Source organism: Mauremys reevesii, linkage group 10 (genome assembly GCF_016161935.1).
Source record: "Mauremys reevesii isolate NIE-2019 linkage group 10, ASM1616193v1, whole genome shotgun sequence".
Classification (NCBI taxonomy): Eukaryota; Metazoa; Chordata; order Testudines; family Geoemydidae; genus Mauremys; species Mauremys reevesii.
The window spans coordinates 64,050,814-64,327,872 of NC_052632.1; the positions used below are offsets into that span (position 1 = coordinate 64,050,814).

Consider the following 277,059-nt stretch of genomic DNA (forward strand, 5'->3'; position numbering starts at 1 on the left):
GTCATACAATAGCCAACAATCGGTAAAGTTTTATGTATATACACAAACACACTCAGGCTGCATCAAGATATTAATTTGAGAGAGGTGCGTTTTGTGAACAAGTTAAAACAATAGTATAAATGGTAATAATTACAGGATTTTTAAAAAGTTTTAACCTGTCATTGTAAGTGTTCTATGAACAGCTTTGCTTTTTGCCTAAATTCCCTTCTTTTAAATGGTCACTTTTTGGATGTTATTCAGTAACTGAGCGACAACTTTGAACTTTTTTTCAATAGGCTTTTACTGTTTTTTGAAAAGAAAGAAGCTTTTACAAACCATGTCAACAATTAAAAAATATTTCCTTCTGTTTCATTCCCAAGAGGTAGAAGCATTTTCTACCCATTTACTACATTGACCACAATAATAAAGTTAAACTATTGTTATTTATTTAACGTGTGTAGTTCTTGTACTAAGTGCAGTAGTAGTGTAGCATTTGTTTACTGTCCTTTGTAAAAGTTATAATGTACAGGTTTCTTTTGCAGAACAAAGTGACCACCAAAAGCGGGACTTTGTGGGCCAGTTGGATAAAACATAAGCTCATCTCGCCCCCAAAACCCCGACTCTGGAACCACAATCTTCAGAGGTCAATTTTTAAGTAAAATTTCTTTAAAAGATTTGCCCAGTTAACTGAATGGTTATTTGCTATAAATGGCTAACTTTTCTGACAGCTAAAACAGGACAGCATAACCAAGTCACATTGCACATTCTCTTTGCTTACTGAAAAACAGGAAGGGCTACCAGAGCTTACTGTTTGTTATGATGTCTCAGGACTTTTTTACTACATAGTAAAGCAGTATTTTCCAACTTCTTTTATAGAACATGTAAACAACTCAGAATTCACAGAGAATAATATAGTAAATTATTAGACCCAACCCAATTTATATCTATTAGCTAAGATTTATGTAACGTAAGAATGGCCCTACTGGGTCAGACCAAAGGTCCATCTAGCCCAGTATCCTGTCTTCCGACAGTGGCCAGTGTCAGGTGCCCCAAAGGGAATGAACAAAACAGGTAATCATCAAGTGATCCATCCCCTGTCATGAAAAACAGAGTTTCTTGTGTGTTCCTTTTATTTCAAACTAAAGTTGAAAAATATTAGAGAGTCATCTCTCATTATTGTCAAAATTCGTTAAATGCTTAATTGGGTAACAAATATTATAATACTTTATTAAAATAACAGACAAATGTGGCTCTCTAACTCAGAGGAATACCTTCCTAAAATTTGCAGTGTATTATTCCTGCAAAAGTTCTAATAAACTCAGTTATTAAAAAAACATTATAGTTCACTACAGTTAGACTACTGAAGCAGCTCACTGTGTACATGATTTTAAAAGAGAGAGAAGTGAATATTAAAAGTGCATAATAAAAGTGAAAATAAAGTGCATGTTAACTCACTTTGTATTTGAAACATTACGGTTGATAACCTTTCTACTATTAGAGAAAATAATTGTACTAAGCTAAGCAAATATATCTTAAAATAAAAATGATTGAAAGCTCCAGTTAAATACTTAATAGCTAGAAATCTTAAAATGGGATATATGGCCTGTAAAAACAGGTATTATTTTTATTTTATTTGCAGATTTTAAAAAAATGGCTTGCTGTTTGTAATCTTATTAACTATTGCAAGTCATATATCTACAATTAAGAACTTATACATTTTTAATTTATTTGCCTTTACAGTACTTTTTTTTTTAAGATCCTTCAGCGAAAATTTTCAAAAATGCCTAAAGATAGACACTTGAATTGACATTTAGATACCTGAATGGATGGCCTGATGTTCAAAAATACAAAGCATCTGTAGCTCAAATAGGACCTGCAGGTGCTCAGCACCACTTTTATTTAGGTGCCTAAAATTTGTATGGGGTCCAACATTAGATACCCAAGACCAACTTACAAACTCGTATATTTGAATTCATCGTGTTCTATGTCTAAAACAATAAATGAAATAAATAATCTAGCTGGAATAAACTGTACACGAATAATTCCACTAGTCCACATGGCTGTCAGCACATGTAAGCACACCAGACAGGGTGGTAGTGCTGGGTATGCTGTATTCACACAGTCTTGAAATAGCTATGTCATCAGATGAGACATTTGCTGGTTATACTTGTTCATGTTTTGTATTCTCGAAAAACAAAGCCTCAGTCAATCATAGTCTTGTGTGTCAATTGTATATACCTATATATATATATATATACACATTTAAATGAAGTGTATATGTGTGTGTGGGGGGGGGGGGGATATACACACACACACACGAATGCACAAAAGGAAATCTTTAGTAAAAGGCGAAAGATTTATACGAAGAGTCCAGAGTGCGAACAACCTTTCCCAGCACATTGCTTAGCTTACATTAAATGCGATCTGGGGAAGAAAAGACTGTCGTGGTGGACAGGCAAGGAGGCATCCTCCTCGGGAAAGGGAGACTGCAGCTGAGCTGCTGCTGAATCTCAGACACTGTCTAGCGCGTGGTCCCGAGAGAGCCCGGGAGCCCTACTCTGTCTGGTGCTTCCACCTCCTTCACTGCCTGGCAATCCCACCTCCCAGCCATCCACCCCTGGGCTAAGGTGGCAGTGTGGGCAAATGCAAAGGAAAGAGACCCCCCTCCCCACCCCCCCCCACCCCAGCTGTCTCCAAGCAGCAGCCCCCGAACTCCCATTCAGCAAAACAGCTACCTCTTCGATCGAGACAGACACAAACCTCGCCGCAATTCCCATGCCCCCCCTTCCAGCAGGCAGCTCTCGCCGCCCGCCACCCCAAGCAATGTGCTCCGGCGAACCCCACACCTGCTGATCACCACATAAAGGGAGACGTGCCATAGGACACGCGTCTCGTCAAGCATGGGAACCACTGTCTAGAACCAAGGTGGGGGGTGTATTACAAGGCCAGGAGGTGGTCAAAAGAAAATACAACTTACCACTTGTCATTCCTGTGAGGTGGGGAGGGGAAAAAAGGATCCTGGGAAAAAGGTGCATCTCGCCTGTCAGTTTTCTTCTTGAAAGGAGACAGACCCTCAATCCTCAAACCTTGCTCCTTCCCTTGGCAAAATCCTGACTCATTACATAAAAAGATCACACTGCCAGGCTCCCAGAAAAATTTCTTCATCATGGTCACGCCACAAGCTAAACAAGAGGCCACATCAAGGGGGATGGGAGGGAGGGTGAAAAAGAGAAGCAAAAAAAAAGGAGGATTTATTAATAATTTTCAAACAATTATCTTCCTTTCAACTGCAAAAGAAAGTGCAGGGGGAAAAACCCAGCAACCAGGCGATAACTAGAGAAGAGTCACTCATTGTTGCCACAAAGACACCTCTCTCCCCTTTCCTATTCCCTCTCCATGCTCATTTCTGCAACACTGCTACAAAGACATGCAGCTCTGTCACTGGAGTTGATGATCCCAGTCATTTGGCTTCTAAACTCCTTTAGGGTCCTTGTCAGAGAATCTTAGGTGAAGTGGGTCCTTGTATAGGAGGTGTGGTGAGTCCAAGACCGTCTGAAAATTATTTTTTTCCTAGAAGCTACCTCCAAATATAGTAACAGGGAAGGGGCATTCCTAGAAATTCGGGAGACGTCAGAAAGAGAAGATTTGTGAAATTCAGCTTCACTTCCTGCAGAGGGCTCCCAGCCCAGGGAGGGAAAAAAAAATCAAGTGAGCAATAAAGTGCTTTTCATGCTTCTCTGATCAGATAATGTTTTTTTAAAAAAAGAATTGCAAAGCACTTAACTCCTATTTCTCAGATAAGATCTGGGAGTGTCACATGTGAAGGAAAGCTAATCAGTAAACCTCTTTCCTCATTTTCTAATGATGTTTATAGATGCCTGTCTCTTGTGTTTACTGCCCCCCCTTACATCAGGCACAAAGTAAATATATATATATCTATTTATGAAAAACGTGGATTTCAGTGCTTATAATACATACCTAAATCACAGGATACAGTGATGTATTTCCAGCCTGCACTGTGTGTGCCATCTTGCAAATCTTTATTCACTTGAATAACACTGAAGCTATTGCTGTGTGCATACAAAGCATTATTATTATTGCTCACATAAATAATAATTTGCATGATAAGGCCTCAATAAGGCAGGAGCTTACTTCCCATTGACTTTAAATGAAAGTTGAGAACACTCAGCAACTCACAGGATCAGGCCCCCTAAGCACCTTGTAAATCAACTCTCACAACACCACTGCACTTTGTGATGAAGGCACTTACTATTATTACATGTATTTCTCATAAATCTTTATATTTACCTTTCATTTGCTTTGTGCATGTGCCTAATGTCTTGGAGTCCAGTCCTTTAAACTTTTACTCACACTAATCGTCCCAATTAAGTATTAAAAATACTTTGTATACCTTTGCCCCTAGTAATATAAATAATAATAATTAATTAATTAATAGGAGATTAGAAATGTTCTTAGGCTCAATTTATGTTTGAAAAGTATTTTTAAGGCATTAAAAAGAGAAAAGTGTTATTATTAGTACTAATTAAGGATTCCAATGCATTCCTGATTTGGAAAACAATCTGTATTCCCACAATAGCAGTGACAACTGTAGAAAACCATGATGACCAGCTTTTGGGGAAAGAAGATAATAGGTTTCAATGTGTTTAACTTTAGTTGGTCATTTGGATTTTCATAATTAAATTTCCCTTGGCAGTCTTGCTTTTGTTCAAATTTTCGACATGATCCAGGAAATCTCCCCACCTACACCCCCAAGAGTAAATACAAAATACTGCTGTTTGGGTTTGTGCCCCTGCCTTGTTTTAATTTTAATACAGGCTTGCATTTAATAAAAATGTAATTACAAATATCTTCCTCATCTGCAATCCTGAAAGAGGCATAGTATGAAAAATAATTATCTGAGCTACAATCCCACTTGAAGTGTGCTGTGAGTTTTAACTGTCAGCTCTGTGTTGAATAAACAATGACATAAAAATATAGAATCCATAATTTAATAGGTTCACCTACACCAGTGTTTCTCAAACTGGGGTCGCCGCTTGTGTAGGGAAAGCCCCTAGTGGACCGGGCCGGTTTGTTTACCTGCCCCGCCCGCAGGTCCGGCCAATCGCGGCTCCCACTGGCCGCGGTTCGCCGTTGCAGGCCAATGAGGGCTGCTGGAAGCGACAGCCAGCAAGTCCCTCAGCCCACGCTGCTTCCAGCAGCCCCCATTGGCCTGGAGCAGCGAACTGTGGCCAGTGGGAGCCGCGATCAGCCGGACCTGCGGATGGGGCAGGTAAACAAACCGGCCCGGCCTGCCAGGGGCTTTCCCTACACAAACGGCGACCCCGTTTGAGAAACACTGACCTACACAGTTTCATTCATAATAATACCTATTTAAGTGGCACATTTTAAACAATCTCTTAAAATCCAAAACAGCTTTATTGTGAATTGCAAAAAGGACTTTTTAAGATGATCAGACTATTTGAGACGTTACTGTTGTCACTCAATGTCCTCAGGGGAACGTGGATGACAGTTTGAAGTTTAGAATCCTTTGATCATTAAAAAAATGTATTTGCTGTCCTCTGTTGGTCATATTGGTTGTCACACGTAAAATTAACTAACTTTTTAAAGCAAAGAGCTTAAGCTGACAAAAGCAAGGAAATCCAGTTTAAAAACTGCTATACAGTCCTCTTTCACCATTGCGACTGGGTAGTGCTTGGAGTTTCAGAACAGAATATAGTTTTACTTATACTGAATGAAACAGTGAGAGATGCTAAAGGATAAATTAAAGGCAGGGATATATTAGCAGCATGACTCTCTTTAACACTTTCTTATGCCCCATTTGCATCAGCTGTGATGGCACAAAAGGGCCAAGAGAAGCCTGACCAGACCGCTCGTCCCCAAATTCTCCTGATGGAAGGGGATCCCCAGCAGTTGCAAAGTTAATTCCCGCTGGCAGGTGCCCTGGGATAGGAAGCACTCTGAGGGCATGTCAGAGTCAGGAAGGTATGTGGCTGGGGTATTCCTATATCATGGCTAGTTCTGCTACCAGAGCAATTTATAAGGGGTCTGTGATGTCACACAGGGCTTGAAAGGGTAAATTAGTCCATTTAACCTTAGGCTGCACCTGGAGGAAAGCTAGGGAGTGCTAGTGCCTAATTACACAAGAAGTCCAGCTGGGGGAGGAGCTGGGCAGGATCTATAAAGAAAGGAAGTTGCAGGCTAGGGGAGGAAAGAAAACCTGTAGCTGAACCCCCTGATACAAGAGGGATGAGCAGAAAGCTGCGAAGAGAAAGTAGGGAAGGAGTGGTAATGGCTAGGAGAGTAAAAGCCCAGAGCTCCTGGGTCCCTGGACTGGAACCTGGTGTAGAAGATGGTCCTGGGTTTCCCTACCAGCCACTAGGGGAGTGGCACAGACCAGGCAGTGGGGTGTGGACTGTCTGGGACAGTTTGCCTCAAAGGACTTGAGATATCCCAAAAGGGGGGAAAACTTTAATGTGGCTTGGCCTGAAGACTAAGCTATCAAGAGGAAAGCACTGCAGGTCCAGAGGATGAGAGGCTGTGGAATGAGTGAGTGGAATGATGGACTGAGTAACCGCAGTAAGGGGTGTGCTAGCAGATGGCAGAGCTAACTCCCCAGATGAGCCATTAGGAGGCGCAGCTCAATGGTGAGTGCCCCCTGTCAGACGGCCATGGCATCCAAGGCACATTATAGGATAGCACACAGTCTGCTGTCAACTGTTCTGAAGACTGAACCATCACAAGCCCTGAGAACAGAGAGACACCTTGCCCTCCACTTGGTCCCTGTGCTGGCCCCTTTTTCACCACAGAAAAAATCCTTCCCCACCACTAACTTTACTGAGGGCTGTCTATGTACTTCCGAGGGCAGAAGTTAGCCTAATGCAGTGGTTCTCAAACTTTAGTATTAGTGACTCCTTTCCCCCAACAAGCCTCTGAGTGCGACCGTCCTTATAGATTAAAAACACATTTTTTATGTTTAACACTATTATAAATGTTGGAGGTGAAGCAGAGTTTGGGGGTGGAGTCTGATAGCTCATGAACCCCAAGTAATAACCACGTGACCCCCTAAGGGGTCTTGACCCCAAGTTTGAGAACCCCTGGCCTAATGGGAGTAGTGCTATAAAACCTGTTTGCACAGTGCTTAGAAAATCTAAGTTTACTCAATTCTTAATTACAGTTTTAATTTTACTTTAACTTTTATTGTGCTGAGTTCCTGTTGGGACTGCACATGTGTACATGCCAGCAAGAGCTCAGCCAGAAATGCAGGGTGCGGGTTGGCTGCCTAAATTCTTCCCTAATGGAAAAATCACAGATCCACAAATCCTTCATAAATTATATCACAGCTGGAAAGTCCTGACGGGGTGTGAGCCATATGTTTATGATCATATAAATGTAGGAATACCCTGGCTAGGCAAACCCCTTGTACACATTTTTTTCACAGCCCCCTTCCTTATGCTCTGTGCAAATTAGTCCTACTCTTAGAGGAGTCTACAAAGAGACTAGGTATGGAGCTGGACACAGCCAAAGCATATTCCTGCTTGAGGGAGTATTTGCTAGTTTCAAGCAACTTTATTTACATACATTATTACCTGATATCTGGCTTATACTGCACACAGACTAGGATCATGCTGTTTCAGTTGAACACTGCATGTTCCACATTTAATGCTAAACAATTCAGAGTTACTATAATGATCTATTGTATCTGGTAAAGAGATGACTAGAAAGCATATTCTAGATTGGAAATCCAGAAAAAGGTACACAGTAGCCAAATAAAATATAAAGAAAGAACTGTGCTGATTAAAAACTTGTCATGTTTGGCAGAAGCATGGATTAGATAATTCCTCCCACAGCAGGGCTACAATTCATAAAAATCAGTGACAACAGTTTGGTATAAATCCTTAATACTATTCTGATCTGTCAAACATTTTTTCTATGAATTCTTTTTTTCTTTAAGAGTACAAAATTTGGCTTTAAAGGGTGAACTATTGTTGGCCTCTTGGTTGGTGCCCCTTTTGGTGCTCCTTTCAGTGCGGAGGACAATTTCTGTAGGGATCATACTTATTTTAAAGATATATCAAATAAAGAAACCAAAAACAAAACAATTCTCCATTTACTCATTCTGCGTAATGGTTATGGAAAGCATAATGCATAGTAGCAGAATTCTCCTTCAAAGTGAAAATGTGTGGAAGTGAACTATCATCTGCAGGGATTATCATCTACAGCCATTACATTCCCTTCTTCTCCTCCCCAGCTCACAGGACCAGTAGAGATGCAGTGCAGCTAAAGGGTGGAGCCAGAAAAACCTGCAGTTCCTCCATGTGCTCCACCCAGTGCAATCTATCAATGGCAGCATGGTTAGGGGCATACAATGCTGCATTGGCTACTGGCACCCTTTCCAGCTTTTTGGGGTTTGCATAATGCAATATAATACAGCATATGAAGGAAGAAACTATTTAAATATTATACTGTATTACTAAAGTTAAAAATCTGTTGCCTTAATAAGGGCGAGGGCCCTTCTAACGAAGTTAATGACAAAACTCCTGAGTGACTTAAATGGGAGCAGGATTGAGTCCTTATGTCTTAGGCATTTTTAAGTATTTCTTTTGCCAAGAACTGAAAATATCAGGTAAATTATGTTAGAAATAGAGATTATTCTATCAATACACCTTCCCTAGTAGAATGTGAAGAAACAGTCATTTGGATAAGATATAAAGAAAAAGACAGCATGATAAATTTTAAAGAGGAGCTCAGTCTGACATGATGTAAATTAATTCTGCATGTCACTGCAGTAAGTCTGCCATAATATTTTTCTTTAAATTATACCCACATGTCTTAACTACAGTTGTAGTACTTCAGTTTATATTCTACAATAGCTACATTTCTGCTATGATTTTAGAAGATCATCTTCCAATACAAAATCAATATATAATTTCAGGTGAACAGCTATGGGACCTGCTCTGCAGGTTTTACTCAGGCAAAATGCCCAGTGTCTGCAGTGGGAGTTTAGTCTGTGTATGGCTTTCAGGATTTGGATCTGTATTTTCTAATTTGAGTGTACATAGGCTCCAGACCATCTTTATGATGGATGGTGAGTGCAGTTATAGGATTTCATGTACCCTTTATGATAGTCTTGCCCCTTTTTTGTGGTTCTTTCAAAAAAAAACCCCATGTATTTAAACAAGCACTGTAGACAGTTTGCAATTCTACTTTTGATTTATTATTGAGGTTGTAGTGAATGAAAAACACGCTTTAGGGAATTAAAAGATATGTCTTGGATTTATGGATCTCATTGTTTGGTGGTTAATCTTTGAAAGTATCTGTGGACATCATGCTCTAAAGCAGTGTTTCTCAAACTGGGGTCGCCGCTTGTGTAGGGAAAGCCCCTGGCGGGTCGGGCCGGTTTGTTTACATGCCCCATCCGCAGGTCCAGCCAATCGCGGCTCCTACTGGCCGCAGTTCGCCACTACAGGCCAATGGGGGCTGCTGGAAGCGGCAGCCAGTAAGTTCCTTGGCCTGCGCCGCTTCCAGCAGCTCCCATTGGTCTGGAACAGCGAACAGTGGCCAGTGGGAGCCTCGATTGGCTGGATCTGTGGATGGGGCAGGTAAACAAACCGGCCCGGCCCGCCAGGGGCTTTCCCTACACAAGTGCCGACCCCAGTTTGAGAAACACTGCTCTAAAGGGAAGGGTAGGGACATTATGTCTGAATGTCTGACAGCTAACTATAAAAATATTTTAAAAAAGATAATTCACTGTAGAACATTTCGTGTTGTATTCCTGCATTGCCTTTGCATCAAAAACTGCCACAGATATTGGACACAGTGAAAGTAAGCAATTTGTATACAGTTGACATAATCCCTTATTGGAGTAATCTAAGTAAACATTTAACTATCCAATGTGATTTTTCTGTTACCAGGTCAGTCCAATGTGATTTTTCCACATGGGAATCATTTTCATTGTATTTCACACATAGAAAAGTACAACAGTAAGGTGGCAAGTATGCAATATGATTTTTGCTTTTTTTAAATTTTAGCAAAATAATGCCACTAGTTATCTAATGATTACATACAAATTTAAATTGGTTTATGAAAGATTTGTGTAATGAAAAATCATACATTTTGGTCTTGTGAAAATTTAACCTTGATATAAAGAGATTTTTGTTTAATTTTATTAATAGTTTTATATCATTATCTACGTTCAGGTAGGCCATCAAGTGGACCATCAGCTCTCTTGCATTTTAAATATTAAAAATCCATGCTGGCAATGATAATTCTTTTGATAATAAAGACTAGATTGATTGCAAAAGGATAACTCTCAGGAACCCTGTATTTTACACCATATGGATTACATATCAATAATCTATTTTGGTTTGATTATTTGCATGACACAGTAAAAGTACCATTGGAAAAAAAGCCAAAAGGAAAATAAATAAAGGTCTGTTCTTTAAATCAAAGTACAGGATGCATTACATTTGGTCTACCAAACATATTTACCAACTAAGTTAAAAACAAACTTTACCAGACCTAATATGAGTTGTGAAAAAAACTAATGGCTTGAAAAAATTGTAAAGTTCTGAACCCAGACAACAAATTGTAGAAATTCCTGAGAACAAGCAAGTAAAACTGATCAAACCCAAAAGTGAAACTGACCAGATTAGATTAATTGTCCCAGGTGGGTGAAATTCAAAATGTAAACAAACAGTAAAGAGTGAACAAGCAAGTAAAACTGATCAAACCCAAAAGTGAAACTGACCAGATTAGATTAATTGTCCCAGGTGGGTGAAATTCAAAATGTAAACAAACAGTAAAGAGTGAACTGCAAATCTTTCACTTCTTAAATTTGTTGTGTCATTATTAACACAATTAAGTTCACTTTAAATTTCTTTTTATCTTGACCATGCAGTTGTAAAAAAATAGTTTTTATATTTTTGCAGTGTAAAATAATGCATTATACCCAAACCTACTTACCAATGATACTTCTATTTAGTGACACAGATAAATTCATCTAATATTTTACCACTCCCCATAACCAAAACAAAAGCAGGACTTAAATTCTTTAAAGAGAGAAACATTTATAGGTGACATACTGCTCCTTTTATTATGATAATTATCCAACACATTTGATAGACAACTTTTGAGAATGGCTACACACCCACACATAAGTGTATTGAAGCATGAGAGAGGGGAGTGTGTGTTTGTTGTGGTCTTTATGTGATTTGTATGGACCAACAATCTTCTCCTAATCAGTTCATAAACGTTGGGACCAATCCCATATTCCTGCTGCTGGTATCATTCCTTTTTAGTTCACCAGGCATGCAAGATCAGGCCCCTGGGACAGTACTCTAGAGAAAGACTGCATATTTAGCTTTGCAGGAACTTGAATAAACAAGGATAGATTGGTATTTAGGTGGAGCCAAATAGACCTGAGAAGAGCTCTAACGGGTAAGCCCTGCTCCCATTGAAATCAATGGGAGTTTTGACATTGATTTCAGTGGTAGAAGGCTCGGATCCATAGAGTAGAATGGGTGTTCACCATGGTCTGCACGTCCAAGGAAGCTCTCAGCTTCTTGGTCTGCATTGGTACTTGTGGTATTCAATGTGTTTTGTTTGTTTTCCTTCAGAGTATGCATTTATAGGCCTGAAATACTGCACAACTTGTTTTTTCTCTCATCACATTTCAGTTCCTGGCTGCTGGAAATACAAGGAGAAGCAATGCAAGCCTGTAGGGTAAAGAAACACAAGTCCCACGTGCTGTTACAATCTGGCCTGGGAGAGCCACCTCTCTTTATTTCTCCAGTTTGAGAGGCATTATATCTGCTGCATGTCGGATGAGAATGCCAAGAGATTGGGGTGGAGGAGGCATAAGAATAAATTAGGAAACAGAGAGAAAACAGGGCTGGAGACAGTTATAGCTGGGTAGATATGGCATAGACCTGGACTGAACAATAGTCAGGAGGAAAGTGACAACGACTAATGCAATAGGGGCGAGATACAGACGTGGGTTTTCAGGAGACAGAAGGAGGTGTCTGAAAACACCCTGTGTGCGGCTGTACCAAATCTTTGGGCTCTGCTGGATGGTACTGAGCGTTCCTTAGAGTTCCCCTAAAAATGATCCTAAGAATTCTTCTCGAGGAAACCACCCGCCTTAAGTGGGTCAGGCACGGACGGGGTTCGAACCCGTGATCTTCGGTTTACGAGACCGACGCCTTACCACTTGGCCACCGCGCCTGCGTTAAAATCGCCGCTTGACAGGTATATATGCTGGCACCACTCCCGACAGGGCGTGTTCTCGAGATATTTCCGAGTGTGTGCGCAGCATTTAGTAATATCAGCTCCTCCCACCGTCAGTGGTCCGGGTCCGCATGCGCAATGGTTTGTTAATGCGCGCGCTCTTGTCTCGCTGCCCACTAGAGAGCCCGGGACAGGGGACGCTCCGCGGGGGCGGCTCACGCTCTGGCGTGGGGAGAGCGAGGGGGTGTTTCCCGCCCAGGCGGAGGCGGAGGCGGAGGCGGGGCCGGGGGGTGGGGCTGCTTTTACCCTAGATCAAATAGGGGAGGGTGTAAAATTCCCTCCCCTTCTTCCGTTAGCCGGAGGCGGGGCGTGGCGCGTCCCCTTCCTTCTAGGGGAACGGGTCCAGGGGCTACAGGGGGACCAGCGCTTGGCCCGCAGCCGGGGGGGGGGGTTTGCACACTCATGTTGCACACTCACGTTGCACAAGTGGGTGGTGAGGGGGGTGCCTGGCCGTCAGTGTGGGACGGGGGGAGACGTGGGAGACAGGTTTGGGGGTGAGGGGTCTCGGTTGAGGTGTGGGGATGGGGGTGTCACTTGAGATGCTTCCTCCTCAGTCTGCGTGGGGCAAAAGTCAGATTTCAGCGGGGGAGGTAGGTACCTCCTGAGAATTGCTGCAGTCGCAAACTTTCTGCACGGTAATTATTGTATGGAATATACAAATGTGACAAATATTATTGTTTGCCAGTAGATGTCACTCTTTATGTTAGTACGAAAGTATATACACAGCGCAAATCCATCTACTGCTTTTGTACAGTGTTATGACTTTCCTCAGGCTGAAAAATTCCCCTCTACAGGGTCCAGGGCCCCCTGGTGGGCAGTGAGCAGGTTTTTTTTTTTTGGGGGGGGGGGAGGTGCCAAGCAAGGCCATTGTTAGATTTGCTGGGGACCCAGGCAGAAAGCCAAAGTCTCACTACATGGGGTGAAACCCCCAAGGCTGCACCTGAAGCCTGAGCAATGTAGCTGTGGCGTGGGGCCCCAGGCAATTGCCCTGCTTGCTACCCCCTAATGCTTGCCCTGGTTTTTATATGCAGAAAACGAATTCTTGTGGCATGGGTAGACCATGGAGTTTTAATGGCATGTTGAGGGCAGGGGGGGGGGCTCAGAAAGAAAAAGTTTAAGAACCCCTACTCTAGTGCTAGGGCAAGGTTCAATCCCAACTCCATAGATCAGTGGTTTTCAAACTTTTTTTCTGTGGAAGAAAATTGTTGATGCCCATGACCCAGTGGAGCTGGGGATGAGGGGTTTGGGGTGTGGGAGGGGCTCAGAGCTGGGGCAGAGGGTTGGGGTGAGGGCTGCAGGGTAGGGCCAGGAATGAGGGGATCAGGGTGTGGGAGGGGGCCCTGTGCTGGGGCAGGAGGTTGGGATGCAGGAGGGGGTCTGGGCTGGGGCTGCATGCTTGGGTGGGGCTGGGATGAGGGGTTGGGGGGCTCAGAGCTGGGGCAGGGGGTTGGGGTGCGGGCTTACCTTGGGTGGCTCTTGGTCAGCATTGCAGCGCGGGTGGTAAGGCAGGCTTCCTGCCTGTCTTAGCACCGTGGACAATGCTGTGCCCTGGAAATGGCCAGCAGCAGGTCTGGCTCCTAGATGGAGGTGGCAAGCAGCTCTACACTGCTCTCGCCCGTAGGCCCCCCGCCGCTCCAATTGGCCAGGAAACGGCCAATGGGAGTGCGGAGCTAGTGCTCAGGGTAGGGGCAGTGTGTGGAGTCCCTTGGCCCCCCTGCCTAGGAGCTGGACTTGCTGCTGGCCACTTCCAGGGCGCAGCACAGTGTCAGAACAGGTAGGGACTATCCTGCCTTAGCTGGGCAGCACCGCTGATGGGACTTTTAACAGCCCGGTTGGCAGTACTGACAAGAGACGCCACAACCCAGTACTGGGTCGTGACCCGCAGTTTGAAAACCACCTCCATAGATCTTCCCTAAGCATATCTCTGAGGATAAATCAACAATCAGGTGTGATACTCTACTCAAACTCCTCATAGAGCATATATCTATGCATCATGTGGGAGTGAGCCTCCAAACTCGGGTCCATGGGCTTGTGGTAATGGGGCTCACACTAGTACTCTAAAAATAGCTGTGTAGACACTGAAGATTTGTGTCTGAATCTGGGGAAACTTTGAGAGCCTGAGCTCCAGCCCCAGCCACAAAGTTAAAGCACCATCTCTACAGCTGTTTTAAGAACACTAGCACAACCTCTGCTCCCTTGAGTCTGGATTCAGGCGGGAAGGCTTGCTCTCAGACACAGTGTAGATATGCCCAGAGAGATCCCATTAAATCCTCTGAGGAGAATTATCCCAGACACTCAAGTTAAGTTGTTTCCTTGGTTAATTTTGTAAAGTATGATCCTTCTGGTGCTGATGACAGACAAAATCAAAAGGTTCTACATGGTGCAATGAGTCTAAGCAAAATTAAGCTATCTCAGTAGTGATTGCCTATATTCAAGAGTAACCTTCCTTGCTCTCTTGGTGTATGAATCCTGAATCCCTGCTGTCCTCAAAAATAAAGGTCTAAATGAAGAACTGATTCATTGTCCAGTCAAGAAAAGAATTGCACATATTGGCATTACTTTATCACAATAAGTTTCCATCACAGAGAAACCATAATAATCTTGCATCTAATAGGAAATTTATATCCAAGGTCTTGAGAAACTCATGACCTCTAACATTTTTGTGGGTTAATTTTGGGCTTTTCCTGTATTTCCTGCCATGATCTCTTCTTGGAACTGTGGTGCTAGGAGCATACATTTTCTTAATGATTCTGCTACTTTTTTGAAAGTTTCCCATTTTTTCTGAATTATTTTCTTTTTTACGTGGAACTCAAGGAAATATTTAGTTTCTTCATTGTTGAATGATAAACTCTTTACATTTTCCATATGTTTCTCTTTTTACTCTGCGTATCCTAGATGGGTTTGGCATGGAGGCATCAGTAGGTTTCTGTGTCTGTAAGGGGAAACGCTACATACTTCTAATATGCCATTCAGGCTGATCTCTAACATGTTCTGGAATAAGTAGTATATCTAGTTCTGTGACTTCTCTTGCAGTCCCCATTGCTGGAATCACTGGAATTAGGAGTGATTGGAAGAAGGAGCCTTTGTCTGAGTAAGAGGGATTTTCCAGTGAGCCAAGTGATGTTTCTGTTTTATATTAAAATCAATATGCTAAAGAAAGTCTGTAAATGTCATCAATGCGATTCTTTCCATTGTGCCTCTTATATCAGTGAGAATTGGTTTTGGAAGTGGTTTCTTTTTGATAAGGGAATCCTCTCTGTAGACTTGTTTAACTGTTACAGAACTTGTTCCAGTTTTGATTGCAAGTGAAGTCTTAACAACATGAAAATATATTTTATCCTTTGACCCTCAAAGCTGAATTTTGGAAAAAATTTGTTCCTAATCGTTGAGGATTTGAATTGGGATTCATTTGCTGGTAGCAATCCATTTTCTATGTGATGCATTGTTTTCCTTACAAGATACTCTTCAGGAAATGCCAGAGTGGCTAATAGAAGAATTTTTTTTTCTTGATTCTGCACAGGAAAATCACTGTATTCTGGGGGATTAACAGTTGTATAATTCTGGTACATGAGGTTTATTTTTCTGAAACCACTAAACCAGTTCAGGCTTTTAAAATGAGACCAGATTTAAGATGATGATGTCACACTGGATGAGTAGTTGAACTCTCTTGCAAATAGAAAAATGTTTGCTTTTTGTATGTTCCGCAGATAAAAAAAAAAAAATCATCCAGGTACCAATTTTCACTCTTGATGTGTAGCTGAAGAATTCATGTACGTCTTCCAAAGTTCTTCAAAACTGCTGAAAAGTAAAAAAACAAACACAAAAGACAACCCCCATCCCGATTTTACAAATCCAGAGAGATTAATAGGTATATTTCCTCTAACCTTTTTGTTTAGTCTTTAAAAGTGCCACATACATATTTCTAAATTTGTTAAGGTGATTAAACTGAGTTTTTGTCCCATTAATTGGAAAGGAAAATTGGATGTTATAAGAAACAAGTACAGTGTTTACAAGAAGGAAGATATTAATGTACCATCCTACTACAAAACTTCATTCATGTGTATATATAATTATTAATTCCTGGGATAGCTGTATTTTTCTTTACAGAGTGTATTTCACTTCATAAAGTGAGTACCTCAACTGAATCTCAGAACATACTACTTTTCATTCCAAGGAATTTTTTATTTCTTATTTCACAGAGAAAATCTCCTGTGTCTGAGGAGGTCTAATAGATAACCAAGAACAGTCCTTCCTCTCAGACCAAATACAGATGGTTGTTATAGACCAGTGGTCCCCAACCTTTTCATCTGGCGAGTGCCAGACGAAGGACTGTGGCGGTGGTGGAGCATCCACCGAAATGCCGCCGAATTTCTGCGGCATTTTGGCGGCAACGCCTCTCGATGACGCCGCATTTCGGCGGATGCTCCACCACTGGCCAGGATGCAGGTGCAGGCACCGCGTTGGGGACCCCTGTTATAGACTGTTGTTACTATGTCACCAAAGCCCTTACCTGCATAGTCCTGTAAGGTCATATTATTCAACATCTATAAGTAGCTGTTGGTGAGACATGAGCTGAAGTGCCAGCAGATGCAGATGACACCTAGCTCTACAGTTCCTGTACATCAGTGGTTCTCAAGCAGGGGTACACAGAGATCTTCCAGGGGGTACATCAACTCATTTAGATATTTGCCTAGTTTTACTACAGGCTACATAAAAAGCACTACAAATTAAAATTTCATACAATGACTTATTTACACTGCTTTATATACTGTATACTGAAATGTAAGTACAATGTTTATATTCCAATTGATTTATTTTATAATTATGTGGTAGAAATGAGAAAGTGAGCAATTTTTCAGTAATAGCATGCTGTGATACTTTTGTATTTTCATGTCTGATTTTTAGTTTTTAAGTGAGGTGACACTTGGTGTATGCAAGATAAATCAGACTCCGGAAAGGGATACAGTAGTCTGAAAAAGTTGAGAGCCACTGCTCTACATCAAACTTAAACAGCAGTGTAACAGGTTTTTAGTGTTTGCTTGAAACACCTCTACAATTTTTGAAGGTGTTGATGCTACTGGGGAAAATGTTAAGTGTCTTTTGCTGACTCACTCTCATTCATATCTCAACACTCCATCCAGATATAAGGGGGAGAGAATCTAGGCTGTGGGCTGAGCTTTCCCAAAGAAGGAAACTGAGCCCTGGTCTACACTGCGGGGTGGGGGGAGGGGAGAGGGGAAGACAGAGAGGGTCGATCTAAGTTAAGCAACTTCAGCTAGGTGAATAACACTGCGGTGTCTTCACTACGGTGAGTCGACTGCTGCCGCTCCCCCATCGACTCTGTCTGCACCTCTCGCCAAGCCAGAGTACAGAAGTCAACGGGAGAGCACTTGGGGATGATTTATTGCGTCTAAACTAGATACGATAAATTGATCCCGGCTGGATTGATTGCTGCCCGCCGATCCGGCCGGCAGTGAAGAAGTACCCTGAGAAGCAGCTGTGCCTAGGAGAAGGTATGAACTAAAATGCATCTTCTTCTTCTTTTTTTTTTTAATAAAGTCATTCCTGTGGAAGAGGATGAGTTTTTAAAGCAGTTTTCTCAGTGTGTGGATGCTGTCTAAAGCTGAACCCAGGCAACACCTAGCTGACTCTGGAATAAAAAGGAAAGTCCACTTCTCCTACTAACACTTTTTTGTATTCCTCCGTGTCACCTCTATTTATGGAGGGAAAAAAACTCTGACAAAATCCATAAAGCCATCATGTTGTTCTCCTTCAAATGCTTCCTGAAGACTTATCTCGGCTCTGAAGCTTCCAAAACAATGCTGTCTAGCAACGGTTAGGCAGGTGGCAAGCTGTCACCTATGCAAAACATGCTTGTTTCACTGTTACTTGTCTCGCCCACACCTACATTTGTTTTATCTACTTGTTGCAGCTCATGTCTTGGCATGAGCCTAGAGCGTGAGTGAGCTCCTTGGCTCAGGGTCTGACTTCGTGTTACATGTTTGTACTGCACATAGTCCAGTGGGGCCTCACTCCGTGATATTGGGGCCCTGCTACTGTAATATAAATAATAATTCATAAAGCTTTAATATACAGTTATAAACCTATGTTTATGAATGGAAAGAAGCAAATGAACAGCCAACAGTAACATTTTGGAACTAATCTAAATGTTCAGCAAGGTTTGGAATTGGTTCTAAGCACTTTCTGGAGCATAGTTTATTTTTTCCAGATTGTTTTACTGATATTTAACTGCTTTAACCTGTGGTGATTTTGTGACATGTTCTTTTCATTCTGTTTTCCAGGGAGATTGAGTTGATTTGCAGTTTAAAATTCAGATTTCAGAAAGATGAGACAAAGGTTTGTTGATAAAATAGCTCATTTAAAAGAAAAATGTTTTGTATACACTTTGAAGTTTTGTGTTCCTTTAGTATCATTGTTAAGGCATCATGAACTAATCAATTATCAGATAGCAATCAATCCAAAACAAGATATGTCTTGCTCACAAGATGTTATGAATGTAATGTCATAACTGCAGTTTTGATTATATTGGAAGATTAAAGAGGGTTATTAGCATATACTCAGGAATAAGATATCCTATCTGCGTGACTAATATGGCCTCAAATACTGTCTCTGATTCCTGTTTATGTGCCAGCCAGTCTTGTCAAGAGTTTTGACAACTAGCTTATATTCAAGTGGTGGATAACCAGTCAGAAAGCATGGCAGACTTGCCACAAATCAAGTGGATACTCAAATCAAAAACAAGTTAATTCAGATGTGGATATGTCTTGGTGCCAGTGATGTACTGCCCGTGTTTTAAAGAAGAGGCTCCTACAAATATTTTTTCCCTTAGTCTGTGATAAACACCCTATGCTGGGTTTGGAGGGTTCAGCAGAGAGGCAGAAACAGGGTTTTGTTTGGGTTCCTGTTTAGACAACAAGGCTTTCTAAACCATAAACCATACTTTACTGGAAATACTTATATTTGTTTCTGAAAAATATGTGTATAGATGTTTGAGTCTTTTTTTATATATATTATGTTTTTTCTAAATATATATAATATTTTATTTTATATTTTTTATATATTTTTCTAAAATTATTCTTGCAAGCATCACTCATTAATTCTGTCTTTGCTCCTCATTCATGGAGATATTTCATACCAGTCCTGCACTTATGGTGCATCTTACAGTGCCTTCTACTTAATTCAGTCACTAGTTAATGTGGCATTCTGCTTCATCTGATGAAAATCCAAGGAACTAAGTCATTTTATTAAAAATGAAACTTTAATATTTATTTTGAGTTTTATTTTAACCAGATAAAATTCAGAGAGTGACTATGTAATCTTAAAACACTCTGTCGGAACACTGCCAAAAATAAAAACGTGTCTGCATTAGTACTGCTACAAGGCATGATCATGAGAGAGACCTAACTGATACTTAGGGACATTTTTAATGAAATGTTATTGACAACTTTAATGGAATGAGGCCCATGGTTGTGGTCTTTCTGTGTCTCCTTCAAATAGTTACATTTGATGTCAGAATATGAGGTTCAATAATTATATTTTTTTGCCTTCCATTAGAAGCCTTGAAGAACTTTTTAGGCATTAATTATTTAATTAGTACCTATTAAGTATTGCAACACCCTTTTGAGACATATGGGTATTATCTCTATTTTACAAGTGAAAACGTTTATGCACAGAGAAGTTATTACTGAAATTTTGAGATATAGATACCTAAAGTTAGCCCCCTACAGCTGTATATAGGCACCTAAATAAGTGGCCTGGTTTTCAGGAGGAGCAAAGCAACTGCAGCTGCCAATGAAGTCTGTGGGAGTTTGACACCTCTTTAAACAAAACAAACAAAAAAGTACTGACTCTTCTGGTGCTGATTGAACAAACCATTTAAGTCTGTTCTTAAAGTTCAGCAAAGCATATATGCTTTGCTGGATTAGGGGTTTAAATGTAAGCACCCAAGTTTGAAAGTTTTGTCTTCAATGTCTTCTTCAAGGGCCCAGGGTGAGTCAGTAGCAGATCCTGTAACACAGGCCTGCACAACTCGTAAAGCGGCGAGGGCCACATTACTCCAAAGAAAACAGCTGAGGGCCAAAACCTCCTGGCCCCACGGAAACACCCTGCCCCAGAGCCGCCCAGCCCTGCAGAAACAAACCCTCCTTCCCCAGCACCGCCCCACCAAAACAGCTGTGGGCCAAAAAGGAAGGTTGGGGGTGGGGAGGTGATACTTTATTTTAAATCAACCAGGGGCTCCCAGCTGAAGAGGTGGCTGGGAGCCCTCAGGGTCTAATTAAAGGGCCCGGGGCTCCGGCAGCTGGGGGAACCCGGCAGGGCCGGCTCTAGGTTTTTTGCTGCCCCAAGCAAAAAAAAATGTGGCTGCCCCTTGTCCCAGCCCTGGGCTCCCGCCTGTCCCCGCTTGCTGCCCCACTCCTGGGCTCTCCCTTCCCCCCCACACCCTGCAGCCCCAGCGCTGGGCTTCCCCCTTTCCTGCCCACCAGTGCCCTCCCCACACCCCGCTGCTGCCCCAGCCCTGGGTCACTGGTAACTCGCTCCCAGGGCGGATCATTCAGCAGGAATTTTGGATGTGCACAAAACACAGACAGGATTGGTTCCCATATGGTTACAGAGCTGCAGTAAAGTGGAACAATTTTCAACTTGTGTGATTGGAGGATATCTGGATGCATATTATAAGACTGTCCTCCATAAATGAGGAAAAGTTGAGGTGCCTTTATTATTCTTTTGTTCCACTCTTTGTTTCTATGGGGAATTTGCCAATGCAATATCACTGTCTTCCTTTCAAACAAACAAAAAGGCAGTGGCTGTTGAAAACAGCAGTTCCAGTCCTAATAAGCATTTCTTGCTCAATTTTATCCTACTTTTTCTACAGCAAGTTACAGAGGATCAGTATATTTGATTTGGGAGAAATGAAGTAACAGCTGCCCAAACTGAGCTTGAGCACTCCTGAATTTTGAGGTGTTCAAATCTGGAAGGCAGATGCTGGGGGGGATGGTGGGGCTGTGGGCTCCATGGGGGAGCATGGCAGCAACTGTCTGGAGCTGCACAGAGCCAGACACGCTGGTCTGAGTGGCACAGTAAGGGGGCTGGGGATTGAAGAAGGGGCAGTCAAGGGACAGGGAGCGGGGGGGTTGGATGGGGCGGAGGTTTGGAGGGGCAGTCAGGGGACAGGCAGCAGTTGGATAGGCATGGGAGTCCCAGGGGTTTATCAGGGGACAGGTAGGGGGTGGGGTCCTGGGGGGAAGTTGGGGTCTCAGGAGGGGGCAGTTGGGGACAAGGAGAATGGAAGCTTAGATAGGGGCTAGGGTCCTGGGGGGCAGTTGGGGCAGGGGTCTGGGGAAGGAGCAATCAGGCCACGGGCTGGAATTCAAAGGGCTCTGGGCTGCGGCAGCCGCGGGGAGCCCTGAACCCTTTAAATCCCAGCCGCGGCTGGGAATCTCTGCGGGCAGCCCAGAACCGTTTGATTCCCAGCCGCGGCTGGGATTTAAAGGGCTCAGGGCTCCCCATGGCTGCGGGCAGCCCAGAGCGCTCTGACTCCTGGCCGCGGCTGAGATTTAAAGGGCTCAGGGCTCCCTGCTGCTGCGGGCAGCCCAGCAGAGCCCTTTGAATCCCAGCCCCGGCTGAGATTTAAAGGGCTCAGAGCTCCCCACGGCTGCGGGCAACCCAGAGCCCTCTGACTCCCGGCCGCAGCTGAGATTTAAAGGGCTCAGGGCTCCCTGCGACTGCGGGCAACCCAGAGCCCTTTAATCTCAGCCGCGCCAGGAGTCAGAGGGCTCAGCTCCCCACGGCTGCGGGCAGCCCAGAGCCCTCTGACTCCCGGCCGCAGCTGAGATTTAAAGGGCTCAGGGCTCCCTGCGACTGCGGGCAACCCAGAGCCCTTTGATTCCCTGCTGTGGCCGGGATTCAAAGGGCTCTGGGCTGCCCGCAGAGCGCCGTGTGCGGGGGATTTAGAATCCCCCCGCGGGCCGCACAGTGAGGCTCTGCGGGCCGCATATTGTGCAGGCCTCTTGTAACAGAACTGAGAAGTCTTGGGCCTCAGTCCACAAAGGGACTTAAGCACCTAAATGTGGGATTAGGTTCCACTGTGATCCACAAAACTCCTGCTGAATCTTGTAGGCACCTAAACACACTCATTTCCTAAAGTTCTGTCTCTGGGCACATGCACCGCTGCCTCACTCTAAGCATCCAGCCACCTGTCTCCTACTTATGTCCGAGAGTGACCTTCAACCAGATTAAGATGGACATTTGCCATCCTAAGCTGTGTGTGATGCCTGCGCTAGTAGGCAGGTTCAGCAGTGCCTAACAGAACAGATCCCATTCAAAATCTGGGTGGAGCTGATGGTGCTGCTGCCACCACTACCTACTTTAAAACTTTTGCCCCAGTAGTTAGAGCACACACCTGAGATGTGGGAGACCCAGGTTCAATTCCCTTCTATACCTTAGGGGGAGAGAGGATTTATACAGGGCTTTCCCACCTCTCAGGAGAGCACTGAGAGATATTCTGATGAAGGGTTCCTTCATTCTCGTCTGTTGAAGCTGTACCACTATGGATAAATAATTAGAGTGATTGAAGAAGGAGGACTGGACCTCCCACATGGGTGCCCTACCCACAACTGAACTACAGAGTCATATATATATATAATTTTTTTTCTCTTTCTCTCCCCTTCCCCCCAATGTTCCCCATCTGTAAAATGGAGTTAGTGATATTTCCTTTCTCCCACTTACTCCACCTCCTCTTGCCATTTTGTGTGGAGTGAAGCAGGCACCTAACTGCAAGAAATTGCTTAGGCTCCCAAGCTGCCTGACTCTAGGAAATGTTTTCTCATTTGTTGATCACCAAGTAGATATAGGTGCCTCACTTATTGGTATCTCTCATTGGCTAGCTTAGGCAGCTCCTCACCTTGTGTGGATCTCAAGTCTATGGTGCCTCTGTCTGCCCATTTGTTGTATAGTGAGCCTAGGTGTCTAACTCAGGGTTTGTGGATCTCAACATTGTTCCTGTGATTTTCTAGGCAATAGAAGTTGGGCATAAACAAAGCACCCCCATCTCAGCCGCACTGCAGAAAGAAGGTGTTTAACCCAAAGAAACACAAAAAAAGTACACAGGGTCTGATTTTTTATTTACATGAAAAACATATTCAAACAGACGTTAAAATGTATTTGATGGTGTCAGCTGTTTTTTCCAGTTTCATCCCAAAAGTTCTTTTGAAGTCTCAGAATTATATTTTCAGGGCTGCTTACACATACCGTCACACTCCTGGCTTAGAACTGTAAGTGCTGCTTGAGTCCAGTGCTACAGAGTGGCAGATAAGGGAATGGGGAATGGTAAAGGTATGGTTGATACTGTTGGGAATGAGGTTAGTAGCATTTATAGAAATGGGGAGGTATTCAAGGGAGAAGGTAGTTTTCCTGTGTTATTCACTGAAGGGAGGAGAAAAAAAATCTCAGCAAAGGCTTAGTTATTTATATGGTCAAGTTCACAGAACACAATTTTGGTTCATAAAGGCACTAGAATTAGGTGGGTGGGGGTATAGTTCTGTATTGCTTAAATTGACTAATAAAAAGCCCAGTTCTCTTCTAATGTGTCTATATAATTTTACACAAAAAAAGATATGAAAAGTTTATAGTTGCAAAGTCAAGCACTAAACGTTAGAAAATGTCAGACGTAAGGTTCCCTATGCAACCTTAGTTTGATCCCTTGTGCATATGAATTACGATACCATCTTTATTTACACGATACACCATTTTTTCCACCTAGTCTCTTCCTGCACCCCCTTTCCCGCAAGGTTTCTCAACCAATTTCAGCTCTGTCTACCTCCCCCACCTCCCTCCCTGACTACCAGTCCCCCATTCCCTTCTCCTTGTCCCATTCCACTCACTACACACACCCATCGCGCAATCAAGCTCATGTCCCCTTTGGATTAAAAGCAAGGCTGTTTCTTCGCTTCTATACTGTTGGGCCCCGTAGGTAGGGCATTGAAAGGACAGAGATTTTATCTGCACAACTCTGACAAGTCTCTACTGAGTATGTATGATCTGAGATAATTCACAGACTTGTAGTTTGCCCTGATTTGGGATTGTAAAAGCCACATTCCTGACATCAGAACTCCTTGCCAAATTTCAAGTCCCCCCTACAAAAGGTGGATGTGCTACAGCTTGTTAACAAAAGGGCTGTACACCTTTTTTAGCATGAGTAAAACAATATATTTTTGCCCTAACATCATTTTTGAAAATGGCTGAATGGTTTTAGCTGGAATTAAAAATATATATATTTATTAGCGCAAGGCAGACACCCAGTATGGAAAATTTCAGCCCAAATGATTAAAAACTGGTAATGTTATAAGCAACTGAAAAGAGTTTTATAACTTTTACTTTTCAAACCTGGTTAGTTTGTACCTATGTTCTTGATCAATTACATCCTATACCAAAACTTACCTTGTTTCCTGTAAACATGGCTCATCAGCTTCCATGAGCCAGCATTCTGCAGTGGAGATGTTTTTTCTGTAAGACAATAGGTGACTAATCTTGCTGCTGCAAGTCTAACTACTGCTTGTCAGATGTGGTGTCTCTTTATTTGTGTCAGTGCTGTTACTTCCACATCATTTACCACTGAGATATCCATGTTAGCTAGAATGAATGTTTCCTCTGTAGCTAAAAGAGGGAGAAAGCCATGTTTGGGTTGCTGCAGGAGCTCTAAGGTTCCCACCTCTTTTAAGCATCAGCAGAGCTGAAGGAGAATCATGCCAGAAACAAATGAAGACTCTGAGTGCTGTCAAAAAAAACAAGCATAGCAATCTGCACATGGTGGCCAGACTGATGTCTCACAAGGCTAACACGCCAGAAGCCATGAAGTTATGTCTACACTGGAAAAACCAACCAACCAACCAACAAACAAACAAAACCCACTGAAACACTGCATGCAGAGTCAGAGTCCAGGTCAGCTGACTTGAGATTGTGCTACAGGGCTAAAAACAGCAGTGTAGATGTTCCCACACAGGCTGGAGAGAAACATCTAGACTGTTGGTTTTAGCCCTGTATAAACATGAGCTCTGACCCAGGGTCACAGGACCCTGCGGGGCTGGAGGGTCTGAGTCTGTGTTAAGCTGGGACCTAGGGTCCAAGCCTTATTGCTTTCCTGTGTGCACATGGTTCCAACTTGACTTAGGTCCCAGAAGTGCAGTGGATGTATCTCAGAGTTCCTGGTGGCAGAGAAGCAGCACTGCAGGCAGCCAGCACAGGGGCCGGAAGTTCCATGAGTGCCTGGCCAAACACACTCCCCCTTCCCGCTGTGGCTCCTCACTGCAGCACGAAGCTTATCTGGAGCAGGGAGCAAAGCTGACAAGTGGGAGGTGGTTCCCAACCACCAGGATGCTGGGAGTCATCCCTTCCGCGCTGTGCTGAGCCGGGAGCTCTGCTGCTCCCTCTGCAGGGCAGCACTTGATCCCTGCTCTGCTCTATGGCCCTTTCTCCCATGGCCCTCCAACCTCCCTGGGACTGCATGGGCATGGGCATCTAGGCAGTGTGCACTATGAGGGTGGCGAGTGGAAGCCAGCCCCAAAACTTACCTGCAGCCTCCCAGGGATCCCTTATCCCTGCCTCTTGAGGTCTGTTGGGTGCAGGAATAAGGGATCCCTGGGGGAAGGTGCTGGAGCACATTGCGCCCCAACCGCTGGGGATGCACTTCACTGCACTGCAGCCAGTAGTAGCCATGCTGGGGTGTATGTATTTTTCCTCTGAAACCTACATTTTATGTCAAACTTCAAAACAAACAAAAATAAATAACCAATCGAAAACAACTTCATTAAACATTCAGTTTTAAAAATTAAGACTTGCAAAGTTTTATTTTAATAGTTTGGCAGCCCTGGAGACTGATGTCCTATTTATCCTGAGAACAGGTGCACATTTTCCTGCCTGTGTGACTGAGCTTAGAGGTGGAGAGCCCAATTCTCAGATTAGATGGTAGTTCAGTATAAAGTCTTCACAGACTGCAGTCATTCCACAGAGACAACCACCAAGGAACTAATTATTATGGCACCAGAGTCCCATCAGTAGCACTGTCACAGATAGGATGGGCAGTAGAGTTTTTCCACAGTGCAACATATTCACTGGGCTAGAGTGTTGACACTGGGGACGTGGGGGGTGTTTGGAATTTCCAGCTTACCTCTGAGGGAAAAATGTGAGCTGTTACTGAAACCACTCACCTGTAAGAGAAAAGCCTTATTGTTATGAAACACACTGCACTACTTGTTTGAAATGCAGTAAACATAACAAGTCATCGGAGTATATTTGAACTGAATTATTCTGGAGACTATAGACAAGATTTTCCGAAGTGGCTAGTGATTCTAGGAGCCCAACTTGCAATATGTTAAAGGAGCCTGATTTTCTGAAAATGCTGAGCACCCAACCTCTGAAAGGTTAGACCTCTTTAAAATATCTTAACTTGGACACCCAAAAATCACAAGTAACTTTAACATCTTGGCCTATAACTGTGCTCTACGAATGGTTAAGTTCAAACAGAGGTGACATATAGTAGGGAATTCAGATCTTGCAGTTATTGCCTCCTTTCTCAGTCAGAGATTTTTGGAGAGATTTTAGACTGCCAGTAGAATAGCAGGGGTCCCCACATACATACTAGGAGCTCAGTCTGAGGGTTTTGTCATTTTAGTCAACAACAGTTAGAGCCAAAGAGGGAGTTCTGCAAATTCCTCCTGACCCCAGTTCAGTTCATAATTAAAAATCAAGCAATTCTGGTTCGTTTGATCCTGCATGCTTTGTTCTCTCTCCTTCCTGGTGCCCTGTTCTGCTACTCCTTTTCGGTGACTTCAAGTGAAATAAAAGATTTTCACTGAAAGGTAGCCTTGGTCTACACTACGAGTTTAGGTCGAATTTAGCAGAGTTAGATCGATTTTTTACCCTGCACCCATCCACACGACAAAGCCATTTCTGTTGACTTAAAGGGCTCTTAAAATCAATTTCGGTATGCCTATCCGATGAGGGGATTAGCGCTGAAATTGACCTTGCTGGGTCGAATTTAGGGTAGTGTGGATGCAATTCGACGGTATTGGCCTCCAGGAGCTATCCCACAGTGCTCCATTGTGACCGCTCTGGACAGCACTCTCAACTCTGATGCACTGGCCAGGTAGACAGGAAATGCCCTGCGAACTTTTGAATTTCATTTCCTGTTTGCCCAGCATGGAGAGCTGATCAGCACAGGTGACCATGGAGTCCCAGAATCGCAAAAGAGCTCCAGCATGGACCGAACGGGAGGTACTGGATGTGATCGCTGTATGGGGAGATGAATCCGTGCTATCCAAACACCACTCCAAAGGACAAAATGCCAGAATATTTGAAAGAATCTCAAAGAGTGTGAAGGACAGAGGCCATAACAGGGACCTGCAGCAGTGCCGCATGAAACTTAAGGAGCTGAGGCAAGCCTACCAAAAAAACAGAGAGGCAAATGGCCACTCCGGGGCAGAGCCCCAGACATGCTGCTTCTATGATGAGCTGCATGCCATTCTAGGGGGTGCCCCTACAACTACCCCACCCCTGTGCTTTGACTCCATCAATGGACTCTCATGCAACAGGGATGGGGATTTAGGGGGAGGAGGAGGAGGATGTTGAAGTTAGCACACAGCAAGGAAGCGGAGAAAACGTTTTCCCCGACAGCCAGGAACTGTTAATCACCCTGGACCCAATACCCTCCCAACCCACCCAAAGCGGGCTCACAGACCTTGAAGGTAGCGAAGGCACCTCTGGTGAGTGTACCTTTGTAAATATTGTACATGGTTTAAAAGAACGCGTGTTTAATGATTAATTTGCCCTGAAGACTTGGGATGCATTCGCGGCCAGTACAGCTACTGGAAAAGTCTGTTAATGTGTATGGGGATGGAGCGGGAATCCTCCAGGGACATCTCAGTGAAGCGCTCCTGGATGTACTCCCAAAGCCTTTGCAAAAGGTTTCTCGGGAGGGCAGCCTTATTCCATCCTCCAGTAGCACGTAGTCTGGAATCATTGCATAACAAAGCATGGCAGCGTATGGTCCCAGTGTTTGCTGGCATTCAAGCAACATCTGTTCTTTATTTCTCTGTGTTATCCTCAGAAGAGTGATCTCATTCATGGTCACCTGGTTGAAATAGGGGAATTTTATTAATGGGACATTCAGAGGTGGTCTTTCCTGCTGGGCTGTTCACCTGCGGCTGAACAGAAACCATCCTCAATGTTAGCCACGCGGTGAAGGAGGGGTGAAGCGATCATCCCAGAGAATAGGGTGGGGTGGAGGGCTTTAGTTGGGTTTGTGCTGCACGTTAACCCAAAAACCGCAGCCCCGCCTTTTAAATGGCCAATCCAACGGGTGCTTGGTATGGGACATGAGGGCGCAGCTGTTTGAAACCATTCCCACATATTATGAAGGTTAAAGAAGCCAAAAGACTGTGGCTTACCATGGCTGCCTGCAAGCCGAATTCTGTTGCCTGCCGGCCCTGCGTGTGTGATCTCTCACACCAAACCGGCAGGCCCTCAATATGAGAGTCAAAATGCGACCTCCCACACTGAAAGAGCCCAGCAGAATGTGTGGAGGCAGATAATGTCAGAGTGCAGGAAAGCACAAAATGAACACAAGGACAGGAGGCACAAGCAACAGGACAGGAGGGACCAGCGAGAGGAGATGTGGCGTCAGCGTGATGAAAGGAGGCAGGAAGCAATGCTCAGGCTACTCAAGGATCAAACTCATATTCTCCGGCGTATTGTTGAGCAGGACAGGCAGCAGGGGGAACACAGACCGCTGCTGTAGCCCCTGTGTGACCAACTGCCCTCCTCCCCAAGTTCCATAGCCTCCTCACCCAGACACCCAAGAATGTGGGGAGGAAGGGGCCCTCCGGCCACCCAACCACTCCACCCCAGAGGACTGCCCAAGCAACAGAAAGCTGGCATTCAATAAGTTTTGAAGTGCAGTGTGGCCTTGTCCTTCCCTGATTCCCTCCTCCCCCACCTCTCCCAGGCTACCTTGGCAGTTATCCCCCCATTTGTGTGACAAAGTAATAAAAAATGCATAAATTTTGAACAATGACTTTATTGCCTCTGCAAGCAGTGATCAAAGGAGGGAGGGGAGCGGAGGGCAGTTGGCTTACAGGGAATTAGAGTGAACCAAGGAGGCAGGTTTTTAATCAAGGAGAAACAAACAGAACTTTCACACCGTAGCCCTGTCATGAAACTGGTTTTCAAAGTTTCTCTGATGCACACTGTGCACTGCTATGCTCTTCTAGTCACCCTGGTGTCTGGCTGCACATAATCAGCGGCCAGGCAATTTGTCTAAACCTCCCACCCTGCCATAAATGTCTCCCCCTTACTCTCACAGAGGTTGTGGAGCACACAGCAAGCACTAATAATGATGGGAATATTGGTTTTGCTGAGGTCTAACCGAGTGAGTAAACTGCACCAGTGCGCTTTTAAACATCCAAAGGCACATTCTACCACCATTCTGCACTTACTCAGTTTATAGTTGAACAGCTCCTGACGACTGTCCAGGCTGCCTGTGTATGCTTCGTGAGCCAAGGCATTAAGGGGTAGGCTGGGTCCCCAAGGATAACTATAGGCATTTCAACATCCCCCACAGTTATTTTCTGGTCTGGAAAGTAAGTCCCTTGCCCCAGCCGTTGACACAGACCAGAGTTCCTAAAGAACTCGATTGCAACACAGCTCTGCCAAATCCAGAATCATCCCTGGCCTGCTGGATGATGGCGTAACGCATCGTGAAATGGATTTTTTCATGGCCAGTGGTTTTAATTAAAACTTTTTTCACCAACACTGGTTACCATTCTGTTGCTCAGGAGATCGAATATCATTGGTGTTTCGTCCATATTTCCTATTTGTGACAGTTCAAATGCATATTCCTTTTGATATTTTATAATAAACCTTTGGAAAGATTTGATTTTTTCTTCCACATCTCTAGGCAGCTTTTGCTCATTGATAAAGACAGAGACCATGATGGTTCATGAAGCGAGTACACCAACCCGCTGATGCGACAAACATGGACGGCTTTACTGTAGTTGTCGTCTTTCGATATTTGCAGAACACGCAGATGAATTCCAGTTCTACTGACAATGTACCTTTTTGTCGACATTCAACAACCCAATTATTGAGATCTTTCTCTAGCTCAGGAAATGAAGCGCACCTCATTGGACATTTTTCTTGCTTCTTGGCATGTCTTTTAGTGTTTTATTTTTTCTCCATTCTCTTACTTGCTTCTCATTGATACAGAATTCACTAGCAGCGGCACAATTATTGTTTGCGTCTGTATATTCAACAACTTTAAGTTTGAATGCTGCATGATAGGAAGACCTTTTTCTTTTGATTTCACCGTTCCTTTTAAATACTAGTATGAAAATAGATTATTATTGTAGTTACAGATTTTGTAGGACTTTATATAGGAATTTCACCTGCTTTAATCACTGTCAAATTATTATTGTTCTTTGTTTATTTCAAAGCAGCCCTGTAGATTGGCATGTCTGTGGGGATAACAATTTTATTAGAGGTTCCATCAATTCTGCATGTTACATTTTCATATTGGCTTGAGACTTATGAGGTTCATTTCAAGCCAATCTAGTCCACTAAACAAAGCCTTTGCAACTTTAAAAGGCTGCAGTATTGACATCAATAAATGGGTCGGCAAACTTTGGCTCCCGGGTTGTCAGGGTAAGCGGCTGGTGGGACGTTTTGTTTACCTGGAACATCTGCAGGCATGGAGCCCCTTAGCTCCCTGTGGCCGTGGTTCGCCATTCCCAGCCAATGGGACAGTGCTAGGTCAGTGGACGAATTCTTCCACTGACCTAGCTACTACCTCTTGGGATGGTGGATTAACTATAGTGATGGGAGAACCCTTCCCGATGCTTTAGTGAGCCTACACTGAAATGCTACAGTGGTGCAGCTGCAGCATTTTAAGTATAGACATACCCTAAATCCATAGTTTTTAGTGTCCTGTAGCGTTATGAATTTAAGTCCCCAGACTTACCTTCTGAAGGTGTTGTGTAGGTGTCTATTGAGGACAAAGAACGAGAGGTCAGATATGGAGTGATTGCTTTGTGAAAAGTGACTGCACATAGGGTATTATTGTCATTAATTATTTTTGTGTGATTTTCATCCACATAGTTGTTTTGGGACTTTCGATGCATAGGATGAGGTACACTACATGTTGCAATAGGCATGTGTAGCATCCATGGATCTTGAAAGGTGTGATGTGGGGAAGTATAGATATGTCTGAAGGTTTTCTGTTGTTCTGGTAGGATCCAGTGCTGCTTTGAATTTGTGTCTTGGTCTGTGAGAAGTTTGCTTCTGATGATGAGCTTGGAGAGGTTAAAAGACTTAAGAGATTTAAAGTTAATAGTCTTTATTTCTTTAAGTACTACGACATGTTGGTTTTTAAATTAACAAGCTGAAATTTATTAGTGTAGGTCTATAGGAAATGATAAAGAGCAATGATACATGCTATTAATTTCTCCCCCATAGGTGATACCTCTCTTCCACACACAGACTGCTGCAGTAGAAAGACTATCCTAACTAATTAAAAGCATCATTCCTGTAGTAATACATAAGATCAAAGGAGTTTTTACGTTTGGGTTCAAATACTGTTAGACTATTTCAGGGGTTCAAAAACTTCATTGCACTGCGACTCCCTTCTGACAACAAAAGTTACTATGTGACCCCCAGGAGGGGGGACCAAAGCCTGAGCCAGCTCAAGCCCTACTGCCCGGAGGGCGCAGGAGCAGGGGGGGCCAAAGTCAAAAATCCAAGGGCTTCAGCCCCAGGCAGGGGGCCTATTAACTGAGCTCTGCTGCCCAGGGCTGAAGCCCTTCAGCTTTGGGCATTGGAGCTTGGGGCTTCGGGTTCAGCCCCAGCCCCAGGCCTTACTAAGTCTAATCCCAGCCCTGGTGACCCCATTAAAACGGGGTCACGACCCACTTTGGGGTCCCAACAATTTGAGAACTGTTGGACTGTTTTATTACAGCATATGCAACTCTGATCATCCTCATCCTAGAACAAAATTTAATGTACTTTGAACTTTAACTGGTGCTCAGATTTTGGGATGGTGCCAGATTGGTGTGGCCATACTGAATGAATGGTGTGAGCATAACTTGACGTGACTTAAACATGGCTGAATGGCTGCAGAGAATCCTGGAGGTAGGTTCCCTTTAAGCAGAAGCAAATTTGATAAAGAACGGGCAAAGTCTGCATGTACGATTGATATTGAACCTATTGGTCGGCAAATATGGGCACATGCAAAAGTAAATATCACATGTATAAAGTTCCAGCATGGAGCACAGGTTGACTTGGTTATAATGACCTTACTGCAAAGACGTCACACAGAGAGCCAGAATGAATGAATGATGCGTGAGTAAATGCGGGGTGATCTTTGTTTGGTACCTAATTAGTAACCCCACACCCACTTGGCGTGCTTTTAAGACATGTGACTCCTTTGAGAGGAAAGAGTATAAGAATCAAGCAAAGTAAATTACTGTGCTTGGGATTCCTTAATTGACGCTTGAAAAAGCAACGCTGCTAGACAGAGTAGCCAAAACTCTACTGCGTTGGCTCCAGTAGGACTGTGAACCAGAGGAGTCTCAAGGCAACCAAGGCCTTGCCTTGAGGGAATCCGAGACAGACCAGAGGGCTGAGAAGAACAGACCAGGAGAGAAGAAGCCATCTATTAAATTGGTAACCACCTTCTCTGTTTCCCAAGCAGGAACTGTGTGAGCCTGTCACAGGGCCTGTTTGCGAAAGAGAGACTCATTAAGAGGAATGTATAGCTCTTAATTTCTAACATAGGAGTTATGCGCTTAATATAACCCTTTACTGCTTGTGTAATTCTTTCTCAATAAACTGCTGTGTATTTCAGATAATTTCTGTGGACCTTTATCACTGGTATGACAGTAAGCTGCTCCACTGGGAGCCGGTAAAGATCCATTTCAGGGGTAGTAGCGCCCCCTGTTGTCAACACCAGGGAGGCTATTTTGTAGATTGTGATGGGAATCTATTGGGTGTCAAATTCCTCCAAATCCAGTAGACAGTTCCTTCAAATAATTGATCTATTTATCTTTTTTTCCAAAATGATGTGATTGTTATTGAAAAAGCCCATTTAAAAAAATTCAACCCATATTTGGTGGCTACTTTGTTATGAGTGTCAAGTGCATCCTTCCTGCCTTGTTGCATGTAGTGATGACACAGCCAAAGGGAGGGGCCAGTGAGGAGTCTAAAACATCTCAGTTCTTGACCAATAGACATGGTTTAAGTCTAACTAGCTTTCTATCACAGTACTTGGTACTTTGTTACTACAGTGATAGGGGTTTTTTTAGGAAAACCCAAGTCAGACGGACATTTTCTTTTGTCACCTGCACGAATAATCCAAAACAGCACCCAACCTCACTCATTCTCTCTTGCTGTCAAAAACAATCAGTACATATTGTAGTGCACTGCAGTTTTCTCTGTGCTTTAATTCAGCTTCCTCAGTTTTGTTGGCTTTTCTTTCTTAGCATAGGTAAGTTTGGATTAAAGTCTGTTCAGTTGTCTCCTTAAACATTTCTACTTAGTCATGCAGTGTTAGTTTTGTATGACTTGACGTTCTTGCACTCTCTGCCAGGGACTGCGGATGACTCATTTATTTAAACTTTTATTTTTGGCTCATTCAAAGAACAGAGATTATCTCTATGCATGGTATTACCTAATTGTTTGTTTGAATTTAAAATACTGCCAGAGCTTGACTAGTTCAGTTGCTTTCATTCCAGCTAGTGGTTATCTGGGTGGCCAAGTAAAAATGAGTACTTCCAGAGTAGCTGCACTTTTAAAATTATGTATTTGTCCAGTAATTATAACCACCTGAAGCAGTATTTCTTAAAATGTTTTATTATACTGATTTGTTAAAATAGGATTGATCTTTGCTTTGGTTTTTATTTTTCTTCTTTGGTTTTTAAGGACCTTGTAATTTACTTGTGTGTGGGCTGAATGGATTATATGACCCCAGATATAACCTCACTTTAAAGGCATGTCTTGGGATGCCATGCATTATGAAAAAACAACAGCACCGTACTTTAGTATGCAAAATTTACAAAAATAAAGTCTCTGCCTTGATGAGCTTGCCATTGAAAAGATATATAGACACTGATGTGTGTTGAATGTAGATTTGATTGTTGGCTGGTAGGCTTTGTAGAATATCAGTGTTTCAAATCCATTTTTTTAAACGGGAGAGAGGAAAGAGATTTGGTGTGCTTTAAATGGGGAACTCTATCACGCTCAAGAATAGTATCAAAGAATATGCCTTGAATCTCGTATACCTACATTTTATATAAGATGGTCACCCTTTGAACTATGCTCCAAACCTTCCTGGATCTATGGTTTAAACTTTATAGTTTGATGATTGCTAATAAATACTGCATGTAGCATGTTACCTCAGGGGTGGGAAAACTACAGCAGCCCGCAGGACTGTCCTGCTCGGCCCCTGAGCTCCTGGCCCGGGAGGCTAGCCCCTGGTCCCTCCCCTCCTCCTGTCCCCCCTCCTCTGCAGCCTCAGCTCGCTGGCTTGCTCAGCTGCAATGCTTTGGGCAGCGGGGCTGTGAGTTCCTGGGGCAATGCAGCTGCAGAGCCCAGCCTGACCCGGTGCTCTGTGCTGCGTGGTGGTGGTGGCGGTGATATGGCCCGGTTCCAGCCGGGCGGCACGGCTGTGGCGCCGCCAGCCACCGGTGCTCCAGGCAGTGCAGTAAGGGGGCAGGGACCGGGGGGGTTGGATAGAGGGCAGGGGAGTTCAGGTGGTAGTCAGGGGGCAGGGGTGTGGATGGTGGTCGGAGGGGAAACAGGGTTGAATGGGGGCAGGAGTCCCGGAGGGCAGTCAGGAAGGGGGGCGGGGTTGGATGGGGCAGGGGTCCTGAGGCGGGCCACGACCCCCTCCCCTAACCGCCCTCCATACAATTTACGAAACCCCATGTGGCGCTCAGGCCAAAAAGTTTGCCTGCCCTTGTGTCACCTTGTGTGTGTAAACAGAAGCTATGTGTATTGCTGAATGAGTGTTAGTCTTGAAGAAATATTTCCTGTGTTTATGGAACACGACTCTTTTCTATTCCATTTGAAACAGATAAACACACAGCAGCTATGCAGAGGTTCTTACTGTTCTAGATAAGCATGACACTTTGTGAATTTTAAACCATTTGACATTAACAGCATAAACTGGAGGATATTTGATACCAGTTTTCTCACAAAAAAATATTTGTGAACAGGAGGATTAGTGATCCATAGCAGTGGAATTTCTAAAGAACTGCACAGAAATGTTCATTTCTATTTTAAAGTAATGGAATTAATATTACTCTCACACCTGATTCCCAAAACGTTAAGTGAACTTGTCAGGTTTGTGATTTTCTGTTGGCAGTTTATAGAAGGGATGACTACACAGTATTTATAATGCCAGTCGTTACAAGAATTAGCTATTTTAGCCCTGGTAAAAAATTTTTCTTGTTCCTCAGTTGATGATTGAGAGTGTCAAGTAAAACTGATTTTGGTGAATTAATGCTCCGCTGCAATATGACTCTGCTAATCATCTCCAAAAGCCATTGTCCATTTTCTTGCTAAGTGGCAAAAGTTTGCTCCCACATGTGGTATTTGACATCTAATTTTTTTCTGGTCTTCAAAGGAAAGTTCTCGTTGATTTTCATGTTCTTGCCTAAAATCATGGTGTCTGGGTGCTGGGAAGATAATTTTCTATAGTTCTAGATATAAAATGTACCATGTACAGTATGGATCGTCTGCTGAATTTCTAGAATGGAACATGCAGCTGGTCTGGTATTCATTCCTTTACAAATATCTCTGTTGTGGTTTTTTTCCCCAGAAAGTTAAATTTTAAAGCTTCAGTTTGTTATGCTGTTAAGTTTTAAAAATCCATTTGTAGGGAATTTGTACCTAAATATTTTTATTCTCATTCCTTTTTGGGGCTGTGGTTACCCAGGTGTTACCATGGCAGGGGGTCAGGAGTTAATATTTCTGATGGCATGTTTTTGGTTGCTTTTGCTGATTACTATCTGAAATGATAGTATTTGTCAGGCATGAACAACAAATGTACACAGTTTATCTTATTTTTTATTTGAGACACATAGCAAAAATGCTGATGTCAAACATTTCCTCAGTAGCTACAATGTTGCCACTATGTACAAAATATTTGTTAAATGTACTACACATATAAAAATACAGTATGCATTACATATATACAGTACAATGTGCAAAACATATGGCATTCAAAGATATGGAATTTATCTCAGGGGTGCAAACAGCAAATACAAAGGCATCATGGTTTCTTATAGAAAGGCAATACATAAATGGACATCCTGATTGCCATAATTTTTATTTAATAAACTAGTGCTTAAATGAAGAGAGCTCCACAGATTAGTATCTTTCTTCTTTTTTCATAAAGTGAGATGCTAAGACATAATTGTGACTATGAAAATAAGAAGAGAAACACCTATCACGCTAAGCATTATTTCTACTGCAAGCAACAATGGAGAAAGAAACCAGATATTACTTAATACAATTTCTCAAACAAAACAACAAATGTGTGCTGTTAACATCAAAAACAACTTCAGAAATATCTACATCCTTAATTTTTAAAAAGTATAACTAAGTAAGTGGATAATACTTTTTGGGACTGACTTTTTTCCTTTAAAATACAAAATGCCTCCTTTGGCAATATAAATGACAATGCTTTGGTTCCTATTATTTTATTTGAGGCTGTGTATCTCCTTTTGATTAAACAGTAGTCTTACAAAAAAATTTTTTTGTTACACTGTAGTATAAAGGTGTACTTGTTACTATTCTTTGCTGAAACATAGCCCTCAAACAGATGATTGCTAGATTTCTAGATTTCAAAAGCTACGTTTACACACTGGATAAGAAAATTCCTTGCATTCAATCTCAGACATTGCAGAATGCAGTAACAATGTCTCTCCTTTTCTAATGTGGAACTGCACTGAAGCATGAACTTCAGTGCTTGCTTCCAATTTCCTTTTACATTTAATAAGTTGATGTAAAAGGGGACTGTTTAAATATACAGGTTAATTAGATTTGAGAGCTCAGATAATGATCCTCTTATGCATGTTCTCTAGTTGCAGTGCATCTTCTATGAACATTTTTTTCACATTCCACTTAGTCTCTTTACAGCTATGTTATTTGATTGACAAGAAAGGTGATAGGAAAACAGATTTAAAAATTTAACAGTTCTACAACAGTAAAGTGTTTCAACATTTAAGGGTTCTTTATTCAGAATTCTATGGCACTATGTTCTAATATTTATTTTCCAGTTTAAAAAAAAATTAGGATGTAATCCAAATAAATGATTGTGCATTAATCAGCTTTACAAGGCCCTTCCAGTTAAAGTATTCTGTGAGTACAGTGGGTCGTCTTTTGTGACCTAGAGCAGTTGGACAGCTTGTGCTGGGTTATCAGTTATGTTGCCTATCTGTTACAGTTTTCAGCCATACAAATGTGTTTTGTATATTGGCAGATAGGCAAATACCAATAGAAAACATCCATATGTTGCTTATTTTATATACCTGCTTACCTACCTTAAGGTTACCTCGGTGAACTAACTATATTTTAATAACTGTTTAAAAAAAGATTTCAGCATAGGAGTAGGAAGTTCTTCCTAAATTCTGTGGCACTTAGCTCTTTAAAAACCTGATTCTGAAAACCCTCACTGTTGCAAGTTCAGGTTTCAGAATTGGGTCCTAAGTTGCGCAGAGAACGATTGCCATAAATGCTGCCCTTCAAAAGCCTTTTACATTTATGACAGAGATAATTAACTGTTTAGTGTTCAAGAAAAATGGCATGTAAGCGTATCTTGTAAACTTATATGCCTTGCTAAGTATTGAAGGGCACTAGAAGTGCAGAAGGAACACTGTTTCTGTGGTAAATTTAGTGATAAAAATGGTATCCTTAATTGTAATGTTACCATCTACTAACAGCGCAGTTCACAGGAACCATGTTTTGTTAGTTTACTTTCGCTAGCTTGGTGAATTTGGTATCAGTGCATTCTTTTGCAAGTGCAACTGTTCATACAATGAGTGCAACTGTTCTCACAATGAGAAATACCACTGTAGTGGTAGCAGTCACAAGTCTGTACAGTCATTGTTAAAGATTTGTCTTTTTTATATTACAAAAATGATCATTTAAAACATGCACAAGAAAATTTTTCCACAATGCCATGTATGTATGAATATGGCAAATATTGTAGCACATTTCACAACATACACTCTAAAGCAAACATACATATATCTATGTGTGTGTGTAAGGTTTTAGAATACAAGTAATTCTGAATTATACAAAATCACATTTCTATTTCAAAGACAGTATAATAATTCCTTAGTTTTACATGAATTGAGACAATATAAGTAGAAAGCAATTCTGTACTGCTATCAGCACATTTTAGATATATGGGATTTTTTTTTCTGCACACAGATTCCTATGGGTTTGTTAACATTCTACATTGCCAATAAGGGTATTTGTATAGCAATATACTATACAATATTGCCAGTATGAAGCTATATTTACATGCACATCAAAAAAAATATTTCCTCAACTAGAAAACTGATTTTAGTTAAAATCACCTTCATCATTTAGAAGACAAAGACAAAAGGGGCTATTTTGTTACTACCATCTTTGGTCTGTTGTCACATTTCACACTGCACATTTTTCATACGATATCATACATAATATACTAACATAGTAGCATAGAACAATATAAATTTCATACACAGGTCTAGCTACCAGACCAAGCACCTATTCCTCCAAGGTGCTGAGTGCCTTTAACTCCCTTCTCTTCGTTTCAGTAAAATCTGAGAACGATCAGGAGCTCAGAGGAGGCACTTAGCACCTCATAGGATCAGCCCCCAAGAGAGTGTCGCCAAGTGGAATGAGTAAAGGTCAGGGTATTTGTTCATTTATTGTCTGAAGAACCCTACTCTAGTCATCAATATTAAAAGCAAAATACTACACATAAGTAACAGTATATATAATACCAAAGCCAAGACAATCAAAATTTAAGGCAGACAGTCCATATGTAACATTGTACCCAAGTATTGTATGCACAACTACTCCTGGCAGTATCTAGGCACAACAGCGAGGAATAAGGATAGCATCCTATCCCTCAACTTTGAATTTCTTTGCTTTTTGTTAATATGACAGACATTTTTTTAGAATGTTTATGTTTAAAACCAAACTACATGTATGAATTGGCATCTTCATAAGTGTGGCCTTTTATGAAGTGTTTGCAAACATTTTCATATAAAGATATGTAATTAGTTTTAAAATGTTGATCTGATCTATCCCAAAAAGTACAGATGCTAATTTAGTCCCCAAGTCTGCAAAGTAATCCATTAGTCTGAATTTCTGTGTTTATACTTAGTCAACTGAACTCTGCCCAAGCAGAACTAATGGTTCACACTTCATGATTGGTAATTTAAGTAGTTATAAGAATTTGGACTATTATAATCTAGAAGTACTGACAGCCAGTTTGAAAGCTCATTTTGGTATGCTTATTAAAATGGTTACTGTACAGTTAACAGCAGCCACTTTTAGTTTGTTTCCAGCATTTCTTTGATATCAGTTTACCTCTGCAAAATGACATAAGCTTTCATACCACATTATGCACTAATCACTTGCTAAATGTTATTTTTGAAACTGAAAAAATAATTGTTAAGTATCCTCACACTTTCTTGTCAAACTGTCTGAAATGGGCCATCTTGATTATCACTGAAGTTTTTTTTTCTCCTGCTGATAATTGCTCATCTTAATAATTAGCCTCTTAGTGTTGGTAGGGCAACTCCCACCTTTTCCTGTTCTCTGTATGTGTATATATATATATATCTCCTTACTATATGTTCCATTCTATGCATCCAATGAAGTGGGCTGTAGCCCACGAAAGCTTATGCTCAAATAAATGTGCTTGTTAGTCTCTAAGGTGCCACAAGTACTCCTGTTCTTTTTGCGGATACAGACTAACATGGCTGCTACTCTGAAACCTGTTTCTGAACTGAGACCCATTTTCAGCCCAGAAATTGCTTTATTTCTGATCTTAACTTTGTGGGAATATGTACGTATTAGTTACAGCAATACTGTTAAAGTTATTGTATGAGAAATAAAATAGAGTTCTATAACATTTCATTCCTATTTGCATTCTGGTTTGTTTTTCAAAGTATTTTCATGTTAGTTTCTAAAAAGTTAGAAATTCTACAAGGAGCAAATTAGGGGGTTGTCATTTGTTACTGCATACCCATCACCACCAATCCAGCATGCCCTCAACTAAGTATTGTTTTTTGCTACAATCATCCATTCTATTTTTTAATAGTGTTGAATTTTACATCTTGAAGCTTTTCTATTTTTTCATTGCTCTTGAACAACTTTTACCTAAGATGTTCAGGGGTTAGGGAGTGGGTATGTCGCTATCTTAAGAGATTAAAGTTTCCTATCTTGTCAGTACATCCTATGAATTCTGACCTTGATCCTGCAAAAATTTTAATTGAGGTCAGCATGTCTTACTCATGTCCATAAATGTTTGCAAGATCAGGGCCTAGAACAATTATATGGAACTCCTCTTGTATTGTCCTGTAAACATTTTAATATCCTGAAATGATTCTTTGAGATATCTGGCTAGATGAATGTCTCTAGCAAATAGTCTCTGAAACAATGGAAGTAAACTTGGATATTAAATATTCTTAGAATACTATACTCTGTTGGTTTGGTGACCACTGCTACTCTGCCTCCACAAAAATAAGCTGTACAAGTCACAAAGGTAAAAAGTATACAAATAACTGTCTGATATACACATATCAAATAAATCCAAAGTGTTGTATAGAAAATTCAGTGTTCTCAATATACCTGGCCTTGCTACAGTGGATTGTGTGCAATTACATTTAAAATATCCCTTTGGCTGCAGTTAAGTTCTTCCCTCAGGATTTGAAATTGAAATAGAGTAAGAGTTTTCTAAAAGTCACAGAAAATAAAATAAAATACAAATACAACTTGAACAAATTTAAAAACTCTAGACAAGTGAAATTTCACTGAACCAGCCAGTGCTTTTAGTTGCCTTTGCCCTTACAATGCTTCTTGATCTTGGCTCAGGCTGTCCACAGGAACAATCAAGTGCAGTGATATCTTACCTTCCCTCAAACAATGTTTACTCTTTATTGGTACAGTAGGTTGAAATCTGATTGCACTATTTTTCTTCTGTTTAAAGTCTAATCAAATGACCACACGTTTTGCAGTTCGTTTGAGCATTATGAAGATATCTCAATGCTATTTCCTATATACACTTTTTTTTCCTGCTTTCTTCTGGGTGGTACTTTTCAACAATAACTACAATCATTCTCTCTTGACCTGTGAAGTATAATTCCCAGATGGCTCTGATCTGCATTATTGATAGAAGGGTAAAGAAACTTACTTGTATACTTCAACATAAATGCAGAATTAGCATCAAGCATTTCTCCTTCCCAATCATTCTGTGGTAATTTACCTTAATTGCAACCAGAATTGTGTCATATAGAACATATACTGTAAACAGATAAAGTCAAATTTTCATCTGCTGCACCTCTATAGCTTAATCCCAGTGCAGCTGTAGGTCTTGTGGATCTAGAAAGTCAGTGGAAAACATACTTGGGGCAGTAGAGCTCAGAGGAGTAAGCCCCGATGAGGAATTGGGCATGGTAATGTCTAACCACTCCATATTGTCTAAATTTGTGTCAGGAAGGTCAAGAGATAAACAGGAACTATTAGCAGTGAATTGTTGGTCAGCTGTTTCCATGGGCGAATGAGCATGATCAAGCATGCTGGAGTGATTAAGCAGATCATTCTGAAGATCTTCAATCAGAGAAAATGATTCTCTGTCCTCACTACTGCTTGTTAGTTGAGGAATTTCATTACCTGAAGGTAAAGTTCCATCCAAGAGAGCTTCAAGTTGGTTCTCCAAACTTACAGACAAACTGTTTGTTGGTTCTAAAGACACAGGAGGTGCCATTTGGACTTGTGGTGGTGGGCGAGATACCACTGTGTTCACTGGCATTGTGGTGATATTGGCTGTAACTGGTCTCATTTTGGAAATGGGAGATGGTTCCTCTTTTATAGGGAGGGAAATCTCTGTATAAAAGAAAGTTAAAATAAATCCATGAAAATAAAGGGCATACAAAGATTAGGCATCTTCAAATATTCAACTACTAAATACTTCCTTGAGGTATAAACTGTAAATATAAACTAAGCATGTGACGTTGTTTATCGTTTTAATAATGAGACAAGGTGCGTGAGATAATATCTCTTATTGGATCAACTTCTGTTGATGAAAAAGACAAGCTTTTGAGCTTACTTCTTCAGGAGTTGGTCCAATAAAAGATATTGCCTAATCCACTACATCTGTCTAATATCCTGGGACCAACATGGCTATAACAACACTGTAAATAATTATAATAATGAGAGACAATCTCTTTTAAAGTGATTTCCACATCTTTTCTTCTCAGTAATATTTCAGCAAGTCCGAAATATTGTATCCATCTGAGGAGGACTGACATGATGTCCATGGTCTTTCTAAATTGAAGATCTGAAATACTAGTGCTATGTCCAAATGTATTTTACCACAGTTATACAGCTGTTTCACTAACTTAGTACCAAATATTACCTTAGAACAAAAGCTCACCTAGTGTTGTTCTTATTAAAAGGACATTTCTACTTAAGCAGTAACTGCACAAGTCCCTGAGGAGGCTAACGGAACAATTTACTTAACCTTACAAGTTAAGTATGCCTATATTTTCTTATGCCTTTATTATTAGCTCTTTCTAAACTTCAACCCTGCTGCTCTTAATCAAATAGCCCCAGTAAAGTCAATGGAACTAGTTGCAAGATCATGCCTCTGTTGTACATTTATTAACTGAAAAGAGTTCACCAACAATTTTTGTACATAAAACTTTAAGTAAAGACAATGAAAAGCTTTTTTGTCTATCAACCCACACAGTTTTCTTGAGTCTAGCCTTCACTAAAAAAGGTTGCTGGTATAGCTGTTCCAGTAAACCTTCTTAGTAGAGGACAGCTTCTAATGGCAAAAATGTGCTTTTGCTGGTATAGCTCATACTAGTTTCTCAAACAAAATAAGCTATATCTAAGGCCCAGCTTAATTTGTGATATTGAGGATTCCGCAATATTAGGCTTCCACTGCAATTTTCACAGCAGGTGCCCTGCCGTGTGCAAGGCTGACAATAGGAGCCCCCGACGCCTATAATAATAAGATCTGTTATTGCTTGTTTGCAACTCAGCTGCAGTTCAAGTAGGGCCTTGTCTATGTCAGCAAAAGCACTTTTTTGCTAGCATAACTGCATCTGCAAGAGGGCTTCTGTTGATATTTAAAACACATCCTTAGCCAACATTATGCTGGCAAAGGTTTTTAGTGCAAAGCTCATGTAGGTTAGGGCAATAACCCAGGAATGGGGGTCTTTCCTTTTTAATAAGAAGATGGAAAATATCTGCCACAGTATTTTTGCTTAATTTTTTTCCGAAACTTACAGGAATTGGCAAATGACTTACTGATCAAACCATAATATCTTGACTCTCTGCTACAGATGTTTGTATATATCTGAGTAAGCATAATAATGTGTTCTTTACCATTTCCCATAACTTTACATTATCATTTGGAAGTGAGAAGCATAGAATCGTTAGCATGACGATGTTTTTGGGAGCATTAGAACTATTTGTGCACATTAAACAAAGCTTGATTGTTCTGTATTAAGATGTTTGAATTTTTGTGTAATAGTCTCAGTTGGTCATTACAAGGGTCTTATATTGTGGTTAGTCTGTAAAGGCAGCTATTTTGCTTTCAGATTATACAACCTCTGCATTGTATAATTCAATTCTTATTTATTCTTATAACTCTTCAGTTAATTTTGACTAGCAGAAATACTGTAGATTTTTAGGATGTGGTTGAAATTCCAGCTACTAACGTACAATCAGTTTTTTATCTTGGCACTCATCAGTTCCTTATGGAAGCAACACTAAATATTACACTAATTTGATTGCTTGCTATCAGAACATTTTCCTCTGAGTATATTAACCATTTCTCTGCAAACAATTAATTTTATGTATGTTTTTATGCCAATACTAGTTTGCAAAATTCTTTTGTTCAGAATTGCTTTCTGATCTTTAACCTTAGTTTAAATGCTGACTGGAAGATTAATTATGTCACATTTTAATTTACTTAATTAAATGGGACAGGACGTTAGCCATTAACTAATGTATGTGTATGTGCACATTTTATGCCTATTTCCCCCAATAATTTCTTTGATGGTTAGGTTTTAACATGTTAATTTTGTACATTACAATAGAAAATGTCAATGGAAACATGTTTTATTCTGTATTGTGATAGACCCAGGCCAGTTGGGAACAGCAGAGTAGTAGAAGGGAGATATACTGGCCACTGGATAAGCAGTTTTCTGTTCCCTGAGTGACCAGAGCAGGGGCTGCTCCAGGCTAATGAGAACACCTGACTCCAATTAACCTGCTAAGAGTCAGGTGAGACTGTTAAGCACCTGACTCTAATTAAGGCCCCTCTGATGCTATAAAAGGGCTCACTCCAGTCAGGCCAGAGGAGAGGAAGTGAAAGGAACTGGGAGTAAGAGGTGTGCAAGAAGCTGAGAGTGAGTAAGCATACTGCTGGAGGACTAAGAGATACAAGCGTTATCAAACATCAGGAGGAAGGTCCAGTAGTGAGGACAAAGAAGGTGTTGGGAGGAGGCCGTGGGGAAGTAGCCCAGGGAGTTGTAGCTGTCGTGCAACTGTAGGGGGGAGAGGGATAGCTCAGTGGTTTGAGCATTGGCCTGCTAAACCCAGAGTTGTGAGTTCAATCCTTGAGGGGGCCACTTAGGGATCTGGGGCAAAAATCAGTCCTGCTAGTGAAGGCATGGGGCTGGGACTCAATGACCTTTCAAGGTCCCTTCCAGTTCTAGGAGATTGGTATATCTCCAATTATTATTATTTTTACCACCAGGAGGCACTCTAGACAGCTGCAGTCCACAGGGCCCTGGGCTGGAACCCGGAGTAGAGGGTGGGCCCGGGTTCCCCCTAAACCTGCTAACTCCTGATCAAACACAGGAGGAATTGACCTGGACTGTGGCTTCTACCAGAAGGGAAGGTCTCTTGGCTGTTTCCCGACCCACAGGGTGAATCTGTGAGGTGAGCAAATCTGCCAGTAAGCATAGGACCCACCAAGGTAGAGGAGGAACTTTGTCACAATATATATTGTAATTTCCAGATTATCTAATATGAAGTTTTTCTTTGTCTCTCTCCTTTTATTCCATTCTACCAAACACTATGCTATACTACTGTTAGCAGACATAATGAGTGGTGAGAATTAGAGTGCAGGTTTTTCTCAGGTGGCAGATGCAAAAACTGCAACCATAATTGGCTTGATGTGATAGTCAGTAATACACACGAGCTATAGCGGCAGAACTAGAACCACATCAAGGATACTGACCCTAGAGATTATTATTGAACCCTGTTAGAAAGGGGAAGTGACTGAGAGCTTTTACCACTTAAATAAATTACCCAGAGAGTGACTGAAGTGGTTCTCCAGGCTTGCTCACGTTGTAAGATTAGGGCTGCATGGAGTCATAAGGGGTATGTGAAAGAGCCCAGAAAAGACTGTGCAGCATGAGCAGAATGGCCAGTATTCTAGAGCAGTGTTTCACAACCTTTTTGATACCAGGGACTGGTGCCAGTCCACGGACAAGTCACTGAGAAACACTGTTCTAGAGAAATGGGGAGGAAACACTTTCTAGAATGGCAGATGAGGAATATACTAAATTTACATAAGTATGTGTTTGTAAGACTCTGGATATAGCATCGTCCTTCAATATTTATTATTAGCTGGAACCTGCTAGTAAACTCAAGACACCATAGTGATGAGTACCCTAAAATACCTTAGTAAGACATCAATTGTTCATCTTTTCCTATTGAGGCTGCTTTATGAACAGCTGGACATTGAAGAGCTTTATTGAAATAACAGAGAATCATACCCTGATTCAGTTTAGATACTGTAATCTGAATATTTTAATTCTTGTTTTAAATACAAATAACTTTTCAAAATTTAATCTATATAAATCTACCGAAAGCAGATTTTAATTACACCTTTTTCCTCTGAACCATAAGTAGTTTACTTCCCACATACCCCTGAAATGAATGTTTTACTTGCCTCAAAATGAGAGCTGAAACCTTGATAAATAGCTGTTTAGTTAAAATGTAGAACTACTTGTATACTGTCTAGTAAGATATTTTTGTCACTGTCTAAAGCTAATGTATAATAACTGACAGCCTTCTACAGCAGCAGTCATCTTGGGGCATGGAGTGAATTATTATTTTCCTCAGTGCCAGTAGAACTTTGGCCTTTGAAATACTTTGCATTTAGGTACAGTGTTCTTAGAGAATTGAAGAGGAATAATAAATGCCATGGTTGGTACCTAAATAGCCACTTGTTGAGACCCCTCTGCTGTATTGGCCCCATTTTCTTTCTTACTCCTTTCTTCCCATCACATCTTAATTTCTTGTTCTAATTTCTGTCAGTTTTTTAAATAGTTTTGTCTATACATTACACAGTGTTAATCTGACTTACCGCCACTCTTAATGAGGATATCAAAGAGATCATCCATCTGCTGACTGTGTGCATTTGAAATCTGTAAGAGAGAATATCTTGTCATGCAGATGCTAATATAAGATGTTGACTGATGCCAGCTTCCCTCAATAACACTATTAACATGAGCTTGGATTATGGCTCTAGATTTTTTTTAAATGACTTTAACCTCACCAATAAAAGATGGAGTAATGCCATGCTTTTAAATAATACTTTGAATGATATTAGATGGTGGATGTCATATGTGTTATAGTTTTGTCACTGAGGGGATTAGCATAAAACAAATCAGGAAAATGCTGAAAGTCAAGGAGAAATATTTTTTAAAAAAAGAATGTAAGTAATGTTGATGTATTTAATAGCTTTTTAAACAGTGGCTTCTTCTACCACGTAAGCACCAGCCAAGACTAGTGGGTGGGCTACTGGTTATACTTTTTTTTTTTTAAATGTTCTAAAGAAATTATTATGACAAAATACAAATAAAGCAAATGAGCATCTTGCCGTGCAACTGTCTTGAAGTCTCCTCATTGCCAATGTAAATGTCATGTGACACTTTAAGGGCCACCCTCCAATATACCTCATAATAGTACTGACAACACTCATTAGAAGGACCACCCCAAAAGACCCCCTCATTTTAATGTACCTTTTAAATGTTGTTGAACAATTTTACACAAATACAAACAATGGAAAAATAATAAATCGTACACTTATCAAATACATTTTCAAGGTATTATGGGTCAGACAAACTCTTTAAAGAGCTGAAGATGTGCAATGTCATTTGAAGAGTAATTATTACTAGATTGGTAACAAGGTGTCAGATTTGATAATGTCACAATAGTAATAATTTCCATACAGCTAATATACAAACAACCAATATTTTGTAGATCTGAAATAATTTTATCTAAAGGATAAATTCAGTTAACAGAATCATGAAAAACTAGAGCTCTTAGAGTGAAGATCACTATATATATCCAAATGTCAATAGGGTAGGTCTAAGCCAGGGGTCTCAAAGTCCCAGCCAGTGGGCCATCTGCGGCCCGAGAACCTCCCCACTGCAGCCCACAGAAGAGACGCAGGCAGACACACTGCCAGCAATGTCTGTGGCAGGTTCCCCTCCTCCCTTCCCCCTGCAGCTCCCGTTGGCTGGGGGAGAGGGACAGAGATACCATCACTAGTTGCCGGGCAGAGTCAGCCATGGAGGCAACATCATTTTTTTCCACAATGACTATAAATAAGTCAAAATACTGAACATAACTATCTGATGCACACCTTGCTGCAATCCTGAAGGTTTCAACTGCTCAGTCACTGAGGCCAAACATCAACAAACTGACAGAACTGAAGTGTTGCCAAGTGTCTGGAAAACACTAAAAACTATCTGGTAGACGAAGAACTGTATAAAGTTGTATGACCGTTTTATTATTTCTAAGAAATTCGAAATAAAAAATACAATATAAATATTTTTCTTTTCTGAACACCATCTTCAGTGACATTATTGGCCCGATGAGAGGATCTGAGGACTGGCACTGGCCCTAAGGTAAACTGAGTTTGAGACCCCTGGTCTAAGCAATGGAGTGCATGCAGGAATATCCTGGCACTTGGACCAACACATTGACACTGATTTTAATAATTCTATGTAAAAAGGGGAAAAATTATCCGATAGTTATTTTCTCTTATTTAACCTACCTCTCGCTGACATGCCTGCATGTTGCGGGTCTGTTTTATGGCATCTTCATAACGTGGAGGGTCTTTTGTCTTGGTTACTGGGTTGCTGAATAGAGAGTGTTGTATGATATATGGTTGGGACTCGGATGGTGAGTCAGGCTGTGTGAAACAACAACATAATGAACAAACAAGTGTACCATATTGGTAAAGTAAACTATTCCTAAGGGGACCAGCTATACAAATATTAGATTTACCCTAGTTCTCCAGTCAGATAACTGTCTAGTTAAAAGTAATCACACACTATCAGTTTTTTTACAGCTAGATTAGACATTGTATATATTCTGTATGTAAAATATTCATATACACCCAACACTAATTCCTCATGCTTACATTTTCTTAATAAAAAATGTAGCAACAGTCTTGCGGAAAAGTGACCAAATCTTACCTTACTGGGTCCATTTTGCACTGAGGGAACCTGGTTCTTCACAGCATCGAGGCTAGTATTTAATGCCTTATTGATAAAAGGCTGCTGTAGTGTTGTAACTGGTGGATTTTTATAGGGAAATACTGTATTTGATGTATTAGATGGGAAAACCTGTAAAGGATTAATATTTTATCAAAAGCTAACATTTTTATATTCACAATGACAGTTAAATGACATTAAATTCATTAGGGAAAGTAAAAGCAATTATGCTTTCTTACTTATGTATTTGTTTGCTTAACTTCTACCTGGGAAAGTGTTTTTTCTATAACTACAATAATTGTCTGTATTTTTCAGTGGATCAGGCAGAAGAGTCTGGAGCAACTGTCACCACTGCTGTTCCTGGAGAGAGACTATCACTGTGCAGTGTTGAGCCTTCACTCACCTGAAATTTATAATACTGCTTCAGTCTGTCTGAAGAGTCTGGCAAATAGCTTTTGCTGATGATTATACTTTAAAAAATCTAAACTGCTTTCCTCTCTGATTTTCCAAGCAGCACATGACCTATCAGTGTTGTACTGAGAGGAACATGGTTTCTGGCACATTTTGAGGCATAAAACAATTTAAAATAACATCTCCACCTAGTGGCCAACCAATAAAGCACAACTGTACTAATTTCTGGCCTGATTTAATTTCAAACTAGTTCTTAGAAAAAGATGATATAAACTCATGCATATCTAAAATACATGCCAAATTAGGCGCTCCCTTTTGTACATCTGGATTATCAAAACTACATAGACAGTAACATCTACCCCTTTAAGATAAAAAGTCCTTATTTGAGTAGGTTAGTGGTATTTGAGCACAATCTAAAGAAATAAATGGGAACATCATTTTTTCCCATCAGTACAATAACACATGCTTAATAACAAAGAAATACAACAGCTAGTACTAATATAGTAGTTTTCTTTCATGATACCTACCTTATTAAAGTTTAAGGCCCATCAGCCCCATTTTTTCACATAGGGAAAATATGGTGCACAGAGAGGTTAACAGTTAGGTCCAGAAAGGTGACTTGGGCTCAGCAGTGCAATCCCTAAAATGTAGGCATCCTGGGGTGCAGTGAAATCTACAGACCCAAGTTACGTACCAAAGAACAGGATTCACACAAGCCAGCACGCTTAGCAGGAAGCTGCCTAAAGTAGGCAATAGATAATGTCGGAAAGGGGTGTGGTCTTAAGTTTTGGCCCTTAAAGGGAATTGGGCACCTAACTGTGAACTGCAGGGAGGTATTTCCCTCCACTCTGCATTCACAGGCCTGAACCCACCCCTGGAGTTAGGCCAGATCCAGCTTAGGTGCCTCTCTCACCAAAAATTGAGGAAATTCATTCCTTCTGTGTTCTATAGCCCAGTGGTTAGAGCACTCACTGGGTATGTGGGAGACTTTGGTACAAATCCCCACACACTGATTCGAAACAGGGTTTCCTGTCTCTAAGTTGAGTGCCCTAACCACCAGAGTATAGGGTACTCTGGAATAGATCTCTCTCAATCTCCCCCGTAGAAGCTGTTTCACTTTGTATAAAATACTTAAATATTCATTGGAGCAGGGCCTGGAACCTGGGTTTTCCAGATAGGCACTCTAACCACTGAGCTACAGAATCATTCTTTCTGGTCCACCATATAGTATCTAGTAAACCAGGTTGACTGCCTTAGAAAGGATAATATTTCCTAACAGAGCACACAGGTTACCCATGTAGCAAATAGTAACAGAAATGCCTCAAATTCCAGTATACAATAATTTCACATTTGTATCTCATCAGTAGTCACAAACCTTTCTGATTTGTTGGGCCTGACTGAGCACATACTGGGTGACAGTACTTTGTTTTGATGGTGGACCATGCATCTGTGGTGCTGTCTGAACTAGACCAGAAGATGAAACAGGCGCAGATACTTGTGAGGAAGCCTGAATTCCTGCTTGTGACTGAGCCTAAAGACAGATGAAATTTACACAATGACATTTAACATTTTAGCTATTTACAGTATTGTTATGGCATAATCAATAATCCTCAGTTGTGGTAATTTACAATCATTAAAGAAGTCACATTGTTTGAATATTGTTTCACTTTCTGATTCCACAGATTCCATTTACAGCCCAATATTTGAGTATGTAAAAGTAAAATAGAAGTAGATGGGCAAACATACAGTTGAACTTGGGAGAAAAGTCCCAATACGCATTTTGCAAACAAAAGAGTTATATGTTCTGATCCAGTATAGATCAGAAAATCTGAATAGGATACTTTCTGTACAGTCTGGGAAAACTCCTCCAAATTCTTATTGAGACAGGCAGCAAATGAAACAGCAATTGCACATGAATATATAGTAAAATATTTGTACACAACCGAGAAACCCCTTTCTATACACCTGTTCCTTGAACCTCAAATGTATGGTAATGTAAATCCCTTCCCGCCCTCCAAAAAAACAACCCCAAAACATTAAGAACTTTACTATGCCAAAGCTAATTCTCCCCCAACACAATCTGGGCAGTCTCTATTTCCTAAACAAAGCGTACCATCACTGCAGGCAGGTATGATAGGTGATACTGTTAAGTCATCAGTTTTTTTTCTTCTTAGTTTGGTAGCCTACTAAAACTAAGTGATGTTACTACTACAAAATCTGAATGAAAGGAGGTCAAGGAGACTCCAAAGTTTCCATTCACATTTCAGTAGTACAGAATGTCATGGAGATCATTTGCACTAGAATCACCTAACTGATTTATATTGTGGAGAGGGGGGTTGCTAGAGCAACGGGGGGAGGGATAGCTCAGTGGTTTGAGCATTGGCCTGCTAAACCCAGGGTTGTGAGTTCAATTCTTGAGGAGGCCACTTAGGGATCTGGGGCAAAAATTGGTCCTGCTAGTGAAGGCAGGGGGCTGGACTCGATGACCTTTCAAGGTCCCTTCCAGTTCTAGGAGATTGGTATATCTCCAATTATTACCTTTAAAGGGGCTGGATCTGCTGCTTTACCTGAAGGTTAGGGGAGCAAGGAGCAGAGTGGCCCATGTGCAGAAGAACTATTTGCATATCCAGGAAGTCAGCAGAGATAGGGCTTCCCAAGCTACACTGGCAGGGGAGATCCCAGCATGTGGGAGATATGTGGTTGTTGAGGCCAGAATTAATTGATTTAGGGAGAGCCTAAAGCTGATTAATTGGAAGGTAAGTGCCTGTGAGAATTCATTTTATCTGACAGATGAGCATCAGAACTGATTTTATTTATGGGGGAAGAACTGATGACTTGTGTGGTGGTAGGAAGTCAGAGTTGATTTACTGGGGGCAGGAGGGAGTGCATGTGGAAAGGGATAGAGGGCTGCAGGTACTTGCCTCTTGGGCTAGTAGGCTTAATCCTTGGAAGAATAACTGTCAAGGAAACTTTTCAAAATATCTTTGCTAGAATGCACAAAAACGACTCATCTAGGAAATGCCTGAGTATGGGAAAAGAAGCTAACTGAAACGATTGGCTCTTGATAGTTTCTACTCAAGTCTAATGCAATCATGAAATAAGTCAGTATTTTTACAATGATTAAGAACATAAACAGCGCTTTTCTACTCTCTATAAAATGAGTAGCATGGCTGACAATCATAATGGGCAATTTAAATGATTAAAGACAGAGAAAGCATTTCATACCTGTAGCTGTATATTGCCCAGTGGTAGCTGCACTGAAGTGGCTGAATTCGGTCCTTGGATAGACAGTGGGAGTAGCAACTGTGTTGTTCCGTGGGTAGCTAGTAAAGCTTGAGGCTGGGCAACAACTGCAGTTTGTGGCTGCCTCTGTGAACTCACATAGAATTGAGAGATTACATTCTGTGGTTCAGCTTTGGCCAAAGGTACCTCCTGTTTGATAACAACAGCCTTTTTAGCAACTAGGTTCTGGCCACCAGTAGACACTGGCTGTCCTAAAGAATGGCTGGTTACAGATACTGGTTGCCTTGGACTAGAGCAATCAGTGAGAGTGTTTTCATCTTTGATAGCAGCATTTAACTGTTTCTGATCCAACGTAGCTATGGAGTTAACAGGAGTCTGAGATTGCTGCTGCTGCTGACCCCGTTTTTCAACCTCTAGTTGCATTTTCAGTACTTCCACAAGTTTCTGTTCTTGTTCCAGTTTCCTTTTGAGCTCTTCAATCTGCTTCTCTTTTTCCTGAAGCTTGCGGTCCTTTTCTGCTGCATCAAGCTCCATGCTTGAAATGCTTCCACTGGCATGACTCAGACTGTCTTCATTCACAGTCACTCTTAGAGGTGAAGTGCTTAAGAACTGCGATGGTGACATCATGCTCATCAATTCTGTGAAAGTATCTGTCATGTTTGTGTCATCTGTGCTCAGACTTGATTGTTCTGAAGGAGATGGTGAAATGGGCAAAGGGGAGCTAATGCTTTCAGTATGTGCTAATTTGAAGCCAGTTCCAGCAGACGACGTTTCTGAAGGAAAGCTCCCCACTGATTTATTTAATGTTGTAACAGGGAATGCCACAGTTACCTCCCCTGTGTTACTGATGACACCAGTAGAAGTGGTTATTGCAACCACTTTATTAGTATTGACACCATTATTATTAAGATCTTGGTAGGGTTTTAGACGCTCAATAAGATCTGTTTTAGTTCCAGACACTGGCAATCCCCTTAATTTCAATTCCATCTTCAGTTCAGCTACCTGAGGATAAAATAAGACTTAGTACTCAAATCAAAACAAAACCAGCATGTTGTTTTATTTGCATTGCATTTTGCTAAAAGCATATTCAGCATATTCACTATTCATTATGCACTGGTCTTTTGTGGGCAAGAGAGATTCTTTATAGTAACATTTATGTAAAAAACATATCTATATGAACAGGTTCCTTTTGGTGGAAAGCCAAAAATTCATTTTAATACTATTACATTGCTGTACAATGGACAAGCATTTCAGATAGCACTGTAAGCACACTGCATATTTCTTTAACACAAACAAGACTCATCTGGGAAATACGAAAGTACATCGTCTCTTCATTTTGGACTGAAAACTGAAACAAATCTACAGTATCTGACAAATGTGCACATTAAAGCACTGAATACACAACATTTGGCATGTTGAGTCACTTTCTTATGCCAGCATGAGACAAGATTATGGGACCTATTGTATCAGAAATTTATCAGGATTGGATGACTCAGTGCATTAGTCAGCTTTAGTTAGAAATTAACCAATTATTACCATATGCCACCTGGGTTTCTTTCACAAGAAAGCTGAATTGCTTATGCTTTTCAATCTAACTTCTGGTGGAGAGAGCCTGGATTTTCCAGTCATAAGTATACTGACATACTCACTGGGGGTGAACTATGGACAGAAGGGGTAAGTTACAGTATGTGTTTTATGTAATTCTTTCCACCAAATTTTTTATTTAAAAATAAATGGTTACTTACCCTACAGTAGCTGTGGTTCTTTGAGATGTGTTGTTCACATGATTCCACTCTTGGTGCACATGTACCTCACGTGCAAAATACCATATTCTTTTGGCTAACAGTGTCTGTTAGGGCCACACCTGCACTCTGGGTGTCCCCAACCAAGAATATACAGGGCAAAGTAGACCCATCTGTCCTTCAGTTCCTTCACCAATGCCATAGGAGTAGAACTCTATATTTGCAGGAAAGTACGATGGGGTGTGGAATCTGTGTGGACAACACGACTCAAAGAACCACAGTTACTGTAAGCTAAGTAACCACTCTTTCTGTGAGTGACTGTGCTCATAGGTTCCTCTCTTGGTGACTAACAAGCAGTTGTCTGGTTGCATGGAGGTGGGTACTAGGAATCCTACTTAAAAAACACTGCAAGAGAACCCTAGAAAAACTGCCTCCAATTTCTGGAAGCCTGTGTTAAACAATAGCATCTTGTAAATGTGTAGCGAGCCCAGTGTAGCTGCTCAATATATTTCAGATACAGGAATATTCCTCAAACAGGCAGCGCATGCTGCCTGGGCCCTAATGCAATGCACTCTAATGTGGCTTGATGGATCTACTCTGGCTAGTTCATAACATGGCCTTATACAGCTGGAGACCGATTTGGATAACTTCTGTGAGGATACAGTTTGCCCCTTAATTCAATCAGCAAAGGCCATAAATAGTTTGGGCATGTTCCTGAACGTTTTTTTCTTAGGAAAAAGACAGTGGCCTTGCTACATCAAGTGTGGCAAGGCCACTAGCTTTCCTGGGATCGAGTGAGATTTAAGAAAGAGAACCAGGAAGAGAATAGATTGGTTTATATGGAATCTAAAAACTTTAGGTAGAAGCTTGGGGTGACATCTAAGAGTGCCCCCATTTTTATGAAATACTCTGTATAGAGGATCTGCCATGAGGGCCTGAATCTGCTCTACTCTTCAAGCCAGAAAGGAAAGGCAGTATTCATTGACAGCTGGTATAGGAATCAGGTTACTAAGGGCTTGAAGGGGGGACTCATCAACCCTAATACTATATAGATGACCTAAGACAAAGGAAATTCCTGAACTGGGGGAAAAACATACATGAGGTATTTCAAGAATATAGCCACTATAGGCTGGGAAAACAGTCTGGTCCTGGATTGGGGAGTGATGAGCAGATATTGCTGCTCTATGGACATTTATAGAACCGATGGACAGTCCAGATTGTTTCAGAGATAGAAAATAGTCCAGCATTACTGAAATCGGTAATGTTAAAGGAGACAACTGGTGCTGGGATGCCAGACAGAAAACTCTGTTCTATTTGGCTTTGTATTTTAAGTCTGGTTGAAGATTTCCCTGCTCTGAAGCAGAATGTTCCGAACCTCAACTGAACAGCTTCCTCTTTTTCATTCTCCCAGGCAAGCCTTCATATACTGAACAGATAAACTATGCAAATAATTTATTCTATGTTCCTTTCTTATCTGAAGTAGAGAAGTGTTGTAAGGATTAGATACAATTTATAAAATGCTTTGGACAAGAAAAGAGCTTCTTAGAAACTGGAGGGGAAAAAACTAAATAAAAGCAAAAAATCTAGGGTGGTAGTAAATGAAAATGACAAAAACATTTCTATAAAAATGTCAGTAACAATATGCAAGTTATAACCTTTGCTGATATTTGCACATAGACAAATCCCTCTTAATTTTTACCTTCAGGTCATCCAAGCTTGAAGGAAGCGGTCCTGGTTTTCTGCTGGGAATATTACTGTTCTGTCTTGGTGTGCAGGCTACGGACGTAGGTGTGCTGTTGCTCAAAGTAGTCAGTGGTATATTCCCGTTGTTGTTCTGTTTGTCACTGAGAGGCCTGCAAGTAAAAAAGCATAAAAATATCAGTGCTAGCTATTATGTTATTTACTTTTCAGAAGCGGTAGTACTGAATTTAAAATTTATCCACTTAATGGCAGAAAATTGACTTTTCCTCAGATGCATATTAACACAGCTGGACTCATTAAATATTTTAGATGATTCTTGAATTTCTTGCAGAGGAAAAGTTTGCTGTGGAAAATATATTGGTATTTTATGTAGTATACAGTTAGTCTTACAAGTTTATGTTTAATCACTTTTATTACACTACTAAAATATTAAGGAAATCTTGCCTCTAAAAAGAAAACAGGATTTATACAACCCAAGCTGTCTTGGTTTCAAATATTGTACCATTTTTTCTATTAATGCAAGAACACCATAATCGGATATCAAAAACACAGGAAGAAATATTGAAATTAACCAAGCTTCTGCTGACTAGTGCAGTAAACTAGGTAAACAGAGTGACATACATTATTATAGAAGCTTTCTTCATATACAGATTTACATATTTAGAATTAATTAAAGAACCTTTGGAGTGTGGTAATTGTTTGAGATATATGTGAACAAATGGGGGAGCCAAGAAGAAGAGTTTGCACCCCTATTTCTCTAAGTGAATTGCACACTAACATTTCAATCTATTTCCGATCACAAAAGCTAAAAGTAACATTTTCAATCTAGATACCTAAAATTAAGTACCTAAGTCCATATGTAGACACATAAGTAAGAGTGGCCTGATTTTCAGAGGAATTGAATATGCACATCTCCCTGTGACTTCACTGGAGACTGCACATTCAGTTCTTTTGGGGGAAAACAAGTGTTATTTATGTGCTTAAATAAGGGGTTAGGTGTCTAACTTTAGATATATAGCATTGGAAGTTTTGGCATGATTTTTTCATCTGCCAAACTGGTTTTGCTTTGCAAGAAACCTGGCCAGTCATTCTCAGAAAACAAAACTTACTCATGTTAATTAATTGGTTGGATTTATTGGTCAAGCATGGATTCCTAAATTTCTATAACAAAACTGCATCATATGGCCACAGAGCAAGTGGGCCTGCCTTTTAACTGACTTTGTATTTGTGATTACAACTTCCCTGGATAAACAATATCGTACCAGGAATTGCACATTTTGGTAGAGACATTTTGACTTATTGTTCAAATGCAAATTGTACCTTGCTGACAAGGCAGAATACGTATTTTAGAATAAATATCCAAAAGATTATGGTAGGTTAATCTTTAATTTTGTTATTTTGAAAAAAGATCAGATCAGTGAGTGGATCTTTGTGTCAAAAAACCTAATATGTTTAGCAGTCACTGAAATTCCAGACTTCCACCTCATCTTTCTGAACAGCTGCACTTTTCTTTCCTGGTTTGTATAATTAGGCCCTTACTGGCATTTCTAAGCAACAATGTATACCTCTTAATATCTCAAGGGTCTTTTAAAGTGGGGTTAGCAAGATTTTTTTTTTAAATGTTTCTGTCTGTTATGTAGAATAATACTTACTAGGTAAGAAAAAACGGTTACATTGGACATGTGCAAGCACTCGAAGAACAGGAAATGGTTACTAACCTTTTGTAACTGTTATTCTTCAAGAGGTGTTGCACATGTCCATTTCAGCGTAGGAGTGGGCATGCCCTGAGCACAGTTGCCTGAATTTTTTCCCTTAGTGGTACCCATTGAGTCGGCTCTAACACCTCCTGTTGCTGCGCGCTCATAGTGCGGGAATAAGGGGCCCTGCTGAGCTCGCACCCTTTCAGTTTCTTCTCATGGACCACTCCAAGAGAGGGGACAGCAGCCAGGTCTTAGAATGGATATGCAATACATCTAGAAGAATAACAGTTACAAAAGGTTAGTAACTGTTTTTTCTTCTTCGAATGCTTGCCCATATCTATTCCAATGTAGGTGATTCACAAACAGCTGCATAGGAGATGGGCTTGAAGCTTAAGGGCAAGCTGACTGCAACACTGTGTGGCCAAAGTAGGCATCGTCTCTGGCTTGCTGAGTGATGGCATAACGTGCTGAGAACGTGTGCAACGAGGACCAGGTCGCAGCACTGCAGATATCTCGAATAGAAGCTTGAGCTAGAAAAGCTGCCAAAGAGGCCTGAGAACAAGTGGAATAAGTGGAATGAGGAGTCAGGTTCAGCAGAGAGGAGACCCCCCAGAGGTCATAACATGCCCGGATACATGGCATGATCCAAGATGAAATCCTCTTAGCAGGGATGGGGAGCCTCTTCATGCTCTTAGCTATCTCTAAGAAGAACTGCGATGATCTATGGAACGGTTTGGTCTTCTGAATATAGAATGCCAGGGCCATCTGCCATCCCAGGAGAGTAGATATTGTTCTTCTCTATCTGCGTGTGGCTTAAGATAGAATAGTGGTAGAAAAATCGATTGGTGGCAGTGGAATTGAGAAACCACTTTCGTGAGGAACTTTGGATGCATGCGTAGCTGCACTTTCTCTTTGAAGAAGATTGTATATGAGTAGGGCTCCATGTTGGCCATGGAGGTCACAGAAGTCATGGATTCCGTGACTTTCCGTGACCTCCATGACTTCCGACGCAGCCAGTGTGGCTGACCCCAGGGCTGCCCAAGCAGCTGGCTCCATGGCCATCTGCACTGGCCACTACTGGAACAGCTCCACAGCCAGCCATTTGGGTGGCCCCGCACCCAGCGGTCCCAGGGCAGCCGGAGCAGCTGCTGTTGGCAGCCCCCAGCAGCAGTCCTAGGGTGGCAAGAGCAGCTGCTGAGCAGCGGCCCCTGGAAGCTAGTGCTGCTGGCACCCCTCTTCCCAAGATTTAATCAGGGGTATTTATAGTACAAGTCATGAACAGGTCATGGACTGTGAATTTTTGTTTATTGCCCATGACTTTTAGTAAAAATACCCATGACTAAATCATAGCCTTATATATGAGGTTCCGAGGTGAGGGCGTGGATCTCTGAAACTCTCCTGAATGACGTAATGGCCACCAGAAAGGCCACCTTCCAAGAGAGGTCCAACACTGAGCCTGTCGCTAGTTTCAACAGGACAAGGTTTAGGTCCCAGTGGGAGGAGAGGAATTGGTTCCTTTATCTGAGTGAATACCCTCTCCAGGCCTTTGAGAAAACAAATCATTTCATGTGAGAAAACTGACCTACTGTCAACCTTAGGATGAAAGACTGAAATGGCCACCAGGTGGACCTTGACTGAAGAAAAGGCCAGGCTTGGCTGCTTTAAAAGTAGAAGGTATTCCAGAATGAGCTGCAATGAGGACTGCATAGTCAGAACTCCGTGCTGGGAAGACCAGATGGAGAATTGTTTCTACTTTTCCAGGTACATCACCCTAGTGGAAGGTTTTCTACTGTCCAATAGGACTCTATGAACTGCTCTGAGCAAGCTTGCTCTTCGGGGTTCAGCCATGAAGGTTCCAGGCCATCAGATTAAGAGAGCTAAGGTTTGGGTGGAGTAGCTGGTCATGGTCCTGTGTGATCATGTCCAGACCTGAGAAACGAGGGAAGTTTCAGCAACAATCATGGGTGGTATGAAGGAACTGAAATGGCGTGGCAAGGCCCCTTATACTGGCGCTATGAGCGTGCGGCACCAGAGGCACTAGAACCAAGCCAACAGATACAACCACTAAGGGAAAAAATTCTGGAACTGTGCTCAGGGTGTGCACACACCTATACTGGAATGAACATGTGCAAGCACTCAAAGAACAAACTGATATTACAGCATACACGGCTACGCTTGTTGTATTAATATCAATTTAAAATGGATTTTAATTAAAATTCCCTGCACTTTCTTTGTTCAATTTGATTCAAGATAAAAATATTTTTGTATGTCTCTACATGTAACAGAATGAGCAGCTGATATCACACAGCACATCACTGCTTCCAAAGATATTATATATGGCAATTATACAAATGTAATTTGTCACTCTCAGATTATACTTTTTAGTTATTTACTATCAGTTGTTAAGAAAGGCTGGAAACAGAATGATACATTGCTGTGAGTTAGATTTTCTCCCTCATGTGAGTCACTCATATACTATGGTGAGGGGAGAAAGGGAGGAGTGTAAAAAGTACCTAGACAGGATTTTAGGCCCGAATTTTAATCTCCTATTGCAGTTTACAAAGCCCAACATTCCTTCTTATCCAAAAGTGTCTCAGCCCCTCCAAAATGCCCCAAACAGCAACAAAAACACTGGGATAGCAATAGCAAAATGTGCATAGATGTTGTGTTCTGTCTGTGATCTGCCTGCTTGGGTCATAACGTGTGTACAGGCAGGGTGTTGAAAGTTACAAGCATTCATAAGAGATCACGATTCTTGTGAATGTAGATGTAAGCAGAGTCAGGATGAGCTCTACCCTGACATCTGGTGGTGAATTGTGGTGAGTTGTGGAAAAGAACTTCAGGGGCTGATCTTGTTTGCATAAGCACACCCACCCCACCTAGCATGAACCCACAGCAGCCCAAATGGTTACTTTGGCTGCTGTGGGATCCCCAGTTTCTCTGTGTTTGGGGCAGGAAGAATAAAGTGTTGTTACCCTGATAATGTGACTCAAGGACAATGAAACTGTTTTATGACAGAGGGACTCACCATCAACTAAGTAAAACTTCCTAGACAAGGGACATGGGTTCCAAAACCTAGTGAATTGAGAGAGGCTAGGGACAGGTATTTGTGCCTGATGATATAGGCCCTGTCTGAGGGCCTGAAATGCCAATTGCACCTCCTCCTCTCTCTATGGTGGAATATCAGAGCTAATTTTAATTCCATTAGGAATCTAGCTACAGGCTGCTGAGCTGAATTCACATTGGGCCAATGGTGCACCAGCATTGAGGCTCCCCTACTACAAGCTGAAATCACTAAAGAGCTAAAATCACTAAGAGCTGAAATCACTGAGTGAGTGGGGGGGGCCTGAAGCTATGTTGCTGAGCGGCTGGCGGAGTGGAGCAGTTTGCGGGACGACTGGAGCGGCTCGTGGGACAGCTGGTGGAGCGGAGCAGCTGGTGGAGCGGAGCAGTTAGTGGAACAGCTGGAGCAGCTCACGGGAAGGCTGGTGGTGCGGAACGGCTGGTGAGGGTTGCAGCAGAACCCCATGGAGAGGCAGAGCAGTCGGCCTCGGACCACGTAAGTTGCCCCTTAACACTGCTGTACTCCCGCCGCCCCACCCCATCTGGGAGGTAAAACTCTGCAGATAAACTTTTGAACTCTGGGGCTGCACTGACCAAGGACGGAGACTTTTGGGTTGTTGGACTTTTGGGTGATTTTTGGGTTGCTGGACTCAAGAGACTTTTGGGACTTTGCGTGGTCTTTTGGATTGCTGGACTTAAGACCCTGAGGGGAAAAGAATACTGCCAAACTTATTTGGGGGTGGGTCTTTTGCTCATGGTTTGTGGTATTTCCCCAACATAATGCCACATTGTTTCCCTCCTTTATTAAAAGGATTTTGCTACACTCAGACTCCGTGCTTCTGAGAGGGGAAGTATTGCCTCTTAGAGGCGCCTAGGGGGTGGTATGTAATTGTCCCAGGTCACTGGGTGGGGGCTCGAGCCGGTTTTGCATTGTGTTATTGAAACAGAACCCCTAGATACTGAACCCGGCCCTTGTTGCTGCCAGCTCAGACGGGCAGAAGGGTTACATAAATAACATGTTTGATTAGAAAAATATAGCAGACAAATAAAGGGGCTGCTGTGCTTTCATATGTCCACAGAGCAAAATTAAGCCAGTAGGTCCAGTTATAGGTTTATCAGACTTTACTGTCCCTTCAATAAATTAAAACTATAGTCTCATCACTATGTGTGCTGCTAAGAGATGCAGAGAATTGGAGACTGAGGAACAGGTAGTATAGAGGGTATGTGCACTGATCTACCTTTAAATATAACCACCTCAAACCATGATGAGTCACCATCCCCAAATACGGGGTTGGGGCCTAACATGCATAATTTAACCTTAAAATACAAATTCTATATTTGATCTATATTTTTTCCTTATTTAAGAAAAAAACAAATTGATCCCTTTAAAGGAAAAAAACTGACAGTTTCACATACTTGAGCGGTGCAGGTAGAATTGTCTGGTAGTTGTAGTGTTGTTGCTGTTGGCTCAGGATCTGCAGCTGCAAAAAAAGCTGCTGTTGCTGTAGTAAGCGAGCATAATTGGAGTCCATCTGTGGCTCGTTCTTCTCACCTTTCTGATCAGGTGGGATATATTGATGATACTTCAACTTCTTTACCCTAGGCTTAGGTTCCTTACATTTCTTGCTCCGATGCTTGTCATTTGGGTTCTTGGGGTGGCTTTGCTATTTAGAGACAAAGTTAGAAAAAATTATAAAATAAAACAGCTAGTACACAGACATCTTTACGAAGTAATTATATGAAAAATGAAGTTGAGGGATAAAGGAACACATCGGTTATGAAAAATGAGATGGCAAGAAATAATGTTATCCATTATAGTAATCAGCTCAGCTTGGCCATTTGGAATTGAAAATACAGTAGAACCTCAGAGTTACAAACACCAGAGTTATGAACTGACCAGTTAACCACACACCTCATTTGGAACCGGAAGCATTCAATCAGGCAACAGTGACCAAATATAACCCCAAATACTGTACAGCACACTACAGTACTGCACAGTATAGCGCAGTATTGTGTTAAATGTAAACTTCTAAAAAAATAAAGGGAAAATTAAAAAAAAATTTGCTAAGGTAAAGAAATTTTCTGTGCTTGTTTCATTTAAATTAAGATGGTTAAAAGCAGAATTTTTCTTCTGAATAGTAAATGTAAAAAAACTGCATTCAAAAATAAAACAATTGTAGACCATGCAAATCCACTCAGTCCTACTTCTTGTTCAGCCAATCGCTCAGACAAACAAGTATGTTTACATTTGCAGGAGACAATGCTGCCCGCTTCTTGTTTACAATGTCACCTGAAAGTGAGAACAGGCGTTTGCATGGCACTGTTGTAGCCAGAGTCGCAAGATATTTACATGCCAGATGCGCTAAAGATTTGTATGTCCCTTCATACTTCAACCACCATTCCAGGAGACATTTGTCCATGCTGATGACGGGTTCTGCTTGATAACAATCCAAAGCAGTGTGGACCGACGCATGTTCACTTTAATTATCTGAGTCAGATGCCAACAAAGAAGGCTGATTTTCTTTTTTGGTGGTTTGGGTTCTGTAGTTTCTTTATCAGAGTGTTGCTCTTTTAAGACTTCTGAAAGCATGCTCCACACCTGGTCCCTCTCAGATTTTGGAAGACATTCAGATTCCTAAACCTTGGGTCAAGTGCTGTAGCTGTCTTTAGAAATCTCACACTGGTACCTTCTTTGTGTTTTTTGAAATCTGCAGTGAAAGTGTTCTTAAAATGAACAACATGTACTAGGTCATCATCTGAGACTGCTATAACATGAAATATATGGCAGAATGAGGTTAAAACAGCAGGGGACATAATTCTCCCCCAAGGAGTTCAGTCAGAAATTTAATTAACGCATTATTTTTTTTAACGAGCATTCTCAGCATGGAAGCATGTCCTCTGGAGTGGTGGCCGAAACATGAAAGGGCATACGAATTTTTAGCATACCTGGCACGTAAATACCTGTAGCAATGCCAGCTACAAAAGTGCCATGCAAATGGCTGTTCTCACTTTCTGGTACCATTGTAAATAAGGAGGGCAGCATTATCTCTTGTACATGTAAACAAACTTGTTTGTCTTAGCGATTGGCTGAACAAGAAGTAGGACTGAGTGGACTTGTAGGCTCTGAAGTTTTACATTGTTTTGTTTTGAGTGCAGTTATATAATTTAAAAAAATCTACATTTGTAAATTGCACTTTCATGACAGAGATTGCACTACAGTACTTAAATAGTATTTTTCAATTCACCTCATTCCTTTTGTTTATCATTTTTAGTGAAAATATTTGTAATAAAAATAATATACACTTTGATTTCAATTACAACACAGACTACAATATATATGAAGATGTAGAAAAACATCCAAAATATTTAATAAACTTCAATTAGTATTCTATTGTTTAACATAAGAGGGGTAGCCGTGTTAGTCTGGTTCTGTAGAAGCAGCAAAGAATCCTGTGGCACCTTATAGACTAACAGACGTTTTGCAGCATGAGCTTTCGTGGGTGAATACCCACTTCTTCAGATGCAAGTCTTGCATCCGAAGAAGTGGGTATTCACCCATGAAAGCTCATGCTGCAAAACGTCTGTTAGTCTATAAGGTGCCACAGGATTCTTTGCTGCTTCTGTTGTTTAACAGTGAGATTAAAACAGTGATTGTGATTAATTTTTTTAATTCTGATTAATTTTTTTGAGTTAATCGCATGAGTTAACTGATTCCCCCAGTGGTTCTCTGAAGGCATCCATGCAGTGTGCAGCAGCGGTCAAAAAAGCAAACAGGATGTTAGGAATCATTAAAAAGGAGATAGAAAATAAGACGGAAAATATCTTATTGCCTTTGTATAAATCCATGGTACGCTCACATCTTGAATATTGCATACAGATGTGGTCTCTGTGATTAATTTGAGCAAGAGTGTTGTCAAGCTTAAAATGAACAACAGTATTGCCAGTGTTGGGATAATTTGATCTCAGATTATATTAATGCTGCAGTATTAAAAATAGTAGTAAAAGTTTACTTGTAGTTGTGTTTGTCTTCTGTGTTGCATTTATAGCTGTAAGTCATTAAAAGCCTTTCTTGAGGAATAATCAGTAGTTTTCATTTCCTTATACAGACACCACTTAACCTCATTACATCTGTGTTGGGTGGTGGGAAGTAGTGATCACCCAGAGCCCCATTTGGGCCCTGATGTGTGTCCCCTTCTTCCTATATCTCCGCAGTCTCCTCATCTCAAAAAAGCTATACTGGCATTAGAAAAGATTCAGAGAAGGGCAACTAAAATGATTAGGGGTTTGGAACGGATCCCATATGAGGAGAGATTAAAGAGGCAAGGATTTTTCAGCTTGGAAAAGAGGAGACTAAGGGGGGATATGATAAAGGTATATAAAACCATGAGTGATGTAGAGAAAGTAGATAAGGAAAAGTTATTTACTTGTTCCCATAATACAAGAACTAGGGGCCACCAAATGAAATAATGGGCAGCAGGTTTAAAACAAATAAAAGGAAGTTCTTCATACAGCACACAGTCAACTTGTGGAACTCCTTACCTGAGGAGGTTGTGAAGGCTAGGACTATAACAGCGTTTAAAAGAGAACTGGATAAATTCATGGAGGTGAAGTCCGTTAATGGCTATTAGCCAGGATGGGTAAGGAAGGCTGTTCCTAGCCTCTGTTTGTCAGAGGGTGGAGTTGCATGGCAGGAGAGAGATCACTTGATCATTGCCTTTTGGGTTCACTCCCTCTGGGGCACCTGGCATTGGCCACTGTTGGTAGACAGGATACTGGGCTAGATGGACCTTTGGTCTGACCCAGTACAGCCATTCTTATGATTAACTGACAGACTATATCTATCTATCTATCTATCTATCTATATCTATATCTATATCTGTGTGTGTGTGTGTATATAAAAATAAAATGTGTTTCTAAGATGCTTAGTTAGTATAACTACAAACTAAACTTACAGTTGTCACCACTGATTGAAATGCTGTTTCTCAATTACCCTACAGAAATGCTTCATAAAATGACTTTATCTCAGTTTGCAAGGGATGCCCTAATCTTCATTCCTTTGGAGATTACTGATCCAGCTGGCAGCACACCAAACCTGGCTGAGGCAGGTATTTGATGATATTTCTTCCTCATAACAGTACGCAAAATGTGATTCTGGAATAAAACAGATCCACAGATATCCTGGGATATAATTTTTCTTTTTACCTCAAGGAAGCTCATCTCTGAGGCGAGAACTAAAACAAATTCCAAGTCTCCAAGCAAGGTTGAGATGCAATTGTGAGTGTGCAGTATACAAAGCATTCAAAAGAATCAGTAATTATCAGTTCCTGATTTGAAGGACTGCTCCAAAGGGCACATGACTTGGGAATATTACTAACTGTTCCCCTTTCATTGAAATGTAGGAGATGGATTTCTGAACATCTTTAATTATTTGCAATTGGATTCATACGTCTTAAAATAGGTGTATTTTCAGCTATACCCTCACTGGAGGGTCCTTGTGCCCCCAGTAAAAAACTTCCTTTTGGACAGGGCATTCTCTTTAAGTGAACTCTTGGAAGCTATTTCCAGTGAAAAACTGGAGACAGATATACAGCACAAAAATCCTGAAAGGGGAAATTCTGTGTTGACATATGTGCACTAATGATCAGTGACCAGGATATGGGCGGTCGTCCCCAGTGATTAGAACAGATCCAGGAGTTGGGCCTAGTGGTTAGAGCAGGAGTTGGTAGTCAGGAATCGTAACCAAGGGTCAGAACCAGTGTTAGAGGCCACACACCAGAGAAAAGGATCAAAACCAAAGTCAGTAACTGGAGCCAAGTGTCAGGACCAGGTTACCTGGAGCGAGGCAAGTCTGGAGACAAGAGTGGGAACTTGGCTGGAAACAAGTAGGCTGGACCTATTGCAGCCATGGGAAAACACTTTGAGTGGCTGCTGAACTGCTGCTGCTACCAGGCTTAAGAGCCAGTCTGCGGATTCTTCCAATCAGGCAGTGTAGCCAAGCAGGCACCCTACTACAGGCTGGCTGCACTCAACTAGGTTGCCCGGAGACTGGCTTTGCTACTGGCCCTGATTCCTGACAATCATGCATTTTGGGGTGTTTGAAGTTGTTGCATTATAAGTGAGTTGGTGAATGAATTTCAGTGAGTATCCTCCAAATGTATACCGGTATAATACAACAACACAGCACATCACTTATAAAAGTATATGACAGTGAAGTTCATCCTGATGTGTAGGGTGTCTATACTGCCTTCCACAACACTTCAGAGGCTCCAAGAGGCGAGAACTGTAGACATTTACACACAGGGACACCTAAATTTGTGCAAACGCTCCATGCTAGCTCCAAATATGTTAGTGCAGAAGGGGCTACTATGAGGGGCCTAGAGGATTCTCACTTATGAGGATCCTCACTTATGAGGATTCGGTAGTCTAAAACCACCACAAGACAGCATGGCGGCACAATTTCTATTAATCCAGTCCACAGGCTTCGAAAATAGCTGGGGAGATAATGCACTGCAGCCCTATGGCCTGTTTGTGGGTCGGGGTGTGAATGCAATTTCCTTGTTCCCATTTAGTCCCCCACACAAAGCCAGATTAGCTGGACTCTGTGTTGGGAGGGATGAATTTCACCAATAAAAAATACAAAGTATCGAGGCAATTTGGCAAGTACCTGCAGTCTTTGTCTCATTTTGCATTTTCTTTTGTATTTCAAACGTAGTATGAATCCTATTACATGATTCAGTGTGCAGAATTTTGCTGGGTCTATCTACAACTACAATATATGGAAGGCTCATAAAGCATTTTGCAGAGCCCGCAAATTATGAATGGCAAATCTGACGCAGTATGCCAGTTTTCAGCTGACTTCACTGTATATTCAGCTGAACACTGCAGGATATTTTATATACATAGATAAAAGCACTATAACACTATGATATATTCAATTTCATTATACATAGGATTAGAGAGAGCAGATTTAAAGCAAAGACATCAAATGCCTTCATTATAACCTACCTTTACCAAAGTTGGCCCAGGTTTTGCTGCAGATAGAGTATTTGTAGTCAAAGTGGTAGCAGTAGTTGTAGAGTGTGTAGTGTGCTGCTCAGTGGTGGGGGCAGGCTTTAGGAATTCAGGGACTGCAGAGGTTAATGAGAGATACTGCTGAAAAACAAAGAAACATTCATTAAAATCCAGCCTGAACCTTTCCAGAACACATCACAAAAACACGTGAAAAAATAAATAAAACAAAGTATGACCAATTCACACACACGCATAATTAAAGATATTAGAAAAAGATTAACTAGGCCATCTAGTCCTTTCCCCAGCCAAAGCAGGATTGTTGATGTATTGTATATTCTAGTGAATTCTTAGTCTAGATTTACACATCTCTAATGATGGGATTTTCCGCTGCTTCCCTTTAGAGGATATTCTACAATCTTGGGACTTTCTCCAGCTCTCACTGAAGGTAACAGCAAAAGATCAAGCCTTTATACGGTACCATAAATGTCACTGTCTGGAAGTTTTTCCTGATATTCAGCCTAAATTTTCACCCTCTTAGTTTCATCCCGTTCCCCCTGATTCATATCCCTTGTAACATGATAAATAATTATTTTCCTTCCTTTGCATAGTCATTGTCTCCCAGCCATGCTCTACAAAATGTCATCCACATGCATAGTGGGTGGAAGAACTTGATGGGGCCAGCCATAAAGGGGCAGTCCTAGGGAGGCTTTTGGCAGGTAGTCCGAGAGAGACACTCACCAAGGGACAATAGGTATTTCCTCCCCCTGGGAGTTTCTGGAACCCATTGGCCAGCTGGGGGAGATAGGTGCTGACTGGCCAGCATTCCCCAGCTCACAGGATTTAGCCCAGCACAAGTGTCAACTGTTCCAGCAGCTTTGCTGGGGAACAGTGGGCTTGGGAGTGCAGCTCCCGTGAAGGAAGGATGTGCTCAGTCTTCACAGGAAGGGAGATCAAGTGAGGCTCAATGACATGCAACATGTGCAGAAGAGTCACAAGAGGAGGAGAGCAGCTGGGCAGGAGTCAGGACCTCAGCAGGGACAGTTCACTTTGCAGATGGTGGTGAGTCAGAGGAATGCATTCCTCCCAAATGAGGTCCTGAACCCTCAGACAGGAGGTCTAGGTCACATTCTGGCTCTGCGTTTGCAGAAAGTGAGGGTCCAAGCCTCACTGAAATGGACGAGGATGACGCAGAGTGGGTGAGTGAGCCAGTGCCTCATTCCCATAACCTGCCAAAAGTCCAACAGGCATCCTTAGGATGGGGTGGTGGGTTCCCCAGAGGCTCATGGATACTGATGGAGGGGACTGTGAACCTTGGAACTCGGGGCAAGGGTGATAACCCAGGTCCTTCCTCCCTTGGACACCCACTCCAAGGGATATGGGGTGACCTACTAAAATCACTGGCATTCGTGGCCCATAGGTTGGGCAGCCTGCCTGACAAGTGTGGGCCACTCTCAGAGGAGGGGGTGACACTCACAAGTTGGGGGGGGCCATAATATCCCACAAAAGAAAACGGCGCAACTAGGGAGCTCCCCCCTGCATCAGGTAGCATTATTCCTAATGAAACACAGGCAGGTGACACAGCAGCTAAAGCCCTACAGGTTATGTGGGATCCAATCGCCTACTCGGGAATCATCTGTCTAAAGGGCCTAAAGAAAAGGTTGGAAAGGGAATTTGTGAATTTATTTACCTTGCTGTTCAGGGAACAGCAGACAGAAGAGGGGGCAAATAACATTAAAAAACAAAAAAAACGGTGAGGACAAACTCTGCAGACGTAAGGTGACAAACTCTTGAACTGGTTGGCAGCCTTCCACATTTATGTGAGTATAATTTGTGTGAGGAGCCCCAAGAGGTGTCTCTCCTTCTTCAAGTCTGTGGTGGGGTAGAATGATTAAGGTATGACAGAGAATTTAGACAGAGGGCGGCAGAGGAGCCTGATTGACCCTGGGCTAAAACAGACCAGGCACTTTTGGCTGGAGGTATGATTCCTTATCGCCCTGCCTAGCTGACATTCACAGACAGCGAGCTGTCAGTGCCAAAACCTCATTTTCAAAATATGGGTATAAAAGCCAATGTGTTCTTTGTATTAATGATGGGAAATGTTTTCATACCCCAGGCAGGTACAAACACTGCTGTAGGCATAGCACACTCTCCTGTTTCAGGGGTCAAGGGCAGTTCCAACAAGGTTGTAGGAAAGGGGGTTTTCCAGGTCCCAGTACTTCAGGAGTTACTACAGGGAGAGGTAGTAATAATGGAACAGGCTCCTTCTCAATTAAGATACAATGCTATGGAATTTGTTACTGAACTATCCTGGGGGGAAAAAGATGTAGCTTATTTATGGAACGGATTTTTGGCTGATTATCAAATCCCAAATGAGAGAGTGAGGTGCCACTCTTGGATAGACAACTTGAAGTCCACTAAAGGCTTTGAGCATATTGACAGGGCAGAGATCACCTTGGAGGTGGCAGCAGGGAGAGTGGGAGGTCCCTTCCATACAGTCCAGTGCCAGAACTGCTCATCTTCCCTGAGTGTGGTACTGAAGAAGGCGAAGGGGGAATACAGGCTTATATAGATATATCTCAGAACTACCTTTCTCATTTTGTGAAATGAGCTACATTTCAAGTTGATGGTGTCCCAGTGTCCCTTTCAGTTGTAAACAAACACAGAGAGTTGACAAAGAGTGCTTGGGTAACGAGGCTGGTGAGAGCCTTCATTTTACACTGCCTGCAGTTTAACATCCTTTTTCATGCAGTGCATGTTCCAGAAATGAATAATGGTGTTGCCAATCCCCTGTCAGTTTCAGGACGACAGATTTTGGAAACTTGCCACTGGCCAGCAGGGATCCGCGGGCAATGCTCCAACAATTCTGGGACCTTGGCTCATGACAGCTGTGAGGCTAGTCGAAGACTCGGTTGTCCTGTGGACTCTGAGGGCCTATAAGCCTTTCAGAGTCCACGGAATTTAGGGTACCAGAAGGACTGCACTGTGGGTGGCCCATACCCACACACCAGATGGCACATATGTGGGGCCTGTGACCCACCACAGATGGGCTCCCTCCATTATCTCTGGCTGGCGAGTGCACCAGAGGGAGGACAGGTTACTCATAACACTGGAAACCCTGACAGAGCTGTCAAAGGCTCTGTCTGGGACTGCAGCTGAGAGAGAGACCATGTTATTTAAGGTGGCATTTGTTGTTGCCTTCTCTGGCACTTTGAGAGTGGGTGAACTGGTGCCTATAGCAGCTGCCGACAGGTCCCAGGGTGCATTAAAGACATACAGCTATCTGCAAGGACTGGTGTTTCTATGCTTAAGGTACTCCCTAATAGGCCAGAAGGGGAGAGGGGCTAATGTAGCATCGAAGAAATGTGCAGAGAAGAGTTTGTGCCATGTAAAGGCAATAAAAGCATCACTAAAAATTAAGGGCCTGCAACTAGGCTCGCTATTTATACATGGTGATGGCAGCTTCCTGACAAGGCATCAATTCAGCGCAGAATTGAGAAAAGCTTTGTGGTACTGCGGGTAAATTTGGTACTCATTCTTCCAGGATCGGGGCGGCAACATTAGCAGCTGCAAAAGGTTTTGGCCCGTGGCAGGTACAGGCAATAGGGCACTGGAAATCAAGTTTTAGAGGACTTACATCCACACCAATGAAAATGTAATTAACTCAGTGTGTTTGTTTCTTTCAGCAGCTACCCAGAGTGTGCATATTTAGATTTGTGAGCACCCTGTAGTGAACTGGATCCACAAGAGGGCACCCAGGATGGCAGCTAGATCTCAGTGGGCTTTAGGGCCGAAGCTGTTTGCATTCAGAAGAGGCATGCAGTGGGATCAGCTCATGCCTCTTCTGCACTTACTGATAGACCAGGATTGGGAGCAGACCCAACCCATGTGGACAACGCTAAAAAGAAAGTAAATAAGGGGGTCACCAAGATATTCCTGGAGAAAGAGTGTTCAGTGATACAGCATAAGGACATAACTTACAATCAATCAGTGAGAAGGGATGATGGGGTACATCTGTCAGATGGAAGTGCTGACATGCTGCTACAGCATGTGCAGACATGGACTGGGCAGGGGTTGTGACTCTACGCAGCATAGTTGAGTGGAAATGACCAAGCTAGTCAGTGGTGGCCCCTGTGGCTGGTTCCCAGGATAGTTAAGAGAATAAAATGAAAGGTTCCCAGAGGTAAAAGACCTGAGATTTTGGTGATGGGCTCAGGTTGAGACCTTGCGTCCTTCATGAGCTGAGGTCAGACTATGGCCCTTGTGAGCTAAGGTCCCCACCCTGCTGCACCCTCTGTCCCCTTTGCACCAGGGAGGGTGCTAGGACTCAGAGAGAGCTGAGTCCTGGTGTATAGGCTGAGGGGAGCCTAGCCACATTATGGGTTATATGGTAAGGAGCCCTGTAACTCCTGCACTGGAACCAATTATATGCCTGGGTAGCACCCCTCTTCTGTGTTAAAGTTTCATAAAAGTTGTGGCCTGCCGCTTAATTACATACATGCGTCTATCCTCATTTTGCCACTGTGTCCACATCAATTAGTTTTTATAACCTTTGCAGACCTCAATCATAGTTCTTTAAATTCCCTCCAGTTTGTTTACAACTGAAAGGGACAGTGGGACACCATCAACTTGAAATGTAGTTCATTTCACAAAATGAGAAAGGTAGTTCTGAGATATTATATCTACTTGAATCTCTTTGCCAATTCTTGTGGGGTGACAGACTGACAATTTCCTACAATATACTGAATGAACCTTATTGAATTAAGTTAAACCTTACTGAATCAGGATTAATACCTTTGGGGTACATTGTATTAAGAATACAAAGTGTATGTGTTATTGTGGCATTGTATGTATTTCTCTAGTAGAGAGGGAGATGCAGAGGTGATGATTTTCTAATGTGCCGAGGGGTGGCTCCCCCTGGTTCTGCCTCAGGCCCTGTCCCCACTCCACCCCTGCCAGCCCCCCACCTCCACCCAGCCTCTTCCCACCCCATTCTGTCCCCTATCTCAAGTGCACCCCGCCCTCGCTCCTCCCCACCCAGTGCCTCCTGCACACTGCGGAACAGCTGATGGGGGGGGGGCTGCCTGCCTGTGGGTGCTCAGCACCCACCATTTTTTTTCTGTGGGTGCTCCAGCCCTGTAGTCAGCACCTATGGGAAGATGCTAATGTACTTCCTCTGCTATCAGCCCTTTGAAGACACCCACTGGAAAGGTGCACATTTATTAATTCAAACTACATTCTCCTGGGAGCAACGGACAAAGAAAGGGATTTTAAATAAATAGCCTGGTTTTAGAATGGGCCTTGGGCTCAGACATTCTCAGTGTGTGGTTGGAAGGGACTGGGTGCTTGTTCTGAGCTGAAGCGGTGATGAATAGGTAACCACAAGGGCTCTTGGGTAGAGCTGAAGGACTGCTCCTGCCAGAGTCCATGTTAAGGTTAATTCTGGTAAGCTTATTAGCATATATACAGGGTCTTTTATCATTTTTAACATGTTTTTCTCTAAAGCTTTTTACCTTAAGAATAAAGTAGGTTTGATTAGGAAGTGCTGTGTGGTAACATATCTATGTTTTTTCTAGGGAAGGAGGTTACCTGTGAACAATATACTTGTAAAAAAGCTAAAATAAAACATATTTTGAGTAACTGCAGCACTACTAATTTTCCTTATTCAGGCTTTTAAATCCTAAAACATGCAGTAGTATCAGTACCCATGATTATACTTATCTAGGCAATGATACTACAGCCAACTCTCGATGAATGGAATTTTACAGAACTGACCATATTCGAGGTTTTCTTAATAGTGCAAGGTCAAATGCAAACAGCATCCTACCTGCATGGAACAAAGTCTACTGCCATCAGAGGTCAATGGCACAAGAAACTAAATTTAAAGTGGTAGTCCTATGTAATTCCCTGACCTAGCCAGTCAACATTTCTTCTTTTTTCCCCTTCACAGTATGGCTTATTAGTACTATTGGAAAAAACCCACCCCAGACCAAACAAACCCTGCCATTTCACTGATACTAGGAATCAAACTGTTGTCTCTCAAGCAAACACCATGTTACTTGAACTTGAACAGTCCCACTGCCACACAGTCAATTTTACCTGTTCTCACATTGACAGTGGGCTGCAAATTGAAAGGGCTGCAAACCATATGAAATATCCAGCTTGGTGTACTCCTCGTTTTTACAATAGCTCTATTTGGGGTGGGGAAGCAGGGGGAGGAAAGGGAAAACAATGTCCTTCACTTTCTTGTCATGTTTTCTAATTTAACATTGTGTTTTAATTGTGGATTGGTTGCCACTTCTCTATTTCTTAAAGGAGATATGTAAAGACAAGAATAAAAGAACAAATCTCCCATTTCCCATCACAGATGTGTTATTTCTGCACTTTCTCTATTAACTGGAAGTGAACATGCACCAGGTTAACAGCTAGTTTGAGTGTATTAGGAAAGTAATCATTTCACATTGCTTCATCGAGCAATGTCCTTCAATGTTCAGAAATTGGTCTAAAAATAAATTGGCTATTAAGCAGCAGTGTTATCATCACTTGACATGTTTGAAGTAATGAGGTCAAACACCTAATCCTTACCAGATGCAAACATCTTAGGTGAAAGCAAGATGACTTTTGGGTCATCACTCAATCTGTCTGAGGGATCATAAATGTTTTAATGCTTTAAGCCCTGGAAACATGTACAGGAGGAAGTCTTAAAAGAGTCCTGACTATACTCCATTGTTTTCAAAATATTCTTTATATTTTCTTTTGTAATAAAATGCAAAATTTGTCAGAGGAAATTAACAGAGTGAAAGAGCAAATTCCCAGGCACATGGTTCCACATGTGAGCTCTTATTCTTATATTTCAAAAGGAACATGAAGATAAACATCTGATTCAGTCTGTGGAGGAGCAGTTTTGTACTTCTGGATGTATATGTAGAAGAGTATGGAACACAGTATAAAATCTGCAACTAGAAGATTTAAAGCCCTATTTGAAGAGCTTTGGAAATTAGCTGTAAGTGCTCTGTTGTTTTGTTGTTGCTATCATGTATCTATCTAACACTTACCATTTGAATGGCTTTTGGCATGCATTGCTTCAAGTATTTTTATTTAACTATCCATAAGGAGCCTAACTCTTCACTTACTGATCTGATTTCACGTGGTTTGTTTTCATTTCACTCCACACACATTACATTTTCTCCATATGGAACCTAATTCATGTCACAATTTGCACCTCAGGAAGGAATGCACTGTAAATGATGTACACTATCAGGTGCCTCAAACAGACATGTTTTTCTTGAATTTGAATTTTGCAATCTTTTTTGCATTGTATCATGGTGGTGGTTAGGAAAAAGGTTCAGAATAATTCCAGTTTCTGCCATGATGTATAGTAAAGAAGCTGCAATTTTACAGGCGTCAGGGCCATGTTAAAAGTCAACTGGCTGAGTTTAAAAATAAGTGTACCAATATAAAGTGAGTTTAAACAACAAATGGGAAAATGTTCCAAAATGCTCAGTTCTGTATTTTGTACTTTGTACAGAACCTTCATGAAACACCCTGAGCTCCCTATGAAGTTGTTCTGAAAATCCAGCACTAGATTACAGCCATCACTAACCAAAAGAGATATTACAGATTTATATTAATACCCATCACTCTGGCCATTAAAATTGTTTCCTCCTTAAATCTTTCTATAAACTGTAAAATAGTTAATCTTAGCCGCATTGCAAAAGCTACACGTTTAATTTAGAGTATACAATTAAGAATGTATGAGTGTAAGCACCAGAAAATCCCAACCATCACTATCAATGGGTTATCAGAAGTCTATATGCAAATTAAAAAAAACTTGCAAGATATTGGGTTGAACATTTAAGTGTTCATGAGTGCAGCAACATGTAATAAGGAGGAAATCTGGCTAAAAAATGCAAGACATAGGAAAAGAAAAAATAAGGTGGTGGTAGTGTAAAGAGGAATAAAAAAAGGCAGGGATAATTTTATTTAGGTAATAGTGACTACCTTATTTACTTGAAAGTAACTGGCCTTAAGTTCAAATTCATTACTGATCAATAGTGACTAAAAGTCTAGTGGAAGTCTGGTAACCTACTTTAAATGAATTGGTGGTCTCCAGTTCCAAGTGAATAAATGTCCCCCATCAAAAAAGCCCAGGTCCATACTTATATTAATTGGGCATCCATGCTGGCTGTCTCAAAGAAGCCAAGGACCAAAATGGCACAAAGAATTAACACTAGAGGAAAACCAACAGTCTGGCAACATCTAATACAAGTAAGCATCATAAATAATGGTCTACTGAGTAACTCAAAGAGTGGAGATACCAAAACTGGCTGTAAGAATCCAGCGAGAGGCACTCATGATAACAATGCTCAGATGACTATATTATACACATAGCCTTCTGTTTTAGGAATTCGTCAAACTTAAAATTAATTTCCAGTCCAAGTGATGTTAGTTCCATTGATAATCTGGCAAGTTGTTTTCCAGCCGCATTTTTATAAGATGTTTAAAGATGCAGAAATATTCAAGGTCAGACAATGTTACTGTCCTTTCTAGACCACACAACTACATTATAGTGAAGATCTTTTGTTTGTTTATTTGCAAAGCTCAAACTATTTTTGCAGTTCAGATGAACTGTGAAAGAGGGAATCAAGCATCTCAACATTCCATTTTGTGTATTTAAACTGTTCTAGTTTTCACCAATCAGTGGATAGATCTTATGAGCGCTTAAAATGCAACTCCAAATTTTATTTATTTTATATTATATTATGTATATATATTTTCTTCTAAATTAGGGCTGTCGATTAATCGCACTTAACTCACGCAATTAACTCAAAAAAATTAATTGCACTGTTAAACAATAGAACGCCAATTGAAATGCATTAAATATTTTTGGATGTTTTTCTACATTTTCAAATATATTGATTTCTATTACAACACAGAATACAAAGTGTACAGTGATCACTTTATATTATTTTTTATTACAAATATTTGCACTGTAAAAATAATAAAAGAAATAGTATTTTTCAATTCACCTCATGCAAGTACAGTAGTGCAATCCCTTTATCGTGAAAGTGTAACTTACACGTGTAGATTTTTTTGTTACATAACTGCACTCAAAAACAAAATGTAAAACTTTAGAGCCTATAAGTCCATTTAGTCCTACTACTTGTTCAGCCAATTGCTAAGACAAACAAGTTTGTTTACATTTACGGGAGATACTGCTGCCTGCTTCTTATTTACAATGTCACCTGAAAGTGAGAACAGGTGCTCACATGGCACTTTTATAGCCGGTGTTGCAAGGTATTTACGTGCCAAATATGCTAAACATTCGTATGCCCCTTTGTGCTTCTGCCACCATTCCAGACGACATGCTTCCAGGCTGATGATGCTCATTAAAAAAATAATGCATTAATTAAATTTGTGACTGAACTCCTTGGGGGAGAATTGTATGTCTCCTGTTCTGTTTTGCCAGCATTCTGCCACATATTTCATGTTATAGCAGTCTTGGATGATGACCCAGCACATGTCCTTTTTAGGAACACTTTCACCGCAGATTTGACGAAACGCGAAGAGGGTACCAATGTAAGATTTCTAAGGATAGATACAGCACTCGACCCAAGGTATAAGAATCTGAAGTGCCTTCCAAAATCTGAGAGGGATGAGGTGTGGAGCATGCTTTCAGATGTCTTAAAGGAGCAACACTCTGATGCAGAAATTACAGAACCCAAACCACCAAAAAAGAAAAAAAGACGGTTACTCACCGTTGTAACTGTTGTTCTTCGAGATGTGTTGCTCCTATTCATTCCAGTTAGGTGTGCGCGCCGCGCGTGCACGGCTCTTCGGAAGATTTTTACCCTAGCAACACCGGCGGGCCGGCTGGGCGCCCCCTGGAGTGGCGCCGCTATAGCGCTAGATATATACCCCGGCCGGCCCGGCCGCTCCTCAGTTCCTTCTTGCCGGCTACTCTGACAGTGGGGAAGGAGGGCGGGTCTGGAATTGATAGGAGCAACACATCTCGAAGAACAACAGTTACAACGGTGAGTAACCGTCTTTTCTTCTTCGAGTGATTGCTCCTATGCATTCCAGTTAGGTGATTCCCAAGCCTTACCTAGGCGGTGGGGTCGGAGTGAGACGTGGCAGAGTGTAAGACTGCTGAGCCGAAGGCTGCATCGTCTCTGGATTGCTGCACCAATGCGTAGTGGGAAGCGAAGGTGTGGACAGAAGACCAGGTGGCCGCTCTACAGATGTCCTGGATGGGGACATGGGCCAGGAAGGCGGCAGACGAGGCTTGCGCTCTCGTAGAGTGAGCGGTGAGGCGGTTAGCTGGCACACGAGCAAGCTCGTAGCATGTCCGGATACATGCAGTCACCCAGGCGGAAATCCTCTGAGAGGAGACCGGCTTGCCTTTCATACACTCCGCAACCGCTACGAATAGTTGGGGCGAACGCCGGAAGGATTTTGTTCGCTCTATGTAGAAAGCGAGGGCCCTGCGGACGTCCAGGGTGTGAAGCTGTTGTTCCCGACTCGAGGCGTGAGGCTTCGGGAAAAAAAACAGAAGAAAAATGTCCTGGTTCAAATGGAAGGCCGATACCACCTTAGGGAGGAAGGCCGGGTGTGGCCGAAGCTGAACTTTGTCTGCATGAAAGATGGTATACGGCGGACCAGCCGTTAGTGCATGAAGCTCGGAAACTCGCCTCGCTGAGGTTATGGCAACGAGGAAAGCCGTTTTCCACGACAGATGAAGTAGGGAACACGTGGCCAAGGGCTCGAAGGGGGCTTCCATGAGCCTGGCCAAAACTAGATTCAGATCCCAGGACGGGGTAGGACGTCGTACTGGCGGGAACAAGCGATCTAGGCCTTTTAGGAAGCGGGAAACCTAAAGCGTTGGATCGGAGAAGATAGACCGGTGACCGACGGGCGGTCGAAAGGCGGATATGGCCGCTAGGTGCACTTTCAACGATGAGACCACAAGACCCTGCTCCTTAAGCGACCAGAGGTAGTCCAGGATCGTTGGAATAGGGACGACAAACAGATTAAGGTCTCTCTGATCGCACCAGAGTGCGAAACGCTTCCATTTCGCGAGGTAAGTCAAGCAAGTGGAAGGCTTCCTGCTCTCTAGCAGGACTCGCTGGACCGCCGCCGAACAGTCACGCTCCGCGTGGGTCAACCACTCAGGTACCAAGCTGTAAGATGGAGGGACTGCAGGTCCAGGTGGCGGAGCCTGCCGAAGTCCTGCGTTATCAGATCCGGCCACAACGGGAGGGGAATGGGATCCCATACTGAGAGCTCGAGCAGCAGAGTGTACCAGTGCTGTCTCGGCCAGGCCGGAGCGACGAGTATGAGGCGGGCCCTGTCCCTCCGAAGCTTGAGCAGCACCCGATGTACGAGTGGGAACGGAGGGAAGGCATATAGGAGGTGAACCGTCCAGGAGCAGAGGAATGCGTCCGACAGGGAGCCTTGGGAGCGACCCTGGTAAGAACAGAACTGGTGGCACTTCCTGTTCTCTTTGGAGGCAAACAGGTCTATTTGGGGAAACCCCCACCTTCGGAAAATTGTGTGTACCACATCTGGACGAAGGGACCACTCGTGAGAAAGGAACGACCTGCTGAGACGGTCGGCCAGCGTGTTCTGCACCTCTGGAAGATAGGACGCTACCAGGTGAATCGAGTGGGTTATGCAGAAGTCCCACAGGAGCATCGCTTCCGTGCAAAGCATGGAGGATCGGGCCCCGCCCTGCTTGTTGACATAAAACATCGCCGTCGTGTTGTCCGTAAACACCGCCACACAGCGCCGTTGGAGATGGGAGCGGAAGGCTTGACACGCAAGGCGAATCGCCCGCAGTTCCCTGACATTGATATGTAGGGAGAGCTCTCGGGGCGACCAGAGACTTTGGGTGTGTAGGTCGGCCAGGTGCGCCCCCCCACCCCAGCTCCAAAGCATCCGTGGTCAGGGTGACGGATGGGTGAGGAGGGCGGAATGGGACTCCGGCACACACGACTTCTGGGTCCAGCCACCAGCTGAGTGAAGCAAGGGTCGGCTTCGTGGGCGTGACCACCATATCTATGGAGTCGCGGTGTGGCCGGTACACTGACGCAAGCCAAGTTTGAAACGGGCGAAGGTGCAACCTCGCGTATGAAGTGACGAACGTGCACGATGCCATGTGGCCCAGGAGGCAGAGGCAGGATCGCACCGTTGTTGTGGGAAAGGATTGCAGATCCCGAACTAAGGAGACCAAAGACTGATGCCGAGGTTGAGGGAGGCGGGCCCTGGCCAAATTGGAATCCAGGACCGCTCCGATGAACTCCACCCTCTGCGATGGAGTCAACGTGGACTTCTCGGCATTTATCATAAGTCCTAGGCGCTGAAACAGGGCTGGGATCGTGGTCATGTGACTTGCTACCAGTTGGCGGGATGGTCCGCGGATCAGCCAATCGTCGAGATACGGGTATACGTGTATACGACGACGGCGGAGGGCTGCGGCAACCACTGCCATGCACTTGGTGAAGACCCTCGGCGCGGTGGAGAGGCCGAAGGGAAGCACCGTAAACTGGTAGTGCGTGCTGTTGACGACAAAACGCAGGTAGCGTCGATGAGGAGGGTAAATCGTGACATGGAAATACGCGTCCTTCATGTCGAGGGCGGCAAACCAGTCTCCCGGATCCAGGGAGGGAATGATAGTCCCCAGGGTTACCATGCGAAACTTGAGCTTGAGCAGGTATCTGTTGAGCTCCCGGAGGTCTAGTATAGGTCTTAGACCTCCTTTCGCTTTGGGGATTAGGAAATATCGGGAATAAAATCCCCTGCCTCGCATTTCGCTCGGCACCTCCTCTATGGCACCCAAACTCAGCAGAGTCTCGACCTCTTGGGAGAGGACTTGCTCGTGAGAGGGGTCCCTGAAGAGGGGTGGGGTGGGAGGGAGGGGGCGAAACAAACTGAAGGCCACAGAATCTCACCCACCCACTCCTGTATCAAACCTATGTCTGACGGTAACCGGACTCTACCGTGCGTAGCACCCAGTTGTCCGTTGTAATCTGGGACCACGCCGGGAGGAAATGGGAAAGCCGGTTGAAAAATAACGGGGAAGGATCCGTTAAAGAGACTGATGGGCCGTCCTCGGGCGTCCCATCAAAATCCCTGCTTCGGCCCTTGAGGGGCCTTGGGGGGCGCCTGGGACTGGGTGCGGCGGTTGCCGGATGGCCTACCCCGGTTCAGCCTGCCTCTACGCCCATTATCAGGCCGTGGCCTGGCCTGATTGAATGGCCGATACGGTTGCTGCCTGAAGGACCTCCGCTGGGTAGCTGGCATGTGCATGCCCAGGGTGCGGATGGCGACACGGCCATCTTTAAGGGTCTGGATTCTGGAGTCTGTTTTCTCCGAGAATAGGCCCTTGGTATCGAAGGGCAGGTCCTGTAAGGTGTACTGGACTTCTGGCGGCAAGGTGGAAGACTGCAGCCAGGAGATCCTCCTCATGGTCACTCCTGATGCCAAAGTTCTGGCTCCGGAATCTGCCGAGTCCAGTGAGGCCTGGAGGGAGGACCTGGAGGCTTTCTTGCCCTCCTCAAGCAGGGCTGAGAATTCCTGCCTGGAGGATGTTGGAATCAACTCCGTAAACTTAGAGAGGGCCACGAAGTTGTCGTAGGTGTAGCGGCCAAGGAGAGCCAGCTGATTGGCTATCCGTAGCTGAAGGCCGCCCGCCGAATAGACCTTCCGGCCCAACAGGTCCATCCGCCGCGCGTCCTTGGACTTTGGCGCCGGCGCGGGTTGCCCATTTCTCTCCCGGTCATTCACAGACTGCACGACGAGGGAGTCTGGGGTCGGGTGCGTATACAGGTACTCGTACCTGGTCGGGGGAACAGAGTACTTTCGCTCCACGCCTCGAGCAGTGGGAGGGATGGATGCAGGCGACTGCCAGATTGTAGTGGCATTCTTCTGGATGGTGTGAATGAAGGGCAGGGCCACTCGCATCGGGGCCTCTGCTCCAAGCACCCTAGTAACTGGATCCTCGTCTTCAGTGACCTCTGCGACCGGGAAGTCAATGGCTTGTGCCACCCGACGAAGGAGGACCTGCTGGGCACGCAAGTCAATCGGAGGGGGATCCGATGATGAAGACCCCGCCACCGCCTCATCCGGCGAGAAAGACGAGGACAGGCCCTGGCCCATGGCTTGTAGCTGAGGCTCGTCCATGGGGTGCGAAGCCTCCGCCTCTACGGGATGCTCCGCCGGTACAGGCGGCGGTGGAGCCTCAGCCAGAGGTGATGGAGGGGGCCTGCTGACAGTGGCATCCGACACCCTGTGGTCGGAGGCCCTGGGTCGCTGCAGGGAGGGGACGCCTTGAGCCTCGTGATAGGCCCAGGGGGTCCAGAAGCCCCATTGCTGTGGACTGTGGTCCTGCCCTTGGGGGTCTGCCCAGTGCTCTCCACTGCTGCCCTCGTGCGAGGCGACCGACGGTTGGCGGGAAGGCCACGGGGGGGCAGAGGCGCTCAGGGACTGCGCCGTCGATGCCACTAGTCTGTCCGTGGACGGTGCCGGGGACCGGTGCGGGTCATTGCGGTGCCGGGAGCGAGAGCGGGACCATCGACCGCGTGAGTATCGGGAGGTCGACCGCAATCTCGACCGTCGTCGACGGGAGCGGCTCCGTGAACGGTGACAGGAGCGGTGTCGGGATCCGGACCTTCTTCGGTGCCAACGGTCCGGAGACCGGGACCGAGATCGTCTCCGGGAGTGCGACCGGTACCATGATGAGGAGCGGTACCGGGACTGCGACCGGCACCGAGAAGGAGAGCGGTACCGGGATGGTGACCGGTGCCGGGACCTGGATCGGCGTGCAGGTGACCGTCTCCGGGATCGGGAGCGGGACCTGGATCGCCTTCTATCCCGTCTGTCAGGGGAAGGAGGCCTCATCATGGCCGGTTTACCCACTGACTGTACAGCCCGTACCGGCGGTGCCGGGGGCCGGAGGCTCGGTGCCTCTGTGAGCTCTATGAGCTCCCTCGCCGTCGAGAAAGTCTTGGGCGTGGACGGGAGAGGCAGCTCGACCACGGTTCGCACCGGGGAGCACGGAGGTACCGGACTCAACGGCCCTGACAGTGCCGGAGTCAACGGTACCGCGCATGGTCTATGCGCTGTCGAGGTCGGTGCCGAGGGGGCCGACAATGGCTGCTGGACAAGCGGTCCCGATGCCGATGTCTTCATAGACTTTTGCTGCGGCTTTCATTTCCCCGATGGTGAGAGGGAACGGTGCCGGGGCTTCGGTGCCGGCTGCTTTTTCTTAAGAGTCTCGGTACCGGACCGGTCGGGGACCGCTGGAGCGCTCCGTGCCGAGGACGACGGCGGAGCTGAAGGTGTCGGCACCGCAGGAGTAAGCGCCGACTCCATTAGGAGCTGCCTCAATCTAATGTCCCACTCCTTTTTCGTTCTAGGTTTGAACGATCTGCAAATTGGGCACTTATCTGGTCGATGGGCCTCACCAAGACAACGCAGGCAGGAGTCATGAGGGTCCCCAATTGGCATGTGCCGCTGGCAAGCCGCACAGGGCTTGAACCCCGGTGTCTTGGGCATAAGCCCGCACCGGACGGGAAAGGAAGGCTAAGCCCCCCTAATTCCCCTTAATCTACTAAATACAAAATGAGAATCAGAGGTGAGCTAGGGATGTGGAGGTCAAAGGAGCACTCCACTGTTCCAACGGCCGTCACGGGCGGGAAGAAGGAACTGAGGAGCGGATGGGCCGGCCGGGGTATATATCTAGCGCTATAGCGGCGCCACTCCAGGGGGCGCCCAGCCGGCCCGCCGGTGTTGCTAGGGTAAAAATCTTCCGAAGAGCCGTGCACGCACGGCGCGCACACCTAACTGGAATGCATAGGAGCAATCACTCGAAGAAGAATCAACCTTCTGCTGGTGGCATCTCACTCAGAGGATGAAAATGAATATGAGTCAGTCCGCTCTGCTTTGGATTGTTATTGAACAGAACCCACCATCAGCATGGTTGGAATGAAGCATGAAAGGACATGTGAATCTTTAGCACATCTGACACATAAATATCTTGCGATATTGGCTACAACAGTGCCAGGTGAATGCCTGTTCTCACTTTGAGGTGACATTGTAAACAAGAAGTGGGCAGCACTATCTCCTGCAAATTGTAGCCAAACTTGTTTGTCTGAGCAAGAAGTAGGACTGAGTGGACTTGTAGGCTGTAAGGTTTTACATTGTTTTATTTTTGAATGCAGTTATTTTTTGTACATAATTCTACATTTGTTAGTTCAACTTTTATGATAAAGAGATTGCCCTACAGTACTTGTATTACGTGAATTCAAAAATACTATTTCTTTTGTTTTTACAGCGCAAATATTTTAAATAAAAAAAATATAAAGTGAGCACTGTACACTTTGTATTCTGTGTTATAATTGAAATCAATATATTTGAAAAGATCCAAAAATATTTAAATAAATGGTATTCTATTATTGTTTAACAGCGTGATTAATCGCAATTAATGTTTTTAATCACTTGACAGGCCTATTCTAAATCGTATAAACGGTTAGACTAATAATCCAAAAAAATAATGGGGTAACCTGGTGTTTAGTTCTTTAAGTCTACAAATTTTACAAATTGGTTGAGACAGGCTTTTGGGAAAATAAATTCAAGTACAGCATTATGCCTCCACCTGTCTGCTATTACCTGATTTTTTAAAATGTTTGAAACAAGAATCATAGACTTTAAGGTCAGAAGGGACCATTATGATCATCTAGTCCAACCTCCTGCACAATGCAGGCCACAGAATCTCACCCACCCACTCCTGTATCAAACCTATGTCTGAGCCATTTAAGTCCTCAAATCATGATTTAAAGACTTCAAGGTGCAGAGAATCTGTCTGTGTTCCATCGGCCCTTGGCAAAAAGCAAACCATCACTATGGTCTTAATATTCTTTTCATATTTACAGTGGGTTTATTACTGATGTACACCAATGTAATGAGATGACACTGATTAGGCCTTGGAGCTTATTAATGGAGTAATTTGGATCAATCTTAATCGCCTCTACTTCTGAAAAGGCAATCTGTTTCCCTTGTAGATCTAATAATTTATACTGTCAGAGGGCAGGTCTTCACTACCCGCCAGATCGGCGGTTAGTGATCGATCTATCAAGGATAAATTTATTGCATCTAGTGTAGACGCAATAAATTGATCCCCATCGCTCTGCCGTTGACTCCAGAACTCTACCACTGCCGAGAGGTGGAAGTGGAGTCGACGGGGGGGGGAGGGCAGCGGCAGTTGAGGTAAGTCGATCTAAGATGCGTCGACTTCAGCTACGCTATTATTGTAGCTGAAGTTGCATATCTTAGATCGATCCCCACACCCCAGTGTAGTCCAGGGCAGACACACAAAACTGCCATCCTTTTGAATGAGACTATCTTTGGACCAGTCAAGGAAGCACCTGAGAGAAGCAATGTTGCTTCTTTGACCTAAGAACATAAGCTACAAAGACTAACAATTAAGCTCTGATCTCTCCATGGCAGTGGATAGTACTATTTTTAAGCTATTGAGTCAAATCTACATTTGATTTTTTGTTAATCTATTTTTAAAAAAAATACCATTCATTCAGTTATCTTATTATAGATTAGAAAAATGTTGCATCTGCCAGTTTTGTTCCTTTTAGTATTTCAGGTTTCCTTACTTTCCCTCTTCTTTGGAAAATCTAATTTAAATACATAATGCAAGAAAACAAGAAAATCTAGCTTAGATGAGAAACAGCAAGTTTGTTTTGTTTCTTAATACTGAACATCTACACTGTTTTAAAATGATACAAATATAAAAAACAACATCTTCATTACTTCTGTGATCTTTTTTGGAGACCAGGGCCAGATACCCAGCTGATGGAGACTGTCATAGCTCCACTGACTGACTTCAATAGAGTTATGATGATTTATACAAGTTAAGTATCTGGAACGAAGAAAGGTACTAAAAAGCCACTGGCAACTGAAGTTAACCATTACCATTAAAGACAAAACATTCTTCTGGGATGACTGCAGAGGGTCTATAGATTCTGGAAAAAGCATGGGGTGAAATATTGGCTTCCTTGAAGTGAATGGGAGTTTTGCTATTGACTTCAAGGAAGCCAGGATTTCACTCTTGGAACCTAGGAACAGCAAACTGGGTTCTTCAGATTCCAGTGCAGCAACATAAGGACGGGCATATGAGTCAGACCAAATGTCCATCTAGCCCAGTATCCTGTCTTCCAACAGTGGCCAATGCCAGGTGTGCCAGAGGGTATGAACAGAACAGGTAATCATCAAGTGATCCATCCCCTGTTGCCCATTCCCAGCTTCTTGCAAACAAAGACTAGGGACACCATCCCTGCCCATCCTGGTAGCCACTGATGGACCTATCAGTCTCCATGAATTTATCTAGTTCTTTTTTGAACCCTTTTACTGCAAGCATTTGCAAAGTAATCTAGGTAAACAAGTGTCTCTAAATTCCATTAAAAAGGATCCAATAATTACAGATACTAGCAAGCAATGAATCTGAGATGATTTAATTCATTATCAGTTCTAGACTACACAGAGAGCTTGAAAACAGTATGAAAGTTTGTCTTTTTCAAAGGTTTATCTATTTTTCTGTCTGAATTAGATATTTGGGGGAGGAAAGATAATATCCAGTTAAAATCAATGTCATCTCTGAAGTACGGTGGAAATGTGAAATATATGGATAGCAAAGAAATGGTTACTTAGATTATGTAAATTATACTACATGGGAAATTTCCTGTTCCCTGCTTTTGTTACTCACTTTGCATAATTAAATAGTACAAATGTTCCCTGTATTCATTTAGCAAATAAAAGGAATACAGATATGTTCCCTCTGTTCAAACCGATCAGACAAGGCGATCACAATACACTGCTATGAAATACACCTAAATTCAGAAGTGACCCAAACACTTTTGCACAGTGTAACAGCTCAGAATGGGATACTTTAGGAACTGATCTGTTTTCTCTCTCTTGTTAGAATGACTGTTAAGTGAATGTTGCCACCTCCATTATTTTTAAAGCACTTTCTGAATGTTTATCCATGTTGATGGTGGAGGAAATTCCACGCATATATTTGGATTCTGGCTTGAAGTTTCAGGTTGATGTGATGTGAGAAGGATGTGCACGGTGTAGGAATCCCACCTTTCTCAGATTTTTTTGTTTTAAACAGAACAGCAGTCTGCAGGGTTAGATCTAATATTTTTTGTTTTTTACCACCATGATATTTTTACCGTTTGTTCAGTGTCCTAAGTACTACAGGGAAGGTGGGGGAACAGCTAAACAAACTTATCATTGCTTTTAAGAGTGCAGGGGAAGGGTACTTGCAATAAAGGGAAAAGTAAAATGCAACCCTCATATAATGGTGGGAGGCCACATTACAGAATATGAGCGAAGATTTCTTTAATACACTGGCAGGCAGGCAGGTCATGTTCACTCCATCTATTCCTCTACCACGTTCATACAGAGGGGAACCAAGAAGTCTCACTAGTTCATTTTTGAGTAAACTGGATTTTAACCAGCACAATCCTTTAAAAAGAATAGTTTTCGACTTTTTGCTTAAATTGAAGCCGGTTATTTTATCAACATGAAAAGCAGCCTACACAAACAATACTGAGAATTTTTTAAAGCTCGAAACCTGCTTTAGTTTGGTTACCTGAAGTTGTGGGTTGCTTGGCAGTGTGATGAATGAAATCTGGTGTTCAAGAAGTAGTAGTGTTTCTAGGGTCATATATAGCATAGAAAGAGAGACAGAGATGGTGGCCAGTAGGAAAGATAAAATAAAAGATGAGTTAAAAATGATAAATATTAATGAAAAAAATGAGGGAAATAAAGAAAGGTGAGAACACAACTAGTGCTCTTTATTTGCGTCCTCCTTTTCCTATGTTATGTTCGGGGCCTTCAATACCTCTCTTTGGTCAAATATGTCCTCCAACTTTGATCAACGGTGCCTAGAATGATCACCATTTAAGTGAAATGCCACAAAAACACACAGAAAGTAAAATATCATGTATGGTAAATGTGCTTTTTTATCAGTGCTCTCTTTACTGCAATACAGTACTACAATACATAGGTTTGTGATTTGATTCTCACATTTATAAACTGTACCTGTGTGGTAGAAGTAGTGTTCGGTGTGACTGATGATGGCGAGTCACTTGTTTTTGGCTCACCAGGAGATGCTGCTGAACCCTGGGATTCCTGGCTAGCTGGCTGATCTGGAGATAAAGCGTCACTGCTGTCTTCATCAAATGAGTAATCATCCAAAGCTTGGGGATAACTCTCTTGTCCAACTGCTAGGATGTTTACAAAAATAAACTCTTTAGTTTCAAAAGTCAGTATTTAGCTAGCTAGAGGAGCCATGAAATGTAGGAAATCAACTAGCATAGTATGATTTGTGGTTAAATATTTTTGTATATAAATGTTATTTTAACACAATAAAAGCCATCTTAAATGATATTCAAGGGTCCAAAAATTGGTTGCTCAATGGTGATCATCTTCTAAGAAAGGATGAAAAGAACTGTATTCTGAGCATTTAGTGGGATGGTCCCTTAAGATGGGAGGAGACTAAATAAGAGTCTATGTAGTGTCAATTTTTAATTATTTGTAATAATTAAAAGATTCACTCATGTAAGACAGACATAGCTTTATACTCAAATCAACTGTACAGTTAAAACTGAGTTTGAAAAAAAAAACCAGTATTACTTTGCTCAATTTAGTGCTGATAGGGCATAAGTATCTTAGGCCTGGTCTACACTAAGAAGGGGGGTCGAACTAGGGTACGCAAATTCAGCTACGTGAATAGCGTAGCTGAATTCAAAGTACCCTAGTTCGACCTACTCACCCGTCCAGACGCGGCGGGGTCGAACTCCGCGGCTACCCCGTCGACTCCGCCACCGCCGTTTGCAGTGGTGGAGTACCGGAGTCGACCGCAGCGCTTCCGGAGTTCGAACTATCGCGTCTAGATCAGACGCGATAGTTCGAACTCCGAGAAGTCGAACTCACTGCGTCGACCCGGAAGGTAAGTGTAAACCTACCCTTAGAAGTTGACATAATACATAGCTAATTAACTTTTATTTTTTTCAACTAACCTTTAAAGTTAAGGTTCAAATTACTAATTTCTCATATTTCCTTACTGATAACAGATCCAAGTTGTAGATCTTCTACTTGCCTATAATTGCTTCTTTAACACTGGAGTCTACAGGAAGGATGTTCTTTTCCACCAGTTCCATAGGGCCAGGCCTCTGAGCAATCTTTTCATTCAGATCATCTGCCAGCCGAGCTCTCTTCAGTTTCATCTGAGTTGCCTGCAGTGAGGGTTCTGCAAATGTCTCTAAAAGAGATAAAACTTTTAATGATTCTGTTAACTATTTTGTCTCATTTTAAGACCACCAAAATAGCATTTGATCTTCATAGCCATACCTCCATGCATGTTGAAAACTTTAAAACATCAGTGAGTTATTTTAGTCCTTTATTAGAGCGTGTCATTTTGTTATAAAAATATGTATATAGTACTAACTTATCTACAGATCATCAAAATTAATATTAGAAAAGGAAAATGTTTTAGATAGCTCTTGTTTATAACATCCTCCCACAATTAGCTAAATATAGCACTTTTAAAGACTTTCGCAGCCATTTGTATTTGTAACATTTTTAACAAAACAAAACAAAAACACATGAAAAAAGACCAACTCAGAAAAACTTTCTGGTTTTGAAGTCATTTGTCCTTTTTTCTCCGATACGTTACGATAAATTTCCTCAGCATCGCAAGATGAAATTTAAAATTTAAATTCAAAAAAACTTATACCCAGCCAAAAAAATCAAGGTCATACAGGCTCACCCAACCAACATAGTATTTAATAATAATTATTAGTTTTATTATTAAATTATGGTAGTGCCTGGGGATCCCAAATCAAGACCCCATTGTTTTAGGCACTCTGATCAAGGACCCTGCCCCGTCATCAATTTAGGATGCAATTTGTAGCTACAGAATCTACACAACATAAACAAGGTATGTAATATTCACTGTACACTACAACAGACGGACAGGATACCAAAATGCTGTTTATTAGTATAAGCAGCTATATAAATGGTGTTGACCTATTAGAGAGGCACTATCAGATTTAAATGTTTTATTACAAAAAGTCCTTTTCTATGTTACTGAAATAATTAAAACAACTTACACAACTTCACAATTTATGATATAGTATTGCGGGGGTAGGCAACCTATGGCACGCGTGCCGAAGGTGGCATGCGAGCTGATTTTCAGTGGCATTCGTACTGTCCGGGTCCTGGCCACTGGTCCGGGGACTCTGCGTTTTAATTTAATTTTAAATGAAGCTTCTTAAACATTTTTAAAACTGTATTTACTTTACATACAAAATAGTTGAGTTATATATTTTAGACTTGTAGAAAGAGACCTTCTAAAAATGCTAAAGTGTAATACTGGCACACGAAACCTTAAATTAGAGTGAATAAATGTAGACTCGGCACACCACTTCTGAAAGGTTGCCAACCCCTATAGTATTGGTTACTTTTGACATTTCTTTCACTAGGGAGAAGACTACACAATTTTGCATTTGATGATAGCCAGTTTCTTATCAATTTCACTTTCAATTCTCCGGGTTATGTTTGAGTTGAAAACTCCAGAGGGTAATGTTTATTTGCTTAACACTCCAGTGAAATCTCTTATTTGAAAAGATTTTCGTTATTAAAAAAAATCCTCACTGATTCTATGAGCATATTTTTACAAACCTAAAATTTGAGTCAAATTTGACTCTCTTCAATTACTTTTGCCCCAATTCAGCAAGGAATTTAAACACCTATTTAACTTTAAGCACTTGAGTAGTCCCACTGAAGTCAGTTTAAATTACGCAATTGCTTACACACTTTGCCGAATCAAGGCCTTTGTCACCAAAGTAAGACTATCAATTTATTCTGCTAGACTAATTAAGTAGGCTGAAGTGGAAAGAAAAAACCCATCGGGGACATTTTAAAGAACGCAGGCACTTCTTATTCTACAGTAATAATATCAGCATATATTGTAATCATGTGTGTGAAACCAAAAGTATGACACACAGAACTAATATGATTCATAAATCTGAAAGCAGATCACATTAGTAAAAATTTATACATTATAGCAGCACTCTTATAGTTAAGGGTGAGTTGGTATTTCCATTATAAACCCCAATTTTCAGAATGTAACGTCTTGGCTGTTTCCCAATATACTGGGCAGAAACTTGATATGATTTTATCCCTAATGACAGTTTTCCCAGAACAAATATGAATGAAATCCATTAAACTGTTGTTTTTCAACTTCAAAACAAATTTTTTGGAGCCTCTCTTGCCAAACTCAACTATAAAAGGCTTAATTTTAAAATGTAATTTTGAAGGTTGTTAGATGTTTGTTGCGTGCTAATTTTAATGACAAAATGCAGATGGCCTGTCAATATGAAGAATCCTGATCTGAGTGTAGTATCCAAGTTCATGTTCTGAAAACTAAAAACAGCAGACTATTTCACCAAATGGAATACTGTTAATTCATTTTGGTTTTACTACTGCTGTTTGTACATACAATGGGATTTCAATATTAAAACATGCTAATGCAGTCTCATTCAAAAATTGATTTTATTATTTCTGAGTATTAAATTTACCTGAACAGCAAAGCAACAAAATGTGGAGAGATGAGCTCATTAATGATTAATCTAAAGCTGAAAACCTCCCTTAAAATTGTAAGATTGTTTCAGGGCTTCCTTGAAAGACTGCAACAATGTATACTGTATGTACAACTCTTAGGAGATAGATAATACAGCAATTAACTTTATATGATACAACACAATTTTTATTTAAGGGAAACTGTGGTTATAGCATCCTCCTCCTCACAGCTGAGAAGAGAGCAGTGGTCAGGAGTGTCTTCTCTGCTGTGGATTAAGGATAAAGATTCCTCCCCACTGGTTTAAGTATCCATGGAGTGCCAATTACCTGAACTACAGATTGGCAAGCAAAACAGTCCTGCACCTTAATAAGTACCTCATAACAAAGCTTGATTCAGTTAGATAGCCCCAAACTAAAATAAACCGTTAGCCTGAAAAACAGGATACATGGGTTCCTACCTTCCAGGATATGCATTCTGACCAATTCTGATCGATCTGGTCTGCTGCGAATCTTGTGCTTCAGAAAATTTTCAGTCTTAAAAAAAAAAAAAAGCATCATACTAATGACTATAGAACAAAGCAATTTGTTCATTCACACAAACTTTTATGAGAACTGGATTTATGAATATATTGCTGCTTGGGTTTTATATTTTTATAATTGGAGATATACCTATCTCCTAGGACTGGGAGGGACCTTGAAAGGTCATTGAGTCCAGCCCCCTGCCTTCATTAGCAGGACCAAGTGCTGATTTTTGCCCCAGATCCCTAAGTAGCTCCCTCAAGGATTGAACTCACAACCCTGGGTTTAGTAGGCCAATACTCAAACCACTGAGCTATTCCTCCCTCCCTCCCACTGTAGTTGAGTATCACTGATTTCTGTTGTGGGAGAGATTTATTTTTTGTATTGAAAATTCTTCCCTATGAACAAAGCCATTAAAGCTTTAGAATTTTTGGCAAGATTTTGCATAAAGCTTAGGTTGCGGCTTTATATTTGTGATTATTAAAGTATTTATATTGCACAGTAAGTATAGTTGGCAATTTACAGTGCATAGGATAAAACTTAGTCCCCCTTCCCCTGAATAGTTTACAAATAACAAGGATCCCATAAAATGACCCACCTTAAACAGACACTCTGTCTAATACCCCCACTCGCTCCTCTTAACTATGACCCAAACACACAGAGCAAGAAAGAGAGATTGAAATCTAAATCTAATTGGCGTAATTGAACTGGGATTTGGGAAATGCAGCACACTGGTAGACCTAAAATGACTACAGTAAGCAAGACAGAAATTGCCTTTGAACTGCTTTTAAAACTCAATTTTTTTCTTTACTTGAAAGTTAGTGACATCCCTACTTCAAAGCAGCAGCCAGCACTAATGAGCAAATTGCTCCTGGCCCTTGTGTTGGTACATAGAGAGCCTTCTCTACACACATTAGTACATCTCGTGTAAGGACCAGAGACAGTTTAAGTGTCTGAGTCACAATCCCTGTGTAAGCAACCCAGGAGCAATCCAGAGATACGCTGTTCCATAATGCAGGTCCATGCCATATTAGCACAGTTCAGACCTTCGCTATTAAAATCTGTTGTGCAAAGTAACATCCTTATTAATTTTCTTAAAAGAAACCCATCTCTTTGGAATAAGTTTTAAGATCTAGATGACTAGACTTCACAGTTTAAAGTTTGCCAGTTTTATGAAGTTATGGCACGATAACTGACTCTTACTGGATTGTGCAGAGTAATTCAGGCATAACTAACCTGTCAGCTGTCCTACCTGTGTCTCTCTTATAAAGGATATGTATTAGGAGATGTCAATTTATCCGTTATCCTCAATATAAAAGTACCAGGAGGTGGACTGAAACAGTACTGTACATGGCAGCAGCTGTATCAATGGCCCCATCAATTTCTACATAATTTAAGGTTATTCTGAATGTGATCCAGATCAGTGGTGACTTCTTAAATCTGAAGACAGGCAGACTGAAAATAGATCTAAGGGCAATATTCTGCATTCCACATCTGTGGAAGAATGTAAGTGGAGTGGAACTGCTATGATTCTATGTAGTATGTAGCAACTCATGCACCACTGAGCTCTGTTCTTTGGTGTATCTCCATGGCAACCAGTGGGGAAGGGAGAAGTAGCAAGAATTGGTGCAGGGGAAAGGCCAGTAAATTTTACAATACTTTTACAATGATCCAAAGCTGGATCAATCTACAGAGAAAGCAGGCAGGCACTACAACTGTTACTGTAGTCCTAGAGCACAGAATGTCAGGATGGATAATATGATGGTGGCATTTTTTTCCCTCTTGCCTGCATTAAGGCTTGTCCACAACGCAGTTTTAGCCACCAGTGTACCTACACTGATACAGCTGCACTGGTGCCTAAAAACTTCAGCACAGACAAGGCCTCAGTTTCCTTGCACAAAACCTGCCATCTTTCTCTGCTGTCATTTTAACAGTGCTCTTCTTGAACTGGGGGGCAGACCTGGAGTAGAGTACCATCACATTTAAACCCACAACCTGTCTGGTACTGGTGGAGAATTCAGAACACTGCCACTCAACACAAGAGATTTGCTACAAATGTTGCATTTCAATTTTAGGGATTCTTCCAGAATATTACCATAGAATATTTACAATGATAACAACACGTCCCATGCAGTCTGATCTACCTCACATTACTGCCTACCTCACATTATTGATCTATTTTTGTTTTTCATAAGTAATAAACTAGCTTTCTTTTTTCAGATATTAATAGTATGTTGATAGTTTTTAAAAAAAGTATAAACTAGATTCCTTACCCTGGCTCGTTCCAAGCTCTTTCTCTGCTCATGGAATGCAGCTGGGCTTTTCAAAGCTGTGAGAAGAAAGAAAGAGTTAAACTGACAGGAAATGGTTTTCAAATGAAATGCTCTAATCAGTGTATTAGTTAAGGATAGGCATCTTGCACTCAACACTACATCAGATGTGGGACTCCACTTTACTAGCCCAACATCTGACTCTATTTATTATTTGCTTGTATTTACTGAAGGTTAAAATCATCCCTGTGCAGAAAGCTTAAGTGGGGCTGAAGTAGTGCATATTCTTTGTGCTGGCCCTCTGCACAGGGAGGCATTCCACTCTGAGATTATAGCTCATTGTTAAAATATGTACAGGTTAAGTCTTTCTCACATAGAGAATTACTGTAACTCACTGATATAACAAAGGTATAGATTCTAAATTGGGATTTGTAGCTAAGCAAAGCTGTGGATCATGAAGGCAAAACAAACTCCACTTCTCAAGCATATGCAGAGAACATTAGAACATTTTTAAAGTATACTGTGATGCCCTAATAAATTCTAATATTTTATGTCACTCATGTCATATGATGGTGTCCCCTAGCTATTTACCAATAAAGTGCTCTATGGTAGAATTTTATCAACCACCATTCAAAATACTAAAGCTGTCTATCTGTCCCACTACATTACCCTTCTCTTATGATTTATTTTCCCTAATAATAAATACAGGAAAGATCAATGCACAAAACATTCAGGCAGGTAAAGAAATGGTCTTTTACTAAGAACTGTCTGCACTAATCTGTTTTTAAACATTGTAAAAACACAAAATATTCAAAGTAAAGAACAGTTAAAATAGACTAGCACCATAATGTTGTGTTTCATTCTGAAGCAATTTTCAAGAAAATATAAACAATTAAGGGAAAAAATCAAGGACACATTTGTATTTTTTAAAGTGCTGTCTCCTCACTTTCCTAATGAAGTCTGTTGATTCCCAGACAGAAAAAGAAAGGTGCCTCTTTGGAACCCAGTCCACAGTGTAAGAAGTCTGCAACATTGTAGCTGAAAGCCCAGCTGTGCTTGAGAGAGAAGGTATTCCGTGACTTTCCGTGACCTCCATAACTTCTGCAGTGGCCCCTGTGGTTGCCCTGGGAGCTGACTGAGCAGCTCAGGCAGCCCCTGAGGCAGTCGCACCGGCTGCTGCTGCTGGGGCAGTCTCAACCCCCAGCTCCCCAGCAGCAGGAGTTTGGGTGTGGGTGGTTCAGGGCTGGGGATTGGGGTGTGGGGCGGTGCTTACCTGAGGGTAGAGGGGGGCTCCCCGGAAGGGTGACAGGAACTCCCCTCCCTCAGCTCCTGGCTCCATGTGTGGCCTCCGTGCGCAGGCACCGCTGCTGCAGCTTCCATAGGCTGTGGTTCCCAGACAATGGGAGCTTTAGAATCGGGGCTTGGGGCAGAGTGGAGGCAGCATGTGGAGCTAGGAGCTGGAGGTTGCCGCTTCCCAGGAGCCAGGTAGGAAACCTGCCCCAGCCCCGCCAACCCCTCCCCCCACCAGCACCTGTGGCATCCCCCCAGCCATGCCCTCCCAGCACCTACCCTCCCCAGCCAGTGCCATCCCACCCCCAAAGTTTTAGTCAGGGGTATATAGTAAAAGTCATGGACAGGTCACAGGACGTGAAATTTTGTTCACTGCCCGTGACCTGTCCATGACTTTTACTAAAAATACCCTTTACTAAAACATAGTCTTACTGATAGCCTTTTCAGTATAGTAGTGGCCTAAGAGGATACTATACTGAAGCAGTCTCAGGCGTGTTGGGTAACTGGAAACCTCCAAGAAGAGACTAGTTTCAAGAAGCCATGCAAGGAATTGTGACTTCAACCAGTGAAGACTTGAATATTATTTATAATAATTGTAACTAATGTATTTTTGTAATTTTAAATAGGTATATTTGTTTATTGAATAAAGAATAATTTTTCTAATGGGGTCCATAATCTATGGAGTCCAGTCTTCTCTTACTAGACATTATCATCTTTCACTGATTCTAAAAATGGACCAAGGTAAAGATGCTTGAGCGGGGAGAGGGCAGTGTTCAGTGCAACTAGGGATGGTGGTATCAAAGGTGGCTTTAATCTGTCTTTACACTCCCCTGATCCTAGGGCTGCCTTCCACCCAGCCAGTCTCCCAGCATAAGCTGCTCTACCTTGTTCCAGCTGCTTATGTTCCCTAAAGAATGTTACGGCAGTCAGGGATAACCAAGGCATAAAAACACCACAACCAGAGCCCTCTCCTTTTTCTTGGGGGATGGAGCGGTGGTGGTGTTGGAGCTGGAAACAGCAGCTCTATGCCACTCAAACCCTTTATGCATGGGATCTTCTGCTATTGATTAAACTGACTTTAGGGTACCTTTGTGCTGGCACTAACCCTAAATAAGCAAAGTCAAGGGGAAAAATGGACGTTAGGACCAAATATAGTTAGTTTTCTTTAAAGTAGTGAAATAATTTACAAAGAAGCCTTATATTTTTAAAAATACAATGTAGTAATTTCAGATATATAGTACTGTAAATAAAACTAAGATAACTAAATTAACTGAGTTTTCAAACTGTACCTGATTAATAAACAGCATCTAAATTATCTACATTTTCAAATTGTAACTAAATTAATAAGCAGTAACTTTGTTTTACACTATATCATAGAATTAGAGATGGAACTGACTTCCTAAGTCATTCAGTAAGCCTTATTTGTCCACTTGCTTTCATTGGTGTAATTCAATCATTTGCAGAGAAGTTACTCACAGTTTAAAATGTTGTAAGGAATAATTAGGCTCAATATTTTCTATCATTGGTCTGCTCTTATGTCTCCAACTCTAGAGGGACACTACCACAGTGGCTATTCTGTCTGCAGATTAATTTAGTTTACTGACTTTATCTTGTTTTTTAAATACCTTTTATTTAAATTAGCTATAATTTTCCTGTAGGTATTAAATGAATATCATCAAATGACAAAGTTATCCCGACTGCTTTCCTTAGAAATTTTCATCTTCAATTATTTTATGTCTTGAAATATGATACAAGTTACTGTAAATAAAATTAGTCTTACGTGGCATGATGCCCTGGTCCACCAGCTGTTCTCTTGTCCGTCTTTGCTGCAGCCTAAGCTGAAGTACTGGCAAAAGAAAATAGCGATCATTAATTCACATGCTATGATACTATCTCCTACTTAAAGCTGCAGAAAAGAATAATATAAATTCTAATTAAGAAGTCAAATATTTCAACTTTAGAAATATTTTGACTATGTTCATTCAGTAACAGACACAGGATATTGTATAATAGGCCTATAGGTTACTTTTTAAAATCTTAAAAGGACTGCAGAGTGAATCTATTAGAGCAGGCCTGCACAACATATGGCCCGCGGGCTGTATGCGGCCCGTGGAGGCTCACTGTGTGGCCTGCGGCTGGGAATCAAAAGGCTCTGGGTTGCCTGCAGCCGCGGGGAGCCCAGAGCCCTTTAAATCCCAGCCGCGGCCGGGATTCAAAAGGCTCTGAGCTGCCCGCAGCCACGGGGAGCCCAGAGCTCTTTAAATCTCAGCCGCGGCCAGGATTCAAAGGGCTCTGGGCTGCCGGCAGTGGCAGGGAGCCCTGAGTCCTTTAAATCTCAGCCACGGCCGGGATTCAAAAGGCTCTGGGCTGCCGGCAGCGGCGGGGAGCCCTGAGCCCTTTAAATCTCAGCTGCGGCCGGGATTCAAAGGGCTCTGGGCTGCCCACAGAGATTCCCGGCGGTGGCTGAGATTTAAAGGGCTCAGGGCTCCCCGCGGCTGCAGGCAGCCCAGAGCCCTTTGAATCCCGGCCGCGGCTCCAGCGGATGGGCTGGGGCTGGGATTTAAAGGGCTCGGGCTCCCCTCAGCGGCAGGAGCTCTGGGCCCTTTAAATTCCTGCCCCAGCCCCGCAAAGCTCCGGGTTCCCCCAGCCGCCAGAGCCCCGGGCCCTTTAATTTGCCCCTGAGGGCTTCCAGCCACCTCTTCAGCTGGGAGCCCCTGGTTGATTTAAAATCAAGTATCACCTCCCCACCCCCAACCTTCCTTTTTGGCCCACAGCTGTTTTAGTAGGGCGGCGCTGGGGAAGGAGGGTTTGTTTCTGCAGGGCTGGGCGGCTCTGGGGCAGGGTGTTTCCGTGGGGCCAGGAGGTCGTGGGGGGTGTGTGTTTCCACGGGGCCGGAGAGTTTCGGCCCTCAGCTGTTTTCTTTGGAGTAATGTGGCCCTCGCCGCTTTACGAGTTGTGCAGGCCTGTATTAGAGCATCAGACTTAGTTGCAATATCTAGTGCATAAGTTTAGTAAAGATACATATTGAACTTCATGTGACTGCTCTACAAATTTCAATTATTGGGACCTGTCTTGATGCACTATGGATACTACCACTGTTCTAGCAGAGTGTGTACTAATCATAGAAAGAAGATAATGTGAGGCATTCTTATAAGTTTCTATTATAGATAGTTTGACCCATCTAGACAATGTTTGTGCTGTAATGGGATTTCCTTTACAGTTACCCGCATACGAAACAATCTGTGTGACAATCTGAAATCCTTGATCTTATCTAAACAGAACAATAACACTTTTAGAGTCCAAACAATGCAACTTCACTCCACTCTTATTTGAGTGTGATTTGGGGGGGGAAAACCAACCATGATAGAATAATGGATTGGATAACATAGAAGTCCGAAATTATTTCTGGAATCAATGCTTTGGGTGAGGACAAAGAACTACTTTGTCTTTATGAAAAACTGAAAATGGAGGGTCAGCCATCAAAGCACAAGTTTATTAACCCTCCTAGCTGACGTTACTACTATGATAAATGCAGTCTTGATTGAAAGATAAAATACAGAACACGCAGATAATGGTTTTAAGGAAGAAAACATAAGCTGTGAAAGCACCAAGTTTAAATTCCAAGCAGGAACAGTCTTTCTTATAGGGGAAATAAAGATTTAATAAACTTTTAGAAACTTCAATGATATTACAGATTTACCATCTATTGGTATACTGCAGTTTTGGATAAATGTACCCTAAATGGCATAACAGCTATACCTTTGATCTTTAGAAAGATTTCTCTAATTCTACCAAAGATCTATTGCCCATGCTGTCAAATGTAACAAAAGTGGATCTGGATGGTACACTTTCCCTTGCTGCTGTGACAGAAGGTCCAGTAACAGTGGAAGTACTTTGAAGTTTCCCTTTGAAAGAAGGAGTAAGTCTGTGTACCACTGCTGTCTCCTGCACTTGAACGAAACAAAAAGCATTTGGTGTTGAACCTTGTGGCAAATATTTGGAGTACCCCAGAGAGCAAAAATGTCCCTGATTACAATGTCTTTCGAGGACCTTTCATGCATCTGGGAGGACACTCTGCTTAGTTGGTCCGCTAACTGGTTGAGGGATCCTGGTTCACACAGTGCTACCATATAAACCTTGTGATGAATACACCACTTCCGAAGCTTTTCTGCCTCTTTGTAAAGCTGCGAAGAGTGGGCTCCTCCCTGTTTGTTTATATAATACATTGCTGTCATGATGTCTGTGGCCACCTGAACCACAAACCCTTTCACTTCAGGGAGGAAAGATCTGAGTGTCAGCTGGATTGCTCCTGATCCATCCACCACAAGAGAGTTTTCTGGATTTTGTTTGGAATAGTAATCATTAGGTTCATGTGTCTTTAGGTTTGAAGTTTCTCGTCCCCTGCCCCTAGTGTAGAAGAAATCTCATCTTTAGTCTCGCATTGGGTGTAACATATGTGGTTGATGCCATGAGACCTAGAAGGGAGAGGAAGAACTTTGCTTTCTGAGATGGATTCTTGTCCTCTGGAAGGTAAGCCTTCACTGTTCTGGAGTCTAGAACTGCTCCTATGAAAGAGATACCTTCACAGAGTATCAGTAGAGATGTCTTTTCATTGATCCAAAACTGCAAACTCAGAAACACAGAGCACATGAAATGAGTGTCCACTCTCAGTTCATGTTTGGAACTGCTTTTAGGAGCTAATAGTCTAAATACAGAAGCACAAAAATCCCATCTTTTCTGAAAGGCTGCCACTACAGATAGGCATTTTGAAAAGGTTCTGGGTGCAGTGGAAAGCCCAAAAGGAGGACCTGTACTGGAAATGGTCTTGTTCTCTGGTGAAATGCAGGGTATCTCCTGTGAGATGGTCTTTATTGAAATATGAAAGCAAGCATCTTTTAGCAGCAAACCAATCCAGATAGGAAAGGAAAGCAATAATAGAACCCATAGTTAACATTCTGTAATGAAACCTTTGAATGATCAACCCCCATCTTTGTTTGGAATTAGGAAATTGTGGGAATAGAAATCCAAATTTCTGAAATCTATTAGAACCTCTTCTATTGCCCTCTCTCTTAGCAGAGAGTTGATTTCTGCTTGTAACACTCACTTGTAGAGGAGTCCCTGAATAGAGAGGAAATGGGAGGTTGGCTTGGAGGTATGGTCTTGAACTGGATGGTGTAACAGTTCTTTATAGTGTCCCAAACTCATTTGCCTGTAAAAGTGGCATAAATGGTCTCCAAATAAAAGGGGAATGGAATTCAAAGCTGGCTTGCTGCTCTCTATCCCCATGTCAAAACTGAGGTCTGTCGGTAAAGAAGAAGTGGAGGATGAATTCTTCTGTCTCAGTTTAGACTTAAAGGGACATTTTCTGTACTGGTGTTGAGAAGAAGAAGAAGATTGGGCTGTTGTTGCTGTAGCACTGTCTGCCTTTGTTGAAATAGGAAGACGAAGACTAAGGTAAGTAATATTGTCTTTGATAGCTGGTGTAGGAATTCTTCTCTTAAGAGGTTGCAAGAGACCCAGAGATCTTGCTGTGGGCCGACTCTCTCATTTTCCTCTAACAACTCATCAGTTTTTGAACTAAACCATTCATCTCCCACATTTCTTGGGGAAGAGAAGAGTTGCTGTCATGGGATCTCACCCCCACTTTGAGCTTGTGGGTTCAAAGATGGGGACCCGCATGTATTCTCCCACCCTAAAATCCTAGGGTAGGTCTCCTTCGCTGCCACCAGTCAGGTTAAAGTGTCTGACACACTGCCTGTCCCCCAAGCTTCCCCTGGGGAACCCAGATTCAAACCCCTTGAATCTCTACACACAGGGAAGCAGCCCACTTCCCCCCTCTCTCTCTCCTAGCCACTTTGGAGAGATATACACCGAGTCAAATCCTTGACTCAACACGAAGAGGGACTCACTTCCCCCCTCCCCTTCCCTTGAACCTCCACAAGAGAAGGAACTACCCAAGTTCAAAGAAAAGAAAAGAATTTATTAAGAGAACAAAAAGAAAATACAGAATCTCTATGAGCCCAAGCTGGACACTCATAGGGTATAACCTTATCAATCTCTGGAGAGAATTCCCCCTCCCCCCTTTCTCAGTCAAAAGCAATATCAGCAAACAGGAATAAAGCATTTCCTTTAGCAAACACCTAATTGCAAATATAGAAATCAAATCATAAGACTAATTCGCCTTTCTAATTAATACTCACTATTAATTAGTAGAAACTACTCCAGGAGAACTTGGAGACATGACTGTCTCTCTTAGATTCAAAAAGAGTTCTAACAAAGAACACAGACAAAGGCTTCCCTCCACAGAGATTTGAAATTATCTCGTCTCTGATTGGTCCTTTGGTCAGGTGGTCACCAGGTACTGCATGTTAACCCTTTACAGGTAAAACAGACTTTAACCCTTAGCTATCTGTTTATGACAGTTGCGTAGCCATGCATATCTTTGGATAGTTATTGCTGCAGCTTCTGATCCTGACTATGCATCTGAAACATTGAAAGATGCTCTCAATGAATGTTTAGCAACATTATGATCCTCTTTAATAAGGTCCTTAGGCAGTCTGCAGTGTTCCTCGGGAAACATTTTTTGTAAAAAGGGAGATCTTGTCTGAGAAGTGAAACTGATCCCTAGCCATGACAGCTAGGTAGTTAGTTATCCTCATGTGTAGAGAAACTGCAGAAAATACCTCTCTTCCTAAGGAATCTAATTTTTTTTCCTTTTGTGTCATTGGAACATTTACATTCAACTCCCATTCTTTACTCCTCAGGGAATTCTGCGCCATTGCACAATGCAGAATTTACACAAAAATTAATGTTCTGGACAGAATTTCCTCTTTCTCCCCCCACAGAAATAGGCTGCAGAGCTGCTAGCCACCATTAGGGGATGCTGGACTCAGCAGAGCCCAACTTGTAAACAGAGATACTGCCAGGGGGAGAGGAATGGAGATAGAGAGTTCCAGGCAGCTGAAGTTCCCGGTGTGTCTTGAAGGAAGGAAGTGGTGTTCAGGAAACTCCACACAAGCCAGGGACCCAGTATCAGGCTCTTGATCTCTGGGCTCTAGGAGAGTGGGGTCTGTGTGAGAGTATGTGGCCTGGGGACAGGGGCCCGCAGCTGGGATCTGTGGGGAGGGGTTCTGAGTGTTCGGGCTGGGGGGCACCCTGCAGTATGGGTGTCTGGCCTCCCGGTTGGTGTCACAGTGGGGAGGGGGCAGAGAAACAGGAACTGGGTTGTCACAGGAGTTTCTTTAACTCTCTACTCCTGGGGGAATTTGTGTGTGTGTCTGTATCGTTACAGACATAGTTGCTGACAGATATTTTGAAATAAAATTACCAAAATAATCGAAACTGGAGTGATTATATAGTGTTATTTATTTTAAAATATTGTGTGCAGAATTTTTTATGTTTTGGCACTGAATCCCTTGGAGCCACTGAAATTTCCTTGCCCCCATGCAAAACTGAGGTCATTGCTGTTGAAGGAGATTGAAATAGAGACGCTGGAGTTGGCCAGTATGACCAAGGCATCCAGGAAGGTACTTGCCACTCATGATGATTTGTCCAGTTCTGTACCATCTCAGTCATGAGAAAATGCATATTTGTGATAGTCTGTCTCCCAAAAATGGCTTTGAGGTTGAGGCTCCAGGTAAACTGTTGTATCCATCTCCTCTTCTGAATGTGAATCCAAGCCCGGATCTGACAAGGAACCAATTGCTGATACCAGAGAGGTAGGAATCTGTAGTAGTGACAAGGGTGAAATAGTCTTTCTAGCAGGTGTTCTGAGAGGTGGCAGCAGCATCACAGAAGATCCATGTGATGAAGAATCCGCCTTGTGTTTTTTTATTTTTTTGTGAGAAGAAGACTGTTGTGTCAGATCCTTATCCAAACCTCTCTTTTCTATTGGTGAAACTCAAAATGGATTTGATAAGTATAGTTCCACAAGTACCTCTGTGGAAACCACCTCAGAAGGCGTAAGTGCCAATGCAATATAGTGATTTACTGATTTCTCAGGTACTGACTGCAAAGTGCAATCTCAGTCTCCCGTCTGTCTTGGATCTGCACGTTCGTGATCTGAAGGATCTGATGAGGTCCCCAAATAGAAGACAATACCAGGCCCAGAAAGATGCTTGATCTTGGCTTTCTTTTTCCTTGGAATCGAAGGTCCCATTTCCTTAGAGACTTCAGGCATAGAATACCTATTGTCCAAGCCAGTTTCAGCTAGTGTCAGTACCCTTTTTGAAAGTGAGTCTGAGATTTTTGTTGCTGACTGGTTAATCTTCGATCTTCAGCTCAGAGCTGAAGCAGAAGATTAAGATGAAGAGGGCTTCTTGGAACCAAGAAGGTCCTAGAGCAATCCAGGCTTCTTATTTCCATTCTCAGATCCAGCGATTTTAGCCAACAAGGATTCCTATAGAAGAAGACTTGGAGTCTGTTCTGCCTCTCCTTTCTACCTCGCAGTGTAAATGTCCTGCATATAGTACACCGAGAAGGAGAGTGCCCCTTTCCTAAGCATTTTAGGCATCAAGTATGGGTGTCAGATGCTGGAAAAAATGCAGGGCAGTGCTTAAATTAGTGTTTCCGGTTCTTCAAATCCACCATTCTAATTACTAGTAACACCAAACTAACACTAAGATAACTATCGATTTACAGAAAAAAACAAGGCACTCATCTAACTTGCTAAGGATTTTTAATCTGTCTTGTTATAGATATCCAAAGATATATTGGAATTGGAAAAGGTTCAGAAAAGGGCAACAAAAATTATTAGGATATGGAACAGCTTCCATATGAGGAGAGATTAATAAGACTGGGACTTTCCAGCTTGGAAAAGAGACAACTAAGTGGGGACATGACTGAGGTATATAAAATCATGACTGGTGTACACAAAGTAAATAAGGAAATTCCATTTACTCCTTCTCATAACACAAGGACTAAGGGTCACCAAAGGAAATTAATAGGCAGCAGATTTAAAAACAAACAAAAGAAAGTATTTCCTCACACAACGCACAGTCAACCTGTGGAACTCTTTGCCAGAGGATGTTGTGAAGGCCAAGACTATACCAGGGTTTGAAAAAGAACTAGATAAATTCATGGAGGATAGGTCCATCAATGGCTATTAGCCAGGATGGGCAAGGATGGTGTCTCTAGCCTCTGTTTGCCAGAAGCGGGGAATGGGCACAACAGGGAATGGATTGCTTGATGATTACTTGTTCCGTTCACTCCCTCTGGGGCACCTGGCATTGGCCACTGTCGGTAGACAGGATACTGGGCTAGATGGACCTTTGGTCTGACCCAGTACGGCCGTTCTTATGTTCTTATGTTGTGGTTGGAAGCAACTGAGGGGGCAAGCTCTGCCACACCTACTTTTTATAGTCCTGCCCTCAGAACATGCTTGAACTGGACACCATGTGGAACTGGAAGTAATCAATCAGGCAGCAAATGAGACCAAAACACCCCTAAACCCAGCAAATACTTACTGCAGGGGTTCTCAAACTTTTTCTTTCTGAGCCCCCCCTCCAACATACTATAAAAACTCCAGGGCCCAGCAGGGAGTGGGGGGGGGGGTGGAGGAGGAAGAGCTCAGGGCTTTAGGTCTGCAGGGATTGGGGCGTCAGCCACTGGGGGTGGGGGCTCAGGACTTCAGCCACAGGTGGATTGGGGCTGCCACTGCAGGGTGGTAGGAGTTGGGGCTGCAGCCGCAGGGTGTCGGTGGTCTGGGCTCAGGGCTTCTTACCCTTGGAGTGCTGGGGTTCCAGGTGGGGGTGCCGGGCTTCTGGCCCGCAGGAGCACCAGGGTTCAAGGCTTTAGACCCAGGGATAGTGCTGGGGTTTTGGGCTTCAGAGCCACAGCTCTGTTCCTGGCTTCAGCCCCGCAGGGGTCACTGGAGCTTGGGGCATTAGCTACAGGGGAAGCGCCGGGGCACTGTGCAGTTTTGCTCCCGGTTTCAGCCTCAGTGCCCCCCTCATAGCTAAGACCCCGGCACACCTACCACCCAGCTGAAATCATGAGCAGAACAGTGGAGAGCCCCGAATCTGACCTCACACAAGGCTGATATTGGGACAGAGCCACAGGGGTTGCTGGTTTAGTCGGCGTGGTCAGTTCTCACTTGGCTTTCTCAACTGGTGCTGACTGCGATGTCGGTGCCAGAGGGCAGAGGCATGGTGCTTGAGGAGACACTTAGTACCAGGTCCCTTATGGGTGAATTTGGTGCCATGGAGGAGGCATGTCGCTGTGTGTGCCTTGACTCCATCTCCTTCGCTTGGGACTTGGCAGTGCCGAAGGTGTCCGGAGCATCACAGGTACTCACCTGAGCATGTGTTGGGATCAGGGGTAGTGACCTGGCAGGAGACAGCTGTTGTTTCTGCGGTGCTCTCTGCAGAGACATCTGTGCCCTCTTCCTTGGTGTTTTAGAGGAAGGCATGTCTCCTGTCCCTGCGGATGCGTGTGTGGGAGGCGGGGGGCGCGCACGCGCCTGGAGAGGACGTCTGGCTCAGGTTAGAGAGTTTTCTCCATCAAGATTATTTTGAGTCTGAGATGCTGGTCACGCTGGGTTCTCGCTTTTCCATTGCTACAGTAGGTCCCAAGACATCGGACACACAAATAGTGTCCATCCAAAACGGGCATTGCTTCATGGCAGGAGCTGCATCGCTTAAAGCCTAGGGAGCCAGGCATCTTAACAGTTAACCACCCCCAGTGCAGGGATGGTAAACTGGATAAAAGTAAACTTTTTTGATAATAAACATTAACACTAACTACAACTTTCTACATGACTAACTAATCTATTTTTTTCTGAAAGGTTTGGAAGAGCCCAGAGCTCCATCTTCAGCCAAGGATGATTGAGAAGGAACTGGAGGGCTCGGGTTGTGCGCACGTTAGACGTGGCATCAACAGCACCGCGAGACGCCTACTGCGCATGCACGACCCACACAGATACTGCTACCATAAATCTCTGATTGACGGTGCCGGGACGCACTGACACCACAAGTGGAGCGCCCACAGGGACAGCACTCGAAGAAGAATTAACATTATAAAATTAACCATAAACCCTGGGTTTAGCACTAACAATTTCCTACTGCATTAGCACACAGCACTGAGGAATCCATTAACTGGTGCCCAGGGATTAAATAACACTGTATGTTCTAGTACTGGCTTCTATCTGATGTAACTATGGAAACACAGAAAGCTCAGAATTACCATGAGACTAAATGGACAATACCTCTAAAAATCAAGTGTGTCATATTTATACAGGTTGGGTTGGTGCATTACTATTCAAACAATATGATTTAGAAGCAGCATGTCATGACTACCTCATTGCAAAGTTTTCTCCAGAAAAAATCAATTGTTTTCTGCCAGGGTGGATCATAAGTGTGCAAACATAAATTGGCTTTCCCCTATCTCCTCTAAACTTAATGATTCTTCTGACATTGCTTGTAAAGAGCAAAAGCTGGTGGAGTTCCTGTCCTGGCCAGAACAGCGTACAAACACACACACTGTATTTAGACCAACTTTACTCCACACTTGGGATTAGCTTCACCGGGAATTCAAACAACAACAGAAATGTAAACCCCATCCTCAGCTTCTCCCCAGAATTTCCCTCCAGAGACGTCTCTATCATACACCCAAGTTCTCTATGCCTAATGAGTTATTCTGATGTCCTGGGTAGAGATAACAAGCTACACCTGACACGAGTCCATAGGATTCCAGCACCTGCTAACACAGTGGATCAACATGAAAATAAATGCTGGTACTATTACAATAGGTATGAGGAATCCAGTCAGTCACCAATGGGATCCATCTACCGCAACACACAGATGGTTCACTTATGTAAAAAAAAAAGTGATTTTTGATGTTTCCAATTCCTACTAGGCTGTTCATCTTGTTATTTGGTTCTACTGAGTCTTCCCTTACGAGTTTTATGATGGCCCATTACTTTAGGCCTAGAGAAGCTGAAAACTGCAGCACACGGAACTACAATTTGATTACATTATTTGCTACATTTTTCTGGGTTCCCGACAAGATCATCAGAAACCTTTTTGAACAGCTAAGGCTATTTTAAAACATTTTCAGGTGTTAGTATATCCAATATAAAAAGTAATTCTGATTCTAGGATTGGTCTCCACACTACAAAACCACAACACAATTTTGTATGATAGGTAATCTCTGTTTAAAAGCCCTCCCCAAACTGGAACAGCAGTATGGACTGGAAGCTTTGTGTGTGGGAAGCTTGCACAGTATCTACTCCTTCAGCATGGCTCAAATAAGTACTATTAGTTTCTCACTTTATCAAACACTAATTATTCAAAACATTTTAAAAAAATTATTGTAGGCTAGAATTTGGTGTACATGGTCTTAGTGCAGGAACAAATAGTTTTACCATACTTTTATCAAATCAGTTTTGCTGATAAACTACATGAAAGGGATGGAGGTTTACTGGTTTGAGATACCTGATTTTGCACTTGTATATCTTAAATACTGTCACTCAAATTAGGTACGTCAACTTATTTGTTAATTACTGGGTCAGATTGTTTCCCCCCAGATCACCACAGAGATGATCTTCCCATTCTTGCATAGAAGGGGTAAGACTACTATTTAGCATTCTGCTCCCTTTCCAAGGCAACACGGATGAGGCTCTGTGGGATCAGGATCCACAGTTGGAGGGAGAATGAGGGAAGGGGAGTGGGCAGCCTCATACTGACTGGGAGGGAGGAAGACACAACGTTCCCAATGGAGCTTACTTGGAAAAGGAGAACTACCAGAGCTTCTATTAACTGTTTCATAATGGGGCTGGTGATGTCAGCAGCAGCCATGGGAGATGGGAATCCTGGCAGTACAGATCTATTAGAGCTGGGGACACGGGGCCTCCATATGCATAGCACTGACCTCCTGAGACACATATGGGGTTTGAAGTGGGGTTTATTATGGGGGGAAGGGGCAAACCCTTACTCCAAGGGAGCAATATGTGAGAGGTTCAGCAATGGAATCCTTTCAAAGCTTTTCTTCCGCTTTCACCTTCTTACGCAGGTTTTAACATGAGAGAGGGTGATCCAGCCAATAGTTTGTATTTTGAAGTTATTTTTTAAATAGCTAGGATAATAAACCCTGAAATAGCAGTTATTGTGCCAACTCAGGAAAGGAGTAACATACGAGAAAATTCATCTTAACACCTTGTACCAGGGCAAGATTGCATCCAATTCCAATTCTATGCTCAGCAGCAGAGTCATTACGCTGTTGGCTCTTCACTGAAGGAACCTTTACATGGTTCAAAACATTTCTGAGGCTATGTTAAGGACCACGGTCAGTGGAAGCTGATACCCTCACAGATATAAATAGATCAGTCAAAAGTGACAATGAGAAGACTGCTGAGCTAGCCAGAATTTGTGGAAAAATGTCAAGGCAGAATTAGCCTTTGATTAGTGGAAAGAAGATACTTCCTGGGACACAATCTCAAGGCAATTCTGAAACTCAACAGCAGTGTCCTTTTTAGTGACTTAAACATTAGGTTAAATTAGTGAATTTGAGAGAAGTGGGTAATACAAAAGGGTATTATTCCATCTATATCTAGAGTGAACTGGGTATTCTTTATAATGACTAGCCTTAATTACTTTAGTCTCAACTTTTACAATTATGCTTGGCAAAAACATATGAAATATTTTATTTTAAAGTGCAAATCTTCCCCACAACATCCATTTGTGCTATTATCAAATATACAGATTATTTCTGGGGGGACATGGCATAATTGTATATTTCCCCATTGCTCCACCCACCACCATAAGGATTTGGATTGGCAAGTTTCCAGGTCCGGAGGAAAAAAAGAAAGAACTAACACTGATGTCTGCCAATAAAAGCAAAATCAAATAACCTCTTTAAAGATCTTAAGGCATAAGTATTTCCTAAAATATATTTTAAAAAATAGTTTTGACTGAAAAGGGATTGAATTGCTCAGCTTTCTCTGAAAATTGTTGCTGCACCAAACCCTCAGTGTCAGGCTGCAGTTTTGAATCCTGTGCTCCAGCATAGATAACATAAAGGGGCAGGAACAATCCATATTATAGCAGTACTCAGCACTAATATCACCTGGATTGAGGCGAGAATAGGCATGTTCTGATGACATGAGATCATTGGAACAACCAGCACCATAAGAATGGATGCTGCCAAAAGTGTAACCTATATATAAGGTTAACAGAATTTCCACTAATTGTTAGAATTAGTGATACTTTATACCTGTCAGAGAAACAGTACAGGCTAAGCCTTTTCCGGGATTTCAGTGCGGAACCTGTGCCCTAAAAAATAAAAATCAACATATTTTCCAAGTGATCATGGAAAATATGTCAGTCAAAAATATGAAAAAAATCCATCCCCAACAGTGATTTTGTTTTCTGCATGATAAATTATTAACAGGAATTAGATGTTCTCCACCGCCCCTTTATTTTTTAAACAATCAGAACGCTCAGTTAATCATTTCATGATCATATTTCTTTGCCATATAATTCCCAACACACAACTCTACCATACCGAGTGGGTGGCCATGCTGCATATTTATCAATATTTTATTCTAGTAGTGCCTAAAGGCCCCAATCAGGATCAGGCCGATTGTGCTAAGTGATACACAAACAAACAATAAAAGCTGCCCCCTGCCCTAAAGAACGTACAGTTTAATAGAACAAGTTGCAACAGACAGAGAGAGCAAGGCCAGGAAGATGAGGGAAAAAGTAATAAGAACACTTGTGTACACAGGCCAGATCTACACAGCTAGGTGGTTTTGACAATGTTTCCTTCTTTTTTTAAAAAATGTGGCATATATCAACAGCGAAGTGGCTTTTGATTTGGCTGGCAGGTCAGCACTTTTGCTTTTGCTTGCACTGAAACGAGTTGGTGTCCCAGATGTTCTGGTGCATGACCTTCAGTCTGGTACTGGTGCAAGAGACCAGTGTTTCCACACAACCTCAAGTGTGCAGCAGGGATACATTCTTGCCCTGGCACTATTCTGTCAAAATATCAACTGGATTTTAAGACTTGCCATTCTATATACCAGAATCAAGGCTGGTCAAGAACTGTTCACCAAACAAAACTATGATGACAATGCTGCTTTGCTTATGGAGAAGCCAGAGAATTTCAGCCCTGCCCTTCAAAGTTTTCAAGATGTCACACACACTATGGAGTTGAATATCTCATGGCAGAAGACCAAGGTCATCTACCGTGAAGCACCAGAACCCTTGGTACAGGTGGGGTCGAACACTGTGGCATGCATTTTTATGAGTTCATCTATCTAGGATACAAGCAGAGATCAAATGGTCAGAGCAAACTGGATGTTCTCCAACAAGCAGCTCATGCTTCCTACTGCATGAACTTCACGTCTCACTTACGGATGAAAAAGCATCTCTGCTCTGAGACAAAATTCAGAATCTCTCAAATCTGTGTACTTCCTGTATTTCTAGATGGGTCAGTAAACTAGACCTTCTAATGGGGAGACTTGGAGTGGCTAGAGGCATTCCATATGCACTGTCAGTGCCAAATTCTAGCATAAAGTGGTTAGATTTTGTGCGAAATGCCTTAATCTTGCAGAAATTTGGCCTTCCTCCAATTGCTCACTATATTCAAAAGTAGAGTTGCATGCTTTTCAGGCATGTCAGCAGGATGGACAAAAACATGCCAGCTGCTCATGCTCTCTTTATCGATGTGCAAAGGCATGCATACCATGGCCCTACCTAGCATCGGGGTGGCCCTTAGGCTTGGATTCATCGGAATAAGCCCGATCTGGGAACTTCACTCTACAATGCCTGGTACAATGCTATCAAGCGTAGTCACTCTGGCTGGAGCAAAGATCCTCAGTAAACTATACATGTTTGATGATGATCTGCGAAGAGTTACCACCGAATATCCTTACTTTACTCAACCTACAAGCTATATGAGCAGGTGACAATGGGCAGAATAGTGCCAAGAGTGGAAGGACAATTGACTGATGACCACGCCTGTTTCTGCCCAGGATGTTCATGCTGTAGCCAAGCTGCAAACCTAACTCAATACATCACAGATAATTGAAACATTTAAAATTACAGGGCCTGTGTTTTTTGATCTGTCAGCTGCTTATCACACTGTGAACAATTGTGTACATCTCTACCTCGATATAACGCTGTCCTTGGGAGCCAAAAAATCTTACCGCATTATAGGTGAAACCGTGTTATATTGAACTTGCTTTGATCCACCGGAGTGTGCAGCCCCGCCCCCACGGAGCACTGCTTTACCGCATTATATCTAAATTCGTGTTATATCGGGTGGCGTTATATCGAGGTAGCGGTGTACTTCTATTTAAACTGGCAAGAATTTTGAGAAATAGCAAGATGCTCCAGGTCATCTCCTCAGCTCAAAAATCAACATTTCTTTGTTGAGATGGGCGGTCAAAAAAGTCAATGACACACTCAGCGCAATGGATTGCCCCAAGAATCAATGCTATTACCCTTGCTGTTTAACATTTACACAAATGACCAACCAGAATTCCCCTGACATGTGAAGATTCATTTATTCAAGTGATCTTTGCAAAGATTTAAGGCACTGAGCACAATTTAGCGGGATTCCTGAGTGTACTCAGGAATTATCATCGTACATAGTTCCTGACCAAGAAACAAGTGTACGCCTTTCACCGAAACACCATCAGGCTAAGCAAAAACTCTAGATATTGTGGGATAGTACAATGCTTGAGCACTATAAACATTTGGTGTACTTGAGGGGAAGGGAGGGTCAACTGCAGAGCACTGTGCCCCAGTATGGTCGTGCTTGAGCCATGCACACAAAATTGATACTGAACTCAGTCAATCCTGTAGGATCTTCTTAGGGACTTTGTAACTGACTCCTACACTGTTGCTATACTACCTTGCATGGATTACACCACCATTACAAGGATGTCTTCAGTAAAAAAAGAGAGACAAAAACAAGTGCATAAACCAAGACTTCCACTGTATGGACATATTCCACTAACCTAGAGGCTGAAGTACAGAAAGATAAGAGAAAGTTGCTCACCTTGCAGTAACTGAGGTTCTTCGAGATGTGTCTCCCTGTGGGTGCTCCACTTCAGGTGATGGTGCATCCTGTCGCCATTGATCAGAGATCTTCGGTAGCAGTGCCTGCCCAGGACGCAAGCACTCAGCTGCTGTCTCACGGTCTCATTAGAGTCTGCCTGAGCACACACGTCCCATGCCCCCCTCAGTTCCTTCTCTACCATGGAGAGGTCAGAATAGTACTCCAAAGTATAGGGGAGGAGGGCGGGGAGTGGAGCACCCACAAGGACACACACCTCAAAGAACCTCAGTTACTGCAAGGTGAGTAACTTTCTCTTCTTCTTTGAGTGCTGTCCCTGTGGGTGCTCCACTCCAGGTGAACGTGAAGCAGTACTCACTATGGCTGGTGGGACTTTGGAGTTGTGGCAGTGAGTACTGTAGACAGTACTGTATGGCCTACTATGGTGTCTGCCATGGTATCCTGCGTGATAGTATAATGTTTGGTAAATGTGTGTTCGGATGACCACATGGCTGCATTACAGATATCAGGAATGGGTAGGAAGGCCACAGATGTTGACATAGCTCGAGTAGAATTAGTTCTGATGCCTTTGGGCCGTTGAGCATTCTGAATGTGGTAACAGAATCTGATGCAGTCAGAGATCCACTTGGAAAGGTGCTATTTAGAAATGGCTGCATCCTTTGATCTCTCGTTAATGGAGACAAATAGTCACGAGGACTTACGAAATGGTTTAGTCCTGTCTAAATAGAAGGTAATTGCTCGTCTGATGTCGAGGATATGCAGAGTCGCCTCATGCGGAGTCTCATGAGGTTTGGGATAGAATGTGGATAGCTATATTGGTTGGTTAAGGTGGACACCACCTTAGGGAGAAATTTAGGGTGTGGTCGCAGGGTAACTTTGTTTTAGATAAGGTTGTGTAGGGGGGTAGGCCATCAGGGCGCTTATTTCCCCTACCCTCCTTGCTGATGTTATAGCAACCAAGAAAGCTACCTTCATGGACATATGAAGAAGAGATGAGGTAGCTAAGGGCTCGAATGGAGGTTTCAGAAGGCCGCGAAGAATGAGATTGAGATTCCATGCAGTTGCCAATGGCTAAATCTCGGAGTAGAGATTTTTGTAGGCCCGTGAGAAAGCGTTTTATGGTGGGATGGGCAAAGAGTAAATAGCGGTCTAACGAATCATGGAAGGTGGTAAGGGCCGCGAGGTGTACTCTGATGAAGGTGAGAGTTTTAGTTTTAGCAGGTAGTCTAGGGTGTTAGGGAGGGTCACAATATGGGGTGATAAGTGTTTATTTGAGCACCACAGGGAGAGGCGCTTCCACTTCTGCAGGTAAGTTTTATGAATGGACTCTTTTCTACTATGCAGGAGGACATATCGGACTTGCTCAGAACAGGCTAATCCATGGGTCTGGAACCATGAAGGAACCATGCTATCAGGTGGAGTTTCTGGAGCTGAGAGTGAAGAATTCGTCCGTTATCCAGAGAAAGCAGATCTGGTCTGTTGGCGAGAGTCCGTGGAAAATGAGCGGACATGTGGAGCAGGTAAGGATACCATGTCTGTCTCGACCAAGCCAGGGTAATGAGTATAACCTGGGCCTTGTCGTCTCTGATCTTGCACAGAACCCTGTGTATCAGAGGGATCGGTGGAAAGGTGTACATGAGCAAGTTGTTCCTCATCTCGTGGAACAACATCCTAGGGATGCAGTCCCGAATCCTGCTCTGGAGCAAAATAGATGATATTTGCGATTCTGGATTGCGGCAAAGAGATCTACTGATGGAGTGTCCCATTGAGAGAAGAGCTGTTGTAGTATCACGGGGTGCAATTCCCATTCGTGTTCTTTGGAGAAGTGTCTGCTGAGTGTGTCAGTAGTAGTGTTGTGACAACCAGGTAGGTACGATGCAGTAATTTGTATGTGGTATTGTATGCACCAATTCCACAATAGGATGCATAGAGAGTGCGATTGTGCTCCCCTGCCTGTTGATGTAAATACTATATTGTCCGTTAGGACCCAGATAGATTTGTTCTTTATGAGGGGAAGAAAGTGAAGGCAGGCTTGTCTCACTGCTCTGCACTCTAGGAGATTTATGCGTAGATGCGTCTCTGGCGTGGACCAGCGGCCTTGTGCCTTGTGTCCCCCCCAGATGTGCTCCCCAACCAATCAGGGAATGGTGAGCCATGAGCATGGGGGATTGTTGTTGGAAGAGATTGCCCATGCAAAGCTTCTCTGGTCTTGTCCACAACTGCAGGGAAGCTAGTACGTTCGCTGGAGTAGTTAGCAGCATTCAGAGGCTATGCCTGCTGGGTTTGTAGTTTGAGTTGAGCCAGCCCTGAAGACATCTCATGTGCAGCCTGGTGTACTTGACCACGAAGGCGGTGGCTGCCATGTGGCCAAGGAGCTGTAGGCAAATTCTTGCCTGTATTCTGGGACGAACAGAGGGCATAAGTATGAGGTGTATGATAGCAACGAATCTGTTGTGTGGGAGTGAGGTTCTGGTTCGAATTGAGTCCAGGTGAGCTCCAATGAATTCGATCTGCTGTGTACATGTCAGGGTGGATTTTTGGATGTTTATTTGCAGGCCCAAGCTGTGGAAGAGGGAGATGGCGAAATGGGTAGCTTGAAGCGTCTTGTATGAGTTGCCCTTGATGAGGCAATTGTCTAGATAGGGGAAAAAGTATGATCCTGTGTCTGCGGAGGTGGGCCACAACTACAACTAGGGTCTTGGAGAATACTCCTGGTGCTGTGGAGAGTCCGAAAGGGAGAACCCTGTATTGGAAATTGTCATGACCGATTGCGAACCGTAGGAAGCGTCTGTGGGGTGGATGAATGGATATATGAAAATAGGCGTCCTGTAAGTCGAGGCCTGTGAACTAGTCCCCTTGTTCCAGTGCAGGTATTATTGTGTCCAGTGTGACCATCTTGAATTTCTGTATCCTTACGAATTTGTTCAGTCAGTGTAGGTCCAGTATAGGCCTCCATCCCCCGGTCATTTTCTGGTCAGAAAGGAGTGGGAGTAGAACCCTTTTCCTCGATGCTGTGTGGGCACAGGTTTCACTGCACCTATCTGTAGAAGATGAGCCACTTCTACGTGAAGTAGGTGCTCGTGAGAGGGGTCCCTGAAGAGGGATGGGGAAGGGTAGGAGGATATGATATAAAAGGGATAGAGTAACCAGACTGAACTATTTCCAGGCCCAATGGTCCTGGGTAATCTGCTGCCAGGCATGGTGGAAAACCTGGAGGCAATGGCCAAATGGGCAAGTAGGTGGTGGAGTCAAGAGGTGGTCATGCAGACCCTCGACCAATGCTTCAAAATTGTTTCTGTCCCGATGGGTGGGAGGTACATGTTTGCGCTTGGTTTTGTCTGTGCCTTGGAGGTCTAGGGCAATTCCTGGGTATATCGTATGGTCTGTTCTGAGGCCAGTGATACTGTTGTGTGTGTGGCCTCTGGTAAGGTTGATACCGTTGTCTCATGGGAAGGGATGGGTAGATGCCCAAAGTGCACAGAGTCGCTCTATAGTCTTTCATGGTGTGAAGGACTTTGTCGTTTTTCTTGGAAAAGAGTTTGTCTTTATCAAAGGGGAGGTCCTCCACTTTGGTCTGGGGGTCTTTGAGGATACTGGATGCAGAGAGCCAGGAAGATCTGCGCATAACCACTGCGGTTGCAGTAGTACGGGCAGCTGTATCTGCCATGTCCAGAGATGCTTGTAGGGCCATTCTGCAGACCAATTGGCCCTCGACAAAGACTGACAAAGTCTGCTCTCCTGTCCTCTGGAACATGGGAGGTAAAAATCAAAGAGTTTATTGTAGTTATCGAAGTCATAGCTTGCAAGTAGGGCAGAATAGTTTGCAATTCTGAACTGCAGAGTGGAGGAGGTATAAACCTTGCGGCCCAAGATGTCAAGGCGTTTGAGGTCCTGGTCTTGTGGGGTGGGCCAGTAGTGCAGCTGTTTCGTCCTGCGAGTTGCTGCATCCACTACAAGAGAATTTGGTTGTGGATGGGAGAATAAGAAGTCTATGTCCTTAGCAGGAACATAATATTTACGTTCAGCCTATTTGAAAGTTGATAAGATAGAGGCTGGGGTCTACCAGAGAGTATCAGCTGGTTCTAAGAGTGCTTCATTTATGGGAAGCACGATCTTTGAGGGCGCAGAGGGTTGGAGGATTTTGAGGCGTTTGTGTTGTGCCTCCTGGACCTCCTCTAAAGGAATGTCTTGGCTGAGTGCCACCCTCTTGAAAAGTTCCTGAAACTGTTTGAAGTCGTCCACATTCTGTGGAGGTGGAGGCATGAGGGCTCCATCTGGAGCTGATGGAGAGTTAGGAGTCGATGAATCAGGGTATGGTCCATAGCCCACCGCTTCAGAGGGGAGTTCAGGTGCTCCAGAAGTAGATGGAGCTGGAGATAGAGGCTCAGAAGGAGCTTGTGGTCTGGTGGAAGAAGCATGAAGGCGAGTGGCAGTAGGAGCTGGCCAAGTGTACTAATGAGGCCAAGGCATCGGATAAGAAAAGTTAGGTGCCGCCCACGGGGGGGGCGAAGTAGGGAAACTGAGGCTGGTGGTTGTGAGCTGCGACCTGAAGTGCAAAAGGTTCCGGTGGAGGAGGAGGATATGCTGCTGCATATCAGGCTCGCTGTCAGTAAAGGGAGCCAGGTCAGGTGGGGAGAGCTGCTGGTCAAAAAGTGAGCACTGTGTGTCCAGGAGCGGAGAGTTAGGCTCAGGTGCCACTGAAAGGTCATCCTGACTTAGGAACTGTTGTTGCTGTTCCCTAGGCTCTGACTCTGCTGCGCGCGATCTGTGCTCAGAGACATGCACAGACTTTTGTTTGGCTTTTCCTGGTGCCACGGGTCTCTTGTAGGTGCCCTGCGGGAGGTCTGCTGCTGCTATCTGAGCGAAAGGCAGGCTTGGTGCCAACGTTATTTTCGGCACTGAGGCAGAGCATGCTGTCGGTACCGGGTCTATTTTCGGTGCCAAAGGTACCGGTTCCAAGGAGACCTTCCTGGCACGGGAAGTTGGGTCCCTGCCTCTGCGCTCCATGGGAGCGGTGGCAGAGGTGCTGGGACGGTTGGAGGCACCTGCCTTCGGCGCTGTCAGTACTGAGAGGAAGGATCTCGCAGGAGACCCTTTACCCTTGTGAAAGTCTCTGCTTGGAGACAGTTGGGCTTCTTGCCTCTTCGCCTGAGAAGAGGTTCGGACCTGGCCAGGGAGCGTGAGGGAGAGGGTTTGACATTGCCCGTCTCCACAGGCAGCTGCAGGGATTTCTGCATGAGAAGCATTTTCAGCCACAGGTCCCTGTCACGATGAACATTGGTTTTGAGACTCGTGCAATGGACACACTTGGCAGGGACGTGTGTCTCACCGAGGCACTTCACATAAATGTGAGTGTCCATCGGACTCTGGCATTTCTTAAATCCTGAAGTCCCGGGCATTATTGAACTAGGAATGCTGGGGGAAGTGTCTCCATGGGAGACAAGCTTGAGGAAAAAAGGGTTTTGTTTTGTTTTAAAACTAAGTAGCTATTCTAAGGGAAGGGAAACAACTGGGATGTTACTATTTCTATATTCTTTGCAATTGTTTCCTTCACCGAGGACGGTTGAGAAGGAACTGAGAGGGGCACAGAACGCGCGCGCTCAAGCAGACTCTAACGAGATTGCAAGACAGCTGCTGGGCGCGCGAGTCCGGGCCAGGCACTGCTACCGAAGATCTCCGATCAACAGCGCTGGGACGCATCGTCACCTGGAGTGGAGCACCCACAGGGACAGCACTTAAAGAAGAAGTGACAATGCTGGGTCTGGGCTATGGTGTTGAAGTGACAAACAATAATGATGACCACTTCCTGAATCAAGCATAATTATCCACATAATATCACGCATACCACTGAAGAGAGAGCCAAGAATCACTCTCTCAAAGGCCCTGGGCCAGAACCTTAGATTCATAGATTCCAAGGCCAGAAGGACCATTGTGATCATCTAGTCTGATCATCTGTATGACACAGGCCATAGGACTTTTCAATAATAACTTCTAGAATATATCTTTTAGGGAAACATCCAATCTTGATTTCAAAATTATCAGTGATGGTGAATCCACTACAAACTTTGGTAAATTATTCCAACCCACAAAGTCTTGAAGAGTGTACATAATTTTAAGCATGTTATAATTTCCATTCACTTCAATCAGACTACTAGCATGCTTAAAGTTAAGCATATATTTAACTGTTTGGAGAAATAAGGCTTATGTTAGCACCAATGCACAAACTAGGCTACTGAAGACAGACAACTGTTTTGTAACTTATAGGATCTGACATATCTCCTCCATAACGCTGCTAATCAAGGGAATAAAGTCTCAAAACTGCCTCTGAACAAAAGCTATGAACTGTCAGCCAAATCACTGGTTAGCTCTAGATTGTGTAATTTTTTTAAAATCAGCATTTGATCGCAACATTAACATTTGGCTTTCAGATTCTTAGTAAAGCCTCCTTATAAATTTTACACAATGGGAGTCAATATATTAATCACTTAAAAGGACTACTTTCTAACAAAATCAATTCTGTTTACCTTTATCCCATTATTACTGAGTGGCTTCTTTGGTACTTAATTGAAAAAATATGTTAATTCCTTACAATCAGAATGCCAGATCAACTGGTTTAAAAATCAGTATAGGTCTGTCTATTGACTTCAGTGGTTTTGTGCAGCTTTTCATCAGGTGAGAATCTATTCCACAGAGGCTAGAGTTCCCACTATTAATTCATTTAGTGTTAGCATATCAGGAAATCTCTACATCTACAGACAAAGGAATAAAGAAGATGGTGTGTTGGGAGGAAAGGGTTCTCTGGCAACCACATATATAACAGAATGTACCTTACTGTTCTGAGATACATTTCAGTCTAGTTGTGGATTACATAAAAGTAGTTTAATTGCGCTCCACCTCCCAACAGTGAATATTGTTGAGTTCACATACTGTAAGATTCAAAGGGGGGCAAAAGGTTAAAAATGAACAGCAACAAAGGAAAAAGGCCCTGCAGCATGTCATTGAATGCCTTGCTGTTTGAGTACATGGAGGCAAGCATATATAAAGAAGCAAATTTACAATCATCAATACGTCACAGTGCATTTTATGTATGGTCTACTGAAGAGTGACATTCATTTGTCTTATTTCTGGAGTAATGATAATTGCGCGAAAGGTAGAACTGATGAAAATAAAAGCTATGGTATTATTAAAGCATCTTAAGTAAAATACACCATTATGAAAGTCAAGATAAGTGATATTCAGCTGCTGTGGTATTCATGGGATGAATTGGTAATTTGCATGCTATGGAAAAGGTGTCTCCAAGTAGTCATATGTAATCAAAAGAACTGGAATGTAAAGAGGCCAAAAATAAATTGATAGCTGTCCTGTAGGAACAATGCTATCTATACTGATTGACAGGCTTTCATCACTGCTCTTTGTCTTGAACAAAACCAGAGCTCACATTGTGCATAGTAATCCTAGCACTAATTCCAAATCCTATGAATTTCAGATAGAACATACACAGTTTGTTTTTTTTAAGTAGGTGTTATGAAAGGAGGCATCCAAATGGCTGTTGAAAGTTCAGGCTGTTTAGGGGATTTGTTATAAAAACTGTAAATCTCTGGGGAGGGACTAGTAAAATAATGTATAAACCTCTCAAATGATTATACCTGTGGAAAAGGCAAAAATAAAATAATGTAGCTAGAAAAATAATGTTTTAAATGCTCTCTGTACTCTTATCTAATTATTTCTCTCAAAGTTAAAACACTGCAGATATTAGCTGTTTAGATAAGAACATAGATGATGTTGGGAAAATGGCATTTCCAGCATTCTGCCTTGGAAATTAACAAGAGTTCTGACAACTCTGCTGCTGGTTGCTGCTCTGGCTGCCATGGAAACAGACAGCGCTGAAAACGGGACAGATTCCTTTAAACTAATTGCTGTTCCACAAAAAGTCTGTGATGGTTTTTTCTTTTTGTTTTTGTTTTTGTTTTGTTTTGGTGTGTGCGTGTGTGTGAAACAGCAATTAGTTTAAAGCAACTTGTCCTGCTCTTGGTGAGCCAAAGTCTCTCTAGGATGCTGAGCATGAAATATAGAGCCACAGTAAAAATGGGCACAAAAGATTCTCTGGATAGATCTATCACTTCTATAGAACAGGATTTAGATACTTTTTTAAAGTAACAATATACCTGTAGCTGTAGTTATTTGACATTGTGACTTTGAAATATAAGACACAATCAGAGAGTAGTCACAATAAAGCAGCACAAAATAGTGTATCAAGAGCTAAGTGAATGATATAGCTAAATACTGTACTCTAAACATAAAGTTTGGAATGCCTAGAATACTGATGCCAGAGGTTCAAATCCAAGGAAGGTCAAATCAGTCCTTTATCTTTCCTAGCTACATAAACGAACCAACAGTAGTTAATTATAATGTGTATATTTTGACTACTACATAAAAAAACAAGGTCCTGTTTGCTCTGCATGGACTTTAAAGATTCCATGACACTTTCCTAAAGAGAAGGGAATTATGCCAAAATGCTGTATCATACGTAATTGCGACCCTCCATCTCCAAGGAATGTGCATTTCAATGGTGTGGTACCATATTTATATAGTTATAAAATACTTTGGAATTAAATATTAGAAATGTTACAAATTTTCAGAGAATGTTTAATTGCTGGATATATTAAACTGAAAATTCAAAATGTAACAATTAGGATGTTTTGGAGAGTAGCTATTCTTTCTGCTATTTATTATTCACTCTTGAGGCTTGTGAAGGATTATGGAATATGTTGTTTCCTCACTCTGTATTACTCATCCTGTATGTTTCCAAAATCACAAATTTGATGATCACATTGTGTTCTTTTGGTTTCCATAGCATTCACAAATTGACGATAACACCGTATTCTTTTGGTTTCCATTGCAGAAAGAGTGAATCCATTATAACAGAAGTGTTAAGCTGCCTGTCATCTGGGGGAAGTGCCTAGAGATGAACTGCATAGAATTTCACAGGCAATACTGAAACGTAATGAAGGTTTTTGTTCTCACTTCCTGTCTATTACAAGAAGTAAATAAATAATATCTGAAATGATATTTAATATAATAAAAATAACTAATCCACTATGAAGTAGAAAGTTGCCATCTTAGTCTGCTGACAGTTTGTGACAAAGAAAGTTCAGCTCAGCACAAGAATACATTCATAATAGGTTCGAAATCTGAGATTTTTATGTATGTTAAGGTAATTTAAATTATTAGAATCAGAGTTCTGTATAGAGTTATTATTAAATTAATATATACGTTGCTTATCCACTTTACACACAGTTCCTTTTCTGGTAAATAATAGAACATACTTCAAAACCAGTTGGAAATGTCTAGAGCCTTTTATGCATTCACATTCTGAGGAGCGTGTCCTTTGTTCCTTTTAGTTTCATCAGCTGAGAAGTGTAGTGAATAAGTGCAAACAGTTGGAATTTACACTGTTGAGTGCTTTGCAGAGCTTATAGAATCTCTATGCATGATACAGTAGTTCCATAGAAACTTTTCAGGATTCTTGAAAGAAATTCTGAAAAACCCTGCAGGAACCCATAAACCGGAAACTGTACCACAGAGATTGCAGGCTTTTGTATGTCAGCCAACATCACTGTGTAAGTGTCTCCAGAGGAAGCACTCCATTGCATGCAGGTAGAAAATGAAAAGGTACACTGAAAGGAAAATTATTTAAAGGCAATTTTTCTGACATTTAAAAAAAACTATTAGACAATATAACCCAGAAGGTCTATCATGTCATTCATCAATAACTGAGGAACGGGACAATCTGAGTCATATATTATTGCTATGGAACATTTATTGCTTGGAAACAAGTCAGGACATAAATTTATCTTCAAATTTAGGTTGTTAGAATCCCTGCTGCAAAGACTGTTCTAGATATAAAATCTACACTTCCCACAATTTTTTTCCAAATTTACATAATGAGAAAATAATCTTCATCTGCTTTGTGTGGAGAGAGAGGAGAAATTAATGTTTAAAAAACCCCAAAGATTTTGTGAAATTCTGTACAGTCATGTAAACAAAAATTATGGGTATTTTTCTAACCATTTGTTAAATAGTTGCTGAGACTTTCTTTTTTTAAAAACTCATTCACATGTCCTCATATAGCCTTAAGGTCCAGAGAGGAAGGATGGTCTTGTGGTTAAGGTAGTGGACTGGAACTCATCAAACCTGGATTCAACTTCCAAATGTACCACAGATTTACTCCCTGACACGCTGTGGCTTTAATCCCACAAAGGCTCATGGAAACATGATTAACTTTATGCACAGTAATCTTGGTTTAGCAAAGTACTTAAGCATGTGCTTACCTTTAAAAGCAATGGGACTTAACCATGTGCTTGAAGTTACTTACATACTAAAGTGATTGCTGAAGAACAGTTTACTGAATCAGGTCCTGTGAGTAGTCTCACTGTCTTAAATGGGATTACGCAACCGCACACCATACAACATAAACACTAACCCAGGAACCTATCCTTGCAACAAAGCCCGATGCCAGCTCTGTCCACATATCCATTCAAGTGACACCATCATAGGACCTAATCACATCAGACACGCCATCAGCGGCTCGTACACCTGCACATCTACCAACGTGATATATGCCATCATGTGCCAGCAATGCCCCTCTGCCATGTACATTGGCCAAACCGGACAGTCTCTACGCAAAAGAATAAATGGACACAAATCTGACATCAGGAATCATAACATTCAAAAACCAGTGGGAGAACACTTCAACTTCTCTAACCACTCAGTGACAGACTTGAAGGTGGCAATTTTGCAACAAAAAAACTTCAAAAACAGACTCCAAAGAGAAACTGCTGAACTTGAATTAATATGCAAACTAGATACAATTAACTGTGGCCTAAACAAAGACTGGGAATGGTTGGGTCATTACACCAATTGAATCTATTTCCCTATGTTAAGTTCTCCTCACACCTTCTATGGGCCATCTTAATTATCACTTCAAAAAGTTTTTTCCTCCTGCTAACGATAGCTCATCTCAATTGATTAGACTCTGCCTGTTGGTATGCATACTTCCACCTTTTCATGTTCTCTGTATGTATAAATATCCCCTGTCTGTGTGTTCCATTCTATGCATCCAAAGAAGTGAGCTGTAGCTCACGAAAGCTCATGCTTAAATAAATTTGTTAGTCTTTAAGGTGCCACAAGTACTCCTGTTTTTTTGGTTTTTTTTTACAGTGCATAGAGTTAAGCATGTTCATAAATCTTTGCAGGACAGGGACTCTGAACTCTCTGTTCTTTAAATGTGAATAATACTATTTTCCCTTTCTTCTACCTTTTCTCTCGTGTCTATTTAGACTGTAAATTCTTCAGGGCAAGAATTGTCTCTTATTTCTGAGTATGCATATTGGGTCCCTGATCTCAGCTGAACCTTGTTAGGTACTACTGTAATATAAATATGCTATTCTACAATAGAAGAATCTAGGATCAAATTTGCAAAAGCACTTAAGACATTTAGGAACTTAACTCCCATTGACTTATAATGGGACTTAAGTTTCCAAGTGACTTAAGCACTTCTGACATTTTTAAAAGGTTGTTGAAATACAATTATATGATTAGATATTACCATAAAATTACACTAACAGTTTAAAAAGATTTCTTGTTTGTTAATACAGTGAAAATTTGTAGCCAAATCTACGTGTAGAATTTAGATCTTGAATTCTTTTCACTGAAAATGGATGGAAAGCAAAGTAGTCCTGCCTGAGGTTGTTTACAGGAAAGTAGGGTAGTTAGGATTTCCTCCTTCTGGTCTGCAACAGGAAGTTATGAAATGTACCTTGTAAGGTGTTTATTATTGTAAGCAAAGAAAAGAATGTCATCATCTAAACTCCTAATGCCCTTTATTTTATACAGTAGCATTTTTAAATTAGTGTGGGTTTCATTTTCATTGTAATTTTTAACACTCAGCAACAGAAACATTTTTTCTCTTATTAAGGATAACTAATAACTAAAGGGAGACGTTTACAATATTCTTGATTAGTGAGAAATTAACATTACTGTGCAGGGATTTTAAATTCAGCATGCTTAAGCAAAACACATTAGGACCTTCAAAAGGTTATCATCATCTAGAATTACAATAAAACACCTAACCAATACTGGATTGCCAGCAGAATTCTACTTTCTTCATTCTTGAGTTTTCCTGTGAGAATCGTCATTGATCTCACCATTAGTGAATACCATCTGTAAAATCCCCCATCCAAAAGGATTTCAAGGTAAAGGATGATGGAAGTAGCCAAATCTTTATCTTAATAGGAGAGTAATCATTAAAATTTCAAATAATCTTATTTTAGAAAATCCTGTTCTACCAAATATAGTTCAAATACATTATTTACAGTGTCATTTACATAAAAATAATATAGAACTATATATCTGAACTGCATACATTAGTATAGCCCTTAAAATGTTCTGGTGACATTATAAATTACAAGAACAAAGCTGAACCTTTTTGTTTGTGTCACTAGAACATCAAGGCAGATTTGGAATGTAGTATATATGGCATCCTAAACCAGATTAATAAAACAGAAATTTCCTTCATTGTTCAGTAATTAATGTCAAAGTATGAAATACATTTAATAAGTTTTTTTTTCTTTACTATACTTATGTACCTTTTAGAGCGCAATTCATTTTAAAATTCAAGCTGTCAAGTGGCAAAAATTTGTAGGGGAAAGGCAAATACACAAGGATGCTGAAAAAATTCAGGAAAAGAAAGAGAAAGAGGTCGGGAGAACTTCAATTTTCAACCACATTAATATTAAATAATGTAATCCCAAAGACATACATAAGTTTAGGCTATTGCAGGATTCAATACTTGTGGTTTGTCACCACTCTGATGGAATTACAACCTTGTAATGTACAGCTGGAGTACATTATTCTACATATTATGTGCAATCCTGGTGTAGTCGGTTTTAAAATATATAACAAAGAATGTTAATTACATGGTTATTTATTAACCCATCCCACTCTGTTTATTGGTTCTTTCACTGCTTTCTCTCATTCTCTTCGTCCCCTTTATTTCCTCATGTTATAGCTCTCTTTTCTTCCCCATCTTTTCTGTTACAATATGTATTTTTTCTCTACCCTTCAAGTTCCTCTGCCTTTTCTCCTTAGTCCCTATTTCCCCACTGCAGGTTTTCTATTGAGCTTTGATTACTTTAACTGAGTTCGGAGTTGCAAGAAACCTGTAATTGTGATGATACACATTATGGCAAGAAAATTCAGTGTACGCTGTCTTTTTTATTACTGCATTGATATTGGCTGTCCCCTACAGTAGAAGGGGCAGAATTGTTATGCTCTCAGCTACAAGTATTTACCCACACAGATACTGAACACTTTTTTCTATCTTGGTGTTTTTCCACATGTCAACGAAAAGTAGTCTGTCTTTAAAAGCAACAAATAATATAAAATATGTTTTCTCCTTGGTCATATCTAGAGCTGGTTGAAAAGTTTCAATATTTTTGTTTAGGAAAAACTGGCAAGCATGTTCTGATCTGGTCTAGTAATAACCTCAATGCAATTTTCCCTTCTTAAAATTTACCAATATATTTTAGATCCCTATGCTTAAATTATTTCAATTCAGAAGGCATAGTTTCCTGAAGGGACAAAATGTCAGTTCTATCTCACAGGAACCAAGGAAAGCACTCTGGCTCAACTACAGATCATCCAGAGAGCCCAGTGGTATGAGGAAGGCCAATGAAAGAAGGCATATAGGGGGAGAAGAACTTTTGTCTGCTAAAAAAGAGAGGGCTTTTTGGCTGCCTGAGTAGGGTAAATGTTGTTGAGTCTCAATTGCAAAGGACTACAAGTTATGCTGAGGATGACAGCATCTGAAATTGAGGAGCTGTGCTCTAGGCAGTGGGGCTCTATCAGCCTCTTCCTCCTCCTTTCGTATGATCCAGTTATCTCCAAGTGCATCAGGGAACTGGGCAGCAGCAGTCCTCTGGCAAAATTTCTGCTACAGCCCAATGAATGATACTAAGAAAACTACTCAAGATACATACGAGGTGGCAATTATAATAGTTGTCAGTACTGAATAATAATACTATATGCCTCAGTAGATTGCTGGACTGTTACAAGCTAATTCATGTTAATGTTGCTTTGCCAATGAACTGCACAGTGTACAGAACCATTTCAGAAACAATGCAAGCTTAGATTCCCAGTATGTAGCTGAAAAACAAATTTAAACAATTATAAAACAGGAAAAAAAGCAAACTGTGTAAATAGGCAGAAGTAAGAAGAAAGCAACAGCATCCCTTGCTAAAAATGAGGAAGACGCACATCGTTGTTTAAAAATCCTTAGTTCTATTCTCTTTAGTTAAAAGCAATTTGTGAAATCCTTTCAGGGTACATTTCAACATGTGCCATGAGCTGAACAAATGCATTTGGATATCACTGTAAAATGATCACTTACTACTAAATTTTCTTTAGAACTTAATTACTGTTCAGCTATTAGCATTTAATTGAGAGCTACTGAATAAAATAAATAATAATGAACCTGGCCCTTTAAAAGATCTGAAAATGGAACAGAGTATTTGCATGCATGCATGCATGAATAAAAAAATATGTAGAGAATTTTAGAGCAAGAACTTACAGACTGAATCTACTGTGGCATGTCTGCATTTCCCCCCCACCCTTCCCCCCAGCAAATAACTGACCTTCCTTGAGACTTTTCTGGCTGTTCACCTCAAGACATTCCTTTTCTTTCAATGTCTCAATACCTCCAGTAGGTAAAATCTCTGGAAAGCTCTGTTGTTGCTTCTTGGAGCTATCGATCATGATGAGACTCCTTTGAATGGCAACATCCAACATAGGAAAAAGACCAATTTGCTACCCAGCAGTACACTGTTCTGGATACTCTACTCCCCAGTTCCTTCTCACAATAATTGAGCAATTATGTCTTTAAGCAGCTGAAAGCAGCCATTACTCCTTACTTCCCAGTCTGATCTACAAATACACTCAATCTGCTTGAAGCCCTTAACTCTCTTCCAGACAGGGAAACAGAGCTTCTGAAGCAAAACTCCCAAATCCCACCCCCTTTCCCAGACAACCACTCTCCTTTCCCTTTTAGCTATCCTGGCTTCCTCCGTACTTTTATGTTTCAGCATGCAGCTTGATCATCAGAATCATCTGACAAACACTGAGTCAAGCAGTTAAAAATAAATCCAGCAGTTGCTGAAGGAGCAGCCTTTGCTGATACCCAAGGCAAATAGTTGCTGTGGTCTCTCTTTCTAAACACTGCTTGAGGCTGTGGAACTACTTTATGTTGGCCTGACAGGCAGATTCATTACTCATTAAGTTTCATCAGTAAACAAACAGCTGTCTATAAAGAAAATTATGTAAAGAATAAAGCAGGTCCTATTTTGCAAAAGCATATTTATTCAGCATAGCTGCAAATCTTAAAAACAAATAAGGGACAATTTGAAAGCAACTGATTCCTGTGACACTGTTCACATTACAAAATGTACATATACTACCTTTGCTACACACAGATCTTACTCCCTGTAATAAATTTTTAAAACTGCAGATTTCTATTTTTTCCCTTTTGCACTACACTCACAAGGCAGTAACTTTTCCTCTTGTTTCCAGCAGTCAGTCCAGAGCATTTCCTTCTACAGTCTTTCTGGTTTCCCATTCTCACCAGCATGAACCTTTTTATCTTTTATCTTAGTCACCAACACACCTTTTCAGTGTCAACCAGGAGGCTGAAGTAGTTTTTCTTCAGGCCCCCTGGAATTCTTTGGCACCATCAGGACTTGATTTTTGTGGTAATGGCAAACTTATTCTGCTGCAAATATGAGTAAATCCTATGATATTTTGCAGTAATGATGTGTGTTCTCTGTTTACTGTTGGCTGCAAAATTCCACTGAACTGCAATCCTCTTGTGTGCATGTGTTTTAATACAGGATATATCCTTAAATGTGTAGATGACCAGCTTAAGCAAAGTTATATTTTACAGCTGTGATTTTCAATACAAAGCTAAAGGACAAACATTTATTTAAAAAAAAATATGGTCAGGATCACTTAAATGTTAAGAGGCTTATTCGTAAGACCTTAAGACCTTAGTCGCAAGACCCTAAACATACCTTTAATTCTATGAACAACTTTTGCCTGTCACATAACATAAGAGTGTACAACTGAAAGAGTACTTGTATGTTCATAAATCAGGTTAAGTTTTTGTCATGGTTATTTTTAGTAAAAGTCACAGACAGATCCTGGGCAATAAATAAAAAATCACGGAAGCCCACGACCTGTCTGACTTTTACTAAAAATAACCATGAGTAGGAAACGGGAGGGGCAGCTGACTGCCTAGGGGGACCGAAGCCTGAGTCCCACAGGGAAGGGTGGGGGCTGACAACCAGGGGCGGCTCTACCTTTTTGGCCGCCCCAAGCAGTCATGCGCGGGAGGCGCCCCGGAGCCGCGGGAGCAGTGGACCTCCCGTGGGCATGACTGCAGAGGCTCCGCTGGACGCGCGGCTCGGCTGGACCTCCCGCAGCTGCGGACGGTTCGCAGGTCCGGTGGCTCCGCTTGAGCTGCCGCAGTCATGCCTGCGGCAGGTCCGGTCCTCCCGGGGCTCCGGTGGACCGCCCGCAGGCATGACTGCGGCAGGTCCGCCGGCCCAATCTGCCGCCCCTCCCGGAAAGCGCCGCCCCACGCACGTGCTTCCCGCGCTGGGGTCTGGAGCCGGCCCTGCTGACAACTCCAGCCCCTGCCACAGTTGCTGCAGTGGGGCCTGAAGCCGAAGAAGTCATGGAAGTTCATTAAAGTCACAGAATCTATGACCTCCGTGACCAAATTGTATCCTTATTCATAAACTAGGGTGTTTTGATCTGCATGCTAATGTGAGCACAAAATACTTGCCCTATATCTTTGTTTACTCCATTCTGTGCATAAAAAATGAATATTCAAGTACAATGCTCAAACAGGATCTAAAACTCCCTTTACTAAGTGTACCAATCACATAAATTGATTTTATGTAAATATTTCTATACATCTGTAATGTACTTCTACCTTACCACATGTTCAAAAGGAATTTTTTTGATTATTAACCCCTCTGCCTAGAAAATTTTCTACTTATGTAATATAATTTTGGGCAACATTTTCAAGTGGGTACCTCTCCTTTTCAGTGGACACAATTTGCAACTGCAATTAAACTATGGGTGAAAATATGAATATTTCCACTTCTAACTACCTGACCGCAGACACAAGTTGTATATTTAAGTAGTCTGAATTATGCCAACAATTCATTCGAGTGTATTTTAGTGTATTTTACGGGCACAATTCCCATCCTCATCAAGGGAGACTAGCACTTCAGCTTGTTGAAAAAACTACTTCTTTATGTATTTCTTTTTCCTCGTTCTTTAATATTAAGAATGTCTGAAAGAAAATTTGACCTTTTAAGGATTCATTAAGTTCTAATGGGTAATACTGAATGCCACAGTTCTCTGTTTGCATCACCACAACTAACTTTTGAAATGATTTTGATGTAATGACTAGAGAATTAACTTTGTGTCAAATAACGAGGATGAGTTAACCATTCTGTTTTCACAGGAAAATAAAATACAGAAAATATATAACATATCACATTTAATTTTAAATAGAATAGTATAGGCTGCAAAGTTTTTCAACAATATTTAAGAAGATTTTAAACATTTTACTGTTTACTATATCAAGAAGTATTTTAAAATTATTTGGTATGCAAGGCATCTTGAAGTATAGACAATTCTCTTTGGCCCTAACCATGCAAGCACAAGTGTAAGTTTTCTCACAAGCAGGCCCATTGACTTCACAGTTATGCAAATGTGTGTTTTCAGAAACTGACATAATATGAATGTTTTGAGTTTTAAAGTTACTATATATGCTACTGGAGAAAAGGTTACTTTTTCTTGATTTTGTTTTTCGAGTCTTCTTATGCTAAGCCAAAAGAATGGACATTGTCCACTTTTCTTATCCTCTCATCACAGTACAAAAATGAGATAATTGGACCTCCTGACTACTAAGGTACAGGGGTAAGGCAAATATACAATGTCTTCTTAATGCTAAAGGTGTGAAGCCTTTTCCATTCTCCTTACTAACTGCAGGATGCAAAGAGGGTAAGGAGATTTCCTAACTAAGGTGAAAATTTGAAAGGATCTTAGATTTAAAATGTGGAATAGTTTTAATGAACAGTTTGTACTGGAGGTAAATTAACTAAAGCTACATGCCTAAGAGTGCTGTAATTCTCCCCACTCTCCTAGCTGATCAAATGGCCATCTTTTGCATCAAAACATCTTTTCTAACAAGCTCAGAGAATTGTATTCAGGCCCAGGTTCATCTCCCAGTCAGACAGAGGGAACCCCATTCTGAAGTGCTGTTGGCTACCCTAAAACAAACAAACAAACAAAAAACCCTCAATATGTGGGGTGAGATCCCACAGACCGTAACTTATGTCTAATGATGGAGCACTTCAGTCTGAAACCACAAGAACTGTCCACAATTGGGCAGCACAATGATTTCACTTTTCTTTCTTTGCAAAAGAGTTGAAGACTTCTCTTCATACTATAACAAACACATGATGTAGATTTTTTTTTAATGGAAATTGAAAAGAGTAGTAATCACCTTGTCTTTTCAGGAAAACCCATGCAGCCGCAATGCTGCAAGACACAGGGGAGTGCAGACTCCTGATCTAAAAGATCTTTTTGGAGAGTAAGCCAAAACAGGGAAGCTATTGACATGGCCAGGACTTCATGATGAGTGAGTTAGGCATAATTCAGATGACTAGCAAAGTCCTTTCCCTTCACTATCTTCTTCAGTATTCTTCCTTAGATAGGAAGCAGATGGAAAATAGAGACCAGGTCAAAATTTCATACATAAGAGGATATAAATGTGTAGGGACTTCAGGACTCCTGAAAAACATTATCATCTTGGCATTTTGACAGTTGGAAAACTTATCAACCAACCACCAGTCTGAAAAAAAGAGAGTCCATTTGGTGTCAGAATTAATTCTTTACGTTTTTAAGGATCAAAAAATATAATTAGCCCATATAGGACAAGCACAGAGAAGAATGTCACTAGTTATTTCAGAAACAAAAGGCATCACAATTATGTGCATCATAATTGTTTTCAAGCTGGTTCTGCCCTCTAAAAATCTGATGTTTGCAAACTGCTTACAATATATGATATCTGTCAATTATTTTAAATGACATTTTGCTTAAATCCATAATATATAAGATCATATTCATTTGTGCTGTAATACATCTGATTTCATACTGACTTTAACTGTGGAAAAAAAAAAACTTACTATGCAAGAACTCCTGCATACATCAACTCAATTTTCCCATTGCCTTAGTCCAAACACTTATTACGCATGAGAAAAATTATACTGCTGAGAAGCTGGGCACAGCCAAAGAAGGACTTCCAGGGAAGTAGAATACAAACATTGCTCAAGGGACCTATATGAAAATTTGGCAAGGTCAATATATTCTTACACAGTTATAGATACACCAGACTATTATTTTACAGATTCTTTGTTGCTATAAAAATAAAACAAAATAGTGAGCAAATTATTAGTTAAACTGAGTTGATAACAGAGTAACAGAAGATACAAATAAAAAAGATTTAGGGGGAAATGATATGTTTTGTATGTTAAAAAAGTGGGGGTTTTAAATACCATTTTGATCCTGAAACAATTCCAAAATGATTCAGAGAACAGACTCAGATCAAATACAAACATGATTAACAAGAAAGTCTACCATGCAAAATACTAGAAGGTGATCACTTGAAGTTCATATGTCACAAAAGAGAAGACATTAGCACTAGGAACACTGGGAGATAGCAAGCAAATGATTAAGGAATCCTGAAGACTGCATGTAGATCTCTGAAAACTGGAATGAAGATGACAGCAAAAGAGATAAAGGAGAGAGAGGAGGATACGAGGAAGGAACAAGATAAGAAGGCCTGTATTACTGGGAAGACTGCAATCAGATGTTCCTCTCTACTGTTATCCTTATTTTACACTGAGTTCAAAGTTTGGAAATATGACAGTTTATACATCAATACTTTCATTTGCCTGTTGTACAAGTTATATCTTTTAATATATATTGCTATATTAAAGTGACGTATTAAAGGAGTTATGATCTCAAACCTGACAAATATTTTAATTGTTCTAGTCCCTTGGAGAACACTGTTCCAATACTATATGCATATTTTTAACTGCATGTCACTGACAAGAATTTTAAAGGCATTTTTGTGGGTGCCACAAAAATAATGCACAAATTGCCTATATTTGCCATTAGCAGTTGTAATTAACTTCTTCAGAACTATGTACATTTCTGCAGACATCTTCATTGAAAATAATGCACAAACACAGAGCTTAGAAGTACAGTGAGACTAATACCCTGCAAGCATTAAAAGACAGCTAAGACATAAAATAATTTCCTAATATTATTTTTCCATATAAGCAAATGCTGTAGTTGCCACAGGGATGTTCTACGACCATAAGTACATGGAAAGGTAGAAAATCCATGAAAAACCCTTTTCTGTTATGATGCGGATAAAAGATTGATAATGCCGCATTAGATAATTTGGGCATTCTAATGCAAGGAACAGTTTGTCCAGCTATACCAAAAGGAGGACAGGAGACACTTGATATGGATTTAATCAGACTGCAACTTTATTATTAGATGTCTGGGACTACCTGGCAGATAAAAGTGTATAGTGCAGGTAAAAGACGGTTACTCACCTTTGTAACTGTTGTTCTTCGAGATGTGTTGCTCATATCCATTCCAATTAGGTGTGCGTGCACCACGTGCATGATCGTCGGAGAATTTTTACCCTAGCAACACCCGGTGGGTTGGCTGTGGAGCCCCCTGGAGTGGCACCTTCATGGCGCTGGATATATACCCCAGCCGACCCAGCACCCCCTCAGTTCCTTCTTGCCGGCTACTCCAACAGTGGGGAAGGAGGGCGGGTTTGGAATTGATATGAACAACACATCTCGAAGAACAACAGTTACAAAGGTGAGGAACCATCTTTTCTTCTTCGAGTGCTTGCTCATATCGATTGCAATTAGGTGACTCCCAAGCCTTACCTAGGCAGTGGGGTCGGAGTGAGATATCGCTCAGTGCGGAACCGCTGAACCAAATGCGGTGTCATCTCTAGACTGCTGAACTAACACGTAGTGAGCGGCAAAGGTATGTACAGATGTCCAAACCGCAGCTCTATAGATCTCCTGAATCAGAATGTGAGCCAGGAAAGAAGCCGACGAGGCTTGGGCCCTTGTGGAGTGAGCTGTGAGACGCGGGGTCGGGACACGGACCAAGTCGTAACAAGCGTGGATACAAGAGGTGATCCATGAGGAGATGTGCTGTGAGGAGACCGGTAGGCCTTTCATCCGTTCGGCCACTGCAAGGAAAAGCTGGGTTGTTTTCCTAAATGGCTTCGTGCGCTCGATATAAAAGGCGAAGGCCCTACAAATGTCAAGGGAGTGCATGTGCTGCTCCTGCTGTGTGGCATGGGGCTTTGGGTAAAAGACTAGGAGGAAAATGTCCTGGTTCACATGAAAGGTAGATACCACCTTGGGAAGGAAGGCAGGGTGGGGGCGAAGCTGCACCTTGTCTTTGTGGAAACCTGTATATGGTGGTTCAGACGTGAGGGCTCTGATTTCAGATACGCGTCTTGCTAAAGTGATGGCTACAAGGAAGGCTGTATTCCAAAATAGATAAAGGAGAGAACAGGTGGCCATCGGCTCAAAGGGGGGCCCCCTTGAGTCTAGAAAGGACCAGGTTTAGGTCCCATGCTGGGACCGGTTGTCATGTTTGTGGGTAGAGATGATCTAGACCTTTCCGAAATCTAACAACAATCGAGTTGGAGAAGACAGAGGAAGCACGTTCTCTCGGATGGAAAGCAATATGGCTGCCAGGTGAACCCTGATAGATGATGTTGCCAGGCCCTGCTGTTTCAGGGATAGGAGATAGTCTAGGATGAAAGGAATTGATGCCTGTAACAGAGGCGTGGTGCGCTGCCCGCACCAACAGGAGAATCGCTTCCATTTGGCCAGGTACGTAGCCCGAGTGGAGGGTTTCCTACTGCCTAACAGAACTTTCTGCACCAATTGTGAGCAGAGTAACTCCGATCGAGTTAGCCATGCAGCATCCACGCTGTAAGGTGGAGGGATTGCAGGTCGGGATGACAGAGGCGACCGTGGTCTTGTGATATCAGGTTCGGCAACAGGGGGAGTGTGATCGGAGGTTCTACCGATAGCTCCAGGAGTGTGGTGTACCAGTGCTGCCTGGGCCATGCTAGAATGACCAGAATCATGCATGTCTTGTCCCTGCGTAACTTGAGCAAGACCTTGTGGACTAGCGGGAATGGAGGGAATGCGTAGAATAGCCGGTCTTTCCACGGGAGTAGGAAAGCATCCGATAGGGATCCCGGAGAACATCCCTGGAGAGAACAGAACACCTGGCACTTCTGATTGTTGCGCAAGGAGAATAGGTTGACCTGGGGAAACTCCCACCTCAGGAAGATGGAGTGGATGACATCTGGGCAAATCAACCACTCTTGAGGCTGGAAGGACCTGCTGAGGCGGTCTGCCAGCGTGTTTTGGACCCTCAGGAGAAACGACGCCACTAGAGGTATCAAGTGGGCTATGCAGAACTTCCACAGGCGAACAGCCTCCTGGCATGGGGGGACGACTGAGCTCCCCCTTGCTTGTTGATGTAGAACATGGCCGTGGTGTTGTCTGTGAAGACTGCCTCACAATGGCCACATAGGAGACAGTGAAACGTCTAACACGCGAGGCGTACTGTCATCAGCTCTCGTATATTGATATGCAGAGTTAGTTCTGAAGCGGACCAAAGGCCCTGCATCTGGTGTTCCCTGAGGTGGGCACCCCAGCCCAGAGATGACGCGTCTGTGACAAAGTATAAGGAAGGTTGTTGGGTGTGAAATGGTACCCCTTCACACACCGACATGGGGTACAGCCACCACCTGAGGGAGGTCAAGACCAGTTCTGGAACCATGACTACCCGACCTGGACGACCTGTCCCGACCTGGACGATATACTGTTGATATCCAGGCCTGAAGCGGGCAGAGCCGACGTCTGGCATGCCTGGTTACATAAGTGCACGACGCTATGTTCCCCAGAAGGCCAAGGCACGTCTTTATCGTGGAAGTTGTGAAGTTTTGGAGGCTGAGGATGTTGTTTGCCATAGCCTGAAAACGAGTCTCTGGCAGGAGAGCACGGGTGAGTCTGGAGTCTAAGACTGCCCCAATAAACTCTATTTTCTGGGTTGGTTCCAGAGTTGACTTTTCGCTGTTGAGCAGGATGCCCAGCTTATGGAACGTGCCTAGGGTGAGCTGGACGTGGGATCGCATTTCTTCCCTGGTGTGGCCCCGAATGAGCTAGTCGTCTAGATTCAGAAACACCTGGATCCGTTGTCGACGAAGGTAGGCTGCCATGAAGGCCATACATTAGGTGAACACTCTCGGAGCCGTGGACAGCCCGAAGGGCAAGACAGCAAATTGGTAGTGTTCGTGATTTACCACAAAGCGAAGGAAGTGCCTCTGTGGAGGGTAAATCGCTATGTGAAAGTATGCATCCTTCATGTCAAGGGCGGCATACCAGTCTCCAGGATTTAGGGAAGGGATAATGGTCCCCAAGGAAACCATGCAGAACTTAAACTTTACCATAAATTTGTTGAGTCTGCGCAGGTCCAGAATGGGCCATAGCGCCCCCTTTGCCTTTGAGATTAGGAAGTAGCGGGAGTAGAACCCCCTACCCCTTAGTTCTGATGGAACCTCCTCGATCGCTCCCAAGGAAAGGAGGGTTAAGACCTCCTGTGTAAGGAGTTGCTCGTGAGAAGGGTCCCTGCAGAGGGACAGGGAGGGAGGATGGGAGAGGAGGGGAAAGAAAATTGGAGAGAGTATCACCTTTCCACCATGTGAAGAACCCATCAGTCTGAAATTATAAGGGACCAAGCATGGTGGAAATGGGAGAGACAATCTTGAAATGGAGGGAAGGGATCCTGGATAGAGAGTGGTACGCTGTCCTCAGGCGCACCTTCAAAAATTGTGTCTAGGCTCCAACGATGGTTTAGGAGGGCCTTGGTTCTGACCGGCTGGTGGATCTCTTTCTGCCACCTCGAGCACGTCTTCTGTAAAAGTCATGCCTTGGACGAGGTCGGGGGTAGAACCTTTGAGGCTGTGGTCTAAAGGGCTTGCGCTGGATACCCGGGACATGGATCCCAGGGAGCGCATGATGGTTTTGGAGTCTTTTAGGCTCTGTAATCTAGAGCCCGTTTTCTCTGAGAATAGGCCTTGCCCATCAAATGGTAGATCCTGCAGGGTTTGTTGCAGCTCTGGCGGTAAGCCAGACACCTGAAGCCAGGAGGCGCATCGCATAGCGATGCCCGACGCCAGGGTCCTAACCTCAGATTCAGCTACATCAAGGGAGGCCTGTAAGGAGGTCCTAGCAACCTTTTTGCCCTCTTCTACTAACGCCCCAAACTCATCCCTGGACTCTCGTGGAATCAGATCCTTGAATTTACCCATGGAGTTCCACGAGTTATAATCATAATGGCGCAAAAGTTGGTTTGCGACTCTGAGCTGAAGGCCCCCCGCTCAGTAAATTTTGCGTCCAAACAAATCAAGGCGCTTGGTGTTCTTAGATTTGGGCGCTGCAGCTTGTTGACCATGCCGTTCCCTTGCGTTCACTGAGGACACCACCAGTGAACACGGCTGAGGGTGAGTATCCAGGTAGTCATACTCCTTAGAGGGAAGAAAGTATTTTCTCTCTACTCCTCTGGCCGTAGGTGGGATAGAGGCAGGGATCTGCCATACTGTCTTGGTATTAGCCTGGATGGTGCAGATAATGGGCAATGCTACCCATGATGGGGCATCCGCTGAAAGGATGTCCACCACTGGGTCCTCCAACTCCACTATCTCCTCCACTTGGAGGTCCATGTTACATACCACCCTACGTAGAAGGTCTTGGTGAGCACGTAGGTCTATTGGAGGGGGAGGTTGTTGTCCCCACCACTGCCTCATCTGGAGAAGATGAGGAAGATGCTACAGGGGCTAACGGATCCTGTGATAGATCCAGTTGTGAGGGGTCTTGATGCTCAGGATCCGCTGTGCCGGGGTCTGGGGCCAGCGTTGGGATGGGTGCAGATGCCTCCATACCCACCGGAGGGGGACAACTGATGGTGGCCTCTGGTACTTGGGGCTGTGAATGGGCTGATCGGGAGGCTGCAGATGGAACCCCTTGGGCTTGCTGATACTCCCACGGAACATAGGACCATTGTGCAAGCTCCTGGCTAGGGTCTTGAGCTTCGTCCCGCCATTGACCCAGGTTACCCTCTGCTTGGACCGGTGCGGGATAGACCAAGTGAGACGTGCCGTCCGACTGCGAAGAGCATGAGGCGGAGTGCAAGGGCCAGGGCAGTGCAGAGCATGCCTGCGCTGACTCTGTTGGGAATGGTGCCGAGAGGTGCCAGGCCACAGGAGAGCAGTGCCGGCAAACAGTACCGGGATCTAGAACGGTGCCGATGGTCATGTTGGTACCGGGATCCAGACCTGGATCACAATGAAGACCACCTGTGGGAGCGGTACCGGGAGCGATTTCTCGAATAGGATCGGCACTCTGACCGGTGCCGGGAGCGGCGTTGGGAGTCCGAACGGTACCGAGGTCCGGAGTGGTGCCTGGAAGCGGAAGTGTGCTGGGAGTAAGATCTGGGCCGTGAGTACAACCGGTGCTGTGATAGAAAACGGTGCTGGGACTGCGAACGGCGTTGGGAGCTGCTCCGAGATCGGGAGCGTTGCCAAGTGTCCACGCTCGGAGATGGTGGACGTATTAGGGCTGGCTTGCCCTTAGACTGTACCGCACAGGCAGGATGCGGTGCTGGAGCCTGAGCCGGTGCCAGTTCTGTAAGGGCAATGAGGTCCCTCGCCGTAGCAAATGTCTCCAGCATCGATGGAAGTCGGGGCTCAAACACAGTGCGTCCCGGGGAGCCAGTACGCACCAGACTCAACAGCTCTACCCTCGGTGCAGGAGTCAACGGTGCTGATAAAGGCGCCTGCAGCTTCGGTCACTCTAGTGCCGGACGCGAGTCCGAAGTTGACAAGGGGGGTGCCGGTTCTGTTGTTGAGAGGCTTGCGAGGTCTCGAGGGAAGCAAAGCTAGGGAGAGTGGAGGACAGCTATGCCACGCTCCACAGTTCCAACGACCGTCACGGGCGGTAAGAAGGAACTGAGGGGGCGCTGGGTCGGCTGGGGTATATATCCAGAGCCATGAAGGAGCCACTCCAGGGGGCTCCACAGGCGACCCACCGGGTGTTGCTAGGGTAAAAATTCTCCGACGATCGTGCACGTGGCGCACGCACACCTAATTGGAATCGATATGAGCAAGCACTCAAAGAAGAACCTCTGTTTATTCTGTAATTATCCGGGGAGGGAGCTTCCACCAGCTCCCCCTCTTTTTCCATCCAGGTCCCTCCAACAAATCCATTGCCGGGACCTTAGCATTCCCCTCCCCTCCTTGTAGGAGACATAAGGTGGGCTATAAGAAAGGGCGATTGGCTTCCTGCCGTTCCAACCATAGGAGCCCCGAACCCCAAGCCATTCCATTCCTTTAACCAGCACCTCCTTTTTAAGCCCTTTACCAGGCCATTTATCTGGTCACTGGATGCCTTCCCAATGAAGTATCTGCACTGGACATCCACTCCACACTTACCAAATAAGTTGCGACATATAGCCTACCATACTTTTGTGTTCACCATAATAGGTGTTCCCTAACACCCACTGTGGAGAAGGTGAAAAAAAACCCACTTCACCGAAGCCAATGGTGGTGAGGGAAAAAATTCCTTCCCAGCCCCACCTTTTTGCAGCAGTTTCTGACTTTGTTCTCCCCCTCGCACCATAAAGCACTATTGTCTTCCTCTGCCAAGCCTGGACAACAGCCCGCCTGCTTTCAGTGCAGGGTGGTCATTCTCTTGAATTCCTACTAAGAGCTGAAGGTCACACCGTGTATCATGAAAGATAATCTTCCCAAGATCTCCAATAAAGTCTTTGTTAACCTATAACCTTGAACATGAGGTAACACTTACCTAACTGAAGGCAGGCTCAGCATTTTGATTAACTGAGTGAACTACCAAGAAAACAGAAGTTTACCATTTTTGGCGATAATATTCCAACAAGCCTTTCCTGGATGGTACTTCAGGGAATGAAATCAACAAAAATAACAGCTTTGAGTAACTCACATGTCTACAAGGAAAATCAAGTATTTTGAGGAAAATCATGGGTGTTTGGGTGAATGTCCCACTATCACCCTAGTAAAATAAAACAATAGCTAAGCACTGTAGTGTATGAGGCATACCCATTTCTTAAAGCTATTACTACCATGTGCAAATCAGAGTAATTAAGCAAAATTAATTAATTAGGAGGTTATTAAACAGATCCCCAAGGATTCAGAGACAAGAACTTCACAAAGAAGAATAATTAAAACACTGCCAGTTAAGTTACCATACTCAAATGTTAAAATTCATCTGCTAAATCAACACAACTCAACTAGATGGAACTTTGGTTTTGAATCATTAAATAGAAAAACAGATCATACTACTAATTTTAAAAGCTGCATTTGGAACTGTTACACTGCGTGTGCTGCCGTATTAAGTAATACAGGGAGGAAGACAAAAGGAATTAATCTTATTAAGGGTCACAAGCTATTCTAATTATTTTTCCTTAAATGTCGACAAATGGTTTCAGGAAGTGTCAGTTAGGGATGTTAAATGTTGGCACGATGTTGCAAAGTTCTTCTAATTATTTCAGGTACTAGACCTTAGGCTGTTTGCCAGTTTTGCTCACAATAGTAACATTTTAACATTTATTGTACTTCTCCTTCCCTATAAACCATCACGTTTTACTCAGTTATACACACAGTCTGTTGTAACAACAGATGTCATAGCGCATACATTTTTTAAAAGGTTTGTCAATCTTTAATACTTATGAGATGACAATTCTGTCTTCAAATAGTTGTGGTAAAGTGATGTGCATAAAAATTCACAAAAGAGGAATATTTTCAAACTGAGCATGAACGCAAAAGCTAAATGAAATAGCAGTTAACACTCATTCCAATAGCATCAGTGTTGCATATTGTTTTGGAATGATTTCCTTTAAATCTCTGAGTTTTCAAATTCTTCATTTCCCAGATATACCCATGCTAGATGGATACAATTTGAAGATCAGGCATGTGCTAATTTTTTTTAAACTCTCCATTATAATCTATAAATCAGGATTTCAAAGCAATTATTATGTATACTATCATTAACAGCGTGTGCACACACATGCACATACAAAAACCCCAAACACAATAAGGTGCGACCATTACATAAAAAAGGCTTGGTTATTCAATACATGCTTCTGAACAATATTCAATGCAACTGTATCATGACATTTTCTTAGGCACCTTCAGAGTTTATAACACTTCCTAATATGCAAGAGACTAAAGAACATTCCCACCACGACTTGCGAATGCCATGTTGGCATTTTATGATTTCCATTATACTTCAATAATATCGGTCTTCAAAGGCCATAGTTTTGACAGATAAAAGGGCAACATGTACAGTTAGTTTGATTAATTTCATTTTTTTTTAAAAAGACCTCCCAACAAAGGAAAGATTGCTTAGCCGAGATAAAGTCATGGATGAGGAGTTTTCTGACAATTCCACTGACTTCCATTTTGGAGACTATGGGCATTTTACTTCGTTACATCTGCCTCTTTCTAAATTTATGAGAAAGTGCAATTTTAATTTCTTTTTCAAAATGAAATCATGCAATGTATACTATGCATTGGAAGCGTGTGTGCATTAGGACACAATATGGTATTATGGAGGCAGTCACTCCTCCATAGGTAAGATTACACTTGTGTGTTTTTTACAAAACACTTGAAATAAAAGTAACTTTTTTGTACACAGAGGTCTCTGAACATTTTGTCTCTGTAGCTCTCCAATGTAGGAGCTGTATATCAGGTCTGCCTTGCTAGACATGGTGTAATACTCCTACAGTGTGGATCTACTGATGCAGTTCCATTGACTTATCTACATTCTGCTGTAATAGAGAGGGGACTAAAAAAACAGTAGCATTAGTAGTATCCTAGTTTCTGCTTTGCTCTTCAACTATTTTTACTTTAAATTATAGCTCTGCTTTAACAGTTATGCAGTAAAACACAACTTAGGGAAGCTATGTTATAAAAGCATATATATCAAATGCAAACAAAAAAGACTGAAGTCTTTCAACTATTATACAATACTTGAAATTCAACTCATTCATTTTACCTAGTCCTGTCTTCAAGAACCTCTTTTCCTAACTACTCTCTAGAAATTAAAATTTATTTAAAATAATTCTGTTTTCAAGTGTGTAGGTACAGCATTTTTTAAACATGATGAGTACCACAAATTAGTTATACACATAAAAAAGTGATGTGTATTTTACCAAATATTTTTCCAGCACTTTAGAAAAAGAAAAGAAATTGATAAACTTAACATTTTCTATTTTTGTTTTGCTTGCCTTTTTAAAAAAAAATGCATTGGTGCCTGAAATCAAAATGTTAACGCTACACAAAGCAGGGTGGATTTGATTTAAATCACTAGTCAGGAAGACTCGATTTAATCATGGATTTCTACATAAAAGTTCATTCTTGTTGGTTGTTATAACCTTAATACATATTCTTCACAACTCAGAGACAGATGTAGGTTTCATTTTTAGAAGGTATACGCTATACATTTTTAAAGTGATTTATTTTGAAAACTTTTCAGATTAGTTTTACAGCCATATCTGAAAATTAATGATTGTTTGGTTATTTCATTTACCAAAGGTAATTGAAGCAGATAATTCACCTCCCAATGACTTCATAAATATCTCCAAATCAACAGGTTAATCATTAATATTTGGAGGATTTTCTTGCCAAGCAGTATAAGGAGGAGAACATCACCAGACAGACATTTACATTGTTTTATTTGACTAAAACAACCACCTTATGTATTCTGGATTTTTTTCTTTAACAGCAAATATAAATATTTTAACAAAACCAGCAGATGAATTTTTGAATTTAGTTAAACATTCAAGTTTTTTAAAATCAGGTTTGTTTTTGTTAAAATTGTTTTTAACTAAAATAGTTAAATGAAATATTTTAAAAAAATTAAATCGACTATGTCAGCCAGGTCAACATGAGAAACAAACTTTTTGGCTTTTGCAGCTAACTCAGTCGTCTTCATCTTCATTTTCCTGTTTGTTCATAATCTGGAAAAGAAAAACAAGCTTTCCTGCTTTTTCAGGTCCCAAACAATTTCTCAATTTGGAATGAATTAGTCCAAAGGAAGAAAATATTCTTTCTACACTGGCAGAAGACGCTACTGCTGTTAAAAGTGAGATTATCACTTCAACAGTCTCTGAATCCAGGTGCTTAAATGACTTCCACCAGTTCACTGGTGTGATTTTCTTTAAAACATCATCAGCAAACATATTTTTTGAATAGTTCTTATTCCCAAACTGGGTCTCTTTTACGGCCTGCTGCCATTATAGGTCTTCCCTTCTAGTGAGAGAATGGTATGGTAGATCTCATATCACTCAGGCTACACTCAGAAAGACCTAAAAACTTCTGGAACATGCTGCTCATGCTGTTTCACTTTTATCAGAGGGGAGGGATAGCTCAGTGGTTTGAGCATTGGCCTGCTAGCTCAATCCTTGAGTGGGTCTGTAATCAGCTGGTCGGGGCTCGACCCTCCAGCGGGCAGGAGGGGTGCCACACTGACTCACTTCTGATCTCCTGCTAGTCTGTAGGAGTGACAGGGAACAACGTTAGGCGGCCCAGGCCCCGGAGCAGGGGCTGGGCACCCGCAACACACTTAGGCCCAGGCCCTCTGGTGCAGGGGCTGGGCAACAGCGGTTCAGGGCTCGGGTCCTTAAGCAGGAGCTGAGCAAACAGCAGTACAATTAGGCCCAGGCCCTCTGGAGCAGGGGCTGGGCAACAGCGGTACAAAATAGGCCCAGGCCCTCTGGAGCAGGGGCTGGGCAGCAGCGGTACACAATAGGCCCAGGCCCTCTGGAGCAGGAGCTGGGCAACAGCGGTACACAATAGGCCCAGGCCCTCTGGAGCAGGGGCTGGGCAACAGCAGTACAAGTAGGCCCAGGCCCTCTGGAGCAGGGGCTGGGCAACAGCAGTACAAGTAAGCCCAGGCCCTCAGGAGCAGGGGCTGGGCAACAGCAAGATACAGGGCTCAGTGTATAAGCTCAGGTCCTAGCTCAGGGCGGGGCAGCAACAAATACAGGGCTCAGATCCTCAGGCAGGGCTGAGCAGCAGTTCAAGTTCGGGGACTCACGTCCTCAGTCAGGAGCTGAGCAAACAACTGGTAAGTCCAGACCTTTGGGTCGGGGTGCTGGTGTGAGGGGGAGACTGCCACCCGTGAGTGGGGTGGCAGGGGGGACACAGGCCCACCCACTACACTGTGTCCCAGCCCGGGGCCCTAACAGCGGCGTGGATCCGCTGCAGTCAGTGGGGATCCTGGCCGCAACACACTGACATGGGCACGTCGGTGCCCTCAGCCGGACAGGGGTCGGCTACCCCCGGGCTACACTCCATTTCCCCCTCAGGGCCTACCTCGTCGGCCGCACTGGGTTCGGGCCAGTCCGTCTGCATCGGCTCCTCTGGAGCAGGGCTTGGCGGCAAGTCCGGCAGCTCCTCCGGGAAGTCGGGCCAGGCCTGCTCGGGCGGCTCCTCCGGGTAACAGCAGGGCCTGGGGGGCTCCCTGTCGTAGCGGGCGCTAGGCAAGCCTGGGGCTCCTTGTCGTAGCGGGTGCTAGGCAATCCTGGGGGCTCCTCCCAGTACCGGCTCCGGGGACTCCTCGTCGTAGTGTGCGCGGGGAAGCTCCGGCCAGGCAGGGTAGTTGCCTCAGGCCGAGGGTTCCCAGCCGGGAGCTCCCGCCGGCACGTCTGCTCTCGGTGGAGGCTGGCTTCTGACTGAGCTTTGGCGTGCTGCTTTTCTACTTCCTGCCCTGCCCCTTGACTTCCGGGGGGCGGGGACTGGCAGCGGTAGCTCCGCCCACTGGGGGGTTGGCAAGGGAGCTCCCTCTGCCGGGCAGGAGGGGAGCCACACCGACTCACTACAGGGTCATTTAGGGAACTGGGGTAAAAATCTGTCTGAGGATTGGTCCTGCTTTGAGCAGGGGGTTGGACTAGATGATCTCCTGAGGTCCCTTCCAACCCTGATTGTCTGTTTGTTTCTACTGCCTGTTCTTCACATTTATCGCCAGACTTCTTGTCCAGATCTATTCTGCTCCCAACAATCTTCTATTCATTGAACTTTTTGAAACTTTGCACTTTTAGAGAGAGCTAAGGTATTGACTCTGTTTACACAAATTTGCAGAGGGACAATAGGGTTTGTTATTTCTCACCTCTAAATATTATTTATTTAAAAACATTTTTGCTGTTAACAAGTATGTTATCTCTGGAGACACAAATCCACAGTTTGAGAACTGCAAAACTAAGCATCTCTGATGGTATCTTCTAGACTGAGCACTGAGTCCCATTGGGTAGATAGAAAGATTAACCTAAATAATCTATACAGAAGCCCCTGGAACTCCATAAAATTGGGTCCCTAATCCATGAACTACTGGAACTCATTTACAAAACTTTTCTTAAACATTACATGAATATATTGTCTCATACTATAGAATTAGAATTTATAATCCCTATTCCATGATGAGATATCTTTGAGCTATAATGTATCTTTAAACTATCTTTAGATAGGTTTTTTTCCCATTGGCCTGGAGCAGCAAACCGCGGCCACTGGGAGCCGTGATCAGCTGAACCTGCGGACGCAGCAGGTACACAAACTGGCCCGGCCCGCCAGGGGCTTTCCCTGCACAAGCGGCGGAACAAGTTTAGGAACCACAGTCCTAAAGTTTAAACATTTGCATGCAAAATCTCTGAAGCAAGGAGAATGGCAGAGTGCAAATTATAGGACCTAGTCTGAAAGCACTCTCAATGAAAGCAGACATGCCACAATCCAGTAAAGCCCATTTTATAACCTGGATGAGATAACATGATTCCAACAAAGGGCTTGCAATCCGTGAACAAGTGACATCAACCTGCATCTCCAGAATTTCTAACAGTACAAGAGAACAGCACTTTTGCCAGTGCACTCACTGAACAGTTACAGTACTGCTGCTCACATGAAAAGAGAATGCTTAGATGCACCAATGAAATCATTATCTCAGAGTAGGGCGTGTGAGAGCACTGATGTGGTCAGCAAATTAGGTTAAACTTTATTTTAACTCTTAAACCTCCAAAAAATAAAACCTGTTTGGAGTTGAACTTTGCAGCAGGAGGCACACTCCTTGATGATTGAGGTTAATGTACCAGGGGTATTCCCGAGTCTGGGTCCAACTGGAGTATGATGGCCATCTCTATGAGATACTTGCAGAGGCAAAGTGCCCACCCTTCCAGGGTATGCCTGGGGAAGGACTTGCAAATGCACTGAACCACAACATGAGCTTTTCCTAGGCAGTAGTGCCAGCGTTGATGGTTGTCACTGACCAAGAAGGATCATGGGCAGGAGGTGCAGAGTTTGAAGCCTGGATTTCTGCGCATAGTCTGATACTCGAATGGGGCACGGAGGGGTGGGGATCCCCCATAATCCAATCTAACTTTAAAAGGTTCTAAAATTATTAAAACTACTAAATCAAAATTAAGAACTATTAAAACTATGAACTATTTACAACAGAATAATATTGTTTTTCAGAACAATGTCAGAACTGATGGCACTAAATGTTCCAACCTGGACCATGTGGTGGTGAGAAGGGGTGGTCAGTTTGCTCTGCTGTTTATTGTCTTAGTCTAAGGCAAAAGGCAAGCCAGGGCATATGCGTGGACCAATGGACACTATTTTCATATCCTCTGACTCCAAGCCATGGTGCGCATGCGTAACCCACAGTGGAATACAATAGGGATGGTCACTTGAACAAGTGCTCATTGGATCAAAATTTCATATATAATGTTAAATAATACTTTTTCTTTAAAATTGTCACACATGGTTTGTTTCTAGTTATATGCCAAAGAAGGTTAACCAAACTGATTTTTTGTTATAATTTTAAGACTAAATAAGCCTCTTACTGATTACAGATGTAAAGGCAGACAGACAGCCCAGCTGCAGAGAAATTCCACCCACCCACCTCAGCAGGTGGGGGAACTTGATGAGGTTAGCAGAGAAGGGTGACAGCCCCAAGAGTGAGGTGGAAGACATTTGCTGAGGGCACCAAAGTTCCCCCAGCCCTTGGCATCTCTACAACCCACTGGCCAAACATGGGGGAGGGATGCTGATTCACCTGCATTCCCTAGCTCCAGGATTTAATCAGGAACATGGGTCATATGGAACTTCAGCTCCATTCCAACAGAGTGGTTTTACACTCCTGAAGGCTATTTTGTCTCATTTCATGTCCTACTTGCTCTGTTGTTTTGATTTTTAAACAATGGGAAGGGAATCAACTGCAATTTTAACTGAAATAACTTCACGTTTGATATTTCCTCACTGCATCATATTAAACTGTCATGTCCTAAGGTAACTGCTGTTTGAGTATCTGTTCTGTTCCACCTGTGCCATTATTACAAGGCTAGTATCTGTATTATGTTAGATGTTTGGACTTGTGAATGGTGACCTGCCTCTTAAGAATTCTGTAAGACTGCACAGATGGTGGAAGGTGATCTTCAAGCTACTTTCACATCTGCCAACACTTAAATGCTACTGTACTAGCAACTCAAGACAGATTTGTGGCCTGTACTTTTTCAAGGAGCTGAGTTTTATCTGAACTGCCACCAATGAGTGTGTTTAGTGCAGAAGGTGTTCTAATAATTGACAGCAGAACTTCGAATCTCTGAAAAGGAATGCGGAGTGGATCACCTTAGTTAAAATGAACATGCATCTGCTTCCAGACGACTACTCTAACGTGCACAGTAGTCAGGACACAATCAGAATTATATGGAAGGCTACACTCAACAACAAATAGTGTCCTAAGTGTGCACTGCATGAAACACCAGTCACTAACAGTCAGACAACAAAACATGATGGTCTTTTTATGCTGAAAAGCATTTTTATTTCTTATATTTTAACGCTTGATAATAAAGGCCTATACCAACAGAGTACAAATAACTTCAGTGTACACACGGCAGAAATTTTACTAGCTACAGTATCAGTTAACTTGGAACAATAGTTGCGGGCTTATCTTCAACAGGTGGGTGTCTCTCTAGTCTTCATTTTGGTTTAAATTATTAAATGTTATATATCAGGGGTTCCCAAACTTTTCTCCCTGAGGCCCACAACTTTAACAAAATTGTTAGCAGTGGGTTAATAACACACTGTGTTATTATTTGCTGATTTTAAAACAAAACAGTTGTCCAACTTTGAACACTATATTGTGTTTTCAATATTTTAGTGTAAAATCTGAATTCCTGTGCTGTGTAAGTAAAGACCCAACCCTACTCTCTACTAATTAGAAAATAATTAAATGTTGTAAATAAAAATTTTAAATAACAATTGTATTATAATACGCCGAGGAAACAGGTACTCATCTGATCCGGTAAAGGAGAATCCAAATTTCAAGTACGTGTCATCATATTTGCTTTCCACTTTCTTTACTTTTTTGACTGGCTCACTTCATGTAGATTTAGTGCACCCTTCTCATTTTCGAAAAATAAATTGATCCATGTCAGATAGAAATACGGCTTGCCATTTTTTATGGTTGTAAATGGTAGAGTGTGTGTATATGGCTAGGATACCTGTGAAACGCACTTGCAGTGAAACGCACTGTTGGACTTACAAGAATTAAAATTGACATACTGTAGCCTGTTTTTTTAAATATATTTTTTCCTGTAGTCTGTCCAACATATACAGCTCAAAATATTGCATTTATATAGCTTTTACTTAGATTACATGAGTCACATGGAGTTAAAGATATTAAGAGCTTGACTGGAGAATGCAATTGCAACAGTGGACCACCTGGAACTGTGTGGCAGCCCACCTTTGGGTTGCAGACCACACTTCCCTAATATATTGCACATACTACAAATAGCTGCTCTGTAGTGCTATCCACAGAGAAGGACTGAATTATCCCATTACAACACACTAGTAGTATCACAGGTATTGTAAAACATCCTATACGCTGTCCTAGTGGTATGTTCAGCTGTGAAAAATTTCAAGACATCTGTGATAAGCTACACTGCTGAGGAGAATGGCATCTTCTGATGACAATTATCACAACCTATTATTTAATTAATCACTGAATGACTATTCTTAACATCTGCTCTTTTTGTATCATGGGTCTCAGACAGGTGAATACAAATGACACATTCCTTCCCATAAGGCATCCTGCTCCTACTGTCATGACCTGTAGATGGATCTTCTTAGACATCCCTCTGTTTGAAAAGTTAAAGCTGTGATACAAAATAAGGAATATAATAGTCTTCATCTAAATAAGAATTTTTATGCCCATGTACTCTGTTCACTAGTGGAAAAATGCAGTCACAAACAGATTAAAAAAGTTGAACAGAAGTAATGTAAATTCACGCTTTTATATAATTTATTTATTCTGTAAATGATATATTTAAAAGTGTCCTCAACTTATTTTAATTTCTTTTTCTAGGCCCTGTTGTATGGTGTTACATGCACCTTAAAAGCCCATTTCTGTATCTGTCACCTCTAGATTCTGAAGCAGAAAACTGGAAATTATGTGGCCTATTTTTCCATGAACAAATTTAATTTAAAAATACTAGATTATTAAACATTGTATTAATACTTGATATGTTACAATTAAAAAAAATTGACAAAAATAAATACTTGACGTTCTCTTCCCACTACATTGCTGCAGGCCTACAAATGCTCTCCTTTCATATTGCCATGCCATGGCCTGCAGAAACCTCATTACTCGAAAGAAGTTCTCCAGAAACATATTGCATACAGGAATAAAGCATCATTATCTCAGCAATGCACCCCAGTCTGGAAATAAGAGCACGACTAACCTCAGTTTTATGTATCAATGAGCTGAGGAATGAAATCATGAACAGTTGTAAGCAATTTTACAGTTTCATTAAAACAGAAGGTAAATGAACTAACAACCACTTCACCAAAATTGTCTAGAACTTATCATATAGAATCCATTCCCCTTTCCCGGCCCTCTAATCATGCAAACAAAACAAAAACAAAAAGGAGAGCTATTCCTCAAACTGGACAGAACACAAACAACAAAGGGTAGATTAAAAATGTATTGGCTATTCCATTAGCATCAGGCTTGGATGAAAGAACTTTCTCTATTATTCAGCCATATAGATTTATTTCACCTTGCCTTTAATGTCCCAGGATTTATTTCTTTGTCAAATTAGGAAGCACTAACTCAACACAAGGGTGATGAAGAAACAGATTCCACGTAGTAACTCATAAGAAAATAGTATTCCAAGTATACTTCATGTACTAAAAAAGTATGCTTTTCACTCAATCATGTATCAGGGGGTGGCCATGTTAGTCTGTATCCACAAAAACAACAAAAAGAGTCCAGTGGCACCTTAAAAACTAACAGATTTATTTGGGCATAAGCTTTCATGGGTAAAAAATTACCCACAAAAGCTTATGCCCAAATAAATCTGTTAGTCTTTAGGGTGCCATCGGACTCCTTGTTACTCAATCATGTAGACAACCACACTTCATGTTCTACTTTGTCTGAATAATCATGAACAATGGAAGGTATTGTAACTTAAAATGTCTCCTTCAAAGATTCCTACACATTGTTGTGAAAGCAAATAATGAGTAAATTATCTGTGTAAGAATTTTATCCAACCTCCTTTTTTGTAAATATATCATATTTTTTTTGTAAATATATATATCATATATATATTTTTACAAAAAAGGAGGTTGGATAAAATTCTTACACAGATAATATATATATGTTTTTGAAGAAATTGCTCTAAAGACAACTATAAGACTATTAATAAACTCTTAACCCAGACTTGGTGCCAATAGCAATGAAGCCATGGTAGCATGGACTTCTGTGCCAGCTAGCTGCCAAAGTACCCAGAGTGCCAGGAGAGTTATACAGCCCAAACTGAAGCCCTTGCTGCCACAGCTTCACCACTATTTGTACTTGGACTAGCTAGATTAAAGCTAAGTCAAATATGTCTACATATATTGCACTCATACCTTTGATTGCAATGTAGATATACCCTAACTATCTCTGTGTTTGTTAATAAAAATACCACCTCAAAGAGAGCTACAAACCTGACAAATTCTTCCTATCAATTCAAATCCCTGCAGGGTAGAGTGATACCTCACCATGCTTCTCTTCAGCTGACTATATTAGTCTTATGACGTATGCAGTGTTGTTGTAGCCATATCAGTGAGACAACGTGGATGAGGTAATGTCTTTTATTGGACCAACTTCAGTTGGTGAAAAAGAAGCTCTTGAGCGTATACAGAATCATAGAATCTCAGGGTTGGAAGGGACCTCAGGAGGTCATCTAGTCCAACCCCCTGCTCAAAGCAGGACCAAACCCAACTAAATCATCCCAGGCAGGGCTTTGTCAAGCCTGACCTTAAAAACCTCTAAGGAAGGAGATTCCACCACCTCCCTAGGTAACCCATTCCAGTTCTTCACCACCCTACTAGTGAAAAAGTTTTTCCTAATGTCCAACCTAAACCTCCCCCTCTGCAACTTGAGACCATTACTCCTTGTTCTGTCATCTTCTACCACTGAGAACAGTCTAGATCCATCCTCTTTGGAACCCCCTTTCAGGTAGTTGAAAGCAGCTATCAAATCCCCCCTCATTCTTCTCTTCTGCAGACTAAACAATCCCAGTTCCCTCAGCCTCTCCTCATAAGTCATGTGCTCCAGCCCCCTAATCATTTTTGTTGCCCTCCGCTGGACTCTCTCCAATTTATCCACATCCTTCTTGTAGTGTGGGGCCCAAAACTGGACACAGTACTCCAAATGAGGCCTCACCAGTGCTGAGTAGAGGGGAATGATCACATCCCTCGATCTGCTGGAAATGCCCCTACTTATACAACCCAAAATGCCATTAGCCTTCTTGGCAACAAGGGCACACTGTTGACTCATATTCAGCTTTTCATCCACCGTAACCCCTAGGTCCTTTTCTGCAGAACTGCTACCCAGCCATTCGGTCCCTAGTCTGTAGCAGTGCATGGGATTCTTCTGTCCTAAGTGCAGGACTCTGCACTTGTCCTTGTTGAACATCATCATATTTCTTTTGGCCCAATCCTCTAATTTGTCTAGGTCCCTCTGTATCCTATCCCTACCCTCCAGCGTATCAACCACTCCTCCCAGTTTAGTGTCATCTGCAAACTTGCTAAGGGTGCAGTCCACACCATCCTCCAGATCGTTAATGAAGATATTGAACAAAACCGGCCCCAGCACCGACCCTTGGGGCACTCCACTTGATACCGGCTGCCAACTAGACAGGGAACCATTGATCACTACCCGTTGAGCCCGACCATCTAGCCAGTTTTCTATCCACCTTACCGTCCATTCATCCAGCCCAGACTTCTTTAACTTGCTGGCAAGAATACTGTGGGAGACTGTATCAAAAGCTTTGCTAAAATCCAGAAATAGTACATCCACTGCTTTCCCCTCATCCACAGAGCCGGTTATCTCATCATAGAAGGCAATTAGGTTAGTCAGGCATGACTTGCCCTTGGTGAATCCATGCTGACTGTTCCTGATCACTTTCCCCTCCTTTAAGTGGTTCAGGATTGATTCCTTGAGGACCTGTTCCATGATTTTTCCAGGGACTGAGGTGAGACTGACTGGCCTGTAGTTCCCTGGATCTTCCTTCTTCCCTTTTTTAAAGATGGGCACTACATTACCTTTTTTCCAGTCATCCGGGACCTCCCCCGATCGCCATGATTTTTCAAAGATAATGGCCAATGGCTCTGCAATCTCATCGGCCAACTCCTTTAGCACCCTCGGACGCAGCGCATCCGGCCCCATGGACTTGTGCTCATCCAGCTTTCCTAAATAGCCCCGAACTACTTCTTTCTCCACAGAGAGCTGGTCACCTCCTCCCCATACCGTGCTGCAGAGTGCAGCTGTCTGGGAGCTGACCTTGTCTGTGAAGACAGAGGCAAAAAAAGCATTGAGTACACTAGCTTTCTCCACATCCTCTGTCACTAGGTTCCCTCCCTCATTCCGTAAGGGGCCCACACTTTCCTTGACTTTCTTCCTGTTGCTAACATACCTAAAGAAACCCTTCTTGTTACTCCTAACATCTCCGGCTAGCTGCAACTCCAAGTGTGATTTGGCCTTCCTGATTTCACACCTGCATGCCTGAACAATACTTTTATACTCCTCCCTGGTTATTTGTCCAATCTTCCACTTCTTGTAAGCTGTTCTTTTGTGTTTAAGACGAGCAAAACTCCTCTTCAGGTTTGGGAAATGTACTCAGTGGATAATATCTACAATGTAATAAAACAACCATGGCTGTCCTGGGTCAGGGATTCACAGGACTCAATCTGCAGATCTATAAATACTCCTGGTGGAATTCTGCACCACTGTGCACACGCAGCATTCATGTCCCCTGCAGATTTTTTTCTCTGCAGAAAATAGATTCTGGTGGTGAAGTGCTGCAGTTACACCTTTCACACACCAGGGGTTAGCTGTGGCACCAGAAAAGAGGGCAGCCAGCTCACAGGCCAGAGCAGCCAACCACAGCTAGGACGAGGGAAGGGCTGCATTCCTCACAGAGCCTTGCCTGCGGAGCCAGGAGAGGAGGCACAGGATATGGGGAAGGACGGACAGAGTGGGACACACAGGGCTGCTGGGGGATAACAGACTGGGGTTCAGAAAGGCTAGTGGGGGGACAGACTTGAGTGGGGGCACAGGAGCTAGTGGGATGATAGTACTGAACCAGGGGCTGAATGGACATCAGAGTACAGGGACACATGGGAACAGGGAGCAGGGGGAGTGCAGGGCCACATTGGGACAGGAACGAAGGAGCGGCTGAGAGGGAGTGCAGGGACAAATGGGGACAGGTGGGTGGAGGGGTGGCTGAGTGGGGGTGCAGGGACACATGGGGTTGGGGCAGATGTACCAGACTGAATGGGAGAGGCTAGGGGTCAGCCAAGGTTTGCATGGGGGAGGCTCCTCAACAATCCCTTTCTCCTGCAAAAAATTGTTCCATATTTCTCACACACATACCCAACTACTCTCCAGGTTCACTCCCAGGCTTCTTCACAGCAATTACTTCCCTCTCCCTCAACTCCTCCATTACCTCTGACTTCCACAAGCCTTTGCCCTGCTTGAGGGATGCGGGAAATATTTTTCTGTATTGTAGTTTAAATTAAGTATTACTCAAAGTTCTTTATTAATATGCCTAGTAAGGGATCTATTTGTCAAAAAACATTTCTTGAATCTTTTTTATCTGTATTGTTACAGACATACTTGCTGACAGGTATTTTGAAATAATCTACCAAAATAATTGAAACTAGTGTGATTATATTGTGCTATTTTGACAAAGTATGCAGAATTTTAAAATACTGTGCACAGATTTTTTCATTTTTTGACACAATTTCCACAGAAATATATAAAATAGTAGGGTAGACACCTGGGCTCGTGCTGGATCTCAGGCGCTGGGACCCTGAATCAACTGACATGGACCAGATGTGGATGTTTTATTGCAGTTTAGATATATCCAGAGTTTCAAAATTAAATACAAAGTGGAACAGATTGTTTAACATAAGTAGTTAACACATGTTTCAAGGGACCAATTAAAGTAAAGTGGCCCGTTAACACCTCTCCAGTCATTGGGGGGGGGGGAGGAGAAGGGTGAAGAAGACTGGGGGGGAGGGGCAGAGTGTCATAGATTGTTGTAATAAACCATAAATCCAGTGTCTCTATTCAGTCCATGATTTTTAGTTTCTAGATCTTTTGAAGGTGTTGTGCAGGTTTCCTTTGAGGATGAGACTCAGAGGTCAGATATGGAGTGATCACTTTGTGAAAAGTGTTCCCCCTGCCCAGGTGATATGGTGTTTTCACCTTTTAGCATTTTTCTGTTTGAGTTCATTCAGGAGAATACTGATTGTCTGGTTTCACCCACATAGTTATTGGGGCATTTAGTGTACAGGATGAGATATACCACATGTTGTGATAGACATATGTAGGACCCATGGATCTTGAGAGATATGTAGCGGGGGCTGTAGACAATCACAGCAGTGGAGATGTGTGCATGTTATTCTGGCAAGGTCTGGTGCCACTTTGAGTTGATGGGTCCTGATCTGTGGGGAGCTTGCTTCTGATGATGATCTTGGTGAGGATAGGGAGTTCGGAAGAAGATATCACCTCACACACCTTGTTAGTCTTATGTTGAGTGACAGACTCTGTTGCCTATATTATTCATGACTTGTAAGTAAAAAGTACCAAAATTAAGATTATCCTCCACTGCAGTCAATCATTCTTCTAAAGTATTTATATTGGTATCTTTTTTTAGGTCTGCAGTTTATCTCAAATAATCTGCTCTTCCAACACTCTAGAATCTCTCAGTGAAATTCATGCAAAATTGGAGGGAAAAGAGATTTGCATTATATCAACAATTCTTTTCCTAGCTGTGGGAGGGGAGTGGGTGCTAGTGGTTAGAGTTGTGGCGGGGGGAGGGGGGAAGGGGAGCTGGGAGTCAGCATTCCACAAACTAAGTAAAATTGTTTTCTCAAGTACATGTGATGTGATATATGCTGTATATAAAAAGAATGAGAACCATCACATGTATCTGAGAAAACAATTTTACTTAGTTTGCTGATATAATGCAAATCTCTTTTTCCTCCACACACCCCAAATATCCTTTCGCTCTAGCAAACTACTAAATTATCCCCTATGCCACAATTGGTTTCCAAACGGGTTCTGATGGAGCAACAGGATTTTTAAGACACTGTTAAATTATGGAGTTCAGTTTAGTAATTTTAAAAACAGGAATAAAATCTCAAACAATGCTGTATTAAACATAAATTAGTAGTTGTGCTTGTGTGTCCAAAAGATCCCGAGCACATTCCTTAATGTAATATCAGATCTAAGGCAGGCATCAATAAATGGCTATACCCAGGTGGTTAAGCAATATCACTTTCAAAGATCATTTTTACTGAACTAAGTTGAACTGAAGTATTAACACAGCGTTCATTTTCAGCTAAACATTTAGTTATCCATTTGGAATTTCTGGAAACAAAAATCAAAATAAGACATTATGATCAAGAGATCTCTGAAGGAAAGCATACTTTTCATATCTTCTGTAATTACTTAAATGCCAAAACCTCCAGCATAGGATTTTTTCATATACACTAGATGCCTTAAGCGGAGTCAGTTATAAATTACGTCTTCCATCTTAATCTCTTCACAATAAGCAGATAATAAAAGAAAAAAAATCGATAAATCAGATTAAAATGACAGAGAGTTTGTTTAGAAGTTTACCAAATGGAATGACCCTGCTGGAATTCCTTCAAGTAGCCTGTGAAAATGTCAGAATATATTCCCTTTAAGAGGTCAGAGTCTCTAGAGAGCTCTGAGTTTTGGCCTGTATGGCTTTTCACATGCTTTAATATTTGAAAATTGTTCCTTGTAGACACTGACTGATACTCTGGGAATGCTAGGATTGTGGGAACTGGCAGTACCAATGACAAAGGCAGACTTAATGGGAAATCAGTACCTACTCAGTTTACTCTCTCAACCCTTAGTACATAATATTCAAATGCTTGGGGAGGAGGATTTCACATGTTAGCAGTCATTTGTTTTCCTGCTGACACTGTTTCTTCAAAACACTGAAAATAACTTTAGAGATACAAAAGAAAAGAAAATAATACTGATTGCAACATTTTGCATTTCTACTAGGATTTAGGTTTAAGATTATAAATCCTAGTACACTTTATTTCAAGGATTACAGTAGAATGTTTTCATTTTATTTTTCAAGATTGATGATAAATTACAAAACCTCCCACATAGTTTTGCATTCATAACCACACTTTTAAACTTTGATTTAGATACAAATTTCATTTTTTTAAAACATTTTCCTCATAGGCTAATGTCACTTTAAAATATAAACAAACTGAAAAAATCATTCAACATAATGAATTAAAACATTTTGCACTGCATATATACAGAACGTAAATACCCTCATAGTAGTATTCATGACAAATGTACTTCACAGATTTCAGTCTTTTATTAAAAAGTCAAAGTCCAAATTAATAGAACAAAGTACTGGAATGGAGAATATCTGTTCGTATTATACAGATCTTATTACTTTCAGTTTAGTGACACTGAGATTACTGAAAATGTCTGTAATTTGATAGTTTCACCAGGTTTTCTAGATTAGACTGTCTTCATCTGTTGCATGTTTATTTATTAGAACATACAGACTAGGTTTCCTCCTTTTCTACACTACTGTTTACCCCCTTGTGCTATGCAGTTAGTAAGAATCTTTGAAGGTTAACAATCCCGTTAACTTCTCTGTCCATGCATGCTCAGTACAATCCATTGGGTGGCACAAACACAAATAGGCTCGTAAACCTTAAAATTCGTCTACACTTGAAATGCTACAGCAGCACAGCTGCAACTGCACTGGTTTAGCAATTCAGTATAGACACTACCTATACCAATGAGGGGTTCTCCCATTGGCATAGATAATCCACCTCCCCAAGAGACAGTAGCTAGGTTGACAGAAGAATTTTTCTGTCGGCCTAGTGCTGTCTACACCGGAGGCTAGGTCAGCTTAACTATGTCACCCAGGGGTGTGAATTTTTCACACCCCTGAATGATTTAGCTGGGTTGACTTTTGATTGGGGACACTAAGGCCAGGTCTACAAATAGACAAAATATTTTTCAAATAAAGTTTTCATTTGATTTCCCCAAATATGTTGGGGAGGGAGGAAGCTATGCACTGTTGGGGGTAATCATTGAGTGTTTGAGACCCAGGTGCACCCATCTGAGTCCTGGTTTGATCTTCATCTGTGAGTAAAAATAGATTGCCAGAATCCATCAATTTTAAGAAAAGCCTTTTCTTCCCCTCCGGGCGGCTGTATCCCAGGAACCTTTGGTCAAATGGACCCAAATTGGGATCACTAACAGAAACCCATGTCCCCAGGAGGCACACCAAGTAACCGTGTAGATTTTAAAGCACCTAGAAGAGTTGAGCTTTAAACAGAAAGCTCATTGTAATCTGAACTATAGCAGAGCTGTCTCTCTGTTATAAAACTTTATTCTGAACTTGAAGGATTGACAAGTCAATGTACTCCTGGCCTAAGTAAAAGTTAGTAGTGTAAGCAGAGGTTATAGAAGTTTTTGGGGGAAAAAAACCCTCTCCCTGTGAAAAAAAAGTCACTTTTCAAGCCATTACTTTGAAGACATTACCTCTTTGGCTTATTGAACTTGACAGTATCTCCTTATATTTATAGTCTACCATAATCTACTCAATGAAGAAATTATAAATTAATGCAGAAATGTATAGGTTGTTTCTCTTTAGGTGTGTTCAGAACTGCTTTAAACACATTCTAAAGAAGCAACAAACAAAATAAAAAAGCAGATAGACCACTGTAACCCTGACTATTTCCACTATGAAATAAAATATACACAAGATCAGCCAACTTTTGGAAGGTTTTATAGAACAGGAGGGCTCATAAAAAGGAACTATGGAAGCTACAACAATTAAGTCATTGGCTGAGGAAACAAGGTTTAACGCTCAAGTGGATGGAATTTCTCCGTCTGTAATGTCTGTGATGATTTTTGAATGCTGCATCTGATCAATTCCGAAATGTTCAGGAAATGTTCTCGACATTAATGGGCAGACAATAAAGATAATCCACTTTGAATTGTCCCTTAGAATGGGAGATAACTATTTATGCTAAACAAACTGTTCCTCTTTGCATTTAGCTGCGACTCTCAGAGTACCTCTCTCAGACCTCAAGAAGAGCTCTGTGTGGCTCAAAAGCTTGTCTCTTTCACCAACAGAAGTCGGTCCAATAAAAGACATTATCTCACCTACCAATAAGAAAAGGATGACAAGTACTGGGTCTTTGACAGGCTGGGTCAGAGGAAGGAGAAAAAGAAATCACTCTATAGAGATGGAAGGACTTGGGCCTGGTCTACACATAGGCTGTGAAAAATGTCATGCCTTGTGTGATGAGGTGTACCAACCCCAAACTGGGCCAATGGGGAACAAACAAATCACTGTGGGCCCAGGAGGTGACACCCTCTTTCCCCATGCTGTGCACGCTCCAGGTGGAAGAGCCAGTTAAAAGGAAGCAGCCCAGCTCTGTCGGGGCTGGCTGTGGAGGAGGAAGGACGTGGACTGCAAGTTCCTGTAGAGGCGCCAGCGATGCTCCAGGTGGTAGAGCCTGAGAACCCAGACTATGCTGCAGATGACTGACTCTCTGACTGCAGAGACTGAAGCCAAGCCACCGCCAGTTGAGGAGATGCCCAGGATGCAACTTGTGGTAGGAAGTAACACAGGGAAGGTAGTAGAAGCTGATGCCTGAACCCCTAGCGGGGAGTTCCCCTGCTTCATAGGGCCCTGGATTGGAAGCTGGTGGAGAGGGGAGGGCCGGGTTCCCCTACCACACCCCAAAGGCCACCAGGCGTGGCTGCTGTCTGCTCTCCACCCCAGCCCAGAGGCTTAGGGGCTATAGACTGTTTGTTCTGCCCCACTCAAGGGCCACAGACTTATTGCTGTATTGCTCTACACAGGGGGCCGATTCCTCAATTGCTACTGCCTGCCCCAGCCAGGAGGCTTAGAGGACATAGACTGCTTGTTTGTTTTGCCCCGCCCAGGGGTTACAGACTGATTTTTGTTCTGCCCCGTCCAAAGGGCCAGAACTCTATTTGTGGCTGTCGGTCCCAGCCCGGAGGCTCAGGGGCTACAGACTGTTTGTTTACGTGGCCCCACCAGGAGACCAGAGCCCACCTTGCTGCAACTCCCTGAATTAATAGGAAATCCCGACGACTTGGTGATGGAGTGTACCAACCCCAAACTAGGCCAACGGGGGTGGTTCTTCAAGATGTGTATCCCTATGGGTGCTCCACTATAGGTGTGTGTGTGTCCCTGCGCTGCTGATTGGAGAATTTTGGTAGCAGTGTCTGTTCAGCCTGTGCATACACTGCCCTGTGCTCTGGCACAAGGCTAACTAGCATGGACAGATGAACCCTCCTCAGTTCCTTCTCTACCGCAGAGTTATTGACAAGAACTCTGAAGTAGAGGGGAGGAGGATGGGTTGTGGAGCACCCACAGGGACACACATCTCGAAGAACCATTGTTACTGCACAAGGTGAGTAACTTCCTCTTCTTTAAGTAAAGTCCCTATAGGTGCTCCACTGCAGGTGACTTCTGAGCAGTACCCCCTATTGGAGGCTGGGGCTTTGGAGTCAAGTCTGTTATAGATAATAGCACTGTGGCACTGAATCTGGAGTCTGCAGCAGAGTCCCCCAAGGATGGCATAGTGTTCTGCAAAAGTATGTGCAAATGCCCAGATAGCTGCTCTACAGATTTCTGATATACGGATACCTTTGGAGAAAATGGACGAGGAGACTGACCTTCTAGAATGCCTATGTATTGAAGATGGGGGTGTTATATTATGCATTTAGTAACAGAGTTTGATACAGTTTGAGATCCATTGGAGAGTCTCTGAGCTGAAATTGCTGTACCTTTTGAACTATCCGTAATGGAGAGGAAGAGTCTTGGAAATAAAGCTCTTGTCCTGTCCAAATAGAAAGCCAAGACTCTCCTCATGCCGAGCGTATGGAAGATAGCTTCCCTATTATCCTGTTGAGGTTTGGAATAAAAGGTTGGAAGTTGAATAAGTTGGTTCATATGAAATGTGGAAGTCTCCTTGAAAGTGAACTTCAGATGTGGTCTAAGTATGACTTTGTCAGAGAAGAACACTGTGAAGGTGGGATGCGACATCAGAGCTGCTAGCTTCCCTATTTTTCTTGCTGAAGTGATGGCAATCAGAAACGCCATCTTCATGTCACTAATATGACCATCTTGAACTTCTGAGTTTTGATAAATTTGTTGAGTGCTCTGAGGTTCAGATGGGTCTCCAACCTCCCTTTTTCTTTGGTATCAGGAACTAGCGAGAGTAGAAGCCTTTGCCTCTTAGCTCAGTGGGCACTGGCTCCTACGCTGAAGAGATGGTTTACCTCCTGTCATAGTAGGCTCTCATGAGAAGGGTCCTGAAGAGGGATGGGGAAGCGTATTTTGGGGTGGTGGGGGCAGGGTTGTAAAATGGATGTCCATCTCGGATAATCTCCAGTACCCATTTGTTGGAGGTTATCCATTTCCAGGTGTTGCAGAAAAGTGTGAGACGGCCTCTGAAGGAATGGAAGAGGTTTTCCAGCGTGAGGTGATGTTGCGGAGAATGGTCTATGGGCACCTTGACCAACCCATCAAAACTGTCACTTTGAGGTGGAAGGTTGAGAGGAAGTGGGTTGAGATCCCAACTGTTTCCATCTGGGGAATCTGGACTTCCTTCCTCTGAGGTTCAAATGACCTCTGAGATTGATATTGCAATGACCAAGGTTTGAATTGTGGTTGAGGGCTATACTTTCTCTGATACCCAGGTGTGTAGATCCTGAGGGATTGAAGATGTGGACGGAGGCATCAGTCTTTTACAAAAATAGTTTTGTCCCTTCAAAAGGAAGGTCCTCCACAGTCGTACAAACCTCCTTTGGGAAACCAGATAGGTGAAGCCAAGAGGCTCGTCTCATCACGATGGCAATAGAAATGGAGTGTGCTGCCATGTCAGCTGCATCAGGTGCAGACTGAAGGGATGTCTTAGCCACCAGCTGGCCTTCATTGACTATGGCCTTGAATTGTTCCTTATGCAAATATCAGGAAGCTGTTAAATAAAAGAGTTCAGTTTCAGATAATTCTGGTAATTGTATTTTGCCATTAAGGCTTGAGAGTTCACAACGTGGAACTGGAGAGTGGTTGAGGAATACATTTTCCTGTCAAAAAGATCCAGGTGCTTCCAGTTCAAGTCATAGGGGGTGGATTTAAATTGGTGTTGATGGCCCTTTCAGTTGACCATGTCCAATATGATTGAATTAGGAGGCAGGCAGGAGAGGAGAAACTCCGTGTCTTTCGCCTGCATGTAATATTTTTTTGTCAGCCCGCTTGCATGTTGGTGGGACAGGTGTGGGGGTCTGCCATATGATCTTGCTGAAGGAGGGTGTCTGTTAGGCCACACTGGAACAATGGGGAACCTGTTGTCTTTGAGCCTGCCAGGTATCCCAGTAGGCCCATTAGGGTGGGAAAGGACACAGTGGATGATATGATGGAGGTCCATAGTGAAATTGGGCACCATACAGTAGGCGAGAAGAGCAGTGGGAGACCACATCCTCTTGCTCACTTTCTGATTCAGAAGATGAAAAGAGTGGTGCATGGCAAGAGGTCATCAGCAAGTCAAAGGCTCTGGGTGAACTCAGTACCAGAATCCCAGTACTGAGACGAGACAAGTCCAGTACATCAGATACCACAAGATCCATCGCACACCAGAAATTGGGTAGTGCCAAAGGTGTCAGTATTGGTGGTTGTCAGTGCCGAGATGCCTGTACTGAAGGAGTCGGTGATATAGACTCGATAGTATGGTCCACTGGTGCCTGGTGTGCCACAGGTGATACCAGTGCTGATATTCATGCCACAAGAGCCTTCCCCGCAGCAGATTTTCTGTTTCACTTGCCTTGGTGGTACTGATTGTTCCTTGCCTGTGCCCAATGGGTTCTTAAGCAACCCGATGTGCTCTGTCAGGATGGTACCGCGCAAGCCCTGTGTACCAGATTTTGACAGCTTTGGTGCCATTGGTATCAATGACACTGATCGAGCTGGAGATCATTATCAGCTCAATCAGGGCTCGCTATGGAGACTCACAAACCTTTTCTTAGAGGCCTTATGTGAATGGATCGTGGGTGTCTCCTTGGGCTCAGGTCTCTTTGAGGTAGAGGGTTGTGGTGAGGTCTCCCGCCGCAATTTAGGTGGTTGAAGGGCTGACTCCATGAGTAGGAGTTTGAGCCTCAGTTCTCTGTGCTTTCTGGATCTGGGCTTCAGGAGCTGACACAAACCACACTTCCGTGGGATGTATTTCTCTTCCAGACAGGATGCACAGAGAGTGTCCGTCAGTCACTGGGATAGATCCTTGCAACAGAGACACTTCTTGAAGCCCAGGGAGCCATGCACACCCTGTCCAGAGGGGTCCCCCCACAACCAGGGGTTGATGAAAGAATAAAATCTTTTCTTTTTCTTTAGGCAATGGCCAAATAAAAATGTAAATGAAGAAAAGAAAGAAAAGAAGCTTCAGAAGGAAGCTAAAGATTAGCCTTTCTAAAAAAGTTTACAATCCATGAATGGACAGCTAAAGCTCCGTCTCTATCAGAGGTGGTTGAGAAGGAACTGAGGAGGGTTTGCCCACCCATACTGGTTAGCCTCATGGGCTAGCACATGTGCAGGCTGAACGGACACTGCTACCAAATTTCTCCCATTGGCAGTGCAGGGACGCAGACACACAGTGAAGCACCAATAAGGGCACTATTTGAAGAAGAATCACTGTTTTTCATAATTACCTTTCCTTTTGTTGCCTTTTTCTGTACCATTTTATTCCCTAGTCTCCTCCCCACACCCAACTTCACCATCATGGCACCTTACTGTACCTCTCTCTAGGGAAACAAACAAGCCATCAACTATCTTTGAAGTCAAGATCAAAGCTGACTGTATATTAGCTCACACTCTACAAAAACATTCCTTTGAGCAGTGCAAGTGCTAAGAGAAAGTGCCCATCACCTCTGTGACACAGCACCAAAACAGGCTCGAAACAGCTGCTGCAGGAGTTCTGTTAAGTCATCAGAAGCAGACTCACCAAAGCAATGGCCCATTGAAAAGGAAGAACTAAAAATCAAGAATTAATAAGTTAACTTACACAATTTAGTTTCTAAAGCACAAGGTACCTAGGCTTTATTGGTTGGATTACAAGTGAGCTGCTTTTTCACAAAAAGTAACTGAAGAAAGAAAATACAGCAAACAGGATAGATGTATGCAGTGAAACGATAGGAAACATGGTCAACAGGCATATTTAGGAGCTTAATTTTGTTTTAAATTTTGTGGATACATATATTGATGGCTACCCTTCATAAAATGAAAAGCTCAGTACCAGATAACTCCTCACTTAACATTGTAGTTATGTTCCTGAAAAATGCTACTTTAAGCGAAACAATGTTAAGCGAATCCAATTTTCCCATAAGAATTAATGTAATTGGGGGTCGGGGGGTTAGGTTCCAGGGAATTTTTTTTTGCCAGACAAAAGACATTATATAAATATGCACTATACGTTTTAAATAATTTTAAACGAACAATTTAATATTGTACTCACCAATGATGATTGTGAAGCTTAGTTGAGGCAGGGTTGGGTTGTAGGGGCTTCCCCCGCTCTGCCCAGCCCTCCTACCAGAGTTGGGGCGTGGGGGTTTGCCCTGCTCCGCCCACCCAGCATTCTTGCCAGGCAGCAGGGTCGGGATACAGGGGCTGAAGCAATGGGGAAAGCCCCCAGCACCCTGACCCCGCCTACCGGCAGGAGCCCCAAGCAGGTGGAGCAGGGTGAGCCTAACAACCTTATAATGGAACATTGCACGACTTTAAACGAGTATGTTCTCTAATAGATCAGCAACCTAATAATGAAACAATGTTAACCAGTATGAGTTTAAGTGAGGAGTTACTATATATCAAGGCTCAACATGCACAGTAATCCACTTCAGTCCGCACAAGGAACAAAATCAGGACGTTCTTTCAAAAGCACAATGAAAAACATGCATAAAATGTAGCTTAAAGACAGGCTGGAAAAAAAAACACTCACTCACATTGAAGAGGAATCTTTCTTGAGTGAATGTTGTCACTTTTTTAAAAATTACTTTCTTTTTTAAAAAAGTTTTCATGTTTCTAGCACTCATGATTATAAAAACAACCTTACATATGCAAAATAAGATTGAACCAGTGCAGTGCTGTCTGCCTAACTCACAGGAGAGCAGACTCATAGGAACCTAGAAAACACTACAGTCAGTCACACATATGGCATATCTAGTACAGAGGTGGGCAAACTACAGCCCGTGGGCCATATGCAGCCCACGGGACCATCCTGCCTGGCCCCTGAGCTCCCTGCCAGGGAGGCTAGTCCCTGGCCCCTTCCCTGCTTTCCCCCATGCCCCGCAGCCTCACCTCACCGTGCCACCAGTGCTCTGGCCCGCCACTCCTGCCAGGCAGCGCAGCAGCATGCCTGGCTCCAGCATGGTAAGGGGGCAAGGAGCAGGGGGCGGTTGGATGGGGCTGAGGTGGTCAGGGGACAGGGAACATGAGGGGCTGGATAGGCGTGGGAGTCCCAGGGGGGCTGTCAGGGCGCAAGGGTGTGGATAGGGGTCGAGGCAGTCAGGGGACAGGGAGCAGGGGAGTTGGATGGGGGGGGGTTTACAGGGGGCCTGTCAGAGGGAAGGGGTGTGGATAGGGGTCAGGGCAGTCAGGGGACAGGGAGCGGGAGGGCTGGATGGGGGTGGTGTCCTGGGGTGGGTGGTTAGGGGCGGGGGGTCCTGGGAGGGGACAAGGAGTAGGGGGTGTTGGATGGGTCGGGGTTCTGACAGGGCAGGACGTGGAAGAGGGCGGATAGAGGGCGGGGGACAGGAGGGCTGTGTGGGGAGACACAGCCTTCCCTACCCAGTCCTCCATACCAGTTTTGAAACCCCGATGTGGCCCTTGGGCCAAAAAGTTTGTCCACCCCTGATCTAGTATAATATCCTGCTTCTGACAGTGGCCAGCAGCAGATGCGTCAGAAGATAGTACAAGAAATCCTGCACTAAGCAGATGTGTGATAATCTGCCCCAGTGAAAGTCTAATCTTAACTCGTAATAGTTAGAAATTGGCTTTAACCCTGAAGCATGAGGTTTTATATTCCTTCCAAATCTTTTTAGCAATTACTATTATAAATGTGGATTCTTGTTACCAATAAAAATGTCTAATCCCTCTTTGAATCTTGTTGAACTCTTGGCCTCAATAATATCTTGTGGATCAGAAAAAGAGCTAAGTAGACAGCCACAAGGTAATAAAGAGCAGACTGTTCAGAGATATGGGGAGACAAGAAATGAATGTTTGGGGGGTGGGAGGCAAGCGCATACAGATACAAGAATCTCATTATTATTAAGGTTTCATAAGGCTACTTTTTTCTGCTGGGATAATTTGTTTTTATGGGAATTTTTCAAGGCTTGTTAAACAGATTTCATTATAGCTGGTACCAAGAAAGTGATGGTAACTCTCAAGCTGTATTGCATAGGCTGCTTAAGATGTATAGTTATGAATAAAGCTCCGTGTTTGTCACAGAGGTCACGGATTCCATGACTTCTGCAGCAGCCCGGTGCAGCTGCTAGGGTAGGCTACGGCTCCACTGCTCCCCAGCAGCAGGAGTTTGGGTCGGGGGCGGGAGGCTCAGGGCTGGGGATTGGAGTGCAGGACAGTGCTTACCTGGAGGGAGCTCCCTGGAAGGGCAACAGGAACTCTCCTCCCTCAGCTGCTAGCTCCACGTGCTGCCTCTGCCCACAGGCACCGCCCCACAGCTCCCACTGGCAGCACATGGAGCTAAGAGCTAGAGGTTGCCACTTCCCAGGAGCCAGGTAGGAAACTTGCTCCAGCCCTGCCAACCCCTCCCTCCCAGCACCAGCAGTGCCTCCCCAAGCGGGACCCCCCCCCACCGAGGACCCACGGTGTCCCCCTGCGCCACACCTCCCCAAGCACCTGTGCCTCACCCCAAGCACCTGTAGCACTTCCCCAGGCTGCCCCCCTGGAGTACCTGCAGCGCCTCCCCAGTCACACCCCCCGGCACCCATGGTGTCCCGAGGGCTGACCCTCCCCAAGTTGCCCTCCCCACCCCAAGTTTTAGTCAGGGGTACATAGTAAAAGTCACGGACAGGTCATGGGGCGTGAACTTTTGTTTAAAGCCCGTGACCTGTCCATGACTTTTACTAAAAATACCTTTGAATAAAAAGTAGCCTTAGTTATGAACTACCAGTCTTGCTGCAGATAAATTTATAAAAGGACTTCAGTACAAACCGAGTCCCAGATAGTACGTAGTGAAGATTAACATCTCAAAGTTGTATGTTTCTTTCTGAAGTTTAAGGGATTCTTTTTAAAAGGCTCATCCATCCAAAAGTGATCTAGAGCCAAAGTTTCAGACCCCTGAAACAAGAGAACTGAACTGCAGTTACATTAAACTGTTCATGAACTGTTTTAGTTGTGGATCAATAGTATGTTAAAGAGCTGATATATGTTTAAAATCTGCATACTTGTGGACGAGAGAGCGATGCACAGATTTACAACAGGGCATTTTACAACAGATTTCTTCCCAACTGAACATAAGCTAACCTAAGTTTGCTATGGAAAAAGGAAGCGGTGGAAGTTTCTCACTACCTAACTTTTCCTTGATTAAACCTGTATCCTTCCTCCAATGTTATGCAACTTACATAACTTAATACAATTTAATATTCCAATTTGGAAACTTAATATTCCCAATAGGTGTTGAAAAACAAATATTTAAGACAAATTTGCCAAGTAGAAAAAGGTGATGAGCAACATATTTGTGTGGTCCAATATGCTTTAAAATAATTATGACTCCATTTCATAGTGAACACTAACGTACATCTTGATTCAAACCTAACTCTTCCTATGCTTACTGTAGCAGTGGAAACACATTTCCACTAAGCCACCGTGCCAACATAAACAATGAGGAAAGATACTGGAAACATTCCTAAAATGTAAACCTCATTTTCCCTACAACGTTCATCCTTAAACTAGTCTGTGAAATAATCCTTTTACTTTAAAACCTCAAGTTTAAATACCTCTAATTTTTCAACAAAAATAACTATTTGAAATAACTATCTTCAATTGTTTGGTAATGTAACTATGTCCCAGGGGGAAGAAAGATACATTTGATTAACTCATACTTTCTCTTTGTATTTGCTGAGGATTATATCTTTCATTCATGTAAACAAAGAGCCACCTTTTATTTGCATTGGCCAACATTTTCAAGATTGGGTGTTTAAAGTTAGGTCATTTGCAATGGTAAATGAAGTTGTTCAAGACACATTTCACAACAAATAAAAATAACATTCATACTTTAATATGGTTGTTGGACACATAAATGAAGAGGATTAACAAATATTTCACTTGAGGAAAGTAAGTAATTAAAAACATTATTACTGTCACTTATAAAAATACACATTTCTTTATGACAGAGCAGGGAGGCTCTGCCTCTAACCTGTTTTGTACTCACCATTCTTTCGTTCAGTGAGGGGAGGTAAGTACTGACTAGCCTGCAATGAGAGTTCCTGAAATTCATGAGCAACTGCTTCACTATGAGGACTAGGAGCAAGATTTGTTAATGATCCTGAATCATCCTCAGTGTCTGCTGTCCCTAGGTGGTCCATTGTGTCCAGGTAACTGGCCTCTTAATTACAGCACGTTGATGAATCTGGTAAGAAAAAAAGGGAAAAATATAAAGACATCATGCAATTATATGCAAATGTTCAGTAGTCAGAACAATTATTTAATGCTTAAGATGCTATGAGGCTTCAAATATTTTATCACAAAAGACAAATCTGAAGATCTCCATCATAAAACCTTCTTGATACCAAATAAATAAAAATAATGGTGAAGAGTTCCTTAATACAAAGCTCTAAGACAATGGTTCTCAATTCATGGTCCCTGGACTAGTGATTGTCTGTGGAACGCTGGCTGATGGTCTGTGAAAGGTGACATGGTGATAGTCTCCCTCCTGATTTCAGCTGCTAAATTTAAAAAAGCTAAAATATATATAAAATACTTTCCTAACATTACTTTTCCACATGAACAATTTCTGTAGTTGCTACAGAAATGTTTCACAATTGAAAACAAGTCCACGCAATGTTCAACATTGAAGTCATGGTCCATACTTTGAAAGAGGTTGAGAATCCCTAATCTAAGATATCACTTCTTACATACCCCACAGATTTTGTACCTATAAAGATTTACCACATTGTCAATTATGCTTTGACTTTTATAAAGGAGACATTCAAAGGATTTGTTAAAAAGGTTTTTAAAGTTTAAAAGTCCCGCCCACTTTTTTTTTTTTGGCTGGTTTATGATGTATAAAAAAGCATAATTTGTTTTCCTGCTTCTTATTTGACTTGGACCATGTCTACATTACAAACTTTGGTCAACATAAATTACATCAGCATAAGCCGCCAAAGTTTGTAAATTGCTCAGGTGCATGCACATTTGTGTCAGCGCTGCACATACTCACCAGGAGCGCTTGTGTCAATGCAATGTGCAGTACACCAGAGTCGGTATCCCAGTGTGCCATCATCTGGCACAACGCCTTTGGGGAAATTTTCACAGTGTGTTGTGGGATAGAAATGACTTGCCATGGGATCTCTGGGAGCTAGGAGTCAGCTTCTCAGCATGCAATATTCTCCATTTTATAATAATAATGCCATTCATATCCCATATTTTTTGTTCCTTTTTAAAAAAAATCCCACAAACCCGAACAGCACTTTTTGGTTTCTTCCATTTCTGATAGAAGCATGCAGCCTGCAGAGCTCTGCACTATGTACAAGTACTATAATGGTGGGGGACATGGTGATTTCTTCAAGGACTGTTTTCTAAGGTACACAGGGAAAAATAATTCAAGGTTGTTGTTGGCATGTATGGAGCAGCCACAGACCGTGTCACTTCTGGGCCAAAGAAACTAGCACAGACTGGTGGGATTACATCGTAATGCAGGTTTAAGACAACAAGCAGTGGCTGGACAGCTTTCAGATAAAAAAGGCCACATTGCTGGATCCGTGTTCTGAGTGCATCCCAGCTCCCTAGCATAGGGACACCAGAATGAGAGCTGCATTAACAGTGGAGAAATGAGTGCCGAGATCATTTTGGAGTTGGAAAATCCACAGTGGCTGCTGTTGTCATGCAAACGTGTAGGGCCATTAATCATCTCCTGCTATGCAGGACTGTCATTCTCAGCAATATGCTGGACATAGTGGATGGATTTGCAGCAATGGGATTCCCAAAGTGGGGCTGGGCAATAGATAGCATGCATATCCCTATATTGACACCAGTACACCTTGCCACAGAGTACAACAGAAAGGGCTACTTTTCTATGGCTATGCAAACATTGGTGGATCACTGGGGACGTTTTCACTGATATCAGTGTCGGCTGGTCAGGAAAGTGCCTGACGCTCACTTTAGGAACGCAGGACTGTTCAGCAAGCTGCAAGCAGGAACATTCTTTCCCAACTGGCAAATTACCATGGGTGATATTGAAATGCCAATGGTGATTCTGGTGACCCAGCCCTTGTTCCCCGGGCTCATGAAGCCATGCAGTGGCCACCCTGACAATACCAAGGAAAAATTCAACTACACCTCTACCCCAATATAATGCCACCTGATATAACACAAATTCGGATATAATGCGGTAAAGCAGTGCTCAGGGTGGGGCGCGGCTGCGCACTCCGGCAGATCAAATCAAGTTCAATATAAGGCAGTTTCACCTATAACATGGTAAGATTTTTTGGCTCCCGAGGACAGTGTTATATCGAGGTAGACATGTACCAGAACAGCATGTGCAGAATGACTGTTGAATGTGCTTTTGGTAGACTGAAGGGAGACTGTGGTGTTTACTCACTACACTGGATCTTGGTGAAAAAAATATCCCCATAGTTATAGCTGCCTGTTGTGTCCTGAATAATAGTTGTGAGGCAAAAAGGGAAAAACTGCCACCAGGGTAGAGGGAGGAAGTGGATCTGCTGCCTTCTGACTTTGAGCAGCCAGCCACAAGGGCCATTTCAAGAACCCAACTTGGCACTAGTGGGTTGAGGGCGGCTTTGAAAGGACACTTTAACAGTCAACCAAAGTAACGTTCTGTGCTGGACTGTTCTCTGGGCCTGGAGCTTTGGGTGCTGATTGGAACAGTGTATAAGCTTGCTGTACATTTACAAGTACTGTTTGCTTTGAGTACTGCTATGCATTCTGCACTATTTATTGTGAACTAATAACAATAAATTGATTCTCCAAAAATAGAACTTTACTGAGTGGGAAAAACAGTGTAGAAAAACAGTGTGCAAAAAATACAGGCAATGTAATACACATTTTTAACATAAATTAACAGAGTGGAACTTTAAAATTGGAAAAGGAGTAAATATTTTGGTCCATTTGTGTCCACAAATGTAGTCCATTGTGGCTACTCATGCATCAGCTGTGGTCCTCTCAGGTCAGTTGTATGAGAATATGTGATTTTCCCTGCTGTCCCTTGCCATGGAGTGATAGGGATAAGGATGTGGCCTGTGATGCCACATTGTATGTTGGGGTGTTTAGGGAACAGCAACCATGGAATTTTCCAGAGACTGCAAAGCTGGGGAGTCTTGGATTTTTGGACCTATAGGTCAACCAGGGTCTGTAGCATTTTGTGTTTGCTGCCTGAGAAGACCCATTATGTCCTGGTGCATCTCCCTCTCCTTTTCCTGCTGGGTTTCCTGGGATTTCTCCTGTCCTCACTTTACTTCTCCATGCTGCTGGTCATACTGGCCATCCAAGCCCTTTGCTCATGGTCCAGTGTATCACTGGCTTGCAGGATCTCAGAGAACACATCCTCCATAGTCCTCTTCCAACTCCTCCTCATCAGGTCAGGCATTCTGTGGGTGTAGAAGGTGGGCACTTCTCAAGGCTGCCATGCCAAACACTGCTGATAAAAACAGACATGTGCAATTGGATTTACAGTCATCGCGGAAAGGGGAAAATAAGTTTCAAAACTTCCTTCCCTTATTCCCATAAACACTTTTAATAAGAAATGCTTATTGACACTACAGCTTTGGAGTACCATGCCATAGTGAGTATGGCCTGCCAGGAACAATGGAGGGAAGGCCGTTCTGTTGGATGAAGCTATAACATTTCAGCCCTTATTCCATGGGTATGAGTATAGGGCAATGGCATTTAATACTGGCACTATTTTCTACAGGTGATGGTGGTTTTAGCTGATACCTTACTCCTGAGGGTCACAAAGATAGAGAACACAGCTGCTACTGGTATCACTAAGCCACCCAGGCTCATATACTGCTTGCCTGTTTACTGAAACAGTTCCAGTTGAATCATTGCAGAGTGGTGTAAAAAGGGGGAAGAAATAAAGCAGCCATCCACAGAAACTTCTGGGAGAGGATTGCAGAGTACCTCCATGAAAGTTTCACCAAGATGTTTCAGAAGAACAAAATGGACATCTCTAAGTACATAAACCAAGTGTTCCGCATGCCCCCTCCAACCCAACAGGAGAATGAAAAGCAGATGCCAACTCTATCTCTGTTTGTTCTACCTCTCTCTCTTCTTGTATGAGTAAAACAATGAAAAGTTGATAACTTTGTCTTGTTAACTTGGGGGTGGGCTGGGCACCATCTTTAAATCCAAACATTGTAAGGAAAAATGCATGCACACACTTACCTGAGTTTCCTTCCCCTTCATCAGGCTCATGCAAGCTTGCATAGTGGAAATGGCTAGGTGGGGAGTCTCAAATGGGTCCTGCCTCATTGGATGGCTGGAACCCCATCTGGTGTCTCCCCCTTCTCCTTCCTCACAGTTCACAGCCAGGGTCTCTGTCTCCTCAGAGATATCCACAGTGGTATGCAGAGTGCTGGTGAGGTCTCCATCAAGTATGGCATGCAGCTCATTGTAAAAGTGGCAGGTCTGCAGCTCAGCACCAGATCTATTGGTAGCTCCCTGGCCTTGTGGTATGCCTGGCAAAGTTCCTTCATTTCCCAAGGCACTGCTGCTGATCCCTGTCATACCCCTTTGCCTGCATCCCCTGTGCAATTGAGTCATAGATCTCCACATTTCTATGGCTGGTCCATAGTGGTGCTTGCACAGCCTCTTTTCCTCACAAACCCATGACAGCCAATGCCTCCTGCCTACTACAGGCAGGAAAACGTCTAGTGTGTGGAGTTGGCATGGTTGGCTGAGCAGTTGCAGACAAGGAGAGCTCTTAGGTGTGCTCACTAAGATGGGCATCCGAGGACAAGAAATTTCAAAAACACACAGGGTTTTAAAGGCAGTATGCGTGACTTCTGGTCTCTGTGACCCCCAAGCAGTGGAGTTGCCACCTGTGACCAGAGCTGTCACTGTCATACAGAATGGGGCATTGTGGGACAGCTACTGGAGGACTGTTGGGGTCAACACAGGTCATAGAGCATCTACACTCACTGTGTCAACCTCAGTAGGTCAACCATGGCTCTATATTGTTCAAGGAGGTGGTTTTACTGCATCACTGTAACAAGGCACTTACATCAGCTGGAAACAAATTTAAGTGTAGACTCATACACAAATATGTTATTGCAAGGCAACTTACATCGGTCTAACTTTTTAGTGTAAACAAGGTCTTAGAAACTATAAGCATGTCCACTCTGATTCTTCCCTGGATTTGCTGGAGGAATTCTTGGAGGATGGGGAGCAGAGGAGGGCTCAGATGTTTACTGTGAGCTCTTACATCTTTATTGAAGGAGTAGCACAATGAAACTTTTATCAAGACAACCTTTCGGCCAAGTGCTCATTACACAGTGGAGTTAAGTAGGCATTAACAAAAAAAAGTTTTAAATAGGCTGACTAAAAATCCCTTTCTCTCTCAATTGCTCAGCTTTTAGTTTTTTGCTATGTCACAATTTCTTATTCCAGCATAGAACGTTCCAGAAGAGATAATAGAATTTCCAATGTAAAAGAATATGAAGTAAAAAATAGTTTTAAACCAAAACCCTCTCATGCTGTTTTACATAATAAATAAGTAAAACAGGACTTTTTCTCTTGCCGGCACATCTTTAGAGGATGCTCCTTATATTTGGAATGATGCTTGGAAAGCTCATGAACTGAAATCTTCCCCCACAGTACTACTTTGAATAATAGTCAAATGGTAACCACTGCTATTGTCAAAATTCCGAAATCAGTTTCCATTATACCCCTGCATTTTCACTCACTCTTAACTTTCTAAAACTGTCATTTTTGGACTCTGTCTCTAAATATATATATTTAAAGTTGAGCAAAATCCCCTTAGCCTTTCCTGAGTTCTGAAAAGGAGAGAAAATACAGACTTATGCCATTTTAATACACTGCTGCTATACTCTTTTCCCCACACAGAACTCAAAACCAGAAGAACATTGAAACTCGATCTGTGCATAGTTCTCTATGCTAATATTATAGGGCATTAAAAAAAAATCACTAACTTTTTTGAGCATCAGTGCATATTCTCCATCTCCAGCTTCACAGATACATTGTGCAATGCTAGCTGATGATATGAGAGCATGGGAGCCTAAAACTCCTATGAAAGTTGTAGTGGATCCTATTTAAGTGAGCACACAGATTTAAAATACTTAAAACTGATTCTCCTTTGTAAGCAGCCTATATTAAATAAAGGTGAGTTAACTCCACTCTGATAGCCTGGAGTATGTGATACTTTTAATTTGGGCAACATCCTCCAAAAAAACCTAACTCCTCTTCTTAAGAACAAAAACAGGAGAAAAAAATCAATTATTAGAAGTGATATAACATTTCACATCCTCAAAGCACTGTATAAGAGTTAGCAAATGAATCCCCAGTAGCTCTCTCTTATGGAGAAAACTGGGGGTATGAAAAACTACAAATTCAACAATTTTATACAGCAGCTACTCATTGAACAATACTGTGCAAATGCTAAACTTTCATCTGAAAAATAAATTAGGAGTCCAATCCAACAGAAACATAAGATCCAATCCTGAAAATAAAAATCACCTGGACAGACTCCCGTGGCTCTGACAAGCCCCCATGAAGTCAATGGGGCACTCCAGAAGCATAGTAGTCCACCCTAGTTTCTTTTTTGCCGAGAAGCAACAGTATCCAAGCAAACAACAGAAGAAGCAAAGGTTGCACGCAATTCACTGCAACTCTATTCACTTCAATGAAGCATAGCAGCCAAGTTCTATTCAACTACATGTGGCATTTTTTGGAATTTTTAATGTATTTTGCATATAATCTATTTTCAACTTCTTTTTAAAGTGCTAATTTAGCACTGGTGAAAAGCAACCCCGGTGAATGAAGCCCTCTGTTTATCTGCATAGTCAGCCTTCTCCATACATGCTGCCAGCATGTATCAACCTTAATCAGTGATTCTTGTAATGTGGATTAGAGCTCATCAGAGAACAACAGCAATTTTTTTCCCTTTCAGAACCTTAAATCAAACTGAAATCATTACAGTGCTTCATACTGTGCAAGAAACTCCCGAAGGAAAAGGGGGTGACAAGGAGCTAATGGGACACATGGGCAGGGCTGCCCAGAGGATTTAGGGGGCCTGGGGTCTTCGGTGGCGGGGAGCCCCCACTTCGGCAGTAATTCGGCAGCGGGGGGTCCTTCCGCTCCGGGACCCACCGCCGAAGTGTCCCGAAGACCTATGGCGGGGGCCCCCCGCTGCCGAATTACCGCCAAAGATCCGGCACTTCGGCAGCAGGTCCCGCTTTGGTGGTAATTCAGCGGCGGGGGGGGTCCTTCCACTCTGGGGTGGAAGGACTCCCCACCGCCGAAGATCCGGAGCGGAAGAAGCTTGGGGGGCCCGGGCCCTGCAAGAGTTTTCTGGGGCCCCCAGAGCGAGTAAAGGACCCCGCTCCAGGGGCCCCGAAAAACTCTCGTGGGGCCCCCTGCAGCGCCCGGGGCCTGGGGCAAATTGCCCCACTTGCCCCCCTCTCTGGGCGGCCCTGCACATGGGAGCAATGAGGAAAGTAGGCTCATCAGGAAATGGGAGCTAATAAGGAAGGCATTGACACAGGAACTAATTTGGGGAGAGGAGAGCTAAAAGGGGTAAGTGGGAAATTCAGGATCTAATAGGGATAAAGGGAACCAGGAACCTCCAAGAGCCATGGTGGAAGAGGATCTAATAGAGGTGATAGGTTGGGGACAGGTATAGAATTTGACTGGCTGCATAGATGAAGCTAAAGGGAATCAAGGAAATGGGGACCTCAACTCACCCTCCTCCTCATACTGAGTTTATGGGGTCCCACTCCCACATCATCAACTGACCACCACCGTTTGTGTTAACTGATAGACTTAATAGAGGCATTTAGAACAGCATAGGCTACGGAAACAATTACAGGAAGTCCTCTCCCCTGTGCTCTTCTCCCATATTAACTTACTTTTACATGACTGGCAGCTTTTATTCAGACTTATATGAAAACAAAAGATGGGATGATAAATAACTTTTCAATTTCAGAGTCTGCAGTGCTCCCATGTGAGAGTTAACACTGTGTAAAGGAAGCTCCAACAGCAGCTATCCTCTCTGTAACAAGCTTAAGGTTACTTTGTGAATAGAGTGATAGAAGCTTCAGTTTTTCACCATTTGATTCCGGTGTGTGTGTGTGTGTGTGTGTGTGTGTGTGTGTGTGTGTGTGTGTGTGTGTGTGTGTGTGTGTGTGTGTGTGTGTGTGTGTGTGTGTGTGTGTGTGTGTGTGTGTGTGTGTGCGCATTATAAAAGATTCTGACCAATTAACTTCATTTGAATTAATCACATAAGTAATTCCTAATGTGCTTTCACATTCAGTACCTGTCAGTTTTAAACAGGTGGAATGTCTTGTGATTAAGGCATAAGACTTGGAACTGGGAGACTGGGCTCATACACCCAATTCTGTCACAGACATTCTGTGACTGTTTGGGCAAGTCCCTTCATGTCTATGCACTTCAGTTTACCCATCTGTAAAATGGGGTGTGCAATTTATCTCACCGGGAATTATGAGTAACTCATTAGTGCTTGTAAAATGCTAGCTAGCTATTCTATATGGACCTTGTTACTGGAGTATCTGAACACTTTTCTATCCTCATATGGAAAGTACTGCAGAAGTGCTAAATATTACACTATTGAAATATTTACATAAATCATAATTTGGTATTCCTTAAGTACTAAGATGTCATCATACTATTGTGATAAATTTCTAAAACAAAACTATTCCTAATTCAAAAATCCATGAATTTGTTTTCAAACAAACAAAAAACAACAACAGAAAAACTTATCCTCACATGTAACAATGCTATTTGACAATTTATTAATCTAATTTTCTCAGAATAAAACGTGTTAGGGGGTGTGAAGGGGAAGAAGCAGAGAATTAGTACCACCAGCTTTGTTACAACTGAACTGTAGGGAAATGCAAAAATTCATACTGCAATTTCATATCACAACCTGTAAAGAGGAAACATACAAAGGGAATTCTACTTTTATGTAGGAAAATTTCCTAGTGAAAGAAAATAATATGTAGATATCTGCAAGTTCCACCACCTTCAAAAGGTCAAGTGGAGCTCAACTCCTTTATATGTTGGTACATTTCCTGTCCCCCACAAATGTTTAAAAGCTCAGGAGTATTTGAGATTCTACTGGTCAAGGGGGACACTGGCCCTTTAAGAAAGAGCTGCCAAAGAGCAGGGAACTGTAGACGTTCCTGGAAGGAAGCTGTAGATGGTTTCCAAGGGAAGGCTGAAGGCAGGAGGGAAGCAAGAGGGGTTTACTGGCTGACCTCCCCAAGCCAGAGAGCCAGGGCCAGAGGACTGAAGGCCAGAGAGCAGCAGAGGGAGCTGCCTGCTGATGTCTAAACTGGAGAGCCAAGCCATAGGCTGGAGAGTGCCGAAGGCAGTGAAGAAACAGGGTTTATCCACTGACATCTCCATGCTGGAGAACTGGACCCATAGGAACAGTGAGAAGGCCTGAGGGATGCTCCCCTGGCAAGGATGATTTCCAAGGAGAGAAGCTATCAGGGTTCCTGTTGGGAAGAATGGGGTTGCACTCCAGCTGGAAGGGTTGAGGTTGCTGTCCTGGCAGAGGGACAGAAAAGGACGGATAAGAATCCTAGGTGTGATGGAAGATGCCACAGTATGGTTTGCTCTTTGTAAATGGACTACAGGATGGGCAATTTTAAGACTATATACACTTTGGTTATAAATGGATTATTTGGAGGATTTTTATGGACTATTTTGCATGACGTTTTTGTAATAAACTGGACCCAAGGAGGATATTATTAAGTTAAAAGAGAATGTTGTGGAGTCCTTGGAATATCTGAGAGAGATAACTGAGGCAGGTGCACCAGTCATTCCATGATCTTCCACAGGAAGGCACTCAAGGCAGGGCTTCCCAATGAGAATACAATGAAATCCATCTTCATATTGCTCAACATTCCTAAAGCTTAAGGAAAGTCGAAAAGGGCTAACACATATAATTTCATGTTCAAAACTATGTGAAAAGACTGTTTTTCTACTTCAATGAGTTCATGCTGATACACAGTAAAAGTATTCTTAATTCTTTTAGGATACTTTACTTTTTATATTTCTACATTTACACTAACATTTTTCTAAAGTAAACACCTTTATAAAATACACAAATCCACTAAAGAACATCAAGGGATACCCTGAATGGCTCCACTGTAAAAAATGAAATGCAACTCATCCCACAATACATTTCTAACAATAATGGGGCACCAGTAATTAATACTACAATCTTAGTTCCTAGGCAAAATTTGAGTAAAAGGCTTTTGCATAAAAGAACTAGGTAGGTGTAGGGAGGGAGCAATCCCACTTCCTAACTAAAGGTAGGATGTGAAGTACCTGCACAGTTTGCTTGCTACGGCATGATGTAGCTGCTATGATACTCTGCACCCTACTGTGCTGATCTGTGCCATTTGTTGTGGATCCACTCGCCATATCCATGCTACTTCTTCATCCCATCTGCATGTTATGGAGCTCCAGGGAACACAGTAGGTTTCAAAGTCTCCCTTATGTATTTTCCCTGCTTCTTCGAGCATTCTCCTTGCCAGGGTCTGAGGGACTGACCTTAACATAGTTCACACCACTGTGATTAGTTATTTTAAGTAGGGCTGTCCATTAATCACAGTTAACTCATGCGATTAACTAAAAAAAATTAATCGTGATTAATAGCACTTCTAATCACACTGTTAAATAATAGAATACCAATTGAAATTTATTAAATATTTTAGATGTTTTTCTACATTTTCAAATATACTGATTTCAATTATAACACAGAATACAAAGTGTACAGCAGTACCTCACTGGTGCTATACTTCAGAACGGAGTTCAGCATTGGTTCCATTTTTCAGTTTTGCATTCTCACACCTGATACTTTTAAACAGAAGTCTAATAAACTAATGAATGGAATTTAGACTAGTCCATGTTCACTCATTTGGGTCTACAGGTATAAGGGTTTCCTTAGCACAGGGGTTGGCAACCTTTCAGAAGTGGTGTGCCGAGTCTCCATTTATCCACTCTAATTTAAGGTTTCGAGTGCCAGTAATACATTTTAACATTTTTAGATGGTCTCTCTCTCTAAGTCTATAATATATAACTAAACTATTGTTGTATGTAACTTAAATAAGGTTTTAAAAAAGTTTTAAAAGCTTCATTTAAAATTACATACCATCCGGTGGCCAGGACCTGGGCAGTGTGAGTGCCACTGAAAATCAGCTTGCGTGCCGCCTTCGGCACACGTGCCATAGGTTGCCTACCCCTGCCTTAGCATATGGTACAAGCCATGTCAACCCTCCTTATCTTCTTGATGGAAGAGTGAGTAATAAACTCCAACCAGCTGAAACTCAGAGTTTTATCTCTCCTGACAATTTATTCCTAGGTGACAATAGGGCCCAATGATTCTTACTGCATACTTCACTACTAGTTAAGCGGAAAAAGTATGCCATAAAAATAATTTGAAATTCTGTTATTTGTTAGTACACCAACCTCATATTTGTACTTATACTAGGACTTAAATATTCAGTAAACAGTTTTTATAATCCCACATGCATGTTATTTAGAACCTGTATTTTCTGGGGAAAAAAAAGAAAAACAAACTGGAAAAGCATGAGAGAGTGCACACAGCATGGGCAGCAGGTATCATAGGCTGGAGGAGGCTGTGCCTCCCCAAACAGCCTTGTGTGGCCCCGCCCATGCCCTGCTCCAGGCCTCTTCCTGCTGTTCCTTCATCCTACCCACTCTTCCCTAGCCCAGGCTGGCTGGTGTGAGCCTCCGGGACTCAAGACAACTGGTGCTGATGCTTGGGGCCATGTTGCCCGCCCGGTGCTTGGGTTAGGGGCTCACCCAGAGCTCTGGGGGCGCTGCAGCCATACTGTCCAAAGCTCTGGGGTTGGGAGTTGGGGGGGGGGGGCACTGGGCTCCTGTGGAGGAGTGGGGGCAGAAGAGGAGGGAGAGGGGTGGGGCCTTGGGCAGAATGGGAGGGGTCAGGGGCTAGCCTCCCCCAACGGCAGGTTCACCAGCCACCCATGGCACACAGTACATGTGGCACTTAGAGTCAAAGTAATAATTGGAGATATACCAATCTCCTAGAGCTGGAAGGGACCTTGAAAGGTCATTGAGTCCAGCCCCCTGCCTTCACTAGCAGGACCAATTTTTGCCCCAGATCCCTAAGTGGCCCCCTCAAGGATTGAACTCACAACCCTGGGTTTAGCAGGCCAATGCTCAAAACACTGAGCTATCCCTCCCCCCGTAATGCACTTGGACTGTAGAAACAAAGAATAGAATTAAATCCCCACTAATTTAGTGAAAAAGCTACTGAAGAAGCCAAATGTAAGAAAAACTTTGAAATAGCAAGGCAGAAAAAAAGCATTTTATTGCCTCAGACTTACAGAAATCTATCCAACCAGTTTATCATGTCCCACAGAACAAAATGATAAGCAAAAATAAGTGTTTGTTTCCCCTCTGGCATTCAACAAACAGGCAGCTACTTGACAACTAAAGAATGTACTTTATACCAACAAAACCACATTGACCTTGAATCTCGGACAAACAATTTTTAAAAGCACCCTCTTTTGCTTAACAACTTTGCTAATATTTATTGAAGTTACACAGAAATATTTGCGTGAGAGTTAACATAATTTTGCTGAGCACTATTATTATTTGTATCATAGCTGCAACCCACTGGGATTGAAGCTTCATGGTGCCAGGCCCTATACAACTACACAATAAAAGACACTGATAGTTTTGTTTTTAAAAAGTATTTTAAAAAGCCACTTCTCACCTCATTACCTTGACCCAGCCAAACATGCCCTTGAAGTGCTAATTAGCATGGCACTGGGACTCATTAAAAAGATTAATTTTGACAAAGAGCAACTCAGTCAAGTGAGTAGTGAGATATCTGTTAAAGAAAATAGGAAAAACCTACAAATGTAATAGTAAAGCAGAGGAGAGGACATGAGTATATAGATGGGGAAAGATGATGAAGAAAAAAAATGGGACATCGGAATGAAATAAATTGACCAGTAATTCTCAAATTCACCTTTTCAAAAGAAAACAGACCCAAAAGCTTGGAACAGATCATACCAGTCCTTGATTAGCTGTCCAGCCATCAAGATAAATACGTATATGTCTCTACTCAACACCTCAGTCATTTTCTCGTATGCTATTCACCAGCAACACTGGATTATGTCCACAGTAGAACATGTCCACCTGCATCATCCTTTCTTTTTGAAGTATCCAAATCATCCCTCGTCAAATTAGGAGTGGGACTTAGGAAAAAATTCAGATGTTATATAATTTCTCAAAACCTGTACTGATAAGTGAGGCAAAGTAAAAATATTACTTATGACAGACTCTGTGGGTGTATCATTTAGAAAGCTTTTCTCTTTGTATTCCTATGACTCATCTATCCCTCCTGTTTTTTTACTGTTGCTCATTTTCTCTAGATTGCAGTTAAAATGTTCTTCCACTCCTTCCTAATTCGCCCACAAATCATCCATTACTACTACAATGGTTCTAGAACCACAAAAGAAGATGCAAAGACAGAGGTGCATCAGTACCCAACACTTCAATCAGAGACTGCTAATTGTGTAAAATATGCCTCTTGATCCTACTGGATGATTCCTGTTCAATGCACCAGAAGCAGGTCATAAAAACCCAGTGTCCCTGCCATTATGTCCTGGAAGAAAATACTGTCTGCACTTGCTCTACCACAAAAAAAAAAAAAAAACACAAAAAAAAAATACCACCTACTTCACTTGAAGATGAAACAAGAATCTTCTCAAAGCTCAGTGTTCAAAATTCAGTTGGATGTACACACTGATGTACATACATACACGTATGATCTCTGATCAGCGCAGTGCCGCTTTCAGTTATGTCAGAGTGCTGCAACCATTTCTAATGTCAAATTGATAGTCATAAATGGGACTCGGAATAACTGGCTTATATTTAGTAAGAAAGACACGGTGTGTGAGGTAATATGTATTGGACCAGCTTCTGTTGGAGAGGGAGAGAGAGACAAGCTTTCAAGCTTACACAGAACTCTTAAGGTCTGGGAAATGTACTCAGAGCATCACAGCTAAACACAAGATGGAACAAGTTGTTTAGCAGAAGTAGTTAATACATATTTCAAGGGACAAATATTGGTCAAGTGGCTTGGTAACACCTCTTCAGACATGGGGTGGGGGGGAGAGGAGTAACTGGGACGGGGGGTTAGTGGGTTATAGATTGTTGTAATAAGCCATAAACTCAGTATCTCTAGTCACTCTATGATATTTACTGTCTAGCAAAGTTATGAATTTAAGCTCCTAGGCTCGTCTTTTGAAGTTGTAAAGCAGTTTTCCTTAGAGGATGAGGACATAGAGGCCAGACTGAACAGAGACACTGGATTTATGGCTTATTACAACAATCTATAACTCACTAACACTCCTCTCCCCCCACCCCAACTCCTCTCCCCAAAACCGAAGAGGTGTTAACGGGCCACTACACCTTGAATGGTCCCTTGAAATATATGTTAACCATTTATGCTAAACAATGTTCCACCTAGTATTTAACTGTGACACTCAGAGGCCTGGTCTACACTAGAATTTTACATCTGTAAAGCTACATCTCTCTCAAGGTTTTTCTTCGCAAACAGTGCTGCAGCTGTGCGCTGCTGTAGCGCTTTAGTGAAGATGTTCCTACACCAACGGGAGAGCTTCTCCCATTGGCGTAGTTAATCCACCTCCCTAAGAACAGGGCCGGCTCTACTGTTTTCGCTGCCCCAAGCAGCGCGCCAAATTGCCGCCGCGGACATGGGGTGGAGGGGCAGTCCATGTGCCGTTAGGGCGGCACGCGTGTTTCGGCGGCAGCGGCAATTCGGCAGCAGCTTCTGTCTTCAGCCGGAAGACAGAAGCCGTGCCACCGCGGACAGCTGAACATAGAAGCTGCCGCCGAATTGCCGCAGCCGCGGAAACGTGCGTGTCGCCCTAACGGCGCACGGACTGCCCTCACCGTCCGTGGTGGCAATTTGGGGGCAAAAACACTGGGACTGTCGTCCCTTGCAGATTGCCGCCCCAAGCACCTGCTTGGGATGCTGGTGCCTGGAGCTGGCCCCGCCTAAGAAGCAGTAGCTATGTCAATGGGAGAAGCTCTACCATCGACATAGCGCTGTCTATATGGGGGGTTAGGTCGGTGTAACTACATTGCTCAGAGGTATGGATTTTTCATATCCCTGAGCAATGTAGTTATATCAATATCAGTCTCTAATGTACACCTGGCCTCTCGGGGCGATGGATTACCTACGCTGACAGGAGAATTGCTCCCACTAGCATAGACAGTGTATACTCTGAAGCATTACAATGTTGCAGCCACAGAAGTGCAGCTGCACTGCTGTAGCGTTTGAAGTATAGACAAAGTACATTTCCCAGACCTGAAGATGCTCGAAAACTTGTCTCTCTCATCAACGGAAGTTGATCCAATAAAAGATATTGCCTCAACCCCCATGTCTCTAATATTCTGGGACCAACAAAATTATAACACCATTTATATTTAAAAGGACTGACAAATAATGTCACACAGGATAGGTAAGAACAGCAAGGAATAGAGTTTATTCAGATGTTTTTCAAATAACCACTTTCATACAATCTACACCTGTTGTCTGAAGCAAGAATGCATTTCAAAGGGGGATTTAATTTAACTACTTTCTTCAATACACTTATATTTGGAAGGTCTCTCCTGCACATAGGTTACGCATACTATAAATTACTGTTGAGTTATTTGATTCACATCAAGCACCACAATTTCCCAAAACAAACTAAAAAGTCAAAAGAAAGCAGGGGACATGGGAAAAACTGCATGGATGTGCACACTTAAAAGCTGTGCACCTAACGTACAGGTCAGTATTCTACAGCACGAGGTACTTTTAATATGGGTATTTCCTCTGCTGTGACTGTTAGGATGGATTTCAGTGATTTATCTTATTTATTTCTAATGCAAATATTGATCTTCAACAAAACAATAACTGCAGCAATCAGAATGATTTTCCATTCTTCCAGTAACACAGCTGCATCTACACTGGGGGGTTTGATCAGCATAGTTTTGTCAATCAGTAGTGTGGGTTTTTCACACCCCGACAGGCACAGCTATGTCAACCTAATTTTTAAGTGAAGCCTCAGGCTATGTCTACACTACAGCTTATGCTGGCACAATTTACGTCGCTATGGGGTGTGAATAAGCCACAGCCCCCCCAGCAACATAAATTACACCGACATAAACACCAGACAGACAGCGGCCACAGTGGCCACTGCTGACTAAAAGATTCTGAACTTGAACACATGGAGCAAATACACCATAAGTGTTTATGGACAATCACTCAAAAGAAAACCTGCATTTCAAAGGCCATCTTCAGAATATTTTCTTTTTAAATCTTATATAGTTGTACATCTCTTCAGTCTGAATAGAATTAATTAGATTAAGGAAAGAGGTTAAAATTGCAGTAAGAGTACCCGTTATCAAATAATCACTATAACCTGAATTGCATGGTAAATCCTTTGATAGTTATAGTGAATACAGAACATTTTGATGCTATATGTATTCTTTTCTTTATTTTCTATAGTTACCAATTGGTGCTTTGAAACTGAGATCATTTAGATTTAGGCACATTAATTTTAAATCTTCTACAATCCCCTCGCCTCTTTGTTCTTAGTTTTTAGGAAGTGTAAATTGCTAAGCTTTCATACTATTTCCTGACATCATATTCTCCTCAAACTCCCATCCCTCCATCCAAATTAAATGCATTATTAACTAAGCAAGTCTTTTCAAAGCAGAATTCACACAAAAATCTAACTGAATACCTACTCACATTCATGAAATTTTATTGGCTACAAATTATGCTTAGGAGTCATTTTTCAGAGTCAGAGGCAAATTCATATTTTCCTTATTCATGCAAGTAACCCCACTGAAGTCAATAGGAATGCCTCTTTGTATGAAAACTTTAGTGCTTAATATGTTATATCCTACCTTTACTACCTCTCTTCTCCCATTATGAATTAGTAGGTTAATTTCGTTTTAATTAAAGCAATAAATGAGTTATTGAAGTGCAGAAAAGCAAATTAAATTCATAAATGTCTACTTGTTAATTTTGGTTTAAGAAGTATGAAAAAATGTGCCTTAAATGTCTAAATTCAGCTGACTGTATGTAATTTTTAAAGATGATTTATATTTATGTATAGCAATTGTGAATGGTGCCACCGTAATGCAACTCAAATTAGGTCTCACTTGTGTTTTCTTTTGCAAAAATGTTATTTCACAAAGCTGACTTGTCTAATGGAATGCACAGATTATGGAACAGAAGTACTTTACTTAGTAACAAATTTCTTAACCCCCAGTTCCTGTTTACTATGGTTACACATAGTACAAGAACACTGTTGTGACCAGAAGGAGAAGAATATTAAAAAACAAACAAACATTATCTAAAAAATTGTGTCTCTTCTCTATCACCACCATTAGAATTCAGTATCAATTAGAAGACCTCAGATGGCCAACACCAGAAAACTACTTCTTCCAAAAGATTCACAGTTAGGTCTTAGGAAAAAGTTTGCACAACTTCGCTATTTAAGCGGGTCACCAAAAAGAGAGGTAACAAAAAGAACAGTAACTTACGTTGTAGTGATTGTGGTTCTTCAAGATGCATGTCTATATGGAGTCCATTTGTGCACCCCACAAGTACAATATCAGATTCTTTTAGTCAGCAGTGTCTGTTGGGGCCATGCCTCAGCCCCAAGTGCCCCTGCGCACCACATCTGACGGCATAAAGATGGAATGGTCCCACTCCTCCCCGCTCCACCCCTCCAATTCCTTCATCAATACAGAATCCCAGAAAAGTAGGTTTCCCTTGTAGCTGGAAGGAAGGCAGGTTATGAAATCCATATGGACAGAACATCTTAAAGAACCAGTTACTATAAAAGGTAAGTAACTGTTCTTTCTTCGAGCAACTGTCCACATGGATTCCACTCTTGGTGACTAACAAGCAGACTGCCCACCCATTGGCCCTTTGCATGCTCCCCTCCTTGTTGTTTCCTCCCTCAGCTCCCTTAGAGCCCTCTTCATCCCTCTGCTGCCCTGCTCTGCCTGGATCCTGACCTCAGGGAGTATGGGGCTTTGTGCCTGAGGCAGCAGCCACATGCAGCACTGCTCCTCCTTCAGGGGGCGCCCTCCCTTTCTGAGCCACTTCTGGCTGAGCTCCACAGCAGCTGAAGCCCCTGCAGTCATGTTCCTAGGTGCCCCAGTACACAATGCTTCCTTAAAGCTTAACCCCTTCCTGCCAGTGCTGCAGTCAGGGACAGGAGGCTGTTGAGTTACGTCGGTGGTCAGCACCACTTTGGGTGGGAACTTGAGATGAGACCTTTAAATGATCCTATTCGTATGAGACAGAAAAAGACACCAGCCATGAAGGACCGTATCTCCCCTACCCTTCTAGTTGATGTACTGCGTACTAAAAAGTCAATCTTCAGTCACAAGTGGTATAAAGAAATAAAGGTCTCAGAATCTGACCCTGCTATCTAAGAAAAATTAATAAAGAAGTTTCTTTTTAAAAGAACAGGCAAATTAAAAACTAACTAATCGCTAACATGAACTGCAGCTGAGTTGCAGAAAAGCAGATGGACACTGCCTCACTGCCAGAGGTAGCAGAAAGCTTCTGAAAGGCATTTAGGCCAGCCCTGCCCTTTATGCCCTCATAGGGGGAGGGGAACAACACATGAGGACTTCTAAGAGGCACAGGTGCAGTCACAACAGATTCTACTGGCCCAAAAGACTCTGATCATGCGCACATGGGTACATGTGCACTAGGAGTGTGGACAATCACTTTAAGAACCAATATATCTTGTATGCCCCTGACACAGATACCTCAGTAGCAAAATACATGAGACTGCCCCTACCCCCAAAGAGGAGAGAGAGGCCTTTAGCTCAGCTGTCCACACATTCCATTCTGTTTCCCCAGCCTCAAATTTAATTCTTTGAGAAAGCACGCTTTAAATCTTATCCAAAGGTGAATAAGAATGGGGTATGCTAAAAGTTAGAAAAGGGACGAGACTAAAAATAACTTCTCAAATTAGCCTATAACCTTATCAAAATTTTTGTAAACATTAGGTTCACCTACTGATTAAACACTATTGATAAAAATCTGAAGTTTCAGATAAAGCTTTTTTCAGATGCATCTTTACAAAAAACAAGCAACAGAACACAAGAAAAATCAAGTACACCTATCAAGACAGACTTTTTATCTATCATCCACTGCTGTTTTGCCTATAAGCTTAAATCACTTCTATGTTTTTCAGAATGTACATTTTAACTTTCAGAGGCAACACAGATGATACATCATATTATTTTATCATCAATCAAGAATTATGATTACCACAGATTACTTCACCATAGTCTTAAATTCCCCAGGGCATCCTCTAACTCTCAGCTTTCTTAAGTCACATTTCATGCTTAAATCACAAGTCACACCTTTTAAAAGATTCTTAATCTGTTCACCTCTTTTCTCAATACTCAAAAAATAAGGTTAGAAGGAACGTATGGATATATTTTTTAAATAAGAGGCACAATCATTATTAACCAGAGCTGAGCACTGACCACCTCATTCTCAATTTAAAAAACTGGTTCTGAATAGTTACTAACACAATGGACACCTACTACAAAAGTAAAAACCAGAGCTTTATTGCAAGTGTAGTACACTAATCCAGCCCTTTAGTATAAATAAATAAGAATGGTGCACTGTTTATACAGCAGCAGTTGGAATAACAACGGCTAGACTTTATTTCAAAAAAACTTCATGCTATACTTTATAACAATACACACATTGTGAAAACTGTAAAAAACAAAAAAGTTTAACAAAATATTATAATTTTATAAAAAAAGGTAACATTTGCTTCCCCTTTTTGCTTTATTTGAAATCTCTTGCATTCTGAAGAATTACTTAATATTTACCATCTGCATTCACATATGTTTACTATTATCTAACTGCTAACTTTCATCTGCTTAAACATAAAAGTATATAAATATCCTATAACTCTCTACTATTTAATACTGAAATATTGATATGTGGGAAATATACAAACATTTTTGACATTTCTGGGCTGTCTTATAATATTTCTATATGACTAATTCAGATAATGAGGAGTTTGTCTTAAATGAGATTTATTATATTAATATGACAGGTTGCACTGAGTTGTAACTTCATTGATTGTCTTTGTCGGGTTCTGTTTTTGTTTTTTCGAGACATCTGAAATTTTGCCAAGCTGCATAAAATGTTATTCCATTCTGAGTTTAAACGTTTCTGTATATAAAATATTGAAATACGCACTAATAAAAATTAAGGCATGTGGCATTTAAGATAATAAACTGGTAGACTTTATTCAGCCTCCCAACAAAATAGGGATTTCCTGGTGTTTTTCCACACAGCCAGACAAAACTGACAGAGTAGTAAAATGGAGACTAGAACAAACAGCACATACAGAATCCAAAATCATTATGCATGTTTCTGTTTTTAACTTCTACCAGCAAAATTATTTTCCTGTTAATCGATTTTGGAATTTCACCAAATGCTTATTAGTAATATTTGGTTTTCGTCTATCTGACAATGGTACAGCAATAATGCCTTAGAACAGGGGTTCTCAAACTGGGGGCTGGGAGGTTATTACATGGGGGGTCGCAAGCTGTCAGCCTCCACCCCAAACCCCGCTTTGCCTCCAGCATTTATAATGGTGTTTAATATATATAAAAGTGATTTAAATGTATTGGGGAGGCGGGGTCTCAGAGTCTTGCTATGTGAAAGAGGTCACCAGTACAAAACTTTGAGAACCACTGCCTTAGACGAATGCCCTAAAAGAACTGATGTACTATATAGCAAGCTTACATAAGTGTTCTCACAGACTAAAGATGGTTGCAATAGCTATTAAATGCCATAGACAAGGACTTATTTTATTTTTAAACATAGACATTTTATCTTCAAAAGAGGAATGCACATTTCCTGGGCAACATATTAAAAATGGGGAAAAAGCATACATCCTGCAAACTTGATATACTAAAATGTTTATATGTGCACTGCAGAACTTTTAGGGCACTGGAGAATTGCCAGTTAGCGTGCATCAAGCTAGTTTGCTGTAGATTCACACTCCGGCTTACCAAAGAGTCTCTAGCGAGAAAAGCTGCTCTTAGTCAATGGCATTTTTTTTCTCCAATTTTCAACAGTATTTGTGGACAGTTTATATATTGATAAAACTTTTATTTACACTTTATAGTACTAGATGTAACAGATACATTGTCTAAATACTTGCTGGCCAAATGTGGCGAAAAATGGTTTATGTAAAGAATTATTTTAATTATGTTAGATTAAAATTTCATCCAGATTCATGAAAAAGTCAGCTCCCTCTTCTTAGTCTGCATATAACTTGAACATTATCTAAATGCACTCTTTTCTCCCATGAAATACATAAAAAGATTTATCCTCACATTGCTACCTCCTCCGCATTTCACTGGGTGAGGAATATTTACTGAACTGTAAGTGGGATAGACAGCCCAGAAAGAAGGGGAAGAGGGATAGTTCATGCTTGAGAATGCAGGGCTTGGCCATATCTCCTCCATGGACTGTCTACCTTCCACTGGCCAGCAGGGAGAGAGCTGGGAGCTGACTGGCCCTGTACTACCTACCCCCCATTAATTTAAATCTCCTCCCAGACTTTTGGTGCCTCTTGTCCCCTTTAGCTGCCCCACCATTCCTCCTCCCCTGTAGTTGCAGTAGAGGAGTGTGTTTTGAGGATACCATGGATCTGTCATCTGTTTTGGAAGAAATTTTTCCTGTTGGGTCAAACTGGCAGAGGCCTCGTGGGTTTTTTCACCTTCCTCAAAGCATCATGGAAGCACAGTTGGGTTACAAGAGGCAGAACTTGGAAATTTAATATTAGAAATTTTAAGGAATGTTTACTTCATCACAACTTGTTCCCAGTGTGGATATAGGCCAGGGGTGGGCAAACTTTTTGGCTCTAGGGCCACACTGGGGTTGCAAAACTGTATGCAGGGCTGGGTAAGGAAGGCTGTGCCTCCCCAAACAGCCTAGCCCCCCACCCCAACCATCCCCGGAACCCCATCCCGTATCCAATCCCCCTGTTCCCAGTCCCCCTGACTACTCTGACTCCTATCCATACCCCCACCCCTTGACAGGCCCCCCCGGGACCCCACACCTATCCAACCCCCCTGTATCCCATCCCCTGCCCCTATCCACACCCCTGCCCCCTAACAGGCCCCCCCAGGACTCCCACGCTTATCCAACCCTCCTGTCCCCATCCCCTGACCGCCCCCCAGAACCTCCGCCCCATCCAACCGCCCCTTGCTCCCTGTCCCCTGACTGCCCCCCGGGGCCTCCAGCCGCCTTACCATGCCGCTCAGAACAGCACGTCTGGCAGCCTCACTGCCCGGCCGGAGCCAGACATGCTGCCCTGCTGCTCGGCAGGAGTGTGCAACCCCGTCGCCCAGATCACCCCGCAAGGCGGTGTGGCTGCGGGGGAAGGGGGACAGCAGGGGAGGGACCGTGGGCTCAAGGTCCAGGCAGGACGGTCCTGCGGGCCGGACATGGCCTGCGGGCTGTAGTTTGCCCACTTCTAATATAGGCTAAAAGCAAAATTGCCAATCTTGCAATTTTTTCACGAATGACAGGATTTCAGAGAGTGCTGGTGCTTGCCTCATGATGATCCAAGAAGCTCCAGGACCTTCACAAAATTAATCTCTACCAGAAGCCTGGGAAGATGGAGAGGGGACCCTGCTGCAGCCCTCCAGGCCTGGAAAAGGTTGGTTAAGAACCACAGGAGGAGCAGAGGTGAGGCTCTGGGGATTGAATTGGGGGGTCTGACACGGAGACAGAGAGGGCTAAACAACCAGCACACTAAGTGACCCAAGATCAAGCTTCAAGAAAATATATTAAAGAAGTACTGAAAAGCCATTTCCTTGTAGATAGTTATCTAAGCTATGTTAAATGGATGAGAATTCTGTATTGTTAGAGAGTTAGAGGTAAATACTAATTGTATTTGTCTATGTTTAACCTTTATCTTGTCAGATGTTAACAATGTAACAAATTAGCTTGTGGATGCTAATTCCCTTTTATGTCTTAATTAAATTACAGTATGCTTGGGGATGGTTCAATTAATCTTAAGATCAATGATGTAAGATATTGGAGGAAATAATATTACCGTACTTATATTGTCTTCAGCTTAAATTGTCTGTGCCATAATGGAACGCCTAGAAAGTCTGAATGGATAACTGCCTTATGTTAATTAATACTACTAGTTTACCTGTGTACACACAGAAAATAGAAGTTTAACTTCAAAGCAACGATATACACTGCCTACTCTTCATCTGGGAAGGCCCCTGCTGTGTTATCTGCTGTCAAGAAGCTATCATAACCTGCCAGAGCTCTATAAAAGAACTCTAGGGCCTGGTCCTGTCCTCTCAGATCTGCTTAAACTTGGAAAGGGGAAGCTTAAAGTCGCAAGACTGAGGTCTCCAGCTCCATTCTGGATTACCCTGCAATTCCTCATGGAAGAATATAAACAGACTCTGCACATGGACCTCCTATGGGATTATAGCTTATGGAATTGATTCTGAAAGAACTTTCTGCAGCTCAGCAGCTCCAGGGCCGATGGGGGCCTAGGGGGGGAAAGCCGGTACAAATTACTGGGGCCTGGCTTCGTCGGCCCTGTTTAGTTGGTCCGCCCTTGCTGGGGAGCCCAAAAATTTTTTTTCACCGGGGCCCGAACCCGCTCTCAGCGGCCGAGCAGCTCACCATTTCTACTATGAAACTGACCTAAGAACTTTACTCATATCTGTATGTAAAATGATCTTTAACCACAATAACTCTTTCTTTTCTTTTTTAATACATTTTAGATTAGTTATTAAGAATTGTCTGTAAGTGTGTATTTGGGTAAAATCTGAAGTATTCATTGACCCGGTGGGTAATGTGTCCAATCTCTTGGGATTAGTAGAACTTTATATATTGTGAGTAAGACTTTAAGTAATCCTCACCATATTTGACTTGGCTGTCTGGGTGGGAGCCCTGGGCTAGATTGCTTAAGGGAAACTGTATTTTTGGCTTCTGGGTAACCAGTAAGGTATTGTAGATGCCGTTTTGTTCCTGGGTTGATCAATCTAATTATCAGAATAAACCACCAGTTTTGGGGATCGTCTGCCCCATCCTCTGCAGTTTGCCCTGATTGAGCAATCTCAGTGAGGCTTCTCCAGGCACCCCAGTCACAGGAGGTGGTGGGAGGCTGAACTGAGGTGGATGGAGTCAAGGGGGCTGAACTAAGGGGGCCTGGGGAACAAGCCTAACTGCTGAGCAAGGAGTGAACAGAGTAATAGATTCTAATGCCAGAAGAGACTATTGTGATCATCTAGTCTGACTTCCTGAATAGCAGGCCTTCCCTGAATTAACTCCTGGCTAAACTAGAGCAGACTGGTTAGAAAAAACAGTCAATCTTGCTTTAAGAATTATCAGCCACAGAGAATCCACCACAGGCCTTAGCAGGTTGTTCCAATGGTTAATTAGCCTCCCTATTAAAAATGTATGCTTCATTTCTAGACTGAATCCATCTTAGTGTCAACTTCCAGCCATTGGCTCATGTTAGACCTTTTGTGGGGGAGGGCAGCAGGGGAAAAAAATCACCCTAACCAATACATTTGGGAGAGTGGGCAGCACTATTTGTCACATCTATCCACACACTGGGGATTGGCAAAAATCAAAGAAAAAGACTGAGTAAAACACAATATAATTTTTTTTAAAAATACCTCTTTTTTTTTTTTGAGGTACAACTCGTGATGTTTGATCTTTTATGGGGGTATGACTCATGATTTAGATCTCTTGAGGTTGGCAATTCTGAAAAGGTCAGCTCCCAGAGCTAAGAGATACATGTGACTTTGCTAATAGGGCTTGTGCCTCTGGGAAAAGAGGAGACCTGAAGTCTTCGCATACAGAGGTTCTCCCTGTGGTACTCTATATCCCCCTTATGAGAGGGAGGGTAAGATGATTCAGAAGTGAGTTCTGGGGTATGGTGGGAGTCCTGTAATTCCTCACTAGACCCAGTTAAATGCCTAATACATAAGAGATAGGAGTGGGATGAGCATATAGCACCCTTCCATAGTGTAAAGATAATAGGGTTGCACTCTGCCACTTAAATCCATCCCTGTCTGTCTTTATTCACCTACAAGCATCATATCCAATACTTTGCCAGGAAGGACAGTGTATGACCGTAGAAATATCACCATCCAAACAATATTTCATGGAAGCCTCTAAAATCATAAACAATGATGTATTTGCAAAATGTTGGTCTTACAAAGATGACAGTTTATACCTTCAAATCAGAGGGACTGCTATGGGTACCCGCATGGCCTCACAGTATGCCAACATTTTTATGGCTGACTTAGAACAACGCTTCTTCAGCTCTCATCCCCTAATGCCCCCACTCTACTTGTGCTACACTGATAACAGCTTCATCATCTGGGCTCATGGGAAGGAGGCCCCTAAGGAATTCCACCTGGATTTCAACAATTTCCACTCCACCATCAGCCTCAGCCTGGACCAGTCCACACAAGAGATCCACTTCCTAGACACTACAGTGCAAATAAGCGATAGTCACATAAATATCACCCTATACCAGAAATCTACTGACCACTATACTTACCTACATGCCTCCAGACCACATCACACGATCCATTGTCTACAGCCAAGATCTCAGATACAACCGCATTTTCTCCAATCCCTCAGACAGAGACAAACACCTACAGGATCTCTATCAAGCATTCTTAAAACTACAATATCCACCTGGTGAAGTGAAGAAACAGATTGATAGAGCCGGAAGGGTACCCAGAAGTCACCTACCACAGGACAGGCACAACAAAGAAAGTAACAGAAAGCCACTAGCCATCATTTATAGCCCCCAACTAAAACCTCTACAGCACATCATCAAGGATCTACAACCTATCCTGAAGGTCAATCCCTTATTCTCACAGACCTTGGGAGACAGGCCAGTCCTCACTTACAGACAGCCCCCCAACCTGAAGCAAATACTCACCAGCAACTACACACCACACCACAAAAACACTAACCCAGGAACCAAACCCTGCAACAAACCCTGGTGCCAACTCTGCCCACATAGCTATTCAAGGGACATCATCATAGGACCTAACCACATCAGTTCTCCTGTAACTAAGAAATCCACCATCCTGGATCAGATCAGAAGCTTGCAATGTATTTCCCCTTTCCAGTGTTGTGAGGACTTCCACAGTGGATTGTTTGCTCACACCACTATCTAGGGCAAAGAATCAGTAAGGCAAGTGGTTCTGAACAATTACAGTATTGGAACTGCAATACCAGACTCTACTGACCTAGTGGACCTAGGGTCTCAGTAGTGAGGAGCCACTGAACAAGTGACTCTTAATAATCAAATATGTCAGATCCTTATGCTGGACTGCAGGTAATCAGATCCTTTCTTGGCCATTATGCATGGCAGTCCTTCATGTCTGTCTGTTGAATCTGCATTTGGGCTCTTGCCAAGGATCCATGTTTGGCTGCCAGCTTCAGATGCAGGCGCGGCTTGTGATGTTTGGTCCAGATATATACTTGGCAGCCACATGTCTGTACTTAATTGTCAAATCCATCTCTTCTCCACCCCCACTCTCTTTGGGCCTTGTTGTGGATCTGCATCCAAGGGTTGGCTGCCCCGGATCTGGGCTTTGCAGATCCAAGGGCCAGATCTGCAAAGAAGCTGGATCCAAGGGCCAGAGCCACTCAGGCACATAACCAGGCCTCCTAGGTCCACCTGACAGATGTAGGGACCTTGATCCTCAAGTTAATGCTGGACTTACCAACAGCCACTTAGTCAACCGGGCCTGAGAAGCCTCCTCAGTCAATAGGGCATTATGAGTTGACCTATCCTGTTCCTGGGGGTCCAGACAGATCAGGTGCCAGATGGGCATCTTCTCTTCTTTCTTTAAAAAGAAGCTGACTAAAATAAACTATAAACTAAATTTTCCCCCAAAGGGCAGGGGGGAAAAAGAAAAAACAACAAAAAAGAGCAAAGCAATGATATCTGATCTTGCTGCACCTTCAACGGTTAGAATGAACTTAGGCCATAAGCCTTTTTATACTCTCAGGACACTATGCAGTGGAGGAGGAAGGGATGAGTAACCTCAACAAACACAGCTTTCCAGAAGGTTTCAGAAGTTAATGGAGCACATGCTTTGATCCCACAAGTATAAATATAAAGGCCACTCAAAAATCTGAATCTATACTAAAGTGTTCCCCCAAAATACTAAATTTATTTAACAATTGTCATTATATTACTTTAAATGGGTTATAGGAGTTTTTAAAATGTGTTTATATTTTCTAAACATTCCATTTAGAATGTTTATACATTTTAAATTATTCAGAATAACTTTTCTTATAAAATTGTCTACTATTCTCTCTCAAAAGCAAATGCATTACCACAACAGAAGCAATCATTTCTAATATTCCAATACAATAAATTTGTTTATTTGTAATTAGAAATTTGCATAATTTGTTTTGATAGTAAGAGACTATTGGTAGCATTCTACACATCACACAGGGAGCTCATGTTTAATTTTCTAAGGCAATTCTTCCTATTTCTTCTGGATTATGACAGAATTTTGTGAAAGGAGATAAAGGGAAAAATAGAGGTAGTTTGATGACACTGTACAGGATGCAGACAAACGGCAGTGTAATGACAACTAGCATGTAGGTGATATTTATAAAGTTATTGAAATTGATCTCATGTAAAATCAAAATGGGAGTTTAGATAGTTTGTAGCATTTAAAATACTCCTGACAACTCAAATAAGATTAAGTCAAATATTTATATGAACATATTGTAGAAGCAAAAATACAAATAAGGATTAAATGTTTTCAGACTCTTAAGTTGTCAGTGTGTGTTTCCAAAAAGAAAATCATTAAGATAGAAAACATTGAGATCCTTTTGATGAGGAGTCCATACAATTTAAAAATGATCAGTTCCATTCACTTCTGTCAGAACACTAGACCATACATTTGAAACAATTTATTTGTACACGGTTGTTCTTCTTCTACTTTTACGGTACTTTAGCTTTGATCTTCCTATGACCCTTTACTTTTTAAAATTAATGCTGAGAGAATTTTCTGGAAGCACTTCGTAAAAGGTTAAATTACTTCATGATTTCATCTGTTTGCTTAGCCACTTCAAGATGTCCCCATTTATAACTAAACAGCAGGTGCAATTCTGTTTATTTTAGTGCATGTAACTAAGCCATTGAATCAAACAAAGTGAGGAAAGCATTAGGATTCAAGTTAGAGAGGAAGGAACTGCAGGACTGTTTCCTGTAGAACATTCCACTTTGCATCTTCCTCCATGAATATAATTCTATATTTCACAAGAATTTCTGTAAACAAACTGAAATTTCTTTCCAAAAATATTAACTTTACTTCTTTTGATTCTTACAAGGGTTGGCACAGATTTAATCCTTTTTTTAAACACTATATTTGGTGTCCCAAAGTAAGATATTTAGGGTGAAATCCTAGCCCCACTGAAGTAAATAATAAAATTGTGAGTGACTTCAATAGGGCCAGGATTTTATTTAGTCTCCGAATCTCATAATAAACTGAATGCTAATTAGAAATACATTAAAAATAAAGATCTTATCTAGCATTACACAATCGGGTGTGTTTAGGAGTCCCAATTTACTACATGCTGTATGTGTTCAGAGTGACTATGTATAAACTAGAAACCTACTTACAGACAAGCATGTATCAAAATATTGTTAATATCCAATAATGGACTGTTTTTTTTAATAAAGTTAGAATAATTTAGTCAATAGAACTCATCTCTTTCACCCACATTTTTAGCATTTTAACTCCTAAGGTCTGGTCTACACTAGAAAATTAGGTCAGTTTAACTACATTGGTCAGGGGTGTGAAGAAGTAAAGTCGAGTACACTCTGCATACTAACAACACTTACTGCCACTAAATAGAACTGCTTCAACCAATTGCATTAAAAGTCTAAAGAACTGTCATTTCTTAAAACTGACATGCTGGTGTGATAAACAATGAAAGGAGAAGAGTACCATATATTGATTCCTTTTATGTACTTCAACCAGAGCAATCAAGTTTCTTCTACAGAGCAGTACCTCTTCCCAGGCTGACATGCTATACATTTTTTCAATAAAGTATCATATACTCTAAGTAAGCTCTACAAGCCAGTCCTGTGAGCCAAAAAGCTTGAACACAATCAAAAAAGTATTTCATTTTGCTTGCTTTTTCAAGATTCTTTGGCATAATACCACAAAGATCTCTCTCAACTGTCAATATACAGTTGCTTCCATGATGCACTAAAAAAGAACAAAAAACAGAACCATGATCTTCCAAAAAATAACTCGTTTGCTTTAAACAGCTGGATCCCCTACGTTGTGATTGGTAGTATTTAAATATTTTCCAAATTTCATTTTTATTGTATATTAATTATACAAAAATGTATTTTAAAAGGCTTATTTTAATTTAGCAGGTAAAAGGGAAAAAAACTAGTCAGGCCACATTCACTGTGGAATCTGAGCCTCCATCTCCAATTAGAATCTTCACATGCTAACTTGTCAGGTTAGCTTTGTCTAGAATGTCAGATAAGCCCATTTACAGGGCTTGAAAAAAATCTACCCAACAACTACTAAGCCTGACAGCCAGGGTGAAAAGTATCTGTGATGCCAACCCTTTCCCCAAGACCAGGCCTTTGCAATTTAAAATAAAATTGTTTATTTAAAATAAAATTGTATATTTACTTGTGACATACTGTACTTCAATTTTTATTCATTTTTTTAAAATATAACAAACTACTAGAGTGAGATTAATATATTATTAGATGATTACTGGTCAAGTTGATCAAATAATATATTTATCAAACACATTCTGACCAGATCTACTTACTGCATCCTTAGCTTTCATATTACCTTCTTTGTCCTCACTATACTTTCTTTTTGTTTCCTATAATAGATCATGGTACAACTCTTCTTCTGTTCATTGCAGTACTGTTTCCTCTTCACCTTCTCGACCAGTCCATCCCCTTCTTTATTTTTACCCACCCAATACTGGGTTCTCTATGTCCTTCTCTTACAATGTCTGTCTCTAATTGCAATTTCCATCTCAATCCCCAAAACCATTCTACATACCATTCTTCTTTTCTCTCTCTTATGCCCACAACCACCCATATACTCACAAGTGCACAGACATTTCCAGGTGTCCAGTCACAAACAGATACTGGACTTTTTACCAGCAACCTAAACAGCTGGAGGACTAAATATACTATCCACAAATGGATCTGAAAGACTGGTGCACAGCAATATCTAGGGACACTATCCCCAGGAGTTGGGAAAGACGGATGCTGCTGAGATTGCTAGCAGGATACTGTCACTGTTTTCTGATGAGGGGTGTAGGGGGTGGAGTAATCTTCTATATAAGCCTCTGGCTAGAAGATGTCTGATACATTTGCAGCTGCCCCAAATCCTCATAAAAGGAGAATTCTCTCTCTATTCCCTACACCCCACTGATTCGTGACAGCTAAGAAAGTGAAGCTTTTAGGCTGCAAAAAGGGAAAGGAACATCCCTCCAGTACTTTATTCAGGTGTGAGCGATTCTTCCTCAAAGTGGGGGGCCCACGAGCCCCTGCCCACCCCGTGGCTGTATCCCTGCCACTCCTCTTCCCCCCAAGACCCCACCCCCCCAGGCCAAAACAGAAGCCAGAGCTGGGGTGAGAGGGCCCCAGAGCAAGTGGAGGGTCCATGGCTACCCACAGCTGTACACACAGCTCTTTCCATGGCTTGGCTGCGGCTTCCAGCCTGGGGCCTTGGGGGGGAAGAGGAGGGGCAGGTGCGCAGGTTCATGGCGAAAGGTGGACAGGACAGGCCTGTCCATTTGCAAAAGTGGGAGGGTCATGGCCCCTTGTCTTCTTCCCTCTCCCCCCCATTCCAGCACCCCTGACTCCATTCCTCCCCCAGTCTCAGCATTGAGGGCTTTCTCCTCTATGAATAGTTTCAGCACCTGGCTCTGCTACTGCTCATAGCTTTCCTAAGTGACAAGAAAGTGAAACTGACTGGATTCTTGCTTCCTCAAGGTTCTATATACAGTAGAAACTCAGAGTTATTTGTAACTCTGAACATTATAGTTCTTTCAAAAGTTTACAACTGAACATTGACTTAATACAGCTTTGAAACTTTACTATGCAGAAGAAAAATGCTGCTTTTAACTATCTTAATTTAAATTAAACAAGCACAGAAAGTTTCCTTACCTTGTCAAATCTTTATTTTAAACGTTCCCTTTTTTTAGTAGTTTACGTTTAATACAGTACTGTACTGTATTTGCCTTTTTTTTTTAAAGATAGTCTGTGCTGCTGCCTAATTGCATATTTATTTCCAGTTCCAAATGACATGTGTGGTTGACTTGCCAGTTTGTAACGCTGGTGTTCATAACTCTGAGATTCTACTGTAGCTGCACAGATGGTCAGTTAGAGCTGTTTGCAGACATAAGGCAGGTCTACACAATGATGTTACATCAATATTGTTCATTGACTCTAAATGCAGTGATTTAACTGAACTGATTCCACGCCACTTTGTTGTAGTACTTTTACGATTTATCACTGAGCCCACACAGCTCTGCATTGGGTCGAATTAACAGTTTAGCATTCTCAGCAGTGTGATAGACCCAGGCCAGTTGGGAACAGCAGAGTAGTAGAAGGGAGATATACTGGCCACTGGATAAGCAGTTTTCTGTTCCCTGAGTGACCAGAGCAGGGGCTGCTCCAGGCTAATGACAACACCTGACTCCAATTAACCTGCTCAGAGTCAGGTGAGTCTGTTAAGCACTTGACTCTAATTAAGGCCCCTCTAATGCTATAAAAGGGCTCACTCCAGTCAAGGCAAAGGCAACCGGGGAGCCAGAGGAAAGGAAGTGCGTGCGAGGAACTGGGAGCAAGAGGCGTGCAAGAAGCTGAGAGTGAGTAGGCATACTGCTGGAGGACTAAGAAGTACAAGCATTATCAGACATCAGGAGGAAGGTCCGGTGGTGAGGACAAAGAAGGTGTTGGGAGGCGGCCATGGGAAAGTAGCCCAGGGAGTTGTAGCTGTCACGCAACTGTATCAGGAGGCACTATAGACAGCTACAGTCCACAGAGCTCTGGGCTGGAACCTGGAGTAGAGGGCGGGCCCAGGTTCCTCCCAAACCTCCCAACTCCTGATTAAACACAGGAGGAACTGACCTGGACTGTGGCTTCTACCAGAGGAGAAGGTCTCTGGGCTGATTCCCGGACCACAGGGTGAATCTGTGAGGTGAGCAAATCCGCCAGTAAGCACAGGACTCACCAAGATAGAGGAGGAACTTTGTCACAGCAGATATCCATGATGCACTGTTCTACAACTCTGCCTATTTTCTTTTTCTTTTCTTTAAATGTGGTTGATTCATTCTGGGATGCATACCAGATACTACAGGAATTCTGGGACTTGGTGTGAAACTAAAACTCCCATAACTCCTCTCCTGGCAACCATTCATTTTTGCCGGCACCATATTTTAACTGGTGTCAAGCAGAATGGAGGACCCAGTGCTGAGCACTGTGATTATGACAGTCATTAACATCAACAGGATGATGCACATGGATTTTGAGTTGCCCAGGTTGATGAATTTGGCTCTGTTTTCACAGGGCTGTTGATACTGCAGTGACATGGCTACTGGAGGAGGATGAAATTGAGTAGTTACTTCTGCACAGCATGCAGCTGAAGGACCTTTACCCACAAGACCACCACTTCTGTGTTTGGCCAACTACCAAAGACTGGTGGGAAAGGGTAGTGATGCACAACTGGATGAACAGCAGTGGCGGCAAAACTTCAGGATGACAAAAGCAGCTTTCCTAGAAATCTCTGCAGAGTTCAACCTGGAGCTTCAGCAGCAGGAGACTAATATGAGCTCCCCGAAGTGTGTTGCTATCACCAGCTCAAAGCTCTCCACCACCTTTCAGTAGCTAACCAGTTTGATGTTGGCAGAGCAAATGCAGTGCCTAATCATGGAGGTTTGTGAGGTAGATGCTGCAGTGCAGTGTCATAAAGGTTGGCAATGCATAAGAGGTTACTGATGGCTTAGCATGGTTGAGGACCCCAAACTATACAGGGCTATTAAATTGGACATGTGCCTATTTACGCCCCCTACTCCAGAAGAAAGACTTAATCAACAGAAGAGTTATTTCTCCATGATGCTGCAAGGCCTGGTTGATCACGGCAGGTGAAATTTAATAGTGAAAAGTCATGCACTTTGAGACTAACGAATTTTTGCTATAAGCTGGGGACTTATAAGTTGGCAGCTACAGAGAAGGAAAAAGACCTGGGTGTATTGGTTGAGCACAGGATGACTATCAGCCGTCAATGTGATGCAGCTGTGAAAAAAGACTAATGCAATCCTAGGATGCATCAGGCGATGTATTTCCAGTAGAAATAGGGAAGTGTTAGTACCATTATACAAGGCACTGCTGAGACCTCATCTAGAATACTATGTGCAATTCTGGTCTTCCATGTTTAAGAAAGATGAATTTAAACTGGAACAGTTGCAGAGAAATGCTACTAGAATGATCAGAGATATGGAAAACCTACCTTGGGAGAGGTGACTCTCAGAGCTTGGCATGTTTAGCCTAACAAAAAGAAGGCTGAGGGGAGATATAATTGTTCTCTATGAATACCAGGGAGGGAGAAGAGTTATGTAAATTAAGCACCAATGTTGACACAAGAACAAATGGATAGAAACTGTCTATCAACAAGATTAGGCTTGAAATTAGACAAAGGTTTCTAACCATCAGAGGAGCAAAAATCAGGAATTGCCTTCCAAAGGGAGCAGTGGGGGGGGGGGGGAAGGGGAACTAGAGTAAATTGTGGATTCTCTATAACTCGAAGACTTTAAATCATTATTTGAGGATTTCAGTAACTTAGCCAGAGATTATGGGTGTATTACAGAAATGAGTGGATGAAGATCTATGGCCTGCAAATGCGCAGGAGATCAAACTAGATGATCATGATGGCCTCTTCTGGCCTCAAAGTCTATGATTCAGCAATATTAACATGGGGTAGCCTGGAAAGGTCCATGACTAAGGATACTTAGAAACTCAAGACTGTTTTCTGGAATGAGCAAGAGAACATTTGCTCCTCACAACAGTGTGGACATTAATGGAGTGATGATTCCTCCTCATTCTGGGAGACGCAGCTTACCCTCAACTTCCCTGGCTTATGAAGCTCTACACGGGATGCTTGGACAAGAGAAAGACGAGGCCTAATTTTACTTTGATTACTTGTAGAGTGTCAGTGGAATGTACTTTTAGAAGGCTGAATGGGAGAAGGCTAGGTGTTTTTCATCATTATGTGCTTCATGTGAGTAGTGCCTGCTGTCTTTTGTACAACAAAATGACTGCTTCATGGAGCAGCTGGTACGGGAACCCACAAGGGGAGAGGCAACTCTAGATTTAATCCTGAGTGGAGCGCAGGAGCTGGTCCAAGAGGTAACTACAGCAGGACCGCTTGCCCCCTGTGGTGGGAAGAACATCTCAACAGCCCAACACTGTGGCATTTAATTTCAAAAGGGGGAACTATACAAAAATGAGGGGGTTAGTTAAACAAAAGTTAAAAGGTACAGTGGCTAAAGTGAAATCCCTGCAAGCTGCATGGGCGCTTTTTAAAGACACCATAATAGAGGCCCAACTTCAATGTATACCCCAAATTAAGAAAAACAGTAAAAGAACTAAAAAAGAGCCACCGTGGCTTAACAACCATGTAAAAGAAGCAGTGAGAGATAAAAAGACTTCCTTTAAAAAGTGGAAGTCAAATCCTAGTGAGGCAAATAGAAAGGAGCATAAACACTGCCAAATTCAGTGCAAGAGTGTAATAAGAAAAGCCAAAGAGGAGTTTGAAGAACGGCTAGCCAAAAACTCCAAAGGTAATAACAAAATGTTTAAGTACATCAGAAGCAGGAAGCCTGCTAAACAACCAGTGGGGCCCCTTGACGATCGAAATACAAAAGGAGCGCTTAAAGACGATAAAGTCATTGCGGAGAAACTAAATGGATTCTTTGCTTCAGTCTTCACGGCTGAGGATGTTAGGGAGATTCCTAAACCTGAGCTGGCTTTTGTAGGTGACAAATCTGAGGAACTGTCACAGATTGAAGTGTCACTAGAGGAGGTTTTGGAATTAATTGATAAACTCAACATTAACAAGTCACCGGGACCCGATGGCATTCACCCAAGAGTTCTGAAAGAACTCAAATGTGAAGTTGCAGAACTATTAACTAAGGTTTGTAACCTGTCCTTTAAATCGGCTTCGGTACCCAATGACTGGAAGTTAGCTAATGTAACGCCAATATTTAAAAAGGGCTCTAGAGGTGATCCCGGCAATTACAGACCGGCAAGTTTAACGTCGGTACTGGGCAAATTAGTCGAAACAATAGTTAAGAATAAAATTGTCAGACACATAAAAAAACAAACAGTTGAGCAATAGTCAACATGGTTTCTGTAAAGGGAAATCGTGTCTTACTAATCTATTAGAGTTCTTTGAAGGGATCAACAAACATGTGGACAAGGGGGATCCAGTGGACATAGTGTACTTAGATTTCCAGAAAGCCTTTGACAAGGTCCCTCACCAAAGGCTCTTATGTAAATTAAGCTGTCATGGGATAAAAGGGAAGGTCCTTTCATGGATTGAGAACTGGTTAAAAGACAGGGAACAAAGGGTAGGAATTAATGGTAAATTCTCAGAATGGAGAGGGGGTAACTAGTGGTGTTCCCCAAGGGCCAGTCCTAGGACCAATCCTATTCAATTTATTCATAAATGATCTGGAGAAAGGGGTAAACAGTGAGGTGGCAAAGTTTGCAGATGATTCTAAACTACTCAAGATAGTTAAGACCAAAGCAAATTGTGAAGAACTTCAAAAAGATCTCACAAAACTAAGTGATTGGGCAACAAAATGGCAAATTAAATTTAATGTGGATAAATGTAAAGTAATGCACATTGGAAAAAATAACCCCAACTATACATACAATATGATGGGGGCTAATTTAGCTACAACGAGTCAGGAAAAAGAGCTTGGAGTCATCGTGGATAGTTCTCTGAAGATGTCCATGCAGCGTGCAGATGCGGTCAAAAAAGCAAACAGGATGTTAGGAATCATTAAAAAGGGGATAGAGAATAAGACTGAGAATATATTATTGCCCTTATATAAATCCATGGTACGCCCACATCTTGAATACTGTGTACAGATGTGGTCTCCTCACCTCAAAAAAGATATTCTAGCATTAGAAAAGGTTCAGAAAAGGGCAACTAAAATGATTAGGAGTTTGGAGAGCGTCCCATATGAGGAAAGATTAAAGAGGCTAGGACTCTTCAGGTTGGAAAAGAGGAGACTAAGGGGGGATATGATAGAGGTATATAAAATCATGAGTGATGTTGAGAAAGTGGATAAGGAAAAGTTATTTACTTATTTCCCATAATACAAGAACTAGGGGTCACCAAATGAAATTAATAGGCAGCAGGTTTAAAACAAATAAAAGGAAGTTCTTCTTCATACAGCGCACAGTCAACTTGTGGAACTCCTTACCTGAGGAGGTTGTGAAGGCTTTTAAAAGAAAACTGGATAAATTCATGGTGGTTAAGTCCATAAATGGCTATTAGCCAGGATGGGTAAAGAATGGTGTCCCTAGCCTCTGTTTGTCAGAGGATGGAGATGGATGGCAGGAGAGTGATCACTTGATCATTGCCTGTTAGGTTCACTCCCTCTGGGGAACCTAGCATTGGCCACTGTCGGTAGACAGATACTGGGCTAGATGGACCTTTGGTCTGACCCAGTACAGCCGTTCTTATGTTATGTTCTTAACACCAGTGAGACCAAGGGAGAAATCCTGGGGGATTCTAGTTCTGCTCCCCTCTCTAGCAACTATCAGCCAGGTGGTAGTAGAGCTCCCTTCCAGGGCAGTTTCAGTATGGCTGCCGACATGAGCATCTTGTATATATCTGCCCAGTCATACAGTTCTTGGCTGCCCTGATTATCCTCCTCTTGGTCAGCCTCCAGGGTATATGTGGGATCAAGGGAGCAGTTGGGTGCTTGCCATCTTCCCTGTGACACTATCCACCGCATCACCTTTGGGTTCGATGATCAAAAATGCAGTCTAGTTCCTCATATTATGGGCAGGTAGTGGGGAGAATTATTGGACGTCCTGTTACGGTCCCTGTCTTCAGGTAACTCTGCCGGAACTCCTTTGCTTTGACTTGGAATAGGACTTGCTTCTAGAGTGCCCTCTCTCCTTCATTTTTTCTGATAGTGCCCTGTAAATGTCCTCATTCTGATTACTCTTATCCAGATAGGACTAGACACACGTGTCCAAAGAGGAAAATCTAATCCAGCACTACTGCTGAGTACTGGAAAGTTATATCCTGTCAAGATGAACTCAGAGCAGTGGAGGGAACACTGGAACTAGCTGAAGGACTGCCAGCAACACAGTAGTTAGGAATTGGTACATAGGAACTGGTACAAATCTTAGACAAATAAACTCACTGGAAGTTACTCTCTTCTAAGGAAGATTACTTACTATGTCCTAAAATACCAGATAAATCACTGAAAATAGGTTTAATGTGGACATAAGGCACTTTTAAGGAGCACTAACTACAGAATATACCATCCCCGTGGAGACAAGGCTTTAGAAGGCAACACTGCATTGATTACTGTTGAGTTGTGTTTGGAAGGTCAACTTCATGACCATAAGGGCCAGAAATTTATTAAACTTACACTTTGCAGAAGTTGATAGCTTTATTGAGCAAATGCTTTCAGCTTGCTTACGGTAAAAGGATTTTTCTTATTTGCCCAGCTGAACCTATATTAGTTGACAAGGATGTAAAATGTCAAAGGTAATCAATATAAATAATGAAACAACAAAAGGCATGTCTAACAATTAAAATGGAAAACTTAGCAATGTATTTTTGTTGGTAATATTTAGGACTACATGGGTAGTCCATTAATGATTTAAAAATATTTAAATTTAAAGAAAGCTTTTTATAACTTCTCTTTTAACTGTTGAAAGTATTTGGCTATGAGAAATCAGATAAAATATAGCAGAACACAGTGTATGAGCAACTAGGAATGTCCTATTTGTAGTACAGAGACAAACATATATTAATAATATTTATTAACAAATTATCCATAAATACACCATCTATAAATACAGAGTTGAAAGAATCTATCATTTTCACGCAGGAAGGACAACACATGCACTACGAATTTATGCTCAATTGTATAATTTAATCTAGTTTGGGACTGTTATTACTTTCTAAAAGTTTACTACACATTTAGGCCCCAACCGTACATAGGCATAAGCATATGCTTAACTTTACACATTGTGAGCAGTCTCAAAGTCAGATGAATTGCTCACAGTGCATAAAATTAAGCATGTGCTTAAGTCTTCACAAGATCATGGCTTCAATATACAATACAAAAAATCAATAGTATACCGCCAACAGAATATTTTCACTACAAAACAAGTGGACAAAGTAACATTGGTGGGTGATGCAAGTGAAGTGGAGTGCCATTGAACAATGGATTACGTGACACTGGGGAACTGGCTGTAACCCTATATTCACCCATGTTAATGCACTGGGAGTTTCAAGAACAGAATCTTGTAAAGGAAGTCTACAATTTCTTTTGAGTGTTCACTGAACTCCACTGGAACACACTGACAACCTTAACTCTTTTTTAGCAGTTTTCTATTTCTGAATTTTCATAAGATTTGATTATAAAAACTGGACAACTAACTTCAATGTTTATATTAGATAGGGATGTAAATGGTGTTTAAAAAAAGTAAACGTTTAAACTATTAAAACTGTACTGGTTTAAACGTTTAACTGTCAGGCTCCACTGCCACCCTGAACACCCAGGGTCCCGGCTGCCAGCCTCATATCCAGGACTCTGCTGCTGCTGCGCGCAGACTCCTGGGGGGGAGGGGGAAAAAGGTAGCCGGGATCTTGAGGGGAGCGGCCGGGGGCTGCAGCCGGGATCCCGGGGGAGAAAGGTGGAGAGGCGGGGGCAGCCGCTGGGATCCCGGCTGCCCCCCTCAAGATCCCAGCTGCCCCTTTCCCTCTCCCCCCAGGAGTCTTCAACATCTGTTTCTCATTTCAGACATGACTGCAAAAAGATTTTTTCACCACTATGGACTGTAAAAGCATAAGAAAAAAGATACACATAAATGTAACTTATATGTGTTTGATGCTCTGGAGCATACATTGCTGATGATTTCCTCATGTTTAAGGCATCACAATCACCCTTGCTATATACGCTCCTCCAAGATATTGTGCATAATTGTAAGGGAAGTTCAACTTTTATAACTTTGTATTCTAGAACCTTGTATTTTATGAACAATGGTTTGAGGTCTATACCAGACTTATAAAATGTTTTATACTATATAGGTAAAGCACCAACTGTAAGTTAATGTGACATCATTGGTGTCATGCAGCGTTGCTGTAGCCGTGTTGGTCCCAGGATATTAGAGACATGGTTGGTGAGGTAATATCTTTTATTGGACAAACTTCTGTTGGTGAGAGAGATGCTTTTGAGCTCTGCGTAAACTTTTCTCTCTCACCGACAGAAATTGGTCCAATAAAAGATATTACCTCAACTACCTGCTCACCACTGGTCTCAGTCATTCATTTAGTTTACTTAGTCTTTGTACTTGACTAACCATCTTCACAATTCTATTTTCTGGTTTCTCACTGAGAACAGTTAGCTCCTCTCTATCATAGTTGCTACAAAGTTGTGATTCAATTGCAGAGGGAGTTCCTTTATCACCAATGTACAGGAACATTTTTGCAGAGCTATTTTTGCAGAATATATCTATGAATAAAAATACTAAGAAAAATATTAAATAATGTACTCTAATTTCTTGGGTTAATAATGCTGCCATAAAAAGTGTGCTTCTGGCTAAAAATTAATATACTGAAGACTTTAGACATTTTAGCACTTCTTCCCTAGAACTGAAAGCTGGTGTTTTGACTATTATTAGTCCACAACATCAGCGATACTGAAACCTCAGTGGTTCAGGAGCCAAATTAGTGATCAACATTACCCAAAACAGCAACAGTAGTATAACTTCATTGTTTCAATTATATTATATTACTACATATTCATATTGAAAAAGGATGCCAGGAGAAATATTTCATCTATATACAATTCTCACAGCAAAATGACTGACCAAGTATTATTATATCAACTACAATTGTTTAATAACCTAGTAAAAGCATCCTGATTGGTTAAAATTAAATCACACAGTGTTTTAATATCATGTGCTGCAAAGAGATGCAGGAGACACATTAAAGAGCCAGTTGCCGCTTGAGAGCTAGTCTGAAAGTATCATGGTATGATTATTTTGGTGGGGCAAAATTACATTAACTGCATTGGAAGAACAGCCGCTAAAAAGACACATTTCAGAGTGGCAGCTGTGTTAGTCCGTATCAGCAAAAAGAACGAGGAGTACTTGTGGCTCCTTAGAGACTAACAAATTTATTTGGGCATAAGCTTTCAGGGGCAAAAACCCACCCACGAAAGCTTATGCCCAAATAAATTTGTTAGTCTCTAAGGTGCCACAAGTACTCCTCATTTTTTTTAAAAAGACACAGTACAGCTACAGCGTAGTGAAATTATATTTCTAGCAATGGTAACAACTGATTTATAAAAAAAAGATAAGATGGTCATTTTTATCTTCTGCTTGCCAGCTCCGACACTGTTGTATTAATCAATATTCTTTGCATTTTTGTAGCAGGTAATGGATTAAGATGCAAGTTAGAATGCATCTCAAGCTACTTGTGAAGTAGAGCCTATAACAAGGTCTAATACTATAATATTGCAAATTTCTTTTTTAATGGTAAATTTTGAATTAGTACATTCAGAGTTGCAATGAAATACTGTTTAAAACAAATAAAAACAATGTTAACTTTCCAGCAGGCTTCTAACCCTATTTACAGCCTTTTGGAAATAAATGCAACTGGCCAACCTGAGGATACTAATAAAGACTATTTACTTTTTGTCTGTGATTTCAGTTTTATACAAGGATAAAAGTAATACAAGTGTGGTGTTTTGTTTTGTTTGTGTTTCACAATTCAGTGTGAAAACCTAGAGGGAGCATAATTAGACTTATCTCCTATTGTGCAGCTTTTGGCATTATGCCCAGATTTAATCCAGTTTTCAAAACAACATTCAATTAATGGCTTTAGTCATTAATATTTAGCCAAGTGCCCAAATATTACGTATGTTAAAACTCTATATACTGAGTGCAATGGTTATACATATTCATTGTAGTCTATGAGTTCATAACTGATAATATTAACATCTGGATTTAACTAGGCTATCTGAAAACTATTTAATAAGCTCTATAACTTCCATTTGCTTTGGAGCTTTAGGATATTAAAGAGTTTTATGGTGGTGGTTTAAAACAGAGCCTTAACAAGCCCACAGAAAGATTTTACAGTTGTCAGAATCTTTATCACAGAAAAAAGAAAATGTCAGGATTGTACTGTATAATGAACACCATACTTTTTTCAATTATTCTCTGGGTTACTGAAAGCTATCTTGAACTTCAGATGATGAACAGCTTAAGAACCAGTGCCAGAGTGTCTGATTCATTGTGTTCAATAGAGCATAGAACAGTTTTATTTAGAGATGCTGAGAGATGAAAGGTTCATGGTTGCCAACTGCAAATACAAATAGGCTTAATTTGGGTTGTTAGTCGTTTTCTAGGCATGATGCTGGTTGCTGCCTGGCACACAGCTAATGAAGCAGCAAACACACTTGTTTCAGAGAAATAAAGATCACAGCTTTATTAAACCAACAGGACAGACACTCTACTTGGCTTTGCCAATTCTGATCAAACCAGCTGTTCTCCAAACAGCTGGAAGGCACCGCAGTCAGACTCCTTACTACAGGATAACTGCAGTCCTCATCTCTAATTTTCACCCTCGCTGGGCTCACAGTTGCTTTATTTTTGCCTAACATTGCAGCCTCATGAAGAGATGGAAGTAATAATGTGGCCATATCCTAACCTATCTGCCCAACATGTGGAAAACTTGATTGTGACAGGTTGGGTCTCAGAAACCCCATTGGGACTGCCACCTGATGTGCTGAGACTACCTCTGAGACCATTTTCTCTGCCAGTTTGGGCCTCCAGAACCCTGCCTCGTCAAGCCAGACACACCAGTCTGCTCCAACACAGACCCAGGATCTGAATCATGCACCCCAAAGCTGCAGACTTAACTGAAAACAGCTTAAGAAGTGCTCCTGTCTCTAGCACCCAGACACCCAGCTCCCAATGGGATCCAAACCCCAAATAAATCTGTTTTACAGGGTAACTTCATAAATTGTCTGCCCTCTATAAGACTGATAGAGAGATATGCACAGCCGTTTGCTCCCCCAGGCATTACTTACTTACTCTGGGTCAATTAATAAACAAATGTGATTTTATTAAATATAAAAAGTAGGATTTGGTTCCAAGTAATAACAGACAGAACAAAGTAAGTTACCAAGCAAAATAAAACACACAAGTTTAAACTTAATACATTAAGAAACTGATTACCAATAAATCTCACCCTCAGAGATGTTCCAATAAGCTTCTTTCACAGACTAGACTCCTTTCTAGTCTGGGCCCAACCCTTTCCCCTGGTACAGTCCTTGTTCCAGCTCAGGTGGTAGCTAGGGGATTTCTCATGACTGCAGCCTCCTCTGTTCTGTTCCACCCCCTTATATAGCTTTGACACAAGGCAGGAATCTTTTGTCTCTCTGGGGCTCCACTCCCCCTTCTAAATGGAAAAGCACCAGGTTTAAGATGGATTCCAGTACCAGGTGACATGGTCACATGTCCTGTGAGACCCCCCCAAGCCTTCATTCTTCCTGGCCTGACTCACAGGAAGGGTTGCAAGTAAACAGAGCCATTTACGACCAATTGTCCTAGTTAATGGGAGCCATCAAGATTCCAAATCACCATCAATGTCCCACACTTTGCATAATTACAATAGGACCTGAGAGTTATATTTCATATTTCTAGTTTCAGATACAAGAATAATACATTTATACAAATAGGATGACCACACTCAGTAGATTATAAGCTTTGTAATGATACCTTACAAGAGGCCTTTTGCATGAAGCATATTCCAGTTACATTATATTCACATTCATTAGCATACTTTCATAAAATTATATGAAGTGCAACGTCACATTGAAGTGACAGGCAGCGATTGGGACAGCCCCAGTAAAAAGGGGTATGAGAGTACTCATTGGGGGACACAGCAATGGCCCCTCCCCTCCAGAGGCTTTATCCACTCATTGGCCAGTTGGGGAAGAAAGGAGCTGATTGGTCCCTTGCTCATCCCTTTCATTACTTTTAACCCCAGGCCTGGCCACGTGGAGCATTGTTTTGCTCTATTTCAGAAGCCATTCCCCCCTGTAACTGTAGTGTTGGAGCTGCGTCTTGCTGATACAGCAGGTCTAAACAATCAATCTGTTACAGGGTCAGGAAAGAATTTATATTCTTTTGGGGGCCAAACTGGCATAGGCATAGTGGGTTTTTTCACCTTCCTCTTAGCATCCTGGAGGCACAGTTAGGTTAAACGGGAATGGGATTTAGTAATTCATGGTATTACTTGATACGGATATTAGTTTGTTGCAACTTGGGGCCAGTTTCCAGATCATTTAAAAGGCTAAAAGAAATGGCTTCCAGAAATAAAAGACTGGGAGTTTTGATGCCCCTCATGGTTATGGGATAGGAGAAGACTTTGAGGACTTCACAGGCAGAGGTCCCCCCCCAGTTTTAGTATCTTCTATCCTGTTCACGGGCAGCAGTGGCAGTATTCAGAGGAGCAAGCTGAGTTCTAGCAGAAGGCTGAGAAAGTCTGCCCCAAGTTATGGGCTATATGGTGGGAGCTCTGTAACCCCCCCTCACTGGAACCACTTCAAATGCCTGGCATGTGAGATTAAGGGTGCCCAGGCGGGTAGTGCCCCTTCCCTGTGTTAAGTTTAATAAAGTTGCAGCCTGCCACTTAAAATCTATTCCTGTGCCTGTATTTATTCTCTGCGGTGTCCAGATCAAGCAGCTCTTTGCCACATCTTCCTTGTGCGGGACAGCCACGGCTTTACCTAGCAACTGGTTGTGACTAGGCTTTAAAGGACCTGCTCATTGGCTTTAAAGGACCTGCCTTGAAAACACCTATTGCTAAACATTTAGGGCCAGATTATACCCTTCAGTTACACACAAAACAACTGCAACTCAAACATGAAATTACAGAATTACTAACTGTGGATTGTAACCTATCTGTTAAATCAGCCTCTGCGTCAGATGACTGGAGGATAGCTAACATAAAGCCTATATTTTAAAAAGATTCCAGAGGCAATCCTGGCAATTACAAACCAGTAAGCCTAACTTCAGTACCAGGCAAATTAGTTGAAACTACAGTAAAAAACAAAATGATCACACACACAAATGAACACAATTTGTTGGGGAATGAGTCAACACGGCTTTTATAAAGAGATATCATGCCTCACCAATCTATGAGTGTTCTTTGAGGGTGGAACAACAAATATGTGGACAAGGGTGATCAAGTGGATATGGGGTATTTGGACATTCAGAAAGCCTTTGAAAAGGTCCCTCACCAAAGGCTCTTAAGCAAACTAAGCAGTCATAGGATAAGAGGGATGGTCCTCTCATGGATCAATTACTGGTTAAAAGATAGGAAACAAAGGCTTGGAATAAATGGTCAGTTTTCAAAATGGAGGCAAGTAAATAGCGGTGTCCTCCAGGGATCGGTACTGCGACCAGTGCTTCTGCATCCAAACTCCCTCCCAGAGCCTGTACCCTGAACTCCCTCCCACACTCCAACCCCCCGCCCCGCACCCAAACTCCCTCCCTCTTAGTTAACCTGAATTTTTCACTTACCAGCACCCCCCATTCCTCCAACATGCCAGATAAAAAAAGCTTTCACTGTATATTCAAAACAACAGGGTCTGCATTAGCTATTATCTCTCATGAAAGAAATCTTGGAGTGATTGTGGATAGTTCTCTGAGAACATCTGCTCAATGTCTAGTGGTAGTCAAAAAAGCTAACAGAATGTTAGGAACTGTTAAGAAAAGGATTGATACGAAGACAGAATAGCCATAGGCAATTTAAGTGTTCTTTGTATGCTTTCCATGACTAACATCAGTGCAGGTAATTACCTACTGTCACAAATGTTATATGCATAGTTGATCTAACTTACTCTACAAAACTTAACTGATTTACAAGAGACTGGAAAATCAAATTAACAGAGTATTTAAGTTTGAGAATAACTGACTCAGGATAAAATTTTGGATAGAATTTCAATTCACACTTGTAATCTCTTATTAAGATGTTTATAAAATGGTTACAAAGAAACAAAATGTACTGAGAAAACAAGTTTTGTTCAATACTGTTGATACAATATCAGGAACATTCACAAATATGACTAAATTTATTAATAAAATGACATCATGTTAGGCTTCAAAAGTAGACTTTTATAAAACCAATAAGAGTTTGGAAGTGGAACAAAAATGTTCATAGGAATATGAGTTTCTTGCACAAGTTTACTAAATCTTAGTTTCATTGTCTATTTTAAGCATACAAAACTGGGATTTATTAACGTAATGAAAATAAAAACCAGAAACCTCCAGTTATGCAGATTTCCACAACTTGGCAACCAGAAAGTCCAATCTTGAATCATGCCTTCCAAGTATCAAGACAGACCCTGGAGAACAGTGGTGATCAACCAGGGATACGTGTAGCCCTGGGGGTACGCAGAGGTCTTTTGGGGGTACATGAACTCATCTAGATATTTGCCTAGTTTTACAAAAAGCACTAGTGAAGTCATCACAAACTAAAATTTCATACAATGATTTGTTTATACTACTCTATATACATCTCTACCTCAATAGAATGCTGTCCTTGGGAGCCAAAAAAATCTTACTGCGTTATAGGTGAAATCATGTTATATTGAACTTGCTTTGATCCACCAGAGTGCACAACCCCACCCGCTCGGAACACTGCTTTACCGCATTATATCCAAATTTGTGTTATATCGGGTGGCGTTATATCGAGGTAGTAGTGTACTATACACTCAAATGTAAGTACAATATATATATTCCAACTGATTAATAATAATATGGTAAAAATGAGAAAGTCAGCAATTTTTCAGTAATAGTGTGCAGTGACACTTTTATATTTTTATGTCTGATTTTATAACTAGTTTTTAAGTGAGGTGAAACTTGGGGGTACACAAGACAAATCAGACTCCTGAAAGGGGTTCAGTAGTCTGGAAAGGTTGAGAGCCACTGCTGTAGAACATAGAATCTGGCATTTTGCTTCCCTCAACTCATGCATACTCAAACACTCCCCTACTAAATGCCATAAATTACCATTGTTTCCAGTCTTATACTGTTCCACATGCAACCAGGATCACACGGTGGTCTTAAGCAAGATTTTACTAACTTGTTTAAATACTAATGTTTTTGTTTACCCTTTGAGATACGTTTGTTTGTTTGGCAAAATTGAACATTAAAAAAACAAAACCTAATCTTTCATCCCTAGAGACATGCTCCATGCACCAGGAGACTTCTGCAGTTGATTAAATACATTTTAAACAACTGGTGTGTTGACTATCCCTTTGATGCTGATGTGATGAAGTGGGGGGGTTTCTTGTTTTTTTTTTCTTGGTTTTTTCAATGGTTTGCATGCAGAGGGGGTTGGACACAGTTTACCTGGGTGTTACTGGTTTAACGAGTGGATGGGAGAGGGAGTTTGTTGTTACAGAGGACCAGCGACGGAACTTGGGACCCCAGTCAATGGCCTGGAGAATGGATACCCAAGCAACTGGTGACCTGGTGACTGGGAGGCCCAGCTCGGGAGTCACAGCAGGTTCTGGCCAGTGGCAGGACAATGGGCTGCGAAGAGAGGACCCCGGTGACCTGACCAGCCAGTTCCAGCCAGAGGGGTACAAAGGATGGCTGAGAGAAGAGGAGGCCCAGGCGACCCTGTTTACCTGGATAGAAGACAATGGACAGAGGCAGGGCTTGGGGGAGGTGATATCAGATGCCCAGCTGGAAAGCAGGGGGCTCGAGACTGGAGAGAGAGTGCAGAAAGAGACCACCTGGACGCAGGGGAGATTTAGATGTACTGTGTTGAGGGAGGCCAGGCCTGAGGGCCCTCAGAGTTTCCTATGCTGTGTTCAGACACTCAATAAACCCTCCTGTTTTACACTGGCTGAGAGTCACTCCAGTCTAGAGAACAGCAGGGTTGCATTATTCCCTCTGGGAGTGGACTCCCTGAGGGGGCCCACAGCAAGAGACAGGCATGCTAAGGCTCAGAGAGGTGCGGTTCCAGGAGGCGGAGGGGCTTAACCCCCGGGGAGAGAGTGGACCCCTGAGAAGGGCTGTTGCACTGAAGGAGGTTCCCCCCAGGGACCTACGGGCCAAGAGTGGGCAGAACCTGTGAGTCCGTGACAGCTGGCTACTGGGAATATTCACTGCACTTTGTTACAGTTGAGGACATTCGGCAAATACAACATTCAAAACACAGACCTTTAAATCCAGAACTTCAATTTTATCAAGGAGTTTCTTTGGCTGGTAAATGTCATCTGCAGACACAGTTCAGTGATTAAGTACAATCTTAGTTCATACGCATGCCAGATAAATTTGCATAAATGCAGAACATTATACTGTAATACGGTCTAACACTACACTTCAACATTCCCCAAAAAAATCTTCTCTTTATCTTGCCACCATGGCCTACATCTGTGCTCATCTCCACTGTCTGATTGTGTCATTATATAATGCCTGCCATCTGTAACTTTCACTCCATGCATCTGAAGAAGTGAGGTTTTTTTTATCCACAAAAGCTTACGGCCAAATAAATCTGTTAGTCTTTAAGGTGCCACCAGACTTCTTCTTGTTTTTGTGGATACAGGCTAACACAGCTACCCCCTGATACTTGACTGTCTGATCCTGTTCCCTATACTCTACCAATGCTTCTCTTTTTTCCCCACATTCAAAGTAGTTCTGTGGATATTTTTGCCATGTACACCTGAAACATGCTTGTGGTCAACAATGACAAAGCTCCATTTCTCTCTTTATTCAAATAACTAATGGAAAAAATCCAATCATTTCTCTTTTATTTTCTGTAACAGTTTAACACCTGAAGCATGGAATTAAGAAATTCATGACATTTTTAACTGCAATTTTTTTCCAAGTTCTTTTGCTTTGCTAAGTAGCTCAAGTCACATGTTTTCACAAGATTTGTTAAACTAGTGTTTTGCCAATCACACAATTTCATGCAATGCAATCAGTAATCCACAAGGAAGAAAATATATCTGGTCTTGCGCAGAAGGAATTTTAAAAAAGCATGACTATTTAGTGCTCTGGTGCTATTTTGGAAGTGAATAACTGAAGCCTATAGCAACATTTTATTTAATAATCATTGTTAATAACACTTGCATTTCTATAGCACTTTTCATTTGATGACATCAAAACACTTTACTAACATTAGGTGTGGTGAAACTTGCTTGTGTGGATTACATAAGTATTACACTAGTTTTAAAGAGTAAACCAACTACACAGAGATTTAACCAACATGCCAAAGTTCCCACAGCAAAGCACTGATTGAGTTCTGAATAAACTCAAGAGTCCTGAGTCACAATCCTGTGCACTAGCAGGCAACATCACCTCTTAACAGAAAGCAAATGAAAGTTACCTAGTATATAGCAATACGTAGTAAAAAGACAAATTTTTGAATAAGCACTGCCAAATTTTATTTTTAATTTAAATTATTTTAAACTGTAGCTTTGGTTTTTGAGATCTACTGGAAACATACATGTTGAAGGATGATCACTAATATGAAATGGTATCAGACCAAGAAAAAGCACTTGACATAAATTAAAGTACATAGGTTTCATAAGTATAAAAGGAATAAAATATAAAATATCATCCAAAAATCCTCCACAATTATTTCAAGATGTATACATATATAAATGTAGATATACAGATTAATAGATTAAAAGGCCAGAATGAACCAATGTAATCATCTAGTCTGATCTCTTGTGTAACACAGGCCACAGGTTTCCCTGAATTAGCTCCTGTCTGAACCAGAGCACATAGAATCATAGAGTTGGAAGGGACCTCCGGAAGTCATTTAGTCCAACCCCCTGCTCAAGTCAGGACCAATCCCCAAACAGATTTTTACCTCAGTTCTCTAAATGGCCCCCTCAAGGAGGGAACTTACAACCCTGGGTTTAGCAGGCCAATGCTCAAACCACTGATCTATCCTTCCCCCCATCTTTTAGACAAACATCCAATCTTGAATTAAAAATAGCCAGTGATAGGGAATCTACCATATTGCTAGGTAGGTTGTTCCAATTGTCCTGTTTAAAATGTGCATGTTATTTTTAATCTGAATTTGTCTAGCTTCAACTTTCGGCCATTTAATCTTATATACATTTGTCTATTAGATGAAAAGACCTCTATTATCAAAATTTCTAATTCCCCAGGTAGGTACCTACCCGCCCACCTGCCTGCCACTCACCTCCCTGCTAGTCTCGTCACCATCTATCCAGTGCGCCTCTCTGCGTCCGTCCGCCCGCCCGCCACTCTCCTGCTCGCTGTCTTCCCGCCCACTCTCTCACCCCCATCCTGCCTGCCGCTCACCTCCCCATTCGCCTCCTCACCCCGTTTGCCCACCCGCCTCCTGCCCGCCTCCCACTCTTAACACACCGCCCAGAGCACTGCCTTAACGCATTATATCCGAATTCGTGCTACATCTGGTTGCGTTATATCGGGGTAGAGGTGTACTTACAGACTGTGATTAAAGGACAACAAACAAATCAAATACTGACAACTGGTAAAAGAAACCCCAACCTATTTTAAAAATGTCTGTTATACAATCTTAAAAAATATTGCTCTAGAGAAACACATAAAACTCTACCAAAAAACAACATAACCATAATGATCACAAATCTTTAAAGGGACACTGTCAACTGCGAATCTAGTCAATTTCACAATGCGATTTAAAAATAGTTTCAGACAGTATACCTACCACAGTCCCCCTAACAATATTTTGTGGTTTAACAATCCCACTTCATAATTTTAAAAATTTCTCTCCCCCTCCATGCTGCATTAAAAATTCAAGCAAACAAAAAATGGAAAACTAACTGTACACAGGAAACTGTTGAAAGTGATTGAATACAAAGTGCTGTCAAATGCAAAAAATAGTTTTCCCCCTTTACAATCTACTTCAGTTGTAGTAAACTTAAGCGTTACATGAAAAAAAGAGTACACAAAATGTTTTCAGACACTGGTAAAATATTAAATTAATGAATAGCCCTTTAAGTTCTACTTGACAGGAATTACACCTTAGAGCTGTTTTGAAGACTATGTTGTGCAATAAAGAAAACTAATGAGCTCTTAAACCTAAAATAGTTCCCTATGTTAAACAAAACACAGTGCTTGACTTGCCTTAATACTAATATTTAAAATTGTGTCCCCCTTTTATATTCTCTATTTCAACACATTTACAATGGATTTGACATTAAAACTAAAAATTGAAGATCACAAATAATTCCACAAGAACTAATGTTTAAATCTATATATCTATTTAAAAAGCAAAACAAAAAAGCATTACAAATTACAAACCAAGACCCTGATCCTGCAAGCTGTTCTGAGCAAGTGGATTTGATTCACATCAGAAAACTAGGATACTAGAACTTGAAAATATTTTATTGAATTACAAATTTATATAGTAAAATTCATTTCAGTGCATTCAAATCTGACTCTTTGGCACCTTGAATAACATGATCATTTGTCATTCCAGTTAAATCTAACTAAGAGACCAAGCCCAGAGGTGCTTTCCCCTGCCCTTTTTCCATAGCTACAGTATAACACTCAAGACTTAAAGTCTGACCATGCTTTGAAATCTTTCTGAATTCAAATTCTCGATCATGTGCACAATCCCTGAGTTGGAATGGTTTTACACGTGAAACATTTAAATTCTACACTACTACTACTTTCTTTTAATAATCAAAACATATCTAGGGGGGTTGCAGATTCCCAGTATGAAGAATAAAGAAGTGTATAGAAAAAAAAGCAGGGTGGGGGGAGAAGATTGGTGGTTGTGTTTTGGAACTTTTGCTATGACAACTGATACCTGGCAGTTGGGCTGAATTTTTGACACTGCTATAAGAAGGGACAGATTTGGGTATTTGGCTTTAAATATTTTCCTTTTAGGTATCTGCTCATACCTAGGGAAAGCATCTGCAGTTGCCCAGATTTGGGAGGCTTATGGAACCAGTTCAGTCTAGTAAGAACAATACAATTCTCACAGTAGAAATTTCTCAGAAGTTGGCATTTAAAAGGAAGAATGTTGATGTTTGTGCTCTGGCACTTTTGTTATGACAATGAGTGAAATGTATGACTTAAAATATCATAATACACATGCACAAATATTAATAGGAATTGTGTAGCTAAATCCTCTGGTTAGCTTTGAAAAATCTCAATCATTATCTTTAGGGTTACAGGTGTTAAATGGTGTTTCACGTTTGTTTAAATATATGCAGATCTTGCTAATTACTAAGTTTACCAACTTTGGCTTTAACCCTGTAATTAAGTCTGTGTGAAAGGTCCTAGATATAAAACTATAAGTAAGGTCCCATCAATTCCATGGCCATGAAAAATGCATCACAGACCTTGAAATCTGGTCTGCCCTGTGTAATCTGCCAGGGCTCCTACCATGCACCCAGGCTCCAGCTGCTAGTACTGGCAGGGCTGGGGAGGGACGGGACTTCCTCTTCTCCTGCAAAGGCCACTCCCGGGGCCAGGTCAGACCCATCTCTTAGAACCTCCCCCAGCTGCAGGAAGCTCTGCAACCCCACCCCACTTCCTGCCCCATTGCTCTCCAGCCCGGGGAGGAAGGAGGCACTGAACAGGGAGCAGCTGTGGAGCTTCTACAAAGGTTCCGGTACCCTTGCCCCCAGCTCAGCTCCGCCCCTGCCCAGCTCCAGTCCCAGTTCTTGGGGCTAAAGGGACCTTGCGCTGGCTGGGGGAGGAGGGACCACACCACCCCCCTGACCACAGGGACCCACCCAAAAAGTGGTGACCCCCACATACCATGCAAACCTCACTTCTGCACTACCCTCTGCTCTCTGGCTGCCCAACTCTGAAGGCAGTGCCTCTATCAGCAGCAACGCAGAAGTACAGTGGCAATACTGTGAACACCTTCCCCACCCCAGGATAGCCTTGTGACAGCACCGCACACCCTCTTTTGGGTTGGGATCCCCATGGTTATAACACAGTGACATTTCAGATGTAAATATCTGAAACCGTGAAACTGATTATTTTTAAAAGCCTATGACTGAAATTGACCAAACTGGACCATGAACTGAGTAGGGCCCTCACTAAAAGATCATGCAGTTATTCTGGTTAGTAATGCATGAGTCTTGACAGTTATGTACATTTTTTAAAAATGTTTGTGAAAGTTAAAGTTTTTAATTAATTATTATTGTCCCTACAACTGAAAGAAGGGATAAATGTCTGAAGGTAGAAGGCTAAGAAAAGGGCAATGAAACCGTAAGTATGTGGGCTTCAGTCATTAGAAAAAGAAGCTGGAGAAGGGGGTTGAGAATGGAGGTGATATATTAAAACATAACCTCTGGAGTACAGTTTCCTCTTCCCTGCACCCAAACATTTATTTAGATAATCTAAATTAGTTTTCAAAATAAAAATATACTCCCTTTCCAAATGTTACACTATAATGGTTTGTTACCATTCCACTGCGCAAGAATCCATCTTGATTTGCTGGACTGTTTTGCAAAATAAGATATTTGCTTTACTGAATGTTTAATTCAAATAAATCCTAAACATTGATTACAAATTAGAGATGGAAAAAACCCTATAATTTTATAATCTCTAAACCACCATAGGATTGCTCCTTCAAGATTATTTTCTAGTGTTCTGTCCAGTCTAATTTTAAATGGCTAATTTCTTTAACTTTCCTCAGACACGGCCCAATTCTGAAAGGTAGAGCACCTCCTGCAAGGTACTGGACATCCTCAATTCCCACATAGTTTGTTGTAAGCTGGTGTGAGAAAAACCTGCATTGACAGTATTAAGTTCTGAACATAAGCTATATCACGTACACACATGTTATTTAGCAGTAGCCAAGTATGTGGGATCAAGCGACTTCAAAACAGAACTAGACTGAACACCAAACATTAAAACAGAACTTCATGAAGTGCCAAATGTTGCTGCTGAAGAGGTCATCAAAATAACAGTTTTATTAATTCAAATGTTGGGCATTTTTCCATCTGAAGAGGAAACCTATGTAATGTTAAGGAAGAGCCACAGCTCCCCTTACATATAAACATAAATGAAAATACATACTGTACTCATAGTACTGAGTAATATTTAACATGACTGGCTGGTATTTGTCTAAATACTTTATACATACTAATGAGAGCTGAGCAAATAATTTGTGGTAATTTCAAAGTGTTTTTACTGTTTATGAAATGTCCAAGATCCAAATGCATAGTGATTTTCTCATATTTACTTCATTATTCTTTGGATTTTGTCTACTGTATAGCTTGCTGTTTAAGATGCATTACTAGTTGTGACTAGTCACAAAAGTCACATATGCCTAATCCCAGGTATACTGCAGAAAGCTACAAAAGGATTTCTCAAAACTGGGTGACTGGGCAACAAAATGGCAGATGAAATTCAATGTTGATAAATGCAAAGTAATGCACATTGGAAAATATAATCCCAACTATATGTATAAAATGATGGGGTCTAAATTAGCTGTTGCCACCCAAGAAAGAGATCTTGGAGTCATTGTGGATAGTTCTGTGAACACATCCACTCAATGTGCAGCAGCAGTCAAAAAAGCAAAACAGAATGTTGGGAATCATTAAGAAAGGGATAGATAATAAGACAGAAAATATTGTATTGCCTCTGTGTAAATCCATGGTACACCCACATCTTGAATACTGTGCAGAAATGGTCGCCCCATCTCAAAAAAGATGTATTGGAATTGGAAAAGGTTCAGAAAAGGGCAACAAAAATTATTAGGGGTAAGGAAATGCTGCCATATGGGACTTTTCAGCTTGGAAAAAAGATGACTAAGGGGGTATATGATAGAGGTCTATCTATAAAATCATGACTGGTATGGAGAAAGTAAATAAGGAAGTGTTATATATGCCTTCTCATAACACAAGAACTAGGGGTCACCGAAGGAAAATAATAGTCAGCAGGTTTAAAAAACAAAAAAATAAATGTTTTTCTTCACACAACACACGGTCAACCTGTGGAACTCTTTGCCAGAGAATGTTGTGAAGGCCAAGACTCTAACAGGGTTCAAAAAAGAACTAGATCAATTCATGGAGAATAGGTCCATCAATGGCTATTAGCTAGGGTGGGCAGCGATGATGTCCCTACCCTCTGTTTGCCAGAAGATGGGAATGGGCAACAAGGAATGGATCACTTGATTACCTGTTTTGTTCATTCCCTCTGGGGCACCTGACACAGGCCACTGTCGGAAGACAGGATACTGGGCTAGATGGACCTTTGGTCTGACCCAGTAAGGTCATTCTTATAATATTGTTTATCTTCAATGTTTGGATGAGTAATTTGTATAGTCAGGTTTCTCAAGCACATGAAGGAAAATCAATCAAAATTGAACATAAAAGTTGCACAAACATGGATAAGGCAAAGTTAACAAAATGTATGTGTAGACATTTTTTGTAACATAATTATTTATTCTTCCTTCTGTGCAGAGAATCCCAAAATCTTTCACCAATTTTAAGCTGCTTTACACCTACATACATATGTGCTGCAAATACATTATCTATTTTACATACAATGCTGATTAACCAAATCCCAGTTGCACAAAAGTCCAAGGATCTCAAAGCACACCAGGAATAATTAAGTATTTCAAAAAGCCCTGTGAAACAGGTAGTTATTATTAACCTTTTCCTAAGTAAGTAAATGTAGAGGAAGTTATGTGACTTGGTCATCAGGACCAGATCTCCTGACTCCAAGTCCAACGCTTTAAACAAGACAAACGTCTCTCTTCCATTCATACATTTTAAGGCCAAATGGGATCAATATGATGACCTAGTCTAATTTCTTGAATAACAAAGATCATACTTTTCATCCAATGATTCCTGAATCTAGTTCAACAACTTGTGATAAAACTAGAACATAAAGGGTTTTTCTACATGGGGAAATTTCCAGGCACAACTTTTTAGTGATATCATTATACAGCTAATGCACCATGCAAACTCATTTATTCAGAGTCAGAGTAGCATATCTGAAGACCACATAAACTAAAGCAAAAAAAAGAAGAAAAAAAAAGCACTCTTATTCCAGACAGTGTGGGGAGGAGGCAGGAGGGGGTAGTGTTATATTTGTGTAACTATAGCACTATAGTCATATATGTGTAATTATGCCACTCAATTTCCCAGTGTAGACAAGCCCTGTTTATCTGACAGAAATAAGGAACACTTTACAGACTCCAAAACACAATTCTTTTGTTCAAAATCTAAGCGAAAGGCATCTCACCGCTCCAGCTCACCTGGCGCTGGTCAGCTTCCCAAAGGCCCAGCGCCCCCAGCCCAGAAGACAGTGAAATGGGTTCTATTTTCAGAGGGTTTGCTGCTGTTGCACAAGAAACAGGCTCATTTTGGCACCACCGCCCTGACCCTTGTCCATGGCTGGGGTGCACAACTTGCAGCCCCCCACACCATTGGCCTCCACATGCCAGGGTGACCAGATGTCCCAATTTTATAGGGACAGTCCTGATTTTTGGGTCTTTTTCTTATATAGACTCCTATTGCCCCCCTACCCCCAACCCAATTTTTCACATTTGCTGTCTGGTCACCCTACCACCGGCCTTTATAGGCGGTCGCATGACCTCCCACTAGACTGGCTAGTGGGAGGTCTGCAGCAGCTTCAGTAGGGGCCCGCCTCGCTGCCACTCCCAGCCCTCTGCCTCGGCCAGTCCCAACCCAGGAGACACATTGCCTAGCTTTACCCTGACCCTTGGGCGGAGCACACCGCCCAGCGACCGCTATCATCTCTTAGTCAGGGGACGGGGGGGGAGGGGAATAAATAATCCCCCCGCCCTCAGCTACCGCACAGCCGGTCACGTGATATATCCTCCCCCGCGGACCCCACATGGAAGCACCGTCCGCCCCTCACTCACCCTCTCTCGCCGCCGTCGCCGCGGACATGTCCTCTCGCGAGCTTTGCGGCCGAGACCTCTCTCTGGGATGTGGGTTGCGTGCCCAGACCGTTGGCCTGCGGGTAGAAGGGGGAGGGGGGCGGAGTGTGAGGGGGTGCGCGCGCGCGCGCGCGCTCCAGGCTCCTCGCACATGTAGGGAGCGGAGGAGAGGGAAGGGCAGGCTTCTCCATCCGGGTCCTTCTTTTCCCTCTTGCCTTCCCCCGCCCATTCTCCTCAGGCGGCAGCCTGCCGCTTGCTGCAGCCAGTTTGGAGAGAGAGGGCGGGTTGGGAGCTGCGTCTCCTACCCACTGCAGCTTTCTGCTGCCCATCACACTTGGCTACCCAGTCACCTCAGGGGTGCAGGGGGGACCCGATTGTTCTTTTACACTCGCCGCCGCTTCCTGAGTGAGGGTGTGTCAGACAGGGCATGGCCTTTCCAGCTCCCTGCTACTGTGGGTGCAGGGGACAGCTTTGTCCCTAGGTAGAGTCAGTACTCACCTTAAACCAGGCCCAGACCCAGAGACCTTTCCCCCAGGGCTCCTGGGGATTTCCACAGGATTGGGTGAGACTGGGATGAAGAAGGCAACAGGGCCCAAACAAAACAGAACAGTCCCCACAGTATTTTCCTTCTACTGTTGGGTTTATACTAATCTGAAATTCAGAGTGAAAGGCCATAAATGTTGGAACTGGGGGTGCTAGTGCACCTTCTGACATGAAGTGCTTTCCCTCATAAGCAAGGTTTGTAGTTTGGTTCAAAGGCTCTCAGCATCCCCACTCTATAAATTGTTCCAGCACCTCTGTGAAAGGTGGCATATGATTCTGAACCTACACTATACTACATGCATACACTTCTCTTAATCCTTAGCCACACAGCTGGCCCAAACAACTGTGGACTAGACCCAGATTAAACAATGCACAAAATACACATGGGCCAAATGCTCCTGTGCATAAGCGCACAGATCATAATGGGAGTGAGAGGAGAATCAAAAAGAAATGTTCACAAAACCCCAGGAAATACAAATGCTGATTTCTACAATGCTCTTACAAAAGGTTAGGGTGACCAGATGTCCCGATGTTGTAGGGACAGTCCCAATATTTGGGGCTTTTTCTTACATAGGTTATTATCCACCACCCTGTCTGATTTTTCACACTTGCTGTCTGGTCACCCTACAAAAGGTCAATGCACAGCGGAGACTGCTGAATTAAAAGACTGCAGCGGTGTATGTGTAATGGAAAAAACACCTACATTTGGATGATATTCAGGCTGCAAGTTTGAGTATTTCAAAATGTAAATACACCTCTACCTCAATATAACACTGTCCTTGGGAGCCAAAAAATCTTACTGCGTTATAGGTGAAACCGTGTTATATTGTATTATAACTTGCTTTGATCCACCAGAGTGCGCGGCCCCATCCGGAGCACTGTTTTACCACATTATATCCAAATTTGTGTTATATCGGGTGGCGTTATATTGAGGTAGTGGTGTATAATGGTTTTCATTGCACATGCAGAGACCAATTCTGCTTCCACCCTAGTGAAAATTGAGTATTCGAACTGAAATAAATGTTCTACTAAGGTAGAACCAATGCTGTTCTGCTTTGCACAATCTGCATCACAGATATACAAAAATCTTACCTCTTGAGTTCCAACTATTTTTCTGCAAAACCAGAAATTAAAAACCTAGTTGCTGCTCTATTAAATTGCACCCTGCAGCATTTATTTGTACTATGGTAGCACCTAGAAGCCCCCAGTCATGGACCTGGAGCCAACTGTGCTAAGCAATGCTTAAAAAACAAACTGGTCCCTGCCCCACAGAGCTTATGATAGAGTTGTTTGATGCCATAGTACCACAAAATATGTACATGCATGAAAGAAAGCAAACTTTTAATCATTTACATTTTGGTTTTAGTGTTAAAAAATAAAGTGGGTGAAGTTAATTTTTTTGCATCAAACAATAGAGAGATTTTTATTTCAAGTGCCCTTTTCATGGGAATGTGGCCTTAAATGTAGACTGAAGTCTGTAAGGACAAAATCATAAAACAAATTGAGAAACTCAGGATTATTGATTCACCAAGGCTGGTTAATTTTACAAATTACTCTAATATAAACCAAGGATTTGGCATGACAAGAGAAATGCATTTTATTGAGCAACATGGAAGGTTGCCAATACTTCATGAGATTTTATTCAAAATTGATTTGGATCCTATGCTTCCCTCTATTACATGGGCCAGAAAGGAAGGGGAGAGAAATTAGGAAACAAAGTGCCTCCTAATCCTGCAGAAGGTGAGGCAACAAAGACAGCATGGTATGCTCCCCACTTCCCTTAGCTACTTCCAAGCTACAGAATGTCCCTTCTGTGATTTCTCTAGCATAGATACAATGGGATGCCATAATATTGGCATACCAAGGCAGGTTCCCAGAAGTTAGTGGATCCACAGAGCAATGTGTAGGGTTGCAAAAAGAGTTCCCTAAGGGTCTTCTGGCTCTGCAAATTTAATGGGATATATCCCATAAACATCGCCTCTAAGGGGACATTAAAAGGAAACTAAGGATAGCCTTACATAGTATCCTGGATACTCTGTCCCCATTACCTATCATGTAGGTGCAGGAGGCAGCCCTTTAGTTGCATGGAACTGACAAAACAAGAGTGTTGAAAGACATTATTTTGTAATTCTGATGCTAGAATAGAGGCTACCACAATTAAAAGACAATTGACAGTATTTTAGGCTTATTTTAAGTGTGTAATCATCCAGGGAACTCCAAACTATTCAGAAAAGAGAGCAGGCATAATTTAGTGAAAACCTTTAACAAATTTTTGGGCAGCCTATATACAGAATTGATAGGCTCTATCAAATCACGGCTATGGCCACTACTTGAACTGGGGAGTATTAAGAGTTAAACCCTTCCTGAAAACATGAATGTCCTAATCTCTTACACTTTCTAATGCCTAGCTCTAATATCAAGCATTTGAACTAGTGGTATCTGGAGTATGAGGACATGCATATTCTCTCTCTCTAAAGATGACTAAATTCTCTGTGATGTTCTTCAGATAAAATAAATGAATAAAATCAAGTCTGCTGGAATAAAACTCTGGTCTTAGGAGCTCCAGTAATTAGACACAAAAATCCTCATTAATGAATTCTAAAATGCACAAAAAGCCTATAAAGTAATAGAAAAAAATATGATTTGTCATTCCTTAGCTTCCAGCCACAAGCATTTGAATGTTAATAGTACTGAAGATTAAAAGTCACATGGAAATGCCAAAGAAATTAAGTTATGGCATTTCCTTTTCTGCAAACTCATTGAATAATCAGGGTATTTGCTTTATTAATATTATCTCATCTTGAATTTCATAGACATTCTGTACAGACTAGAGAGTAAAGGAGGGAGAAGGACCAATGATGTCTGTTTTCCTAAGAATAGGAAGGAGGGCAAAGCACCTAAATTAAGATATCTGCCATGGACAAAATTCAGATTCAGAACCTATTCAGATGTTATTTCCAATTTAGGTAAGTCAGGTAACCACATATGTTTCAAGGAAAGAGAGACAACTACAAGGAAAAATAAAAAATATTTTCAAGAAATGGCAATGTTTTATATTCATTGTTCAAAATCAAAAATCTGAATAACAGTTTATGATCATCTACATAATTATTGCAGAAATACGGAAGATTGTCTCTGATATTGACTTTATATGAGACATGAGGCACCAAGTAAAGGAGACTATAAAAATAATTTATGGATGACCAACCTAAATTAGAGTCGGTAATCTTCCTACAGAATCTAATAAGATCTAGGTTCAAGTTTATATTATATCTAGTAATTTGTGTACTAGGGCATGATATTTAATCTCTCCTTTAAGATACAGTATAGTTGTGACACTTTGTACCTCAAAGAAGCACCCTGGAACCCCCATATTCACCATGATGATATAATGATATGTTTTGTCCCAAATATGCCTTGTGAGGTATCATTTTAAAAGTCTTGACCTGTTGAACATTAATATCCTGTTTGATTGTATGTGCTGTAAACATTATATGTGAGGTTATGGAGTATTGCTCTACATGTTACTGAAAAATGTTGTGAAGTTGGGAACACCCACAGCCAGCCTTTCAGGTACAACAGTGGAATAGCCAAACAGTAGTCAAGGAAAGAATCCACTATTCCAGGAACTGTACACAACGGAGACTTCTCCAAGAGAACACAAAGACAATGGAGACATTTGACCAATGGGGATTGACTAGCCCATCTCACAGCAAAGACCTTTTCAGCAAGATGGAAGAAACTATAAAAAAGAATAAGTAACATCATCACTTGGCCTCTCTCTCCCCTCAACTCAACACCAGGAATAAACATCTGGAGGACAGAGACTTTGAATGGGGGAGGGTGGTCGCAGGCCAGAAAAGAGTTCCAGCCTGTATATTCAGGATATGTGACCTGTTTGTGCCATCTATTGAATCTGCTTGATTCAAATCCTGTTTAGTTTGTAGAACTCAAACTGCAAATTTATTTTTTTTCTATGCCTGCTACTTATAATCACTTAAAATCTATCTTTTGGTAGCTAATAAATCTGTTTTATATTTTACCTAAAACAGGGTGTTTGGGTTGAAATCTCAGCTCAGTTTACAAAGGGTAGTCTGTGTCCTCTCCATATTGAGGGAGGGGTGGACTGGATAATGAGGCTTCTGGCCAGTGCAAGACAGTGCAGTTCTGGGGTGCAAGGCTGGGGAACACGGGCGAATTGGCTGGAAACTCTATTGTTGGTTCATGAGTTGCTGAGAAAGCATTCATACAACTCTGCTGGGTGTGTCCCTTGCCTGTGGGTGTCTGTGTAAGTGCAGTACCTGCCAGAGGTTTGTGGCTTGACACAGCATTACAGAGTGAGAGGGATACCCCAGGTTGGTGAGACAGAGGGCTCAGCAGTCACACAGTCTAGGTTGCACTCCGGGAACTCCCATCACTATAGTCTCCAGAGTATTTTAGAAAGCTGGAAGCAGAGAAATTTGCATTCCTGCAGAAAAGAGCATTTTTCGTCTAAATAAGCCAATTTGGGGGTAGGAGTACGGATTAATGCAAATCACTTGTGGGAGAGCCAGGAAAAAAAGCATGCTGAAAAGATATTGCTTACTTTATCCATATGAAAAGCAGCAAAAAGGCAGCACCAGAATTTATATTCATGTCCCAGAATTGGGGTACATACTATTCCACTATATTTGCTCCTCTGTTAACTGTTATAGAGAAGGCAACAGCCTCTTCCCCTCCATAAAAGATCAAGCAGAAAACAGTCTCTTTTTGCAAAATGTCATGTTTACATGTGTGATGAGTTCGGTCACAGAGACCTCCTTGGGAGTGTCACCTGACATGCTGAGATTACTTCTGAGCCCATTTTCCCTGCCAGATTGGGACTCCAGAACCCTACTTTGTTGAGCCAGACATGCTAGCCTGCTGCAACAGACCAGGTCTAGTCCACGCCCCCAAAGCTGCAGATTTTACCCAAAAACTGCTCAGCAGGTCACCTATAACACCCAGACCCTCCTTCCTAGTCTGGGCCCAATCCTTTCCCCTGGTACAGTCCTTGTTAGTTCCATCTTAGGTGGAAAGCAGGGGTGTTCTCATGACTGGAAGCCCCCTTTGTTCAGTTCCATCTCCTGTTATAGCTTTGGCACAAGGCAGGAATCTTTTGTCTCTCTGGGTTCCCACCCCTCCTTCTAAATGGAAAAGTTCCAGATTTAAGATGGATTCCAGTATCAGGTGACATGATCACATGTCCTGTGAGACCCCAGCCTTCATTCTTCCTGGGTTGGCCTAAACATACACAGGAAGGTTTGTAAGTAAATAGAGCCATTTACAATCAATTGTCCTAGTCAATGGGAGCCATCAAGATTCTTTAAACCACCATTAATGGCCCACACTTTGCATAATTACAATAGGACCTCAGAGTTATACTTCGTATTTCTAGAATCAGATACAAGAATGTTACATACATACAAATAGGTGAAATATATTCAGTAGGTTATAACCTTCGTTATGATACCTTACAAGAGACCTTTTGCATAAAGCATATTCCAGTTACATCATATTCACACTCATAAGCATATTTCCAAAAAACATATGGAGTAAAACGTCACAACACAGGGCTAATAACAAATGGAATTGATTAATAAAGTTATATGACAATTTTAATAAGTTAACCAGATATAAATTACATTAGAAACTCAGTTATGAACACCAGAGTTATGAATTGACTGATCAACCACACACTTCATTTGGAACAGGAAGTATGCAATCAGGCAGCAGCAGAGACAAAACAGATCTATTTGCCCCATCTCAAAAGAAGACACATTAAAAATGGAAAAGGTACAGAGAAGGGCAACAAAAAAGATTATAAAGTATGGAACATTTTCCATACAAGAAGAAATTAAAAAGACTGGGGCTGTTCAGTTTGGAAAAGATATTACTAAGGGGGGATATGATAGAGGTCTATAAAATCTTGAATAGTGTGGAGAAAGTGAATGGGGAAGTGTTATTTACCCCTTCACATTACACAAGAGCTAGGTGTCACCAGTGAAATTAATAGGCAACAGGTTTAAAACAAACATAAGGAAGTACTTCTTCACACAACATACAGTCAACCTGTGGAACTCATTGCCAGGAGATGATGTGAAGTCCAAAACCATAACTGAGTTCAAAAAAGAATTAGATAAGTTAATGGAGGATAGGTCCATCAATGGCTATTAGCCAGGATGGTCAGGGAGGCACTCCCACATTCTGGGTGTTCCTAAGCCTCTGACTGCCAGATGCTGGGACTGGACAACAGGGGACAGATCACTTGATGATTGCCCTGTTCTGTTCATTTGCTTTAAAGCATCTGGCATTGGCCAGTGTTGGAAACTAGGATATTTGTCTAGATCAGTGGTTTTCAAACTTTTTTTTCTGGGGACCCAGTTGAAGAAAATTGTTGATTCCCACGACCCAACGGAACTAGGGATGAGGGGTTTGGGGTGTGGGAGGGGCTCAGGGCTGCGGCAGAGGGTTAGGGTATGGGGGTGAGGACTGTGGAGTGGGGCTGGGAATGGGGGGTTCAAGATGTGAGACGGGGCTCTGTGCTGAAGCAGGGGTTTGGAGTGCGGGAGGGGGTCAGGGCTCTGGGCTGGAGGTTCTGGGGTGGGGCTGGGGATGAGGAGTTTGAGGTGTAGGTGGGCTCTGGGTTTGGGGGGGACTCAGGGCTGGAGCAGGGGGTCGGGTGCAGGAGGGGGTCAGGGCTCTGGGCTGGGGATGAGGGGCTTGGAGTGTAGGAGGGGCACTGGGTTTGGGGCTTGAAGGGTTGGGGTATGGGGGTTAGGGCTGTGGGGTGGGTCCAGGAATGAGGGGTTCAGGGTGTGGGCTGGGGCTCTGGGCTGGGGATGTAGGCTCTAGGGTGGGACGGGGGATGTGGGGTTTGGGGTGCAGGAGGGACTCTGGGTTGGGGGGGCTCACAGCTGGGTTAGGGGGTTGGAGTGTGGTGGGGGGTCAGAGGGCTGGGCTAAGAGTGCAGGCTCTGGGATGGGGCCAGGGATGAGGAGTTTTGGGTGCAGGAAGGGGTTCTGGGTTTGGGGGGGGCTCAGGGCTGGAGCAGGGGATTGAGACATGGGGTTGGGGTGCGAACTAACCTCTGGTGGCTCCCGGTCAGCAGCACAGCCAGGGTGCAGAGACAGGCTTCCCACCTTCTGGCACCACAGACTGTGCTGCATCCCAAAAGGGGCCAGCAGAAGGTCCAGCTCCTAGGTGGAGGTGCGCAAGCGGCTCTGTGCAGCTCTTGCCTGCAGGCACCGCCCCGCGGCGCCCCCTACAGCTTCCATCGGCTGGGAACCAACCAGTGGGAGTGCAGAGCCAGTGATCGGGGTGGGGGCAGCGCGCAGAGCCCTGTGGCCCCCCTGCCTAGAAGCTAGACCTGCTCCTGGACACTTCCGGGGTGCAGTGCAGTGTCAGAACAGGTAGGTAGTAGCCTGCCTTAGCTGGGCAGCACCGCCAACAAAACTTTTAACGTCCCGGTCGGCAGTGCGGACCAGAGCCGCTAGGTCTGTGGGTGCTGAGCAAGGTGACCCAGTGCCTTACATGCCACGAGCCAGTACTGGGTTGCGACCTGAACTTTGAAAGACACTGGTTTAGATGGACCTTTGGTCTGACCCAGTATGGCCATTCTTATGTTCTTATGACATCTTAATTCCCATATTTCCCAAAGGGAAAAAAAGATGACTACCAAAGAAGTAGTGTCTCTAGAGGAGGGCAATAACCACACCATGTATTTAAGCACCATTAACTAACTTGTCCACACTACACAGTTTTTTGACAAAAGTCAGGTTTTGTCGACAAAACAGTGGAGGTGTACACACTACAATACTCATTCTGCTGACAAAACTCTCCTGCTTTGCCGACAAAATAAAACCACCTCAATGAGGTGGCAAAGTTATATTAACAAAGTGTCAGTGTAGACACCGTGCTTAGTTATGTCGCTGTAAATGGCCTCCAGGAAGTGTCCCGCAATGCCCATTCTGCACCCAGGTACACAGGCACCCGCCCTTCCCCTTTTAAAGGCCCAGGAATTTTTGAAATTCCATTTCCTGTTTGCTTGGTGTGGACAGCTCACATTGTATCTTGCCATCTGACCATGGCAACTCCACATGGCAAATGCTCTCTCTCTTGGAACACACCTGAATTGTTGGATCCACTGGCACTGTGAGGAAGGGAGGCTATGCAATCCCAGCTCCGTTCCAGCCGTAGGAACTTCAATGCCTATGGGCAGATTTCTCATGGCTTGTTGGATAAGGGCTATGAACGGGACAGGCAGCAGTGCCGTGCAAAGAGGAAAGGAGATGAGGTAGGCGTACCAGAAGGCAAGGGAGGCAACCCGTTGCTCTGATGCTGCACCAAAGACCTGCCACTCTATAAGGAGCTGGATGCCATCCTTGTCGGTGACCCCATCTCCAAGAGTCTCATGGATACTTCAGCGGGGCTGGAGGCAGTGGACCTAATCCGGAGGATGAAGTTGTGGACGAGGAAGTTGAGTTGGAGGATGATGTGGAGCCCACTGCAGGGTCGTCTCGTGGAGTGGTGAGTCAGGACCTCTTTTCCTCTCCAGAGGGGTCTAGCCAGTCTCAGCAGTCCATCTCTGGCGTGCATGATGCAAGAGAAGAGAGCTCTGGTAAGTGATCTTTTTCAGCTGATGCCACTCAGCTATATCAGGCTAAGCTGTCCTTCGCTCTGTATATTCTAGAAGTGGGTGAAGGGATAGAAATGTACAAAGCTAGCTGTGTTTGAGTGTGCTCCACATTCCCCTGGGCAGCTAAGCAGTGCAGTGGAACAGTGTGTTAATGCACACCGAGATTTCACAGGAATCCTCCAGAGAGATGTCTAGAAAACTTTCCTGGAGGTACTCACCAATCCTCTGCCAAAGGTTCCTTGACAGAGCTGCTTTGTTCCTTCCCACATTGTAAGAAACTTTCCCACGCTGCTTATCAATCACTTGTGCAGGGACCAAAGTGGCACACAGGCGAGCAGCATAGGGACCAGGCCTGAGTCGCATGCATGCAGGAGATGCACCCTTGCTAACCCTCAGGAGTGAGATATCAGGTTCAATGACCTCTGCCTGTGGAAAATGGTATCAGAATTTACTATATTGTCCCTAGTCACTTGCACTGATCCACTTAAAAAAACACCTAGACCCTTTGCCCCACCTTGAATACCCCACCCCTAGCTGGGCTGAACTCACTGTGTTTAGGGTGTTTGTCGAGATGCGTACTTGCCAAAGGACAGTGAGAATGTGATTCATATGTTAAAAGAGATGTATTTTACTATAATGATTCAATGCTGTGTATGAACTAACAGTCATGCTTCTGTGTATTGTCGCTTGTGCTACTGCAGATGTGGCCTTCAGGGGAACCCCCTACACAACGGCAAAGTGCCTCAACCAGATAAGGAAGAGACCAACGTGGAGCAAGGAGGACATGTTCCAAGAGGTGCTCCAATCCTCAGAGGCTGAAAAAAGAGAACATAGGGAGTCAAAGGAAAAATTTAAAATAGAAAGGCAGGACAGAAAGGAGAGTGAGGAGCGCATTGCAAAAGGGCCATGAGCGGATGATAAAAGTGATGGACGAGCAAACAGAGATGTTGAAGTCCCTAATCATTCTCCAGGCATAACACAAGTGTGCTCCCCACCCCCTCGCAGCCAATACAGAACTGCTTTCCATGCCCTCCCCAAACTCCTCCCACACATTCCTTGCAACTTCCAATGAGGTCTCAGTACCTCATTCACTCCACACACACCCCTTGGACAGTTTCCAAAATGATAGCTGGACTTACACACAGCCATGAAAGCCTACACTGCCCTGCAATGTTATCTCCCTTCTCACCAAGCCTTGTGTGTGTGTGTTGTTAATTGGTATTTAATAAAAACAAACTCTCTGAAAGATCACCAATCTTTATTTGATTCCTACACTTGGTAGTTGGTGCTGGTAGTAATACATAGTGGCAGTTTGATCATTTGCTGACTACAAATTCCCATCAGGAATCATCACAATTTTAATGCAAGGTGACAAGTTAACAAAGCATGGCAGAGTGCTGTATAGAAAGACATATTACTGGTGCTCATTATCAAAATGTTGCCTCAAAGCCTCCCTGATTCAAAAAGCCCCCTGTTGTGCCTCTCTAATAGTCCTGGTATCAGGCTGCTCAAATTCAGCTGCCAGGCGATCCGCCTCCATGTTCCACCCTGGGGGAAACTTTTCAGCCTTAGCTTCACAAATATTATGGAGCACACAGAAGGTTGCTATGACCATGGGAATGTTTTCCTCAGTTAGGTCTAACCTGCCATAAAGGCAGTGCCAGAGTGCTTTTAATCTGCCAAAGGCACATTCCACGGTCATTCTGCACCTGCTCAGCCTATCGCTGAAGTGCTCCTTGCTGCTGTCCAGGTTTCCCGTGTAAGGCTTCATGATCCATGGGAGTAACAGGTATGCTGGGTCTCTCAGGATCACTATGGGTATTTCAACATCCCCCAGTGGAATCTTCTGGTCCCGAAAGTAAGTCCCTGTTTGCAGCTTTCTGTACAGGACAGTGTTCCTGAAGATGCGTGCATCATGCACCTTCCTGGACCACCCCATGTTGATGCCAGTGAAATGCTCACAGTGATCCACCAGCACCTGCAATACCATAGAGAAGTACCCCTTTATATTGATGTACTCCATCGCTAGATGGTCCGGAGCCAAAAATGGAATATGTGTGCCATTTATCGCCTCTCTGCAGTTAGGGAATCCCATTGCTGCAAACCCATCTACTATTTTATGCACATTGCCAAGAGCCAGTCTCCTTTGAAGCAGGATGTGATTAATGGCCCTTCACACTTGCGTTAACAATGCCTCAATGGTCAACGTCCCGACTCCAAACTGATTCGTGACTGACTGGTAGCAGTCTGGAGTCTCCAGCTTGTGCACAGCAATCGCCACACACTTCTCCACTGAGAGGGCAGCTCTCATTTTGGCGTCCTCGTGCCACAGTGCTGGGGCAAGCTCTGCTCACAGTTTCAGGAAAGTGGCTTTCCTCATCTGAAAGTTCTGCAGCCACTGCTTGTCATTCCAGACCTGTATAATGATGCAATCCCACGAGTCAGTGCTTGTTTTCTGAGCCCAAAAGCAACAGTCCACCATGTTCAGCTGCTCTGTGAATGCCAAAATTAATCTGGTGTTGTTTATTTCCATGTCACATAGCAGGTCAGGCAACTCTGATTCCAGTTCAGACTGGAAGCTCATGATATACTGTATGACCATCTGTGATGTGTTTATAACAGTGACCACAACAGTAGAGAGCAGTGTGGAACCCATCCTTTCAGACAGAGATAGCAGGAGCACAGTAAACAGAGGCCATTGAAAAAGGCTGCGAAATGCAGTCAGAAGCCCATGGAATGCTGGGATGAAAAGAACTGCATCATGGGATGTTGAGCTTGTACCCATGATGCACTGCAATCCAGTCCATCTTTCCACAACTCATAGCTGCAGAAGATGACGAGTAGCACAGTGGGATAGCTACCCACAGTGCATTGCTCTCACTCTCGATGCTAGAGCACCAAGTGTGGACATGTTCTGCCGACAGAATGAGTGTAGTGTGAACATGTACAAGCGATGTAATTATACCTGTTTTTGATTGTAGGCTTAAGTTGGGTTGACAAAACTCTGTAGTGTAGTACAAAGTGGATACATAAGAGCTCATCTTATTAAACTCTTGGAGCTCTACCCTTCTGAAAGCGGAGAAACAACAAAAGGGAAAAAAACTGGTTAACATTATTAATTAACACAATTAATGCTAGTGCATCGTTTAACAAAAGCAGAGTGATACCAGCCAACATAACCAGCCAAGAAGTGAAACTGAGAGTACATTTAAAGATGCAAATAACTATTCAAAAACAGTTAGTCCCACAAACTCATTCCACGGAAACTGTCCAACACAACACAATAGTGCTAATCTCCTAGGCAACACCTTTCCTGTCTTGGGCATGAATATATACAATACTTCTTTACTTTAATTTCTCTGTATCAAGGAAAAAAATCAATTTGCTTCCAAGAATAATAATTAACTCTATATGTCCTTACTTACAATACAAGTAAGAGAAATGAGCAGAAGTAGAAAGATTGCTAGTGATAGGATAATATTGTTTCCAAAGAATATGGACCTGCCTCTGCCTCTCACTTACAAATTAGCAGTGCTGTTAATAACTGTTACAAGGAAAAGGAGGTTCAACTATATGAAGAGTCAAGTTTTTTTCAATTCTATAATTAAAAAGAGTAATAAAAGTAAACCTAGAACTAGTTATGAAACTGGAGCAGTCCAAACCTTGGTATTAGGCCTTAACAGCACAGAATGAAATATATTTGTTATATCACTGTCAGTGATATGAATGCATCTCTTCCTGATAATAAAAGATTAAATAAACGTAGCATAAACGCTGAACAGTGATTACCTGTAAAAACAATCTAATGAAGGAGACAGCTGATGGGTCAGTGGCCTCTGCTTTGATGTCACATGTCCTGTTATGTTTGGATTTGTAGCAGTAAGACAAAAATATGGATTATATTTCATGCTTCATATATTCTTCATCTTACAAGTCATCCTTCCTCTTGGAATCCAAATAATCCTCGTCTCCAAAGAGGAGTTATGATCTCTAACAAATATATGTTTTGGCATACACCCACACACTGTATTTGAGGGAAGGGCATAGTTAAAAAAAACAAACCCAAACCTATGTGATTTTGTTGAAAGTATCATTCAGGAAACAGACACCTTTCAACAATATTTAAGCCATATTATAGAGTACGAGCTTGGCCCATAAGGACAACATCTCATGATCAGGCCTAGTAACAGTCAAATGCTAACATTTTATAGCAGTTATTTTCAGTTAATTCTACAAACAAAATTCTAGATTAAAATAAAAATCTCTATTTCATTTTAAATTGGTGCCCAAAAGTTAGCAACCCATTTACATAGTTCTAGGTCCTTTTACAATATTTCAAACCCACATTAAAATGCCAATAAGAAGAGCAAAATAAATGGCCACATCTTGAATTTACTGCCAGCAATAATGATCCCCATAAAAACTCCGCACACAACCTCACACCTCAAAACTGCCTGAATACTATCCCAAAAATGTCCAAACAGTCCCTTCCTCGAACATCTGAGAAAAGACATGGGTTTACAGTGTGTCTGGCAGGGTAATAAGTCCAGGCTCTGGTTGAATAAGAGAAGAAGCATGTTGCAAAATAAAGGGTTTTCATAGAAAATGACTTGCCATTACTCCGTCACTTAAACCAAAAGAAGTTCCAGCTTAAACTGGTCAGCTCCCACTGATCTCAGTTGCAGCAGTATCACTTGGAAGCACAATGGCATCATTTAGTGATCAACAGTATCAAAGACTATAGAGAAGTCCAGCAGGATGAGTATGGATCATATCTGGGGCCCTTTGTTTTCAGTTTTTATTTTATTTAAATTTTCCCAGGAATTTATCAGTGTTTATTACCATAACAACAAAAACAGGTGAAAATCAGTGCAAAAAAATATTAATTTTTCTGGGTAAATATCTGGGTTTCTTTTGGTGGATGAAAAGATGGGGGAGAAAGTATTCAGTATATTAATGATTTGAATTTCGTTCATCAATGTGGTTTGCTGCAGAACTAAAACAAAATTCAAAACACAATGCCACCTCTGAATTTAAGAAAACAATGTATCTCTAATAGCCAAATAAAACTTTTCATTTAAATAAACAGTTTACTAGACTTTGTAACAGCCTATAAATATTTATATTTAATAATTGGGCCACACCATTTGCAACACATACAGTCAACTTCGTCCTTTTCTCCTCTGTTTTTTTTTAAACTTTTGAATACTTCCTTGTGTTCTGAAATGTATTCTGATACAGATTTTCATTTTCTTTCCATTTTAGTGTGTCAAATCTTTAAACTGTTATCTGCTAACAGCTTGAAAAGTGTACATGGGGGTGTGAGATTCATCAGTACATTCAGATGCACATGCACTTCGGAGCTTGCGTGCATGCCTGTTTGTTTATTGTGTGCATCTTCTAGACCAGAGGTTCTCAAACTGTGGTCCACGGGCCACCAGTGGTCCACAAACTCCATTCAGGTGGTCCCTCTAAGGTGTGTGCCTGGGCGGCCGCACACAAAAGAATAAAGGGCCACCCACCTCATTAGTGGAGCTGCACAAAACTCCCAGCTATAAAACTGAATTTCTGCAATCTAGATAAAAAAATCCTGAATTTGAGACTATTTCTGCAAGCCTGCCTTCACTCAGGTATATTGTAGAGATTGTATTGGCTCCTTTTCATGTGTCTTCCTTCCCTCCTTGATCACCAGTAGACCATGAAGAGAGAGTTGGCACTTAGATCCCCCTAACTGTACTCAGCATGCAATTTTCAGCTCATGTTATAATCAATATGGAACACTACTGGCATTTGAAGTTGGCCTGCACTGGATCATGCAAGTAGTGGTGTTTGTCTGAACTACATGGCATGGTCTTGCAAAAAACATTTTGTTAATGCACACAACAGAATCTAAAATAATATTTTTAAAAGTCTTTGCAAATACATAGCCGATAGTGAATAAGGGCATGGAGGCTTGAATCATGATCAATGTTTTGTTATGGTGTCTATTGTAACACATACAATGACACTGCTCCTGTTCCATAATTCTTGTAGTCTTAGAATATCACTTGCCAAGTCTATACTGCAGCTTATCATGTTACAAGTATATAGTCTGATCTATAGCCCTTACACACGTTGAACTCCCATTGAAATCAAAGAAACTTTTTCTTTCATTGAACCAGCTCATCTTTAGTAGGGTGCCCCAGTCTCGGTCAGTCCCATCTTAAATCTCACTGCTAGCTATCTAACATAGAGAGAAATGTGCTGTACTGACTGCAAGAGCATATCATCCCTTGGCCCACTTGAAGAGCTATATTCCTGTAGTACCAAAAGCCCCCAAAATCAGGATTAGAACCTCTTGATTGTTTGGCTTTATAAAAATAGGAAACTTGGTCTAGATATCTGATTACCTGCAAGTAAATTGTGAGAAAAAGGGGATAGCATTTTTCAGAGCACAATAAAAACTTTTCTCCTCCACTAAATCACTGATTAAATTATTAATAGATAAGCTTGTATACATGCTTATTTCCAAGTTACTCAATTAAAAAAACAGCTGTTATAGGAAGAATGGGCCAAATTAATCTCTAGAGTAATTCTACTGAATTAACTGGAGTTACACTTAGAATGAATTTAGCCTGTGAGTGATCTTACTAAGGGGACTTCATATCCTAAAACAGTTTGTTCAGAATTATCTTATAAACAATTTCAGAATTTCCACTGCCAGCTTAGGTCATGCTGACCTGTATCACATACTGCACACTGGATATCATCAGCAACTTAATGAGTTATTTTATGTGCCATACTAACATACTAAAGGAGTTTTGTCCTATAGGACATGCAACAAGTATTTAAAGCAGTGTGCTGAGGTTTGGAATCAGTTTCTGTGGGAAGAAAACAAAAGGGGTCAACAGATGCAACAAAATATTTCAGCAATAACTTCAAGAATATTACAATGGGGAGCCTGTGACTTGTACTTTGCCCCTAGTTCAATAAGAAATCAAAGCAGATGTTGTCTTAATAGTTTTCCAGTACAACAGCCAAAAGAAAACAAAATATGTCATACATACGGTTATGTTTAAAACAAAGATTACAATGCATGATAAAACAAACGTTAGTTGTTACAAAATTAAGTGATAGTACTGGTAATCACAGTAAAGTTAATCATATTAACTGCAACAGAAGTGTGTTTTTAAGTTTGACCAAAACTATCACAAGAAATTTTATTAATGAAGTTTAAATTGTACATCTTCCATTCATTTTTTGTTTTTTAAATGTTAACGATGCTAAACAATAAGAGCTTCTCTGATACTTTTCAATGCTCCCCAGATTGAAAAAAAAAAAAGTTAAGTTGGAGTTAAGGCTATAAGGGGGAAACAATGGAATGTTTTAGTTTCAAACAACCCAAATCAAACATACCAACAAACCAAAAATGCCCAACATATAAAACCAGGAATTTTGAAGTTAGGACTGCAACTGAATAAGCAAACATACACTGGAAATCATGGACATGCAGACCTTTCCCTGAACAATTAGAATACTGCCTTAATACCCCTGCCTAAGCCACACAAAACTCTTGAGAGCTGCACATCATATATCTGCAATGCTGACAATGATCTATACACCCTTTTACTATAATAATGTCTCTAAGAGGCAGTAGTTATCATTCAGTATCATTATGCTGCCTCACCAGTTCCTCCATGGCCAGCAGTAGATGCAGGTAGGGAGATATATCTGTTTAGTCTTAGTACTATAACAACATGTAAAAACGTAACTTTAAATTTTGAACATTATTTTCCTCAGTCCTCAATTTTCTCTCAATATTCACACATGAATTTTTAATACTTTTTTAATTTGCAACCTCATTTTGTGCCTTGAAAAGTACAGAAAACAAAACAGCAGTCAAATACGGCAGTACAAAAAAGATTAGTTACAATCTGTCATATCAAGTTCTGTACCTTTAGTCCTAAATTCTTTCGGCTCAATCACCTCCCAAATCCTAATAGTAATACTTTGCATTTTTATAATGCCTTCCATTCAAAGTGCTTTATAAACATTAATAGAGCAATGAAGTAATTTTGGTCAAAATCTTGAGAGGGAGAGGGCCACGGCACAAGGAGAACACCTCCCTTCTGTGCAACCCGAACACAAGTTCCTCTCTCATCCTTCCATCCCTCCTCACTACTATTTAAAAACACCCCTAAACCCCAGCACTTATTTGGCCTCCCCCAGCCCATCTTCCCTATGATGCCATCTTTGATCAACTCTATTCCCATACTGTAGCAGTCTTCAGAAGCAGAGCTGTTCAATAATTGTTTTGGTTCACTAACAGTTCCCCTTCCTCTTTCTGCCTGTCCCCCCCTCGTAATTGTTTCAGGTTGAAATTTTTCAAAATTTTCAGCACTGAAAAGCCCAAAAAATAATTGGCTTTGGTCCAATAAAATGTTTTGTTAACATTTTGAGTGTTTAATGGCGTTTGATTATTTTTAAATAAAATTAAAGGCAATGCCAAAAGGTGATTAAAATAGGAAAAAAATGAAACATTTCATTTCAAAATGTCAAAACAAAATGATTCAATTCTTTTATTTTATTTTTTTCCCCCAACACAAACAATTCACTCCTTTTCACTGTTAAATGTTTCAGATGAAAAAATGTGCCTACTTCTATTCATAAGTCAGGTTGCATTTCCACCCTCCCACTAACTCCCCCAGTCTCTCCTCTTTCCCCTCCAGAATGTCTCTTAAACTCCTCTATTTCCTACAAACTCCTCTGTCTCCTCATTCTCTTTTGAGCCTCCTCTCCATCTCAAAACTCTTCCCCAAAATCTCAGTCTCTTATTCCATTACCCTCCTCCAGTCTCTCCAGACTCATCTTATTTTCTCCCTCTTGGCCAAACGCATTGTTCTGTTCCCCAAAATATGTCACAGCCCAGCCGCTTTCACTTCTCAAAAATCCTTCCATCCCTAAATTCTGCTCTAAGCTGCCCCATCATACTTGGATCCCCCACAGGGGCCCTCTTTTCATTGTGTCCATTGCACTAGGTTTTGTGTAGTTCCATGTATGAGAGTTTATGCAAACTACTTAGCATGCCACCATACATTTCAACTTATGGTCAATACACCTTGCCCTAAGTAGGGGTCAGATTGGGACATAGCTGCACAAGCTATGGCTTGGGTTGGGAAGCTGTTGAGAGGTGCTGGACAGTGGGGATTCTTGAACTGGGGGGTGTCTGAAAGGTACTGAGATTGCTGGAGTGGGTTTATGCTAACGTGTCTGGATACTGTCTAGCAGGTCGAAGGGTCAGATTGTCCAGGAAGTAGCTAGGTGTTGTCTGGGGGTAACTGGGATAGGTGGGTGAGTGTGTTGGTGCTGTCTGGGAAGGTTTCTAGGATCTTTGGAGAAGGGTTCTGTTTAGAGAACTGAGAGAAGGTAGGTAGTTTTTAGGGTTTGGCTGAGAGACCCTGAGGCTAGTTTTGAGTGCCCTTATCTGCTGCCACACCTAGCCCCTATGGCTGCTGTGGTCTGCTTCTTCCCTGCTGGGTGCACCAGGGAAAAACCCAGTGACCACCCTGCAGGCCTGCTCAGCACATCCCGCAATGTCCCCATAAGACAGAAAAGCAGAAGTGCATTCAAATGCCTCCTGCCTCCACACCACACAGCTGGATGTATGAGGATCCAGATGAGATGTGGTAATGTGGAACAGAGCTGCCAGATACACAATACTTGGCAGTCCAAGGCAATTATTACTATCTCCATTGTACAGATGAGGAAACTGAGGCATATAGAGGCTATCAGTAGTAGAGCAGTGAAAAAGATCCCATAACTCTTGGGTCCAGAACCTTTACTATACCCACTAGATTATGTCTACCCACTGTCTAGGAGAGTTCTTTCCCTCAAAGCATAAGAAATACTCCCTAGATTGTGCAACAATTCACAGAAAACAAGCACTCTCTCTTACTCCCTCAGTCCATGTGTAAAAATTTTACTGTGTGTCAAATGCTTTCTACTTTAATTAGAGATTGTTCATTTAAAGGTAACATTGTGAACATTAAGCTAGAATGAAGCTCAATATGAGCAGCTCATGCTCTGAAATAGTTACTCATTCCATTTAACCTGTATCCCAAATGACTAGTATAATGGGTTCTACATCTTGAGAGTACTTGGGTACTGAATCCAGTGTTGAATGCAGCAGTACGTTTTCTGAGTGGTGTGTCAGATTCGGAACACATTACAGCAGGAGCCTGGGAGTTGCACTGCTTCCACTGAGTTTCTGGGATGGATGCAGGGTGTTGTTTTTAATTTTTGAAGCACTAAATATTTGGGGCACAGATATTTCTGAGACCACCTTTCTCTCAAATCAGAAGCCACATTTGCTGTAAACAAGGAGGAAGCATTAGTAGGAGTCTCAGCTCTAAATCCATTCTCACTTGGTCTTCAAAAACCAAGATTTTTTTAATTTGTTCTTCATACTCTTTTTCAGGCATTTGAGAAGGGAGTGTTTTGAATGGGGAGTTTTTATTTAGTTAGAACATTTGCCGCTAGCTATTTACTTTTGATGGAATGAGCAGTCTAATTTGCTACATGGGACAATGATTTGATTGTTACTTTTACTTTTTGTCAGAGTGCCAAAGCACAGGATGGGTGCCCAACAGTTAGAACATCTTTATTATAAATGGAAAGAATGAATCAAAATTAATTCACCATCACCCTGGGCAAAATGTTGAGGTTTTATTCAAATAAACTCATATCAGTGTCCAATGGTCTATATCAGATGTGTGGTTTTCTTTTTTTTCCTGCATGAGGCAAGTACAATTTCTCATATAAACTATCACCCCCTGCAAATGCAGAGAACTTATTTTAGTCAACAGGAGTTGTGAGGCCCTCAGTGTCTTGTAGTTTCAAGCCCACACTCAGGCTGTCCTGCCTCACTGTGCTCGTGGTATCTGAGACTTCTGTGTCATGGAAGATGCAGCTATCCCAGTGCTCATCTTATTGTGCTATAGAGGATTTTAAAATAAAAAAGTGCCACACAAGCCTGGCATAACAACTGTTTAAAATGTAAAAATAGCAGAATCTGTGGAGGTGGCTATTCTTTTTGTAAGTCAAGCCCTGTGACTAAAAGAGAGCTGCTTAGCAACAGATGGAGAAAATTAGAAGATTACTACATCATCTCTCACTGCAAATTAGGATCTAGATTGTTCACTCCCAGTCTGCCCTGGGAAAAGGGCATCAGGTACCCATCTAAGCACAATTCCTTCCCTGTCCCCACTCCCACCCACACTCCTTGTTTCAGGGGTGTGGCACCATGCAACTGGTCCAGGCCCCAATGCCCCTGTTGAATCAGCAGTGCTAGCTGCTATCTGAGATATTAGAGCCAAGGCTTCACCAGTTTGCTGCCCATCTGCCCTGGCTAGTGATTGCTTACCCCTGGGGGCAGGTCACCTCTGTGCCATGCTTATCAATAATCCTTTTAAAAGATGGCATGCTGCGGTCTCCACCAATGACAATCAACTACCATGTCCTTACTCCTCCCACACGCCTACCTTTCAGAACTTGTGTATTAAAAGAGATGGATCAGGACAGCTTTACTTCATGTGCATTATTTCACAACTCCAATGAGGCTAAGGTTGCTTATGCTTCTTAATTTGGTTTTACCTACACAGCAGTTCTCAACTTGTGGGTCGGGACCCCAAAATGGGTCATATCCCCATTTTAATGGGGGTGCCAGGGCTGGCTTAGACTTGCTGGGACCTGGGTCAGAAGCCAATGCCTGAGTCCCACCATCTGAGGCCAAAGCCCGAGGTCTTCAGCCCAGGGTAGTGGGGTCATGTCACAGGCCCCCTGCCTGCAGCTGAAGCCCTTGGCCTTCAGCTTGGGCCCCCCACCCAGGATAGAGGGGCTTAGGCTTTGGCCCCCCTACCTGAGGGAGCAGGGCTTGGTTGGGCTGAGGCTTTGGTTCTGCCTCCTTGGGTCATGTAGTAATTTTTGTTGTCAGAAGGGAGTTGCGGTGCAATAAAATTTTAAAAACCCTGGGCCCTGACATACTATCAATATCTAAAGTTGAAATCCCTTATTTCACTAAAAAATTATCCCCAGAATATGACATGTGGTAAGAATCATTACACTAAAGAGTGTGTGTTTCAATCACTCCTGCTCGCTTAATCTAATCTAGAGTGCCTGGAATGGGTGGGGTAGAGTATCATTATAAATTAGTGACTGATGTCTAATTTATTATTTGTAAATACTGTCTGTGAAAACCTAGACCTTAAAATACCTGTAAATGATGTCAATCAAGTTTCTAGGCTTGTATTAAGTGTGTATACCTAATCATAACACTCATTTGCACAATTAGCTGAGGAAGCAGTGATTTGCATTAACATGTAAATGACATGTGCCAGGTGCCAATGTGGAAAAATTCACCTCAGCAAAAAAATGCTCAAGGCACTCTGCACTACTCAACTCAATGTAGGTTGTGAGTGAGTCTTAAAGGGGCTGGAGTCTCTCTTCAGGGTGGTGAATTTTGGCTTGATAGTGTAGTTTTAACACATCTGAACATCCAAATTACAAGTGTAAATTAGAGAATTACATTGTCTTAGCTTGTTTACACCCAAAGCAAGACATTGTGCTGGACTCTATTTTTTGTCACATACAGAGCTGAGAAAACTTCAGTGAGTTGTCAATTAACATTAGATGATTCTAAAGAAGATTGACAGCATGCTCTAATAATGCCAGAGGAAAAAAAACATTCTCATGGGCAAAAACATTTTCTTCTTTAAGTTCTCATCACTCTGGAAATAACATTTTCTATAAAGCCTCTATTTTATCTACAAGTTATTACTCTCAGCTGAGTGCCTCTTTGGTCTACTGCTTTGGATTAAACATATCTCTGCTATACAAAAGGGAAAATCCTTTGTATCAAAAAAATGAAAAGGCATTTACTGATATGTGACCAGAGACTAATAGCAGTCATTAGTATGGGAATCTATGGAAGAATGCATGATTAAATTGTCCTTCAGTCTTACAATTTGACTTGAGAGGTGCGGGCTCAAGGAGGTGGATTCTGATTAAGAGTGCTATCAATATGCTTGTTGAGGCTGATTCCCCACTCTAGCACTTCAAGTGCAGAAGGTGGGGGCCTGCAAGGATTTAAAAAAAATTAATACTTGCCACTCCAAGGTTTCAGCATTTTTTGGCAAAATTAATACTTGCCAAACCCCCAAAATTAATACTTGCCAAACCCCCAAGGTTTCAGCTTTTCTCTGGCCTTGGCTTGGTAAAAGCTGCCACCACCCAAGTGAAAAACTGCCTCTTGCACATCCGGGAAAAACTCACTTGGGAAGTTTTCCCTGAGACCCCTTGGCTTTTCCACCCCTCCCTCGGGGAAGCCGAGAAAGAAACAAACACAAATGGAAACCCAGCTGTTGCCATCAGCTAATTGAAAAACATATGCACAGACCTTTTAAGGCACAAGACCAATCAGATGCTTAAAAAAGGTAAATTTTATTAAAAACAAAAAGAAATAAAATACATCTGGAACTTAGGCTTTTGCTAGATTTTAAAAGAGCAATTCCAAAGATTAAGCACTGAAAATAACTTTCTTGGGAGTTCAGCTTAAAGGTTACAGTCAAACAAAAGCATCTGGGGTTAGCATAGAGGAGTCCACAAGCCTTACAGAAAATAAAAGAAATAAACCTAATCACATCTATCTAAACCAGGGGTTGGCAACCTTTCAGAAGTGGTGTGCCGAGTCTTCATTTATTCACTCTAATTTAAGGTTTCGCGTGCCAGTAATACATTTTAACGTTTTTAGAAGGTCTCTTTCTATAAGTCTATAATATATAACTAAACAATTGTTGTATGTAAAGTAAATAAGGTTTTTAAAATGTTTAAGAAGCTTCATTTAAAATTAAATTAAAATGGAGAGTCCCCCGGACCGGTGGCAGTGTGAGTGCCATTGAAAATCAGCTCGCATGCCACCTTCGGCACCCGTGCCATAGGTTGCCTACCCCTGATCTAAACATTCCCTGACCCAATGAATTCTTCTAGATATAGATGATGAATTTTCATACCTGGTCCAAACTTTACATAGCATTCCAGCTGCCCCTGTCTCTTCAGCCCAGAGAGAACACCAGAGAGACAAAGGAAAAGCATTTTTCCCCCATTTTAAAAAGTTCTAGCCTTCCCATTGGCTCTTTTGGTCAGGTGCCCATTCCCTTTCCTTTACCTGAGGACTTTTTAAACCCTTTACAAGTAAAGCAAGCAGCCACCAACACCTGACTGACTGGCTGGGTGTCCATAAATGGGAGCTACTCCTCCTTCATTTATCACAATGCTTCTTCAATTTTTATTCTAATCTTCTATTCATAATTACTCCAAATACTATAGGGTGTCCTGAATTTTTGATGCTTCCATACTAATAGCATAATAATCAGGTGTGAGAAAGGCAGAGCATCTGGGACACCACTGAGTATTTTAGCAAGCTGGACTCAGTTGTGGAGAGGCATAATCAACACTTAGGCCTTGTCTTTACTACAAGATTTTATCATGTTAGAACTCGAGCTTGAAAAGTCATGTTAACTCTAACCCTATAGTCAAGGACAAGTGGTGTACAGCATTGTGTCAGCTAGTCATGGTTAAACCCATCTCCCAATAGTGAAGACAAGGCCTTAAAGATCAAATTCTGCTCTTGGGTACATGTGTGGGGCTCCCCTTGAAGTCAATATGCAAATAATTTATCCCTTAGCTAGTGGGATAAAGTAATATTCTCCTTTTGTCCTTTTTATGAAGATATCAGTTGGAATTTAGACTATGAATTAATTGAGAAATATGTCCACAGAATGGGAGAGAGAAAATGCTTCATTTTAACTGCTGATTGGATGCCTATAGAACAGAGGTGTTTGAATCTCCAATACTTCTGCTTGAGGGGATTGAGACATGGCAGGACCATATAGTGGAAGCAGATGACTGAATTTTGTTCTTCAATCTTCTGTTCCAACAGTCATCTGTTATAGAACATAAGAACGGCCATACTGGGTCAGACCAAAAGGTCCATCTAGCCCAGTATCCTGTCTTCCGACAGTGGCCAATGCCAGGTGCTTCAGAGGGAATGAACAGAACAGGTAATCATCAAGTGATCCATCCCCTGTTGCCCATTCCCAGCTTCTGGTAAACAGAGGCTAGGGACACCATCCCTGCCCATCCTGGCTAATAGCCATTGATGGACCTTTGCTCTATGAATTTATCTAGTTCTTTTTTGAACCCTGTTATAGTCTTGGCCTTCACAACATCCTCTGGCAAAGAGTTCCACAGGTTGACTGTGTGTTGTGTGAAGAAATACTTCCTTTGTTTTGTTTTAAACCTGCTGCCTATTAATTTAATTTGGTGACCCCTAGTTCTTGTGATATGAGAAGGCATATATAACACTTTCTTATTTACTTTCTCCACACCAGTCATCATTTTATAGATGATAGTCATCTCTTAGTCGTCTCTTTTCCAAGCTGAGGTCCCAGTCTTATTAATCTCTCCTCATACAGAAGTTGTTCCATACCCCTAATAATTTTTGTTGCCCTTTTCTGAGAAGTACTTTGCCACAGAAGCAGAGAGAGTGAGAGAAATGGGCTTCAATCCTGAAGGATGCAGCCCATCGATTGCAAAGAGTGTTGTAACAACTATTGTATTTACGTACTTCATTCTATAATCATCTCTGTTATTGGCAATACTCGACTATTTTTTGCGATTTTTTTTTTTTACAGTTGAAATAAAATATAGATTAACGTGCAAACTGTCTGCCTAAGTTGGAGGGAAGACTGACATGAAAAAAATACATTAGCAGGAACTGTAAAGTAACATATAGTTAATAACTGCTGTATTTTCACTAGTTCTTAGAAGTGCTAGAGGGGGAGGGATAGCTCAGTGGTTTGTGCGTTGGCCTGCTAAACCCAGGGTTGAGAGCTCAATCCTTGAGGGAGCCATCTGGGGCAAAAATCTGTCTGGGGGTTAGACTAGATGACCTCCTGAGGTCCCTTCCAACCCTGGTATTCTATGATTTGCATCTTGAGCTACTTATTTATCCTCTTGCAATAACTCAGGTTTCCACTGTTACCAATAATGGATTTCAATTTCAATTCAGGATTTCAATTTTGCCATTTTGCATTAGAGTTGTGTTATCTTTTAATGAGTGTGGGCATTTATAACTTAAAATGTTGCTTACATGCTAGGCTGAAAAAGGGTCACTCTGAAGGTCAAATGTATTGTCTCCCTCTCTCTTTCTGCAGCAGGAATAAAAGGCTTCCAATGGCTAACATATTGTAGGGGACTTTTGCTGTCTATATTGCAAACTATCATGTATTTCTCATTCATTTTAAATTTTCCTCTTAACAGTTACTGTCATTGAGACTTTAAAAGATCAGAGGATATAGCTATTTAAGGTGGGTTTTTTTGTTTTTCTAACAGTTTCTCAAAACCTCACATCTATAAAAACTTAAAATGAATATTAGCAAATTCATAAACTTACTGATTATACCTGGCTGCAACAGCAGAGACTCCTCAAATTAAGTTTCCAGCAACTGCAATGGGGAGGAAAGCTCAGACCACCATCCCAAATGCAGGGGCGGCTCTAGACATTTCGCTGCCCCAAGCATGGCGGCATGCCGCGGGGGGCGCTCTGCTGGTCGCCAGACCCGCGGCTCCGGTGGACTTCCCGCAGGCGTGCCTGCGGAGGGTCCGCTGGTCCCGCGGCTCCACCGAAGCCGCGGGACCAGCGGACCCTCCGCAGGCACGCCTGCGGGAAGTCCACCGGAGCCACGGGACCAGCGGACCCTCCGCAGGCACGCTGCCAAAGGCCACCTGCCAGCCACCCTCCCGGCGATTGGCAGAGCGCCCCCCGCGGCATGCTGCCCCAAGCACGCGCTTGGCATGCTGGGGCCTGGAGCCGCCCCTGCCAAATGACCCTTCTATACATGATCCCCTCTTATATCCAAAACTGCCTCAGGGCTAAAGGCTAGCTAAACAGTTGGTTCTTTCACTTTGACCCGCATGTCAGTAAACATAGGCTCTGATCAAACCACCGTAGGAGCAAATCGTAAAGACATGGAAGCTCTACCAAAAACGCCCTGCTCCTAATATCTCAGAATTAAAATCTTGGGACTGCCAATAAAAGCAGCTCAGCTGATGACAGTTTGTCAGAGGCAGTCTCAAAGGTAGCCACATAGATTTTTACAAACCAAAGCCAAAAGTTAGAAATAGACTTGGAAGCATACTAGTTTTGGAGGGTTTACACCTTGTTGCTGTCTGTCAGCCATAACGGTCACGTTACATTCAAGATAAATGTAAAGAAGCTGTTGAAATCAGGTGGCTGAAAGGGTTAAGTGGCCTCCACCACCACAAAGACCAGTCCACATCTCTAGCCAAAACAGAGGCACATCCAAGACCACTCGGGCATTTGAACTATGTGGGCAGAGGCTTAGCTAGGTCTTTTGGGGTAAGAGGGTGGTGTGTGTTAATGAGAAGCAAGCCAGAGAGACAGAAGCAAAGAGAAAGCCAAGAAGAAACAGCCTGAAAGCACCGTGTGTGGTTGGGGTGCCAGCTGAAAGAGGTTTGGACCTGTGAACAAGGACACAGTCTCCCATTGTTTAATTCCTCCTGCATTCAGGGGAAACAGGGACTTTGTACATTCTTGCTAAATAAACAAAATTACACCAAAGAAATGCTGGACTCACCAATTTTTCCTCCTAATTGGAACAACCTTCAACCCTGTGCACCCTGTCCTCGGTCCTCCCCCCAGCCTCCTGAATGCTGCAAGACAGCTGATTGTTGTGGGCAGGAGGCGGGGGAGTGGGGGGGGGAAAAAGGTGAGCTGATGGGGGTCTGCCAGCCGTGGACAAAGCAGGCGGTCAAACAACGTTATAGGGGAGCATTGCACAACTTTAAACAAACAAGCATGTTCTATAATGGAGCAGGGACGTAACATCGAAACAACGGTAAGTGAGAGGACATTAAGTGAGGAGTTACTGTATTTGGGTATGATGAAAAAGAGACAAGTCTCATCAGCTTAATGATGGCAGTGCAGCCTCAAATCCCTGGACATCCAACAGTAGACCTAACCACCTACATTCACAATAAACTAACATTCTGGGCCCAGTTTTCAAATATTAATACTTTACAGGGCGGGGATAAAGTAAGAACGGAGCAGAGGTGGTGTGAGGTACAACTCCCCTCTTCTCTGCTGAAAGAAGTGGGACAGCTTCCCTTCTTCTTCCTGTTTTGAGTAAGCAGCTCTCCCCTACAGCTCCCCCTCCTCCTTGGCTGGTGATGAGAGCTCCCACTCTTTTTCCAGTCTACTTTAAACCCTGCTGATAGGATATCCAGATTCCTAATTTGTTAGGTAGATTAATTTTTAAATCATTCATTATGTACCTAACCGCTGATCTGAGTATCCAAATTAAGGGGTTTCCACTTATTTGAAAAAGTTAAGCATTACATATTAAAAGTCCTGTGTCAGCTCTGGAAGTTGAGTTTATAATCAAATAAGACACTTTAAAATTGACGAGATAATTGCATTCTCTCTTCCTCATTGGGTTAAAATCTTTATGTCCTTGCCCAGTTTAAATACATTCTTTATCCAAGCAAATCATCCATTGTAGTCAATGGGCATTTTAGCTAAGGACTGAGTCAGAACTGAAGTACTTAGGCCTGCTTTGGGATCTGCCAGCTCACACCCCTACAGAGTTCCATTGATCTCAATGGGGCTCCACAAGGATACATGGGTTTGTGCTGGTGGATCTTGATGAAGTATTGGAGCCTTAGTAAAACTAAGATTTAGCCCTGTAGCTGGCAATAAAGCACAGTACCCTCAAAATAAGGAATCAGATGCGGGGACAGGAAAGATGGGTTTCTGATTAAGATACAGAACCAGGAGTCAGTATCTAGGTTCTATTTCAGGCTTTGTCACTGACTTGCTGTGTCACGTTGGGCATGCCACTTTACCTCTCAGTTCTTCAGATGAGCCATCTGTGAGAAAGAGAAAATAATACAGGGGTGTTTGAGACCGACTTCATTAATGTGTGTAAAACACTGAGGTTTTTAGCTGGAAGATGCTATAGAACTACAAAGAATTATTGTGTTACATCCATTGCACAACACTACATTTCTGAATAGGTTTTCTAAAGAATTTCCAATGGTCATAAGTATTTCAGGTAAAATAAATTTGATACCTTCAATCATTGAGACTTAAAAAAATATGAACAAGAACTTGTTAGCTTGTTAAAGCTTTTACACATGTATTGTTCTAAAGATTATAGTGTCTTAATCGCAATCCATCATTCCCATGATGAGATTTTCTACAACCTAACCTGGAGGATTTCCATGAAAATTATGTTTTATAAATGGAGAGGCCTAAATTTATTTAGCCAATTAAAGTTCTAACCCATGCAATTTTATGGTACAAGGCATATTTCTAGTATCTGCATTTCAGAGACATAAAACACCAAACCAATGTGTCCCAATGGAAACTTCAATTACATTCACCATTAGTAACACTGAGACAATATGTAAAGAAGTTTGAAAGACCGCCCAGCGAAATGAGTCCACACTCATTATATGACTGTTGTAAATAAAGTCTAAAGACAGATTCTCCTTCAAGCTTATTACAATTGTCTTTCCAAAAATATTTGTAAAAGAAAACAATCAAATTTGGTTGCACAAGTCAACCAGCTTTACAAAAGTTACATTTCATTAAAATTAGGATTAAAGGGACATATTAGATCCTAGCCAGAAAAAGTCATAAATATGTTTATGAAGGGAAAAATAGAGAACGTAACTATCCAATGTCTAATTAACTTTTGCAAACTTACTGTCTTGATGAAAAATATCAACATGATATAAAGTGAACAACCAGACTGTCTACTCTTTGCAAGATAATTAATTTGTCTTCAAAGAACGGGTTTATTAATGTATTTTTAGGTTAAAGTAAAATCTAAATTAAACCACAATGTTCTCAAACTTACCCTTCATTTCCACTATGGAAGTGGATTCTCACAGACTTTAAGGCCAAAAGGGACCATCATGATCATCTAGTCTGACTTCCTGCACCTTGCAGGCCACAAAAATTCACCCACCCACTCCTGTAAAAGATGAGTTTAGAAAGGTTCGGACATCATGGTTGCCAGGTCCAAAATTGTACCTGTCTCAGAAATGGTATTACTCTCCTTTCAAGATGCATCTAATACTTTGCATGACTTTAACTATGGTGTACAGCCCACAGGTAACAAGTCAAAGATCTGTATCGATCACAGACATATGAATGAACATGCATTGCAAACTGCTCTTTTGGATCCCTTCTTCTGAGCAAGCAGGCCAAGTAAATCCTGCAAGGAGTTTGCACTTTAGGGCTTCTTGAAGAGTACGAGTCCTGTAACCTTCCAAGCCTATTATTTTAATAACATATTTGCATTCCACTAATCTGTTACCTTAGTGAAAACCTTTTTGGCTTGTGTAACTACCAGCATACACTGTGTAACAAAAATGTAAACACTAAATAGTAATAGGCAGCAAAAGAAATACAGATACTGTACATATAGGGACCTTTTTGATTTATACTTTTTTGTCATGTGCTACAGTCTACAGCGGTTTTAAAAGTGTATGTATGGTGTGTGGGGGGGAGAGATGGGGAGTCAGAATCTGAGGTTGCTAGTGGTAGCACTTTTCTTTTTCCCACCCTCTGCAATGAAGTGGCTGGTGGCAGCTCCCCTGCAGAACCTCACTGATTGTAAAGGAATGCTTACTCACTCTGGACCCAATTCTGCTGCTCACACAGGTGTTGACTCCCCCCCCCCAGTGGGTGTTCCATTCCAGCCCTGCAGCCCCGCTTCCACTCAGCCTCTTCCTTGGAGGCCCTGCTCTCGTTCCACCTCTTCCTACCCCCTACACCCCCAGACTCCTCCTCCTCTCCATCCCCTCCCCCAAATGCCTCCCGCCAGCCCCAGGGGCCGCCGAATAGCAGATTGGTGGCCAGCCTTGTGGGCTGCCAGAACCACTATGGCTGGTGGGTGCTGAGCACCCCCCCCTTTTTTTTTATGTGGGTGCTTCAGCCCCAGAGCACCCATGGAGTTAGAGCCTATGGCTGCCCGTATTCATGCTGAGTAGTCTTTTCATTCTATGAGTAATATGAAATTAATAGATCTACTTGAAGTAAAAGGTATTACTCAACATAAAGGGGAAGTAGAATAAGGCCTTTTGTGACCAAAGATCCACACTCCTTAGATTAATTGATTCTGAGGCCAAAAGGGACCATTGTGATAATCTAGTCCAGGGGTGGGCAAACTATGGCCCATCAGGGCTTTGAATCCAGCCCGTGGGATTGCCATTCCCATGGTGCGGCAGGCCTCACACCACCCCCAGAAGCCTAGGTAAGCGGTGGCGAGGGGCCGGAGCCCGCACCCCAAACCCTTCCTGAACCCCAACCCCCTGCCCTAGGCGCCCTCCCACACCCCTGCCCTGAGCCCCCCTCCTGCACCCGACACCCCCTCCTGCACCCCAACCCCCTTCCCTGAGCCCCCTTGTACACCCCACACCCCTCCTGCACCCCAACCCCTTGCTCTGAGCCCCTTCCTGCACACTGCACCCCCTCCCACATCCCAACCCCCTGTCCCAGGCCTACATTCATGGCCCTGCATGCAATTTCCCCACCCAGATGTAGCCCTTGGGTCAAAAAGTTTGCCCACCCCGATCTAGTCTGACCTCCTGTACAACACAGACTATAGAACTTCCCTAAAATAACTAGAGCATACCTGTTTGTATGTTTTTCTATCTTGATTTAAACACGTTCAGTTATAGCGAATACTCCATGACCCTTTGTTCCAATTGTTAATTACTCTGACTTAAAAAGGTATGCCTTATTTCCAGTCTGAATTTGTCTAGCTTTAGCTTCCAGTCATTGGATCGTGTTAAACTTTCTCTACTAGAGTGAAGAGCCCATTATTAAATAGGTGTTCCCCATGCAGACACCTATATACTATAATCAAGTCACCCCTTAAGCTTCTCTTTATTATGCTAAATACATTAAGTTCCTTTAGTCTATTACTATAAAGGCATGTTTCCCAAGTCTCTAATGGTTCTTGAGGATCTTCTCTGGGCCCTCTCCAGTTTATCAGGAACTTTCTTGAATTGTAGGAACCAGAATTGGACACAGTATTCCAGCAGCAGTCACACCAGTGCCAAATAAGAGATTTCCCAGTTTACTCATCCCAGGATTGCATTAGCTGTTTTGGCCATAGTGTTTCACTGGGAGCTCATCAGAACCCCCAAATCATTTTTAGAGTCACTGTTTCACAGAACAGAGTCCCACCCCTACAAGTATGGCCTATATTCTAATATAGGCAACAGAAAGCTCTTCCTAGAGTTGGCAGTAAAGGTGAGCTACTCCATCTAGTCCAACCCCCTGCTCAAAGCAGGGCCAATCCCCAACTAAATCGTCCCAGCCAGGGCTTTGTCAAGCCTGACCTTAAAAACCTCTAAGGATGGAGATTCCACTACCTCCCTAGGTAACCCATTCCAGTGCTTCACCACCCTCCTACTGAAAAAAAGTTTTTCCTAATATCCAACCTAAACCTCCCCCACTGCAATTTGAGACCATTACTCCTTGTTTTGTTATCTGGTACCACTGAGAACAGTCTAGATCCATCCTCTTTGGAACCCCCTTTCAGGTAGTTGAAAGCAGCTATCAAATCCCCCCTCATTCTTCTCTTCTGCAGACTAAACAATCCCAGTTCCCTCAGCCTCTCCTCATAAGTCAGGGCTTCATGCAACATATCTTTAGGGACAGAACAAATTAGCAAGCTATCAGTAGATGACTATTACAGAGCCATAATTTCAAGGCTCCCGTTTCTCCTCTAAGTCAATATATACTTTGGACAGACAGGATTAAAAATATCAGTAAGGGCTGACATGGGACTTTGGGATCTGGTCGGCAGTGTGTAAGTTCAAAGTTAAGAAACTTTGAAGTGGTCCTTTGTCTCTGTGTGTGCCTGTAATAAATGGACTACTTCCTATAGCCAATAAAATGTGCTTATATATTTACTTTACAATAAGTAATGGTGAATTTTGAGAGAAGGTTGAGTAGGGAAATCACATGCTCCTGGCTTAGCTATTTGAGTGAGAGAGACAACTCTACAGTCCTAGCCAGGGCTAGATTCTTGCTGAGTACAAAAGGAAACGTTTCTTCAGGCTTTTACAGATTACCAGGGGTAGGGGCTGACTTTAGACCTGATTTAGCAAAGTACTTATGCATGCGCCTTACTGTAAGCACATGGAGTAGTTCTACAGTCTCTTGCTTACTCAAGGAGTCTCACTGACTTCAATGGGATTGAAGGTGCTTAGGCATGCCAAGTGAATAGTGCCTTTCCCCTTGAGAGGTCCGATTGAAGTCAGTAGATCTACTCGTAGAATAAGGTGCTACTTAAACAAGCAGGGGCATCAAAATCCCATCCTCCGGCCTGGTCTATGCAGAGTTTTGTACGGTATAACTGTCAGTTCGGAGAGTGATTTTTTTTACTGATATGGTACAACTCCTAGGGTGGGCACAATTATACTGAAATAAAGGTACTTTATATTGCTATAACTTATAATGTTTCCTGTATGGTAATAAACTAAATCTATATAAGCAGATTTATACTGGTATAACTATGTCCATGCTATGGGGGTTGTACTGCTTTAAATATACCAGCATTGCTCCTTTTTGACATGAGTGGCTAGTCAAAGTTTGGGGCCCTGGAGATGTTCCAGATAGAAGCAGAATATTGATGGAAGTTTGGTATTTTCTTTGATACCATCTTGTTTATTTACAAATAATGTACAGAATCCTGTCTCTCTGAATGCAGAAGAAACCAAGAACAAAAGGACCAGTTTTTTAGCCAACACCCAGCCCAAATGCACTCCCTCTCTCTCTCTCTCTTTTTTCCAGGGTCACACTATGCTTACAGGCTCTTGTTTGGATTTCTTGCCCTGGTCACACAGAAACTGAGATCTCTTTCCTCATCTGCTCCTCCTCCCCACCCAAAGCAATAAGACGACAAAAGCTCCTGGGCAGTTTCACACACACCCCTTATCTGTTATGTGGGGGCTTATGCTTACAATTATGTTAATTGAAGGGAGGGTGACTGACTACCTATCAATCTCAACGGGGTTTTAACTCAACCCTTAACAAGGTTTCACCCAGCTCATAACACCAACAGAGTTAAAGAGATACAACTTTTGTGTGCAGACAAGTCATCACTGTCTAGGAAGATTTTTAAGTAAAACTTAGATTCAGAAGGGAGAATGTAGCTGTCCTGTTCTGTGGATAGAGAACTTGAGTCTCTATGGCTGCCAATCCAATATCATTTAACACCAATAAATTCACATAAGAAAAAGTTGTATAACAAGCCTTATATAAAAAAAGGGACAGTACATGATGAAGTTATGAAACTGTGCTATCCCTTCACACCTCACTTCCCTTTCTATATATGCCTAAAGTATCTAAAAAGAAGAAGTTGGTTGTAAGGATACAGTAATTAATTTTAATGAGTTTGGTGAGCTGATAGGGGAGTTAGGGGGTTCCTTTCTGGAATGATAGTATGTTATGGTCCAGTAACTTGAGCAAAGGATTAGAAGCCATGTTTTCCTGAGTTCCACTGCTTGATAAGCTCTGATATTAACTTCGTGTCTTGGGAAAATCACTTAGTGTGATTAAGGAGTGGCAGAACTGGCCCCTAAATAGCCCCCAAGGATGACTACGCATTTGAGCAGGGACTACTCACTGTACCAGTTGCAGAATCAGGCTCTTAATACCTCTCTATTAATTTCCCCATATGTAAAATGGGATCATCAGGATTCATTTATTTTTGTAAAACGTATTGAAAGTCAAATTCTGCTCTCAGCAACACCTGGGTAATTTGGTTAAATTATGTCGCTGAGAGGAGATTTTATACCAATCACTGTGAAGTACCATTATTTAGTCTCTTAAAATTAACTTCTTTTATCATCAGGACATTAGAAAACTCCCAATCAAATAAAAAAATAACCCCAACACAGCTTTTGGGTGACCTACCCAATGCTGCTCTGCAGTGCAGTTATCTAATAAGTCTCCCTGAGCTATGCACAATCCTGATGAGATCATCTTTTCTGCTGTGTACAGACCAAGACAAACAAAAAGAAAACCATATAAATGTCTGATATATTAGATGGAACACAGCAAAATACCACAGAGCAAAGTCAGGAGGGAAAGACCTTTTATCATCAAGCTCCTAATGGGCTATTGCAGCCAATGAAAAGTAAACAGAATAATTCTAAAGTGATAAAAGGGAGTTGACTGTGCCCAAATAAATCTTTTTGTCAGGCTTACTATGTAAATAATGACATGGCTTATCAGATTTCTAATTCAAGTAAGTCTCCAGTTCTAACTGTAGTCACATAAAATAAACATATGTACAGTACCTTGAGAAAAATCTGACTGCAGGTTCCACTAATTGATTGAGAATATCTGAAATAAAGTATGTTTTTCTCTTCTGTACGGAAGGAACTTCTTGTTGAAAGTGGTTTGAATCCTGAATCTGGCCTTAGTATTTCAATGTTACCATGTTTTACATTCAATAAACAAAGCATTCAGGAGGACCTTTATATGCACAATGTTGTTTCTCATGCTTCTTCCTTGAACTACTATACTATTTCTAAACATACATTCGACTCTGGACAACTAAACTACTTCTAAAAACAAAGAAAAAAGATGGCTCTGATTTGCAGGAACAGTCATAAGCTGACTGTTTTGGGATCATCTTCAGAATTACCTCATTATTTATTCTTGGTGCAGTCCACAAATTAAACAAACAGTTTCTATATATAAAATGGGGATGGGCTTAGCTTACTTTATCAGGGGTCGCTTTCACAGAGACAGATGCTGAAAACACACAGGCTCAAGTTACCCAGCACAGCAGATTGTGTGTTTGTGTGTGTACTGTTGTGAATTATTTGGTAAAGTAAAACAAAGTAAAGGTTGGTAAATAAAGGGAAGTCAAAGATCCTGCTGGATATGAGTCAGAACTGATATGTCTGTGACAACTGTGCATCTACTATTGTAGACTTCCAAACCCAAACCACTTGAATTATCTATCAGAGCAGTGGAAAACGGAAAAAGAAATTCCCACCACTTTAAACTTCTATTGAACTTTGTGTGTCAGAATCTCAAATCCCTTTACAAACTTTAAACCTTACAAATATTTGTTTAAGGTAAAGTATTATTGTTACATACAGAAAGAAAACCCTGGCTCCGACTGGCCACCTTAAAGAAGAATTTCTAGACAATTGCACCATGAAACCAAGGATATACCCGAGATGCATCACTGATATTTTCATCCTTTGGACGGCCGACTTAAACTCCCTCACAGATTTCCACCACAACTTCAGCAACCACCACCCATCCATTAAACTTTCTTTGGGGAATAGGCACTGACTTTTATTTTTCCTGGGGGGGGGGGTGCTACAACCTCGCTCTTTCCCCTGAAGCCCCACCCTTGCTCCACCTCTTCCCACCCACTCTGTCCCCTTCCTCAAGGCCCTTCCCCGCTCCCGCTCAGGCCTTCCACTCACCGCTCGCTGCTCTCCGCCCTCCCCCTGAGTGCCTCCCACCAGCCGCCAAACAGCTGACTGACGGCCCCACCAAACAGGTGTGGCTGGGGGTGCTCAGAGCACCCCTGGAGTTGGTACCTGTGCTCTGGGACACTCCCACACTAGCATCAACTTCCTGAGCACCACGATTAGCTTCAACAATGTCCTACAGACAACTATATACAAGAAACCCTTGGATCACCACACCTACCATCACAGATCCAATAACCACCCCAAACACAAAGAAATCTGTTATGTACAGCCAGGCACTCAGATACCACAGATTATACTCCGAGGAGAAAGTCTGGGATATATACCTTAACATACTCAAAACAAGTACATTCCACCAGATAAGTAGATTGCATCATGAAATGGGCCACCCAAATACCTCGATAGAACCTACTTCGATACAGAAATAACCCCCCCCCTCTGACTGCACACCCCTACTTGTCATCGGCCACCTCACACTGGAACCCATATGGGGTATCAAACAACTACAACCCACACTTTATGGGGACCCCATCCTGTAACAAATCTTCTGGATTTCAAACAATCCCCCCCACAACTTCTCCAAGCTCTTCATCAGAAGCAAGCGCCTCACAGACCAGGACACACGAACTCAAAGCAGCACCAGACCCTGCCAGAACAACAGATGTAAACCTGCAGACATCTCTCCACTGCTACAATGATCAACATCACAGGCGCTGACTTCCTTCTTCACCCAGAGGCGCTCAACCCCCATTCTGCCCCAAGCCCTAACCCTCCACTCCACCCCTTCTCTCAAGTCCCCACCCCCACCCTGCCTCTTCCCATCCAGTTCTGACCCCTCCCCCAAGCGTGCCCCATCCCTGCTCCTCCTCCTTTCCCCAGCACCTCCTGCAAGCTGCGGAACAGCTGATCACGGCAGGTGCTGGGGGAGGAGGAGTTAATTGGCGGGGCTGCTGACAGGCAGGAGACACTGCGGGGGGAGCTGGCTGCCGGTGGGTGCTAAGCACCCACTCAATTTTTTCCTTGGGTGCTCCAGCACAACACCCTCACAACACAGCTATCAAAAGCCATAAGTCCTACACTTGCCTATTACAACAACATGTGGTGTACCTCATTCAGTGCACTAAATACCCCAATAATCACTAGGTGAGTGAAACCAGATTATCACTACGCTCTCAAATGAACTCACACAGGAAAATAATAAAAGACAAAAACACCACAACCACCTGTGGGTGAACACTTTGCACAAAGTGATCACTCTATATCTTCTCTCTCAGTTCCCATCCTCATAGGGAACCTGCACGACACTTTCAAAAGATGAGCCTGGGAGCTTAAATTTACAATTTTGCTAGACACTAAAAATCATGGTCTTAATTAACAACAATCTGTAATCCACTAATCCCCCCCTTTTTGTCCTCTGACTACAGGGATGTTAATGGGACATTTCACCTTAGAATATGTGCTAACTACTTATGCTAAACTATCTGTTCCATCTTGTATTTAGCTATGACAGTGACTGCCTTTCCCAGATCTGAGGAAAAGCTCTGTGTAGCTCGAAAGCTTCTCTCTCACCCCAACAGAAATTGGTTCAATAAAAGATATTACCTCATCCACCTTGTCTGGCTGAAAACTGTCATGTCACCAGTTTCTACTATTTACCACTTCATATTTAAATACTGAAGTCTGCAACAATATGAACCAGTCAAATCATATACAGAAATCCCTGACTGACTAGCCACATACATCTTGATTAGCTGCTGTTGAGTTCAGTGAAAAGAGAGAGTTACTCACCTTGTGCAGTAACTAAGGTTCTTTGAGATGTGTATTCCTGTGGGTGCGCCACTTTAGGTGTTCGTGTGCCCCTGCGCTCATAATTGGAGATTTTTGGTAGCAGTGCCTGGTTGGGATTGCACATGCGCAGTCCCTGTTTCATGCCGCTTCAGGCAGTTAACTGGCACTGTGCGACCAACCCACTCTGTACCTTCTCTACCACAGAGTCTGAACAATAAACTCCAAAGTAGAGGGGAGGAAGGAGGGTGGTGGAGCACTCACAGGGACACACATCTCTAAGAACCCCAGTTACTGCAGAAGGTGAGTAACCTTCTCTTCTTCGAGTGCTGTCCCTGTGGGTGCTCCACTTTAGGTGACTTCAGAGCAGCGCCCTCCAGTGGAAGGAAGGGATTTCAGAGCTGAAGTCATAAGAGAAGACAGTACAGTGAGTCCAAAAGAGGCATGCCTGTTGTTGTAAGGCGTAGTGCTGCATAAAAGTATGGACTGGGGTTTGGGATAGAACGTCAGTAGGTAAATGGGTTGGTTAAGATGGAAGGCTGAGACGACTTTAGGTAAAAACTTGGGGTGCAGTCTCAGGGATACTTTATCTATACAGAAGATAGTATATGGGGGGGTCTGCCATGAGAGCACTCAACTCTCTGACACATCAGCAGATGTAATGGCCATGAGAAATGCTACCTTCATGGAAAGATGTAGTAGTGAGCATGTGGCCATGGGTTCAAATGGGGAACCGGTGAGGGCCTGAAGCACTAGATTGAGGTCCCATGGTTTGGTAGAATCACGTAGGTTGGGGTAGATGTTAGTGAGACCTTTGAGGAAACACTTGGTGAGTGGGTGCGCAAAGACAGAAAGTTGATCTACTTTGTGATGAAAAGCTGTGATAGCGGAGCAGTGTACTCTTACTGAGCTCATGGAGAGGCCTGACCTTTTAAGTTCTAAGAGGTAGTTCAATATTAAGGGTAAGGAGGCTGAAATGGATGCCAGCTGTTTTTGTTGGCACCAGGTATCAAATCGCTGCCATGTGTGTAAGTACATGCAGTGGGTTGTTGCTCTCTGACTGTTAAGTAATATGTTTTTAACATCTTCTCAGCAGGTCATCTCAGGTCCCTTGAGCCATGGAGGAGTCACGCCCTGAGGTGGGGTCTGCGGATCCGGGTGCAAGATGCGAGCTGCGCCCTGTGACAGTAGATGCGGCAGGAGCAGGAGAGTGTGTGGTGGACGCACCACAGTCCTGAGAAGGTAAGGTATCAGGTTTGTCAGGACCTTGCGGGGGCTACTAGGATTACTGTGGCTCTGTCTTGTCTGATCTTATGGATCACTCGGGTCAGGAGGGGAATGGGAAGGAAAGCATATAGGAGGGAGGCGTTCCACTCTAGGAGAAAGGTGTTGCCTAGATTGTGAGTGCTGAGACCTGCTCTGGAGCAAAACTGGGGGAATTTGGTATTGCGTGGGTTTGCAAAGAGGTATGTACAGAAGCACGCTGTTGTCGAGCTCCCACTCGTGGTCCTGCGAAAAGTATCTGTGCTTAAGGTATCTGCCGTGATGTTCTGGCATACAAATAGGTACATTGCTGTGAAGTGGATATTGTGTCTGATGCACCATTGCCAGAGTCTCATGACTTCCACATATAGGGAGTGCGACTGTGCTCCCCCTTGTCTGTTTATATAAAAACATACAAGCTATGTTGGCTGTAGGGATCTGAATGGGCTTGTGTTTGATGACTGGCAAGAACTGGGAGCAGGCATTGCAAATGGCTCACAGCTCTAACAGATTTAGGTGAAGAAGGAATTCCAGAGAGGATGCAGGTATGCCAAGAGCTCATGGGCTGCATTGACCACCAGTGAACTGGGTGCAAGATGGGAGAATAGGAATTCTGTGCCCTTTGCTGGCACATAATATTTTTTGTTAGACCTCCTGCAGGAATCTGCCAAATAGTCTTGATGGGGTCCATTATTGCCTCATTCATAGGTAAAGCAATTTTGGAGGAAGAGGTTGTATTAAAAAATGTTCACAAGTTTGTGCTGTGACACTTGAACCTCTTCCAGATGCCCAGAGAGCTAGCTAAATAGGCCCTGGAATTGCTTGAAACCATCCCCCATATTAGGGAGAGGAAGCATGACGGTATCATCTTGGGAGGTTGATGACTGAAAGATAGGTGTTGACTGTGCTGGGGTTGCATCAGTGCCGAGAATGGGAGAGTTAGGCGTAGATCTAACAAAAAGATCTTTTTGCTGTAGAAACTGCTATGGTGTCTGCATGATCTGTGCTGGGGGCTGCATGAGTGTCGGTGCTGCAAGCAGCGGTGCATATGTCAGCACCATGGCCTGTACCGGAGTGGTCACCGAGCGTGCATTGGGCATTGAAGAATGAGGCACCGTATGTTCCGATGCCAAGCCGCTGTGCATTGATTGCAGCTTTGACTGCATCAGTGCTGAGGCATAAAGTTTTGATTTCCCCTCAGAGCCTGTGTCTGAGCTGGCTCTTTTAGAGTCCTTAGCTTCTGTGGCACCGGCTGTGCTGAATGGTTCTGGCAGCTCAGATCCAGGCACCGGTGTGGTCGGTGTCGATGCTATTTGCCTGTTCACAGAACGGCGCCTTTTAGCCAATTCCTGCATTGGGAATGTAGTTACCCACTTTCTGGATGCTTTTTTAGTGGGTTGAACCAAAGCCAGCATGGTAGAGGAGGGACCTTTGTCAGAAGCCGTGGTTGGGGAGGCTTGTCCAGGCTGGATCCGGGCTTTGGGCTCAGACAGCAGTTCTCCGTGAGGAGGAGCGTTAGTTGTAAGTATCTAGCTTTTCTTGTCCAAGCAGTTAACTTGTGGCAATGAGGACACTTTTGTGTTATGTTTGTTTCACCTAGACAGTGCACACACTGATCGTGTCCATCTGAGACTGGTATAGAAAGCCTGCAAGTGAGGCAGCATTTAAAGCCCAGAGAACTGGGCATTCCCATTAGAGAAAGGCTTTTGCCCTCAGAGAGGCTGACTATTCTAAAGGGGCAGATGAAATAATAGCAATAAAGAAAGGTGGTTTTTTTGGAGGGGGGCTAAAAGAAAGGGGGTGATGGGGACAAGGTAACGAACTAACTATTCTAACTAAATAAACATAGTAAATAGCCTAATAGAACTAAGTAGTGAGCACTGCTAATGCTCTGACTAGAGGCCAAAGGCGGGTAGAGGAGGAACTAAGGGGGGGTTGGTTGCAGAGCGCCTGTTAACCGCCTGAAGTGGCACGAGACAGGGATCACACATGTGTGACCAAACCGAGCACTGCTACCAAAAATCTCCAATTATGAGCACAGGGGCGCACAAACACCTAAAATGGAGCACCCATAGGGACAGCAGTCAAAGAAGAATTATACTCACCTTGAGTCAAATAGCATATGCTTTTGTGATGTTATCTGATTAAAATATGACCATGCAAACCATTGTTGCTACCACTATTCTATAATTGCAACAAATCTTATACAAAATGTAACACATGGCCAGAAAGGATAAATGACCCAGATTCAACCTTTAGAGACATATTAGAAAAGTATGTGAATGGTAATTAGGGCCACTCCATGCTAGATAGGCTAGAACTTTGAAATGCAAACCTGAATTGTTAGAGAATTGGAGGTAGTACTAATTGTATGTGTGTACTTATATCTTGTAGAATGTTAGTCATGTAAACAGACAGTTTGTCTGTCACTATAGCTATTGATTCAGAGATCAAAAGGACATATTAACATTTAGATGGACTGTAAACATAGTAACATAACTGTATTAATCTCTCTTTGAAATGTATAGCAAATCATCTGCGAATGGTAGAAAAAACAGGCAATTGCCTTATGTTAATCTGTGTAGCGAATTACTGGGGATGCTCAGAATAGGTCTACTTCAAAATCCCCATGAGTGCCTATTGTTCGCCAAAGGACTCCAAGCTGTCAAAGAAGGCCTGAAACTGTATAAAAAGGCTTCGATCCTTATTCTTTTTATCTCAGATCTGCTTGATGCTTCATGCAGGGGAATCTTAAAAACCAAAATTGAGATCTCCAATCCTAATCTGGAATCACCCTGAATATGAACATTGGACTATAACCCATGGACTATTTTTGAAAGAACTCTTTGGAACTACAAAAAGATCACCATCTCTGCTATGAATTTGATCTCAAGAACGGTACTCACATTTGTATATATACTGATCTTTTAACCAATACTCACTCTAATTTCTTTTAAAATAAATTTTAGGTTAGTTAGAATTGGCTGTAAATGTGTATTTGGGTAAGATCTGAAATATTTATTAACCTGGGAGGTAATCTGTCCAATCCTTTGGGATTGGTAGAACTTTTTTATATGATGAATAAGATTTTCAGTAATCCTCGTCATATTTGATTTGGGTGTCTGGGTGGAGGCCTAAGGCTGGGTTACTTTAAGGGAACTGTGTTGTTGGCTTCTGGGTAACCAGTGAAGTACTAGAGAAGCTGTTTTGTGCTGTCTTGGTAAATCTAAGTATTGGAATATTCACTAGCCTTGGGGATTGTCTGCCCCATTCTTTGCAGTTCAGCCTAATTGAGTGACCTCAGTTGGCTCCCCTGGGACTGCGGTCACAGCTTTACATGGAGCTAAACTTGAAGACTACTTGAAAACTCCAACTAGTACAGAACACGGCTACTTGCTTACTTAGAAGTGTTTGCCACATGGCACATAATACATGATTTCCAGTTTGATTCTGTTATATAAAACCCTATATGGCTTGGTCTTCTGTATGGGTTCCCCATTGGCTCAGAGGCCCTGCTGGCCTCTGTAGGCATTTCCCCAAACCTATTCATACATTGTGCCAAAATGAGCTATCATGTAATAAATTGTTCATAATATGATCCTCTCTCTTCTATCTTCCATGCTTTGAGGAGCAATGAAATAGTTAATGATATTGACACTTAAAATATCATAAGAATCCAAGTTAGTACTAATTTCAATAAGTGAATGGAGTAGGTCAGACCTCTCATAGGTATTGTTTCAAGTTCTGCAAATGCAAGCAGCTCTCACTGCATCACTTACCCTCAAAAAACATGAACAAAGTGTATCTTAGCAACAAAAACAGCTAGAGACTAATTTAAAACACAAAAAGCAAACTTAGATTTTGGAGAACAAGGCGGCAGTATAACTAAAGTAATGCTAGTATGCTGTACCACCACATACCAGCCTAGTCAGTGTGCTGAAATAATTTTATAAAGGAATAATTCTTACTGCTGACTTTGAAAACTGGTTTTATGCTATCGTATTGCTCCAGTGCATTACATGTGAAATAGATCCCCAGAACTTTGTTATACATAGAAGAATGCTTTGGAGGTTTGATTATTTCTAGGGCTCTGAATATTTTATACAGTTGATTGTAATTCTGTTATATCTAAGGTCAGTCTGGTTTCACACTATTTTCAAAATGAAAAAAAAAAAAAAGAAATCAGAAGTACAGCTTGCAAGAACTGCCAACCTGCTGTTCTGTGTTCTCTCCATGTCAATTTTCCCACTGTGGTTAGTCTCAGGTCTATGAACTAAGTGAAAATGAAGCATAATACATTTTTGATCCATGCCTCAAGATGTGAAATACTGGAGACAGCCCTATTGAGGCTAATCCTGTGAGGAGCTGTATCCCATCTGTGAGTGCTTTGTAGGAAGCAGTTTGCACTTCGCAAGATCAGCCAGTTTGACAGTTGAATTTCTAAACAGTGTTCTATGATGGCTAATTGGCTGCTTTATGTGTGGATTTATCATACTGCTTACAGTGGAATAACATGCACATAGAAGAGGGAGAATCTGGGACAGCACACCAGCTCCATGATTCCTTACAAAAGATCCTTTCAAGGCCTTCTGATGGAATCTCTATAGTTAAGCACTGAGCTCAGTGGCTGCCATTCCACTTTAAATATTTCGCTCCTTCAGCACATGGTGAAACAGTTTTCTAGAGATCACAGCAATGCAGAAGCAGCATTACTAAGGGGAGACAACGGGACAAGGAAACAGGCCCGGGGTCAGGACTGAACAGAAAAATTGGGATTATGGCACACAAAAGTAAAAATGTAAGAAAAATGAACAAAGTTGAGGAAGAACACAAGCAAAGGTCAGATATAAGTAGTATTAGAGAAACTGTAAAATATGACAATTCAGTGCTAAAAGATGTTCCAGGGTGTGACACACAGCAGGTCGCCAGTGCAGCTGTTGCATCATATTACTATAGATCTTTGTAACATTCCATTAATCTAAGTGGACATTCTGTACAAAACAGCTGACAGAACATACATGTCCCCTGAGGGAGAAGCAAAAGGACCGAATGGGAAAAGTAGAGCTGAACAAACAAATTAGAATAATTTAAAATTTTTTGCTTTTTGGGGCCAAAGGTTGATGCACAAAAGTGCCTGCACAAATATTATAGTATTTTCAAATTGAGTCATCGTTTGCCTATTTCTTCAGTATGCAAATAATTCAGTACAGATTGTGGCATGCATTTGAAATTTGAATCCATGTGTGTTACAAAAGACACACATGATATGATTTCTGTTCCTAGATAGGAAGATGCATCAGTATGTCACTAAGAAAGCATGAATCAGAATTATACAGTTAAAGATACAAAACGAAATTAACTTTTTATTCTTACTAGTCAAGTTCTACAGGACTGAAATACATGCTTAAGTGCTTTGCTGAATTGGGGTTTATGGAAGCAGAAAAATGATTAAAATACAGTTATTGATGGAAAATTTTAGGCCTTGAAGAACTGTACCTTTTTAAACCTAGTTTTACAGAACATTTAGGTGAGATGCTTTTGGTGTTATGGTAGAATTTTTTAAATCTCACACAGTGCTGGCCTAAACTCTGCTCCCATCAAGTGCTTTTGAAAATCTTACTTTAAAGACCGAGGTGTAAAATTTGATTTCATGTAAAGATCTCATCTAAAAAGACTGTACCTTCTTATTTCCAAAACTTGCTTCACTGGTTTTGGAACTAATCCTTTCTAAATATAACCATTTACTAAACAGAAGGGACATGAATGATTTTCTTTGGAATCACTATAAACAGAGTAGTGCATGCACTATGAAGATACCGTGGCTTACTATACAGACACCTATTTGTTTATAGTGAGCGACAACAAAAGCCATCTTTTAAAAAAAAGTTTTCAAGCAAGGACCAGTTGCAGATCTTTTCCCTCTCCCTACCGCCCCCACCTCTAGACACCACACTTCCACCTAATTCCCGATCTCAAATTCTCATTCCTCACTTGTGTATATTTAGTTCTGGAAGAAGAGGTTGCATACTGGGTAACAGTCCCATTTGCAAAGTAAACAGCAGCAGGAATGAGTTAGGGAGGGGTTTATTTCTCCTTGACTAGAAGGATAGTAAGTGGTATGTTTCAAAGGCTGAGGAAAAAGATGACATTCATTGAGAGGACCCTATAAGGGAAACTTAAACTTGCAAATCCAGATGGGAAACTTACAGATGGGACCATTGCCAAATGACTATAGGTCAAATTTGCAACCTAAATACCAGTGTCCTTTTAAACACAATTTTAGATAATATAAAAGCTGCTAAATTAGTAGCACTGGGTGTTGAAGGGGTACCTTTGCCATGTTTGAGTCACAGTAAAATTAACATATATACTGCCTATTTTGATACATTGCAGCAGCATTTTCTGTTTAGACAATAACAAATCACCATAGCAGCGCAGTAGCCCTGGTTACCGTAAGATCAGTACAACGAAAGAAGAACACTCTTGGTTGAGGATTAGCTGGCTAAACTGCTGAACATTTGCTCTCAGTTTCCAAGACAACATTGCTGAGCACATTTTTTTACCTCATAAATGTATTGCAGAGAAGCTTGTAAAATACAGATCAAAACTGAAATGGAGATGGCTAGTCTGCTCATTAGAGCCAACTTATATCAAGGACTCAGAGCTTCACTCCTAATATTTTGTAACCAAAACAAATTCAGCGCTGAAGCTTTAAAATGCATTTGAATATTCCCTCATACAACTTTACCATATCACAGCTGTCAATTTATACAGCTCTCTGTTTGCCATTCTACTTTAAATGCAATTAACTTAGAAGAACATATCTTTTGCAGACACCTCTATTAGATAGTATTAATATAGCAAATGAAAAAAGAAAGGAAACAATAATGCTAAGCAGCTTCATTTCAGAAGAGTTCCTCTCTATTTATTTAGCACCAGCTTCGCTGAGCTTCTTTCATACATATCAACCAAGTTAGCTGCAGTAAATTAGTGAAAACACATTAAGCTTCTGTGAAAGCAGAATGAATTATATTGTAAAAATAAGAATGGATTAAAGCAATGTTGTATGTACCTTTAAGCAGAAATAAGAAATGTTGAAATACAGGTGCCAGGAAAAGAAACATTAGGCATAAACAATGGTGCTAATGGCGAAACATTAACAGAAGATGGGTAATAGTTAGTAAGGAAATAAGATATGCATGCCTAGCCCAGTAAACTTATCTGATTCTGCTTCCTTTGTTACCTTGTTAAGTTCTCACCCTTTTATCTGTATAAATAAGATAGTTTGTGTCTTGCATGGTGCTCACATTATCTGGGTGTTATTAGCACAGCGCTCTGCTAATAAAACAGAGTGGTCTGACAAACTGTGAGTCCTGAGTCTAACTTTGACAATTTGGAGGTTCCACCGAGATGGCAACCGTCTTCACTAGGGCTGTGTGATTCCTGACTGTTTTTGTAGGACGACCGTGGCAGCCGGCACCTGGGCATTTGGCCCGAGCGGTCCTCCACCAGAACAGAAAGGTGCACGACCACAGTGAAGTCTACGCCATTGAACCTGTTGGTTCCCACTCTGTTCTGGTAGGGATCCCGGGATCTGACATCAGGAATCTGGTCAGGTAATTATTTCTGTGTTTTGTCCGGACTGAGGACTGTTCTGTCTCTGTGTCTATCCATCTTCCTGTGGAGTGTTTGAGTCTGGGTGCCATCTCCGTCCGGGGATCGGCCGACCAAGGGGTTCTTGTCCCTCTGGTCTGAGTGAGTGGAATCTGCACAATTGCAGCCGCCCCACACTTTGGGTAAATCCCTGGGTGTGAAAGCAAGGGCAATTGAGGCAGTAGCCTGTGGGCTCCTTTTGTGTGTCGCACCGGGCATTGCTCTCACGAACCCGAATTTCCTTCTTGTGCGATTGGTGTGTGAAGTCCTCCTGTATGGGTAACCAGACGTCTAAGTCGGGACAGTTCCCTAAACGAACGCCGGCTCATTTTATGTATTTAGAATGGGTCCAGACTCCTGTAAGAAGGGTCCGGACTCCTGTAAATTTCTGGAAAAATGGTCTAGGCTAACTCAGGGGGATCCCAAAACTCAGTGGCCACTGTTAAAATCTTGGAACAAGACCGAGTGGACGTCTTAAAGGACAAACTCGGCCAACCTAAAACTAAATTGGCTAAAGAAGAGGTTAATTGTTTCTTTCAGTGGTGGGAAGAGGCAAATCGTAGCTGGACAAAATAAAAAACTCGCCTCTCTCAAATATTCAAATAATAAGTTGAAAGCTTTATTAAAAGCCTCCTCTCCCACCACCAGACCGAGCGCTCCCCTTTACCCCGTTCTCAAAATCCCACCCTGGATCGATCCAACCCCCTTAATACTCCCATCTCATTGTAAAAAGGACAAAAAGCCCCTTGTTCTGTTCCCCTTTGTTGTCTGCCTCAAAAACTGATTCTTTAGTGTTCCACTACCAATTCAGCAAAGAAGGTGGGCTCCTCAACTAGCCCCCACCCTTCCTGTTCCCTTTCCTTGAACATTTATTTCAAAATTGTGAAGTGACTACAATATCTCTCACAAACGGTTCATTGGGAAAAAAAAAAGAAAAAAAAGAGCAGGATCAGGCCCAGAAAAACAGGCAAGCAACAGATGAAGAAACTGAAAAACAGGTTGGAAGCCCTAAGGGCATAGTGTAAGGAGTAAGAAAAGCAGTAAGTGCAGGCATGAACCCCTGGAACAATACTTAAAATTGTGAAATCTGAGGTGATAAAGGTGTTATTTTGGGAGATAAACGAGTGATTTATGGAAAGAGAGTGAAAAGTTAACAAAGGCTGGAGAGAATTAAGCAGTTAAACTTTGTGAAAATGTTAAAAAGGACCATGTTAAAGAGAGAATTCTTGGTTTCTTTGCAGCCATTCTGAAGGGAAAATGGGCCCTTTTCCAAAAGAGTGCCTGTAAATAATCCAAATATATATAGAGCTATGTAAAAAAAAAAAAAAAAAAAAGTGTAAAGGAATGTTAAGGAAAAGAAAATGTGTATGTATCTATTTGTCTGTGAAAATATGTAAAGTTCTAAAAATCTAAACCAGCACATCTGGTTTGTCAAACTCCTGTTTTGTAGGTGTAAGATAAATTGGTTTTGTTTTTGTTTTTAATGCCACTAAAAATTCATTTGACTCTTAATTCAAAGTTGCAAAACTGACAGACCTTTTTGCAAGACACAGGTAATTAGTGTTGTTTGGCTTTGGGATTTAGCATTTAACCCTTAAGGGGTAACTTGATTCTTTATAAAATTTAAAATGTTTTTTTAAATAAAAACCAAGTCATGGCTGCAATAGGGCAGTCAAAATCAGGAGAATAGGGAGAGATTCTGGAGTCTTTTTGTTTGATTGATTGTTGTTGGTTTTTTTTTTTTTGTAACAATAGCAGATAAGAGCTGTAGTGAAAGAATAAAAAAAAATTTTTAACAGTGCCCCTCTGAAGCAACAGCAGAGGTGAGGTGCATAAAACAAAAAGAAGCAATGTTAAAAATACTGAGCCTTAAAATGGCTCTGTGTAATCAGACTGTCACTTTTGATAAGGGTACATGAAAACTCTGTAAGAAAAAAGAAACAGTTACATTGTATGTAAAAATTGATATGGCTAATGTTTAAAAAAAAAGTTGTAGTATAGAAGGAATGTGCTTTTTCCCTAGGACATGTGCAGTGTATATTGTAAAAAGCGGTAAAAGAAATACAAATGAAATATGCTACTGAATTAAAATCCTATTAGGGCTCCAAAAAGAGCCGCAATAGACTGTTTTCTTTTTCAGATCTGTGTGTGTTTTGTAAGCAGGAGTTGAAAGTGGAAAGAAATCAAAACTCTGGTGGAAGTTGATTGTGTCCCTTTTAAGACAGAGTCTCTGAGCTCTGCTGATGGCTTTGAATCCAAAAGCCAAGCCTGTGTTGAAGCAAATTACCTAACTGATAAAGGAAGGTGAAAACTGCCAGCACAAAAGAAATTGCCTAAATAAAAGACATGGTATAACAAGATCCCTTTAAGAGATTTGATGCTAAAGGTTATTGTTAATATTAAACACTGAAATAAATTTAATGTTAGTAAGTACCCCGGTAACAACGTATAGTGTGTATGATTTTTGGAAAAATCCTTTAAGGTAATATGGTAATGATGCTTCTCAGCTATTACCTGTGAATAAACAAAGCTTAACACAGCAGGAAAAACATTACAAACTTGGTCTGCTATATAAGAAGAAAAACTTGAGGTACACCACCTAATGAATTTAATAACTAAACAGTGAAATAATTTCCCCATAACCCTTAAAAAGTAAAATCCATTAAAAACTGGCCTGCCTATATTAAAAACAAACAAAAAAAACACAGGAAAATATGGGGGTAATTCCTCTGTTTTGCCTGCAATCAGCAAGGGTATTTGTAAAAGAAAGGAATATTTTAAGCAACAATCAATGCCACCCTGAAAGGGGTAGAAAAATGTTATTTTTGTCTTTCAGAAAATCAGAAAAAGCTAATACCAGCTACAGAACAACCTATTACAAAAACAAATAAGTTAAAAAAACAAACACAACATACTGCAATAGCTAGGGAATGTACTAAAATGCAGATATTTAGAACATAAGATGTTTTGGGTAATATCAGAAAATATTAAGGTTTTAATACATCTGTTAAAGCAAAGAAAAAAATAATTGTTTAATACCTATCAATATAACTGGATGCAGTATGTCTCCAGTACGGTAAGACAAAATTTGTTAAGTGAAGAAATTGTTAAAATTGCACACCAACAGGCTCTTTTTTGGAGGCAAAGAGATGGAAAGTTAGCCCACTCCACAGATTGCACCTGGGATCCTTCTGGCTACCTCAAACCTCAAGCCAGTGGGCTGGGGAGGAAGGGAAACTATTGGACACTAAAGGTTGTACCAAGTGAACTCCTCAAAAGTGGGTATGCTTATCCATGCCTGTTGCTCCAAAGCCCTGTAGTAAAGACATCTCACTAGGATCCTGTATGTGGAATAAAATTAATAATTAGACCAAAGTATTGTATAACGGGCAATGTGTGTGTTAATTCTTGGAAAGAAGTGTTTTAAAAGAATAAAAGTGTTAGCAACCCACCAGTAGACAAATGTACATGTAATGTAAGTACTGTGTTTACCAATAATCACATTTACTATTTGCCACAACCAAAAAGTCTCAGCTTACTGTAAGCACTGATTTAGCTGAGTTCTCTATCAGTCTTGGCATTAAATGGCAAACAGTTACCAATTATCTGTTTAAAAAGGTAAAAAGGTAACATAGTTCCTAAAAACAAACAAACAAAACAATGTGGGAAACAGAACCATTCATATTATCTGGATGGACTCCCACAACTACTGGCATACTAATGTTACTACCCCTAATTGTTTTTGGTTTTAAATTGTATGTGTTTAACTGAAATGTTTAAAATATGCTGGTGAATAAAAACAAATGTATGCAAAGCTAGAGCCTCAGGCCCAAATCACCTCCCAGTATTTTTACTACATAAGAAGTGACACTGGCGATTGATAATCTTAGTGTCAAAAGAGGGATATGTAGGAGCTGGATTTTATAATGTGTAATTTGATTTCATCCTGCTAGCCATCCTTTTTGAATAGCAGAAAGAAATGACCCTCTGGGACTATAAGATTCTGTTTTCCCATATGCATTACAAATTGGGCCCTCTCTAACTCTTTGTTTTAAGATTTAGGTAGTAAGAGACAGGATTCTCTATTGTGTCTATGTTAAGTAAATTAGAGAAACATTGAAGGCCTGGGTCTCACTGTAAATTGTCTTGGTTATTAATTGTAAAACTTAGCAAGGTTTAATTTGCAATGCCTTTTTGCTCGATATAAAATACTACTGTTTGTATTCTCAATCTGTTTGTGTGAATGAGGAATGAATGGATCAGGAAAAGATAAGGTGTGAAGGCCATTGTTATAGCCAGAGTCAAGGAAAGAAGCAAAAAGACTTAAAGAGTATCAAAGAATCATCAGGCACTGCTTACTACCCAGACAGCTGTTAAACTGTCTGGCATCCGCAGCATGAATACATGCTTTGCCGTGTAAGAATGCACCACCCCCAGCGAACCAATCACCACCTCAGGACCACGCAGAGTCAATTTTGACTCCAGAAGATGACGTAGAGGAACAGCCTGCAATACCTTACAATCTACGTTCTCATAAGGGTTGCCAGAAGCAGACGACTACCTAAAGCAAGGCCCAAGAAAAAGCAGTAGTGAGCCTAGCGCCTGCTGCCTGGTGGACATAAAACTGTGACTACAGTTCCCTCAGTTGAGGTTGTCAGAACCAGAAGGGCCCTGCCTCCAACATGCGCCTCTGGTGGTGCCTGTTCCTTGGCTGTTGGTGTCTGAAGGTCTGGGGAGTCCACAATGACAATTCTTTTATCCAGCAGCAAGTGTGGATAGCTCAGACCCTTACTATTTCTAAATGCTGGGTCTGCAGCCACATCCCAGCCCACTCTCAAACTGATGTTCCTGTCCTGGCTATCCCACTCAATTCCCCAGACTTCACTGGAGGACCTTGTCCGTTTAACACAATATGGAACAGTAATGACACCTGGGAAGAGACTATTGGCAGTTCCTTTAGCCCACTTGGGGGAGTAATACACCAGGCAAAAAAAAAAAAAAAAGGCTCCTGAGGTTAAAAGAAGTAGTTAAAATAATGGCAAATAAAACTGGAGAAAGTTTAAGAGCCCTGGCCAAAGAAACAGGGGCAATCCGACAGGTGGCCTCCAAAACCGTCAGGCATTGTACATAGTGCTGGCGGCCAAAGGAGGGACCTGTGCTCTCATTGGAAAACAATGTTGTGTGTTTATACCTGACGATACCAATGAGGTAATAGATCACGCTAGCCACTTAGAACAAATCGCATATCTTCCCCATGAAGAGCCAAGTTCTTTATGGAAGTGGCTAAGTATTCTCTGGCATAGGAAACTGGTTGTTTCAGGGAGCCCTGACTATCCTGTTTGGAATCCTAATAATTTTTGTATGTTTTCAGTTAGTCTCCTGTTGTACCCAAAATTGTGTAAGGCATGCCACTCAGGTGACTGCCCCAGAACAGAGTGCTAATATGATGATTTTGAATATTGCTGATGAACAAAGAGATAAAGAACGGTTAATATGTGGAACCCCGTAAAATTTTGGTCATGGCGTGAGCTTGACCAAAAGGAGGGATTGTGAAAGCAGAATGAATTATATTGTAAAAATAAGAATGGATTAAAGAAATGTTGTATGTACCTTTAAGCAGAAATAAGAAATGTTGAAATACAGGTGCCAGGAAAAGAAACATTAGGCATAAACAATGGTGCTAATGGCGAAACATTAACAGAAGATGGGTAATAGTTAGTAAGGAAATAAGATATGCATGCCTAGCCCAGTAAACTTATCTGATTCTGCTTCCTTTGTTACCTTGTTAAGTTCTCACCCTTTTATCTGTATAAATAAGATAGTTTGTGTCTTGCATGGTGCTCACATTATCTGGGTGTTATTAGCACAGCGCTCTGCTAATAAAACAGAGTGGTCTGACAAACTGTGAGTCCTGAGTCTAACTTTGACACTTCCATTGCCTTATGCAAACACTAGCCCACAAGCAAAGACAGTGTGTTTTTAATCATCCCTTACCACGATCCTTTTCTTTTTCCTTGTGAGGGCCCCAGACGTTTACACTAGGAAATGAACAAATTCTGTTCCCACTGAAGCCAATAAGAAGATATC

At 42.3% G+C, this 277,059-nt stretch overlaps 2 protein-coding genes, 3 long non-coding RNA genes and 1 other non-coding gene across 23 annotated transcripts; 3 read left to right on the forward strand and 3 right to left on the reverse strand.

The window, feature by feature from the left end:
• Positions 1-12,150: 12,150 nt before the first annotated feature.
• On the reverse strand, positions 12,151-12,222 carry TRNAT-CGU. The gene has a single exon. It is a non-coding gene; the product is annotated as a tRNA-Thr (tRNA).
• A 101-nt stretch (positions 12,223-12,323) lies between these two features.
• Positions 12,324-50,892, forward strand: LOC120373197. Of its 3 annotated transcripts, XR_005585440.1 has the most exons (6): positions 12,324-12,366; positions 12,840-12,920; positions 15,319-15,376; positions 15,993-16,153; positions 18,588-18,642; positions 49,419-50,892. It is a non-coding gene; the product is annotated as an uncharacterized LOC120373197 (long non-coding RNA). The 3 variants fall into 3 exon arrangements; XR_005585439.1 differs by lacking the exons at positions 12,324-12,366; positions 15,319-15,376 and having other exon boundaries at positions 12,799-12,920; XR_005585441.1 differs by lacking the exons at positions 12,324-12,366; positions 12,840-12,920 and having other exon boundaries at positions 15,363-15,393.
• On the reverse strand, positions 40,242-224,561 carry MRTFB (myocardin related transcription factor B). 15 transcript variants are annotated; one of them, XM_039491251.1, is made up of 17 exons: positions 224,454-224,561; positions 168,109-168,306; positions 97,489-97,554; positions 94,422-94,477; positions 92,088-92,163; positions 89,147-89,308; positions 88,087-88,271; positions 67,969-68,115; positions 62,380-62,627; positions 56,199-56,352; positions 52,740-53,759; positions 50,890-51,045; positions 49,086-49,235; positions 48,662-48,799; positions 46,964-47,024; positions 42,244-42,456; positions 40,242-41,731 (listed from the first exon to the last, which is right to left on the reverse strand). In XM_039491251.1, the coding sequence occupies exons 2-17, from the start codon at positions 168,260-168,262 to the stop codon at positions 41,670-41,672; spliced, it is 3,048 nt and encodes a 1,015-aa protein (XP_039347185.1). In that variant the 5' UTR covers positions 168,263-168,306; positions 224,454-224,561; the 3' UTR covers positions 40,242-41,669. The 15 variants fall into 15 exon arrangements, with proteins under 15 accessions (XP_039347185.1, XP_039347171.1, XP_039347176.1 ...); XM_039491237.1 differs by adding an exon at positions 223,824-223,906 and having other exon boundaries at positions 40,242-42,456; positions 224,454-224,468; XM_039491242.1 differs by lacking the exon at positions 224,454-224,561 and adding exons at positions 223,824-223,885; positions 224,383-224,422 and having other exon boundaries at positions 40,242-42,456.
• Positions 61,177-95,487, forward strand: LOC120373198. The gene is made up of 7 exons (XR_005585442.1): positions 61,177-61,459; positions 65,961-66,068; positions 66,172-66,237; positions 68,376-68,419; positions 74,832-74,974; positions 90,531-90,627; positions 95,397-95,487. It is a non-coding gene; the product is annotated as an uncharacterized LOC120373198 (long non-coding RNA).
• LOC120373196 lies at positions 170,878-173,592 on the reverse strand. Of its 2 annotated transcripts, none has more exons than XM_039491253.1 (2): positions 172,299-173,592; positions 170,878-171,549 (listed from the first exon to the last, which is right to left on the reverse strand). In XM_039491253.1, exons 1-2 carry the CDS (start codon positions 172,977-172,979, stop codon positions 171,529-171,531), a joined length of 702 nt encoding a protein of 233 aa, XP_039347187.1. In that variant the 5' UTR covers positions 172,980-173,592; the 3' UTR covers positions 170,878-171,528. The 2 variants fall into 2 exon arrangements, with proteins under 2 accessions (XP_039347187.1, XP_039347186.1); XM_039491252.1 differs by having other exon boundaries at positions 170,878-171,552.
• Positions 200,803-206,036, forward strand: LOC120373199. Its single transcript, XR_005585443.1, has 3 exons — positions 200,803-201,429; positions 202,490-202,562; positions 205,538-206,036. It is a non-coding gene; the product is annotated as an uncharacterized LOC120373199 (long non-coding RNA).
• Positions 224,562-277,059: the final 52,498 nt, after the last annotated feature.

Excerpts from the sequence above, each read along its gene's own strand:
- MRTFB (XM_039491236.1), bottom strand. The coding sequence starts at position 168,262 with ATGGACCACCTAGGGACAGCAGACACTGAGGATGATTCAGGATCATTA. Across the intron at positions 92,164-94,421 it reads AGAGCTTGGAACGAGCCAGG|ACTGAAAATTTTCTGAAGCA; the intron begins GTAAGGAATCTA and ends TTTTTTTTTAAG. Across the intron at positions 47,025-48,661 it reads TGCAGGCATGTCAGCGAGAG|ATTTCAAATGCACACAGTCA; the intron begins GTAGGTTAAATA and ends TCTCTCTTACAG.
- LOC120373196 (XM_039491252.1), bottom strand. The coding sequence starts at position 172,979 with ATGACAGTGACAGCTCTGGTCACAGGTGGCAACTCCACTGCTTGGGGG. Across the intron at positions 171,553-172,298 it reads TGAAGGGGAAGGAAACTCAG|CAGTGTTTGGCATGGCAGCC; the intron begins GTAAGTGTGTGC and ends TGTTTTTATCAG.